General features: G+C 37.2%; 1 non-coding gene and 4 pseudogenes across 1 annotated transcript; 3 read left to right on the forward strand and 2 right to left on the reverse strand.

Moving 5' to 3' along the window:
• The first annotated feature begins 84589 nt into the window (after nt 1-84589).
• LOC143387616 (U6 spliceosomal RNA) lies at nt 84590-84697 on the forward strand. Its single transcript, XR_013089862.1, has one exon. It is a non-coding gene; the product is annotated as a U6 spliceosomal RNA (small nuclear RNA).
• A 10042-nt stretch (nt 84698-94739) lies between these two features.
• On the forward strand, nt 94740-106849 carry LOC143387608 (protein Atg16l2-like; annotated as a pseudogene).
• A 6991-nt stretch (nt 106850-113840) lies between these two features.
• On the reverse strand, nt 113841-238175 carry LOC143387607 (F-BAR and double SH3 domains protein 2-like; annotated as a pseudogene).
• LOC143387611 (transcription initiation factor TFIID subunit 13 pseudogene) lies at nt 157343-157718 on the forward strand (annotated as a pseudogene).
• Nucleotides 218814-219638, reverse strand: LOC143387609 (S-formylglutathione hydrolase pseudogene; annotated as a pseudogene).
• Nucleotides 238176-288358: the final 50183 nt, after the last annotated feature.

Genomic DNA, 288358 nt, shown 5'->3' on the forward strand with positions numbered 1-288358 from the left:
ATTCATTTTTCTACATATGAAAAATCAGTTTTCACAGAGCCATTTTTTAAAACGGCTATATTTTCTCTAATGAAAGTTTTTGGCACCTTCGTCAAGGATCAGATGACTGTAGACATGTAGATTTGTGTCTGGGTCTTCTATTATATACCAGTAATCAGTCTATATGTCTGATTTTATATCAGCACCATGTAGTTTTCGTTGTATAGCTCTGTAGAATAATTTGAAGTCAGGCATTGTGATGTATCCAGCATTGCTTTTTTTTTCTTAACATTTATTTGGTTATTCTGGGCTTTTTATTCTGCCAAATGAATTACAGGACAGTTTACTTTTATAGTTCTATAAAGATGTCAATAGTACTTTTATGGGAATTGCATTGATTCTGTACATTGCCTTTGTTAGTATGGCCATCTTAACAATATTAATTCTGCCTTTTCATAAACATGGGAGGTCTTTCAATGTTCTGAGATTTTCTATTGTAGAAGTCTTTTACCTCCCAGGTTATATTTATTCCAAGGTATTTTATTTTATTTTTTGAGGGTATTATAAATGCAATTGTTTTCCTGATTTCTTTCTCAGTGAATTTGCTGTTGATATACAGAAAAACTATTTATTTTTGCATGTTGATTTTGTAATCTGGTATTTTACGAATTTGTATATTAGCTTTAGGAGTCTTTTGGTGAAATTTTTAGGATCTTCTAGGTATAGATAGGATCATATCATCTTCTTACAGTGATAATTTAAATTTTTTCTTTTCTGTTTTATCCCTTTTATTTCTTTAGGGCTCTGGCTAGAATTTCCAGATCTATATTAAGTAGGAGTGAGGACATGGAAATCCTTTTCTTTGCTGAGATTTTAAAGGAAATGCTTTCAGTTTTTCTGCATTTATTATGAAGTTGGCTTTATGTTTTTCTTATATAGCCTTTATGATGTTGAGATAAGATCCTATTCCTAGTTTATTTAGTGTTTTCTTTTTTTATGATGAAGTAGTGCTGAGATTTGTCAAAGAACTCCTCTTCATCTATTGGGACTACTACATGGTTTTTGTCCTTAATTATGTTTATGTGATGGGTTGCTTTTATTGATTTGTGCATAATCATATATTCTTGCTTGTCTAGAAAAAAAAAACAATTTGATCTTGATATTTAATCTTCTTAATATGTTGCTGAACATGAGTTGCTGATATTTTATTAAGTATTTTTGCATCTAAATTCAGCAGTGATACTGGACTGTAATTTGCTTTCTTGATGTGTCCTTGTTTGGTTGTAGTATGAGTGTGATACTGGCTTCAAAAATCAAATTTGAAAATGTTCCATTCCTTTCTATTTCATGAAATAATTTTAGGTAGAATAGCATTAGTTCTTTAAAGGTTTTGTAAAATTCAGCTGAGAATCCATCTGGCCCTGAGCTTTTCCTTGTTGGAAGGCATTTTATTATTGATTGGATCTCATTACAAGCTTTTTGACTGTTTATGTTTTCTATGGCCTTTTGATTGAGGTTTGGCAGATCATATTTGTCTAGAAATGTATTAATTTCTTCTAGGTTTTCCAGTTTATAGGAATATGTTTTTAAAATAGTCTCTAATGGTTCACTGGATTTCTGAGATATCTATGGTGATTTCTCATTTTTCATATTAATATTATTAACTTGGGTTTTCTTTCTTTTTCTTTTATTTTGTTTGGCTAAGGGTTTATGTTGTTTATCTTTTCAAAGAAACAACTCTTTTTTTCATCAATCCATTATTTTATATCTTCTTAATTTGTTTTGTATTCTGCAAAATTATCATGTGAACATATTTGTATTTCTTAGTATATTTTCCATACAAAATATGAAAGTATAGAATATATAGAATTTCTCTACTTGTAGTGACTCAACTTATAAAGTTTTTTTTTAATTTTTATTTTTGAGATCGGGAAAGGTTATATACATTCATTCTATAGAAATCATACTATGATATGCAATAAATTAATATTTTAACTACATTTCAACTGTGCTATTCTTTTTTTTTTTTTTTTTTTTTTTTTGGATACTAGGGATTGAACTCAGGGGCACTCAACCAATGAGCCAAGTGCCCAGCCCTATTTTGTATTTTATTTAGAGACAGGATTTCACTGAGTTGTTTAGCACCTCACTGTTGCTGAGGCTGGCTTTGAATCTGAGATTCTCCTGTCTCAGACTCCCAAGCCACTGGGTTTACAGGAGTGAGCCACTGTGCCCAGCTCACTTTGTGCTATTCTTAAGTTATGATGGTTTATCAATACATAATCCCATTACATGTCATGGGACATTGACCATATACTCTGCATGTGAATGAGTATAAGTATGTGTGTGTGTATGAACATAGCACATTAAAATGTTCTTTTATTTCTTCTATTTTTTTATAATCTAAAATAATACTTCTGCTACAGTACTTTTGTTTTAAGGAAATATATATCTGTGCCTTCTCAGTATTCATATGGGTATAGGTGAATTTTCTTTTACTTTTCACTCACTCTATATAAAATTTGTCTTTGGTCTAAAATTTTATTTTAATGAGATGAGTTGAAGCACCTATAGGAGTAGCATTTGATAGGTTAAGACTCAGTTTATTTTTCTGTGTATATTTTCCCTTTATTTGCAGTTATCCAAAGGAAATGTAAGAAGGATACACTCCTTGATTCCTCGATTTTTTTTCTTACCTCTCTGCCTAATGTTTTCTCAAAGTTTTTAGCAGTTGTCTGTGTTTCTTCCTTTCATTAAGACTTACTGCAGTATTTGTTTCCATTTCATGTATATAATATTTGCTTACGTCAGTTTCAGGAGGATAATTTGTAATCTGCTTTCACTCATATTATTTCCAAAAATATATTTCCCCTTGCTTTAGATTTTTTAATTATGTATGTTAATGTAGTTAAAATTAGTCCAAAGAAAAACATAGGATAAAATTAATTTGACAGAATTTGAAAGAGACATACATCAAAATTTGATTATACAAGAAAAGTCACTTGTTTAACATCTTTCCACTTCAATGCATGCCTAAAACACTTTTAAAAACACCTCTACAGTAGTGACAAAAGTCTATCTGGAGAATTAAAGCATTAAAAAGTCCAACGGCATTGTCTTATGAGGTTTCAGATCCATATGTTTAGAAAGTCTGTTAAGAAATTCTTTGGGGCAGTCACAGATCATGTGCTTCCATGTCAGCTAACCAAAGGGCCAAGGCACTCATTTAGGCTACTCATCTTGGTCTCAGGCAACACAGCCGTGGTCAGTCAGTCCCTGGAAGTCCAGAAGCTACTGAGGGTGGAAAAGTAGACCACCATAGTGTCCAGGGTCCACAAGTGAATGAACCTGAGGCTGAAGCAGGCCAAGGCAGCTTAGGCTTAAAGTGAACTATTCTTCCTCTCAAGGGAGAAGGTATGTAATGTCAAAGCAGCTTGTCCCTGGGAGCCCATGGCAGCTGAGGCACTGAAGTGAGGGAGACCCAGTAAAGGTGGGCATCCTCCAGACCTACTTTCATAGAATAGGGATGTTGTCTCTGATCACCTCTAGATCTTTGCAGTATCTGGCCAGAAACCCATGAAACCTAAAACGTGGATGGATAAAAGAAGAAGTACCTGTTTTAAGAATTAAGATTTTATTTATTTATTTTTTATATTTTTATTCATTCCTCATAGTTGTATAAAATGATGGGATTGTTATCACATATTCATATGTGCACATAATATAACCATATAATTGAAAATATCATCCTCTAGTGGTTCCCCTTTCTCTGCTTCTGCCTCCTCCTTGTACCTTCTCTCACTTCTACTGAACTCCCCTATATTTTTGCAATATTCCTGGCCCCGTTCATTTCTTTCTTTTTAATTTTTTTCCCTCTCTAGCTTCCCCATATGAGAGAAAATATAAGACCCTTTACTCTCTGAGTTTGATTTATTTTGCTAAAAACTGACATTGTAGATGCCCTCACAGAATATGGATCTGTGGCACAGCTCCAGTTAGGATCTTATGAAAATGTGGGGGTAGGAAAGATGGTAGAATGAGATGGACATCATTACCTTAAGTACATGTATGAAGACATGAATGGTATGTCTCTACTTTGTGTACAATCAGAGATATGAAAAATTGTACTCTATATGTATAATATGAATTGTAACTCATTCTGCTGTCATATATAAGAAATTAAAATATAAAAATATAAAAAATAAATAAAAACCAAGGCTAAATTTAAAAAAAGATATTATGAAAATCCATTAATTTATTTCTGTATGTTTATAGGAGGTCCCCTCATTTTCTGGAAAGTAGCATATCTAACATCTTTGTAAAAATTTCATGCTTATCCAAATATTTTATTACTTTACCTCAAATGTCTTAGAAATGTAATGAATATATATATATATATATATATATATATATATATATATATATATATATACACACACACACACACACACACACACACATACATATATTTAGTATTCTATGCCTTTTAGATCAAGCACCATACAAACACACACATATATACATAGGTATACGTGCACTTTCACTGTAATGCAAGAGACAGATTGATAATTACTTTTGAATATTAAATTAACATTTTTTATCTCCAAACCATAAGTCATTGATCTCTCTCTCTCTCTCTCTCTCTCTCTCTCTCTCTCTCAATACTCAGGTTGATTCCTCTCATACAAACACAATTAATCTAAAACATTTAAAAACCTGTTGACCATAATAATAAAATTGTATTTAAACATTGAAAATTTTTCTTTTTTTTCAAACATTATTTTACTATATATCATACAGATAGATTAGTTTTGCTCCCTAAGTGTCCTGAAATAAAGCAAAGACAATCACACACTGTCTTATTGGGCTGATCAACATAGAATGAGATAATTATCCTAAAATTCAATGCATTATCTACATTATATACCTTACCTCAAAATTAGAAAAAAGTCATTTTTATTGAGAGTGAAAGAGGGTAGTAATTCATCAAATTAGGAAATAAATGTAAATAAACCAGAAAATATTTCTAAAGTTGTACACAAAAACTTCTCCAAAGTTTACAAGAGATATCATTATCTTTTCAAGGAAAAGAAGTAAATTATATGCTAATTTTATTATTACTTAATATCAATTGTAAGATATTTACAATTTCAGCTATGATAAAATGTTGGAAATGTGCATGTAGAAATTGATACAATTTGGTACCTCACATTTTTAAAAGGTATTAAGCCTCAGTATCATTAACTATTCTTTGTTCTGCTTGCTTCACAGGGGCACTGAACAAGTGCTGAATCTTCATCCTAAATAATGTCATACTGTTGATGAACATTCACTGAGAAAGCAAGAGGCAAAAGGAGAAAATGATTAATTGTGACTGAGGTGAACAGACAGGGTCAAAGAGGCTTTAAAAATAGAAAATATTTAGCTTGAGAGATAGTAATAGAAAGTCTTTCCAAGGCTGAGGGAACCTAGGCAGAGTCAGGGAGATATGAACAGATTGATGCACTCAGAAGAACACTGACAATTTCATATTCCTGCAGCATAAACTCAAAGTGGAATGGTGTGGAAAAGAGATTGTCAAATACCAGATTGAGTGGTGAATTCCCCAAACAAATTATTAGGAAGACAAATTTGAAAGGTTCAGAAATATTATTGTCTTTATCTCAGAAATGCTAAGAGTGAACAAGAAAGCATCAAATAAACACTATTTTTATTTGTATTACACATCAAATGTGTACCAACAATATTTTCTAAATTGATTCTTTAAACAAAATTAGCTGTAATAAATGTCTTTTGCAATAACAGTTATGACAATCACTAATAATTTACTAGATTAAAATAATCTCAGGAATAGCTTTATGTTAATTGTTTTTGTAAGAATTTTATAGAATAAATAAAATATCTTTTTAATGTGGATAATTTATAATAAACTAGTAATTAATGAAGAAAATTAAAGTATTTACATAGGAGGTATGAAATTTGTACATTTGTATATGTGCAACACATTACTAACAACATATTATTTTATTTATGTTACTAGTAATTTTTTCTAAATGTTTTGAATCCAAAATAATTTTTATATTTATAAATTGGTAATATAATTTCTTTTTAAACATAAAATTTAGATGTAAACAAAAGTAGTATACACCAAGACTAAAAAATCTGTACTATAGATGCTACATTCTAGAGTACTATGTTGGTATGTATAAACACACTATGTGAAAGGGGGGAAAAAAAGTAAACCTGAGTCTTAATTTCAGTCAGTTAAGTGTACCAGTTTATTAGTCATGTTTACTCTAAGAATGTTTTCTCTAAGAATATGAAAATTCAAAATGGGTAATATGAACTTGTTTTTATAGAGATTTGGGTGATATTTAAAAATGAAAGAAATTGTTCTTTTCCCTGTGCCTGAAAGATGAAGATGAGGGATCAGTTGTCCAAAGATGCAGAGCATAAGTAGAGAGGATGGAGAACTACCCTCTTTAACACTTCCAACAAATTCACAAGAAGCTTACGTTCCTCCAGCACTCAGATCGTGTGCTGGCGCCTCCATTCTGTCTATCTATACACAACACACATCAAACTCCAGACATGTCATCATAGCAGTCTATCTGCAGCAGTTTCTCAGAGCACACTGCAGTGTAGGGAAGGTTAGATAATGTCTTCAGACAGGCAAACCGATTAAATCCTGGTGATACTACTCCTTTTCCCCATCTTCTCCCACAGCATTAGTTCTTCTCTTTCACTCATTTGAAAAACTGGCATACTCAACATAAGCAACTTGTACTTCTCATCAAGTTTAAGTAGCATAATGTCTAAAATGGTAAACAACCAAAAGATGTACAGAAAAATATCAGCATAATTGACATACCATGGACTATGAAAGAGAAAAAAAGAGTTGCCATAACTCTTACACAAATCAGTGATGAAACAAAACAAACATTATTTTACTATATATCATGGTTAAGAATAGGAATTTTCATGTGGCTTCTACACAGAGGACTTTAAAGGTTTTACCAGTTATTAAACATATCTATTTCTTCCATACTATTGAGAAATGAATTTGTAGTCCTATTGAATTCGCTGCAAGAGTCAAACAAAATCCTCATCAATCATCAGAAACCTGTACTGTATGAAAACTTGCTAAGTTGAAAAGTTCAGATAATTAGTGTCAGTTCAGAGACAGTATGATAAACCCCAAAACTTTTGAGGTTTATTGTTTTATTGTTTATTGTTTGCTTTCCTTATTTGACTTTTCTTGGGATCCTGTTATCATTAAATATTTAAAATTCCCTTTGCAAAAATGCTTGGGTGGGTTCATGTTAGAAATATGTCTCATTATTGTTAAACCTATATATATATATATATAAAATTCCCACTCCATGAAGTGGCAAAGGTCTGGCGCCTGACTTGCCTTTCTGATCTATGGCCACAGAACTTTTTTGGTAATACCTGTCATACAACCCTTTACTGGCTGTCAATCTATATTATCCCTTGAAACCTATGCTTTATTAACCATCACTAAAAATTCCTGCATATTAAAACATTTTAATTATTATTCATGCCTTGAAATTTATTGGAACATTTGCATTCACTGTGTATCTAAGGTCAATGATCAACAATCTGCCTCTGTTGGAATTGAAACATTGTATTTAGAGGTAGCTGACAATGTTTCTTTCCTAACATTACAGTCCACATGAAGCTTCTGATTTCTTTCTATACATATGCACTTCAGAGTTCTGAGTTTCAATCATATTGATAATTTCTAGAATTCCCTCTTGAGTATAGGATTGATGGAAATAAAGTAACTGCTCCTAGGAAATCATTCCAGGTCCTAGATTCAAAATATTAAATCCCAGGTTCCATTCAAGGACAACTTATAAATAGTTTTGGGTGGCATTTACATTTGTTTATTTCAGTCTCCTGTGTCTAGCACCCTCAGAATGTCCCATACAGTCCCATACATGCTTGCTGGGCTCCTGTCAACTGAAGCTAATGGAATTATGTAACTGTTCTATAAATAGACTTCCTAAAGCCAACTTTGTTCTCATTTGTCATATATTGGACAACTCCTGTGTTCATGAAGGTAATAAGGGGTATTTATCATAACTTCTGCAGAAAAAATAGTTCCCAAATGTATATAAGGAAAATCTTTCACAAAGGAAAAGTCTGTTTCCCTCAGAAAGGTTTAGAAATTGTTCCTCTATGAGCAAGGAAGACTTTAGGAGCATGTGGGGAGGGGAGTTCAAGATTCTTGTCTGCCTATGTCTTCCAAATTTTCTCTATTCTATATCTCAGGGACTCAAGTGCTCTGAGTTGAGGATTTTACTGACATTGAAAATGTGTAACTGCTAATAAAAATACTATTTACTGGTCTCAATCATATCTGCTGTGAAACTGGAGGAAGAAAAGAACTCCTTCAAACTGTCCTTGAGAATGTCTGATTTTTCCATTTGTTTTATGAGTTGGATATTTGATTTTATTTTACTCTTTTATTTGAATGTACTTTCTAGAATTCTAAGCTTTTGTCACCTAAACATGCATTTGTATGTATGTATGTATGTGTGTATATATATATATATATATATATATATATATATATATATATATATATAATTAGTAGTAGTAACAGAATGGAATTCCAAAGAATTTTTTTTTTCCTCTCAAACCATATATCTTATTTGCATTTCTTTTCATGTAAGGCCCAGCCTGGATATATATATATATATATATATATATATATATATATATATATATATATATATATATATATATTTCTTGTATATGGACACAGTATCTTTATTTATTTTTATGTGATGCTGAGGATTGAACCCAGTGCCTCAGACATGCAAGGCAAGCACTCTACCACTGAGCTACAACCCCAGCTCCAGCCCAGTGACATTCTGAGACTCTTAATGCCACAACTTTTCACAGATTTCCAGTGTCTAATTTCTCTGGAACCCATTTTCTTGATGGATTTCTTAATATATGTACAATTCAACCTTGCAATCCTATTTCCAAGATTCATTTCCTGGAGACATTTCTCATAATTATTACATTAGTTAAGACTCTCTAACAAATGAGTGAACAAATACACACATACACACAAACATACACACACACACACATTAAAATGGGTACTTTGTGAAAAGTTTAACAAAGCAAATTATTTTATAAAACGTGGCTTATTGAATTAAGAAATTCAGGGAGGTAGTTTGTAAAGAGTATTTGAGGCAGTGGAGTGTTCAGATAGTTTTAATAACTGGATTTCCACAAACAACAACAACAAAAATTTGTAGATGTTAGTTTCTCTGACACCATTGCTCTCTCCATGGCTGATTTCAAGTTGGGGGTCGAGCTCCAGTGAGTAGAGAATTGGGAAGCAGTGCCCAGACCTGGACAAAGGGAGCTGGTAAAAGTTGTTCCAGCATATCCACACTACACCTGGTCCTAGAGCAGAAGTAAGGCATTGCCTACTTAGGCCAGCCACGGCAGGGACAATAGCAGTTACTATGATTTAGAGGTGGTATTTTTTATGAGACGATTGTCTGGTATGAATATTTCAATCATTTCATTGAATGCTGTGGAAGAGAGTGACTGAGGCAAATTAGAATTCCTCTTCTAATCTGTTTTTGTTAGTGTGGAACACTGACTAAAACTGATTGAGATCCTAAATTCAGAGAGCCCAGAAAACAACGTGCAGGGGTCAAGTCCTAGGTGCAGAGGTAAGAAAGTCGACAGGGAAAGTCAAACTAAAGATATCTAAATTGCATGAGTTTTTGTTTTTTCTTATGTACTTCACAGTTGATTAAAAGTCCTGAGTATATTTTTCTACAGTGTTTTAGGGTATTATTCAATACAATTATCTGTCCTACAGTGGTTGAAATGATAACTTGCAATATTCTTTGTTACTCAAAAAAAGTCTAAGTGTTCTCTAACTGTAACTATAATTTCATATTCATACCAAACAGAATTCTGAATGGTTGTGTATGCTTGGCAATTTTTTTAAAAAAATGGAGAAATATTATAAAAATGTAATTGTCATACAAACTATCACTCATCTGTTTTGGGGCCTCCCTTTCCCTACATCCAGACTTCTCTTTATCACTCTAAGAAAGACAAGCTTACGTAAGTAAGTCTTATAACTAGATCTGATCATTACTCTACATGAACCACATTTTTCATCCAAAAGAATCTCATTACATTTCTAATTCATCATTTAAATTTCTGTATTTTTCCAGTTCTTCTAATTGATCTTTTTCTGATCTTTGTAGGCTTAGCTGAAATTCAAACTATTCTTTCTAAACATATTGAGCACTCTTTCTCCCTTTTTTCAATTCCTAATTAAATTTAGAAAAAAAAGAGAGAGAAAGAAAAGTGATTATGTCACCTATTCATTATATACATCCTAATACTTGAGAATTCTCTTGGAAGAACATAGGAAATTTATTTAGACATTCTAGGCATTTACTCTATAATATAGACTTTGATGAATTTAATGATTGTTTTGGTCCATGTGTTGCATTAATGTAACAGCTGAAAAATAATGATTTATAAGAAACAGCAATTTATTCTGGTCTGAAAACTAAGAAGTTCATGATCAAAGCAATGGCATGATCTGGTACAGGCCTTTCTGCTCTATCTTTGGTTGGTGGAAAGTGTAGCAAGGCAGGGATGAAACTTGGATCTTTTCTTGGTACAAAGAGTGGAAAGAGACACACACCAAGAATCCATTTTGTAGCAGGGTTGACCTATTCTTGAGTAAACAGTCCACCTCCCAATATTGTTGTTCTAGATTAAGTTTTGAAGACAAAGTTTTTTTTGGGGGGACACAGTAAAATTGTAGCAGCAATTATAGGCAATCACAAATCTGATCTCGATTTTCATCATGTGTAAAGTAAATGGAATTCATTTTTTTCCTTAAAAGAAACTCAACTCTTATAATTTAATTCATTTTAAATTTATGAATATTAATTATCATTAATATTCTCACATGACATTTCTATAACAAAGACCTTGGATAAAACAAATTGTCCCTCCAATTGGAAATTTAAGAGCAAAGAGAACTTAAATTACTTTTTCAAAGACTACAATATTAGCATTTGGTAGACCCAAGACAAAAACTCAGGATTTCTTACTTTTATTATCTTGCAAAAGGATTTCATAGTTATCCTTTCATTCCAAGTCCTTCAAGTCAGTTTTCAAAGAGTAGCAGACAGAATGTGAAGCAATACTTCCAATGTACATGGTGATGCCTCTCTCTTCATCTGCATCAGCTCCTCAAAAGGTATAGACCTAATCTACACCCATGCATTCAATTCATTGAACAAAATAACATTGTCATTATGGCTATATATTTGTGCCTTTGGTTTCAGAAATGGTTTCCAAATTATTTTTTTTTATAATTAAAGTCTACATATAAAAAAATCATATAAAATTGATTTAAATGTTGCAAAAAACACTAATATCTAAAATTATGCAAGAATAAAACAAAAATGAATGAAGTAAGTCAAATCTAAATTTTGGTGATGTTATAGTTTAAATATGAGGTGTCCCCCAAAAGCTCTTGTGAAAGACTAGTGTGTTAATCCCCTGATAGGGATCAACTAGATGGTAACTGTAGGCAGTCAAGTGTAGCTGGAGGAGCTTGGTTGATAGGGGCATGCCCTTAGGGTTTATATTTTGATGTGCTCAGGAGATCTCTCTCTTTCTCTCTCTTCTTCCTGCTGTCATGTCCTGAGATATTTTTTCCACCATTCTCTTCTGCCATGATGTTCTATGGGTTCAGAACAATAGAGTCAACCATATATGGATTGAGACTTAAAAAACTGTGCTAAGTAAACTTTTCCTCCTATAAAATTGTTCTTGCCATGCCTTTTGGTCACAACAATGAAAAAAACTTACTAAATAAATGGAAAGTTTGAAGGAAGTGCCACAAGCTTGAAAATATGTAAAGACTATATAGAAAATAATAAGAGAATAAAGAACAATAGATATATTTTACATGAGATATATTGGTACATTAATATTAAATGTACCAATGATTAAATGTAGGTTCTGTGAACCTACAGTATAAGGCACTATTTATGGGATTTTTCAACTCGTCTAATTGACATTCAAAATATGTAATCCTTTCAATGAACTGTGACTGCTTGATATGCCTATACCCATTCAACAATAAAATCATTTAAAGAATAGAAATAAATTGACTTTGGATAATTTTTTTTAAAAAAATAAACACTTTAATTGTTCCTTTTGGGTTTAATAAAATTACTCTCTTGAAAAAAATAAATGAAATATAATTTTTCTTGGACAAATAAAGCCCACAGTGCAAATGTGGGGTTACATTATATACTTTGTTAAATGTATATACAGTAGATACATTCAGTCAGATGATCATGAAAACAAATAATCAATACTCCTATATGTTGCTCAGCTATGGTGTTCAGAAGATTAGTTATATTTAAGTGCATTCTTTTAAATTTATATTTTCAACTTGTTATGGGTTTATTGTAACCTAATTACATCATAAGTTGTAGAATATCTATATGATCCCTGAGAATTAAGATTTCAACATACAAATTTTGGAGGAAAAGAGCATTCAGTTAATAATAATGTGAGTATATTAAAATATATATGAAAATGTATATATAGAAGTTTACAGAAATGCATATTTATTTTTTTCCTGCTTTTCTCAGCTAACTGCTAGTTACTTGTCCTTAATGAATATGTAATCAGGAAATCATTAATGAAAAAATGTTTATAATATATTCAGTTAAATGTGTATTTGAACAAAGTCTTAAGCTGCATCTTTCATTAAGTTTAATTATGGAACTGAATTTCATAACCTTGGTGAGATTTATTACATCATACTTTAAAAAGTAATAGATATCCTCTTCTGTTATCATTTAGATTTTTCTTATTTTAATACTAAGCTGAATTCCTCATTAATTCTAACCAATCTTTATCTGTTCACTCTCTGTTCCTTTGTGGCAATATTGTCTCTGTTTACTTCTTTTGAAGGAAACTTGCATTTTATTTTTATTTTATGCATATTAATGAAGGTGTTGATATACAAGATGTTGTTAGGGAGTGGTTGAGAGACTTTGATTCCTGATCAAATATGTAAAGCATGATTATCAGAGGAAACAAATTGCCTGAGAGAATTTGAACCTCAGTAACTAGGAAAAGGAATTAGGGATCCTCAGGGCAATTGTGTTTTCTTAAGGATTCATAGAGATTATCATCTTGGTTTTAAATATATTGAACTGATCTTTTAAAACTTACTTTTCTGTGCTTTAAGTTATCCCTGAAAAAAAAAATGTTTTCTGGTAAGAAAACTGTGACTTCTTTAGTCAAAACACATCCTATTTAGATAAAAGTGATTGATTTTTTTTTTTTTTTAAGTAGAGACGGGGTTAAGAATACAGAAAAGTATAATGACATTTTCTACAAAAAAAAAAAGGAAAATAAATTTCAAATCAGATTATTTGCTTCACATCTCACCATAATAAGGCAAGATATATAAATTAAATATTCAAAAATACTGGAAAATAGAAATTTCTCAGCCTAAGTTCTGCAGAAAAGAAAACTGGTTATGTACCAGTACTTTAAAAAGTAGTGCAATGCTGGGAATGGTAAGTAAGAGAATGAGAGTGTGGATGCGAATCATTCCTGAGCTGTCCAACTCCCACAGATGCAAGTGAGTGTTCACTGCCAGGCAACTGTTTCTGGAATGCTCTTATGCCTCATGGTAATTCAAGACTGTTTGCCATTGGAGAGTGGGAAGAAATTTAGTTAGGGAGCTTCCAACTTTCACTTATCAGAAGATTGCTTCTGGGATTGTTTTTTCCCTTGCAGTTCTGTGTTCCACTGTATGAGCTTTCAAGCAGTGCTTCTTATACTTCAGCTTCAACAAGGATTTATGGGACAGGATAGAAGAAACAGGGAGCAGACACACTGAGTATGCTGCTGTCAGGAGTACTTCCTTAAGTCAGTTAATTTAAGCATCTACAAAAAAATTGTTGTAAAGAGTCCTAGAGATATGTGAAAAAACATGTTCCCAAAAGAAATACTACTAATCAACAGTTGAACTCTCACTTTTACAAAATATGACAAGGTATGTATGAAGTTATGAATCAAGAATCTGTATTAAATTATAAAATCTCTCTTTTGCATGTCAATCTCAGGGACATAACTGAAAGTATTTTCTGATGTTGATAAAATTGGAGCTTTTTTCTGAAAAATTTAAGCTTTAGACAACATGTATCTTTGACTATGAGCTATAGAGCCTTTCTAAACATGTTTTTTTTTTCCTGCCAAGGTCAATGATTATATAATTGGATGACATTTAAACATATTTTACAATTAAATGTGCCAACATTTTCAAGATTTGCATAAATCAGTAAATCAATATTTTCCTACTGACAAAGTGTTATAAAATTATGTGCTGGTGCAAGATGCATTTAAATGCAAGGTGGACTAAAGGATTTTAATGTCCCAGAAGATGAAAAGTTCACTGAAATTGTTTCCATTAACACATTGCAACTAATGTTTAATAAACTATAACTTGTGAAGTTTAGGTATATTATCAAAGAATGATATTCATTTCCACATAGGGATAATATTGGGAAATTTTCTAAAACAAGGGATATCATGAGTTTAATGGACACACTATTCCATAAACCCACAATTGTTTTAGACAGGGTCTGGCCAACAGAGGACTGTTCACACTGAAGAATGCAAAAGATTTTCTTTATTAAAAATCTCTTCAAATTTCACTTGTTCACTTGTAGCCAAACAAGAACATAAAAATGTTCTCCCAAATCAAACAAATTCTTCACCATTTCTGAAAATCTGATACTAATAATAAACACACTTGCCAATCAGGGAATATGGTAGGATGTTATCCTTTTCCTCTAAAGCTACCTCTTCCTTCAAACACCTTTGAATCTTACTGATATTAACATGGCCATGAATGGATTTCATTAGGGCTACCAGCTCTGAAATAAATAGCCTTTACTAACTTTGCCTCAAATTTGGCTCTATCTTTGACATTATTAAAATGCGCCTTCCTTTTCCAAATACTATGTTTTTGTTTTAAGCTATTTTTTTCCCTATATATCTTATGTAAATCAGAGAAGGCATGTGAGATCAGGAACCACAGAACAAGAATAAGGTACCAAAAGAAGGTTTATTGCGGGGGCACTCCTGGGTGAGGATCACCAGTCCTGGAAAGGGTGAGGGCCAGGGAAGTTGCTGGTAAGAAAGGCAAGAATCATGCTTACAAGGGAAGCTGGAGGTAGGAGAGCCTAGGCCATCTAAATTATTGTGGACAACAGGTTAGCTAAGCCAAGTTTAGGGGCATCTGTGGCTGGTTGGTCCAGGCTGAGAGGAGTTGACAGGGCGATTGCTTCAGCAGTCAGGAACCCCATGGTATTGGGGTCTGTTTCCATGTCAGTTTCTGATTGGCCATTTCGTGTCTCCTCACCAGATGGAAAGTCCCCCAACTCAGCCACCATGGAAGGGGAAGGATGAAGAGAAGGCTGCCAACTCAATACTTGAGCCCCCAACAGAGAAAATTATACAAAAATCAATTTACCCTCTAGTAAGCCAGATATATTAAGTATTTTTTTTAAGACAAAAATGCAGAAAAAATACTAGTCTCTTCTATTTTTGGTTTGGAAACTATTTTTAATAGGATTTTCTTTAGGTTTGAATGCATTTTGCTGTTTTTTAATTAATCAATAAATTTTTAAAACACAACTTTGATTTCTAACATGGTAAATATTAGAAGGAGTAGGGTGTAAATCAAAATTTTTCAGAGTACTCCATAAATTTTAAGGGGGTAAAAATGTCCTGAAACAAAAAGGTTTAGAATCTGTTTTAGCTTTTTCATTAAAAATTTTATTCCTTGGGGCTGGGGTTGTGGTTCAGTGGTCAAGTTCTTGCCTAGTGTGTCTGAGGCTCTGGGTTCAATCCACAGCACCACATAAAAATAAATAAAAATAAAATAAAGGTATTGTGTCCCTCTACACCTAAAAGCTATTTTAAAAAATATTCTGCTTCCTGTATGTATGTAAAATTTCTTTTAAAAAGTAATTACAATAAAATTTTTATAAAGTTTTAAAAACTTTTGAAGGTAGGGCTGGGATTGTGGCTCAGTGGTAGAGTGCTTGCCTTGCATGTGTGGGGCTCTCGGTTTGATCCTCAGCACCACATAAGTAAATAAAATAATGGTCTTGTGTCCTACACCTAAAAAAAAATTAAACTTTTAAAAATAGACTCTAGTTTCTGTCCTGTGATTATCAAACACAACGCTTAATGTTCAGTGTGGTGAAAAAATAGAAACAGTACAGAATATCTACATGTCAAAAAGTAAAATTGATGATATCCAAAATATGCAACAGTGTAACTCCAGTAAAATGGTGTGCATGAGGATTCTTCAGAGTAAAAAAACCAATATGAAATTAAATGGATGGATTGATGGATGGGTGGATGGATAGATAGATAGATAGAGATAAAGAGGAAATATATAATGGGAAGTGGCTCATATGATTATGGAGTTAATCATATGATTTTGTAAGTTACTGAAATTATTATTCCCATTTTGTTTTATTTTACAACTGATTATGAAGGCTACATCCCACAATCTGCAGTCCGAAGCTAAAGGACCAGTGTTGGCAGTGGGATGACTCAGTATGAATTCCAAGGCCCAAGACCCAGGAACACAAGTGTCTGAGAACAGGAGAAGATGGATGTTGCTACTCAAAAAAAAAGAGGGTAGATTTTCCCTTCCTCAAACAAAAAAGTCTCCCTACAGATCTACTCAGTCCCTGAACAGATTGGGCAATGCCTGACCACACTGATGGATGAGCTAGTCCTTATGAAGTGTACTGATTCAAATGCCAATCTTCTGGAAATACATTCAAGAACAAACCAAAAATAATGTTTTATAAGCTATCTGGGTATACTTTAACCCAGTTATGTTGACACGTAAAATTAATCATTATATAGACTATTAATGAATTACTTTGTATGTATTTAAATTATGGTGGTAATAATTTTGATTTCAAATAATCCAAACAGGAAAAGAGTCAGGGAAAAGAAACAGTGATTAAAGAAAAAATTGTAGCAATGCCTAGCCTTTTCCCTCACATTTTAAAAATTACTGAAATTATTGTTCCCATTTTGTTTGATTTTACAACTGTATTTCAGCTGTATTTTACAGAAATGGGTTCCTATTTATTTCACCTAAGTCTTTATACTGGAACAATTAACAAGCCACAAATTGTTAATTCCTTGTTAGTATGAAACTATCTGGTGTCAAATTCTGTACACCAGGGTGAGATTTGAAATAAATATGATCCTCACAACTTGGTAATTAATGTGATGAATTTTTATTCCAGCTTCTACACATGCAGCTATTTTTTTATACAACATTGCTTTTTTGGTTTGGTACAATATGTATTATTCTTGAAGCTATATTTGCATTTTCTTAAACTGTTAAAAAAATATGTTTCCCAGAAACTTTACAAGGCATAGTACACAAAATGCTGCCTACTTATTTATAATCACTAGTAACATACCTGATCTGTAGAAGCAGCATCATTTTATAATATTTTAGAACTTTTCTTTCTAATAATCTAGAGATTACTTTCTAAACTATTTTAATATATGTGCTCAGAGTAATTAAAAATACAATGGCAGCTTGAAAATACTCAAATTTATTTATTCATTATGTGATTAAATGTATGTGAGAGATTTCAGAATCTTGGTCAACCTCTAGATACATCCCAAAGAAGACAGTGACATTAGAATCTTCCACTCCTCTTTATTCACCTCCCACATTTCTGTGCACTCAAGTTATCATGCTGAACTAGTTTCACATTTCTTGGAGGATTCTCCATCTCCATTAGTCCAGTATTTTGACCTATCCCCATGTAAATGGTGAGAGGTTTAAATACTTTGGGAAATCATGACTGTCAGTACAGAAGGAGACGCTTTTTTCATCACTGTTGTTACAAGAACAGTCAAATTGACAAGCTTGCTTAAATTTCTAGAAATGATGATAGCTTTAAAATTCTCTTTCAAACAACTGTTTTCAGCACACTTACAAACAAGAACAAAAATAAGGAAATGTTATATAAGAAGGATTCTAGAAATATATTATAGATATCAAAGAACTCTTGCAACTTGTAGTACATTATTTTAAAAAAATGAAATAAAGTAACTCCTCAGATCAAATACATTTTTTCCCATTACAAATCAAAAGAAAGTATAGTAGAGTATGGCCCAGAATTTGAAGTAACAACATTTATCTTGTGTTTTCGTGGTGTAAAGACTAGAATCAGATCTAAACTGTGGGGAAGATAGGTTTCCTCCTGTTATCAAAATCAATGAAGGAAACAGAATTGAAAAACAAAAACTTTTCAAAATACACATTAAAAACATTATTTCTATCTTCTATTTCTACTTTGGAGAAATGAGGCCTGGAATAGAGGCATTTTGCCCCTACATAACTGTTCTTAATAAAGGAATGGGCAGGATCCGATATATTTTTGCCAAATGTTTAAAACTTCACACATGGATGTGTCCATTCTAAAAGAGTACTCCAAGTCTTTTCTTTTGATGGTGAGAATTGAAGCCAGGTATACTTTAACACTGAGTTCTATCAATGGTCTTTTTTGTTTTATTGGTTTTTAAATTGCTGAGGCTGGCCTCAAACTTCTGATCCTCCTGCCTCAGCTTCCCAAGTCTCAGGGATTACAGACATGACCACTGACTGCCTTCAGCTAAAATAAGCCCTTTTACTAAAGTCATCCCAGAAATAAACCTCTGAATGAAAGAGCTCAGTCATCTGATGCTTGTTAGGTGCCCCTTTCTCCTAGAGGCACCTGTGTGAAGTCTTGCCTTCTCATTTCCTCTTTTCAACAAGTGTGGATATCAAATTACTCATCCTGAAACCTCTGAAAGAAACTGGCTCAGAACAGAGCAGGAACTAGGAATGAGCAGAGGTAGAATAATGTTTTACTTTCTTTTCTTTTTAAGCTCTGTTAATGTTTGAGCAGAATTATTTCATCTGCTTCTTCGGCACATGTATTTGTTTTCTAATGCTGCTGCAAAAAATTATGCATGGATGAATATGTCGCAATGCATCACACGATTACTTGTAATTATTATCTACTAATAACAAAATTAGAAATAAATAAATAAAATGTAAAGGACCTACAGTAGTTTGCCTTGGATTTTCTCATCTCAAATACCATAAGTTAATCCAGTCTACCAGCCTCTTGTTTGTTGGGTAATGTAAACACATGTTGTGGGAATCAGGAGTTTAACTTCTTTAGGGAAACATTATTCTGTTCTCCACATCAGAGGAAAGTCTTCTTGTTTTGTTCCTGAAAACAAATTTTGTCTTTATTTCTGCAAAGTATCTCTGTTTTCAGATTTTCTTGTAATGGTCATTAGCAAAAGTAAACAATTAAACTGTGATTCGTTGATTTTAAATATCTCCTTTTACAGTTTAGTTTAGCACTCAAGTTTTATTTTCCTTTGTAAGGGGTAAGGAAAATAGCTATGAGACTTAAGACAATTAAGTTTGATATGCACATTTTTAACTCTCTCAACTGTGATAATTCAGGGCTGTACAGTCTGCATATTAAAAACTACATTACACAGACGCTTGTGTATCAAAGATGCAAACCCAAACACTTACTAACTAAAACTCAGATAAAATGTGACCCCCTCAGAGGTTTCTTTTGTAAAACTCCACCAACCTCTCAGTCTCCATTTTATTACTCTTCAGAGCAAGTTTTCCTATGAAAAATTACAGCTTGCTTATTTGAGAATTTCATTTCCAATCCTTGTTCCAAAATATATTCAGTCCTGTCACACATAAAATCAAACTTTTTCTACCCTGTTATGCTTTGAATCTTAAAAGTCTCCAAAGGCCCTGTATTGAAGGCTTTTTCTCCAGATGGTGATTATACTAGGAGGTGGCAAACCTTTAGGAAATAGGACACAGAGCAAGGAAGTTAGGTTTTTGGAGGCATGTCTTAGAGGGGATATTGGGACCTAGGCCATCCTCCCTTTCTTTGCTTTCCAGTTGAAATGAGATGAACAACTTTTCTCCAACACATAGTCCCTGGCATATAGTTCTGCCTTACACAGGCCCAAAGAGATAGGGCCAAGTATCCATGTAATGAAATTTATGAAACTGAGTCAAAATAAATCTTTTCTCCTTATAATTTATTTATCTCAGGTATTTTGTCACAGTGGCAGAATGCTGAATAATATATTCTCCACACTTACAATGGTTCTTTCTTTCATTTCTCAAAAGATAAAAATAAAAGTGACTGTTAAATTTCTTAACATTTCAAGAAATATAAATCTCATTTCAAAATTTTTAAATGTAGCATGGTTACATGATTTATAAATTTTTTTGTAATAATCTCCTTAAAAATAATTGTTGAACTTTTTTTATGTTAGTACAATAAAATAGAAGTGGTGGATACTGGAATTACTTCAGATAAAAGAAAAGATCTATGTATGAGTGAATCTCCATGCCGGATCCTTTTTAAAACAGATATTACAAAAGGTAGGAGTGTTGTGTTTCACTTGAATCATACTGATAATAAGGGAAAATAAATTTCTATTCTGCCTCCATTACATTATAATGTAATGTTGGCTTACATTATAATGTACCTATTCAGGGAGAAAATATATCTCTGAAACAGAAAGATGAAAAGGTTTTCACAGTTTCTGAATATTGTGTGACATTTTCTTAAAAAATAAAATATATTGATGAATCAGTAAGCCATGATTGTTACATAATTGCTTCAGTGTCTTGAAATTTATTCCGTATTGTTTTTTGTTTGCTTGCTTTATTGGCATGTTAATTTTTATTTTATTAAATATTGACAATTATGATCGTATAATTTTTTGTGTTACAAATTGAATACTATGTTATATCTACACACTGTGGAATGACTGATTCAACAGGCTGGGGTAGGAAGAATGGAGAGATGTTAGTCCAAGTGTCCAAGTTTCAGTTAAACCAGAGGGATAAGTGACAGGTATTTGAGGAAGTAGTTATGTTAACTAGATTATTTTTTTTTTTTTGCATTTTTAAGAAAATAATAAAGGGGAATTGGGATTGCGGATCAGTGGTAAAGTGCTTGCTTAGCATGTTGAGGCACTGAGTTAGATTGTCAGCACTGCATATGAATAAATAAATAAAATAAAAGTCTGTCAACAACTAAAAAATAATTAAAAAAACAATAAAGGGCTTAGAATTCTCTTGATGTTTTTATAATCTGCAAAATTCTGTCTATAAAAACAAAGAATGAAAGAAAGAACTTCTGACCAAATACATAGGCTTTGTGTGAAAACAAATCCATGAAAACATACTGACAAAGGTTAAAGTTTAATCAGAGGCCTCTCATAATTGTGTGCCTTGAATTCTCTGGAACTAAAGTGATTTTTATGAAGTTTAGCTGAAGGCAAAAATAAATAAATGATACTGTTTCCCCACCATGTTTGTTATCTTTTCACCCCTATCTCTTCTCTTTCCTCAAACTTAAGTCATCAAGTATTAAACACAATATGTAAATTATTGACCCTGAGACAACCCACTTAGAATTTTTTTTTAAAAGAAGTTTCAAAAATTGTTCCCTTATACTAAGCAGGGAGAAAACTAAAGGCAATTCCAATCACAATTTTCTGGGTAAAATATCAGGTGCAAATATAACTGCATCTCTTCAAAGAGAAATAAACTTAGAAAAAAAGCAGAGCAACAAAATGAATCCTGCATAGTTCCTTTGCAAGCTCAGAAGAGAAAAAGAGAAATGCCAGACAGCATGGAGATGAATAAAATGTGCTGAGGTATTGCAACAGAAATAAAACAGAAGTGCAGGCTAAAACTACTTATTCTCTCAGGAATTCTCAAAACTTGTGCTGTCTAAAATGAGGAATGATAAAGGAAGAGAAATGATGAAAAGTGAATTTATGAAAGAAATTAAGACAGGAATGGCATTGTATAATTTGTAAACATAACCAGGAATAGCAAAAAGCAGAATAATAACACAAGGTAAATCATGGGCATTTAAAACTTATTAAAAGAATATCTCATAAAATTTTTACAAAAAATGAAATAATAATTTCATTATTATTGAAATATGCAAAATGGAAATCCAGTTTACAGATTATTGGTGATCCCTACCAGAGGAAATAGCATCAGTACAAAAACAAAATTAAATTATCTTTCCTTAGTAGAATGAACTGATGATTTACTTGTTATAAAGAATACATAGAAAACAATTACAAGATGAAAGATACACATGAATTTCTGTCTTTTTTATCACAGATAATATATAGGCAGAGTAATTAACTTGGTAAAATTATCAAACTTACAATTTTTAAAAAAATCTTCTGCAAACCCAGAAGCTCCTTGGAGAAGAATCTAGTGATGGGCAAAACAAGATGGAGAGTCATTTCTTTCCTCAACCTACTCCTTAGCAATCTTAAGTACAGAAGCCAAGGATTCAGTGTGTGTGGATTTCTGAAAATCAAAGACTGAGATCAATTCATCCTGTTCTAAAGCAAGTTAGTACTTAAAACTGAAGAAAATGAAGATATTTGATTATCTGTGAATTAAGGAATACCTTTGATTAAAAAACTTCAACTAGAATAGTTAAACCATGTCAATAAGTAGTTATATCTCAAAAATGAAAACATAAGTGGTGAAGCAATTTAGAAAAGCCAATGAATTTACAAATGCAAGCAATTTTAAATAATCTACAGTATTATAGTTTTTTAAAATAACATTTTTTAAACACTGATGGACTAAAAGAAAAGCACAAGTTCATGACAAAAAAAGGAAAACAATAAGCATTGATTTAATTTTGGGTGACAATATAGAAGGAAGAGGGAGAAGAAGGGTATAAATGATGTTTTCTTTTTTTTTAACTTAGGAATGTCCCCTGAGGGTAGAGAGGATTGCTCAGTGGTTAGTCATTTGGCCAGCATTCAGGGAACTCTGGATTCAGTCCCCCATACCACAATGAAACAAGGACAAAAGAAACAAAAATATAAATGTCCATTGACAATATTTCTTTCTGGGCATAGAAAGTTAAAAAAATAAAATTGTTATTTATCTATGCCCTATACAAAGCTTTTTATACCTATTAAAGTACAAAAGGAAAATGTAAAATTTAGTAACTGGGGCAACACATAGCAATGTATAGAGAATATCAAGAAAACATGAAACATTTTTAGAAATAGGAAGTAAATGATAATTATAATGTCCTTGCTTAGAATATTAGCATTAAATGACAGTGGTCATTATAAGGAAAACATTTCACTTTCCTGCCCAAAGGCCTGTCTGAGAAAGGTTCACCATTCCATCATACCAACCCAATCCTTAACTGCCTGCATTAGGACCTGCCCAGCTCTGATTCCTGAGCCTTCCAGGTGAAAGTCCCAGAACTCAAACCTGTTTTGCCTCTCTGTCTTATAGAGAGAGGGCCTTTATTTGTAGGTTCTGACAAATCCACTCTCCTGTGTATCTCTACCTAGTCTCTAACTTTCATTTCTCACTTACCCATCTCTCGTTCCTCACTTTCCCTTCAATAATAAATACATTTGACATTGTATATGATAACCTTACTTATTAAGAGGACAACCAACTCAAATTTGATAACAAAACTCATGCATAATTTAAGAAATTCTAAAAATTAAAATTAGGAAGAAAACAAACATCGTTGAGACAAATGCAAACCTTTATAATCAGACATCTCAATAATTATGACAAATAAATTTAAATTGAATTCAAAAACTGAAAAAATATACATGATTCCTCTTTAAAATGATTATGGGCACAAAGTATAATGAAGTTGAAGTATGCTAATGGAATAATGTAAATAATATATAAGTTTATGAACATCCATGGATACATATAAATTTTTGAAATTCATAGTATGATTGGTAGAAACATAATAAGTTAAAATGCCACAAATAAATTTAGTACTTTATATATAAAAGTGATTGAACATAAATAAATTTATAAAAATATACTCTATAATTTTATGGACACATCAATTTTTCTATTATCATAAGAGATATATCTTATTTTATGTATGCTATGGGATAGTTTCAAAGACTATTCCTTAATAAATTTTTGTTCACAATTTATCAATGTCTTTATTAATACATTTTCAATTGAAATTTTCAATTGTAATTCTTTCACTTTTACTCTATTTTTTCTAAATTTCATTTATTTTTACTTCAGTATTTGTCTCATAGTTGATCTCAGGAAATGGAAACAATTGACAACTCTGCAGCTAACTCAACAATACTGGATGTCAAAACATTTATTCCCTCATCCATTAATAAGTCTTCATTATAATAGCACTCAAAAAATGGGTCCACTTTTTAATTATGTTACCTTGAATAGAGTAACTTTTGCTAAATGAATGAGCTTTCAGTGTGTGTGTGTGTGTGTGTGTGTGTGTGTTTTCTTCTTCATAGTCTTCTGTTTTAAAACTCCTGACTGTGGTGCTGGCGGGAGTGCTGAGAGCTGTGTGCTATGTTGCTGAAAGCAACACTAGCTAGTGTGGTGTCCTCATTTGAGACATCATCTACTAGGCACTACCTGCAGTTTATTGAGGAATGAGTTAGTTTTGAAACTTCCAACAGCCGTTCATAGTAGGAGGCAGATTAGAACTCATTATTTAGTCTTCTGGCAACAATTCTTAATCAGCAAGCCTCTAATATGTTCAATTCTAATTTCTTCTACATACATTTCTTCAGAACTGAGTGGGTTTTCTCCTGGATTTTCTTTCATGAAGAAAGAAGAATGGGAAACAAGATAAAGTGAAAAATAAGTAATTTTAAATGTATGTGATATGAAAGAGTATGATAATCTGAAAGGATTCTTTTCAGAGTCCATTAGAAATCATTGAATATAAGAAAACCAAATGTACCCATTTTTCATTTAATTGTGAACCTTGCTTCTCAGGAACAACATATTGATCCTCATGTTAGCATAATCTGGACAATTTGACCCTTTGTACATTTGTAGAAAAGTAAATCAGAGTCTCCAAGGCTCATACAGTGTTTATTGCAATTTCAAGGGATACTACTGCAATTAAATTCTTGGTTGCTTATTTTAAAACCCTGACTAAAGGTTCACTATCTTCATTTGGGGAAGAAGAAATGTAAATAGTTGCATAACAGTCAGGTGTACAGCATATTCACACCAAGAAGGTGCTAGTGGTTATAGATATGCTATAGTTGCTCTTCTTCTCCTGAAGAAACTTCTGCAGTCCACTACAGCAGTCTGATGCTAGCAGTTATAAATAACCATGTCTGGAAATCTGAGCTGGTCCAGTAAATATTCTGGAGATTTAATTATGTCCTAAACAAACTAGAGCTGTTTAAGGGTGAGCTTTCACACCAGGTACAAACAAAGATGTGTGTCCGCCGAAAACTTAAAAAAATAAAAAAAAAAATTAAAAATTCTCTCTCTCTCTCTCTCTCTCTCTCTCTCTCTCTCCCTCCCTCCCTCTCTCTCACTCTCTCTCTCTCTCACTCTCTGTTTAAAAAAAAAAGGGTGAGCTTTCTCTGTACCTATGAAACAGGTTTTCAAAGGACAGGGATTGCTGAAACTGAGATTTAAGGCTTGCTGCAATTAATTTTCATACCTTGCTCAGAAACTTCAGTGTTTATCACAATAACTGGATTCCTGTCTTAGAATTGTGTGTGAAAGAACCAAAAAGTTCAAAGTCTCAGTTGCATATATTTTTTTACAATGCAAGTATGGGCAAACACTTTTTATAAAGGGTATTGTAGCCATCCTTAGACTTTGTGGTCTGCACGTTCTTTTTGGCAACTGCATTAGTGTGGTTCAGGAGTATAAAAAGAGCCAGAGACAATAAGTAGGTCATTGACATGACTGTATTCCAATAAACTTTATTTATGGATGTTGAAGTTTGAGTTTTATATAATTTTCATATATGTGAGATATTTTATTTTAGTTTTTTTAATCTGTTGAAAATATAAATGACCATAAAGGAACAGTAGGCCAGATTTAAGCAACAAGTTATAATAGATTCTGCTATAGTATATTAACTTCAAATACATAAATAAGGGCAAATGGGGCAAGATGATGGTCATATTAGTTTTCTTAACTACAATTACCATTTTATTATGCATATGTACATTAGTACATCATGTTGTACACCTTCAAATATGCAGTAATTTATGAAATATGTAATGAAATATTTATAGTCAAGCATTCAATTCCTTTTTTATCAGCCTTTGACCATAAGCAAAACTCTGATGGAAGTAAGTAAGAACTGGCCACTATGATCTATCAACCTCAGCCTAAAACCCACAAAGCTCCTTGGCTCATACTTTAAAAATCTGTTCCAGTTCTAATTCAGGTCCCTGACAACTTGGAAATAATTTAACTTCATTCTTTATTCCTCCTGTCAAGGCAGTGGCTCTCTGCATGGTGTCTTAGCCATATTTGGAGAATCTGTTAGTGCTCTCTTATTTCATATCCCATGGAGGGGGTAATTAACTAAGGCCCAGAATAGAAAGCGACTTTGACAGTGTCCTGCTTGCAACCATTGAATAATGGGGATGATGGGGTATCTACTTTTCTCTAAACCTTTTATGAAGCACATTATTTAGAACGACATAAATATATATTTTATTTTTCTCTTCTGGGGATTGAACCCAGAGGCACTTAACCAATAAGCTATATCCCCAGCCTCTTTATTTTTGTATTTTGAGACATTGTCTTGCTAAACTGAGGAGAGCTAACTTGATGAAGCTGGCCCCAAACTTTTGATCCTCCTACACCCAGCCTTTTAGTCATTTGGGATTACAGGTGTGCACCACTACCCCAAGCTAAATATGTTTTAAATTAAGATATGACAACATTTAAAAAGTAGAGGAAAAAACCCTCCTAATAAGATATTAGTAAAATTCCCTTTTATGCTAAAACACTGCTTTCTATATTTATTTACATTTTATTTTATTATTATTCATTTCATACATATATATATATATATATATATATATATATATATATATATATATATATATATTTACTATTTGGCGACAATGCTTATCTTGTCTATTTAACATCATACAGCATAATCCCTTGACCTGCCTTATGTTTTAATTACATCACTTATACTACTGGAGTTCCCTATTTCTTTCTCTGTTTCAGTTCAATAATAGTTATATTTTTTGATAAGCCAACTTTAAGCATTTATAATCTCATAAATATCACTTTCTTTGAATTAAGAAATACACTATGTTCACATTTAACTTTACTTAGTCCTTCAACCTTTTCCTTTTTTCTAGAATAAATTGCCTTTTTTGTTTTTCAATATACCTATTATTAATTAACTGACAACAATCTCAGATAACTGTTCAAAACAATGGACAGATTGTATTCAATATTCAAAACCACATTAAAAATCATCATATAATTTCACTGCTACCTGTACTTGTTTTCCTCTTAGTAAGCCTTTCCTTTCTCTGTTCAAATCCAGGCTAATTATTCATCCAGAATGCTACAATTCTCTTGCTATTTTCTTTAATTTTATACTGAAGATACTTTATATCATTTGTCTTTATCAAATGTTCTCTTTTCAGAAACCCACATTTTTCTTTTTTAGGATTAAGCACTAGTTTTGTGGATCTCTCCAGCCTAAGAAAGATATCAAATGGGTGACATTTTAGAAGGGTGGCTTATTTAAAAAATTCTTTATTATATTATTAAAATTTAATCTGGGTATATAGCTTTAGACTAAAATTAATTGTTCCTTAAAATTTTTGAGTTATGTAAGAGTTTCTTTCTACTTACCAATATACTTGCTTGAATTCATATGTGCAAAAATTCTAATGTTATCAACTCTCTGCATTCTTTCGTTTTAAAAAAAAATTAAAGCTCTTTTTTTTAAATTCTGATTTCTCTCTCCCCTCTTTATCTCCCTCTGCCCTCTTTATCTGTCTGTACAGACACAAGCAAATATATACGATGCTATTTTCATTTCCCTTTCCTTGAGAAGAATTAATCACATGATCACCCATAACTACAAGGGAAGTGGGATATGTATCACATGTCCAGCTACTAAATTTTGAACTACAATTCTGAGTTATAGATGGATATAATCAAGCAGATGTGATATAAGTCAGGCTCAAAGTTTTCATGTATAAATAAATGAGCTCATTCCATCCATGTTTTAGCATTTAAGCACTACCAGATTTGGGATATATTTGAAAAAATAAATTCTCTTAAGCATGATTTTTTTCCCCATCTTAGTAGACATTTCTATCAGATTTTCTTGTTTCACTACGGGTTGTGTATAGGTCCCAGGATTGTTAGACCTCAGAGGACACTATTGACATAACAGCCAGTGAACAAAACAAAGAGAGACAAAGAACTCTGATAAAATAGGCAACATTAAAAAAGAAAGAAAGAAAAAAGAAGATAAAACAAAGTTGCAACTCTATCTAAAAAATGTTCTGAAAAGGAAATCAAATAGAAGATGCTATAAGAAGGAAAAATCAGAAAATCAAAGGAAACCTAAAAACTAAAAAATAAAATAAATAAAAAATAATGTGTGGGGCTGGGAATGTAGCTCCATGCAGAGTGCTCACACAGCATATTCAATACCCAGTACATGAAAATCAAATCAAAAGAATAACAACAAAACCAAACATTTCAATATCAGGTAGGAAGATATAAGAATCAAGATGAATGTTCTACCAGTAAAAGATAAGCAAGAAAATGAAAATAAGAGAGAAAACATAAGAAGATGACAGAATCAAGACAGCATCAAATATACTCCAATTCCATTTTAAAAGTAAATAAAATGAAGAAAAAATTATCACAAAAACAGTTTAATAATCAGCCTCAGCATTAAATTCCATGACTATCTAGTTGTATAAGTGCTCAGAATAATGAATGTAAAACTGAAAATTATTCTTATTATAATACATTTTTGTTAAAATAAGAGAGATATTGAGCTAATAGGACACACACACACACACACACACACACACACACACAGCCCTTTTAGAACTCTTTTCTAATGACGTTTTTCCATCGAATGTCTGAACCTAATAAAAATGTTATCCTGAAAAAAGATGGAGTTCTGAGAAATAGCCCAGATTTTCATAAAACCACATGAAAGAATGCTCCTATCATTCTGACCACTCACCAAGAATTGTTTAAAAAGAAATAAATAATTTTGCATTCTGTTGAGCAATTACATTTTGGATTTCATTATCATTGTAGTGTTTCATACCTTCATTCATATATTCTATCCACTACTACATACAAAACCTTTTTTATATTTTCCAAAGAATCATAAATCTGCATATCCAAATAGGTGTTTTTTCACTTGGTCTACTGTTCAAGAAAGGCACATACTCATTGGAAGTATTTGAATATACGATGGGGTTTTATAGTGGGGGTAAGATGCTGGACCCTATGACTATTGCTATGTAATAGATATCGTCTTAGTGCAATGGTGAATATGACCTTAATATTGAATGGAAAATACTCAGAGATTTTGCCATTTCCTAAAAGTAGAAATATATTCCCTTGAATTCAGCAAATGTTATTTGCTGTGCTCATGTACATCCATGGACAGGTTTGATGAGACTGCATATCCTGCTTTCCTTTTTCAGACAGAAAAAAGCTGTTTCATGGAACAAGTGTTTTAGATGAAAATGAATAGGTAGGAAATAAACCTATAATGTAAATCTAGACCCATAGTTAGATAGTTGACAGCTGCATGTCTCAGGAAAAAATAGTCAATATTTTCTGTGATGATAGATTGAAGAGGGATTGGAATACAGCTGGATTTCTTCTGGTATTTCATAACAGTACACATTTCCCTCAGACTTAAAAGAGATCTCTAAATGGTCTTGAAATATTAGAATATTTATCAATCATGAATCCTGTTACTTCTAGTTAAATATAGATACTGATGATTTTTAGGTATTTACACTGACATTTTGGAAACAAGAAGTATTGCTAAATACTTTTGCAACAGGTTCAATTTTATCAATATATCCTAGAGTCATTATTGCTTGTTTCCCCTGAAAGAAACATGCATGATTAATAATGTTTTTTATATGATAAAGATATTACCATGCTCCAGTGAGTTCATAAACTATGAATTCGAAAATCATTTCAACCTTTGGAACTTCTACAGATGTCATTAATTTTGTTCAGTTATACACTTTATCAATATGCTTTAAATATTACACACACACAAAAAAAGACATTCTGTGTGGATCATCCTCCATCAAACCACCCTTAAATTAACATTAAATATATCTAGCTTACTGAACACAAACATGTTCAACTATTTTTCTTTTTTATGTTTCCCATGCAAAAGTTTTATATTTATTTGTCCTATTTTGTTATGCATGATACTAAAGTTCTTATAATTTAGAATAGACATGATTTATATGAGGGAAAACTTACTCAAATTTTGTAAAGATACAGAAAAATTATACTGTCAACCTGTGAATGTTGTGAGAGTTAATTGTGGAATATAGAACAAAAAAAAAATAGAAATCTGTTGCTCTGAAGACTAAGACTGAAATACTCAGCCTGGCCTGAAAACCCTCCAATCATCTAGTCTTGATCTACCTCATAAATCTCATTCAACATTAAGTTTTCATCACATTCTATTCTGACCTCTTCTCGGGATCATCTTGAATATTCCACTCTAGTTATTTTGCCTGAAATTTTCTCTCACTGCTCATGCAATGCATACAATCTTCAGCTAGTTTAATCTTGCTTTGTGTCAAGTCTCTCTTCAACAGTGCTTCCTCAGGATAGTCTGAGTACATTTAGACTCCGTGTTTAAATGATGTTCCTCTAATATATACTTTTATCAGCATGCTGCTTCTCTTTGTAGCTCCCCTTCTAATTACAGTTTTTTGTTTGTTTGACACTGCACTCTAAATTTTCTTTCCCTCATTTAGCTGCAGGAGCCATGTCATTCTTAGTCATCTGTATATTTTCTTCACTGAAAAATAAAAGTGTTACACATAGGTGAAGCTGAGTAAATATCAGTTTTATGAATGAGTGAATGAAGTAGATTATATTTATATGTAGCTTCAAAATCCTTTTTAAAAAGAAATGTGAGAGCTGGGGATGTGGCTCAGTACACATAAAAATAAAATAAAGATGTTGTGTCCATCAAAAACTAAAAAATCAATATTAAAAATTATCTCTCTCTCTTTAAAAAAAGGAATGTGAGACATGAATTGAGGCACATCAATGTTTCTCTTTGATATCTTTAAAAATGCTTCAAGTTTTTGTAAAAATAAAAATTATTTTCACTTAGACTTTGAGCAAAGAATAATGATTCATATCTAAAATTTTGAAATTCACTAAGTAAACTTGGAAGTAAGGAAAATGAAAACCTAGGACATAAATTTGAAAATATTAGCATTCCTCTCATAATATTTCTTTTAAAAACATGCGCCAATAACTCCAACTTTCCTGCAAAGGTATATAATTTACCTTGAGCAAGATATTTGACAAATAAAATAAAATAAAATGAGAAATAAAAAGTGAAGGTTCTTATTAAAAGTTAACACTTGGAAAAAGGAAATGGCCTTGGTTGGTTTACCTATATATTAAGTCTTTAGGATTGAAAGGTAACTAAAACTTTGATAAGAATCTTCACTTATTTTTGTGTCAAAGCACAGGATAACAGAATTTGGGACAGCCAATTTGTTTTTAAAGTGATGGAGGTATTCTAAAAACTGATAGACTATGAGATGAGACATTATAAATTATGGGTAGAATGCATTCTCAAATCTCCATCTTACACATGATCCATGTGTATGAGCATACTCTAATCAGCTCAACAAAGGTTAAAATCACTGGACTGGCTTTTGAACTTAAGTCCAAGATACAAAGCTTGCATATTAAGTACGAATTAATTGCTATAAAATGCAAATACACAAAAAAAAACAACATTGTTTGGAGGAATATATAAAATAACATTTGAAATGTTCAAGATATACTGTTTTACTAAGGATTTTCCAGAAAGAACTAATAGGATAAATGAAGAGATGGATGAGAAGGAATTCACTAGAGGAATTATTTCCCACAATTATAAAGGCTGTGTCCCAGTATGTGTTGCTTACAAACTGGAGAACCAGGGAAGCCATAGTGCAGCACAGTGTGAGTCCAAGGACTTCAAAAAAAGGAAAGCTAATAGTATGAGACTCAGACTCATGCTTAAGACCAGAGGACACAAGGTGCTACTGGTACAAGTTTCCAAGTTCAAAGGCTTCAGAGTCTGAAGTTCCAAAGTCCAAGCAAAAGAGGAAAAGGGGTTCCTTCATCAACTATTCTTATGCCAAACATCTTCCAAATTGTATTTATTTCATTTACTATCAAGCAAAACATTGGCTGTAGGCCACAAATGGATGTGTAATGCATATCTGACCATTTGTCCTAGAAAGCAAAGTGCACAATCAAGTACAGTAGCTAAATTTCTGACATCTGGTATTATTTTTATTTAAAATACCCCTTCTGTTATATCTCAGAAAAGGGCTGAAATGCCATAGCTGTCCATGTTATGCAAAACCATTGGCAAACCAGGCACTTTTTTTCTTCTTCCTTGCATACTTAAACAGTACACTGGTTTGGAAGGGTGATGGTGTAAATCCTTGAGGTTTAATGGATAGAGAATCTGGAATATTAATTCTTAAGGGAAGAAAATAATGTACTTCTTCTTAAGCAGAAATAGTTTGTGCTTTTCCCCTATTTTTGTTCTATTCATGCATTCTGCCAAGGGGATGAGACCTCCTGACTCCATAGGATTCAAAGACAACCTCTTGCAGAAACACTGTCACAGACATATCAAAAAAAAATTGTTGGTAGCTATTGACAAACCCTTAACCTAATCAAGTTGACACTTAAAATTAAACATGCATCCTACAACTAGTTAATCCATGAAGAAATAGAAAAATATGATTCAATCTCAAGAAGAAAATGTTCAGAGGCTAACCACAGATTTTTCTTTCTTATATTCTAATTGGAATCAAGCCAGTTGTTATAACCATGTTATTAATGAAAAATAACATATGTCCATAATAAGAGAAATATAAGAAATTCTAGCAGAAAAAAAGAAACATGATAAAAATCCAAATGAAAACTCTAGAATCAAAATATCAAGTATCTGAAGAAAAAGTTTCACTTTTATAAATGCCACATTTTTTTATCCATTCATCCATTGAAGGGCATCAAGGTTCGCCCCACAGTTTAGCTATTGTGAATTGTGCTGCTATAAACATTGATGTGGCTGTGTCCCTGTAAAAAATAAATAAATAAATAAATAAATTTTAAAAAAAGAAAAAGTGTCACTTACTGGTGTTGTTAGACACCCCCCAAAGATCCTCACATTTCAAAATCTCAATCTGTGAATAAGCTATTTTACATGGGAAAAGAAACCTTGGAAGTACGAATTTGCAAGCAGACTTTGAAATGGAGAGATTATGCTGGCTTAACCAGACACACTGTAATCACAAGAGTATTCAGAAGGTGAAAAAAGAAACAAGAGAATAGAAAGGCAGAATTCCCTTTGGGAAATGTCAGAGAGTAACACTGGATCTGTTGAGTATTGCTGTCTTTGAAGATTAAGGAAGGACAAAATAAAAATACTGAGACAAAAGCTGACTTTATAGAAGTAAACAGATTCTTCCATAGAAGTTCCTGAAAGGAATGGAGCCCTGCAGTACTTAAATTTTAGCCCAATGAAATCACCCTGATAAACTTCTAGAGTACATAGTATTAGATAATAAATATGATGCTTAAAAAATACATTTGTATTGAATATTTCCAGAAACATTATAAAACTAATATAATTGGCTGACCAGAATGATTAATGAATCAGTGAGCTTATTATTATTATTTTTTAAATGAGCTCAAACATGAGGAAATGGAAGAAAGAAAAGCAAGAAAGAGAAGGAAAAGAGGAGACTTTGCCAGTAATTCTCCAGGGAGTTTCCAGAAGCCTTTAGTCTTGTACTGGGATAACATTATTTTTTTTATTTTAGTTATAGATGGACACAATACCTTTATTTAATTTATTTATATGTGGTGCTGATGACCGAACCCAGTGCCTCACACATGCTAGACGAGCGCTCTACCTCTAAGCCACAGTCTCAGCCCCTGGGGTCACATTTTTGAGCCCTCTTGTTCTGAGGCTTCAGCATCTTGGACTATGCAGCTACTAATTTCTCTAGCTCTCTAACCCAGACTATCCAGCTTCTGATCATGTAAGCCAATCAAATAAATTCCCTTTTTACAATCATACCTCCCATTGGTCCTGTTCCTATAGAGAAACCTGACTAATATATCTCTATAGCAACCACCAAAAATAATTTGAACCTTTTAAGTAAATTAAATACATTAATAATGAAATCATATAAAATAGCAAGTTATCTGAAAAACAGAAAAGGGGAAATAAAGAAACCAAAAACAATTTATAAAACAAATGGCATTCATAAATCAAAATATATCAATGCTTACTTTACATGTTAATGAACTAAACAAAACAATGAAAAGCCAAAATTGCAAGGATAGATGCAAAGTAAGCTTCAACAATAAATTTTCAAAAGTGATATACTTGAAAAAACAAAAAAACAGAGTGAAAGAAAATTGATGAAAAAGTATCATACAACATTTAAGTATAAGAAGTCTCAGATGCTTATACCAATATCAGGTACAAAAGATTCTCAAAGAAAAAGGTGAAGGACAAAGGGAAACATTCATAATGATGTTTCTATTCTTCAGGAAGTCAGGATTAGAAATCAATTTACCTATCATAAGAGCTTCAAGTTATGAAGCAAAAATTAACAGAAAAGGTGATAGATAATTCCTCAATTAAAGTCAGAAAGTTTAATATCCATATATTACATTGATTATGGAGATAAATGGAAAAAAATTAAAAAGATGTTACAGAAAAGAGTAGCATAAATATCTTGAATTGGAATTTATAGAACTATACAACAATGAACTTTATTATTTTCAGTTTCTCCCTGAATATTTATCAACATAGATCTCATGCTATGGAATAATGTTTAAATATATTTAGGAGGATTGAAATTAGGCAGAACATGTTATCTGTTGATGATGAGATTGATTTTGAAAACAATAACCATAAGACATCTATAAAAGAGCTAAGTACTTGAAACTCAAGCAACATAATTCTAAATAATTCCTGGATCAAAGAAAAAATTAAAGTAGAAATTAGAAGAGTTTGTATTTAATGAAAATAAAACTACTACATAAAATGTGTGACTTGAGCTGAAGGAGCACCCCAGAATTTATCGAGCTATTTTTTTACATAAAAAAAGTAAGTTACTTTCCTCTTTGGGAAAATAAAGAAATAAAAACTGAAAAAAAAATCTATCATAAGTACAATAAGAAAAATTTTATAAATTTATAAATTTTAGAATGAGAAAAATCTCTGAATTTGTATGTATAGAAATTCCTCCAGAACACAGAAGGAATTCTTCCCAATTCAGATTTTGAAGCCAAATCTTCTAAAACTATTTATTTATTTATTTATTCACTTATTTGGCACTGGGGATTAAACCTAGGGATATTTTTAACCACTGAGCTACATCCCCAGTGATTTCAATTCATTTTGTCTTTTTTATTTTTAGACAGTGCTAAGAGCCATAGCCAAGTAGTAATGATGCATGGCATTTTTGGTTGAAAGGTGATGCCAACAAGCCATTGAGATGATATGATTATGTTAAGATCTGCATTCAAATGGATATTAGACCCCTGCTGTCCACCTTGGCCTGCTACGGGACTCCTGGAGAGTTCCCATTGGTTGGGGAAGTGCGGTAGGAGGGAATTCCGAAGGAGTGATTTCCTGTTGGTGTGTGTCCAGGAGAAAGCAGCGTGTGTGGGTTGGCATATTTCCCGGGGAGCATACAGGGCATTGGCGGGAGTTTCAAAATAAAGTTTGTTCCTGTTTGAGTGGCTCATGATTTTGTGCGCAGCCAGGCTGAGGCAAGACAGTGTCTCACTAAGTTGTTGAGACTGGCATTAACATGGAATCCTCTTGCCCCAGTCTCCTGAGTCCTTTGGATTACCGCCCTGTGCCACTGCATCCAGAAAAATCTCATAAAACTTTTAAAAATTAACAAATACAAAACAATATTTCTTATAGATATGAATTATAAAATTTTTAAGCATTTTTAAACTTAATACTGCAATACCCAAAGGAATATATCAAGACCAGATAAGATTTGAAAGCTTGAAGAATGGAAAAACAAACAAGAACTAATATTGGTCAACAATAAAAAAGAGCTGGGTGTGCTGGTATATGCCTGTATTCCCAGTGACTCAGGAGGCTGAGGCAGGAAGATTGCAAGTTCAAAGCCAGCCTGTCTCAAAATAAAAATAATAATAATAAAAATGCAGCTGGGGATGAAGATCAGTGCTAAAGTGCCCCTGCGTTCATTCCCTGGTAGTAGTAGTAGTAATAATAATAATAATAACAACAACAACAACAGAGAATGATTATAATAGGTACACTTAAAAAGCTCTGAGAGTATTCAACATCTGGTCTTGATTGCATCTCCAAAAAAATAGAAATAGAAATAAACTTTCTCATTCTTTCAAAGATATGCACAAAGTATCTAGAGTTAACATTGCACTTACTTTCAGATGTTGAACTCTCATCCCTTAATATATGAAATACCACTAATCTACAATGTCTTGTCATTTCTGTTAATTTTAACAAAATTAAATGGAAAATATAAGTAAAAGAATTAGAAAAACAGAGGGAGAGATGAAGGAAAGAAGGAAGGAAGATAACTGTATTTGCAGATCACACAATCTTTATCCAAAACCTGAAGGATAATATAAATTCACTACTAGAACTATTAAATTAGTTTAGCAATACTAATGGACGCAAATATATTTCAATTTTTACTTTAGTCACTAGCAAGTAGAATATAATTTGTATCAAAATCAGTATGTGGAGGTATAATCTCAGCAACAGCTTTTCTATATATCTGTAATGTGAAAACTTTAAAACATACAGAGAAGAAAATGAAAGAATGCCACAGTCTGGCTGGGCAAAATAACCAGGGGGTTACAAGCAACTTGTGAAGATTGAAACAGTGGGAGAAGCTGCTTTATTAAGGGACAGCAGAGGTATATATACTTAACTAATTACACACAGCTTAACTTAATTAACATCATCTACATACAGCAGTCAGTCATTAAGGAATCCTCATCATCTTAATGACTCGCTGGTGTTACTTCACAAACCACTCCTCCTCGCAAAGTGCCAGGCGCCATCTTGACTTGTCTGTGGCCCTCAACAAAAGAACACCTAAATGAATAGTGACCTAAAAGTAACCATGTATTCAAAGACATCTCATCTAGAAGTGTTGCTATTTCCAAAGTGACCTATAAATTCAGTGTAATTTCATTAAAAATTCTCAAGCCTTTGGTGTGTGTGTGTGTGTGTGTGTGAAAATGTTCCAGAATATGTAAAGGACTCAGACTATCTAATACAATTGCTTAAAAAATTAAACAATGTTGACAAACTCACATTTTCTATACTTCAGTAATTATTTCAAATACACAGTAAGTACTACAGCCTGTCACCAGACTCAGAATTTATGAATACACCAATAAGCCAATCCCCCAAAACCAAAGGCCAAAACGTTCTTTCTGATATGTGGGTGGTGATGGTAACAGACAAAAAGGAGGGGGGCAGTATAGAAGTTCAGTGGATTAGACAAAGGGGAATGAAGGGAAGGCAATGGGGATGGGAATAGGAAAGACAGTAGAATGAATCAGACATAACTTTACCTATGTTCACATATGAGTACATAACCAGTGTAACTCCACATCATATTCAACCACAAGAATGGGATACTAATCAAATATGTTACACTCCATATATATGTAATATGTCAAAATATATTTGACTGTCATGTGTATCAAAAAACAAGTAAAAAAGAAAAAGAAAAAATTATACTAATTGAATGCAATAGAGAGCTGAGAAACACACACAAAAAATGCTGTTATTTTATTTTCAAGAAAAGTATATAAGTTATCCCGATTAAGGCAGAAGAGTCAGAACAAAATATATAGTTCAAGAGAAGAAATCAGCCTAGCATACACAAGGGCATGTGTTTGATCACCAGCACCAAAAAGCAAAACAGAAAATTCCCTTCAATAAATGAAATCATAATATAACAACTGAAAACCCATTTAGGAAAAAATTGAACCACACAAAAATTGAGATGGATTATATGCTTAAAAATTAAAAAGAAAAAAACCTCAAAATTATCAGTGTTTTACAATAATATCTTGTAGAATATTTTCCTAAAACAAGAGTAATTTCTTTGGGCACAATACAGGAAGCAATAGCAGCAAATAATTGCAAAAAGTGTTGTGCTAGACTTTATCAAAATTAAAAAGATTTTGTTCTTCAAAATATATCATTAAAGAAATTAACATTGAGACATTGGCACAGACTGAGATAAATTTGGCAAAACGTATGTCTGATAGAAATTGTATGAGGATGCACAAAATATTCCTTCAAATGAATAGTAGAAAATATAGTTAAAATGAACAATGTGTCAAATGGCACTTTATAAAAGAGTAATATACATGTGGCTAAAAAGTCCACAATAGGTTCTCAGCAGAATGTGAGGAGGAAAATACAAAGAAAGCCTTCAGTGATCAGCACTATAAGCATCTTGATTGTCTGTGGTAAAAGGCTGATGGCATCAAAAGCTAACAGGGGCATGAAGCATCCAGGATTCTCAAACTTTGTGGTTGGGATTGTAAAAGGTCATAAAAAATCCTGGCAGTTAATGATACAACTAAAATAATTCCTACATTTCATCCATCAAATATAATCTCAACCATTTACCATATACATGTGCATAAAATGACTTTTATTCAGGAATATTCATAGCAACTTTATTTATGATAACCCCAAGGTAAAATCTTCCTTGGTGTTCATCAGGAGAAGAATAGACTAAAAAATGTATTTTACTCATGCAAAGAATAGTACTCAATTTTTTTGTTGTTGTTGTTCAAATTAGTTATATGTGACAGTAGAATGCATTTTGACACATCATACATAAATATAGTATAACTTCACATTCTTCTGATGGTACATGATATAGAATTACACCACTCATGTAATCACATAGGGTAATAATCATAGGGTATAATGTCTCTTTTATTCTACTACCCTTCTTACTTTCATTTCTCCTCCCCTCCTATCACTCCCCTCTGTCTCATCCATAGTACCTCTACTCTTCCCTAATCCTCAAACTTATTGTGAATTAGCATCCATATAACAGAGAAAACATTTGGTTTTTGTTCTTTGTAAGTGGCTTATTTTGCTTAGTATGCTATTCTCCAGCTTCATCCACTTACCAGCAAATGCCATAACTGCATTCTTCTTTAAGACTGAGTAATATTCCATTGTGTATATAGGCCATATTTTTTTTAATCCAGAATAGTACTTAACTTTAAAATAAAGCAAGTTGTTGATATCATGAAAGGGATGTGTCTCAAAAAAATTGGATGCTGAATAAAAGAAAAATCTCTTACATGTCATAAAGACAATTATTATATCTATTTGCAGGAGTTTAGACAAATTTAAAAACTTGTTCTTATTTTCTACAGATCCAATCCAAGAGTAAACTCGTGCTTTGTATGATATCAAAATTTGCTTTATAAACCACTACACTATATATTTTTTTTGCATTTGAGAAGACCAAAGAACAAAATTTAGAAATAATGACTCTTCAATCCAAAGAGAACAATTCTAGTAATTATCAGAATTATGAATAATACAAAGCACACTTAAGAAAAAGTCAAAATGAACAAGATATATGTTTTCACTCCTTAGGTGTGTAAAATTCATCAGTAAATTTAGTGTTGATCATCTCTCCCACATGTATTTAGTGCTTTATCCCAAACCATTCTGATTAAAATTTCATTTGATCATTTTCAAAAATTTTCTTTTTTCTTCCTTAAAGTTACGATTTATAGCATATAGCATAGTGATTAATAGATAAAAGAAGGAAGAAAAGAAATCTTGATTTGGCAGAATTATGTAATATAAAGTAGAAATTAGTTGGAATATATCCTTTCCAATTCAATCTGAAGATTTTTTTATTTGTTTTTTTTTTTTTTTTTTTTTGTATGATACGGAGGATTGAACCCAGGAGTGCTCTACCACCAAGCAACAAGCATTCCCAGCCCCTTCCTTCCTTCCTTCCTTCCTTCCTTTCTTTCTTTCTTTCTTTCTTTCTTTCTTTCTTTCTTTCTTTCTTTCTTTCTTTCTTTCTTTCAAAAGGGATTTGCTAAATTGGCTGGCCTCAAACTTGTGATCCTTACAGGTGTGCATCACCAAACATACTTAAATTTGAGGGTTTTTTTTTTGAAACCTCTCTACCATTTATCTATGTGTGTGTGTGTGTGTGTGTGTGTGTGTGTGTGTGTGTGTGTGTTAAGAGAAAGAGTTTTCTACAATAACTGGGTTATTTTTAGGAATATAAAAGGGAGCAAAGGAGAGATTAATAGTGAAAATTTAAAAGTCATCAAAGGAAAAGGATATTTTACATAATTCTAACACAGACAGCTGCATAAACATGAGAAAGGCAGAATTTAGAAGAAGAGTTTCAAGATACCAACTGGTAAAAATAAAAGCTATAAGCAAATATTAAAATTTTTGCATACTCAATGGCAATAAAAAGCAACATGGTTTTACAAGTCATAATTATTATTTGTGCAATGAAATCAATATGATAATACTAATTCCACATACGTGAGATGCAGAAGTAGAAAGATTTGGTGAAGCCAAAATTTTAAGAAGGACAATATAATCTTATGTATTAAATATAAATACTCAATAGCAGAAATAAGTTTCCATTATAATTACTGAACTCAACAGTTTGGTCCAAGGTAAATACATATAAACAACCTGCATGTAACAAATTTAGTTAATACTTGATCATCAAAAAATAGATTAAGGGCTGGGATTGTGGCTGAGTGGCAGAGTGCTTGCCTTGCATGCATGAGGCACTGGGTTCTATCCTCAGCAGCACATAAAAACAAATAAAATAAAGGTACTGTGTCCATCTATAACTAAGAAAATAATATTAAAACAAACACATTAAATAATGTTCAAAGATCTCCCAAGTGGGATTTCCAAACCATAACTTACATAAGGTTTTAGAATATTGCTATATATTCCTTGTTGATTGTAATAGGAAAATTGTTAACATTTCTCTTTTTTTTTCTTTTCTCAAAACTCTACAAACATTCAAAAGTTTTATAAATCCATCTTGAGTAGTATGAAAACAGATTTCTGTTATTTGTGCTAAGGTTAATCCCTCTTTCTATAATAAATATCAGAAAAAAATCCTACTTGGTTTCAATTGTTTTAAAAGAAATGGGATAAAATGTTTACTTTATGCTAGAATCATACAATTATCTTAAAATTTGAGTGGCTTTTGTCATTCTTCTTTGAAAAAAATAATGCACTTACTCATAAATACTTACTTATCACAGACATTTTCCTAGATATTTGGAATACAGTGTTTATAAAATAGAGTATATGGAGCATTTAATCTGGTATAAAAGATAAATACAGTCAAGTATCAAAACAACAAAATCATTTCAGGTTGTAACACCTGCATGAAAGAAAATTTATGAGGAGTAGTGACTGGGAGTGGCACTTCAGATTTATTCACAGGGTTCATTACACAACCATTTGAAAAGTTGTCCTTCTATTAAGACCAACCTATGTGAATATCCATGAAATTGCATTTTAAGCAACACAAGGTAGAAAGTCACTGAAGAATAAATGAACTTGGCATACTCTTGGAACTAACAGTAGGGCAAAATGAGGTACAGAAGAGGAATGTGATGTGATAAAGTTGAAAGGACAGACAAATAAATTCATCTAGGTATGGTAAAGAATCTGCATTTCACCCTAAGTGCAATGGAAATCATTGATGAAAGAAATGTTATGCATTTTCTGATCATATTGCTCTACATAGATTAAAATCTAGACAAACATGAAAGTTTAAAGTACAAAGAATAGTGAGATTCAGTGTAGCATGGGCAGAAATTTATATTATCTTGGAAAAAGATTAAAACAATGGAAAGAGTAAGACATGGAAAGGTAACTGAGCTTCATTCTAAGTGAAATGGTTTCTTTAGCACCATTGAGCAAAAGCTTAACATGATCTGATCTTGGTTTTAAAAATAAGGAACAGATTTGAAGGAGCAAGAAAGTAGTGAGCATGTTATGTAAAGAACCTGGGGGGGCATTATGGAACTTTTCCCAGCATTGTAACAGGTGGCCTCCTTAGAAGTTCCTTTTCATAAAGAAACTGTCTCATTTTGAATATATTTAAATGTGGTTCCAACAAGATGGATATGGATGGTATGAGAAGGGTTTGTTTCATGCTTTTGATACCAAAGAAGTAGATTATGTAGATTTTGATTAGAGTTTCAGAAGACTTAAATAGCATCCACTAAGTAGACAACAAAGCCCACAGAGAAAAAAAGCATATCAAAAGGAACCACTAAAGAAGTCTTTTAGCATCTGACTACATGGATTGTGTTCTGCAGACAGTAACATAAGCATTACCTAAAACCTAATTGGAAATGCAAACTCTCAATCCAGCCTACTAATCAGAATCTTCACATTCTCACTTAGAATTCTAATTATATATGTTAAAATTTGGGGAGTATTTTTCTAATGATATATCAGAGAACAAGAAGGAAGCATAAAATTGGCAGAATGAAAAATTCTTTATAAAATCCTCCTTTAAAATATTGGCAGCATTTGTAATTTATAGATTATTATTGAAAATTGCTGTTCAATGTTTTCTATAGGAAAATAAAGATGCAGCATATAATAACATTCTACAATGTTAAAATGTGTACTGTCCATAACTTTAACACTTTTTATGCTGTTTATTTTCTCAAAATCCCTGATTTGTGTAAAATAACTTTTAGTTCTTTCCTCCCAGTCAATTTATTTAACACAAGTATATTCACATAATGATTTGGCTTCAAATGATGATGGCTTATAAGTTAGTCTGTAATTTGTTTAGAGATATTGAATCAAAGGCCTCAGGAGCCTGTAAAACAAATGCAGGGTCATGTAGCTAGTAAGAGGAACAGTTGGGTTACAGTACAGAACCACTGAATTCTTGAAGGAGATTATGTTGTGATTTAAAAAATTGGTTTTCTGGGCTGCAGTTTACCACAAATGTGAATAAACTGACAAAAACTGCATTTTGTATGCTTGTCAAAGCACATAAAAGAAATAATTTGTGTTAATATTCATACACATATGGCATATTTCTAGGATAATACTGTTAAATTAAAGGATACATTTTTTGCATGCTAATATTAACCATTGTCCATAGGTTTTCAACCCATATGTATTAAAAATGTAACATGTAAATATCCAAACAATGAATTTAGTAAAAGGTTCTTCATGCCAAAATGTATTACGTCTAGCATGCAATACTGATGATAATAGCACCTGTTAGTTTCTGTCCCATTAGTATACAGAATTCTCTGACTGTCCCAATTAATATTTCCAAACTCATCCTTCCTTTACTAGTTTATAAATACCAGTGAAATATTTATACACTCCTATTGAAATTCATTTTCTTAACATTCCTAGAAATGTTATTTCTAGTTTATAGTTCTCTCCCCTATCTAGTGTTTTTCTCTATCACATCTTTGTCATAATCTATTGAATTTGAATTTTTTTTTATTTTTTTCAGTTTTGCAATACTTTTCTCAAGGCTCTTTCATTCTTGAAAAGTTTTATGACCTGTTTTCAAAATAGAACTGACCATCTCCTGATCTCTGTGAATTTTCCCTTCTCCTATCTTTACTATCCATCTTTGTTTTTTTTTTTTTTTTAAAGCATAGAACCCCATCTTATGTGTTGATTACTAGAAAATTTGCTCAGATACTAAGTTTTAAGATCCCTAAAGACAGGAACAGTTTTTTTTTCCTTGCAATATTAACTGTATAGACAAGAATGTCATAATAACAAAACCAGCTAAATTTGATTTTATATTTATGCCCCAAGTTCTGTCATGGAGTCTTGAATATCCTGCCTCACAAAAGCTCTGTGAAGCAGATTCCATCATCCTAAAGTAGCAAAGCATCCTCCCGCCCTCAGTAGATTAAAATTAGGATTTTAACCCCCTGTGCTAGTGTCTATGATGACACTATTTTACAACACCAATTTGAAGAGGCAAGAGTTTAGAATTCAAACAAGTCCTGATTTATAGCCGTGGTTTTTCCTCTCATTCCAGGTAGCAATCTTTGGAAATATATATAAATTGTTTGGAATTTTTCTCTTATAACATGGTAATGTATACATGATAAAAATGTTGTGATCATTCAATGATAAAGTTTATGGGCTAGAGAATCCATCTGTTAAATCTTAGCCCCAACCTTACTTCTATTTTCAGTGTTCTCTAGAGAGTTTATCGTGATACTCTTTTCAATGTGACTATTCCGTATATTTTTAAAGTACTTTTCATGCAATAATAGACACACTACCCTATATTTCTCTCTCTTTTTGGAAAGATTTATCTTAGATCATAGATACATGTCACAATGTCTCCTTGACTCACGATTAACTTTCTTTGACGTTTCCAAACTTTGTCGTTTTATGGTCTCAGCAAGGAGACACTCAGAGCAGCCAGGAGGCAAGTTGTATGTGCTTTAGGTTTTACATCTGTCACTGAGAATTGACCTTTTTTATTTTCATCAACAGGAAAATCCAGTTCAACATCATGTAAAAAATAAAAGAAGAATAAAATTCTTAAGACAGGTTCCCATCACTTTTAGTCTATGAAAACAGTTTTAACAACAGCAAAGAGTGACTTTTCTCTGAGAAGCCACAAGCAATTGTGTTGTCAGAATGAGAACTAAAAGCATTTGGTTTATACATGTGGTATAGCTGTCTTAATCTTTTAGTTCATCAAATTCCAAAGAGTGAGCAAAAGGCAAACATTGTAACTTTAGCTGCCAAAGAGAGTGTGAATCATTTCTCTCAAGATTTTAAATATCCTTTTTTAGCTTAAAGGCATAAAGTAACAAACCTGAATGAAAACAGATTTAGGCTGTAACAAGAAGACAGAATTTAACCAGCATATGTTAGAATGACTTACTGAAACAGAACAAAAGTTTTATGTATAAATGTTACTTTAAAAAAAATGCAATGAATTGTTCACACTGTGTTGGCTAGGCATTATTATACTTTTAAAGGTTATGGGAACTCTGCTAGGATAAAGAACTAGCAATTACAAAAAGAATAATCTGTCATGAGAAAGGGCTTTTGATCCTTATTGATTAAAACAAACATTTAGTAAAATCATCTTCCTGTGAATGGTGAGTCAAGGATACATTGTGACATGTATCTATATGAATATGACTTGCACAACTGAGTTGGATATAGATTATATTATTTTATATTTGTCCTGAATTGATAATCTTTTCCTAAAATGGTTTATAAAATTTAAGTTATTTACCTTACACTTAGTAATAATGAATCTACAGTTAAATGGAACCAATGAATAAGTACAGAATGTACTGAAACACACGTAACAGTTTAGCTTCTAATTAAGATAACATCTCACATAGAAAGTTTTGATTATTCAAATCATGCTGTAGAAAGGAACAGGTTTGTTTATCTATTTATCAGTATTTTATAACTTATGTCAAGATAAAGTCCAAGTGAATCCATGTGTTAATGTAAGAAGTAAATAAATAGTAAAAATATTAAATAAAATATTATTTCAAAAATGTTGATTGGAAAGTTATTTTTAATGATTAAAAGGTTCAGAAATCATAAAAGAAAGTTTGAAAATTAGGCTACACTGTGGAAAGATTCATATATATTACACATAACATAAGCCAAATTAAAAGATAAAATGTGATCTGGGTAAAATACTATAGTACACATGAGAAATAAATGTGAATCTTAAATATATCAAAAGCTAATGCAAAGCAATATAAGGGGACCAGCAGAAAGCAGAGTGAGAGGTTTCTTCCAGCTCTCTGCATAAATGTTTATTCCAAATGGGTTCTCTCTGACAGCCTCACAGAAAATATCACCCTCACTATCTCCTTCACCAGCTGCTTTTCATTATTTTTATGTTCTCTACAAGTTCTAAGAATTCTGGTACCAGGAACTCTATATTTAATTTGTTATTATATCATAGCCCATAATTTATTGTTCCACATGTAGTTTCTAAAAATTTTGAATGAATTAATGAGTCTTGTATCAATAAAAAGAGACATATTAAATAAATAAAGGGAATAATAAACATTATTTCCAGAGGTAAAGACAAAAGAATAAAAATTAGTGTGTGTGTGTGTGTGCATACATATGTGTGCACAAATATGAAAGTGAACATACAAATTTGGTAATATGAATTTGTAGACAGTTGAATAAGTTTGATTTTGCAAATTTACATATATTTGCTCAGCTGTTTAAAATTAAGAACGAAGAAATAAAATTTTGAATAAGCTCTGGTTTAAATTTTATAAGAAATGATAGTAAGCAATGCATAAAAAATAATTGCTTGGTTACATAGTATGAATGAATTGGTTCACCACTGGCCACACCATAGGCATGTGAAACTGCAAGTTGGGGTTACAATGTAAAGAAATAATGAGTATTTGGAAAATACACAGGGACAATAAAAAGGAAACTTAATAAAGCAGTGGAAAGGAAATGTTCAAAAGATTTGAAACTTTCTTTAAGATGGTATTATATATTCTCTTCCACTACCACCTTCTCTGATAGGCTTCTCTTACTGTGTTAGCTTCTGATAGTCATGTTCTCCAGTGTTTCTGTGCCTAAAAAATTTACTGGATGACTGCCTTCAAAACCATGTCCATCACTGATCTTGATACATCAATGATGTTCTGATAATGTGTCTTTGGTTCCATTATTACCTTCAACATGCAGATTTATGGAGCTAAATGCTATCCAAACATCAAACTTTGGGACATTTATAGGAATTAATATCATTCTAAATATTAAGACAGAACCAGATTTAACATAGTTACCAGATGCTTTTTAAAACTTCTGGTAGGACTGCTGAGGCAAACTCAACATCACAACCAGAAGCCTTGACAGGAATTGTTTGGAACACCTGGTTCTAATAAACAGGTCAATAGTTTGCCTTCACTTGCTCCCTCTCCTGTTGACACAGGGGATCTAGGAATTGGATAGCTGTAGAAAAACCCAATGTCTTCAGAACTGATCTTGAGAAGAACCAGTGCCCATCAGTTAAAAAATGGGCTCCACACCAGTTCACATCTTAACTCCACATGTATAAGAGCATCTATGCCAAGGTGCTGAATCTGTGTAAAAATGGTAGAAATAGTGAATTCTACAAAAGCGATTTTAGTTTATTCAGCTTCTGAATGGAAGTGTATGGGTACAAAGGGGCAAGCTAGGAGGCCTACTGGGGATAGTTCACATCAGCTAGCAGGTTGCATGGGTAATTCAATAACCAGAAAAACATAACACAAAATTGTGAGCTGCTGCAGTCTGGATGGGCACAATTCAGGAGCCACTTGTCAAAAGAAATGAACTTTATTTTTAGAACACACACACCACACCACACAGCTCCTCAGGAAAGACCCTCAGAGCCCAACTGCCACCACCGCCTTCCCACAAGCCTCTCAACCTCCCCCACTCCTCCCGCTCTTGAGGCTGATTGGCTGGGTTGGGTGGGCAGAGCCAAAAAATGTCCCCCAATGAGCAGCTCTGTGGTCTGAAAGGGCGGGGAAACAGCCCAATGAGCATCACTGCAGAGGAGCCAATCAGTTGGCAGCTAGAAGTTTGCTGGGGCCGCTGTGAGCCAATCATCAGCTGGCAGCTGGAAGTTTGCTGGCAGCTAGAAGTATGCTGGCAGCTGGAAGTTTGCTGGCAGCTGGAAGTTTGCTGGGGCCCCTTTGGCTGTGGTTCTCAACATCTCCCTCTCTCTGTTTAAACAACAAGCATGTAGCTTAGGGACCCTGCCTGCCTTAGGTTGTCCTATAGTACATATGGTTCTTACCCATCATCTGATGAACTGACCACAAGGCATCAGCCTCCTGACTTAGGTTGGTACCATTACAATTGGATCTTTCCCATAATTGACTACCAGTTCAGCATACAGCCACACCTGTGGATAGGTCTTTGTACCAGTGGGGGGGTGAGGTTCTTTGCCTCACCTCTGTTGGCCCGCAAATTTTAGCTGAAAGCAGAAGGGAGGAAGATCATCAGCAAAAATACCTCAACACTACCACAAGTCGCTGCACCAACAGATAGTTCATAATGCATACAAGTGAGTTCACAATGCATACAAGTGATACATAGTCCAGGCAATTCTGCAAGCAGTTCAGTGATGGCTATTGCAGAAGCTGTAGATTGGTTTTATCTTTGTCTTCACCGGCACTGGGATGAAGATAGGAATTCTGGTAATAATGGCTAAAGAAAAAAATTATGTAACATTCCAGAAGGCACTAAAAGAAAACAATTTACTTAACAATTTACATTATCTTGAACAGAATTATTAAATATAAAAAAAGGAAAGGCAAAAGTAAACAAACAGATATGTTAGCCTCGTTTTTTGTTCACATATTAAAACAAACCTCAACAGCTGTTTACCCAATTTAACTTAAACCATTTATATCACATGAATTAAAAAAAAAATATTTGGATCCATTTTTTCATGAGCGCTCATCATATATGATATATGGACATACGTACATACAAACATACAATATAAAACACAAGTGTGCACACATAATATAATACATACAACACATAACATAATAGTAAAAGCCTTATAACTTTTTACAGGTGAAATCTCCATTGCAATGTTTAAAAACTCTATAGTCAAAAAATAGAACTGATCAGCAAAACATTAACCTAGGTCTGTATGAGCTCAAAAAACAAAAGAAAACTTCATGATGTGGGAAAGGGTAATAATAAAATAGATATCGAAAAAAGCATCCTGGTTCTGTCACAGATGTAAGGATACCCAAACTGGAGTTTTGGGTATCAGCTATTATGGATTTGAGCCAAATTATCATCTTTTTGGTCTGTAGAAATCGCTTTAGTTAATCTCTCTGGAATCCAAATTGGCTGCTGTTCTCCCTGTGGAAACACACAAACAGACCCCCAACTCCAGACAATCACTAGGTCAGGACCTTTCCATTGTCCTGTTAGAATATCCTTCCAAAGTACCTTGGGCTTATGTACATTTTTTGGACACATATGCCTTTCCGCAGCACAAAATCCTGATGAATCCAAATTTTAAAAGTTTAGAGTAAAAAGGGTTATTTTAAGTTTCTCTTTGGGGAATATATACCCCTTCCCAATTCCCTCTTTTTGCTTTAATAAGTACATTTTAATAGTTTGATGAACTCTTTCAACTATGCCTTTTCCCTGTGGATCGTATGGGATTCCTGTTATATGAATAATGCCAAATGATAAGCAAAATTGTTTAAAAGAGGTAGAAGTATAACCAGGGGCATTATCTGTTTTTAACTGTTTTGGAACGCCCACAGTGGCAAAATTTTGTAAGCAATGAGCTATAATATCTTTAGTTTTTTCTCTGGCATGAAGGGAGTCCATCAAAAATCCAGAAGAAGTATCAACTGTAACATGCAAATACTTTAATTTTCCAAATTCTGGCAAGTGTGTGACTTCCATCTGCCAAATATGGTTAGGTATCAGTCCTCTAGGATTGACTCCAAGATTAACTTGTGGTAAAAAGGTCACACAATTTTGACATTGTCTTATCATTTGTCTAGCTTGTTCCTTAGTTATTTTAAAATGCTTTTGTAAATATTAGCATTGACATGAAACTTTTTATGAAAATATGTAGCTTCTTCTAGTGTAGAGAAAATATGTATGTCATGTGTAGTTTTATCTGCTAAATCATTGCCCAAATTAAGGGCTCCAGGCAATCCTGTATGTGCCCTGATATGTCCTATAAAGAACGGATCTTTTCTGTCCCAGATTAGACTTTGTATAGTGGAAAGCAAAGAGAAAACAGTAGAGGAAGGGGAAATCCTACCAGCATCTTCAAGGGATACTATAGCATTAACTATATACTGACTATCGGAAAATAAATTAAATACAGAATCTTTAAACATCACAAAAGCCTGTAATACTGCATTAAGCTCTACCTTTTGAGCTGATTGTTTGGGTACTAAAAATGTAAAAGTTTGATCAGGTCTAACTATTGCTGCTGTACCATTATTTGACCCATCAATGAATATATTTGGAGCATTTATGATAGGTGTTTTTCTTGTCATTTTTGGAAAAATTACAGGATGCGATGACCCAAAAGACAATAAAGGATTAGATGGTAAGTGGTTATCAAAGGAAACATTATATTTGCACATGACTATTGCCCAAGTATTTAACTCATAAGCTAACTCATCAATTTGATCTATAGTATATGGAGTAATAATTTTATTGGGAAAAATTCTAAACACTCCCTTTGCTACTTTTATTCCCTTGAGTATTAATTGTCCTACAGCCTCAGGATACCTAGTAAGAATAGTGTTAGGAGAATAAAATAAATCTATCCATAATAATGGACCTTCTTGCCAAAATACTCCTGTAGGAATATTTTTTGTTGGTAGTACAATAAATAATAAAGGCAAACTTATATCAATTCTATCCAAATGCATATTTTCCATATATGTTTCAATGAGTTTTAATGCCTTTCTTGCTTCAGGCATTAACATTTGGGGTAAATTTGGATCTGATGAACCTTTTAGGATATCAAATAAAGGTCCCAACTCTCCTGTTGGTATACCTAGATAAGGTCTTATCCAATTTATGTCTCCTAATAACTTTTGAAAGTCATTAAGTGATTTGAGTTGATCTACTCGTATTTGAATTTTTGGTGGACGGACCATGGTTGAGCATAATAGAACTCTTAAATAATTAATTAGAAAATTTAATTGTACTTTATCTATTGCTATCTCTAGATTATAATTTTTTAATAAGTTTGTAAATGTGGCATAACATTCTAGCAATGTGTTTTTATCTTTGTGTGCTAATAATACATCATCCACATAGTGAAATATTTTTAGTTCAAAATTTTGATTTCTAAGTGGCTGGATTACTTTGTTAACATAAATTTGACACATAGTTGGGCTATTAGCCATCCCCTGAGGGAGTACTTTCCATTCATATCTCTGATCAGGACCTTCATGATTCACTGCAGGGATAGTAAATGCAAAACATGGACTATCCTCAGGATGAATTGGAATTGAAAAAAAAAACAATCTTTAATATCTATAACTAAAACATACCAGGTTTTTGGCAAAGCAGACAATTGAGGGATCCCCCGATTGAGCAGGTCCCATAATAGCCATCTCATTATTAATGGCTCTTTAATCTTTCAATAATCTCCATTTACCAGATTTCTTTTGATGACAAAAATGGGAGTATTATGGGGAGATACAGAAGGTTGTATATGTCCTTCCGCTAATTGTTGTTTGACCAGGTCATGGGCTTTTTGTATCTTTTCTTTAGTCAGGGGCCACTGGGGAAACCATACTGGTCTTTCTGATTTGCAAGTAATTTTGATTGACTCAGTGGCCCCTTTTGAAAATCCAACCCATGTCTGTCCGTTCCTTGATCTATTTGTATTTGTTCTGCTATATTTTGTTCTTGTTCTCCTAATCTTTTTCCTTTCCTAAAACCTTGTCTAGTCATAATAGTTGGTGCATTTTGATTGATGTTATTTGTTAATGTCAAACCTAATTGATCTAGGACATCTCATCCCCATAAATTTACGGGAAGATGATCCAATACATATGTCTGTATAGTTCCTTCACATCCTTCAGGATCCTTCCAATCTAATGCCATTGCACTTCTATGGGCATTAGTTGGCACTCCTAAGCCTCAAAGCGTTTGAGTGGCTTGTTGTAATGGCCAATGTTTTGGCCATTCTGATGAGATATGATGCTAAGGTCTGCACCTGTATCCAGTAGCCCATTAAATTCATGTCCTTGAATATTTAGTTTTAGCATGGGGCGAGAATCTAAATTTAAAGACAGCATAGCCCAATCTACACCTGTGGAGCCTAATCCCTTGGAACCTCGTTCTACAGTACGACTGGAAAATTTATCATGTAGGCTGGGTATTATTAGTAACTGTGCTATTCTATCTCCAGGTGAAATTACTGATATACCCTTTGGAGAACTGGCTATAATTTTTATTTCACCTTCATAAGCGGGATCAATTACCCCAGGATGTACCATAAGTCCTTTTAGAGTAGAAGAGCTGCGTCCCAATAATAAGCCTATTGTTCCTTTGGGAAGAGGTCCTTTTACCCCTGTGGGAATGATTTGAACTCCCATCTCTGGAGTTAGTACTATTCTGGTGGAGGCGCAGATGTCCAACCCTGTGCTCCCTCTGGTTTGTCTGATGAGGGATCTAATGGACAATGTGTCCTGTGCACTACCCTGATGGGGTTGCTGGGTTCCTCCAGTTCTCCATATATTTGTGGTCTTGGGCCCCAGAGCATTGGGCCCCCCTGTCCATTTTTTGGCAATGGAGCCCAATGCCTTTCTCCCTGATATTATGGATAAACACCTGGTCCTTGTTCATTTTTTGATAATTGAGTACCCTCTATGGTGGTTTGAGAATGGCATTCATTAGCCCAATGTCTCCCTCTACAGCATCATGGGCAAATACCCGGTATTCTACTCCTTTGATACCTAGTTTTGTTAAACCTTCCTCCTATGGGGCAATTCCTTTTAAAATGTCCTGTTTGTTTATAATTATAGCATGCTCTTGGCCTGGCATCTAAAGCCTGTTTTACTGCAGCTGCCACAACTTGCCCGTGTTCATTAATGTCTCTACATAATTTAATATATGTGTTTAAATCTTCATGTTTCCATGGTCTAATGACTTCTCTGCACCCACGATTCACTTGCTCATAAGCCAGTTGTTTTATTAATGGCATTGCTTTTTCTGTATTCCCAAAAACTCTGGTAGCTGTTTGAATAAGCCTATCTACAAATTCAGCATAAGATTCATTAGCTCCTTGTATTACCTTAGATAATTGATCTTGTAAACCTCCTTGTCCTTGTACAGCCTTCCATGCGCTAACAGCATCTGCAGCAATTTGTGCGTATATGCCAGGATCATATGCAATTTGTTGCTGCTGATCCTCATAAGGTCCCTTTCCTAACAACATATCTAGATTTCTCTGAGGATAACCAGCTGCTGCATTTCGCCTAGCAGTCTCCTTGCAAAATTCCTCATTGGCAACCTTCCATAACAGGTATTGCCCTCCATTTAGCACAGCTTTACACATATTAGCCCAATCTGCTGGCATCATTTTTCAAGTTGTTAATGGATTCAACCATGCTTACAGTGAAGGGTACTTGAGGACCATAGGTTGTTACAGCCTCTTTTAGCTGCTTCACTGTTTTGAAATTTAAAGCATTGTGAATTCGCTGCCCTACTGCCTCAAATACAGGGCATGTTAATATTTGATATCCTGTCTCAGGATCCCATCTATCAACTGCGGGGTTGGGGACCTCCCAGCATATGGAGGTGGCCTTGTTGGTTGGACACTTATGTCCTCTGGTGATAGAAAGGTGTTAGTAGCAGTCTCCTGTTGTAACTTTTCCCCTGATGCCTTTTTCTGCTCTAAACTTTCTTCCTCTGACTAGCTTGAGAGACCTTCTCTTTTACTTGAATTTTTTCCTCTGTCTGACTAGCTCGAGAGACCTTTTTTTTTTTTTACTTGAATTTTTTTCTCTGTCTTACTAGCTCGAGAGACCTTCTCTTTTACTTGAATTTTTCTACTATAACTATAATACAACCCAACAAGGTAACGCCTAACAAAACTGAAACAGAGTGAAACAAAATTGGAACAACAAAAAATCATTATAATAGCCTCCTAAAATGTCCATCCGTCCTTTCTCCCTATCTGTTCCTCAGATGTGAGTGGTGTTTTTTCCATCTTACACATCTCCAGGGACAGGCAATTTAAAACAAAAGTGAAGCAAAACAAAAGAAGAATCTTAAAATTGCTACCCATCCTCTTGCTCTGCCCTCAGGGACGAGCAGTTTACCTTATCACTTACCCTCAGTCTTTCCCCCTGTGAGCCACCAAATGCCGCAGTCTGGCTGAGCACAATTCAGGAGCCACTTGTCAAAAGAAATGAACTTTATTTTTAGAACACACACACACCACTCCACACAGCTCCTCAGGAAAAACCCTCAGAGCCCAACTGGCACCACTGGCTTCCCATAAGCCTCTCAACCTCCCCCACTCCTCCTGCTCTTGAGGCCCATTGGCTAGGTTGCATGGGCAGACCCAAAAAAAGTACCCCAATGAGCAGCTCCGTGGTCTGAAAGGGCGGGGAAACAGCCCAATGGGCTTCATCAATCAGATGACAGATAGAAGTTTGCTGGGTCCTCTGTGAGCCAATCATGAGCTGGCAGCTGGAAGTTTGCTGGGGCCCCTTCCGCTGTGACTCTCAACAGTGTCCATCAAATTTCTTTTCATCTAAAACCCCTCCTCTTTCTTGATAGGACTGTCTAGAAACCATCCTTTATCTTTCATTTCTACTATTTCCAATTCTTATAGGAAATAAGTTGTTTTCCTTTGGACACTGAAATGTCTTCTAAGTCTTTTTGGGTTTCTGCATGTAATCTTCCATTAACACATTTTTGTGTGATATGGGGAACATATTCAGTTTATTTATGATTATTATTTTTATGTGTGATTGAAATGATAATAAAATGCTTCTTATTAAAGTGACTCAATCTAAAATAATTTTGCATTTTTTTTCATTTAGTGACCAATTAATAATGATACACTTAATATTTATGTTAGTTTCTTCAAGATTTATAGATCTATGAAAAGATGTTTTTAATCATAAGGAAAATAGAATTTATTTAGTCTATAATAAGGTGGCTTCAGTTGTTGTTATTTGGACTATAAATATTTTTAAAACCAACATTAAAGTAAAAAAAATTAAATTACTAGAAGTTAAGGCTTTTGTTTGTGTTATTTTTCATTTTGAGTTTTATTCTCTTTAATGAATTTAATTTGTGTTTAAAATAGACCTGATGATAAAGTTGCACATTCTATGTTGTAGTAAAATAACTAAAAACCCAACGATGTACCCATCTAAATCTATGAAATCTGTGAACAGATGATCTTATATCCAAAAGGATTTTATAGATGTGATTTTGTTAAGTATTAAAGTAGGAAAATTATTCTAGATCAACCAGATGAGTTCAATGTAATCACAGGGTCCTTATACAAAGTGAGTGGTAAAGTTAGTAGCAGAGATTAGAAAGAGGTGTTATGGCCAGGTGCGGTGGCACATGCTTATAATCCCAGTGGCTCGGGAGGCCAAGCAGGAGGATTGTGAGTTCAAAGCCAGCTTCCGAAAAATGAGGCACTAAGTAACTCAGTGGGACCCTGTCTCTAAATAAAATACAAAATAGGGCTGGTTATGTGGCTCAGTAGTCAAGTTCCCCAGAATTCTATCCCCAGTGGCAGCTCATACACACACAAAAAAACGTAAGAGATGCTATGACAGTGGAAGATGCTGAAGTAATATACTCTGAAGATGGAGGAAGAAGACACAAGGCAATTGCAGATGGCCTCTGGTAACTGGAAAAAGTAAGGACATCTCTTCTCCTATGAAATTTCCAAATGGAATATGACTCTATCGACAACTTGATTTTAGAATTCTGTCTTCACTACCATAAGACAGTAAGTCAGTATTTACTATATTTGTAATAGTGAGCTACTTAATTTGTAATAATTAATTAAGCAGCAATAGATGACTAATGCATGTTGTTAACAACCATAAAGATTAGGTTTAGTCTGACATGATGTATGATGTTCACCTCCTCATTTCTGGGAAGGTAAACATTTAACTTGGATGCTAATATAATCTCAGACTGGACAAGCATGTCTGGGATTCAAGGCGGCAAAGGTTGTCATGCCTTTGAGAGATAATTAGAAGTGGACGGACTTAAAATTTTCTTTGAGTTCATGATTTTAGCTCCATAAAGAGAATATTTAACACTTGAAATATTTAATGATGTCAGCTCATCAAAGAAATACCAACAATATGTCCATAAACAGGGCATATCTTATAATAACAATGTAACACATGAATAGTATCATGTACAAAGTGCTCCCAAAATACACGTTTAACGTATTTATATTTAGAAATCACCACTTTCACAATAATCCGTAAAATATATTATCTGGAAGAGAAAAGGCCAATTAAAAGAAGATGGGATTGTTCTTCCAGACACATGCTTTGTGAACTGAAAGTGATACACATGTCAAACCAGACAAATAGACTATCTAGAGTGTCATTTTTATGTGGCTGAAGCATAAGCAGAGAACAGGAAAAAAAAGGTATAATTAAACTGTTGTAAAAGAGGATGTGCTTGTTCTGGAAATAGTCATTGCTTAAAAATAGTGAAACTTATGTATTCGTTCTTGAATCATCTTAAGTTTTCTAAATTGAAGATATGTTACTTTTGTGATTAGGGAACAAAATCACTAAAATCAGGGGACTGCAGATACTTGTGATAAACTAGGCAGGAAGAAATAAATCCTAAAAAGGTGTTAAATGAAATCAACAATCATTCACTACAGATGGAATGACTTAGAAGAAGGATATTCTCCTTTCTGCTTTCCAAGTGGCAAATAAAACTTTGAAATTTTCCCACTCCAGTCCCAATTATAATCTTAGTACAGTTGTTCTGACAAGAAGGCTCCTGAGACATAATCCACCTGCCTAGTAGACAGCCTTGGTAGCCTTCCCACCTCCAGGGTACACTCCTTGCTAAGTATCCCCCTATGCCTGGATATCTAGGAAGCTGGTCCAGGCCTCCTGCCATCAAGCCTGCCCCTTTTGGGACATGTTGTTTATTCCCAAAGCTGTGATGACAATTTTGTTAGACATGCATGGAGATTGCCTATCTAGGTTCCTATTTTCTTTACTTGCTGACTAAACATCCGTCAGTATGAATCTCATCATCACAAATGGATATATTGTGAACTCCCATCTTTCCCCTTACTTTTTGCATAGCAACAATTTTTTTCACTCTTAGGAGATGACTATTTTAATACACATCATGTATGTTTCATCATTATCCTAATGTAATTTAGAAATTTATTTTAAATTGCCACATAATTAATAATTATTTATTGAAACTTAATGAGTAGTACAGGTATATTTCATCTGAAACTAATAATTTTACATATATTATTGAAAAAGTCATTAAAAGTAATTTACCAGGAATTGCAATTAAAGTGCTAGTAATCCTTCTGTATGTTCACTGAGTTATTTATGTGTTCATAGAAATATGTATGTTTATGTCAAATTTCCCCATTCTAGTATGACTGGTTATTAAAAGTCTTGGCTTTAAGAGATTAGATAAACTAAAATAAATTAAATTAAATTAATGTAATTCATTCAGAAATGTTAGCTATTTTGTTACAATCTGTTATGTTCCTTGGATAGCTTTTTCTAAGTTAATTTTATGGAAAAAAATTATAAACCATTTTCAAATACAAAGTGTTTAAAAATATCACACTTTCCAAGTAGGCCATTACTTAATTCAAATATAAAAAGAATATATTGGTTTTCAATGAATCCATTGGCTTGAGAGAAATTGAGTCCATCATTCCCAAGAAGCAGAAAATAATGTATGTAATATCACCAATAGAACAGGTATTAAATAAGACCATAGAATTGAGTAAGTTAATTTCTTAAAATGTTGAAGAGAAGAAATGATGTGGTAAAGCATACATGGATGATTATATAAATTTTGTATTAATAAATTAAATTGGTATATTTGAGTAAAGGAAACCCCTGAATTTTTTAATGAACCAGTTGGAGATAATGGAACTAACTGATGCCAGGTCAACATGAAGCTTAATTTTCCATTTTCATGAGGAATAGATGGTGTGGATGGATATAAAAATTGATTTCATAGAGGGAAAAATGGTTCAGCTTGGCAAGTTTATTTCAGAAATGTTCTTGATAAGTTAGATCTGTTCATCCATTTTGAGAATGTTCTTCCACAGACGTGGTTGATTAAGGGTAATGGTGGCCATGTGTGCCACCTGTGGAAGAACATCTAGATGTCTCCCTGTGGTAAGTTTCCCTCCCTGGCTAGCTGGTTTCATGGACCAAGTTTCTGAGAATTTTCATTTTACTTAATATAATGGAAGCTTAATAAACAAGGACACAAAATTACATAATGAATTGAATTACAGATACTTTCTATTTTCTAATGCCTTACAATTTTCCTATGAAGCGTAATTACAGTAAAATAATAGAAGAGATCATAGTGAATGTTCTTTCCAACAAAGATTCTTTTAGAGTAAGAATTATGCATTTAAGAATAATTAACTTAAATTCTATCTAAAGGGTTGTATGTTTGTTTAGGAAAGAGAATTGTTTTATTCAATCTAGTAATGACAATGAAGTACCAGAGGGCTCAAGACGAGTTTTTCTCTTTTATTCTAGTGAAGTCTTATTTTAAAAAAGTAAGGGAGATGAACTGATAGCTATGTATTTTACAGCCACAGACAGGTTCTGCATACACACCCAGGCCTGCTGCAAGTTCTACAGAATAAATTTAACTTGCTTTTGGGGGGGGCTTGCAATCTACATTCAAATCATGAGAATTTTAAGGTGAACCTGAGTGGGAGAATGCCCAAATGCCCTTACCCCAGAGAAGGAATCATAAATTAGGGTATACACAAAAGGAACAGATTTCTATCAAAAACTATTGGTTAAAGTTGTCAATAATTAAAACTCCCTAATAATTCACAAGGAAAATAATAATATGGTATGTGTCTTTAGGTGACTGTAAGAATAGCAGTAATAAACATTAGCATGAGAGTTTAACAGAAGAGACAAATATCAGATACATAACAACAATATTGTGTTGGGTGGAAATCACGATGACACAGAGTTCAAATTAGGTGTCCCTGATCTCCAGGGAGCTCTCCTAGAACGCGGGAGCACAGGTGTTTTACTCTATTCCTGTGCCTTGCCCTAAGGATTTGTCATAAAGTGTATCCAATGCCCAGAAGCCAAAAGAAAGCATGGAGAAGCTTCCTTGCCTTTGTAAGCTCTGTCCCAGAAATGGTGAATGACTTGTCTCACATTTCACTGTTGAGAACTTAGGTCCTCATTTTATGACCATAAAAAAGAATGAATATATTTTTGACAACAGTGAGAAATCACACAGGCATATGCAACACACATACTATATTGGTCAAATTATTTTAGGAATGTGTTCTACAGTGCGGCTAAGCAACTCAAAAACCAGACAGCTGGGGTTCAAATTCTGATGCTTCTTACCTGGTGTAGACACAGTGGTGCTTACCTAACTATTCAGCAAATTCTTCATAGTTAGCAGATTCTGTGACCATATACATGGTCTATTCTGGCCAATGACTGTGGACAGGGGAGCCATTTTGACATATCAGCAAGCTGCGGGATCTGAGATACTCTGTGTTGCAGAAGATGCAGCTACAAGAGACAAGAGCTTCTATCAACCAGGATCACTGAGTACTGATTGGAATAGAGCTCATCATATACCTGGCCATGAGGGAGAGATTATTTCAGGAACATTCAGTTTATTTTAATCAAGGAGTCATCTGTTGCTACTGCAATACCTAGTCTACCATAATACATGTCACATAGTATTTTTTCTAATTTCATCATTTATAAACAATAATAATAATAAAATTTTGAGATGACGGGATCCTTGTGAGTATAAAATAATTTAATATATGTAAAGTATAGAGGGCAGTAAATGTTTTGAACATAACTACTTAATAAAATGTTACTTATAAGTTATGAATATGGACTCAGAAGTCATAAAAGTGTTAACAGTAGCAGCCTTCCATCATATAATTAATTGCCATATATATGTGTATCTCTCTCTCTCTCTCTCTCTCTCTCTATATATATATATATATATATATATATATATATATATATATATCACAAATTCAAGAAAGAGTTTCAGATTTTTACCACAAATGAGAAACATACTGTTTCCATTGTACCAGCAACAAAAGCAACAACAACAACAACAATATACAGATTCACCAATATTTACGTAAGTTTCAAGATAATAAAGCTGATTAGCCATAGACAAATTAAAGCAGGACTTTAACCTAAGCAGTGTCACATTAGAGACTTTTATACCGTCACTTTGAATATGTAACCAACTATTAGAACATTTTTTTTAATTAAACATCTCTGTTTCATTTACAATGTACAAAAATCATTTAGTTTATTATAACAACATTATGTATGGGGCTGGGGTTGTGGCTCAAGCCATAGTGCACTCACCTGGCATGAGTGCGGCCCAGGTTTGATCCTCAGCACCACATAAAAACAAAGATGTTGTGTCTGCTGAAAACTAAAAAAAAAAAAAAAATTAAAAAATTCACTCTCTCTTAAAAAATAACAACATTATAAAGTCTTTTCTATTAGGAGAAACAAAGAAATTTTCACAATAAATGTTTTTTTTAAGATTAAGTGTACAAAGAAAAAATCGTTGTATACGTAAGTAAAGCAGAACCTAACATATAAAATAAACAGAAGGGATGCAGAGCCAAAATTGAAGGTAATATAGTAAAAACTTCCAAAGGCAGCCAATAAATTTTGTTTTGTTTTGTCTTATGAATGTTTATTGTACTTATAGGCAAATAAAAAGATGATAGAAAAAATAATATCACTTTTGGGCCAAAGGCACAAGGAAGAAAGGTGAAAAGCAAAGTAAGAAAAAAAGAAATTTTTGTTTGATTTTTTCTGAACTTCAGAGGAGAAGTGGCAAATTGATAAGTGTAAAACAGAAAAAAACAAGAGAACATCTAATTACTATTAGTGAATTTTTAAGTCTGTAATTTCAGAAGGTTTTACAGAAAAACAATTAACAAAGTGAAAAGACAATACAGAAGGGGAGAAAATTCATGCCAGTTATTCTGATAGGGAATTAATATCCAAAATATATAAAGAACCCACAAAACTTAACAACATAAAAACAAGTAATTAATTTCTTTTTAAATGAAAAATGATCTTAATAGACACTGCTCAAAAAAAGAAAAATGGTATTATGGCTTGGATGTGAGATAGCCCCCAACTAGTTACTGAAGTCATGTTCAGAGGTGAAAGGTTTAGATCATGAGAGCCTTAACCCCCTAATCAGTCCATCCAGTTGATTGGAAAGACTAAGTAGAAACTGCAGACAGGTGGGCATGTCTGGAGGAGGTGGGTCACTGGAGGATGCCCTAGAGGGGTTCCTCTTCAGCCCATTTCCTTTCTCTCTTTCTCTCTCCTTCTCTCTCTTCCTCCCTCCTGGGTTTATAACTAAAGGAAATGAAGGTAGCATGCAAAAGAAAAGTCTGTGTACTCATGTTTGTTGCAGCATTATTCACAATAGCTAAGATAGGGAATCAGCCTAGGTTCCCGTGGACAAAGGAATGGATGAAGAACATAGTATATGTGTACACAATGGGATATTATTCAGTCATAAAGGAGAATTAAATTCTGACATTTTCAGGAAAATGGGCAGAACTCAAAAATATCTACTTAAATAAAAGTTGTCAGACAAAGAAAGTTAAGCCCTCAACCACATGTTATCACTTACACGTGGAAACTTAAAATAAACAAACACACACACACAACCTGGAAGTAGAAGAGGCACTGCTAGAAACCACTGAGAACTAGGAAGGATGCTGGGGGCAGTAAAGTGGAGAGGAGACCATGTGGGTGGGGGACAAGGATAAAAGGACACATGGGCATGATCAATGCATCAGGTATGATACAGGGAAATATCACAATGAAAAACATTTTTATAATTAGTTATTACAATTAAATTTTTTGTAATTTGAGACGTTTCTTAACATATACACTTAGTGATTACTAAAATATGAAATTTTTAGACTTTAAATGATGGGAAAGAAGGCAGCTCTTTCCTTATTCAAACAAGGGGTGCATGAAGCAAGAATGGATTCTGACAAGACATGGTAGCAAATTTGTTGCTGAATTTTTTACAAATTCTGAAATGACATAGTAACTTAATGTCATGATTACATGATAAGAACACAGTAATTATAGCAAGAAGAGTAAACTACAGATAGTAGTTGATTGCACTTGGACTCATCTGCTTTTCTAGAGAATGGCAAAATCATTGTACAACTCCAGGTCCACTGGGTCCTACAATGTCATAAATTCAGTTTTCTCATGATCCACATACTCACAATTTTTTGAATGGCTGATGCACTCAGTTGGAATGGCAAACATACTTAACCTAGCCGACATGGACTTGAATATTTCCCTCTGGTCTTTTTAATTTTAGAAATCAATGATACAAACACATTAAAAATCAAAGAAAACAAAACAAAACAAAAAATAACTCAGTTACTTATCTGTGAAACAAGCAAATATAATCAAATGGCCTCTTTAATATAATCAAAGTTTCATAAGGATTAAATGAGAAAATATAGATGACTTTCCTTTGTAAAATGCAGTATATAAGTAAGAATAAATAGTTTGGAATTTTCCGATAATTCCACATTTGTATTGTCTTGCTGTCATTTCAACACTGGAGATTTACTATGCTATTATCATTTTATTTTTTTATTCATCTTTTTATTGCTTATTCTAGCAATCTTGTATTTAGAAGTTAAATGCCTGTTTCTTCTTTTTGTTGAATGTTCCTACATTGTAGGTTTTTATATACCTGACTTCACAAGTCAGCCGGAAATAGCTCTATTATTTGTTAGAGGATAAAAGCACCTTGCAATAATTTTCCTCCAATCATTTTCTCCAATTGCACATGTAATTATTATCTTCTATTTTAGTGCCATTTTCTTTTATTTTCCCTCCCCCTGAACATCTCATGATTATTGCTTTATATGAAAATTTTTATTTGTCCAACACATTTGTTTATTTTCATTACACCTTCATTCTTTCTGTGAGGAAACATATTTTCTGGGGGCTTAATTTTATTCTTTCTATAATTCAAGTTCAAAATTCACTTGTTGTAGAGTTGAGGGTTGGTAACGTGCTCTTTTATGAAAAAATCTTCGTTTTAAAATTTATATCATTTTAAATCATAGATCAGCTGATCACTAATTCTAGTTTGATAGCATTTCTCTTGGCACTCAGAAGAATTTATCCATTTTCCACTGGCTTCTGTTTTTATTGCTGTAAAGTATCTGTGTCAGTTTGATTTTCCCATTTCTTTATGAGTTACCTTTTTAATCTTTGTTTTGATTTTCAAGAACTTATTTTTGCCTTTGTTCAGCATTCTCTAATATTCTCATTTATTAGAATCATGATGAGATGAAAATTAGATTTTCTCAAATACATTTTATAACTACTAATTATTCTCATGGATATCATCCCTTATCTATCTGTCCTTTATTCAAGATAACTTAGTTATTGCCAACAAGTAGATTTCAAGTGCTCTTTTCAGTTATATTGACATTTTATTTGCCCTATTCCACAAGCGTTTTTATTGTTATTCATCTAATGAATACATTTTGGGGTTTTAGAATCTATGCTTTTTAAATGTACTCATTTAAATAGAGTAGTAACTTACAGTTTTCTTATATCTCGTAATAACTTGAATTCTTATTTGGTTTCCACCATCTAACTTTGCTGGCAGTTGAATTCTGCTGTTTGCTATATCTGCTGACAGATATATATTTCTTTTGATGTATTTTTGTCATTGTAAAATGCAAGATCCTGTTCAGTGGAATGTTATCATTCAGGATAGTTCACACTTTTTATTTTAAAGTACATTTCTTTTCAAAAGAAATATTTTGAATTTTGTGTCATTAGGCACGCAAGTGTTGTTCACAGTCTAGAACCATTTAATATTGATTTCTTGGTCTGAATGCAAATAATGTTAATTAAGCTCAAGTAGACATCAAGGGAAATCTATGATTATCAATTATTAAAGTGATTTTTCCTACCTGTTGTTCTCCTATAACCTAGAAAAAGATGCTCAATTGTGTTTTTCATCATCTTTTGCCTCTGAATATATTTTCCCTAAATTCAGATTTTCACTTAGCAATAGTCTGTTAAATTAGCCAGGTTTCTTTCTTTCTTTTTCTTTCTTTTTCAGGACTCCTTTGTGTAAGGTACCAATTCCCCACTTCATGAATTTGTCCTTGATTTCAACTTGTTATGTTACCTTTAGAACTTCCGTCTCTTGGCTACTGGAATAACCAAACACTTGTCCATTCCACCAATTAGCAAAATAGTTGTTAGCTTGTTCTTCCCACTTTTGCTTTTTTAGGCACCTTTCCAATTTGGTTTCTCAACTTGTTTTTCTCAAAAGCTAAGCTCTGCATAAGACCAGCAATTGTCAAAAGTTATCCAGTATGCTTAAGGTATTTGTAGAAGAATATTTTCATGTAATATAATGTGAATATTTGCTGAAAATGCAAAAGATGTCCATCAGTGTTTCACAGAACTCTTCGCTTTAGATTGTTTATATTTTCTTAATACTCTTGTATAAATGGAGATTTGCCAAGAACATTTTAGAATAATCAAGGCTATGAGAAATAGCTAATATGGCATAAAAATCAGTGAAATAAAGATGGGAACAAGATCAAACTTAACATGAATGAAATTGTCAAGTGCAAAATAAATTAGACATGACAACAGTGCCTTTAGTAGAGGCTGTTGGAAAACCATGATTTCTGTGGAACAAATGCATACATAACCAGAAGAAAGACTGAAAGGTTTGCAAAAGTGAAGAGGATAATGAAAAAAAAGTTCAAACATTTGTAATGTTGCCCTGTATGGCAAGATGGAATAAAAATAGAGGAATTTGAATGTCAGAAATTCAGCATCAGTGTAAGAAAAGCCCTTATTGACAATGAGAGATTTTATCCATTTGGCTTCTTTATAAAACACTGAAGATTATTGCAGACAAAAATATATATGAAGATCTGCTGTGGACACTATAGACAAGGTTCCTACTCTAAAGGAAATTTCATTAAGGGCATAAGGTTTCTTAAAATTATGTAAGTTTATGGCTCTGTGTTTATACATTTGTTGCTTGATTCCAGGAAAAATTACAAATATATCATTCACTAGTGGTTTATAAGACATACAGTCATCATTCTGAGTAAAATATTTTTCCTATTCAAATCCTCTATGCTGCAACTGACTTTAGGTATTTAAAATTCTTGAAACAAAAATTAGGCATTATAGGTTACATGATATATTTTCTCTGAGATTCTTTCATTTTCCTTTATAAAAATCCAACAACTCTAAAGTGTTTTAGAAAAGCTTGTAAGGAATAAAATCTTGTTTGAATTATTAACCCCCCAAATAAGTATCAATTAGATATTTTATAAGTTTGATATGATAATAAAGATGATCAAATTTCATGTTCTAGTCTAGAAAAATAATTATCATCTTTTAAATAGAGTATCAATAGTTGCTATAGGTCAGAACTCTTGTGGACTATGTTACCTCATTTAGCATGTACATTTCCAATTTTTAGCTAAACGCATTCTGGTTAATTTTGTATATTCACTCATTTTTCACATACTTACAGAGAATCTGTTTTTTGTGAGAGACTGGTTAGTGCTGTGGATGCACTAAAAGAAGAAAAATAATCTACCATATTTCAATAAAGTTTATGTTCTAGTGATCTAAACAGTTATTAATCAAGGAAGAGTCTAGTAAAAAAGAAAAGAAGAAGAATTTTCCAAGAGAAGAAGCACTTAATCCAGTAATAACATTTACTAGAGGAAGTTTTCTTTAGGAAGATCAATAGAATCTTCTCAAAGTAAAGTATGATTGACATGTGCTATTTTCTGGATGTGTTGGAAGTTGGTCCCCAGGGTGGTGGTACTAGGAGATGTTGTGGATCCCTTAAAGAGATGGATCCTAGTAGGAGTGCTTGCATCATTGGAGGAGCTTTTGTGGAACCTCTGAATTCTTGCAAGAAAGAAATATTATAAATGCAATCCTGACCCCTGAGTCTCCTTCTTGTTTCCTTTTTAAGAAGGTACTTCCACCATTCTGATGCAATCCACCAGAGGCTTTCAACAGGACAGAGCAGATGCTTGGTGCCAAATGCTTGATTCTCTAGAACTACGAGCTAAATAAACAACTTTCCTTTATATAGTTAGTCTGCATCAGGGATTTTTTAATAGTAATATAAAACTAATTAATACAATCTAAGATCTGAAAAATAGTAAGCATTAGTTACTTAAAGAGACATAACAGAGGTATGTAGAGTTCTTGAAACTCTTTCTGGTAGAGGGAACATGTTGGAAAAAAAATTATTTAGTGAATGATGGGGCTCATAAGGCTATAGAAACTAAATAATCATCATGTGTTTAGATTATAGAAAATCAGTAATGATATGAAAGAAATGATATTGAACACAATTTTATTAACATTTTGTCTCTATTTAAGTACTATCTGGGTTTGATGTCTAGCAATATAAAATATTAAATTGTGTGGGTAATGTATATGAACCAATTTTTAAATTCAATTGTATATCTATCCATTTGAACTACAGAGCTTTCATTTTTAATCCAGATAATTGATAATAGATTTCCTTTGAACAATTCAAGAGTGATAAACTAGCATCTCTTTCCTTGAATGTTTCATAACATTTAACTTTCCTTTTGTCTTGTGCCTTACTTGTCTTGAAGTTTACTGTCTCATCTTCACCTCATTACTAAAGTTCATAAACAGCTTGTTCACAGTTTCTGTTTTGATGTTGGGGAATTTTTGTTATTTATTTTGCTTTGTTTTACCTATTATCATATCTTCTCACAGTTCAAGATAATTCTGTCTTTATCACTTTACCAATACATTTTTTTTAATTTTTTTGTAGTACTAACAATTGAACAGAGGGGTGGTTTACCTCTGAGCTACATCTTCAGCACTTTTTATTTTATTTTGAAACCAGGATCTTGCTAAATTGTTGAGGTTGGTCTTGAACTTGTAATGCTCCTGCCTCAGCATTCTGAGGAGCTGGAATTAGAGGCATGCACCCCCATGCCAGGCATCAATACTTTCTTTCATAATGACTTCTTTAAAGCTAAATCCAAATGAAATATTTTAATACTACTTTCCTTGAACTCCACAAAAAATTGATACCATTGACCTTTTTATCTTTTATAGTTTTACTTGAACTCTCTTATCTGATATTTTCTTTGTTTTTTTCTTCCATGGAAATCTTTGTTGTGATCTATACTCCACTTTCCAACATAAGATTATCAAAAACTGTCATTGGCTTGTCCTGGGTCTAATTTTTTCTCACTTGAATTCTTTATAAATGCTTTTATGTATCCTCCTGATTTCAATACCATTTGCCCACTTTACCAATTTTAGAGTCAACAACAACCACATCATCCAAGCCATTATTATCAATTGCATGGTACATTTTTAATTTTATCTCTAAATTTAACTGGGCTACAAGACACCCAAACGCTTGGTCAGATATTAGTCCAGTTGTGTCAGGTGAGTGTGTTTGGTACATGATTTTAAGCAGTTGCTCTCCCCAATGGGTGTCAATCTCATCAAATTAGGGGTGACCCAGTCATCCCTGGAACTCTGGCTTCAACCTGCTGTCTGACCTTGACAAGTCACTCCCCTTTGTAGGCTTCAGCTTTGTCATCTATCAAACAAGAAAGGGATGATGAGAACATTGTGTTCTTGATTCTTCAAAGAGTTATTGATGGGGTTAAAGGCCAGATGTTGCCTAATGATGTGAGCCTATGCACAGAGGGGCAGAGGCTGTGGAGCCAGTTGCTTCAACTGCTGCATGACCTTAGGGAAAGGACATCTTCTCTTTCAGCCTCAGTTTCTTTGTAACAAGGCAACAAGTCTACTACTGCCCAGGACTTGCCTGAGGGTGAATTAGTTGAAGGAGAAACATGCTTGGCTCAGAGAAGGAGCTCTTATCAGAAATAGGATTAGCTGCATGGCACCTGAGAGTCCTAGAATCTTGGGGATGGGTAGCTCAAAGAGGCCTTTGCCTAGCTCCCAGAGTTCCATCTGCTATGCTGGAAGGAAAGGAAGGGGGGCTGGCCCTGGGGATGCTTATGACCAAGGTGTTAGTCTCCTCCATAGGTCTAGGCTCTGCTCACCTCCTCTACTGCAGGGAAAAGAGCTGGGGGAAGCATGAGAATAAAAGTAAGGGAGAGGGTAGGACTGGGAGGCTAGCACATCTGGACTCTAAGCCAGCTCTGCTAGAACTTAGCTGTGTGACCCTGGGCTGGCTCCTGACTCCTCTGGGCCTCACTACCTGTACCCCAGTGTGGGGGGAAGGGTAGTATGAAACAGGGCTTTCAAAGACCCCTCTGGCACCTCCAGCCTCTGCTCAGTCTGAGAGGGAAGTAGAGCCAGGGTATATACCCCCTGCCGAGAACATCCCAGTTTTTCTAAGACTTCCACCCCCAAGGAAGGCCACCTGACAAGTCTGACCTGGTCACATGGGGTCTACTGTGGCAACTTGGCCCCCAGACCTGCCAACTCTGGGCTGAGTTGGGTTTACTGATTAACCAAGCCAGATGGAGGAGACAGCTCCACCCTATTGACAGAGGGTGGGAATACCCACCTCCCAGAACCAACCTTGGTGAAGAAACTACACTTTCCCACCTCCCTGAGCACTACCAGCCAAAAGCCCTTCTCGGGTCACAATCAGGCTCCCTTGTAGTCACCTTACTCAATTTTCATTAGCTTTGTTCCTTAGTTTCTTCCTTCCACCTTCCTTCAACAAACATCCCTCCCCTGTTGGTGGGGAAGATAGAATCTGTCCCTCCTGCCTCAGGCAGTATCAAGCTAGAACCTCTTAGCTGCCCTATCCTTCCCTGCTCCTCAGTTCAGATATGGATTTGAGAAATCCCAGCCCAGGGTCCTCCAGCCTGGGAACAGACAGAACCCCCTCTTGCTGCCCCCCTCCCACCCTCACACATGGAAACACAAAGAGAAAGAGTCAGGTGGCCAGGATGTAAGCAGAGAGCTGTGGAGGAGAAAAGAGAAGGCAGAAAGAGCAAGCCACATCATGTCGGGACAAGATGGACAAAGCAGTAAATGATTAAGGCAAAATGAGGCAGAAAAGCACAGGATCAGAAGGGAAAGGTCAGACAGCTCAAGTTTGGTGTGAGGCAGTATACCCAAATGAAGTCAAAGATTAGGTCCCAGGCAGGAGAGGTCCTCCCTAAAAAGACCATCGTCCTGGCCCCTGGCAACAGGAATGTATTTCTCCACATGCTCCAGGTCAAAGGGAGAAGAGGGCAAGGGAAAGGAAGCAAGAAACCCTCTGAAGGGAAATCTACACACCCTCAAAATGTGTTACTCAAAGCAACACCAGAGGTATCAGGAAAGTTACTGTGGCCCTACACCAGGGTCTTCAGCCTCTGTCCCATCTACCCATCATACCCCAAGTCTACCTCATGACTGACAGAGAACCATAAAGCTGCAGGGGAGTGAGAGGGTACCTGTGAGGGGCTGCTGTGTCTGCAACTGTCCTCTGAGCTGGCTTCTGACCTGACCACAGGTTCCCTGCTTCCCCAGCCCACCCCAGCCTGTCCCAGTGCAAAGCAGGGACATCAAAGCCCTGCCTTCATGATCTGACAATCACAATCTGCCAGCCACAATGCTGAGCCCCTGCTGGAGACTCAGGGAGCTGCCACGGAGGGAAGGGAGAGAGAAAGGGATCAGGCTGGAAAGATCAGGCAGAGAACAGGAGACCCAGCTCAGGCTGAGAACCAGGAATTAGGAAGAAAAGGGGATCAGTCTCTGGCCTAGGGTGACTCAACTCAGGGGCCAAGTGGAGGCTTGCTGGACAGAGGGGTCCCTGGGGGAGACCACTCTCCTGGATAGGCCTAGCAGCAGTCCCCCTCCTCAGCAAAAAGGGGCATGTCTAGTTTCGACTGATAGAGCCAGAGTGGGTCACATCCCCTTTCCAGGCCTCAGTTGGCCCATCTGTATAATGGAGACTTGGCCCAGTAGACCATGCCTCCTCCTAGTTCCTGGCAGGAGACTCTTTCTGGGCCAAGATGCACCCCCAGGGGTCTGTGGCCCTGCAGCAAGAACAGGAGACCCTGGGATGAGGCAGTAAAGTGTGGTGGAGGCTGCAGGTGCAGTAGTGCACCCCTACCTTGATCTTGTGTAGAGTCCGATCCATCTCCATAGCTTGCACCCACACAGACACGCCAGCCTTGCTGTAAGTCAGATTCCAGCCCACCTCAGCCTCACACTCTGACCGGAAGCTGCGGAAGTCCTGGTCGTCCGGAACCTGGACACTTTCATGGTGCAGGACTGGCCGTGGTCCTTGAGGCTCTGTTGAGGCAGCTGACTTCTCCATTGGGAAAGAGGGGAGGCCCAGCACCTTGGTCCTAGTCTGGTTCTCCTGGATCCTTCGCGGAGGCTCCGACAGTGCTGGGGGCGCGGGTGGAGCTGCTGGGGTCCTGAACTGCTGTGATTAGACAGGGGCTGGCCCCTGGGGCAGGGCGGACGGGAACAGGACAGTCATGGGGGCTACCCGCCATGAGCGACCCCAGACCTCTCCTGGTCCGGCGCGGGGGCTGCGTATCGGGTGCGGGTGACCCGCGGAAGCCTGTCTGGACAGGGGGATCCGAGGTGACGGACGGTCTGGCGGGGGGGGCCCCCGCCGCAGTGGTGACCTGACCGCCTCAACTAACTCGGCAGCGGCGCGGGTGCGGGATGCGCGCGGGTGAGCTCGGGGGCGAGGTGGGGCGCCGGCCGGCAGGGCCACTCACCTGTGTCCGCTGCTCCGCCGGGCCCGCCGGGGCCGGGGTGCGAGTGCCTCCGCTGCCGCCACTGCCTGGGCGACCAGGGGCCGCGCGGGGGCCCTGGGGGGAGGAGCAGTGGGTCCCACCGCCCGGCCCCGCCCCGCACCCCCGCCCCGCGCGCCCCCTCCCGCGCTCCTCCCTCCGGGCTAGGCTGAGGGCTCCCGGGCTCGGCTTGCCTCGCTCGGTATTTTCCAGGCTGCGGAGGTAAAGCAGACGGAGCTCCGAGCCCCGCCCCGCCCCGCCCCACCCCGCAGGGTCCTAGTGCCAGCCCTTACACGCCCCGGGAGAGGACCCGGTGCGCGCGGGGGCGGGGGTGCAGTCCTCAGGCAGGGCTTGGGGGCTGGGTGAGGAGTGGCCAAGATAGAGTGGACTCTCAGAGGAAGGAAGGCGAGGTGTTAAGAGAGGGATTCTGGAAGTTAATTATGAATCCCCTCTTGCTGTCCCCCTCCCACCCTCACAGGTACACACCTCTGCAACAACCTATTTACACACAGGCACTCTGTCACCAGAACACCCGAGATCCAAAGATGGGCACACACAAAAACGATAATCAAGAGATTAACTCGCAGGGATGACACCCTCACAGCAACTCAGGGATTCCCAAAACTTGCAACCCCAACAACCACGAGTCACACCAAGCCTATACACACCCAACCCAATTCCCTTTGGAGTGTGCCAACCCAGCCGGAAGTTGCTCTCACTTGGCTCAAGGTTCACAGGCTAGGCAGACTTGGGCAAACTCTCCTCTCTAGTCTCACTCTCACCTGGGACTTTTACCAGGACTCCTCCAGCCCCTTCCTCAGGCTGTTGTCCAAAGTCACCGTTTCTCAGCACACATCTCCCTTGTATTAGACTAGATTCTCAATAAATAGCATCAGGCCCCAGACCTCTGAGGTTTTCCTGGTCCCTTCCCAGGCTTAACTGATCAGAGCTTCATGGCCTCTGGGAAAATATGTCCACCAGCATTCCAGTCACCCCTTCCAGCCTGGAGGCTGCCCCCTTGCTCCCTGGGTCCTAGTGCCATCTCTGTATGCAGCTACTCTGTGTGAACTAAGGCTAACAGATCAACTTCTCTGAGGTCAGGTCAGGATGAGTGTGGCAACCTGTCCCATGACTGGCCCTGGACTAAACAGGAGCAGGAAGGGCCTCTGCTGAGCTCCTTTGGATGGGCACCTAACAAGGTCCAACAAATGCTTACCACTGGCCCAGTATCAAAGTGAGTCTATAGCTATCTGACACAAGCCCACTCAGCCTCTTCCTACCCAGGGCTCCTTGCTCTACTTGCTTATCTCTGGGCCTTGGTTCCTCCTATACAAGGACGGAATCAGAAGGCATATCCTGGCTTCACCATCCAGAGCCCTGGGATAGAACAGCTTTGCTAACAGGCACTAAGAGTAAATATAAGGAGTCAGCATGGTGTGTTCACAAATAGAGCTGTCTCTTCCTGAAGTGCTCAAGGCTCTGAGATGTTTGTAAATCAGGCCCAATTTTAAAAATGAGTGGGGGTGAACCAGGAGCCATGACAGCAAGACAACAGCAAGACATTCAGCAAATTGAAGCCTGTACAATGAGCTGCAGGTCCTTATGAGGCCCATGTGATGATTCTAGATCTCTATTAATCACCTCCAACCTCCAGATTCACACTCCTCTCCCCCCCCACAACTGGGGATTGAACCCAGGAGTCACTCCTTTTTATTTTATTTATTTATTTGTGTGTGTGTGTGTGTGTGTGTGTGTGTGTGTGTGCTGGGAATTGAACCCAGGGGCTTGTGCATGCAAGGCAAGCACTCTTCCAACTGAGCAATATCCCCAGCCCACTCCTTTTTATTTTTGAGACAGGGTCTTGCTAAATTGTTGAGACTGGCCCTGAACTTTCAATCCTCCTGCTTCAACCCCCTGAGAGGCCCCCTGAGTAGAGGCCAAGGCAGGAGGATCAAAAGTTCAAGGCCAGACTCAGAAACTTAGTGAGACCCTCCCTCAAAATAAAAAATAAAAAGGGCTGGGGATACAGCTCAGTGGTATAGATCCCATGGGTTCAAACCCCAGTACTGGAAAAAAAGAAAGAGTATGGGGCTGGGGCTTTAGCTCAATGGCAGAGCTCTTGTGAGGCACTAGTTTCAATCCTTAGCACCGCATAAAAATAAACAACTAAAATAAAGGCATGTTGTCTATCCACAACTACAAAAAAAAAATAAAGAAAGAAAGAAAAAAGAAAAAGTCTGGAATGATTAGGTGTTAGGGCGGCTAGCTCTCAGCTGGGGAGGAACCAGGTTCTGACTTCTAATCTACCTCCCCTGCCCTTGGCCCAATTCTAGCCACGTTACTGTCTTCCCCAGGCCTTGAGGAAGACACTTTTGCTTCCAGGCTGGTAGGAGAGCCACAGGGGACCCCAGCAGACCCAAGTCCGGTTTGTGGAATTGGACTATAACCTGTGGGATCAGCCATGAGGAAGAGATGGCAGCACTGGTCTGGTGGCTTCTGCATTTTTAGCATCCCCCCACCCAGCACATCTCAACAGACAGTAAGATAAGATTGGAGTGACAGCAGGAGGAGGCAGTGAGGGCAAACTGACAGAAGGAACTCCCTACCCCAGAAGGCTGCCAATCTGAGGAGGAGACAGAAACCCAGGAAGATACAGATGGCAAGATGGCAAGAACCAAAACATCCCTCACATCTAAACACAGATTAAGACAAGAATAAATCTTTTGGGTCTTTTGGGTCTTAGGTCAGTAAAGGTGGGTGATCTGGCACCCTTGGGCTCAGGTGGCTATGCCCTGGGCTCATCAATGGGTCTTGATTTCAGATGAGATTGGCTGGCCAGCAGGTAGGCAGAAGGGCATCACTCCATTCTACTCATTAATTTGCCCTTGCAAAGGAGTGTCCTTGATTCTAAGGCTCTTTACATCTCCTTGAACATGACAGAACATACCAAGTCTCACAACACCACTGAGCAGCATAGCTAAGGGCCTGATATTCAAAAGTGGAAGAGTAAGGAATGGGAAGGAGCCTGGGGACATAATCTGGACAGGAGTCCCAGGCCTAGGCCATCCCTGCTTCCCACAGTCTGTCAGTAGACCTAGATTCAAAACCTTTTCTAGCTGTGTAACCAGAAGCAGGTGACACATTCTCTCCAAGCCTGTTTCCTCATCTGGAATAATAATACCTTCTGAGAATTACTGAAATGAAGCGCTGTACATATGCCATTGTCACTCAAAAATATAACTCAGGGACAGGGTAGGGCATGGAGGAATGCACTGGTCCAAAAATGTATGGCTCCAACAAAAAGCATTAAAGTAACACCTTGACATGTTAGGTATGATTCTCATGAAAGATTAAGCAGTGAAAAGGGCTGGCAAAGTATGACCCCTGCTCTCTGCCCATTCAGCCCCCTGCCCCAGACCCAAGTCCCACAGGAGGTGGATGGAGGTGCCTCTGTGAGCCCAGGGCAGAGCCCATGTCTGACTGTTCTGGGCCCCAGAAAGAACAGCACTAAGCGGAGCCGGGTGGGTGTAGAAGGTGAAAGTGTGTACAAGAAGGTGCTTAGCAAACTGAGAAGCCTCCTCATGGGAGTGAGAGGACTTATTACCCTGGGCTCTGAGCAAGACTGAGTCTTATTATGCCCCTTTTAGAGAGAGCAGCTGAGGCTCCAGGAGGGCCCAAATCATACACAAAGCAGAATCCCTCTGGGTCCAGCCCCTAGACTGTGACCCCAGGACTGGGGGGGTCAGTGAGTTGTTTAGCCATTTACACTAGACTTTGCTCATAGGCCCTGACAACTATTGGAGTAGCGGTGAGGGCATCTGCCTAGAGTCACCCCTTGGCCAACTCCGCACACTACATCTAAACCCCTCAGACTAATGTCATCTGGCTTCAGCCTCCCAAAAAAAGAAACAGAAGGCCCAGCTAGCAGAGTCAAGCAGAAATAAAAATCCCAGGACTCCTGACTCCTAACCCCCATTACATACTACTCTTTCCATTTGCCTGTGGGGTCCTTGGCATTGTCACCACCTTCTCTAATCCTCAAGATTTAGTTTCCATCCTCACCACCAGTGCCTTCCACCCTGACCATGTCCTTTACAATAGGGGTCCTGCAAGACTTGACTTGCTCCTAGGTACACATTTCTACTCACCATTTAGCCAGACAGACAGATGACTACTTCAATTTCCCCTCTGGGAGGTAAGAAGGCCCACCACTGGTGCCTTCTGCCCCCACCTCCTCCTCAGGGGTATGCTACCTGTTACTTCTTGTGAGGAAAATTCCCAAGTTGTCTAGGGCAACAAAGCAATATCCTAGGGGCACTATTCTAGAAGATTAGACAGTGACTTGTGTGATGTCACTAGGAAGCAGCAGAGCCTCAGTTCCACAGGCCCTCAAGAAAGGTCCAGGACAAAGCACTTTGAGGCCACCAAGGCTGGCTTAGCCTGGAGAGGGACATGTTCTTTACAGTGGCAATAGGAGCTACATCTCAGTCCCATACAAACCCGGATCTAAATGTTTACCCAAGGCGGTATCCTGGCCCTGATGGGCCTCACTGAGCAAATAGCCCACACTGCCCTGAGGGCACTGTTACAACCTCTGGGAGCTGCAGCCACTGCATTCATCACCCAGAGTTACCCATATCCTTACTCCTCCTGGTGACACTGTCACAGTCACATACATCATCTCAATGTCTTATCAGAATCATACACAAATATACACCATCTCATTCTCAAACATGGCCAGTGCAGCACAGGTACATACACATACATGGTCACACATAATATCAGAGTGAAGTTGCCAGTTTAAAAAAACAACAACAACAACAACAATGTGCTGGGAAGGTAGCTCAGTGGTAGAGTGTTTGCCTAGCATGTGCCAGGCACACACACACACAGTATGGGACACCTAGTGAAATTTAAAAATTTAAATTTCAGACAAGCAATGATTAACTTTACTAAATCTCCAAAATTTGCTAAATCTGGCAACCTTACATTTGAGGCACTGCCACACCCACGTCACAAAACCTTGAAGCATTATGCAGTCACATGTCAGTTCCCAAACAGACCTCAGATGCCTGCTGTGTCAGGGGAATATGCACATTGCACCCAAGTCATAGTGGTGTATAAGTTGTCATGTACACACACACAAAAAAAAAAAAAAAAAAAAAAAAAAAAACCTCTGCACCTTCTTTCTGTGACATGCCACTAGACCAGGGGATGTCTTTCATGCTCATTTTGTCTCACCTTCACACCTTAAGTGAAATGTCAGGCAGGGACCATTAGCTCCATTTGACAGCTGAGGGGGGAAAAAAGGCCCAGCAAGAAACAGAAGCTATCCTAGGTGCTCCAGTGTGTTTTCCCCTAGCTATGGTAAATCAAACTATACCTGGGCCAGGATATGTCCCCTGGTGTATCTGAGTTTCCCAGACTCACCAGCAGCACTCAGGCCAGCAATGTGTCCCAGAGGAGCCTCTTTTTTTCTGAAAAGATAATAGCCTGGGGGGTCTTAGGTGTGGACTCCTGATCTCTCTTTATTACCCAAAATGTGATTCTGACTTCTTCCTGGAAGCCCCTCTAGTTCCAAGAGGTGAAACTGTACTGAGTCAGAGCACTGGGGGCCCAGGTTTTAGATTAAAAAGGAACCAAAAGAAGGAAGTCATGTGGGCTGTCAGAAAGGGGCTGTAGTCTCAGGACTAGAGTTTCTATCCACCCTGAAGAAGGACTGAACAACCTGTCCTTCCTGAAAATACTCAAGATACCTCCACCCTCTTAGCCTGAGCACAAATCCAGGGGAAGGCTCAAGGTCAGCAGATGGATCAGGCACCTCTGAAAGGAAATTCTAGGGCTTCTAGAAGGCAGAGATCGAACTAGGTTCTTGCAGACAGCAGGTCCCAACAGATATTATTAGAAGGAGTCCTTAGCACAAGCCTGGGGCCTTCCCTGGTGGGGAGTCCCTGTGGTTCTGCTGCAGTCCTTCCTACTGCACCTCTTTAGGATGTACTCCTGTCAGAATGGTGGGGCTCAAGAGGCCTCCCCCACAGAGTTAAGGAGGATGCCATCAATTGTGAAGTCTTGCATGGCGGTGTTGGGGGCCAGTTAAACTTGTCCTTTCCTGAAGCCTATGGGTAACCTGGGCAGCAGGATCCTGCATAGCCCCAAAGATCTGCTTCCAAGGTTCTGGGTGCAGGGACTGGAGGATGGGCCTGGAAGGATGGAAGAAGAGGCCTGACAGATGGGGTAAAGTACCTAGCTCAGCAGTCTAGGAAAATGACTTGGGCCAGGGAGCCAGACTGTCTGGTTAAAACACCTTACTCAGTGTGTGATCTAGAACATTACTCAACCTCTCTGTGTCTCAGCTGTCCCACTTTTTTTTTTTTTAAACCCAGGAGCACTTCACCAGTGAGCTACATCCCCAATTTTTTTTTTTTGGCAGGGGTACCAGGGATATAACTCAGGGGCAGTCGACCACTGAGCCACATCCCCAGTCCAATTTTGTATTTTATTTAGAGATAGGGTCTCACTGAGTTGCTTAGTGCCTCGCCATTGATGAGGCTGGCTTTGAACTTGTAATCCTCCTGTATCAGCCTCCCTAGCCGCTGGGATTACAGGTGTGCACCACCATGACCTGCCTCCAATCTTTTTTTATTTTGAGACAGTGTCTCACTAAGTTGCTAAGCCTGGCCTCAAACTTGGGAATCCTCCTGCCTCAGCCTCTTGAGTCACTAGGATTATAAGGTGCCACTGTGCCCGGCCAGCTCTCTGACTTCTAAGATGGGTGGACTACGAGGATTTCCATCATCAGAATGAGGACAGAGCACTTTTCTCAGTGCAGGGGTCCAGTTTTAGGTTCTGGAGGATGGGCAAGGGAGGATGGAAGAGGAGGCTCTTTGAGTGCTCAATGAATGCCACAGCAACTGTCTATCTTATCTCCTGAGCTTCCTTACCCCCAGGTCTGGCATCTGTCCCCAAAGCATGTCCTCCTTGATTCCTCTCCCTTCTCCTGACCTGTGTTAATCTGGAGCCTGGAGGGTTGAGAATAAGGCAAAAGTGGATACGATGACATGTTGTCCCTCTCCCTCATCCTCAATTCTCAGAGGAGCTTGCAAAAGGTCTGGCTGGGTCCCCTTTGAAAGACCTTCACTCAATGGCATTAGCTTCTTACATCCATACTCCTCTCCTTGGTGTCTGATAAATAGATATCAGAATGGCAGCACGAGTGGCACAGGAAGCCTGGCCATGCCCACCCAGTGGGCAGCACGGTTCTGAGATGTCCTCACTGCAGAGGCTGGTTCTCAGGACTGTGTGAAGGGATTGAGTGGGTGGGTTCCCAGGGACTCTAAGAATGGGACTGAAGGCTCTGTCCTGTGTTAAGGTTCATTCTGGGTTTGATCTACCCCTGGAACAGGCCTCTAGCAGGCTCAGCTATAGGATGGAGTGCTACGGTTCAGGGAACTCCTGCCAACCACTCCTTCCTGCCCTGAATCCCTGGTGCCCTGGGTCAGCAGGCATCTCCAAGTCTTCCCCAGGGGAAGGCTGCCTCCTTCAGCACCTTCTAAATTTAGGGCCAGGGATCTATGACTCATTCCTGAATCTGCTTTGCTAGCCTCCTCCAGGAGTGTGCTCCCACAGTATTTTTATCTTCTGCTACCTCAGACTGATTAATAAGGCCCCAGCATCCCACAAGAGCCACACACCAAGAGCTCCCTGCTCCCACTTGCCCCAGGTCAGCTCTGGCCTTCTTTTTGTCTATACCCCGCCTTCCCTGATGTTTCCACATTCCCAACTCCCTCAACCCCAACTAGAGCTCATGTGCCTGGGTGGGGTGGCCACATTGAGGTCTGGCTCAAAGCAGAACTAGGGGAAGGAGAGGTGAAGTAAAGCCCTGCCCACTCCAATTCATCTGCTGGGCAGAGCCCTCACCTGAAGTCAGAAAGCTATATACTGAACCAGAATCCTCCCTCCTCTCTGAGGCTCTCAGTGAGTTCTTGGCAGTGCTAGATTTTTGTTTCCTCCTCTATAAATAAGGGGTTCAACCAGAATTTTATTAGTCAATCATGGATCAAAGTTGAAATGACCACTGTGTCAGGCTTCCATCATCAAGCAGGGCGGTCTGGGGGTGGGGTGTCTGGCAGGCCTGTTTTCCACCCAAATTCCTCCTTGCCCCCAATCCCTGCTCCACTCAGGGGAAACACAGGTCAAGAACCTGCTGTCAGTCTTCTTGGACTTCTGCCCTACAGGGAAGAGAAGTCAGGTACAACCCCCTACCCTGAAGGGGCTGGAGAGATCCCAGGGTCAGTTCTGGTCTGTCCAGGCATGTAACATACAACTTCCGGAAAGAATTGTCTCAACTGTGGGCCTCAGGTGTGGGGAATGCATGTGGAGGTGTTAACACTGGAGACATCTCTTTCTTTGCCAGGCTCTGAGGCCAGAGGAGAATATGGGGACCTGGGTCTTCCCTTGGCTTCCAGAAGTATGAGGGGCATGGTATGGAGGAATCAGGGACATGGGCAGACCAGGGGATGCTGCATGTCTGCTGGAAGAGAACCCATTTGCAACCTGACTGTCTCAACCTGTCTTCCCGAGGAACAACAGTGGCCAGTGTTTATTAAGTGCTTATTATGTGCCTGGTGCTGTTCTGTGCACTAAACAGGTTTTAACTTAATTTATAGTTAAACCTCAAGACAGCCCTGGATAAGGCTTACCACCTCCACTTTACAGAACAACTGGAGGCTCAGAGAGGGGCAGTGACTCACCCAGAATCACTGGGAGGGCTGGTGAAAAACCAGGCAGGTCTGACTGCAATCCTGGTTTCCATTTGCTACCCCAAGGAAGCTCTTCTCAGAGTACACATTAGATACCTAATAAATGTTTGATGTCATTATTACTGCTATGTGATAAAAAAATCCCTATTCTAGTCTACTTGTCCCCCAACTCCTATGTGTCCTTAAGAGAGTCCTTTTTCTTCTTTAGTCTCAGTTTCCCTGGCTGAAAAACAGAAGCAAGTGAAGGCCCAGAGAATTAGAAAGAGGGGAGGATCTTGGATTTCCTATTTCTATAAATAGCCAAATTGCCTTACTTGCCCGAGGAGGTCCAAACAGCAATCAAACCTCAGGATCTCCCAGTTCTTACCACAACCTACCCCTAGAACCTCTAAGAGCTCTCCAGAGGGAAACAGCTGTGTATAGCCCAGCTCTGTTACAAGATACAGAGAAAAGTTCACTTCCCTGTTGAGCAGCTGCATGATCCTGCAGGTGGCAAGTTACCACCTCTCTTCCATCTGTACTAGTGGCTCCCACAGCCTCACCTCAATGTGCATCACTTCCTCTCCTCACCACCCAGACCAGCTGGTGTATCACCTCCAGCTGCCACTGGCCCAACTGGAGTCATCTGTGCCTCAGGGAAACAGTTTATTTCTCTACACCTATATCCAACAAAGACACACTGCTCCTTTGGATTCAAGGAAGGGCTCCAGGCCCAAAAGTAGGAGGGTTGGGTTTCACTCTTGCTCACAGGCTGCTGAGACCTGAGGCAAGCCCCTACCCCTTTTGGCACTCTCAGTTTTGCAAATTGTAGAAAGAGGAAATGGGTCCCTCAGTCTGCAATCACCTAACTATAATAATCTTTTGCCTTTATAGACTGCTTGGGAATTTCATTTTCATCCCTGGATCTCGTTTGATTCTCCCAACAAGCTAATCCACTTATAAATGAGAAAGCTTAGGTTCCCAAGGGAACAAAAATACCCAAGTCACACAGCAAATCAAAGGCAAAGCCTGGATTAGAGCCCTGAAATCTTGGTCCTTCCCTGGTCCTTAACTTTCTGTGATGCTGGGACTCTTGCTGTGTGGCTTTCTTTGATTTGTCCCATTTGTAAAAGGACAGTGTGAGGATCTAATTAGGAGAGGCAATGAGGGGGGCTGTGTTTGGGAAACCATAAAAGGCTGCAGAAAGATGACTGGACCGCTACATTACTACTTAATTGCTCTTCTCTTGGCTGAAGCGCCCCCCCCCCCCCCCGCATCGATCCCTAGACGCTCCGACTTCGCAGGCGCCCTTCAGTGTTTACAGACGCCTGAGGCCCTGCATTTGCGCATGCGCTTCCAGCCTCCCGGCCAAGCCATAACCCTCTGGCAGCTCTTCCTCCTCAGATTAGAGCCTGCGCGCTCCAGTCCCCCTAGCGGTTGTGGCCGTTCTGTCACCACGACTCCCTGGGGACTCAGTCGGCTCCACGTAGGTTGGGGCGTCTCCACAGCCCCAGAGCGGCGGAGATGTTAGGAGCGACGGGAGGCACAGAGTGATCACTATCTCCTCCTCACCCTATTTTCAGCATCTCAGTCGTCGTTCCACTGAACCTCAGGCGTCGATCCTAGCATCCACCGCCGCAGACACGAGACCGTAGTCAATCCCACCGGAACCTCAAAGCCCGCCGCATGGAGCTGTAGTTCGCGGTTAAGACCTTCCTGGGGCTGGAACGCTGTAAAGACTATGTTTCCCAGAAGTCCAAGAGTCAGAGTCGCAGAAGGACCCGCCGCCTGTTGGGAGTTTAGAGTTTGGGGACCTTACTGGGGTTCTGCAAGCGAACCTCAGGCTCTGAACCTGGAGTGGCGGAATCGCGTAGCTAGCGTAGGAGTGCACAAGCATTGCGAAGGATGTGTCTTAGAATACAACCCATTAGTTTGCAACTCCCACAGGGCCCCCTCCCCATCACTCCTCGGAGACTGCACTCTCAATTATCATCTTACTGCAATAATGGAAATGTTCTTTATCTGTATTATTCAATACTATAACCATTAATCTGTGATTACTGAACACTTGACATGTGGATAAATGCCATGCATGAATTCAAATTTGTACTTAATCGAATTCATTTTGAAATTAATGTATTTTTTTTTTAGTTGTAGATGGACACAATACCTTTATTGTATTTATTTTTTTTAAATATGGTGCTGAGGGGCTGGGGATATTGCTCAGTTGATAGAGTGCTTGCCTTGCACACATAAAGTCCTGGGTTCAATCTCTAGCACCACAAAAAACAAAAATAAAAAATAAAAATAAATAAATGTGGTGCTGAGGATGGAACCCAGTGCCTCACACGTTTTAGGTAAGCACTCTACCACTTAGGCAAGCACTAGCGCGCTCGCCTGGCATGCGTGAGGCCTGGGTTCGATCCTCAGCACCACATACAAAGATGTTGTGTCCGCCAAATACTAAAAAATAAATATTAAAATTCTCTCTCCCTCTCTCTCCTCTCTCTTTAAAAAACAAACAAACAAACAAAAAACAATCCCAGCCCTCTTAATTAACTTTTATCAGTTTGCAGCTCCCTCCTCAGTTTTTGTCCCTGGAAACCTCAAAATTAGTTTGGACTGTAAAAATCTGCCCTGCTATTCATCAGGCTGAAATAACAGACACATAGAAGGTGGTATTTTATTATTATTATTATTATTATTATTATTATTATTATTCCAGGGATTGAACTCCTCCTGTCTCAACTTCCCGATCTCCTGGGATTACAGGCGTGCACCACCTGCCTGAAGGTGGTAAAATTAACAAGAAATATTTTTCCTAAATACATACCACAACCATAAAAATGTCCTAACAACCCTTTGCTTTAAGTGACTACTTCTTCCTTACTTAACTGAGCAGCCTTGTTTTCTAAAATTATAGGCTATTGGAAACAGCTGTTTGAATTGTTTAAACAAGAATGAAACTCTTGCCTGGGGGATCTAACTCACTAAATGGACAGAATTTACACCCAGGGGCAGAGACTGAGATAAGGGGTTTCTGAACATGTGTTCTACTCTAACGAGTCTGGGTGTCCCACAACTGTAATCCCACACACTTGGGAGGCTGAAGCAGGAGGATCAAAGTTCAAGGCCAACCTGGGCAATTTGGTGAGACTGGTCTCAAAATAAAAAATAAAAAGGGCTGGGGTTATAGTTCAGTGGTTAGAGTACCCTGGGATTCTATCCCCAGGGCTGCCAAAATAAATAAATAAAATTCTAAAGAAATCTACCCATATTAACTTCATTGTTTCCAAGGAAACAGTACCTTGCATCCACTTAGCAGTCCAGACCTGATGTTGACCCCTTTATACATGGCTATGATTTGCTTGAGTCTATCACCTACTGTCCAAATGTGGTTGACTAAGGCAGGTGGAGGTGCTGGGTCATGCTGCTGGAAGTGTAGACAGGCTGTATATAGTGGGCATTGTGCTGGAGGGCACAGTAGTGGGCATGTTGAGTGGCTGCAGGTGCCTGCCAACTACTTCCTGGTCCCTCTCTACCCAAGGTTATTCTCTTTGCTATCACCATCAACCTGAGCTTTACTGACTTTGGCAGCTGTCTTCCTCACCTGCTTGTTGCTCATGCTCAGAGCTTCCCCTTCAGTCTCCTGGCTGTGGCTGTTGACAGGCACCTATCTGTGTCCCACTTGGGTGTATAATTTTAGTCACTAGGTCCTGAGCAGGGGGAAGATGGTTATTGCTGTCCTCTGGGTCTTTGCCTTTAGCTTTGGATTGACTTCATTCGTAGAGTGGAACAGTAAAGACAGTACCACAGTAAAGAAAGTCCCAAGATGAAACCATAGATGAAAGTTGCTGCTCTTTAAGAATGTGGTCCTCATTAATTATATAATATATTTCAATTTCTTTTTTTAACCTTTATTTTACTTATTTATTCTTATGTGGTGCTGAGGATCGAACCCAGGGTCTCACATGTGTGAGGCAAGTACTCTACCGCTGCGCCACAACCCCAGCCCCAATATTTTAATTTCTTTGGCTGTGTCCATAATGTTGCTGATCAAAATCAAGGTCTTTATGGTGGCCTGCATGCAGCTTCAGCCAGCACACCAAGCTTATGGGCCACTAGAGGACCACTGTCTATCCGGAGATAACACTACCAAGTCACAGACCTTGACTGTGGGAGTTTTGCTCTGTGCTGACTGCCATCAGCTGTGTCACTCTTCTTCAGCCATTTTGGGCTAAGGATAAACCCAAGTGGGTAATGAACATGGCCATTCTCCTGTTATAGCCAATTCAGTTGTCAATCCCATTGCCTATGCTCCTTGAACAGAAACTTCTTCTATACTTTTCACAAAATCACCCCCAGGGGTATGTTCTTTGGCAGAATGATGTCAAAAGTGGGAATGGGTAGGACAGGACACAGCCTGCTCTCAATGTGGGCCGTGACATAGGTTGTGGCCTCTTCCAGAATAAGTCAAAAACTCACAATAAACAAGGGACAGGGAATGATTGATTTTCATCATGAACGACAGCTCCACCTCAAAATTGGGAGGGCTGCCTCTTTGGAGCACTTCCCTGGAGTTTCCACATATCTAGCTATATGTATGTATTAGTAAGCTCCAAGGGTTGACAAATAGATTTATGGTTCTATGCAGCTGTTCTTACTGTGTATATGATGATGACAGCTTAAATGGATTCTGAAAGACTTTTTAAAAAAGAGTCTGCTTAGTTATGATAGAAAATGACTAAAACTATTTAACTGTAGAACTATGTGAACTATTATAATGCAAATATTTTTAAACTTAGGGGCAATGGAAAAATAAAAGTTGGCTGTACTAAAAATGTATACTTGTTTCTAAGAAGGCAACCAGGAAAATAACAAGTATAATTCTTCAATCAAGAAACTGCCATATTGTGATTGCTTCAGCAGCACATATATTAAAAATTGGAATGATACAGAGAGGATAGCATGGCCCCTGCACAAGAATGACAATGGCCCCTGCACAAGGATGACATATGAAGCAGTGCATATTAAAAGAAAAAAAAAGAAGCTGCTGTATTAATCTAGGGAAATAATATTCTCATAAGTTCTTAGGTAGAATTATCATCAGAAAATCATGTCAAACTGTTCTTTTTCATTTATAGAAACTACCCTTGAGGAAGAAACTGGAGAAATGGGATTCATTCTCTATTACATTATCTCTTTAAAAACTAGGTAGTGGGCTGGGGATAGAGCTCAGTTGGTAGAGTGCTTGCCTTGCAAAGGCAAGTCAGTGGGTTTAATCACCAGCACCACAAAAAAAAAAAAAAAAAAAAAAAGAACTAGGTAGTGAATTTTATATCACAAGTTCAAACTTGGTCAAGTTATTGGACTCCCATGTATGAAAATTTTTACTAAGTAAATTTATATGAGTGCCTATTTTGGGTGAAATGAAAATAAAACTGTAAAAAAACAAAAAACTTTACCTAATTTATGCCCCTCTCTCAAACCTACAATAATAATAAGGAAAGTAACTTTTCCTTTTATCTTTGATGGAACACTCACATGGGTCCTTTGGTGTGTTGTGAGATGAACTCACTTTTCCCAACCCCTAGATGTTTTTAACCCTAGATGTTTTTAACCATTTCACACTTTTAAGCTATTTCATTTTTAATTCTACATTAATTAGTTATAATATTTGGTGGGCAATTAGTTAACAACATAAAAACTGTTCATTTGCCTTAAGATTGTTACCAAAAATTTTTTTAGTGTTATTTTAGTTGTTGATAGGCCCTTATTTATTTATACGCAGTGCTGAGAATCAAACCCAGTGCCTCATACATGCCAGGCAAGTGTACTACCACTGAGTCACAGCCCCTGCCCAAGATTGTTACCAATTTTTTTTTACAGAAATTTAAATTTGTCTGATAAAACTTCATATAGAACACATTCAGATGGCACTAAGACTGAGAAGCCAAAGCTAGGAAAATAAAAAAGCAGCTACAATGCTATTTGTGTTCTCATGTACTGAGAATAAAGCCAACCCAATCCCAAAGATATTATTTGTGAAAACTACTTGCAAACAGCAGTCTAAACCTTTGATGTTATCATTTAGAAACATAACATAAATATCAAGCAAAAATAAACTTGCTGGGTTTTAAGCAGTATTATGAAGTATCTCAGACATATATTTCCAGTGTCGGGACATCCAGATCTAGCTCCTTTGGATTGTACTGGTTTCCTTATTTTTTTAATATTTATTTTTTAGTTATAATTGGGCACAATTCTTTTGTTTTATTTATTTATTTATTTTTTAATGTGGTGCTGAGGAACCAGGGCCTCACACAGTGGTAGTCAAGCGCTCTACCGCTGAGCCACAACCCAAGCTCCTGGATTCCTTTTTATGGATGTATTGTGATAAAGTAACTATTCATCCTGTCCAGCACTAGACTGCAACTTCTGGATCCAAGGGTGTGTGTATTTATCAGATGTGGCCAAATTGCCCTCCCAAGAGAGCAAATAAACCAGGTTATACTCCACCAGCTACACATGGTGGACTCCATTTCCCATACCTTCATCAACTAATTTTAAGAAAAACAGGTTGTAGCTCATTGGTAGAGTGCTTCCTCAGCACCACACAAAAATAAATATATAGTGGCTGAGGAGATAGCTTCGTTGGTAGAGTGCCTTGCATGCACAAGGCCCTGGATTCAATCCCCAGTGCCAAAATAAATAAATAAATAAATAAATAAAATAAAATATAAGGTATTGTGTTCATCTGCAACTAAAAAAAAAAACTGAAAAGAAAAAGAAAGAAAATTCTTCATTTGCCAATCTGAAGAATAAAAGATGACTTTTCTGCCCACATCCTGCATGAGGATGGAGTGCGTAACTATCAGGTGTGTGGGCTGGCTGGGAAATAAAAGCTATGAAAGTAATATTAAGAGATTAGGGGCTTAGATATTGGCTCATTGGTAGATCATTCGCCTAGAATGTTTGAGGCCCTGGGTTTGATCTTCAGCAATAAAGGTACTGTGTCCAACTACAACTTAAAAAATAAATATTACAAAAAAAAGAGAAATTAAAGACAAAGACAAGAATTATCTATTAAAAAGCAAGGGCTAGACAGGTGAATAGCCCTGATGGGTCTGATCCTAACAAAGAGAAAAACTTGCACTTGCTTTATTTATAGCTGTACAGACCAAGGGGGATAGTAAGGAGCTTCTTCAGGAAAAACAGGATAAGAATGTGGGGGAAAAACAGTTTTTTTGTTGCTTGTCAGGTTCCGCCCATCTCCCAACTGACTGCCTTGTTTGAACCTGGAGGATGATCTGGGCTTTCGCCATCCTGGGAATTTCACCCAGGAGTTCCCAGAAAAGCAGCTTCCCTGTCTTAAGGGCTCAACCAAAATCCATAGCTGATACAAGGCTTCCAAAACCTTTCATTTGAATTTTAAGCTACACTTTACTAGTTAATGTGCAATTTTATTTTCTGTGGATGACTTGTTTTTTTTCTGATAAAAATCACTGTTTCTCACCCCCACACACACCAGTTCTGGAGAACAAATCAAGGCTCACTGAACTACATCCTAGTCTTTTTTGAATTTTATTTTGAGTTGCCCAAAGTGGCCCTGAATTTGCATTCCTCCTTCCTCAGCTTCCAAATAGTTGAGTACAGATTAATGCCATTGTATCTGCTCCACTGCTCATTTTTATAGTGGGTTTCTGTTTAGTTGATTTACAAAGGTTATTTATATGTTCTGGATTTTATTACTTTTATATGTATGCTGCAAGTAGTTTCTCTCCATTTTTTTTGTCCTTGCTTGCTTTTTTTGTAGTGCTCAGAACCCAACCCAGAGCCTCACACATGCTGCAAGTATTCACTGAGTTGCACTCTAGTCCTCTACACCTATTGCCTCCTTTTTTTAAAAAAAATATTTATTTATTTTTAGTTGTAGTTGTCAATACCTTTATTTTTTTTTAATGTGGTGCTGAGGATCGAACCCAGCGCCCCGCGCGCGCCAGGCGAGCACGCTACTGGTTGAGCCACATCCCTAGCCCTATTGCCTCTTTTTTGACTTAGTTGATTGTGCATTTCTTTGTTTTCTTTTCTTTTGAGACTGGGGATTGAACTCAGGGGCACTTGATCACTGATCCACATCCCCAGCGCTATTTTGAATTTTATTTAGAGACAGGGTCTCACTGTTGCTGAGGCTGGCTTTGAACTTGCGATCCTCCTGCCTCAGACGCCTGAGCTTCTAGGGTTATGGGCATGTACCATGGTGCCTGGCCTGCATTTCGTTTTTGAGTGAGCTGTTTTTGCTGTTGTTTTGTGGTACTCAAGATTGAACCCACTGAGCTAAGTTCCCAGCCCTTTTCATATTCTATTTTGTGACAGGGTCTTCCTAAGTTGCCCAGGCTGGCCTCAAACTTCTGATCCTCCTGCCTTAGCCTCCTCAGCCTCAGTTGCTGGGGTTATGGATGTGCACTATCTCACTGAGATGTTTTGTTTTTGTTTTTGTTTTTGTTTTTTCCTTGAGATGGGTTCTTGCTCTCTTGCCCAGGCTGGTCTCCAATGATACTATAGCCTGAGCCTCCCAAGTAGTTGGAAGTATAGGTATGTGTTATCATACTGGCCCTGAGTGAGGATTTTTAAATTGTGGTAAAATTGTCATTTTTAACTTTTTTAAAATTTTAAATTCATTTATTTATTATAATTTGTTATACATGACAGCAGAATGCATTTAAATTCATAGTACACATATAAAGAACAATTTTTCATGTCTCTGGTTGTTCACAAAGGAGTCACACAATTTGTGTCTTCATACATGTACTTAGAGTAATAATGTCCAGCTCATTCCACCATCTTTCCTACCCCCATGCCTCCTCCCTTCCCCAAATTCCTGTTTGCCCTATCTAAAGTTCCTCCATTTCTCCCTTGATCCCCCACCCCACCCCCATTATGAATCAGCATCCATATATCAGAGAAAACATTTGGCCTTTGGTTCTTTGGGATTGGCTAACCTCAATTAGCGTAATATTCTCCAACTCCATCCATTTACCGAAAATGCCATGATTTTATTCTCTTTTAATGATGAGTAATATTCCATTGTGTATATATACCACAGTTTCTTTATCCATTCATCTACTGAAGGGCATCTAGGTTGGTTCCATAGTTTAGCTATTGTGAATTGTGCTGCTAGGTCAAATGGTGGTTCCATTCAAAGTTTTCCAAGGAATCACCATACTGCTTTCCAGATGGTTGCACCAACTAGCAGTCCCACCAGCAATGTATGAGTGTGCTTTTTCCCCCACATCCTCTTCAACACTTATTGTTGTCTGTATTCTTTTTCTTTTTTTTATTATACCTTTTTTTAAATTTTTTAAAATTTATTTTTAGTTTTCAGCGGATATAACATCTTTTTGTTTGTATGTGGTGCTGAGGATTGAACCCGGGCCGCACGCCTGGCGCGCTACCACTTGAGCAACATCCCTAGCCCCAAATCTTTTTTTTTTTTTTTAAATACTTATTTTTCAGTTTTCGGTGGACACAACATCTTTATTTTATTTTTATGTGGTGCTGAGGATGGAACCCAGGGCCTCGCATGTGCTAGACGAGCACTCTACCGCTAAGCCACAATCCCAGCCCTGTATTCTTTTTTTTTTTTTAATATTCATTTTTTAGTTGTAGTCGGACACAATACCTTTCTTTTTATTTATTTATTTATATGTGGTGCTGAGGATCGAACCCAGGGCCTCACGCATGTGAGGCAAGCGCTCTACTGCTGAGCCACAACCCCAGCCCTGTTGTCTGTATTCTTAATAGCTGCCATTTTGACTGGAGTGAGATGAAATCTTAGAGTAGTTTTGATTTGCATTTCTCTAATTGCTAGAGATGTTGAACATTTTTTCATATATTTGTTGATTGATTGTATATCATCTTCTGAGAAGTGTCTGTTCAGGTCCTTGGCCCATTTACTGATTGGGTTATTATTATTATTATTATTATTGGTGTTAAGGTTTTTGAGTTCTTTATATTACCTAGAGATTAGTGCTTTATCTAGTGAGCGTATGGTAAAAATTTGTTCCCATTCTGTAGGCTCTCTATTCACCTCACTGATTGTTTCTTTTGCTGAGAAGAAGCTTTTTAGTTGGAATCCATCCCAATTATTGTCTCTTGATTTTATTTCTTGCACTATAGGAGTCTTATTAAGGAAATTGGGGCCTAATCCCACATGATAGAGATTAGGGCCTACTTCTTCCTCTATTAGATGTAGGGTCTCTGGTTTAACTCCTAGGTCCTTGATCCACTTTGAGTTGAGTTTTGTGTATGGTGACAGATAGGGATTTAATTTCATTTTGTTGCTTATGGATTTCCAGTTTTCCCAGCACCATTTGTTGAAGAGGTTATCCTTTCTCTAATATGTTTTTGGCACCTTTGTCTAGTATGAGATAACTGTATTTATGTGGGTTTGTCTCTGTGTCCTCTATTCTGTACCATTGGTCTACCAGTCTATTTTGGTGCCAATACTATGCTGTTTTCATTTAAGGTTTATTAACCTTTTTTGTTGTTGTTGTTGTTGTTACTGGGGAGGGAACCCAGGGGCACTTTACCAGGGAGCCACATGCTCAGCCCTTTTTATTTTTAAAATAGTTTTAAAGTTTTCTTTTTAATTTTTAAATCAGAACTTTATAATTATACATAGTAATTGGGTTCATCCCAATGAACTCATGCATGGGATTCAATTTCAGTTCACCATCCCATCCTTTTCTCTCCCCTTTTTTTTCTCCCATCCTCCTTCCCCTTCCCTGTTCCCCTTCCTCTACTCTGCTAAACTTCCTTTTGCTCATCTATTTATTTATGTTTGATTGGTTCTTTTTACTTCTACATAAAAGTGAGGTTCCCTGTGGTATATTTATATGTGCACAAAATTCATTCGGCATTGCCTCCCTTTTCCCATCCCTCCACTCTGCTTTTTGATCTAATACACTGCTGACCTTCCCTTTATCTTTATGATATCCAATCCTTTCCTCCTCATTTCCTTTATTTTACTTTAGCTTCTTCATGAGAGAAAACATTTGACCTTTGAGTTTCTGAGTTTGGCCTATTTAATTTAGCATGATGTTTTCCATTTCCATCCATTTACCAGCAAATTTCATTCTTCTTTATCTTAGTCCTTTTTATTTGAGAAAGGGTCTCTTGCTTAATTGTTGAGTCTGGTCTCAAACTTGTTATCCTCCTGGCTCAGCCTCCTGAATCGCGTGGAATTACAGGCGTGGGATTCCATACTTGGCTCAAATCCTTGCTTTTGATTCTTGTGGATATATACCTAGGAGTGGAATTGCTAGATCATATGATTCTTGAATGTTCACCCTTCTGAGAAACTTCCAAACTGTTTTCCACAGAAACGTATTACCATACATTTCTACCAGCAGTGCATGAGAGTTCCATTTTTCTCTACATACTTGCTAACACTTTTTTCCCTTATTGTATCCATCCTAGTAGGTGTAAGGTGGCATCTTGTTGTATTTTATTTGCATCTCCCAAATGACTAGTAATGTCAACATGTGCTCACTGGCCATCTGCTTATGCTGTTTGGAAAAATATCTATTCAGATCTTTTCCTCATTTTTTTTAATTGGGTGTTGCTGTGTTGAGTTTTAGGAGTTCTTTATGTATTCCTGATAATAGCCCTTATCCAATTATATTTGCAAATATTTTCTCCTGTTCTGTAGATTTTCTTTCCTTCTTTCTATTTTATTTAGTATTTTTTTTTTATCTTTTAAAAAGTTTTTTAGTTGTAATTTATTTATTTTTATGTGCTGCTGAGGCTCAAACCCAGCACCTTGCATGTGCTAGATGAGCACTCTACCACTGAGCCACAATCCCAGCCCCTATTTTTTTTTTAATTTTATTTTTTGCAATGGTGGGGATTGAACCCTGGGCTTTGAGCATGCTAGGCAAGCACTCTACCACTGAGCCACAACCTCAGCTCTGTATTTTAAGTGAATTTTATAATACATTCTGTCATATTCTAAAGATGGAAAATATTTTCAGTAGAAGCCAATCACTTCTTTATTATATAATATTCAGAAATAACACAACTAGCCAGATGTGATGGCTCTTGCCTATAATCCCAGTGATTTGGGAGACCAAGGTAGAAGAATTGCAAGTTCGAGGCCAGCCTCAGCAACTCATCAAGGCCCTGACTCAAAAAAAAAAAAATTAAAAAGGAGATGTGACTCAGTGGTTAAGTACACTGGGTTCAATCCCTGGTACCAAAATAATAATAACAATAAAAACAGCTTGTTGCACCTCATAGCTGGGCTAATACACCCTCCAATGTGCATTTTCTAAGTATCTGAGAGTTAGCTAATCCTAAAATAAATTGATCACTTTCACTAACTGACCTAGGCCACCACAGGTACTGTGTCCTTTGACTGGGCATGCCTTTTGGTGATTGTTACTACCAACCTGCAACAGAAATAGTCATGTGAAATATTCAGGCCAGGCCTGGGTTGGTGGGAGGGATGCAGATACCTGGGACTCAGGCCTTATCCCAAGAGGAATTCCATAGACCACAGCATAGTTTTCCCTGGGGAGGTGAAGAGATGTACTAGCTTGAGAGGAAGTTGTTCCAAAGATCAGGCACAGCATATGCAAAGGCCACAAGGGCCCAAGGAGCCCAGTTTATTGTGATTTTAAAGCACTGTGCTGGTTTATCACTAGCCTTTACTACTTTCCAAGTTCTGTGACCCATCCCCATTAGAATTTCAACAGACCTGTCACCTCCAAGGCCCAGAAAGCTACCTGACATTGCCTAATTTCTCTTTTTGTTTCACTGAGAGGACCACCTTCTGGGCCTTCCCCAGTATTTCCCAGGGTAAGGCTGGCCCAGTGAAGCGCTCTTTTGATTCCTCACCCAAGCCTGTGTTCTGAGAGCTCTGGATAGGCCAGAGACAATTTTATCACGTTCCATGGAATTCACGATACACTGTCAAGTGTACCCACAAGAGATGTCTCTACTCCTCCAGAGGCTGCCCAAACAAGTTAACTCTTGGACCCTGATTCAGGATACTGGGCTACTGGCCAGCTCAGCCATTTACTCCATAAAACCTCAGGCAAACAAACCTCTTGTTTATTTGGATCAAGGGGGTTTCCGAGATTAAAACAGCTGCATCCCCTTTTAATTTAATTAACTAATTTATTTTGATTTTGTTTTTGGTACTGTAGATTGAACCCAGGGTGCTGAGCAACATCCCCAATCCTTTTGAGTCAGGGTCTCACTAAGTTTGAGACAGGATCTTTTTTTTTTTTTTTTTATGGTGCAGAGGATTGAACCCAGGGTCTTATGCATGTGAGGCAAGCACTATACCAACTGAAATATAGCCCTAGCCCCAGAGAGACAGGGTCTTGCTAAATTGCTGAGACTGGCCTTGAACTTGGAATCCTCCTGCTTCAGCCTCCAGAATCACTGGGATTACAGTCTTGTGCCACCGCGCCCAGCTTGCATCCCTTTAATCTTAGGGACCTAAACTGTCTGTGACCAACTGGGCCCCTAAACCTTGTTCCCTTCCATAGGCAGTTCTGACTCCTGACCTAGCAGCCCTCAACCCATGGGAATTTTTATGTCGTCAAACTTCTGAGGACTGCCCCCCCCCGCCCCGCCCCCGGCCGAGAATCTTTTTTTCTCTCCTCTGGCCAACTCAAAAGCCATCATCTCCGGAAAGAAGGATTTCTTCCCTTCTGTCTCTTCCTCCTCTGTGCTTCTGTCATGCTGTGGGTGCCCTGTGTCTGCGTACACCCAAGAGACCGGGTGTAACCCAGCTAGGGAGAGTCTTGGTCGCGAGGCCGCGTTCCTTCCAGGAACACTTGTCTGCCCCTGCAATGAGTTATGGCATCTGTGACACCAGCCTGGATCCCTACAGCCCAAAGCATCCTCCGGACGGAAGAAAATAAAAAGACTCTTGTTCTCTAAGCATCCTTCACTTTAGAATTCAGTCCGGGCACGTTTGGGTCAAGGAAGAACGCTGGACTTGGCCTTGGAGGCCCCGCCTCCGGAGCGCGCCAACAGGCAAAGGGGTAGCTGACGCAGGGGCCTCGATTCTGGTCCCAACTTATTACCCCTGACAGCAAGAGGAGCACCCTGTGAGGCAAAAATTTTCTGGTGGGGCCCCAGCGGCGCAGACTTGCGGCAGCTTCCCCCGAGGAGTGCGCTCAGTTCCTCCGTCCCAATCAAGCCCTTGGTACGGCCAGGGATTCCCCGCCACCGCCCGACCCCAACCTCCCGGAGTCCCCGAGAGGCCCCGCCCCCGCCCCTGCAGCGCCTGCTACCAAAGCGCCGCGCCCAGGGCACTGGCTGGAGACCCGGCTATAAGCGCCACATTGTGCGGCAGCTACAGCAGCGGGACCGCACGCAGAAGGCACTTTTCCTGGAGCTGGTGCCGGTCTGTGAGTGTGCCCTTGAGCATCTTAGAAAATGGCCATTGAGGAGGCTGGGCTCCCGGCCTGGGAAGAAGGTTTGGCTGTTCAAGCCGTGACCCAAGTGCTTCAGCGACTTCTGGCTTCCGAGGCCTTTCGACTTGAACCTGTCTGCCACGCCCCACTTCTGAATGGCCAGGATTCCCGTCCCTTCCAATCCAGGCTCTTCTTAGCACTCTCTTGGGCGGAGAGATCCTTGTTGATACCCCCTCAAGGCTCGGTTCAACCCCCACGAGCTGGGTTTCCTAGAACGTTTGCCCCTGAGTATTGTTTTTGCCAGGTCTCTTGTGCTTTCCTCCCTCTCAGATGGTCCCCAGGACCAGATCAAACCATTTAGTCTCTAACCCAGTGAAGGAAGGCTGAGTAGCCGCTTGTTGGTGGATCTAGGGTAACAGTGAAACTCTTCATCTCTAAGGAGAAAGCTCTGAATCTGGGCTCTGCTGCCGCCTATAGATGACTGGGACACACGAAGCTTCTCTGTGCTCAGCACACCCCAGCCTGAGGGAGAAGCAGGGGCCGCAGGATTTCAAAGGGAGCTGGGAAGTCAGATTCTTTTGGAGCTTTCTGGGCAGCTGGAGTGTGCGTTGGGGGTAGGGGTGGGGCAGTTCAGGATGGGATGAACAAGAGTGGATCTGTGTGTAGGACCATTGGTCACCTGAGATTGTATGTTTGGGGTTGGAAGTTTTAGTTTTTTCACTAGTTCCAGCCTGCCCTGGAACTAGTGAGAAAAGTTTGGGGTTGGCCACAATCCCTGCTGCTATCTCACTGGAGCTAATCTTGGTAAGTCCCCAAGACCGAATCTGTTTCTTATCCTGGGAAATCACTCTGCAATCTTCCAGGTGCTGGGCCTTTTTCTCGATGGTCCTGAGGCTCTCCCCTACCTCCAGGCAACCTCACTTAAGGGCTCTGATAGACAGGGGAACCTCCCAGTTTGAGGAAAGAGTCACCCCCAATCCCTTTTTGGGACTTCCAAATTTAAGGGTCTGGAGCAACCCAGAAGGCTGAAATCAGAAAGACTGAAATTCCTATTATCTCTGTGGTCTTGGGTAGTTCATGTCCCCAAGCCTCAGATTTATTCTATGTAAATTAGGCATAATGGAACCTTTTTAAGATTTGCTGGGGACCAGTGCTGTGCCTTTACTACAGCTGAGGTGGGGTTTTGTAAGAGAACTAGGCTAAATCCAGGGACCTCAGTCAAGGTGACAAGCAGGGCACTGGGTGAGGGAAGGGAGCTGAGAAGCTAGGCTGGGCTTACCACCCCCCAGCCTGCTCCGGAACTGAAAAGAGGAAGTTATCGTGCATGGTGGTGGGTGTGTGTAATCCAGGGTCTAACCACCTAACCTAAGAAGGTCTGTTGGATAATTGCTCAAGGACTTTCTATTTTGACCTGGGGGAACTTGCACCAACTCTGGGGAAGTTAGGATTACTTTAGTGTGAAGTTAGAGCCCTTGAAGGGGAAGTGACTTGCTGAAGGTCATAGGCTAGTACAGCTTTTTGTTTCATCATGCTCTGGAGCCAGCCCTGTCTGGGGCAGAGGTGAATCAATCCTAGGCCCCTGGCGTCCTTCAGGACCCTCATCAGGCAGGACCCAGCCATCCTGTTGCCAGAAGTAGGGATCCTTCTGTCCCTGGGAGAACAGGTCTTCTCCTGGGTGACATGGTGGTCTATGCCAGCACTAAAGGTCCTGTAGAGATGAACAAACAACTCTCAGGCAAGGGGCGCAACCCATCCACCAGTAGCTGCCTCAATCCCAGCATCCCTGGACTCCTGCAGCCTTTCTAGCTTGTATGCCAGGGGATGGCTGGAAAGTGTCTATCTCTGCCCCAACTCACCCTCTTGCACTGCCAGATAATCATCTTCTAGAAAAAGCTGAGCTGTTGGCCAAGTTCTCAGAGAAGCTTCATAAGAAGCCAAATGATGTTATTTCTGCCACCCATCAGAGCTTCTGGTAAGTATATGTATCAGTGATCATAAAAGGCTGCCTGTTTCTAGTCCCTCCTGCCCACCAGCCCCCATACTGGGTCATATTCTCCCAGCACCTCAATGGCTCCTGGCTGCTACTCAGGGGTGGTTCTGGAGAGGCAGGCCCTCTCCCAGGCCAGCTGATTTAAAATCTTCTTTCTCCTTCTTTCTCTGAATTTTCCTATCCCTTTCACCTCCTAACCCTGCACTCCTGTCTTTCCTCCTTAGCCTTTTTCCATCTCCCTCTTCTTTACCTGATGCCTACAGAAAGGATCTTGCTCCCTATTCCAAAGAGAAAGAGAGTGAAGACTAGATCAAGGAATGGGTTGGGGCTAGAGTTAGCAGGTGTTTTTTTGAGGAAGGTCCTTGGCAAGGAAACACAAGGCCAGAGCACAGGACTCATGAAAGCTCATTTCTGAGATTTGCTCTTTCCTTTTTTTCTTTTTTTTTTTTTTTTGTGGTGCTGGGGATGGAACCTAGGGCCTCTCCTATGCTAGACAAGCACTCCACCACTGACTGCTCTTCAGTCCTTGCTTTTTCCTTGAGTGGCTTTCAGGCTTCCATTTTCCTCAAGAAAAAGTTAACGGCTCTTATTTCAGGCTTTTCATGGGACACTGGGAGCCTTTGAGCATTGGGGTGAATGGAGGGGACATAAGCCCCTCTCTCTGGTTGGTTGGCAGGGAGGAGTCAGGGCCTGACTCAGACCAAAGCTCACCACCAGGCACTCTGAGGGTGAAGTGGCAGGAGGAGGAGGAGGAGGGGCTCTGCTTGGACTGTGGTGAGGTAAGCTGGGAAGGGATCAAGAATGGGGCAGGGCCAGGATCCAGGACTTTGGGGCAGGGAGATACTGTCAAGGGAACCAGGAAGTGAGCAGAACTTCCTGTGTTTGCTGCATCCCCTAAAGTCCAGTGCTGCAAGCACTGAGTGAGCCTACTCTTCACCCCTTGTCCAGGCAACCCCAGGGCCCAGCATCAGGTGATGGTTAATATATATTTGCAGACAAACAACCAAGATTGATGTAGTCTGTAGGCAGGACTTGGCACTTCCACCTAGCATTACTGCCCTGCCTGTCCCCTGCAATGGCATCTCTTGGCTTCTATTGTACCCTACTTATTTCCTCTGATTTTCTTCTTATATCTGTAGATTTTACTTCTGAGTTCCTTCTCTGGCTCCTTTCCTTCCTCCCTTTAAATGTGGGTGTTCATTTGAGTGTGCTCATTGGCTCCCATGGCCACAGGGATTTTCTCTTTCTTTTTCTCTTCTGACTCTCGGACCTGTCTCTACCCAACCTTCTTTTCTGCACACTGGACTCTTGCTCAGCAGAGACATCACATCTAAAATCATCTCCAGCTGTGGGTGGTACACCCTGTAATCCCATGATTCAGGAGGTTGAGGCAGGGGGATTGTGAGCTCGAGGCCAGCCTAGGAAACTTATAAGACTCTATCTCAAAATAAATAAATAAGAAGAGCTGGGGATGTAGCTCAGTGGTAGAGTACTCCTGGGTTCAACCCCTAGGGCCACAAATAAAAATAAATAAATAAATAAATAAATAAATAAATAAATAAAATAATTGAAGTCACCATCTCTTCCATAATATAGCACTTAGCACTAGGCAAGCATTAACTTAGTTAATCCTCTACATTGTAGGTACAGAGCGGGAAACTGAGGCTTAGAGAGGTGGATTCTAGATTTGAAACTCCACCCACAGAAATCTACTTTTTGTGATTTCTTCATTCTTTCAACAAATATTTATTGACAGTCGCTATGTCCAAGGAACAGGGAGTGCAGCTATGAACAGACCTGGCCCTGTGGAGTTTTCAAGGGAGGAGAGTGTGATGGGCCAGTAAACATGTGTCCAGTTACAGTAAGCCGAGTCACCTGCCCAACACAAGTGTGGGAAGGGGGCTATAGACAAATTGAGAGCCTCTCCCCCAGAGCTGATGCTGTGGTTGCAACTTGATAATGGTGTGACATTATGCCATAACATTTGTAGATTTGTATTCATCAGGATACAGCACAATTTCATCACCACCAGACATCCTTCTTGCTATCCCTTTTTAGTCACACTCACCCTTCCCCAAACATCCTTAACCACTGGTAGTAACCACTCATCTGTTTTCTACCTCTATCATTTGAATTTTTTTCCTATCATTTGAATTTTGACAAGTACCAATAAAAAAATATTGAGTGGTATAACACAACAGAAATGAAAGCAAGTGATAGGTGACGAGGATGATGATTAGGTTGCTCAGTGGTGAGAAGGATTATAAATATTGTAAATTGGACCAGCTATAAAAGTAGGGGCCCTGTCTGCATGTGCAGGGGGTCTTCCCAGTCCCTCACCCAGGGAGTTATATCAGTGCAGGTAGACAGCCTCAGTCTCGCACCTCAATCCATCCTTACCAGGGCTTGTGAGAAAGTACCAGGAACAGATGTTAGCAATAAGAGTACCCCCCTACCCCACCCCCATCCCTTCCTTGTATTTGCTGTGCCAGAGGTGCTCAGAGTCTGGCCCTCATTTTTCTCTTGCCACACTGATGGGCACTGCCTTGCCTTGGATCTGTTTCTCTCACTGACCCCTCAGCATTGAAAGAAGGGAACCAAATTTCATCTTCATGGCTGGCCCATCTCTTGGCTCTGGGGTTGAAGGAATGTGGAGTGAGGCAGGGGTAAATATGTAATGATTCTCACCCTACTTCCGGGCTTTCAGGGCAGATCCATGACTCAGTCTGGGTTCAGTACTCTCACAGTCCATTCCTGTTCTTAGCCTTGTGTGCTTCTGCATTCTGAGATCTGTGCTTGGGCAGGCCAGCAGTTGGTCAGGGATTGTAAAGAAAGCCAAATGTTGGAGAGGCAGGGAATAGAACTCACATCCCTTGAACCCTCCCTGTAGATCAACACTTTACTTGGAGCATGATGTAGTTAGGTAGCTTGAGTTCAAATATCAACTGTCACTTAGCTGTGTGACTTTGGACAAGGCATTTAACTTCTCTGTAGCAATGTTCTCATTTGTAAAACGAGGCTGGTGGGTTTACTATATGGTGTTATTATGGGGATTAAAAGAGTTAACATGTGTAGAGTGCTCAGAATAAAGCATGGCACGTGTAAATGCTAGATAATCATCTGCTATTATTTTAAATATTTTTCTTCATAATAGTTCTGGGTTGCTCTATGGAGGTAGGGTGAGGGTCATCTCATCTGTACCCCTGCCTCATTCAGCATTCCTTCAACCCTATGGAGGTAGGCACTATCATTCCCATTTTGCAGGTGAGGAAAACGAAGCTTGCTAAGGAGATTCACTTTCCAAGGGTCTCTACACCCCTAGGGTCATAGAGAAAATAAGTGGCACAACACAGCTAGAATTGAAACTCAGGAGTCAGATTTTTGAGCCTAGAGCCTCTGTTGTATCCTTATGCACGATCCTAAACTCATCTGAGCCTTGTTGGGAAGGGGCCGTGGAAGGTGGTGGCAGGCTCTGTCCCTCCAGCCTCTACTGCCCGAGAGGGGCGTGAGGCCTGGTGAGCCTTCCAGAGGTGCCCATGACCACCTGTCTGCCCCCACAGATGGCCTACCAGGTGGTGAAGAAGAGTGCAGCCTTGGATGCCCTGCAGTCGGAGCTGGAGGAGCGGCAAAGCAGGTGAGTACCGGTAGGGTGAAAGGGATTGCGCCCTCCTCTGGCCCAGGTAGGGTTATTGCGTGGCCCCAACAGCTTCCCCCATGACCACCCTGGCTTGTGTTTGGGGGATGCGAACTGCACGGCTCTGAGGGCGAAGGCTTGGCTGGGGACGTGGCTTAACCACCTGTCTGGCCGGTGGCCATTGGTAGATCTCTCTGGGGTCTTAGGCGGGTCCCCACTGGGCGGTGATGGAAGCGTTTTGGGATGCACTGCCTGCGCTTCGGGTCCTCCAGGCTGGCGGCTGTGGAGGCCCGCGTGGTGCAGCTGCGGGAGGCGAGGGCGCAGCAGGTCAGCCTCGTAGAAGAGCTACAGAAGCAGAATGCGGCGCAGCGGAAGGCCTACGAAGTGCTGCGCGTGCACACTGGGCACCAAGAGGCGGCACTGCCAAGCTCCAGGAGGAGGCGCGCGATTGGCTGGAGCAGCTCTTGCAACGCAAGGAGCGCGCCCCAGCCGAGTGCAACTTGCGCAACGAGCGCCGAGAGCGGTAAGGGGGCTGGGCCCCAACCTGTTCTGTGACTAGCCTCCTCAGTCTGGCCTCGCCCTTGCCTGAAAGTCAGCGGTGGGGACTGCCCCCTGGGGAGAATGGACTAAATCAGGATCGAACCTGAAAGCAGGGGCGTTTGGTACCCCACCTTGGAATCTTCTGGCTCCTAGGATGCTTTTTCCCCCACTAGGGCCAATCAGGCGCGGGTGTCCCAGGAACTAAAGAAGGCTGCCAAACGGACTGTGAGCATCAGCGAGTAAGAGTGAGGAGGGACCGGATCTGACTCCTGTACTCTGTAGTTGCCCGACTGTGTGCCCATTTTTCCATCTTCCCCACTCCCCCACACCGGTACCCCTGAATCCATGTGGGTGGACACAGCAGCAATCCAGGGTCCACTGGATCCTTGCAGAGCTGTGTGATTGTAGGAGCAAGTTCATGTGCCCACCGCACATCCTCCCTCCCACTGGGACCCTTCCCCGCCAGAAATTCACATCTTCACTGTAATCAGTGCTTGGGCAGGGAGGGGCTGGCCTGTTGCTTTGGCCTTCCTGAGCTTTATTCCTCTCTCCCAGGATTCCACACACTCTACATGATGGGATCAGAGAGCAGACAGAGACTCTGGCTTTGGCTATTAAGCCTGAGTCCCTGGAGAGTGAGGCTTGTGGGAAGTGGAAAAGGCCTTTCAGGTGAGGACCCAGTTGGCTGTCTCAGAATTCTGAGGCTGCCATTGTCTTCTTCTAGGACCTTGGGGCCAGCTGGTGGGTTGGGGCTAGGAGTTTGGGGAGAAGCTGGGGTACAGCCCAGGACTGGTCTGACCTACAGTGCTTGGGGTAGTTGGGGTCATTTTCACTGAACATGCACTGCTTTCTCTTCTTCCTAGGACCAGAGCTCTGGGGTGGGGTTTAAGGCTTGTGAAGGGTGTCATGAGGAGGGAACTGTGGGCAAGGCCCAGGGCTCATCTGTCCTAGGCATGTATGTATGTAAACACAGGTGTGTGCATGGGTAGGTACACACGAGGACATGGGCATATGTATACAGGAGCTTGGTTGCGAATACCTTAGTGTGTATGAACATAAGAACATATGTAGATGTTTGCTCACACTCTCAGTCCCCCCAAGTCTTGATTTACTTGTTATTGAGGCTGCTCTCTCCTGGTTCCATTTACCAGCCTGAAGGCTTTTCTCCTCAGTCTTTTCTTGTAGGTCCCTGGTGTCTAGGTCCTGGGATAGTGAAGGAACCTTGGAGAGGGACTTGAGACACTGGTCCCCAAAGTTCTTGGCAGCCCTGGTGGGCTGAGACATCCCAGTACAGTTGGGCATTTCTGAGATTACTCAACCAGCTTAGGTTTCACTGCCCCCAGCCTTGTCCCAGCCTGAGGCCACTTCATCTGCCCACTCCCATATGCCCTAGCTCAGCCTCCCAGGAGCTTTTGTTTGTGAGCATTTGCTGAGGGTGTGGGGGCGGTTGGTAGTTCTTATCATCATGGTAGAGACTTCCATTGTCAAGTCCCTCCCTGCCTGCATTTTCCTGGGTTGGTCTGGATTACAACTCTCCTGGTATTCAAGGGGTCAAGTTCTTGTCATAGGCTCTAGAGGTTATGAGTCTTCAGATCTCCAGCAAAGTATAGGGATGAAAGATTGCTGCCTATACACCTACCAGCCAGTCCCTTAGCACGTGATTCTCGGTTCTGCCCCAGGTCTGCCTCAGCCACCTCTCTGACTCTGTCCCACTGTGTGGATGTGGTGAAGGGGCTGCTAGAGTAAGTGTGTGTATTTGTGTATGTGAAGGGGTTGGGCCTATTGGAGCCTCATGTCAGGCTTCTGGAGCCCAGGCTTGGTCTCTGTATGTGCCTCGTCTGTTCATCCATATGGTGCCCACTGTCTGTGTGTATCTCTTTTGGGCCCCAGAGGCAGGAACCAGGTGTATGAACTCATTTTTTAACCCCTACTCAGCTATCTTCCAGGCTTATAAGGGATCTGTCCTTATCCAAGGTCCTCACAGGGAACCAAGATTTCCAGCCTGAGGCCAAATGGGAACTCTCACTCAATTGGGAAACTAAGGCTCAGAATGTAAGAACTCATTCAGTCACAAAGCCAAGCAGTGGCAAGGCCAATACTAACCATTAGCCCTGAAGTTTTCCTGCAACCTCCAATCCTGCCCTTGTTCTGTGCTTTTCTGTGTATTCTCCACTCCATCCCGGGTAGATTGGGTTGGGGAACGGGCTGGTTGGATCCTGGGGCCATATTCTGCTACTGCCATGTCTGTTTCCTGTTGCTGCTACCTTTGGGGAGCTTGAAGCCCCCACATCAGAAGGCCTTGGTGAACATCCTCCTGACTCTACCCCTGCAGTTTCAAGAAGAGGAGAGGTCACTCAATTGGGGGTGCCCCTGAGCAGCGATACCAGAGCATCCCTGTGTGTGTGGCTGCCCGACTTCCTACTTGGGCTCAAGATGTCCTGGTAAGGGAGGAACTGGGCCACATGTGTGGGGGCCAATATGGGAGTGCAGGCACTAGGGGTGTCCCGAGCAGGCCAGGCAAGCAAGACCCCCAGAACCAGCAGGAGTTTGTCTCCACAGGCCACGGTGGGAACTGCTCAGGCTCTTTACAATGGGGGCATAGACTGGAAAGGGAGATGGAAGGCTGAGAGAGTAGGTGGCCCAATGAGAGTGCTGGGAGGCAGAGTTGGGAGGCTGCTTCAGGGGACCAGGCAGAAATGAAGATATTTGCTGGGGCTAAGTTTGAAACTCAGGATTTGGGAAGAGACCTGGGGTGTGGATACCAAGCCAGCAGCAGGCTGTATGTGTGCACAGGCACATTGAGAGTGAGCCTGTGAGGGGGCACAAACAAGCATATGTGGGGAAGGCCCGGGTCACCAACCTTCCCTTTCCCCACAGGATGCCCACCTTTCTGAGGTCAATGCTGTATGTTTTGGCCCTAACAGCAGTCTCCTGGCCACTGGTGGGGCTGACTGTCTTATCCACCTCTGGAATGTGGTAGGAGGTAAGGACCCCTCCCTGCAGCCCAACCCAGTACTTTCTCTAAAGATCTACTCTCAGCTTGCTCCTGGGTGGGCCTCTTTGTGTTTGCCTCTACCTGGAACATTCCTGTGAGCAATAGCTACAGAACCCCTCTGCAGGAGCAGCACTCTGAGGATGCCTCTCCGAGGAAGGGTAGAACCCCTAGGCCTGCAAGATGGGGAGGGCTGAGTGCAGATGGGCCTCTGTTGGGGGAGGGGGAGGTCCCTTATCAGTCTTACAGAGACAGACCTTAGAGGAACAAGTCCTTGGGTTCACCAGGCCATCACCTCTTTTGGTATCACTCCACCTGCCAGAAGTCAGGAGACAAACATTGACTGTCCATCTTGTGCTAAGCTCTGCTCTACAACTGCGTTAGGGACTCAGAGCCAACCCCTGGAGGCTTCCTAGAGGAGGCAGATCTCCAGCTGGTCTGGCCTGGCTTGCTGTGTGACCTATGGACATTCCCTTCTCTCTGGTTTTCTCTAGACCTATCTGGGAAATGCCTAGCTTCCCCCTGAGGCCCCTGCAGCCCAGGCTGTAACTGTACTCCATGATTCTGTGCTCTAACTTAAGAGAGACTCCTGTTCCCACTCTGGGTTCCAGTTCCTCTATTTTGTGAGTGACCTCATTTCACCTGTTCCTTTCCCTGCTCTCCCCCTGCCCTGCCAGATCATCTGGAGGCCAACCAGACCCTTGAGGGAGCTGGTGGCAGCATCATCAGTGTGGACTTCGACCCCTTGGTGAGGGGACTTTGCCCCAGTAGCATGGGATTATCTCCCCACACCCCAGTCTCTATACCAGTGGGCAGAGGCTCCCATCAGTAACAGTATCCAAAAGCTGGGTCCTTGGGCTCTTGCATATATCACTCCTGCTGGCCTGAGGCTCATTTGTCTTCCTTGATGACTTGGGCCATGGGAACCTTTAAGGCCACCCCTACCATAGTTCTCTGGACTGAAAGATGCTTCCTTTGGCCAGGCCTAGACTCAGACCTCTAACACTCCCCATCTCTCCAGGGCTCCCAGGTTTTGGCAGCTACTTATAATCAGGCTGCCCAGCTCTGGAAGGTGGGAGAGGCACGGTCCAAGGTGAGACCTGACTGGGAAGGCAGCCTAAGGGTCAAGGGTCCTTTTTAGGATGAGGGAGGTGCTATTATGGGGTTTTGGCCATGCCTTTGATCCAGACTTGGGATGGGGCAGGAAACACTGTCTGGACACAAGGACAAGGTGACAGCTGCCAAATTCAAGCTAACAAGACACCAGGCGGTGACTGGGAGCAGAGACCGGACAGTGAAGGAGTGGGACCTTGGCCGTGCCTACTGTGAGGCTCAGCTCCAACTCCACCTCCCATCCCCCCCTTCCCTCAGATACAAGGGAACCTACCCTGCTTTCTGGGAGTGGCTCTGGGATTCAAAGACATTTTGGGTGAAATCCTCCAAGGTCATCCTTCTCTGTGCCCCATTGGTGTTCCCTATCTGATTTCTTCATGACTTTAAGCTTTGGGTAGATGAAGAAGAGGTGGACTGAGCCCTGGGCTGGGAAGATCTGGGTTCTAGTCTTGGGAGAACACTGCCCCTTTTGGACCTCAGCATCTCTACGTGTCTACTGTGCTAGCTCCTGACAACCCTCTGAGACCCTGCGCTCTACCCCTTTGTCCCTAGGTTCCAGAACTATCAATGTCCTTTCCTATTGTAACGAAGTGGTGTGCGGGGACCACATCATCATTAGTGGCCACAATGACCAGAAGATCCGGTTCTGAGATAGCAGGTGACAGGCAGACTGTGGGTGGCTGGTGGACCTGGGGTCAGAGTGTTGGAGTTCTTGCTCCTTGGAAGGAAGGGTCATGGTGATTCCTTGGGGGAGTAAAGCTATGGGGCTGGCACTACCAGCTGGTATCCTCTGTTGGGCACAGCTTCATGGGGCATAGCGCCCCTGGGAAGCTGTGCCACTTTCCTTGTGACTTCTCAGTCCAGTATTGACTGCCTGGGCTTTACAACCAAGATGGACAAACAACTTTTTCCATTTTATTTCTACTTTTTTTCTGGTGCCAGAGATTGGACCCAGTGGTTCACTACCACTGAGCTACATCCCCAACCCTTCTTACTTTTTATTTTGAGACTGAGTGTTGCTAAGTTGCCCAGGCTGGGATCTTCCTGCCACAGGCTCCTGTGTAGCTGCAGTTATAGGTATGTGCCTCCATGCCTGGCTACCACGCTTCAATTAAAAAACCAAGAAATGTTTTTAGTTGTTTTTTGAACAGAAGAGCCCAGCATTGGGTGAATGGTTTACAAATGCAGAGCTGGAGCCAGTGCAGGGCCCATGTAGGCTGGTCTTGCTGGTGTGCAGGGACTGCCCTTTGAAGCCCTTCCTTCTCTCAAGTTTTTCAAGACAGACTTTTCATTGTTTTTCTTCCAGTGTTTATTTTAGTGATCCAAGGGTTTCAAGGGCTGCTTCTCAAATCAAAGTCTGACCACGTTCTTCAGTGGAGGGAGCTGGGTGGAGGGATAAGGGAGATTAGTTACTGGCAGAGACCTGCCTCTGGACTTTGTTGGTTAGGAAGGGTACCACACCTAGTCCCTTCTTTTCAGGAATGGCTTGGGGGACTGTTCCTTACCCCTCTCTCCTCAGGGGTCCCCGCTGCACCCAGGTCATTCCTGTGCAGGGCCGGGTCACCTCCCTGAGCCTCAGCCATGACCAGCTGCACCTGCTCATCTGCTCCAGAGATAACACACTCAAGGTCATCGACCTCCGGGTCAGCAATATCCGCCAGGTGTTCAGGTACTAGCCTCTGCCTGTTGATCCTGTGGCCTTTATTGGGGCAGCTGTGTTTCTCTTTTCCTGTAAAAGTTCTCTGCCTTTCTTGATCAGGACCTGCTGAGGTACCTGACACCTTAGAGAGATGGGGCTCTCAAAGCCCCTGGTTGGGGACAGGACCGGCAGTGATCTCCATTCTGACCCCAGCCCTGTTTGTCTTTAGGGCTGATGGCTTCAAATGTGGTTCTGACTGGACCAAAGCTGTGTTCAGGTGTGTCTGTGAGAGCTTGCCCATCCTCGAGTACACCCCACCTGGTCCTTGTGTGTGTCCTTACCTGAGTCCCTTTCTCTTGTTCTGCTGTGGCCACTGCAGCCCTGACAGAAGCTATGCACTGGCAGGCTCCTCGAATGGAGCCCTTTACATCTGGGATGTTGACACTGGGAAACTGGAGAGCAGCCTTCAGGGCCCCCACTGGTGAGCAGACACTACCCTCCTACTAGTCCTGCCTGACACCAGGTTCTAACATCTCCCAGCCCCTGTCTCCAAACCTTCACCCCCACAGCCCTTCACAGCACCCAGGTATCCTTCCACGTGTGTTTTATAGATACCCACTTTACAGATGAGGAAATGGGCTCACAGAGGGCCTCAAACTATCTAGGTCCAATACTGGGGGGCAGAGCCAGGCTGCAGACCTGGGTCCTGCTGCCCCTTGAACCCTACTCTCCCTCTCCTCAGTGCTGCTATCAACACTGTGGCCTGGTGCTGCTCCGGGAGCCACGTGGTGAGCGTGGACCAGGGCAGGAAGGTTGTGCTCTGGCGCTAGGACTACACCCCCACAGCCTGGGCTGGAGAACAGCTTCCCTCCACTTCACAGAGCTCCAGAGCCCACAGGATGGGGGTGGCCTCCAAATTTAATGGGGAAGAAGACCCAGAAGGACTTGATCTGTTTGTTTAAAAACAGTGTTCTTGTTTAAAAAGTCTTTTTAAAATATGTATCTCCTCACTTACTTAGGGAGGGTGACTAACAAAATTGTCTGTTTGCGTCTTTGCAGCATTTGTGGGATACAGGGAGACCTGGGCTGGGGGCTCAGGGAAATCTGGTTTGGTCTCCTTCCTCCTCCTGCATAGAGCTGTTTTGGCAGAGCCAGCCCAGGGACGCAGGTTGCCCAGCTTAATCATGCAAACAACATGAAGAACGGCTCAGGACAGCCCAAACCAGTGCCTTTCAGAGCCATGGAAATGTAGCCTTGGGTCCAACCTGGCCCTGAGGCCAAACCAACACAGTGGGCTGAAAAGGGAGCAAGCAGCCCATGGGGTCCTGGTGGAAAGGGTCCTAACAAACAAGAGTGATATCAAAGTATTTGGTATACTGGCCCCCTTTCCTCCTCCAGAGGCAGGGCCCAGGTAGAGGAGGGCAGCTTAAGCCTGGGCCTTCATTTACCTTGGCATCAAATTTCACCCCCACAATATGCCCCAGTCCAGGCTGAACTCACAGGGCAGAACCCAGCACCCCATTTCTTTCTGTAGCCTAGGGCTTGGCACAGGTCAGTGAAGACAGAAAGGTGTTGGCCAAATGGCAAAATCTACTCATTGCTCCCAGATTGCCTACTTCTCCTGGCACGGCAGTCCTGAACTCTGGATGCCATACCCAGCTGCCTCCTGTCATCTGTGCATGTGACCTCTGCCCCTCATAGTACCAGATCCTGAGGCTGCTGTGCCTCATACTTCTCTCCATCCCTGCTGCCACTACAGGCCACCTTCTAGACTCACTGTCTCCTCCCAGTCCCGTACTTGCCAGAGCCAGTGACTTTCTAAGTTGCCAACCCTTTGAATTTTCCCTGCTGCCTTCAGAAGAACCCCTCAGCTTGAAATCTAGCCTTTGGAAGTCACCCTGTTGGCCTGCGTCTTCATTCCCTTGCTATTCTGAATGTGACTTGCATGTGCTTTTCTCTATCCAGAATGTTCTTGTCCCTCCCAGCCCACAAGTAAAATTCGTCCTTCAGGATTCCCCTACTGACAGCCCTTTCCTCATCTACCAGGCTTGGTCCTACCCTTTCTTGTTTGTTATCAGCCTCCCTCCATTATAAGCCATGGAGCTCTTGAAATAGGGCAGGATGGGAACAGAATGTTCCCTGGGATCAGGTCTGGCTCAGAGAAACCTCAGGGAATGTTTATGAAGTCATTAAGTTCTCCTATGCAGGCACTCTGTGAGTTTAATAATCTAGCTCCCTTCACCCCTGCCCCAGCCCTACCGCTCTGGTCCCTAGTGGCCAGCAGGGGTCACCAGCTGTCTGGTCTCTGAGGAGTCCTTTCACCAGCCTCCCCCCAGAGACTGATGGCTGAAAAAACCAATGATGTCCCAGTGGCCACCATTACTAAGTACTTAACGTGTCAGCCTCCAGTGTACTTCCGGTAATTTTATTTGTTCCTCTCAACCAACTTGTGATATGGTTATCACCTATTTTACAGATGAGAAAAGATGAAACTCAGAGGTTGAGTCAAGATCACACTTGCACACACCTGCATTGTGACTGCATTCATCATACAAATGTCAGACTTTAGGCTCCCTGGGCAGTGATGCACCGTGCCCCCCACTTCAGCCACCACAACTACCACCACTACCAGAGTGGGGGTGATTCCAGCTTTGTGTCTAACTGGGCTTCCTCCCTGCATCTTCTCTCTTCAATTCTGACCCTTAAAACCAGGAGGGTTAGTGTCCTTCAAAGTGAGGGGCAGGCAGGAACACCGGAGAGAAGGAAACTTGCCGTTCAGATTAAGTGCCTCACTGGAAGGCACAGCTCAGCAGATCACAGACTGCTCAGACAGCCCAGGAGATGACGGGACTCGCTCTCTGGGATGGCAGCCTCCCTGACCCCAGCTTCCCTGAAGGCCTTCCTTCCACTTATGGGGGCAGGCCTGATCATACACTGTGGGATGGTGTGGCCTCATGGAGTACATGTCCACCTTAAATTTCTGTGCTTCCTGGAGGAGCAGATCTGAAAGGAGAGGCAGACTGGAGGGAGAGGCCACAGATGCCCAGGGCAGGTGCTCAAAGGGGCTATTGATAAAGACCTCTCTAGGACTTTCAGAAGTCAGTGCTCAAGTTTGTTGTTTTTTTTTTTTTTTTTTTTTAATATTTTCTTAGTTGTCAATGGACTTTATTTGTGGTGCTGAGAATCGAACCCATTGCCTCACACATGCTAGGCAAGTGCTCTACCACCGAGTCACAACCCCAGCCCTTTTCTTTTTATTGGTAGTCCTGGGATGGAACCTAGAGCCTCATGCAGGCCAGGCAAGTACTCTATCACTGAGCCACACCCCCAACCCTAGTGTTTGGGGTTCTAGTACTCAGGCATTTGGGTGCTGTCTGCCTGAGTTTAGGTCCCTAGTCAAACTAGAATGACCTGTACACTTGCCACGTACATGAACTGATGCCCCAAGAGAGGGCAGGAGCTTGTTCTGGGTCACACAGCAGAACTGAGGCAAATCACAGTGGCTTCCAGGCTCTATATTGCCATCTGTCAAACTTCCTGTCCCAAGGCTCTCCCCACCTCATCAGCCAGGTGACATAGCTCTTCTGTAGGCCTAAGTACCTCCAACTGCCCTGCCTAATCTGAGGCCTTAAATGACAGACACCCTTGTTCTGGTACCTACTACCCCTTGGTCATCTCCTAGCCCTGGCTCCTCTGTTTTCTTGAGACTCCCCCACCTTATGTGAGCCTGTTTGTGCAGGGGCTGAACTCCTGTGCCCAGAACATAGCCTGGTACAGTAGTTTGCTGAATGGACAGAGTAACAGAGTTGGTTTCTGAAGGAATCTTGACACAAGGTATGGACCACTTGTGAGAATGTGTGAATATTGCTATCTTCAGACACACCACCTCTGGTTTTAGGCTTTCTCTGAAATAATATCTTCAGCTCATCTGTACATTATCTTATTTGATCCTTTTGGACTTTAGGAAGTTTGCATTACCTTCTCACTCCTACCTTCAAAGATGAGGAAAATGAGGCCTAGAAAGGTGAAGGGCTGAGCCTCAGCCCCTCAGGGCAAGTCTGAGATAGCTCAGGGCTTGCACACAGTCTCTTCCCCCCATTTCTTCCTGCCCCTCCCAGCAGCCAGCTGTGGCAAGTGTTTGGTACAGTGTGGAAGGGGTGTGGACCCTACTCATGGGTTCATTTCTGCAATGCTTCAGGATAAAACACTTCAGGAAGATATTCCCAGATCAGAGTTCTCAGAAACAGACATGGCAGAAGGACTATGTGTGTTTTTTTTTTTGGCCACTGGGACCAAGGGAAAATAGTCCAGGAACAAGATGCTCTTTGGCATTCATATGGTTCTTGGCAGATCAGGCAGGAACAAAGCAAACATAGGAAGAACCTAGGTGGAAACTCAATTGGTTGTGTCAAGTGGTGGGGTTTTAGGACAAACTTTAACTCTCTTCCTTTTAATCTAAAATTTCTATTATTTGGTTATATTTCTGTCAGGAAAAACTTTACAATGAACAAAACAAATGCAAAGGTTTCAGAGCTGCCAGATTTTGTCATAAAGCTACTTGAAGAGGGCTGGGCAGTAACTGGAACCAAAACCAAAAACTGTGGCTGGGTTCCCTCGGCAGTGACTAGTACAGCCTGGGATGTCATTACAACCTGGAGCATGACAGTTTGTGCCAGTGGATGAGTCCAATTGCTGGAATTTTCTTTTCATTTTCTTGTTATTCTAAGAAATCTTCAGCCATGGCTGAACAGTGTTGGTGGTGGAGTGGTGAGCATGCTTGCCTTCCAAGAAGCCTATCTACATGGTCTGTTCTCAGCTACGGTGATCTGCTGTGTGACATTTTTACTTTTATCTTAGAATAACTGAACTGATCAAGAATAAGAGTTGGATAAACTCTTCGAAATCACTCATTCCATTTCTTTTAAAGTTGGGGTTGCAGCAGCTTGGAGGGAGGATCACTCATTTAACAGCGTCAGGGCTGAAGCCAGATGACATCACATGGTTTCTGTGTGGATTGTGGACGTGGGCTGGGTGGTGGGGTCAGAGAGGAAGTGCTGCAAGCCATATGCTGGGAGTCTGGCTTGCCCGCATCAAGCTTGTTCCTAAGATGAAGGAGGCCTACGGTTAGCTGTGACACTGGGATGGGGCAATTAGCTGAACTTTGCCCCTGGTCACAGACTAAGCCTCCAGTGCTAACAGCCATCTCAAATGTGAGCAGCCTGCACTGCAGGGAAAGCAGAAGATGGAAATATTCTGTGTCCCAGATTTATGGCTGGACACCTCACACACATCGCTTCACACAGGCCTCTTGAGGGACCTGTGTGTTCCTGTACAGCAGGAGACTATCGAGGATCTCAGTTATTAAGGTGAGGACCCAGGATGTGGGAGAAATGATGTGAGGAGTATGTGGAGACCACCATGTGCTGCATACTTGATATATCCTTCTTGGGACCAATAAAATGTCCTTATACACACTCAGTTCATTACTTCGTAGGATGTAGCTGTGGGAAAGGGGAGAAGCATCCAGAATGACCACATCCAGGAAGCCAGTGGTCACATCCTCCAGGCTCCCTCCTTAGCTCACCAGCATGCTGCTGCCCTTTCTTTCCAGCATGTCTCATAATATTGTCCTCATTGTTATGTAGCCGTCTTTTTTCCCCACTGGGAAAGAACCTTGAAAGCAAAGACCATTAGTTATTTCTTTCCATCTTTAGGACCCAGGATATCATACCTGGCACAAAAGTGGTCTCAGGGTCTGTGTCCCATGGTGTATTTACTTGCTCTCCGAATTTGTTAAATGCTGTAAAGGAGGGCCCAAGAGTATCTTTGTAAGAAACATGGTATTTTGGGAAAAGCCTGTTGAACCAAACCTTTTTAAAAGAAAACTTGGAAAACTTAATTCCATTTTTTATTATTCAATATTTTATACATAATAAATACAAATTTTTTACAGCCACTGTAAAGAAAGCGCATCTGCACAGAGACTCCTTCTGAGCCCTGCCCTGTGCATGGTGATGCTGGGTTACATGTCCTGGAGGGAGGGATTATTTTTTTAAAAAGGAGGCATATTTTTACAACTTTGTTTTTAAAAATAAAATTAGCAGCTCTTCCAAGAAACATTTTAAGATCTAACAAAAGACTTCAACAACTTTCTGAAGTTGTGAAAAATCCAAATTCAAGGATAATTTGGCTAGCTAAAGAAAGAGTAGAAGACTGGGTGGCAAGTTGAACTGCTCTATTTAATAAGCACTTTTTAGATTTGTAACATTTCCACAAATTGTAAAATCTTTAAAAAACCACCCTTTTAATTGCTCTTTTAAACTTAAGAATAAGTTTGATAAACATAAAAAGACCTCAAGTAGATCAACAGTTTACAAAATGCAAAAAACCAAAACCATAGCCAACAGTCAAGGGGTATTGTTACTGAAGTGATCAAATGAATAACTGAAAACTTCTTCGGTTCTTACCCTACATTTTGTCAAAAATCCCACAGGGATGTTTGGTGAGCATTTCAAGTTTCTAAAGATTCTTAAGAGGGATGGGATTTTCAAAGCATAATACAACTTTTGGATTAAATTCTAAAAAATGTGATTTCTTAGCAAAAACAGAAAAGCAACAGGCAAGCCTCCCTTAGTCCCTAGGTAACACACTCCCTACCTTCCATGGGTGGAAAGCAGAGCCCCACGCTGTTCCCAGTGCTGAAGACTGCTGAGCACCCCTCCCACCCCCAGCTCTCCTGGGACTCGCAGAAGGCTCCTCTTCCTCATCAGTCTGCACTTGTGTGGGATGTGCAGTCAGAGTCTTTTCTTGCTCAGGAAGCTAGTTTCCTTCACAGGCCCACAGGTTCTTCCTTCCTAGGAAGCATCAGGGAGGTCCTGGAGCTGCATTTTTCATGAGTGACAGCTTGTCTATATCAACAGCGACCAGGCTGTCTGGGTCAGTGCACTAGCTTTTGAACAAAATAGTGCTAGGGACCTCCCGATAGAGAAGCTCAACAAGCAGGCATGTGTCCTTAATTTGCCAGACACTCAGGTTCTAAAGATATTGGTCAGAAGAGTATATGCTGTAAAAACTGAGTTGAAAAATGTCCAAAGACAAAAAGAACATTAAACCGGCTCATTTCAGATCTGGAAGCTCCATCTCTGCTGTGGCCGTAGCCTCCTTTCTATTAGTCTATGTGATGGGCAAGATGAGGCTACTAGTTTAGCCCCCTCCAGGTTAGCCCCACTAATACTAAATGAATGGCATAAATATTAGTACAAAGGACACTGTTATTATTTTAAATCTGTTAGTTGTGGAAGAGATGTGCGTTAATGCAACTGGTGCTAATGCAATGGGCAGTCCACTTTTTCCCGGTATGGTTTCACTCTTCATCTGGGGACGAACTTCGGGGAGGAGCCAGCCTCTCCTGAATCCCTCCTTCTGTTTCCTTTTGGAGCCAACAGAATCTGATTAATACTTAATCAGATGAGCAAAAGCCACTTGAAGAATGATGAGATTTTTGCCACATCCTTGTGGCCACAGTAATATACTGTACGAGCACACATGATCAGAATTCTGTGACTATTCCCTTGAATGAGGCCTGGTCTGGAATCTCCTCTAAAAACGGACCACTGTTAGGCATGAGGGCTACTCCCCTCTGCTTCTAGGGCCCACTAGGATTTGTGCTATGGTAGGAGAGATGACATAGAAAATGACAACAACAAAAAAAGGCACAAAATATTCAAAACATGGGAGGAGTTCACCAGGCCACCCAGTCACAGAGAATCTGCCTTGGTTTTGCTCTGTTAAAGAGTCACCATCATACAAAGGTGCCTAAACAACAGGATGGGCCAAACTCCAAGCCTGGCCTTGATTGTAGCGGTAACAAAGGGCAAGCCCATAGTCACACCAGTGTGATCTCCACATCCTCCATCTTCTCTGCTGGCCTTCGGTGGTTCTGTGTGGGTGGAGGGGGAGCCGCTCGGACCTGCGTAAAGAACAAAGTCTTGGTTTGTAAGTCAGCTTCCAGACTCAGGCTGGAGCATCTGCAAAGTCCAACCAGTCCTCTATTCAATGACATGGGCACATACTTTCAGTGTAAATTTCCCACCCCGAAAAGCAGGTACTGTTCTGGATGAAATGTCAAGTCTACAAATGAGACTGCTGCCTGGGCTAAAAGCCCTGGGCACAACAGTTACTAAAGCCCTAAAATCCTTCTCCAAAGCTAAAGCCTGGAAGGCAAGAGTGCAATACTTAGGGAAATAAGACATTTCAGCATGTCTTGGGAGTCAGTTCTAAGAGAGAAGGCTGGAGAGGCAGGCTGGGGCAAGAAATGAAGGGCCTTGTTGAGACATGTTATAAGAAATCTGGGCTTGGGCTGGGATTGTAGCTCAGCGTAGAGCGCTTGCCTAGCATGGGTGGGACCCGGGTTTGATTTTCAGCACCACATAAAAATGAAGGCATTGTGTTGTGTCCATCTACACCTAAAATATAAATATTAAAAAAACCCTATATTTAAAAAAAAGAAATCTGGGCTTTATTCTGTAGGCAGGGGAGTCTTTGATGGATTGTAAGGCATATCAGATCCATGAAAAGATTTCTCAGATAACAGTTTGGAGAAGAGATTGGAAGTGGGCAACAGGACAAGTGAGCTGACAACATAGGAGACTTTCCAGACTTTTCAGAATGAAGGCTGATGTGAGCTGAACTAGATACCAGGAATGGTTGAAGCAGAACAGTGAAGAGTTTTGAGACCTGTATCCAAGGTAAACCTGGCAAGACCTGGTGATGACTGCAGGTAGGCCAGGAAGGTCTGAGGAATGCCTCCAGAGCACTGGTAGGATAGAGGATCCATTCACCAAGACAGGCAAAATGGAAGAAGGAACATGTCTTGGAGGGAAAGTAATTCACTAATTTTTGCTGAGTTTTAGGGGTTGGTCTCAGACATATAAGTTGAGATTACCACAAGTCTGAAACTCACTGAGAGACATGATTCTGGGATTTGGTTCTCACAGTCATGGGAATAGGTAACTTGGGGAGAATATGTTGAATGACTTCAAGAGAAGCAGTCTAGGGACAGGATCATGAAAAGTATCAGCAGAGATGGAGACAGGAGGAGAAACCTGCTAAGGTCAATGAAAAGGAAGAGCTGGAGGTATAGAGCCAGCCAGCAAAGTGTGGTGGACAAGAAAATTAGCCCCTATTTCTCCATTTCTACTCTTACCCACCAGCCCATGTTACTAATGCCTCTTGCTTGGACAACTGCTACATCCTCCTAATGGCTCCTGTATCAGTTCTGCCACCTTTTATTGGTCTCCACTTGGTAGCCATAAATATGTGTTTAAAATACAAAACTAATCACAACACTGCCCTGCTTAATACCTCACAATGGCTTTCAATCACATTTAGAATCAAGACCCAAGTCCCTGCCAGGTGTGGTGGCCCAGCCTGTAATCCCAACTACCCAGGAGGTTGAGGCATGAGTATCACAAGTTGAGGCCAGCCTGAGCAATTTAGTAAGACTCTGTCTGAAAAAATAAATAAATAAAAAGGGCTGGGGCTATAACTCAGTGGTATAGTACCCCTGGATTTATTCCCCAGTATAAAAAAAATATTAAGATCCAAGTCATTAATAAGGAACTCAAAGCACATCTGCTTAATGAATCAACCTAGTGGTTCAAGAAATGGTGATAAAGGTCAAGGAAAACAGAATTGCAAAGGGTCCACTGGATTACCAGTATGAAAGCCATGACCTTGAAGAGGAGTGGTAGTGGAACTAAGATGGCAGTAAAGTGAAGGGTGAGCATAGGTAACTATTTGTCAGAATATATCCCTGACAACAGGAGTTCTTTGAGGTCATTTAGTGTATTTCAATGCTCCTCAAAGAGACAAATATGGCCTGGAAAATAGATTCTTAATAAACACTTGCTAAAACAATTGTTTTTATGTTACAATTATACTACTTCAATGTTCCTAGAGCTTGAAATACAATTGAAACACACCTGCACAGTGGTTATCTTGTGATCTTACCATGTCAGTGAGAAGTGTTCCAGTATAAACTAAATGATCCAAGATGAATTGACTTTAGAGCTGTCGAGGCTGTTTGAGGTGGGAAACTGTAGATACTTTTCTGGCACATAACCCACTTAGCCTTTTTAATCGCTCTTTTTTTAAATTTATTTTTTAGTTATAGGTGGACACAATATTTTATTTTTATGTGGTGCTGAGGATTGAACCCAGTGACTCATGCATGTTAGGCGAGCGTTCTACCTCTGAGCCACAACCCCAGCCCCTCAATCAATCTTTTTACCTTCCCAAATTCATTTCATCCTTGTTTGGCAACACACAGGGGCTGATTTGGATTTGGAAGAACTATGCATTCTATAACCCTGCCAGCTAGGAGACTTACAGGCAGGAGTTTGCCATATGAGGCCTCAGGAGTATGCCTTGATGCCTGTGAGAATCCTGGTGACTCAGCATGGAGGCTATTTTCTAAGGGAGAGAATTAAAAAGCTCAATTTATGTGGTGTTGTGCAATAAAATGTACTCAGACCCTGCCCAGAGGACCCTTACCATTTGTTGAAGGAGACGGGGGAAGAGCTGGGCACTCCTCTTATCCGGGCTGGGGTAAGGACTGCTGGGAGGCTGGTCATACAGCGGTAGTGGAGGCAGGGATGTTTGCGGCTTGGGGGAAGGAGAGATCTGCATGGAAGGAGGCAAGGTTACCAGGTGCTCTTGGCCTCAGGAAAGAGAGCTGGCTTCTTCTCTGCTGCTGAACACACATTCCTTTTCTCTGGGACTAAATTATGACTGTTAAAGCTTGTCAGCCTTTTGCTCGTCAGCAAATGGACCTAAAATAACTACCCCAAACTGTTTCATGATGCATTTAACAGTTCCCTATCATAGATCTTATTATATTACTGATTTTAGTTTATCTTCAAACAGTTACCAAGTCAAACCATTCTCTAAACTTTTCTTTTTTAATTGAAAATATGATAAATTAGTCAATTCAACAAAGCTAAGGAAGAACAAAAAAGGGGACAAATTGTACTGTTTTTACATATGAAGATACAATAACTGGCTGAGCTTCTTGTATGTGAGGCTAAGTTATTATCACGCAAACAAGATTGGCAAACACTTTCTTTATTCTTCTACCTGCCAGGCTGCTGTAACAGATCCCCAGAGAAAAACTGAACTGAATAAATTAGGACTTCCTGTAAATGCAAGTTTCCTACTGATGAGCAAAACCTTATAGCCCCTTTATTGTGGGACAGGGGCTCTGGCAGGCCCTGGGTTATGTGGTAGGGCTCTGAGTGTGATAGAACGAAGAGCTACCTCAGAGTTGTACCACATAAACTAACCATGGACATAACACATTCTCTCTCTGATTTGTTTTTTCTCTCTCCACCAAACCAACCTTTGATATGCTATATACGATTTAGTATTTTGGTTAATAGATTCACAGAATGCAGAAGAATGAAGGCATAATAGGGTCATATCCCACAAGGGTCTGACCGTCAAGTCTCTGGTTTCTGAAATTCAGCTATATAGACATCTGGCAATTGAGGACTGGAACAGGGAGGGTGAGGCAGAGAGACTGCAACCCACTTTTGCCTGGTTCAAGAGACCCTAGGGAGTTATTTTCTTTAATCATGTTTTAAAGCAGCTGTTCTTTTCTTCTTTTCAGCAGTGCTGGGGATCAAACCTTGAACGTACTAGGTAAACATTCCACCACTGAGCCACACCTCCATCCCTTTAAACATTATAAAATTCAGCTCTCCCCACTCTGGTACCTGAATCTCTTTCATCCATGGAGTATCACCATTTTCTGAGGCTGAAAGTTCTTCTACTAGCACCGATGGGAACACTCCAATCCGCCCATTGAATTCCCCTTCCCAGAAGCCATCGTCATCTTGGTTCTCTTTGTTCAAGATACGAATGATTGCTCCCTCAGGAAAAGATAGCTCATCATCTGTTTGGTCCTCATAATCATAAAGTGCTTTCACAAAACAGACTAGAAAGCAAGAGAGAGACAAATCTGGTTAAGAACAAAGACAGTCAAGGCTGCTTTTGCAACCACCCCTATGCTCACATGACAACTCAGAGAGCACCACTCAAAGTTGTAATTTTTTTACTCACTGTGATCAAAACAGGGAAACAAAAAACAGGAAGAAAGTGCTTTTTAACCTACTGAAGGCTTACTCCTAGGGTAATACAGTTTAGGTCAAATGTGACCAAATAAAGTGTGCCTTGTTTCAGTCTTTACCACTGGCATCTCCGTTGAGGCTGCCTGAAACGAGTTCTGCTTCCGTGGAATTGCTGGATGTGTGTGACCAACTGTCCAAAGCGGCCAAGGACTGCAGCATGCTCAGTAGGCTGTTCGAGGTGGGAAACTGTAGGTACTTTTCTGGCACATAACCCACTTGGCCAACTTTATTTCGAGCCTGGGTAAAAGACATGGTTACAAAACAGGTTTGCACACACAAAGGTTTGGACCGGACATAATAAGAACCAAAACAAACTCCTAAAAATGTCACAAGAGGGGTGATATGAGCAAAGGAATATACCTTTACCCAGTCTTCCATATCTCCATCTTCAATCACTTCTAACACCTCATGTTTCTCAATGGTCAACTCATCTGGTTGAGAAGCCTGCAATGGAGGATGGTCATGGACAAAATTAAAAAGGTTAGATAAAGAGCAGATGTGAGCTGGTCAGAGCAAAAACTGGGGATCAAAATATTGAAATGATTTTGAGAAACATAAAAATTTCAATGCTGTAAAACTATCATAATGAGGTGAAGTTTTACTCTAAAAAAATGAAACAAAATAAAACTGCAACTAAAACTGGATCCTCAGGAGGCAATCAGATCAGTGATCAGCACTGGGCTGGAAGTGAAGGATGTGGGTTCCAGCTTCAGCTCAGGTACCTAGTGGTAAGTTACTCAGCCTCCATTTCTTCAAAATGACAGTCCTGCCATTCTCTTGAGGATTGGGGAGTTAATGTAGGATGAATAAGCACAGAACCATGACGACTTGGGAAGCACAGGCAGAGGAGAAGGCACTGAAACGGAAGTGCTACCAAAGGCTACCATGGAGGTGCATGGAAAATGCAAAGGGCTATGTACATGGATTGGATGGAGGTTAAGCAATGCCGAGGGTTGATCTGGAATTGCTATAAAATAGTGGCCCAAAGAGGAAAATTGTGGGAAAGGCCATGATTGAGATCAGGCAAAATTTGGATTATGCTCCAATATTAGTATGGAGACTGGGTTGATCCTTAGAGGTTCTACACAATCTGTGATGGCTTTATTGTCCCTGATAGCACCAGTCACCAGATTTTCCCTTAGGACAACAAAACCTGAGAGGAGACTCTCAGAGGCTCCACAGAGGGGTTGGAGAGTCTGTTTGGCTTTGCTTCCTAAAGAGCCTTGTATGTCATATTAACAGGTGGGCTTGTGAGTATCTTCTGGCTCTCTGGTAAAAGCCTTAAAAGCTTCCCCCAAGTCCCAAGATCAGTTAAAATTGTCAACTGAGACCATATAGTTTTTCAAATCTCACAATTTCAAAGTGTAAAATATCTCCAAGTTACACAAGCAAAAATTGGGCAAGAAAGTTAGTCAGTTTCTATGATTCACTCCACATTTTGCAAGCTTTAAACATTTCATCAAAACCCAGATTCTGAAGCTACCATAGCTCCTTAAGACAAAAACAGTCTTGAAAATGGGTGATAAACCAGAGAATACTATAAGACTAGATTTTCTCCCCTCAGTATTAGGGTTTGAACCCAAAACCTCACACATGCTAGGCAAATACCCTACCAGCCACTCCAGGACCAGATTTTAAGTAAATTACCTCTTATGTCAATATATGAAACCCACTTATTTACTTTTTTTTAAGTGTAAAAGAGAATTTATTTAATTGAAAAGAAAAGAGACAGAACTCCTGCAGGATGAGAGGGGACCTGATAGAAATTGTCTCATTTACTCTTTTTAAAAATTTGTTCTTCATAGTTATACACAGCAGTAGAGTCAATTTTGGCCTCAATTATTCTTTTTTGAGGAAAATAATTTAGTTCTTTATTATTTATTGGGATGTGGACGTGCAGCACTCTTTGTAAAAAAGAAAAATCAGGCTTAATGCATCTTAAAATTTGGAATTAAATGAGTTAAGTCTATATGAAAAAGATTCTCTATTAAAAAAGAAGATGTTTTATAACATTTAGTCTGAAGAGTGATAGGTAAGTTATTACTGTTCTTGAAATAAAAAAATCCAAATAGATTGGAGGATATTTTTTATATAATTAATTCAGCATATACAAAAACATCATCCTACAAAAAAGACAGCATACGAGAGGGCCATGTGACACTGCCAAGATCATTAGTCAACAGGAGGTAAATATGGGCAATTTCAGGATTTAAGCATTGGATAAATTGTTGAATGAGATAATTAGTGTTGGTCCACATTTACTCTTGATAGCTTTTCCAATGGAATTTCTTTGCTACTCTGAAACCACATTGTGTCCTGAATATTCCAGTAAAAGATACTTCTGTAGTAACGCCGTTTTCCTAAATTACATGCCAAGACTTAAAAAGTCTCAATACAACCACACCAGTCTCTACCCTGTGTGAGAGCAAAGCAGGATATGTTGCTGTCCTTGTGCAACAGCCATTGAGGCCCAGTGCAGCAGGAGTCTTCTAGCAGAAGCAGACACTAGCATGACTGTGCTGACACCACACACCAATGACAACTTTTGTACAAGGTTTTCCTCTACATGGCAATCAAGACCTAGAGTCTCGGCCCTGTGAGCCTCGGGGTACCCTGGACCAGCACACTCTTCCCTGTGGTCTAGGTGCACCATGTCTCTCTTGCTTCTATGCTTATACCCGGCTGCTCCTTTTGTCTGTCCTGCACTGTTCCAGCTTTCCTATCTGATGAATTGTGGTAAGCCATTGTTGTAGATTGTGGCCGCCATTAGAAGATGGCGCCAGCTTCCACTGTGGCCTGTGATAAACAAATTATTTTGTGGAGAGTTGGCACGCTATCCCTTGCCACCCTATAAGAAAGATCCACGCGGCGGCTTAAGATTGGTACGTGGGAGGCTTTATTAGGCTGTGCTTGGGCGCTCGGGGAGAGAGAGAGGAAGGTCACTAAAAGATACTTTAATCAAGGCCTGAATAAACTGCTGAAAGAAGATTCCTGAGTTGAGTCTTCCTTGCGGGCAAGGGGTCGCGACAATTGGTGCCGAAACCCGGGAACCAGAACTTTCAGCAGTCAGGGGTGGTGCACCAGTTAGTCCCAGGTAAGTGGGACCCACAGTCAAAGCGGAGATCAGTCCTAGATAATTGGGACCTGCTATCAAAGCGGAGATCAGTCCTAGATAATTGGGACCCGCTATCAAAGCGGAGATTAGTCCTAGGTAATTGGGACCCGCTATCAAAGCGGCAGCTCCTCTGTAAAGCCAGAGAGAGCATTACATCTTATTACAGCTGCACTGTGTACTTTCGCTCTTACTTTCACTTTTGTTTTTTGTGTGTCTTATGTTGTGTCATGGGTGCCGTATCTTCAAGTCCGCTTCTCCTGGCCCTAGATAACCTGTTACGTTCCAAGGGCCTAAAAGTGAAACGTAGTACTTTACAGAGATTTTTACAGAAGACAGATATTGTTGCACCGTGGTTCGCATTTTCTGGCAGCCTCACTATACCTAGCTGGGATAAGTTAGGCACAGATCTTGATTTTGCTTCTGAGCAGGGCATATTAGAGGGTGGGGTGATACCCCTTTGGAAGATGATCCGTAGTTGCCTCGCAGATGGCAGATGTCAGGAAGCACTTACTAAAGGACAAGAAGTTTTAGAACAATTACATGAAGAAAGATCAGAAATGGCAGGCAGTGAGGTATTTCAGGAGGGTGGGAGTGTGCGGAGCGAGAAACAGGGGAGGAAACAATTATCTCCGGCAGGCAGTGACGTATTTCAGGAGGATGGCAGTGTGCGGAGCGAGAAACAGGGGAGGAGGCGATTGTCTCTGGCACGGAGTGAAATATTTCAGGAGGAAGGGAATGTACAGAGCGAGAAACGGGGGAGGAAACGCTTGTATCCAGATCTCAGTACACTGCGCACACTCCCATGCAAAAGTGGGTCAGAAGAGGAGGAGGAGCTCGGGAGACTGTCTCGGCAGCTAGGGAGTCTAACTATGGGAGAAGAAAACAAAAATAAACAGGAGCTCAGAAGAAGAAGAAAAAAAAAATGATCCTCCGGACCCGCCGCCGTACGGTGGGGGTATTTCGAGGAGAGCTTTCCATGCCCAAACATAGAGGGGGCTGTTAACATTTTTACTGATGGTTCCAAGTCTGGAATGGGAGCTTATGTAATTAATGACTCTCCCCCTATCCAGCATCAATTTGCTCCTGGAAATCCACAATGGGTAGAACTACAAATTGTTATTGAAGTTTTTAAACAGTGTTCTTTTCCTTTTAATCTTATTTCGGACTCCAGCTATGTGGTACAAGCACTAAAAGTCCTGGAGGCCGTGGGAACTATTAGTGATGCCCACAATGTGTCTGTTTATTTTACTCAGCTTCAACAGCTTATCTCTAACCGCACTGCTTCCTTTTATCCAATGCACATCAGGGCTCACACCTCTCTTCCTGGTCCGTTATCCCAAGGTAATGCCTGTGCGGACTTAGCCACTAGAGGTCAATTGATATACTTGGCTTCCTCCTTAGAGGGGGCTAAGTTGTTTCACCAAAACTTCCATGTTAATGCATTAATGCTGCGCAGGCGTTTTTCCATTTCAAGAGCAGATGCTCGGCAGATAGTATTGCAATGTCCCCATTGTGTCACATTTCTTCATCCCCCTAATTATGGAGTAAACCCACGGGGATTAAAGCCATTGGTTGTTTGGCAAATGGATGTGACACATATACCTGACTTTGGTAACCTTAAGTATGTGCATGTTTCCATTGATACGTGCTCTGGAATTATCCATGCTTCTGCTTTATCAGGAGAAAAGGCACGTAATGTCATTACTCACTGTTTAGAGACATGGGCAGCATGGGGTGCACCTACATCCCTTAAGACTGATAATGGACCTGCTTATACTGGCAGACAATTTACAGCTTTTTGTTCTACTATGGGAGTGCAACTTACTCATGGTTTGCCTTATAATCCTCAAGGACAAGGCATTGTTGAGCGTGCTCATCCCACCTTAAAGGAAACTTTACAAAAACAGAAAGGGGGAATAGGAGCTGAGCACACTCCTAAAGAACGCCTGTCCTTAGCTCTCTTTACCATTAATTTTTTGAATTTGGATATTCATGGTCGCTCTGCGGCCGATAGACATGTGTCCCCTCAGCCCTCTGTGATTGGCTATGTTAAGTGGAAGGATGTTCTTACGGGCCAATGGAACGGCCCTGACCCCGTGCTGACATGGGCACGAGGATCTGTATGTGTTTTTCCCCAGGATCGTACGGAACCATTGTGGGTCCCTGAACGCTTGACAAAAAGAGTCTCAACATCAACTGACCAGCAACAAGAGACACCACAACAATCCAGTGATGAGGATCTTCATTCTGCTAAGTGCTCTGGCTCTGGTGCTGGTGCCGATGGCACAGGCGACACCAATGCGGTGGTGGGCAGTGGCACGGGCCTGGCCAATGTCGATGCCGGTTCATGGTAATTCTAGTGTCCTCCCCACTCTTTTTTCAACCTCATGTGAGATGTCTACTCCCTGTGCCTCTCCTAGAGGGGACATGGAGAGAATTTTTAATCAATCTCAAGTTAATCTCACAGGAGTTTTTTGTTTCAGCCTTAAAAACGCTAATTGCATTAGCCTTAAGACCAAAAATTTGACTAACTGGGAGGACCCATTGCGGTCCAATCAGGCCTCAGGAAGCATTATCAGTGATGTATTGAGCAAGGTAGCTTCGGGGAAGCAATCAGGCTCAGGGACCCCCGCAAACAGCAGCTCTGCTCTTAACATAACTACCTTGGCTATTATCTCCGAGGTACTAATCCCAGTGCCTCCTTCTTCTAGTAGTATTTATAATGCCACTCATTTCAAGGCCTCTCCTTACTGTTCCCCTAATCTTGGTTTCCCCCCAATATTTACGCCTTGTCAGGATCATTCTTGGGAGAAACATCAAGTTGCTAAAGGTTTCTCCCTTTCCCCCTCTCTTAATAGGTATGTTTATAACTTTAACAATAGTGCCAGCTCCTCTACAGGAGTAGGTTGGTCCTGGTTTCAATGGCTGATTTCCAATGAAAAGGGGGCTTCAGCCGATATTTCTGCACTGGCTCAGTTGGTAGGAGCCAAAAGTTAGCTGGTTAATATTTCTGGTACTGTTAGGGAAAGTGAACAAGGTAATAGACTTACATCTGTTTCATTCAACTCTCTGTTGTATAATGCCACATTGCCTCCTGCAATGGTCTGTGTCCAATCCCCCTTCTTATTCCTTTTGGCTAAGGCCACCTCATCGGGGATGCTGGATTGTTCTCATACTACCTGTCTCTTATCTGAGTGTTGGAATGGTTCCTGGACTGTAACAATGATTATAAAAATTTCAACTTTCGTCCCAATCCCGGTCATTGCAGATCCTGATAAATTCCCTATTGTTGAGCTACTTAGAGTCCGCAGAGATTTTGGAATCACAGCGGCTATAGTGACAGCCGTGGCGGTATCTGCTGCTGCAGCGGTTACAGCCAGAATGGCTATGGCCAATCAAATACAAACTACTGCCACCATTAATCAAGTTGTCCAACAAACTTCCACCATACTTAAATCCCAAAATACAATTAATCAACATATTTTGTCAGGGATTTTAGCTGCCAACCAAAGAATAGATTTACTCCAAGCTCAGGTAGAAGAATTGGCTGACTTAGTGCTTTTGGGTTGTGTTGACCAACGTGCACATTTATGCATAACCTCTGTCAGATTTAATGATTCCAGAAATGCTTCCCGCACCATTGGTGAATATTTGGCTGGAAATTGGTCCATGGAAGCGGAAGACATGATCCAGTCTCAACTAACCCAGATAGCTGTCTTGAATAGCACCCGTGTTGATCCCGTGACTTTGGGTCAATTCACCAATTGGATATCTTCTGCCTTTTCCTTTTTTAAAGAGTGGGTGGGGGTAGGCATTTTTGGTGCAATGTGTTGCTTCGGTATATTTCTCTGTTTGTGGTTTCTCTGTCGCCTCAAGGCCCGCAATGCTCACGATAAGGCTATGATCATCCAAGCTCTTGCAGCTTTAAAAAATGGCAATTCACCTCAAGTCTGGCTTGCGCAGCTTAAACAGTAAATCTTTGACATGGCCATTGCACCCCAAGTTATTATAACATTGCACTGGGATCGGCATGTCTTTCCTCGTTATTCTCTTGGTGTTGAAAAGCCCTTGCACTCTGCCGGTCTTGCTGCCATTGCACGCAGGTGGATTTCCACACTAATGCTTCTCTATCGCCTTAAAGTCCGTGCCTTTCTTTCAGGGTGCTGTCAACTCGTTTGTCGTTGTGTACAGCCACAGAACAGCCTCAGCTGTCCCCCTTCGTCTACCTTCATCACGATGCAGGATGCGAGGCAAAGCACTGCACTTGAGTGATCCCTCAACGGACCTCAAGGAAAGCATGTCCTATTGCATGCGGGTTTGACGTCCACACCCCCGCCCTACGAAAAAAGGCGTCGGCTGATATGGGGTCAGGTCTGGGGAAGGCGCCTCCTTAGGACTGAACCATACATTGCAGCCGCTTCTGCACAGTGGGATAGGACCTCTACTTTCGCCTACATTGTTTTATAAAATAGAAGGGGGAACTGTGGTAAGCCATTGTTGTAGATTGTGGCCGCCATTAGAAGATGGCGCCAGCTTCCACTGTTGCCTGTGATAAACAAATTATTTTGTGGAGAGTTGGCATGCTATCCCTTGCCACCCTATAAGAAAGATCCACGTGGCGGCTTAAGATTGGTACGTGGGAGGCTTTATTAGGCTGTGCTTGGGCGCTCGGGGAGAGAGAGAGGAAGGTCACTAAAAGATACTTTAATCAAGGCCTGAATAAACTGCTGAAAGAAGATTCCTGAGTTGCGTCTTCCTTGCGGGCAAGGGGTCGCGACAATGAATGGATTAGATTATTATAGGTATAAAAGTCTAGTTTCAGTCTTGTTTCTATGGGCAAGAGACCATCTGAGTCTCAGTTTTCTTTCTTTCTTTTTTTTCTACCAGAACATAAGTGCCATAAAGACAGATTTTTGTCTGTTTTGATCAGTGCTACATCACAGGGCCTAGAAAGAGCAAAGTATTTGTATAAAGAGATGCTCAAGTAATTGTTTGCTGAATAAATGGTGTTTTCTGATAATATCTTCTTTGTAGGGTTATTGAAGAGATTGAAATGAACAAAGAAGCAGTAGCTTCTCATGACTTGTGGCCCAGCTCTCTTTCTCAGACCACTGGCAATGAGCCAGTTGCTTCTTCCTTTCATTAAGACTCCATGAGTCCATCACACACTGCCTACCATGGTGCTCTAGCTCACTGCTAGTCCTTATGAGTTCCCTATTAGAATGACTTAAGGTGGGGACTGTATTTCTCACTTTTTCCAACTATAGGCAGCAAGTGGTCAGTCAATGGCTATTAAATATATGCAATGTCTCCTTAAGTCCTATTATGTTTCCGTCTGTTACAAAACTCCATAGCAAACTGTGAGCTATTATAAAGTAGAAGATAATGAAAGAACACTTTTGTGTTGTTGCAGTACTGGGGATCAAACCTAGGGCCTCACACATTGCTAGGTAGGCACTCTACCACTGAACTATATCCCAAACCCTGAAAGAATATTTTGTATCTAAAACATTTTCTATATTGTGGCTCATTTCCTTAGGGTGGATATTAATAAGGTTAAAAGTTATGAATACTTTTAAAGCTTTTGAATCTGAATATTAAATATAGCTTTTCTGTGTTCTCACCAGGTTCATCTAGTCCTTTTTTATTGGTGTAGGCCACAGAAATCATGATTAGGCTCAAAGTCAGTCTCTTTCTCTTTTTTCCATTCATTCATTCATTGCAATGGAGTTTTGCTATGAGGATGGCCTTGAATACCCCAGTTTCAAGCCATCTTCCTCCTGCTTCAGCATTCCAAGTAGTTGGGACTATGGGCCTGGGCCACTGTGCCCAGCTGATCTCTCTATTCTAATTTATCCTCCTGAGTTTCTACACAAAGACCAAAGTTATCTCCTTAAAGTCCAGAATAAAAACCGAACTCCTGAGCCTAGTATACAAGGCCCTTTATTATCTGACAGCAAATGCCTTTAGATCTTCTGTTACTCCCCACCTCTCAGCGCTCCTACACATCCAAAAGTAAACTGTTCTCAACGCCCTATCCTCTCATCCCAGTTTCCATATCTGCTGTTCCCTTTGCTTAGAAGGATCCTTCCTTTCCCTATCTTCTCTCTCTACCTAGAAAAGTCTAGATTATGATTTAATTTAAATGCCATCTTGTCTGTAAAATTTATTTAACTACTGCGTAGTCTGTCTATTCCTGGATGGCAGGGATAGTGTCATATTAATTCTTATATCACAAAAGTTATCACATATTGTGCACTCAGTTTTAGCTCATGATTAACTGACTAAATAGATTCTGTTTTTTTTTTTTTTTTTTTGTATTGAGGATTGAACCCAGGGGCGCTTCACTACTAAGCCACATCCCCAGCCCCTTTTATATTTTGTTTAGAGATAGGGTCTCACTGAGTTGCTTAGGGCCTTGCTAATTACTGAGAATGGCTTTGAACTCATGATCCTCCTGCCTCAGTCTCCTGAACTGCTGGGATTACAGGCATGCACCACTGCACTCAGCCCTAAATAGATTCTGATAGTCTGGTTTCACAGAGACATATCTGGGATAGATTAATGGAGGTACTGTGATAGATCAATGGGTGAATGTGAGCTGTTTTTTTTAATATTTATTTTTTAATTGTAGTTGGACACAATATCTTTATTTTATTTATTTATTTTTATGTGGTGCTAAGGATTAAACCCAGGTCTTGCACGTGCTAGGTGAGCGTTCTGCCACTGAGCCACAACCCCAGCCTGAATGTGAGCTGTTTAAAACAATTTAGACACTTAGAACTCTCTCCATCTAAGGATCTTAATTAGTTTTGAAACTTTCATGTAAATATAACAAGGACAGGTGATATCAGAAAACATTCTGAACCCTAGTTTAAAAATGTCCTGTAAAATATCCCCAAATTTCTTAGAAGATGATTTCAAAATTTCAAAACATTATCAAAACAATGTACACTAGGAAAAAACCCTAACTTTTTAAAGAAAACAGCAAGTATTATGAATTTAAATATAATGAAATGATGTTAAACTCAAAAAACCCAGGAATAGCTGATACTGAAAAGTATATAATGCCAGCTTTTGGCAACACAGGACTGGGGAGTGGAGTGAGAGTGCCCAGTGTATGACAGTTAAAGAGTCTCTCAGAACAGTCCCTCTGTTGTTATTCCTTAGCATTAACCTTTTCCCCTTGCTTTCTCTATCAGTATAGGGGTCAGAAAAGGATTCATTTGCTCATGCCTTCCTTACATCATTCACTTATTAATTTCACAATTATTAATCCAAGACCCACTGTGTGCCAGGCATTGTCCCAGGAGCTCATGACACAGAAAAGGTACAGACACAAAGTTTATACTTTCATAAGCCTTTAATGGGGAACCAGGCAAAGAAATATGAAGACAAGTAAGACTTAATCTGGCTGGCACTAAGAGCTATACAGTCATGTACCACATAAAGACATTTTGGTCAACACTGGATCACACATATATGGTGGTCGCATAAAATTATAATGGAGATGAAAAATTAAAAAACAGCATTGTAGCCATCATGATGTCACAGTATAACATATTATTCATATTTCTGTGGCATCATTAGTGTAAACAAATCCACCGTGCTGCCAATCATATATATGTACAGCACACATAATTATGTATAGTATATAGTATTTGATAATGATAATAAACAACTAGGTATTAGTTTATATTTAATATACTTTTAATCATTATTTTGGTGTGTAATCTCTACTTACTAAAAAAACAAGTTTACTGTAAAACAATTTATGCTGGCCAACAGTAGCCTTGTACATGTCACGTTTATTGCATCTTTGGATTGCATGAGTTTATCTTGTGCTTGATTTAATCTCATGTTGTTTTGTTCGTCATGGTCTGATGAACAGAAATAATATATCTCTACCACACAGGCTAGGTGTCTATTAGGCTATACCATCTAGATTTGTATAAGCTCACTCTACAATGTTTGAATGACGATAAAGTCACCAAATGCTGCATTTCTCAGATCATATTCCCGTAGTTGAGTGAGAGATGACAGTATGGTGAACAAAACAGTGTTATGGGATAGAGTAGTAAAGAGCTAGCTATGTGTTTAGGTGGCTGAGGTGACCTTTGAAGGCTATTTGAGTTGAACTACAATGAAGATAAGGGCAGTCAACAGATATATGGGGAGACACAGTTCTAATCAGAGGGAACAACAAGTGCAAAGATGTGTACTCAGGAAGGAACCTGGTACTTTTGAAGCCAGAAAGGCAGCCAAAGTGGCCAGTGTACTGAGTGTGTGAAGTGGAGGAATGGCCTGACATAAAGCTGGGGAGAATGCCTGGAGTCCGATCAGGCTAGACATTACGGATTCCAGTGAAGAGTCCGGGCTGGGAACGGTTTTTTAGGAAAAGGAATGGAATTAACATTTAAAGCTTAAAAAGGGTTTTTTTTTAGAAAAGGGGATGGAATTAACTCCTTTATGTGTAAAAAATAATTGTAGCTGGAAAATGGATCGTTGGGAAGCTAGTGTCAAAGAAGCCTAATTATGAGGGCTCATCCCCATCTTATAACAATCAAAGAAACGGCCTAGATAAAGATGAGAGCAGTAAATATGGTGAAAAGTGAATAGATTCAGGATATGTTGTGGAGGTGGGCACAACAGGACTGGCTGACAGACTGAATGTGGGAGTGAGGGAAAGAAAGGAACTGGAAAATTGAAACACCATTTACTTTGTGTTGAATATAAAGTAATTGGATAAGCAGGAAAGGATGAGAGAGAGTAAGAACTATTATACCAAACCAAGTTTGGAAATTCTGGCATCTGTTAATCCAGATTTCCTGCTCAATATGGACAAGAGGGAATTATATTAGGATGAGTAAAGGCAAAGTATTAAAAACTGCTTTGGGAAACAATTTTATTTTGATATGAATTTTGAGGTTCATTCTAATGGAGGGTTTATGCCAAGCAGGCAATAGAGAGTAAGGGTAAGAGCTGTATTTACTGAATATACTGTATTTACTGAACTAGGTACTATGCCAAGTGCTTTGCTATAAAGGTAATCTCTCATTTAATCTTCACATTTATTTTACAATATTATCCCCATCATGTAGATAAGGAAACTGAGGCTCATAGAAATTAAGAGGCTGACTAGAGTAACCTCATGTAGTTCATAAGCAGTGAGACAGGATTTAACTCAAGAAATCTAATATCAGAGCTTAAACTCTTCATCATTATGTTTCGTTCCTTTAGATATTAACTGAATACTAACATTATGCTAGGTGTCCTGTGAGAAGCTGGGTAGACACAGTCACATGTATCTTTAGGTTTGTCACAATTTAATATCAGCAATATCTTAATACAAACCTTGTAGGAATAAACAACTTTGCAGGTGAGTGGATAATTTCTTAAGGTACCAGAAGGACTGGAACTGCTGTCATCAAAAACATCCATATTGTCTTCAAACTCTTCTCCTTCTTCTCTTTCATTATCTGCATTTAGCTAGAAAAAATTAAAAACCATTAGCTAGTTTGCTTGCTTCAAGAAAATGTCTGGAAACAGGAAAAGCACCTAAAATTGAACTGTTCCAAAATGTTAATTTACTTATTCGATTATACATAGATAGGACTGTCTCTTCATGCATGCATGTTAATAGAGGATAGAGATCATTTTTACAATCAAAAGTAAAATAAGTTTCAAATAGAGAAGAAATATTTATTAGTATCTTTCACTTTTAATTCTTAAATACTGACTGACAATAGGCAACAAAAGAATAAAATAGCTTTGCATGGTGGTGCATGCCTGTAATCCCAGTGGTTTGGGAGGCTGAGGAAGGAGGATCCTGAATTCAAAGCCAGCCTCAGCAACTTACTGAGGTTCTAGCGAGACTCTGTCTCAAAATAAAAAAATAAAAAAGGATGGGGATATGGCTCAGTGGATAAGCACCCCTGGGTTCAATCACTGGTACCAAAAAAATTTTTAAAAAGCTAAAATAAAATAAATTGGACCATCAAAATTAAAAGTTGTTTTGCATCAATGGACAATAAAATGACAGGATCCCACAGAATGAGAGAAAGTATTTGCAAATCATATATCTGATGTGGGATTAATATCCAGAATATATAAAGAATGCTTAAAACTCAACAATAAAAAACAACCCAATTAAAAAATAGGCAGCCAGGTTCAGGGTGCACACCTGAAATCCCAGTGGTTTGGGAGGCTGAGGCAGAAGGATTGTGGGTTCAAAGCCATCCTCATCAATAGCAAGGTGGTAAGCAACTCAGTGAGACCCTGTCTCTAAATAAAATACAAGGCGGGGGATGTGGCTCAGTGGTCAAGTGCCCCTAAGTTAAATCCCCAGGATCCTCCCAACCCTGCAGCAACAACACAACAACAAAAGGCAAAGAACCTGAATGGATATTTTTCTAAAGAAGATATATAAATGGACAAGAAGCACATGAAAAGATCCCAACATGTTTAATCATTGGGAAAGTGCGAATCAAAACCATGATATACCATTTTATACTCATTAGGATGGCTATTTTCAAAAAGCTATTTTCATAAATGTTGATGAGGATGTGGAAAATTGGACCATTGTACACTGTTAATGTTACTGTATATAGTACAGCTGGTGTGGAAAAACAGTAGTATGGTGTTTACTTAATAAATTAAACATAGAGTTACATATAATCCAACAATTCAATTTCTGGGTAGAAACCCCAAAGAATTAAAAGCATGGACTAGAATAGAAAATTGTAAACCCATGTTCACAGTAGTAGTGTTTACAACAGCCAAAAGGTGGAAGCAACCCAAGTGTCCAGTAACAGATGAAAAGACAAACAAAATTGGTACATACATACAATGGAATATTACTCAGTCTTAAAAAGGAAGGAAATTCCGACAATGTTACCACAAGGATGAACTTTGAGGACAGTATGCTAAGTGAAATAAGCCAGTCACAAAAAAAATAAACCCCATAATTCCACTTATATGAGATATCTAGAGGAGTCAAAATCATAGAGACAAAAAGTAGAAAGGTGATTGTCAGGAACTGCGGTGAGTAATGGGAAGTCATTTCTGCAAGATGAGATGGATACTGAGGACAGTGCCACAACACTGTGAAGTTTACTTAATGTCATAGAACTATATGCTAAATAATAAACAGGTATAAGTAGATGATAAACAGGTATATTGACACAAAAGGAAAAGTCCCCTGTGCAGTGTTACACAGGAAAATATATAATTTTCTAATCTGAGTCTCAAGGTATATTACCCACCATAGCTAAAAGGCATATTAATTAAATTAGTATTGGATGTTCAAAATGTATATGTATTTATCTATAGCACCATTTGTGCTATATTAAATATAAATAATATTTACACAAGCATAGTTGTCTGTCAAGGGAGTGCAGGACAAAGAAAACTGAGGGATGGACTGGGGTTGTGGCTCAGTGGCACGTACAAGGCACTGGGTTCAATCCTCAGCACCACATAAAATAAATAAATAAAATAAAGGTATTGTGTCCACCTACAACTGAAAAACGGAGGAGGGGGAGAGAGGGAGAGGGAGGGGGAGGGGGAGGAGGATCACTAATACTTTTAAACTGACTCCTCTTAAAAAATTCTAAGAATTCCTAAATTTTAAGAATATCTAAGAAATTCTAGAGACCCGCAGGGAATTCTAGAAGAATAAACTACATTTTTCCTGCCACATTTACTGCCACCACTTCAAACGTCCTGACATAGTTTCATTTATAATTATTACTGAAAATTCTCCACAGGTCAGTGAGGTAATCTTGTGCCTGATCTTACAGTTATTCATTTGTAATCCCTCAGGCCAGTGGCAAAATAAGTTTAGATCTTGACTTCTCAAATCTCAGACTTCAGATTCTATTGTTTTTTCCAACAGGGAATGGTGTTATACAAAAAATAAGGATGATGTTCTAGAAATTTCCATAACACTAACTTAAAAAAAATATTTCAACTACTATAAGACATTCCCTTCACACTCTAAGAAAGGTTATAAACATTTAAAAAATGTGGGTATTACAAAAAAATTTAAAAATGCTCATACATTTATAAAAATGAAGGTAGAACAAATTTCTAAAAAAATATATAAAATGTTAATATTGTACTGTGCTATGGCACTTGGAATCAATTCAAGAAATTTTAACTTGGTAACAATGGTTGACACTAAACATTCCTTTCCCTGCTCTATTTTTGAGTTCATTTTTTGGTTCTTATGGAAGGGAATGAAAGGCTGCAGTGACAGCAACACATGCTTCTGCACTGCTCCAGCACCTTCAGAAATCATATCATCTCAGAATAATTTCTTCCTTTTCCCCTCTTCTACCCTCACAAAAATATTTAGAAAATTTTTTTTCTAAATATTTTTATGGTTGTAGATGGACACAATACCTTTATTTCATTTGTTTATTGTATGTGGTGCCAGGGATCAAACCCAGTGCCTCACACATGCTAGATAAGTATTCTACCACTGAGCCACAGCCCTGGTTCCAACCCCTCACCTTCCCACCCCCGCCCCGTGGTGGAGGAGATGGAAGTCAGGGTCTCCTACATGCTACTTCTGAGCTACACACCAGCCCCCTCCTTTACCCTCTTGACTCAGCATTTCTAAAATTACATTCTTCTTCTATTATCTAAAGAACTGCACTCAATTCTTTTTCTTCCGGTCACTTGACAGAACTTCAATCAAAATGATTTTTTTTCTAGCTGTACTAGTATTTTTCCTTCCTTAGATGTTGTAAAATGCTTACTGTTATTGCCAGGACAGATAAGAAGAATCTTTTTGAGTTGGTTTTAGTAGTGGTCTTCTTGTACTCAGCAAAATAACCTCAGATAGGCACCATGGGCTTTGTGGTACTCTCTAGGAAGCAGTGGGCTCTGAGTCTGTTGGACTTGAGTGTGAGAGCTGACCATGTCACCTCCTGTGTGACCTTGGGCAAACTACTTAACTTCTCCAACTCAATTATCTCATCTCTCTAATGAAGTTAATGACTGCTTCACAGGGTAACATAAGGATTAAATGAGGAAATACATTTAAAACCATTAATGCATGCTTGCTGCACAGGAGGCACTTAATAAACCATTAGCATTTATTGTTTCTATGAGGTAGGGAGAATCTAGATAAAGAATCTGTTAATACTCAATACAGGGGAAGGCAGCTGCTTATAGAAAATCAACAACAGAACCTCTGAACTCCATGTGGACAGAGAAGTGATCACAGTGAACATTATTCCAAATATGACACAAAAAGTTATGAAATATGTGAAAAAGTATCAGGAAAATGGATTCCTGCTTCCAAGCAAGATGGACTATCAGAGTCTAAACTAACTAAAAACTGTTCAAAATATATGGAAGAGGGCTGGGGTTATAGCTCAGTGGTAAAGTGCTTCCTTAGCATGTGTGAGGCACTGGATTCAATCCTTAGGACCACATATAAATAAATAAATAAAGAAAGAAAGAAAGAAAGAAAGAAAGAAAGAAAGAAAGAAAGAAAGAAAGAAAGAAAGAAAGAAAGGTATTGTGTCCATTTACAACTAAAAATGTTTAATAAATATGTATTTATAAATATGTGTGTGTGTGTGTGTGTGTGTGTGTGTGTGTGTGTGTGTATACATATAGTTTTTAAGACACTGGACATTAAGTAATGACCTACTGCCAGAAAAAGTTCTTAAGCAGAGACATAAGGAGAGGGAATCCAGGCAGAGAGGATGATGGTCTCCCAGAACTGATGAAGTAGAACTATGAATTCAGGAAGGCCAAAGTGGCTGGAGTTGAGACTGCAGAGTGATGAAGAGGAGGGTGGGAGAGAGAGACAGAGATAGACAGATATCATGGGAAATCTGCGGAGGACAAGTATTCAGCTGAGTACTGATCAGTACATGTTATATGAAGAAAGTATGTGTGGTTAAGAATAGAACCACCCAAATGGATTAGAGAAAATGATCCACAGATATTGCAGAGATTTGACAATAATTCCTGTTCTCTCCTAATAGAATAGAAAACCTCAGAAGGCTCAGGGCATCAGGTGGAGTTCTCAGAAAACCAGTAAGGATACAGAAGAACCAACTTGACTTAACTGACATTTATAGAACATAATATCTAACAGCAGCAAGTACATGAGAAACATTTACCAAGATATACCATATACTAGGTCACAAAACAATTTAGTAGGATTCAAGTATGTCAAGTATGTCGGACTACAACAGAAACAAATTAGGAATCACTAACAGCTGTGTGTGATGATGCAAGTAGACTGTAATCCCAACTACTTGGGAAGCTGAGAAAAAAGGATCACAAATTTGAGGCCAGCCTGCAAAACTTAGTGGTCCCTGTTTAAAAAAAAAAAGGCTAGGTAGAGCATTTGCCTAGCATGCACAAGGTCCTGGGTTCAATACATAGTAAAACAACACACACACACACACACACACACACACACACACGCGCGTGCGCACACACACACACAAAAGGGGGAAAAAAAAGAGACCAGTAACAAAAAATATCTGGAGCTGGGCATGGTGGCACACCACACCTGTAATTTCAGTGATTCCAGCAGCTGAGGCAGGAGGATCAAGTCCAAGGTTAGCTCAGGCAACTTAGTAAGACTACGTCTTAATATATAAAATAAAAAGAGCTGGTAGTGTGCCCCTGTGTTCAATCTTCAGTACTGACAAAAATTTATGTAAAAATGATTTAGAAAACCCAGAACAACTTTGAGAACATCGTTAAGAAGGTGGGGGAGCCAGGTGTGATGGCACACGCCTATAAATGCAGCATTCAGGAGGCCGAGACAGAAAGATTGTGAATTCGAAGTTGGTCTCAGCAACTTAGTGAAACCCTGTCTCAAAATAAAAAATAAAAAGGGCTGGGATGTGGCTCAGTGGTTAAGTGCCTCTGGGTTCAATCCTTGGTACAAAAAAAAAAAGTTGGAGGACTTATCCTCCCTGACTTCAACATTTTATAATTTTTGGGGCGATGGTGTTTATTTCTACTCAACAAAATCCAACCTGTTACTTGGAACACCTTAAGACTCCTAAACAGTCTCCCTCTTCAAATCCTATCTTCACAGATAGTATAGGTTGATTCCAATCACAGTCATGCATTGCTTAGAGATGGGGACTACTTCTGAGAATGCATTGTTAGATTGTTAGGGGTTTTTATCATGGTGTGAACATCACAGAGAATGCTTACCAAATTAAGAGGCCTATGTTACTACATGACAATTTTTTTTCTTTCTATATTTTAGATGACATAATTCTTATGGGACCATCATTAGATGGGCACCCATTGTTACATCTTGGGAGCAAGTTTTTACCCCTCATATATCAGATCACACACTAATTTCTAAGGTATATAAAGAACTCAAAAAGCTAAACACCAAAAAAAAAAAACACAAAACAAAACAAACAAACAAACAAACAAAAACCCACAACCCAATCAATAAATGGGCCAAGGACATGAATAGACACTTCTCAGAACAGGATATTCAATCAATCAACAAATATATGAAAAAATATTCATCATCTCTAGCAATTAGAGAAATGCAAATCAAAACTACTCTAAGATACCATCTGACTCCAGTCAGAATGGCAGATATTATGAAGACAAACAATAATAAGTGTTGGTGAGGATGTGGGGAAAAAGGCACACCCATACATTGCTGGTGGGACTGCAAATTGGGGCAGTCAATATGGAAAGCACTATGGAGATTCCTTGGAAATCTGGGAATGGAACCACCATTTGACCCAGCTATCCCTCTCCTCAGACTATACCCAAAGGACTTAAAAACAGCATACTACAGGAACACAGCCACATCAATGTTTATAGCAGCACAATTCACAATAGCTAAACTGTGGAGCCAACCTAGATGCCCTTCAGTGGATGAATGGATTAAAAAATGTGGTATATATACACAATGGAATATTACTCAGCACTAAAAGAGAATAAAATTATGGCATTTGCAGGTAAATGGATGCAGTTGGAGAAGATAATGCTAAGAGAAGTTAACCAATCCCAAAAAAACATTTTATAATTTTATAGGACTTAAGACAATGGAGTACTGGCATCAAACTAGACAAATAGATCCACCAATGAAACCAAACAAATGTTGAGAAATAAACACTAGTGGATTACTGGTTGACTAATGAGAGATGGGAAAGGCAGATTACAAAGGAAATGAGGAAACCTCTGGGGGGTAATAGATACGTTCATCATTATAATGGTGGTGGTTTCATGGTGTATACATGTGTCTGTATGTATCAGACTGTGCACATTTAGATATGTGTAGATTATCGTATGTCAATTTTATCACAGTAAAGCTGTTAAAAATATTAATAAAACTTGGGAATTTTAATGTCATCTTTCATACAGTACTTGATGCTATAAAACCATTAACTACATTGGAAATGGGACCTTCAATGATGATTCAACAAATGCTTCAGAAATGAAAAATAATAAAAGAATGCACAGCTATTAAAACATCATAGAAGTTAGAGGAAGAAAGGGAACTCAGAGATGGTGAAAGAATTGATAAAGAGCAGGACTTCAGAGGGAGATATATTTTGGTTCAAATGTCACTTCTCTTCATTTATATGCTGTGTGCCTTTAGGAGGTATTTAATTCTCCCAAGTGTGTGTCCTCAACGTAAATACACTCAGGATTTTTGTGCTCATTAATTAATTGTGCACATATATATAACGTATGATTGTATTTGGCAGAATACCTGGGTCATAATACACTCTATCAATGTGAACTCCCTCCATTGAGTAGTAATGCACCTGTCAGAACTAGAGTAAATGGCTTTTCTGAGGTTCAGATAAATATTTTTAACATGTGCTATGTATAAGAAACTGTGTCAGGCACTTTATTTTTTTCTTGTAAGGAATTAAGTTAATTCCTTTATTTCATAGAAATCATAATTGATGAGATAGTTTTAAGAACTTTGAATTAATAACTTAATTTCCTAAAAAAGTCATCATAAACAAAATAAAGTTGATAATAACAACACAGTATTCCACTATGTAGAGATAAATATGATTACTTTTTTTTTTAAACTATGTTGCCTCTGCTGCTTTCAAATTTGCCTTTTCTGTCTCAGGAGTAACTGGGATTACAGGAGTTCGCCACTGCATTCAGCTCATTATCTTTTCTGATGGCTTTTCTTCTAGTAATAACATATATGTACATACATTTTTTATAATTTATTTATCCTCACATTTTTGTGCTAAGAGCATAACATCTACTTTTGTTACATTTTTCATAAATAACATACCGTAATTAACTATAGCTACTTTGCTGTACAAGAGATCTCCTCATTTATTCTTTTCTAACTATGATCATATTTTCTTTAACCATATACCTTCACCCAATCATCCCAATCTCTAGGAACCACCATTCAACTCTACTTCTGAGATAATTTTTTTAAGATTTCACATATAAGAGAGAATATAAGATATTTATCTTTTTGTGCCTGGATTATTTTACTTGACATAATGTCCTTTAGATTTATCCATGCTGTCATGAATGACAGGACTGCACTGTTTTTATGGCTCAACAACATTCATATATATATATGCCATATTTTAAATTAATTAATTATTTGGTACTGGGGCACTTAACCACTGAACCATATTCCCAGACCTTTTTATTTTTAAATTTACAACAGGATCTTGCTAAGTTACTTAGAGTCTCACTAAGTAGCTGAGGCTGGCTTTGAACTTGTGATCCTTTTGCCTCAGCCTCCCAAGTTGCTGGACAGATATGCACAATTGAGCCCAACTAAATGCCACAATTTAAAACCCAGAAATCTGATGATGGATGTTTAGGTTGGTTCCATATCTTAGTCATTGTGAATAGCACTGTGATAAACATGGGAAAGTAGATAACCTCCTTCAACATACTGATTTCATTTCTTTTGAATATGTACCCATTAATGGGATTGCTAGATTGGCACTTGTTATTATGGCTATGCAGAAAGTCAAGGAACATAGTATACATCCCCTCAGAGTGAAATTCTGTACATCTTTTCGCCTACCTTTTGGCCGTAGCTGTCATTAAGTGAGACTGGTTCTCTTGATCTGTGGCCACTAACTTAATAGACATATTCAATTTAGTAATTCTCAGTACCTAGTGAAGGGTCTCATAAGAAGGACTGGCTCAAGGCATACTTACTGAAGTAAGCTGTTCCTACTGAGGATTTGTTAGTTTCACTAAAAGAGTAGGCTCTTTTGAATATGGAGTTTAGTTAAATAAAAACCACGATTGCTCATTTGGAAATACTGTAAATGCAAAAGCAACTGAAGATTTTTGTAGGCACATTCTACAAACTGTTTTCAACAGTTTGCATTTATAAAAATCCGCTGTTTCTTTTCACTGGGATTAGCTTAAACCAAAAACAGATTTTCATATTCAAAAACAAAGACCTCTATACTGCAAGAACTATTAGGCAATACCTGGGCTGATGGAACTAAACTACATCTCAACAGTTAAAAATATTTAATCTACTAATAAATTTGAGAGGTTTTCCATTACAAAAAAAGATTAATTTCCTTGCATTTCAATCATACTATTCAACATGGTCTTCATAATGACTGGAGTCAGAATTTCTGTGTAACTCTCATATTCAATCATCATACTCTTAGACAAAGTTGACTTTTTCCTTTTGTTCAATATTTGGGGGAAGTGGCTAAAGATAGGGAAGACAAGTACATAGTATTAGCTATAATTAGAAAGTTTAAGAAAAAAAATAAACCAATATTAAACAAGGACTGCAAATCTCTGTCCAACTAATCCCACTCTGAAAATCTGTACTACAGGAAAAATTCTCAGTATGGAAAAATACAGTCACCTGTTGGTATCCAAGGCAGGTTGGCTCCAGGACCTCTCATGGATACCAAAATCTATCAATGTCCAAATCTCTAATATAAAATGGCATAGTATTTGCATATTAAACAACACACATTCTCCCATGTATTTTAAATCATTGCTTACATTGCCTAATACAATGTAAATGCTATGTAAAAAGTTGTTACTGGGGCTGAGGTTATAGCTCAATGGGAGTGCTTGCCCAGCATGTGTGAGGCACTGGGTTCGAGTCTTAAGAACCACATGTAAATAAATGAAATAAAGGTCCAGTGACAACTAAAAAAATATTTTTTAAAAAAGTTGCTATACTATTTTGTCCAGGGAATATTGATAAGAGAAAAAAAGTCTGTATATGTTCACAATTGAAGTGATTTTTCTCCCAATTTTTTTGATCAGTGGTTGGTTGAATCCATGGATGCAGAATCCAGGGATATGGAAAGCCAATTATATGTGTAAAAATTTTTTATATTATTTAAAATAGCAAAAATTTGGAGGCAGTCTAAATAATGAGCATATAAGAGAACATTTAAGTGAATTTTATTATGCCTTCCTAATGGAATACTGTACAGGCACTGGAAGAATAATTATGAAGATCATCTAGTGACAAGGCATGTTAGGCTGGAAAAATACAAAATTAATTTAATTATGATAAATATATTTAAAATATATATATATCAGTAATGAATATATTTCAAAACATGTTGTATACCATAAATATATATAATTTGTGCTTGCCAATTACATGAAAATGAAGAAAGAAAAGAGGAACGAATTATACCACATTGCTATCTGTAGTGTTATGGAACTTTTGGTCATTTGCCTCCCCATTCTGTTTTCTAATTTTTTTTTTTGTAATATAGTTATGTAACTTTTCCTATCATAAAGTTAATATAATTTCAAAAGTTAGGTTGTAAATTGGTTGTGGATTTTGAGTAAGGGAAAACAAAGAAAAAAAAAGGAGGGATGAATGACATAAAGACAGACTAAGTCACTGGCAGCAATTCAAACACAGGAAGCTCTTCAGTTACCCACCAACTGAACATTTACATCAGCAGACTGTTCTCCTTTTAAACAATGTTGACATATTCTGAGATTCTTTTTTTTTCTTCCCAGTTTTATATTCTGTACCATGTATGAAGCAGAAGACAAAGAGTCAATGCTCAAGTATAGTTCCTTCCTTATTCTATAAGGTAAATAGACTGTATATTGAAAAAACATTTATATTTTATAAGGCAATTTTCAGTTATACTGTTAATGTCTACCAGTAGTATCAATCATATTTTCTAGATGACTAATGCTTTTGTTGGCATCTATAATGGAAGAAAATATTTGGTTACTAGAATGTGTGCTTCTGCTTTACATTTGTCAGCCACCTAGCTGTCAGTGTGAAGAGATACAATCCTCTCTAAGTTATTTTAGAGATGTTATTCAAAAGCAGGTTAAATAAATATTGGGACCTCATTAAATAATTTTGTGACTGAATCTCTCTTTAATTTATATTGTCAGTAGATCTTCTACAAAATATAATCCCTCAATGAGGAGGGAAGACATAGGATTACCAAGACTGACTAGATAGAAGGAAAATGTGGGATGAGATTGCAAAATACTTACTTTACCAGAGACATGTCTCTAGATGAGCTGATGTCTACATACCACTAGATGCACATTTCCTTCATTCCCCTCCTTTATATCCAGGAGCCCTTCCTCTTTATTTCTTGCTAAAATTCTTCAAGGACTACCTTCAAATGACATTTCCTGCATGAGGCAAACTTCTTCTAACTAGTATTGAACTTTTCTGGCTGCATGTCACAGAACTATGAGATTTTAGAGCTGGAGATCTTGGAATCAATTAACTTAACATTCTCTCAGAAATCCAGAAAGAAGTGACTTTTCCCAAGGTGTGCTGATGATAGAGGTAAGCAATTTCAAGTGGCCACACAGTGGCCCAGTCACACACTGCTACGTATCACTAAGGTCTATGAAAGTCTTGTCTTCTCTCCCAGCTTGTAAGCTCTTTGAGGAGAGAAACAAGTTTTATTTACCTCCAATTTGCCTGGAAGTAAGCACAATGTGAAGTGATACGGACCTTCTCAGGTGGTTTAGTCAGAAGAGGTGCTAGTCCAAGGATAGTAATGGGTTTGATTGGTTGGAAACAGTGCTGCTGCTGTAGAAGCCAAAAGCAAGTTTGTGCCCAGAATTTGCTGACATTATAAACTATACAACAAAGTAACCTAAAGCAGATTGGAATTAACATCTTTTAAAAAATGCAATAGGAAGAAATATTCCATGACATGAAGCAACTCTGTTCTAATGAAAACATGGCAAGCTCTTCTAACCCCAAAGTCATTTGGGTGATGTGTGGTTTTTTCCCCTGGACTGAATTACCATTAATAGTGAAATAAAAATAAACCTTCAATAGATCTTGTCTTCTTAAATGTATACCCACACACAATCGTTTTTAAATGTGCAAGTGTATGCCCATTAAAAAAATCAGAATGTTATGTGAAAAAACTGAAAAAACTTCTAAGAATGTTTTAAAACTTTGGCTAATTTCTCTATCAAGGACGCTTTATTTCTGAAGGACACAACATTACAAATACAGTGGAACTTGGGAGATTTTAGCTTTTAGTTTGCTACTGTTCCACCCACCCACCTATGTATCCATCTTTTTCTCCATTTCTTCCTTCAACAAATATGAAGAACCTATTATGTGCCAGACATTTAGCTGTGCAGAGCAATGAACTAGGCAGATATGGCAATTATATTTCAGAAAGGAAGACGGACAATAAACAAAAGAAAACAAAGAAGAGAAGTACAAACTGTGATAACACCATTAAGGAAATAAACAAGATGAGAGAGAGTAATGGGTAACAAGGTGGCAGTAGGAATTTGGTCTGACTAGAATGCATCACATATCCACCTATGTAGTATCAGGGAAATCAATGAACTTTTCTGATTCTTAGATCTTTAACATGACAAACCAAAGTTGAACTGGATGACATCCAAGTGGAAAGACCTTTGGATGTGAAGTAAGAAAACTTAAGCTTGTGCCCCAGGTTTGACAATCAAGTATGAGAGCCTGTGGGAGCTGGAGTTACCTTTACACTGAGCCTCCACACTGCTGAAAAATTTGTTTATTTTAATTTTGAGACAGGTATGGTTATGTTGTGCAGGCAAGGTGCGAACTCCTGGACTTGAGTGATTCTCTTGTCTCAGCCTCCTGTGTCACTGAGACTACAGCTGTGTGCCACCACGCCTCACTCACACTTCTTTAAGATTTTACAACTCTGAATGTTTTTCATTTTCACTAAAGATGACTTCTGAAAACTTCAGAAAGGCTAGGTTAAGTTTTCTATTCTACTACTTCTAGCTAAGAAGTACATTTACTTCATGAATAGAATAAATAATGAGATTGGTAGATAATCATTGATAACCCCATTAATGAGAATGTATTCTTTTTCTGCACATTAAAAAAAAAACATTAACAAACTGCTTTTATCTTCTCTCTTCTTTTTCCTGTACTTCTTTTTCATCCTTTAGTGAAAGCCCATCATATCCAAGAAAAGAAACCATACCGAGTGTAGTGTGCCATTGCTGGTGGCTGCAGGAGTGTGGGCCCATCGCTCATTTTCCAGTTCTTCCATTACTTGGTTCATGGCACTCTTTAGCCATGTGTCCACAGAAACGCCAATCTGCTTTAGCAGGTCTAGCCGGGCTTCAGCTTTCAACTTAATTATCTAAGGAAACCAAGAAAATGATCAGAAATCAAGGCATTTCCCCCCTTTCATTATTAAATTATTTCCCATTTATTTATTTAGGACAATTTTGATATTCACAAGCAATTCTTCTTGGGTATAAAAGGTAATTTATCATTTGCAGAGAGGAGGAGAAAGGAAAAGAACATAAACACAAGAGCAGTCGACCTAAACATGGCAATAGCATACTTCTTTCTTCTATCTATCTATTGGGGGTGGGGGTATGTGCTGGAGATTGAAACCAAGGTCTTGTGCTAGATAAGCATGTGCTCTACTACTGAGCTACACCTCCAGCCCTTGACTGACTGTATCTTCACAAGAGCATAGTACTGATGACACATCAAATATAACTTATGAGGGGCTGGGGTTGTGGTCAGCTGTAGAGCGCTCGCCTAGCACATGCAAGGCCCTGGGTTTGATCCTCAACACCACATAAAAATAAATAAATATAATAAAGGTATAAAAATTAAAAAATACATAACTTATGAATAGGAAAAGGAAGTATGCCATAAAGCCTACTTCCCCCCCCCCTGTTAACAAGGCTACCCCTCAGAACATCCTGAAATCCAGTATTTTCAGCCTTATAATCCAACTCTTGGTCTTTTTCTTTTCCTCTATAATCCATCTTTTACAGGCTGTGCATGGTCTCATCATGTCACTTCCCTGCTAAAAACTTCTACAAAAACTCTGGAGTGCCTACTGAATGAATTAACTAAATTTTAACATGGAACAAGCCATCTTTCAAATTTAACTTATTTCCTCCACTACTTTCCACACACCCTGCGCTCCCACACTACTATGTGCTGTTCCTCTAATATATCATGTGCTCTCATGCCTCTGTTTATGAGGGTCCCTCTGTGCATAATATCTTTTTATTGCCTTTTGATGTCTGGTGAGTTCCTACCTTTCAAGAGTCAGTTCAAATATTATCCTTTCTCTGAAGATCTTCATGACCACCCTGCCTCCTTACTCCATACCCCTTTCTCTGCTCCCAAGGCAGGTTATACAGACCCACTCAAAATGTGGTAGCATACACATTACTTTATACTCATCTGTGCAACTGCTGACCTTTTAAATATAACTAGGCTCCTTAATGACTGGAGCACTGACATTCGGTGCTATTCTTCTGATAAGTGTTTGATAATTGTTTTGAATGAGTATCCTATATAAAGTAATTTCTATTGCTCTTCTAAGAAAAGATTTTACTTTGAAGAGGTATACTACTTCAGTTGATATTAATCTTAAGATGCATTCAGTGCCACTGAGTTAAAAACTACTGTTTCCTTTCAATAACCACTTTTTAATAATAAATGATCTCTTTTTAATAATTCTAATATTTTCAGCACAAGCTTAAATAACTTCTTTTTTTAATATTTATTTTTAATTTTTTGGTGGACACAACATCTTTGTTTTATTTTTATGTGGTGCTGAGGATCGAACCCAGCGTCCCGTGCATGCCAGGTGAGAGCGGTACCGCTTGAGCCACATCCCCAGCCCCAATAACTTCCCTTTTGATTTGGCTGCCTTTGGTGATTGTTTGTTGATTAATAGTCTTTTTGCTTTTAAGTTATGATGCAGCTGTCAGAAATAGTAGGGACTGGAAAAAAGTTCCTCTTCTACAAATTCAAGAAAGGGAATGACTGCCTCGTCTTTAGTCCTTATTACAAAAAAACTTACTAAACAAGTGACTATAAAACCAATTTTAAATCTGTCTGAAACAGTGACTGCTCTGCTACAACAGGCATGCCTCTGAAAGTCATCCTCCAGTGACAGCTCCATGCTTCTCTGATTGACAATCATCTCCAGCCTCATCCAGTATTCATGCCTTTACTTCTGCTTCGGGTAGTCTGCCATCTCCAAAAACCATGGCTGGGAGCAGGGGGTGAAGTGTGCAGCTCAGTGTAGAACACTTGCTTAGAATCAAGTTCTGGGTTCCATCTCCAGCAGCAAAAATACTGCTCCCTCCAACCCAACCAAATAACTGACCAAACAAACAAACAAACCCCAAACAAAACCTCCACCCATGCTAGGAGTGAGTCAATCCCTAAAACATTCCCAGTCTGCCAATCCCTAAAATTCATGCTTTCCTAAATCCTACATATCAGCTCTTGATTGTTTAGAGAGAATGTTTTGTAAAGATCATTCTGTTCAATAAATGTAATTCATCACACATCAATAGACTTAAAGATAAGAATCATATGATCATCTCAATAGATGCAGAAAAAGCATTCAACAAAATACAGCACCCTTTCATGTTCAACACACTAGAAAAACTAGGTATAACAGAAACATATCTCAACATTCTAAAAGCTATCTATGCTAAGCCCCAGGCCAACATCATTCTAAATGAAGACAAATTGAAAACATTCCCTCTAAAAATAGGAACAAGACAGGGATGCCCTCTTTCACCACTTCTATTTAAAATAGTTCTTGAAACACTGGCTAGAGCAATTAGACAGATGAAAGAAATTAAAGGGATATGGATAGGAAAAGAAGAACTCAAATTAGCACTATTTGCCAACGATATGATGCTATACCGAGAAGACCCAAAAATTTCCACCAGAAAACATCTAGAACTAATGTTTGAATTCAGCAAAGTATGAGAATATAAAATCAACACTCATAAATCAAAGGCATTTCTGTATATCAGTGACAAATCCTCTGAAAGAAAAACTACCCCATTTACAATAGCCTGAAAAAAAAAAAACCTTGGGAATCAACTAAAGAGGTGAAAGACCTCTATAATGAAAACTACAGAACACTAATGAAAGAAATTAAAGAAGACCTTAGAAGATGGAAAGATCTCCCTTGTTCTTGGATAGGCAGAATTTAAATTGTCAAAATGACCATACTACCAAAAGTACTATACAGATTTAATGCAATTCCAATCAAAATCCCAATGACATTCCTCATAGAAATAGAAAAAGCAGTCATGAAATTCATCTAGAAAAATAAGAGACCCAGAATAGCTAAAGCAATCCTTAGCCAAGAAGAGTGAAGCAGGTGACATCACTATACCAGACTTTAAACTATACTACAGAGCAATAGTAACAAAAACAGTATGATATTGTTACCAAAATAGACTGGTAGATCAATGGTACAGCATAGAGGACACAGAAACTAACCCATATAATTACAGTTATATTAGACAAAGGTGCCAAAAACATATATTGGAGAAAAGATAGCCTCTTTAACAAATGGTGCTGGAAAAACTGGAAATCCAGATGCAACAAAATGAAATTAAATCCCTATCTTTCACCATGCACAAAATTCAACTCAAAGTTGATCAAGGACCAGGAATTAAACCAGAGACCCTGCACCTAAAAGAAGAAAAAGTAGGCCCTAATCTCCATCATGTTGGATTAGGTCCTGTAAGTCTCGATAGTGCAAGAATTAAAAGAATCAACAAATGTTATTGATTCAAACTAAAAATCTTCTTTTCAGCAAAAGAAACATCAGTGAGGGGAATAGAGAGCCTAAAGAATGAGAGCAAATTTTTACCACATGCTCATCAGAGCAATAATCTCTAGGTTATATAAAGAACTCAAAAACCCTGACACCAAAAAAACCAAATAACCCAATCAGTAAATGGGCCAAGGAACTGAACAGATGATATACAATCAATGAACAAATATATGTAAAAATGTTCAACATCTCTAGCAATTAGAGAAATGAAAATCAAAACTAACTCTTAAGATTTTATCTCACTCTAGTCAGAATGGCAGCTATTAAGAATATAAACAGGGCTGGGGATGTGGCTCAAGCGGTAGTGCGCTCGCCTGGCATGCATGCGGCCCGGGTTCGATCCTCAGCACCATAAACAAAGATGTTGTGTCCGCCGAAAACTAAAAAATAAACATTAAAAATTTCTCTCTCTCTCTCTCTTCAATAAGTGTTGGAGAGGATGTGGGGAAAAAGGCACACCCATACATTGCTGGTGGGACTGCAAATTGGTGCAGCCATCTGGAAAGCAGTATGGAGATTCCTTAGAAAACTGAGAATGGAATCACCATTTGACCCAGCTATCCTACTCCTCAGTCTATACCCAAAGGACTTACAAACAGCATACTACAGGGACACAGCCACATCAATGTTTATAGCAGCACAATTCACAATACCTAACTGTGGAACCAACCTAGATGTCCTTTAGTAGATGATTGGATATTTAAACTGTATATGTGTGTGTGTGTGTGTGTGTGTGTGTGTGTATACATACATACATATACATACACACACCACACATACACACACAATGGAATATTACTCAGCATTAAAAGAGAATAAAATAATGGTAATTGCAGGTAAATGGATGGAGTTGGAAAATATAATGCTAAGTAAAGTAAGCCAATCCCAAAAAACCAAATGCCAAATGTTTTCTCATATAAGAATGCTGATTCATAATGGGGATGAGGAGGGGAACATGGGAGGAATAGACAAACTCTAGATAAGGCAAAGGGAAGGTATGGGAAGGGAGGGGGCATGGGGATAAGAAAGGAAATGGAATGAAATGGACATCATTACTCTAACTACATATATGAAGACATGAATGGCATGACTCTACATTGTGTACAACCAGAGATATGAAAAATTGTGCTATATATATGTAATATGAATTGAAATGCATTCTGCTGTCATATATAACAAATTATAATAAATTAAAAAACAAAAAAGATCATTCTGTTATTTAGCAAGTAATAAATTCAGCTTAATTGTTTCACATATTAGAATGGTGGTCTCTTTCTTTTAACTTTGAAATTTCCAATGAGAGAATTCTTTTTTTTTTAATTTTATGTATGTATGTATGTATGTATATATGTATGTGGTAGTGAGGATCAAACCCAGTAACTCATACATGCTAAGCAAGTGCTCTACCACTGAGCCACAATCCCAGCACCCCCAATGAGAGAATTCTGATGACCCTCTCTTGGTGGCTTTCTGTTCGACTCTCACAGATTCCACTCATAATACAATTTTAGTCTACCTCTTCTTGGGAAGTTGGTGTCAAAAACAACCTGATCTCTGATTTGTTCAAGTGGGGTTTTATGGCTGAATTAATGTTGTTATCTTAAGAGATTTTAAAGCATATAATTTTTTTTAAATGGAGGCAAAATTTACCATCCTAACCATTTTAAAGTTCAAAATTGAATGGTTTGGGGTATCATATAGATTGTTATGTAAAGTAATTAGAGTTTTGGCTTAAAGGGACATCATTTGGTAAATATTCTTGAAAAATTAGCTTTTTTGATCGCTCATGAAAAAATAAATTTAATATGTAATTAAAAGACAGAAAAAAAAGAATCTTTACCTTTCTTTTGTCTTCCCTCCCTCCCTTTTTTGGTAATAGTTTTATGGACATATAATTCATATATCATAAATTCACTCATTTAAAGACTACAATTCAATGGTTTATAGTACATTCACAGTGCACGCAATCATTTCTGTCAATTTTAGAACATTTAATCATCCCTGAAACAGCTCAGTATGATTGAGCTATTGCTCATTCCCTGCTGCCCTGAGCAGCCACTAGTCTGCTTTCTGTCTGTAGATTTGCCTCTTCTGGATATTTAATATAAATTAAATCATAAAATATGTGGATTTTTTGTGATTAGCTTCTTTCACTTAGCATGTTTTTTTAAAATTTTTTTTTTAGTTATACATGGACACAGTATCTTTATTTTGTTTATTTTTATGTGGTGCTGAGGATCGAACCCAGGGTCTCACATGTGCGAGGCGAGTGCTCTACCGCTGAGCCACAACCCAGCCCCTCACTTAGCATGTTTTAAGGTTAATCTCTGTTGTAACATGTATCAGTACTTCCATCTTTTTAATGGCCAAATAATATTCTGTATTTGTCAACTAATGGACACTTGGGTTGTTTCTATTTTTTGACTATTATAATGTAGTTATAACATTCATATACAACTTTTTCTGTGTGCATGTTTTCATTTCTCTAGGGTGTATAGATAGGAGTACATTGTTGGGTCATAAAGCAACAACTCACTTGCAGAATCACTGTTGATCCCACCAGCACCATATGGTTTCTCCATATCATGGCAAACAACTATTAAAGTCTGCCTTTTTGATTCCAGTCATTCTAGTAGGTGTGAAACTCATGGCTTTGTTTGCATTTCCTTGATGACTAATGGTGTTAAGCATCTTTTCAAGTGCTTATTAGACATCTGTACATCATTGGAGAATTATCTATTCAGAGTCTTTGCCCATTTTAAAATTGGGCTGATTGTCTTGTTATTTTTGTCTTTTTAAGATGAGTTTTCATGTATTCTCGAAACAAGTCCCTTATCAAGTACATGATTTGCAACATTTTTTCCCATTCTGAGATGTTGTTCACCTTTCTGACAGCATCCTTTATTTTTATTTTTCTGGATTAAACACAGGAGTACTTAACCACTGAGCCACATCCATAGCTCTCTGTTTTTTTTTTTTAGACAGGGTCTCACTAAGTTGCTGAGGGCCTCCATGAGATGCTGAGATTACAGGCGTGTTGCTACTACACTTGGCTTGATCGCATCCTTTAAAGTATGAAAGTTTTTAATTCTGATGAAGTTCAATTTATGTAGTTTTCCCCCCACATTTTTTGCTTGGGCTTTTGGTGTCAAATATAAGAAACTAATCCAAGGTCATAAAGACTTACTTCATGGTTTCTTTTCAGAGTTTCATAATTTTACCTGTTACATTTAGATTACTTTGGAATTAATTTTTGATCTGATGTTAATTTTTAAAATAATTAATTGGTAGGCCATGAGACTAAGGTGGCTCCAGTATCCTGGATTCCTATGTAAATAAATAGGAACCCAACTCAGTGTAAAGGGTAAAATGAAAAAAGCTTCATCAGTCAAAAACTGCCAACTACCTTCTAACAGGAAAGGATCTAAATAAGGCTACTGCTCCACATTAACCAATCAAATATTTTCTTTTTTTGCTTTCTGGTTCATCCTACAAATCCTCCAAGCACATGCTTAAACCCAGTGGCTCGGGAGGCAAGACAGGAGGATCACTGTTCAAAGCTAACCTCAACATCGAGGCTCTAAGTAACTCAGTGAGACCCTTTCTCTAAATAAAAATACAATAAAGGGCTAGGGATATGGCTCAGTGGTTGAGTGTCCCTGAGTTAAACCCTCAGTATCCCATCCCCCAAATCATCAGTGTACCTATATGAGAGAAGATCATAAGACATCATTTCAGGAGGGGTCCTATCACATGCCAGTAAGAATGAATGCTGCATAGAGAGGCCAAGAAGAATCTGGACAGGCCTTGCTTGGTTTCCCCACTCAGTCTATTAGCACTAGATCATACTCCTTTGTCCAATAAATTTCTACGTGGTTGTCCATACTTCAATCATGTCTATGCAATGAAGTCTCCATAAAATGAGAAGGTTTGGAGAGCTTATGGACAGTTGCATGCATGGAGGCTTGCAGGAAGGTGAACAAAAGCTCATTTTCATGTTGGGATGGTGGTATACAACTCCATGGGAATGGAAGTTTCTGGACTCAGGATTCTTCTAGATCTTGCCCTATATATGTCTTCATCTAGCTGTTTATTCATATCCTTTAAAATACCCATTATAATTGGTAAATGTGTTTCTCTGAGTTCTGTGAATGGCTCTAGCCAGTTAATTTGGCCTAAAAGCAAGGGGATTGTGGGAATCCCAATTTTTAGGCAGTTGGCAGAAGTTCTGGAAACCTGGGCTTGTGACTTGTATCTAAAGTGGGGGCAATCTGGGGCCAATCTGTGGGATCTGATGCCATTTCCAGGTTGATAATGTCAGAGCCGAACTAAATCACTGCCAGGTGTCTATTGAAGAACTGAATGCTTGCTGGCTGGTGGGAAAAAAAAAAATTCTTGTTTATTTTGGGATCATGAAAGTGATCTGTGTTGTGAGCATAGAGCAGGGGGAATTAGTTTGGCTTGTTTCCTCAAAATCCTCAAGAGATTCCAATTGTTTATTTATTTATATATTTGATACCAGGGATTGAGAGTAGGGGCACTCAACCACTGAGCCACATCCCTAGTCCTATTTTGCATTTTATTTAAAGACAGGGTCTCACTGAGTTGATTAGCACCTTGCTTTTGCTCAGTCTCCCCAGCCATTGGGATAACAGGCGTGTGCCACCACACCCAGCTCCAATTGCTTATATTTTAACAATTGCTTATAAACAGAATTTTCCAGTGTTTTCAAATCAATTTTGATGATATGCAAACTGATTAAAAGCTTTGGAATATACCTTTCTGTAAATTTCATAAAAATTTACTTAACCAAAAATTCTGAGGTGGGTACATTAAACTCCATTTAACAGATGAGAAAAATGATTTAACTGCGATCATACTGATTTTGGTAAATTTTTTTACCAATGGTTCCTAATGAATCATGCCTTCTTGTCCAAGTTGTCCCCTCCCATACTGATTCTGGGCTTGTCCTTGTGATTTGGTTTGGCCAAATCCATTTGCTAGAAGCCGAAGCTCACTGATAAGGGCCATTCAACTTTGTTAGGGAGGCCAATTTTACCTATGTGAGGATGAAAGAAGACACAGGAAAGACCCAGTCCTCCAGGCAACTCTATGGCTGAATGTAGTGCTTAAGTAATATCAGGAAAAACCAGTAAAAGAAATGCAGTTAACATCCAGCATAGTAAAAAGCAATAAAACACTGCTGTGTTTGCTATAAAGTTAGGGATAGTTTTTAAAGGCAACAACAAATTATTGTTTGAATAATTTAATTTTTGTATGTTTGGGCATTTTCCAGGTATCATTCTGTTACTGATTTTTAATTTAGTTCTGATGGGTCACAGAACTTACTTTGAATCTTTTTTTTTTTTTTGTAGTTGTAGAAGGACAGAATGCCCAGAGTCAGTGTGGGAGGGGACTGCTTAGATAAGGCGACATGTTTTATTAGGAACCATTGGTAAAACAATTTACCAAAATCATACCAAAATCATACCAAAATCAGTATGATCTCAGTTAAATCATCTTTCTCATCTGTGAGATGGAGTTAAATGTGTCCACCCCCAGAATTGTTCTATGAATTAAATAAAAAATATTTATGGTTATTTTTATGTGGTGCTAAGGATTGAACCCAGTGCCTCACACACAGCCCTGTATGTGAATCTTTATAAACTTAGTGAGACTGATTAACAATCCAGTATATAATGCAGCTGAATGGTACATGTGTATTTTAAAAGACATACATTCTACTCTTGTGCAGCAGAATAGTCTGTGAATGCCAATTAGGTAAAGTTGTATAGTAGCATATAGGATGAAGTCTTTCCATAGTCTTTGATTTTCCATCTCCTTGTTCTATTATTTGCTGAAAAGTGGTTATTAACTTTCCTAACTACAATTGTAGATTTGTCTTTTTCTTCTTTTAGTTCTGTCAGGGTGTGATTCATGCATTTTGTAGCTGTATTGTTAGTTACACAAATATCCAAGATTATTGTATCTTGATGAACTGACCCTTTCATCATTATGAATCATCTTTTTCTTGGCCTGAAATCCATTTTGTCTGACATTAATATACTCATTACTGGTTTCTAATGATCAGTGTTTGTTTGCCTGCAGTAAGCAATAGCTAAAATTTCTGCTTAGTTTTTTCTTTCTTTCCTTTTTTTTTTTTTTTTTTTTTTTTGCCTTTCAGCCAGTTATTTCCTGGCAAGCTTCTTAGAGTATGCTTCACATAAGGACTCAGGTTTTGGCCAAGGATTGGATGCTAATTTACATGCAAATTTTTGGGCTGCCTGATGTCCATCCTCAAGTCATTAAGAACAAGGATCTCTGCTTGTGCTCTAGTGTGCTGCCCTTCACAGTTTAAGAGCTGCTTAATGCAAATGTCACCAGTACAGGCCCATTCTTTGAAATGGCGATTCCTCTTTGGTTTTAACATGCTTTGGGTCATTTTCCATCTCTGTCAAATGATTTTTGTTTTAATGTTTTTATCCCAGATTAATAACTGTTATACAAAACAGTGAGCCTTTTATAAGCTAATCCCTCTACTATAGTTTAAATCTAAAATGCTCCCTAAAGGCCCATGTGTTATAGGTTTAGTTCCCAGCCTGGTATGATTGGGAGGTGGTGGAAACTTGTAGGACCCAGTGGGAGGTCTTCCAGTCACAGGAGGTATGACTTTGAAGGGGATAATGGGACCCTACCCCTTTTTCTTGCTGTCTTGTTTGTGGCTTGGTTATGAGGTAAGCAGCTTTGCTCCATCATGTGTTCCCCATCATGAAGTGTTTCCTCACCACAGGCCCAAAGGCAGTGGGATGGGACAAATGAACTAAAACCTCAAAACTAGGAGCAGAAATAAAGCTTTTCTCTTTAACTTTATCTGGACCCCCACCCCACCCCACCAGTGCTGGGAATCAAACCCTGGGCCTCAAAAATGCTAAGTGAGTGATCTGTCATTGAATTACAATGCCAGTCCCCAACCTTTTCTCTTTATAAGGAGATTACCTCTGGTATTTGTTACAGTAACAGAAAACTGTCTAATATACTCCCATTACAAAAAGCAAAAACTGGGGGCTGTGGCTGTGGCTTAATGGTAGAGCACTCACCTAGCATGGGGGTGAGGCACTGGGTTAGATCCTCAGCACCACATATAAATAAGTAAAGCAAAGGTATTGTGTCCAACTACAACTAAAAAATAAATATTAAAAGATAAATAAATAAAGGTATTGTGTCCATTTATAACTAAAAAATACTTTTAAAAAGGCAGGAACTGCTGTTGAGATATATTCTACATTCAAAGAGAGTTGCAAAAAAATCTAAAAATTTTGTAGTTTTGATACTGCTTAATATGTATAAAAGGATAAAGAAGTTCCATAAAAAGAAAGAAAGGGGCTGGGGCTGTAGCTCAGTGGAAGACACCTGCTTCACATGTGCGAAGCACCACACAAAAATAAATAAAGATATTTTTAAAAAAGGAGAGGAAAAAAAGTACTGAGATTTTCAATGTAAAAGTGGGAAAAAAATCAAAGAAATTTAATAAAATCCCTCTAACTTTAAATTTAATTGGATATACCAAAATTAACTCATGATCATAAAACAATAATAAATGCATAGCACTAAATCTAAGAAAGAGGGGCTGGGATTGTGGCTCAGCGGTAGAGCGCTTGCTTAGCATGGGCAGGACCCGGGTTCAATCCTCAGCACCACATAAAAATAAAGGCGTTGTGTTGTGTACATCTACATCTAAAAAATAAATATTAAAAAAAAATAAATCTAAGAAAGAACAAAAAATAAATGACGCTCACAGTAATAAGCCCAGACCTTCATAGCTCAGACATTAGTGCCTAAATTTCATTCTCTATTAAAAGAAATCTGAGGGCTGGGATTATGGCTTAATAGTGGAGTGCTTGCCTAGCACATTCGAGGTGCTGGGTTTGATCCTCAGCACCACACAGAAATGAATGAATGAGATGGAGGTGTTGTGTCCAATAACAACTAAAGAAAAGAAAATGAAAAATAAAAGAAAGAAAGAAAGGAAACAAACAAACAAACAAATAAATAAATCTGATCTCCTTGGAGCTAATTCTAAGTCTGGGCAGGGAAAATATAAGGTGAGCCTATGAAAGCTTGTTGTGCTTAAAAGAAAGTATTCAAACTATTGGGGGTAACATCAAAGGGATACAGAAGACACTCTGAATGGACTCCAACTTTAGATAATATGGGGCCAAATTTAGATAATATGGGATTTAGAAAATGACAACTGAATTAATCTAACAAAAAATGAACAAAAATTCATAAGCTGAAAATACATAGGGTAAGACTCCTCAATATTATTGAGGGGTCAATTTTCATCAAATTGATTTATACATTCAGTATAATTCCAATCAAAATCCCAGCCATCTTTTTTTTTTTTTTGTAGAAACTGATAAGCTGATGAAAATGAGAATAGTCCAAACAATTTGAGGACTTACAGTAACTGATCCCAGGACTTATTATTCTAAAGTCATTAAGACTGGACACTGGCATAAGGATAGACATATAGATCAATGGAACTGAACACAATCAAAGGAAGATTCACACATACATAGTCAGTTGTATTCAGTAGAGTTGCAAAGGTAATGAGGAAAACTGCTGGGAAAACTGCATCTCTATGTTGAAAAGAAAAACCATGACTGTTAACTCAAACTGGACCTCAACAACTGAAATAATTCTTAGGATCATAGCCCAAACAGAACACTAAAATTACAACACTTTTTAGAAAACATAAGAGAATATATCACAACTTTAGTGTGGGCCAAAAATGTCTTAAGATTTAACCATAAGATAATACTGATAAATCAGATCTCACCAAAATTAAAAATTTACAATATAGAAAATGAAAAGCAAGCCAAAATCTGAAGAAAACATTCACAATACATATATTTGAAAAATGATTAATACATAGAATTAAGACTGACCCAAATTTTAAAAATGGGTAAAATACTAAAAAGGATATATGTTTGGCCAAAAAATTATAAGACTCAGCATTTTAGCAATCAAATGCAAATCAGAACCACAATGAAATATACCGTATATCCACTCAAATGGCCAAATATATAAAAACCAATGATACTAAATGCTGGTGAAGGAACTGGAACTCCCATATCCTTTTTTTTAACATTTATTCATTTATTTTTTAGGTGTAGATGGATGGACACAACACAATGCCTTTATTTTTATGTGGTGCTGAGGACTGAACCCAGGTCCCGCCCATGCTAGGCGAGCGCTCTCCCTCTGAGCTACAATCCCAGCCCCTAGAACTCCCATATCTTGGGAGTATAATATGGTACAGTCACTTTGGAATACACATTGGCAGTTTCTTATAAACACACATTTACAATATGATTTAGCAATTCCACTTTTAGAGAAATCAAAACATGTCCAATCTTGTATATTACTTGTATATTCTTATAAATAAAGAGTAAAAATCTGGAAATAACCCAAATATATATGAACAGGTAAATGGGTAAGCAAATATATGTATCGAAAGGGAGAGACTGGATACAAGAGTACATACTCTCTTTCATTTAAAGAAAATACAGAATAAGTAAAGTTAATCCATAAGATAGAAAACACTTCCGTTGTTACCTGGTCACAAGAGAACTTTCTGAGATGACAGAAATATTTTATATTTTGATTGTGGTGGTGATTTAGGCTATATATTTGTCAAAGTTCATTGAATTATACATTTAATATGGTTATATTTTACTGTATATATAGTATATTTTGATAAAGTTGATTTTAAAAAACCTATCAGGTCAGAACAATACTCAAGATAGAAAATACCTATTCACCCCACCAGAAATAACGAATACTTTGACAAACACAATGGGGTAAAAAAGAACCTTTACAGGAGAAAGACCCAGTAGCACTACCTTAATTAAGTGACCACTCATGATGGCAGATGAGGAAGAAGACCCGACCTTTGAGGAGGAAAATGAAGAAATTGGAGGAGGTGCAGAAGGTGGACAGGGTAAAAGAAAGAGACTTTTTTTCTAAAGAATTACGATGTATGATGTATGGGTTTGGGGATGACCAGAATCCTTACACTGAGTCAGTGGATATTCTTGAAGATCTTGTCATTGAGTTCATCACTGAAATGACTCACAAGGCAATGTCATTTGGAAGACAAGGTCGAGTACAAGTTGAAGATATGGTCTTCTTGATTCGAAAGGACCCAAGGAAGTTTGCTAGGGTTAAAGACTTGCTTACCATGAATGAAGAATTGAAACGAGCTAGAAAAGCATTTGATGAAGCAAACTACGGATATTGATAATTTTTGTACTTCATGAAATTTCATTATATTCTGTGGAAATCATATATAATAATTGTGTATTTTGTTCAGTAATGTCCTAATATCTAGGCATGTAAATGAAAGATGGAGAAACAAAGTTTTCAGCCTTTATTTTCATGTCTTTGATTTTAGAGTGGTCCTTGAGCCTTTAATTACCTGCCTTTACATGACTATACTTGAATTACTTACTGAGTTTAATGACTACACGTAAGTTAAAGTACCTTACAAATTATGCAGTTCCTTCTGACTTTTGACTATGTAAAGGATGAAGTAGTATTTATGTGTTAGGTATATTTGTGCCATTATAAGCTATACTATAGCTGTTTAACATGTGAAATCTAAGTGTCATTTTGACTATGACAGCTGAGACATATGCCTTACATATTCTGAAGTTTTTAGACAACAGTGGTCTGAGATGTTATTAAACATAGTGAACTGGTTTTCTTTTAAGGAGATGATATTTGAAACTACAAGTTTTTGTAAAAATGTTTATGTGTTTTAAATGATAATTTGTTTTAATATTTTCTAAAGAGTGATTTTTTTATTTTTATTTTTTTAGAAACTTAAAAATTTCATGTTGATGCTTCTATGTTGAAAGACTTTTTTGATTTAAAACCTTTTGGACCTAGGTTACTTTTTAAGTTTTAGAACTCATTTTCCCAATCATCTACTTTCAGGAGCAGGAATGGCAATATTTAATGAGCTAATGGTAGGATAAGCATTTGGGGAAGTGTTTTTTTAACATATTTGTAAGTACTTGTGGAAATGTGTAGTTGACTAAAACTGTAACTACAAAAACCACTTTTGTAGTTCACAGTATACAGGTTTTGTGTGAATTTAGCTTACTGCATTAAATTATTGCCCTTAGCTTAAAAAAAAATGACCACTCATATCATTAACTGCAGACAACTTTATTCTATATGATTCCTGATGTTATGGAAAACATGGCATCACCACTGAAGCATTCCAGCCTAAAATCTAACCTGCCTCTAACTAGGCTGGTAGACCTAACTTGCACCTTATAGAACAGAAATAATGTGTCAGTCTAATAAACGTATAAAGCCAATATTGCAAAACATAATATAGATGTTAAATATAGATGTCAGTAAGTCCATGTTTATTCTTCTCTTTTCTGTATGCTTGAAAATTTTTGCAACAAAAAATTTAAAAAATGATTAGTTGCCTGGTGTGGTGGCACACGCCTATAATTATCCCCGGCATCTTGGGAGGCTGATCTCTAAATAAAATACAAAATAGGGCTGGGGATGTGGCCTATTTTAGTAGGTATTAGTAGTCGAATGCCCCGAGTTCAATTCCCCATACCAAAAAAAAAAAAAAAAAAAAGTGATTAGTCAAGAGGTCTGCTAACATTAAGAGTACAGTAAAACTGCACAATAACAGGCTCTAACATAATGTAAGTTTGGACACAATATGATTGAAAATTGTTTTTATAGTAGGTTCAAACTTGTCATTTCATTATCCTTGTAATAATGAGGCCTTACCTTTTTACATAACTGGATTTTTTTTATAACATTACAACAAGGGTCTTAATTATTTTTGAGTCACTGAGGGACAAGAGTAGCACAGTAATTTTAAATTACTCATGTATGATAGCACTCTATGAGGTGACAATTTAAGATAAAACAGGGCTCGGCATAGTGACACACACCTGTAATCCCAGCAACCCAGGAGACTGAGGGAAGAGGATTGTGAGTTTGAGGCCAATTGCAGCAACTTAGCAAGACCCTATCTCAACAAAAATATAAAAAGGCTGAGAGCATGGCTCAGTGGTAGTGTATCCCAGGGTTCAATCACTCAACCCCTAGTACCAGGTGTGGGGGAAACTTGTATCTATAAAAGTGTGCTTATATAAAGAATAATTTGATATTTTTCTTTTGTTAATTCACTGATACTATATAACCGAACTCTGGATTTTTTTTGTTTGTTTGTTTTTGGTACTGGGGATTGAACTCAAAGGCACTTAACCATTGAGCCACATCCCCAGCCCTATTTTGTATTTTTATCTAGAGACAGGATCTCACTGAGTTGCTTAGTGCCTAGCTTTTGCTAAGGTTGGCTTTGAACTCATGATCCTCCTGCCTTCACATCCAAAGTTGTTGGGATTACAGGTGTGCATCACTGTGTCTGGCTGGACTTTGGTTTTCAAATACACATTTAATTCAGATCATAGAATCTAGTGAACATCTTGGACAAAGGATAATGTAGTCTATAGTTCCTCTTACAGATCTTACACCAAAGGAGGTTACTAAAAATGTCCTATCTTTGATTTCTCACATTATTTTTTCCTTGTTGTGTTAATCATTTCATTGTTCAAAAAAACAGAACTCGACCAACCCAGAAAAAAGGTATAATGTAAACTAAAAAACATTCTGAAACAACATAAGTCATGAACAGACTAGACTACTATTTAAAACTTTTGACTTCTTTACAAGCTACTTTAAAGAACACACACACCTTTTTTAAAAATATTTTTTTAGTTGCAGATGGACACAATACCTTTATTTTTATTTAAATTTATCCATCTATCTATTTATTTCTTCTTTATTTTTTAAAATATTTTAGTTGTAGATGGACAGAATAGCTTTATTTATTTATTTGTGTGGTGGTGAGAATCAAACCCAGTGCCTCACATGTGCTAGGGAAGTGCTCTACCATTGAGCCACAACCCCAGCCCTCATCTTCTTTTTATTTATTTATTTATTTTTTGTGGGGGTACTAGGGATTGAACTCAGGAGCACTCAACCACTGAGCCACATCCCCAGTCCTATTTTGTATTTTATTTAGACACAGGGTCTCACTAAGTTTCTTAGTGCCTCACCATTGCTGAGGTTGGCTTTGAACTCGCGATCCTCCGTCTCAGCCTCCTGAGTGGCTGGGATTACAGGTATGTGTCACTGCGCCTGGCTCACCTTCTTTTTTATTGTAGTAAAGTGTATGTAACATAAATTTTCCATGCTAACTAACCATTTGAAGTGTATTGTTCAGTGGCATTAAGTACATTCATACTGATGTGCAGCCATTACCACTATCTTCCAGCTCTCTTTCATTTTGCAAAACGGAAACCCTATACATTCAACAATAATTTTTCGGGAGTCTGAGGTAGGAGGACTGTGAGTTCAAAGCCAGCCTCAGCAACTTAGAGAGGCCCTAAAGCAACTCAGTAAGATGCTGTCTCTAATATATATATATATATATATATATATATATATATATATATATATATATAATGAGAGCTGGGGATATGGCTCAGTGGCTGAGCACTCCTGGGTTCAATCCCCAGTACTAAAACAAAAAACAACAATTTGCCATTCTCCCTCTCCCAGCCCTTGGTAACCTCCATTCTACTTTTTGTCTATGAATCTGATTACTTTAGGTGCCTCATCCAGGTGAAATCACACAGTATTTGTCTTTCTGCAACCCTGATCTCTTCTGGTTCTTATTTGCATGGAATATCTTCTTCCACCCATTTATTTCAATCTGTCTGTGTCTTTGGATCTAAAGTTGAGTCTCCTATAGAAAGCAAATTTCTGCCAATTTCTAAGTTTTGACTGGACAATTTAATACATTTACACTTAAAGTAATTACTGATAAGAAAGGACTTCTGTCTTCCTGTTTGTTTTATATATGCTTTATAGCTTTTTAGTCCCTACTTCCTCCTGTATTATTGTATTTTGTGTTTAGTTGATTTTTCAGTGTCATGTTTTAGTTCCCTTCTCATTTCTTTTTGTATATTGTATAGCCATTTTCATTGTAGTAACATGGGAATTACATTTAACATCACTATGTTGTAACACTCTAAGCTATTACTTTTTAAATATTTATGTAAAAAATAACATAAATGATGAATGTGTGTGTATATGACAAAAGGCATTTCAAAAAATTTGAATTTCTAAATACCATACTAAGAACATTATTATTAGCTGGGCATAGTGGTGCATGCCTATAATACCAGTGGCTTGGGAGGCCGAGGCGGGAAGATCGAAGCAAGTTTAAGGTCAGACTCACCAACTCAGTGAGGCCCTAACCATCTGTTTCAAAATAAAAAATTAAAAAGGGCTGGGGATGTGGCTTAGTGGTTAAGTGCCACTAGGTTCAATCTCTGGTATCAAAAAATAAAAATAAAATTTAAAAAATTAACATTTCATTTAAACAGTTGTCTTATTTCAAATTCCTGAATTAGAGGCTGAAGACATGATATAGCTCCTACAAATACTCCTGAGACAATCCAAAGATCATGACAGTAAAACAAGAGTTTGTCCATCACTATTGGTATTATTTTTTGTTGTTGTTGTATCTGGGACTGAACCCAGAGAACTTAACTGAGTCACATCCTAAGCCCTTTTTATTTTATTTTATTTTATTTTATTTTATTTTGAGACAGGGTTTCGCTAAGTTGCTTAGGACTTCACTAAGTTGCTGAGGCTGGCTTTGAACTTGTGATCCTCTTGCTTCAGCTTCCTGAGTCACTGGGATTACTGGTGTGTGCCACCATGCCCAGTGAGTATAGTATTTTCATCAGTATCTGGAACATAGCTGATGCAGTGGTTGAATTAATCAGTTAGTAAATCTGCCCCAAATTAACCAGACAAGAATTAAAGATCTCTAGTCTTTGGAAAAGCATTTTTTATATTTTGAATTTCTTCTAGTTGGAAGATTCTTTAACCTATTACAAAAGACCACAAATGACTTTTATTCTAATTAGCAACACTGAATGGAGACATAATATAGGAAAGACTGGATAAAGCAGATTCTTAATAAGGCTCTTGTTAGCAGGAATTAAAAACCAAACTTGAAAGCTATAATGCAATTTTAACCACCTTTCTCTCTCTTGTAACAGGTATTTATAATTAGGTAAAAAGCTATTGAGTAACTATGCAATTCAGAAAAACCAATGCAAAAGATATACAGGCAGAGAAAAGAAAAAGGGTATGTACAAAACAATTAATGTCAATCTCTCTTGTTTTCTAGTCTATCAAAAAATTTCATTATGACAATCTTGTAAGTACTGCCCAAATACACATGCCCTCCTATTTGCCAGTTAATTTTAGCTGGGAATTTTTTTTAAATTCTCTAATATGAGGAAACTGAGAGATCATTTTAAGAAAATAGAATTAATTACATTTTACAGACATTCAAAACTGAGATAATCTGACATTATAATTTTAGCATATTCCATATTTGGGAACGAAAATGATCTTTGAGAATGCAGACTTAAATGTATTAGGAGAGGTGAAATATTCTGTTGTGGGAATCTCCCTTTATATTCTTAGTTTTAAGCTAACAGTGTAGTTTAGCATACTCATACTCAGGGAAATAAAAGGTCAACTGGCCTTTATTTAGGCCTTTATTTAGACTGACAGCTGTTAGTACTACTACTATAAAAGATGTGGTAGTAGAGGCACTAGTGGAGTTAAGGTACTAGATAGTGATACCATGGATGGAGTCTGTAAATGGAAAATATAAGTACAACCCCTTCAGAAAACTTCTGAGACTTGTTCTAAGGTAATCACTTCTGTTCCACTAAGGCGGTAATACTGGCTTCATCCAGAGTGAAGAGAAACAAAACAATAGAATAATAATCTCTTCTACCACAAGCCAGTGTTTTCCAAACTGGCAAGGGCCCGCCAGCAGTACTTGGCCAGCACCAGAGGGTAGTGGTTTAGCTGTGACTCTGAATTCAGAGAGGAAAATGTCTGCTCACTGCACACCCTGCCCTTCTCACTATGGAGGCTGTGGGTCAGACTATGCCAGGAAAGAAGCAGAGGAGAGGTTACCGGAGCTTCTTTAGACCATGAAGATGGCAAACCCATTCTGGTTCAAATCACTTCCATGGGGCTCTGTCAAAAACACGCTCATATATCCTGTGTTTGCCTCTGTCACCTCACCCTTACCCCACAACCACGGAAGCACTTTTTCAAAACCTCTAGAGCAATAAAGGGGTGTTTGAAAATCACTAGTTTAGATTACCTTCAACCAATGCCAGAATTCCTTGTACAGAGTCCCTGACAGATGCTTGCCCAGAATCCTGAGCCCTTACAGTGTTGCATTATGTACTTATTCTGCCACTCAGAAGATCTGACTCTTAGAAAATATTTCTCAACATCAAACTAAAACCTGCCTCCTTCCTACCTTCATATTTTGGTTCAAGTTCTGTTTCTTGAGGTTGCAAGCCACAGATCTATGTTATTCCCTTTTCCCTGACTAATTAAATACTATTCACTGGCCAACACCATCCTAAGTCCTACCTCTGCTCTGAAAACCCCTCCCCCAATGCTCCCCGTGTCCTCCACTTCCTGAAGCATACTTGTATGGCCACTCTTTGGCACTTGTGCTTCACAGTCTTGGTTATCTTTGGCATTCTTTAGGCTTTTCAAATAAGAACATATCTCTTGAGAGTTGTAAAGTCTTGGTCTTTTTTTTTTAATGTCTACCTCCATATCCCTTCATCATGCTGTAGCAGAGTAGATGAATACACATGTGTGTCCTCTGTGAACTGGACCTAGTTTACTTACTTTCTATCACATTTCCTTACAAAAATCTGTTATTCTAATCACTTTCAACTGCCAAACTCTACCCTGTGCCTGCCCCCTTTTGCTAATACTTTCTTGTTCTCTCATTTTGACCTCTCCCCCTCTAGGGCAAGGAGTATTAGCCTGGGGTTGATGAACTCTGATGCTTTACACAACATGTACATTTCTTTTTTTGTGGGAGAGGTTTCATAGTTTTTATACAACTTTCAAAAGATCTCATGAGTCCAAAAAAAATTACTTTTATTATGCCCTATCGCTTCTCAACCAAATCTCTATTGCTGAAGACCCAGTTCATGCCCCTGGATTCAGAAACCACCCATATAAGGGAGATTTTTTAGGTTCTAAATATAAACATATATAATCTTATATAAATATATTACTATGTATTATTATATAATATATAAATTATATATAAATGTTATTATATATTCTATAATATATAAGTTATCATTTTATATATAAACATAAATATCTCTACCATTAACTTGATTATCATTTTACTTTGTTAAACTTTAATATCTTTATTGTGACTTAATTCTTTTGTTATGTAATTTTCATGATTATGAACTCTTCACAGCAGGTTCAAAGTCTGCTATATGTATACTTTCTACAAAGCAGGCACTCAATAATACTACTGTGGACATAAATTAAATGGTGATTCCCCTTCAACTTAATAAGTGTAGGAACTCAGCTTCAAAGGTGTACATCACAGCTGTGACATTGACTGGAGTTGGGCAAAATGCCATAGTTAGCTGCCCCCTTACCTCTGCTTTATGAATATTTTCTCTAGCTTCATCTATTTTCTGTTCCAGTTCTGCTCGGCTTTGTTCTGATACAGCAACTCCATGGCATTCAAGTTCGTTTAGAACCTAAAGAGAAAACAGGTACAGAAAATAATCCTCCTTCTCATCTTTGTTCCTTGAATGATTATTTGAAAGATTTTAGTAACTAAAACCATGATTCCTTTTTTAACAAATTATTATCCTTTCCTTAACTTGTAATTTTGTTTCATTTATTTATTTAATTCTAAAAATTTGGATTATAGACTCTGTAAGTTGCAAAACTAGTACACACTCCCTTCACCCAACTTCCCCCAGTGGTAAAAATTTATATAATTTTACATTAGTAGTTTCCCTTTATCCTCAGGAGATTCTTTCCTAGACCCTCAATGGATGCTAAAAATGCTGGTAATACTGAATTCTAAAATTACTATGTATTTTTCTATAAGCCCTGCAACAATGCTTCTCAGTGGAAGAATTAATCTGTTTTATGTCATGGTGCCTTCTTTGCATTACTAGTCTTGTATTCTGTCGTTATTAAGTAAAATAAAAGGTTAAGCAAAACACTCTGATATTATAACAGCGGATTTGATAATCTAACTGGCTACTCAGTAAGTAACAGGTGGATAGGGTACGTAGCGTAAAAATTATGGTTAAAGTGTTTTGGATCTTGGGTGGGAAAGAATGAGACTTACATGTTATTCAGAATGGTGTGCAATTTAAAACATCTAAAATGTTTATTTCTGAACTTTTACATTTAACATTTCTGGGCTGTGGTTGACTTCAGGTAACTGAAACCATGGATAGTGAACTGCAGATAAGTAGGGGCTACTGCAATAGAGTACAAAAATTGACATTGGCTCAATCTACAGATCCTACTTGGATTGTACAAGTTTTGACATGCATACCTTTAGTTTTTAAAATTTACATGAATATAAAATACTGTTACAAAACAATTAATGCAAAATGGCAAAAGTTTTTTATTACATTGTATAATCCATTATGGGGTAAAACTGTCATACCATCAATTAATTTTTATTTTTTCTAAACCACTTTTGAGCATTTCTCTCTATATAAAAACAAACAGAAAATTTTGTTTAAAAAAATAAAATTAGATATACTATCTTCTCAATGTTTCTAAGAAAGCTTTTCATGTCTGTATAAATAGACTGACCTCATTCTCTTTAATTAATCTATAGATCCAAGAATTTAACTGTACCATGTTTCATTTATTCTTACTCTATTTGCCTTTTGAATTTTCAAGTTTCTCAACATTATACGTGACTCTGTACAAAGAACCCTTTGTACAATGACGTTTTGTACAAAAGTCAATGACTTTTTGAACACATATAGGAATATTTAAGATAAAAAATATAAAAGCAGAAATTGCACATTTTAATTTTAATAGACATTACCAGATTATCTACACAAAGTTGTACCTACTCTTCCTTGTATCTTACCCACACTGAATTTTGCCAATCTTTAGAATTATGCCAATGTATTTTTTAAAAAATGATCTCACTGTTGAGTTGGTGTTTCAAAAAAAAAATCAATGAAATCGAGAAAACTTTAGCCATGCTAACCAAGAGAAAAAGGGAAAAAACTCAAAGGATATATCACCACAGACACCACTGAAATACAGAGGATGATCAGAAACTATTTTAAAAACTTATACTCCAATTAAACAGAAAATCTTGAAGACATCAACAAATTTCTAGAGAAATATGACCTACCCAAATTGAATCAGGAAGATATACAAAATTTAAACAGGTAAATTTCAAGCGATGAAACTGAAGATGCCATGAAAAGCCTATCAACAAAGAAAAGCCCAGGACTTGAAGGATTCTCAGCTGAGTTCTACCAGACCTTCCTTCAAAGAAGAACACCAATCCACTTCAAACTATTCTATGAAATAGAAAAGGAGGAAACCCTTCTAAACTCAACCTATGACCAGACAAAGATACACCAAGGAAAGAAAACTTCAGGCCAATATCCCTGATGAACATAGATGCAAAAATTCTTAGTAAAATCCTGGCAAATCACATAGAAACATATTAAAAAGACAGTACACCATGATCAAGTGGGTTTCATCCCAGGAACACTGGCTCAACATCCAGAAATCCATAAATGTAATTCACCATATTTTCAGGTCTCTAATTAATGGAGAATCATTTTATATGTTGCTAGCAATTTGTACTTCTATTTCAATTCACTTTTTTAATCTTTTAATTATTATTAAAATATATTTCTTTCAAGATATTTACTCCTTTTTTTCCCTATTATTTGTTATAAACATTTCCTTCTACTCTATCCCCTTTCCTTTGTTAATGCTCTTTTGTTTTGTGGAAATTTTTAATTTTTATGTGGTCACATTTTATCAGTCTTTTCCTTTATAGCTCCTGAGTTTTGTTTTGTTTAAAAAGGTATATGGCTGGGCGCAGTGACAAATGCCTGTAGTCCCAGCAGCTCTGGAGGCTGAGGCAGGCAGATGGCAAGTTCAAAGCCAGCCTCAGCAATGGAAAGGAGCTAAGCAACTCAGTGAGACCCTGTCTCTAAGTAAAATTAAAAAAAGGCATGGGGCTAGGGATGTGGCTCAGTAGTTGAGTACCCCTGAGTTCAACCCCTGGTATCCCCACCCCCCGTCCAAAAAAAAGGGTATCTGTAATATACCAAAAATATGGGGCTGAGGTTGTGGCTCAGTGGTAGAGGGTTTGCTTAGCATGTGTGAGGGACTGAATTCAATTTTCAGTACCACATATAAATGAATAAAATAAAGGCCCACTGATAACTAATATATATATATATATATATATATATATATATATATATATATATATATATATATATATATTCTAGGTTCTTCTAGTTTTTTAATAGTCATATGTTTAGTGCTTAGCACTTAGCTCTTTAGTTTTCTAAAATTTATTTTGTATATAGTGGAAGAAAGAAACCTAATGGTGTATTTTTCCCTAAACATACAAAATTGCTAAATCCATTTACTAAAGGATTTTTACTAACTTTTTTCCCCAAAGATTTGAAATGCCATTAACTTTTTTTTTTTTTTTTGGTAGTGCTTGGAATTGAACCTAGGGCTTCATGCATGCTAAGCATATACATGTTCTATCACTCAGCCATACCCCCAGGCTAACATGTTTTCTATTATAAAAAAATTCAAATATACTTGAAGGTTTTAGAGCATCTATTACAATAAATCCCATATATTAATAACTGAGATTCACAAAAATGTTAAAATTTGCTTTACCTATCCTTTTTGTTCTTTGCTACAGCATTTGAAGAAAAAAAATCGATATTAAGTCATTTTATTCCTACGTGTTATAATAAATATCTCTAAATGTGAATTGTTTTATACAACCATAATACCATTATCAGACCTAACAATAATTTCTTGGCAGCTTTTAATACACTGTTCATCATTATATTTCCCTCCTACCTGAAAAATGGCATCTTGATTGACATTTCAAATTTTTGGGGAAAAGAATTAGTAAATCCTTTAGTAAATGGATTTAGCAATTGTGTATGCCAAAAATGGTATCTTGATAAGATCATTATTCTAAATTATCATATGTTCTTTAATAGATTTGCTATTTTTTTGTATTAGATCACAGTTAATTTCTGTGGTCATTATTTTATGATTTAGTATGTGGTAAGTCTCATTCTTGTGTGTTTATAAAAAGAATTCCAGGTAAATTTTAGAGCCAGAATGTCAAGCTTCTCCAAATATATTTTCTAAGTTTCATTAAAATTTTATATTCCTTTACCTTATCAGTATTTTACTGCTGTGATGAATAACTTTTTTCCACTGTATTTGCAATTTATTATTTCTGATTAATGAGAAAACTAAAGTTTTCCTTTTTCCCTTCAGTTTTGAAGACTGAACCCAGGCCTCACTCATGCTAGGCAAATGCTCTGCCACTGAGCCAGATTCCTAACCTTGGAAAATTAATGATTTCTAAAAATATATTCTTGTATTTGTTCACTTTACTAAACCATCATTGACAATTGGGTCTTGGTATTTTGGGTACATATATTATTAATAAATAATGATGGATGTGCCTTTTTCTAATATTTAAATCTCTTAACTGGTTTTCTTTAATTAATACATTGACTAATCCTATATGACACTGAAAAGTAGTGGTGATGATAGATGTTGTTTTCTTGTTTTATCATTGTAATATGCAGCATGGCTTTGAAGATGTAAATACCCTGGTGTCTGAAACTGTGGGTATGTATGATGTAATTTGCAGAAGTATTAGAGTTAGGAACCTTAAAATAATGAGATCATCCTTGATTACCTAAGTGAGTTCAATATAATCATGTGATATCTTTGAAGCAAAGAATTTTCTCTGGCTAGAGTAAGATAAGAGATGGGTAGAAAGGAAATTAGAGATTCTAAGCAGAAGGATTCAGTGTGCCATTGCTGATTCTGAGACTGGAAGCACAAGTGCAAGGACCAGGAACAGTAGCTTCTAGGGGCTAAAGATAGCCTCTAGCTAATAGCTGGGAAGGAGACAGGGAACTCAATCTTGTTTTCTTCTCTTTAGTTGTAGATGGACACAGTACCTTTATTTTATTTATTTTTATGTGGTGCTAAGGATCAAACCCAGTATCTCACATGTGCAAGGCATGTTATTATATATATATTTATCATTTTTACAAGTTTGTTATACCTTTGTCTAAAATCAACAGACCATATATGCGTGGGGCTACTTCTAGACTCTTCATTTTGTTCCATTCATCTGTAAGTATATCCTCATACCAATGCTAAAACATCTTGATTAGTATAGTTTTATGTCTTGAAACCAGGTGGAGAAAGCCCTCAAATCTAATCCTTCTTTTTCAAAATTGTTTTGGCTATCTTAGATGATTTGCATTTTCACATATCTTTGAGAATTAGCTTGTTAATTAAAAAAAATGCTGGGTATTTAACCTGTATTACATTGAATATATGGAGAAAACTGGTATTTTAAAAATAGTCTTCATATACTGGGCGTAGTGGCGCAAGCCTATAATCCTAGCAGCTTGGGAGGCTGAGGCAGGAGGATCTCAAGTTCAAAGTCAGCCTCTGCAGAAGTGAGGTGCTAAGCAACTCAGTTGAGACCCCGACTCTAAATAAAATACAAAACAGGGCTGAAGATGTGGCTCAGTGGCAGAATGCCCCTGAGTTCAATCCCTAGTACCCATCCCTCCAAAATAAATAAAAATAGATTTCATATGTAGTTAAAGTCTATATATGTGTCCTTATGCCAGTACTGCACTACCTCAATCTCTGCAGTTTTATAAGCTTTGAAATCAGGAAGTAGGAGTTCTCTAACCTTATTATTTTTCATGACTATTTTGGCTATTTGGGGTCTCTTGAGATCTCATATGAATTTTAGAATGGCTTTGTCTTTTCTTGTAAATAACACTGTTCAGATTTTGAAGGGAACTACATTGAATTTGAAGAACATTTTGGTATTAAGTGCCATTTAACAATATCTGCAGCTATCTGGGAGGTTGAGGCATGAGTATTACAAGTTCAAAGCCAGCCTCAGCAACTTAATGAGACCCTGTCTCGAAATAAAGAAAAAGGGCTGTGGATGTGTCTCAGAGGCAAAATGCCTTTGGGTTCAATCTCCAGTAACAAACAAAACAAAACAAAACAAACACATGAAAAGAAGCCCCCATAAAACAAATCCCAAACAATATCTGCCTTCAGTTCCATGAATACTGGATATATTCCCAATGGGATTTTGATAGGAATTACATGGAATCTGGACATCATTCTGGGAGTAACTGTCATCTTATCAATACCTTCACTTAATGAACATGAACTGTCTTTCCATTTACTTATGCCCTCTTTAATCTATCATCAATGTTTTTGTAGTTCCCAGTGTACAAGTCTTTTACCTTCTTGATATTTTCTTTTTGGTGTTACTAGAACTGAAATTGCTTTCTTAATTTCCTTTTTTATTGTTACTGTGGTACTGGAGATGTATTAATTTCCTTTTTGCAGTGCTCATTGTTATTTAGAAATGCAACTGATTTTTTTGCTTTTATTTTGCATCCTGCAACTTTGCTATAACTGCTATGGCAACTTTGCGATAACTGCTCTAGAACTCCTATGTTGAGTAAACATGGTGAAAGTGAACATTCTTATCTTGTTCTTGATCTTGAAGGAAACATTTTTGATTTTTCATCATGGACAATCAATTACCACCCCCCCATCCCAATATCTCATACTAGGATGGAACCTGGGGACTACTACTACAGAGCTACATCCCCAACCTTTTTTTTTGTTAAATAGTCTCAATAAGTTGTCCAGGCAGGTCTTGAACTTGTGATTGCCTCCTCCCCAGCCTCCTGAGTAGTTGGGATTATAGGTGTATATAACCACGCCTGACAACTGTTAAACATTTTTTGTATTTTAAAGCTGACTATGATGCACTGTGGTGTGATTTTCTTTGTGTTTTACCTGCCTCAGGCTTACTGAGCTTTAGCTCTTGGTTTACAATTTTTATTAATTGTGGACAGATTTTAGCAAAAAAAAAAAAAAAAAAACAAAAACAAAAACAAAAAACCCAAAATCCCAGGCTTTGGGGGATAAGAAGTGAGTGTATTTTGCATGTCAGAGGTATGTGAAGTTTTAATTATAACTTTTAACCATAAGGTATACTGTGGAAGACTATGTTTTTCAAAAAGTTGTTACTACATTTCTCATTCTGCATGTTTTTCCAACTTCGTTACTTCTCCACCAAGAAGTAGAGTGTATGTCCTACCTCCTTGAACTATGGACAGGCCTTTGTGATTGTCTCAATAAAATATGATTCAACAATCCCAATGATGTTTCTGAGGCTAGGTCAAAAGAATACACAGGTTTTATTTTCTCACTCTTAGAACTTATATCTTTGGGGCTTTGTGCTACCATGTAAGCAGTATAGCCAACCTGAAGCCACCATGTTGGAGAGATCATGTGGAGAGACCACACAGAGACAGAAGTGTGTAAGAAGCCCTAGCATTCTGGTTCCCAACTGTTTAGATCTTCCCAGCCTAAGAACCAGTTATTTTGGGGGCTGGGGCTGGGGCTCAAGCAGTACCACGCTCGCCTGGCATACGCGCGACACTGAGTTCGATCCTCAGCACCACGTACAAATTAAGACGTTGTGTCTGCCGAAAACTAAAAAGAAAATAAATATTAAAAATTCTCTCTCTCTTTCTCTTTAAGAAAAAAGAACCAGTTATTTCACATGAGATGACACCAGCACTGGCCATTATCTGATTATTATAAAGTGATAACTGCCAAGTTGAGACTACCAATACCCAGAACACTGAAAGACATTATTTTTTTTAAATAGGTCTTTTTTATTTTTTTTTTTTAGAGAGAGAGAGAGAGAGGGAGAAAGAATTTCAATATTTATTTTTCAGTTTTTGGCATACACAACATCTTTGTATGTGGTGCTGAGGACCAAACCCGGGACGCACGCATGCCAGGCGAGCGCTACCGCTTGGGCCACATCCCCAGCCCCTGAAAGACATTATTAAAAAAATGCTTTTTAAATTTTTTTTAAGCTGGGTATGGTGGCAGATGACTGTAATCCTGTGACTCAGGAGGCTAAGGCAGGAAGATCCAAGTTTGAGGCCAGTCTCGGAAACTTAACAAGACTGTCAGCAACACAGTGAGAACCTATTTTAAAATAAGACACAAAGCTGGGTGTGGTGGCACACACCTTTAATCCCAGTGGCTCAGGAGGCTAAAATAAGGAGGATGGTGAGTTCAACATTGGCCTCAGCAACTGAGCAAAACCCTGTCTCTAAATAAAATATAAAAAAGAGGGGTGGGGATGTGGCTCAGTGATTAAGTGCTCCTGGGTTCAATCCCAGGTACCAAATAAATAAATAAAATAAAGTAAGGTTTGGGAATGCAATTCAGTGGTAAAGCACTCTTGGGTCCAATTCCCAGTTTAATAATCAAAAAACCAAAACCAAAACAACAACAACAACAAGAAAAACCCACAAAAAGCAAACAACAACAACAAACCCCAAAAACCCAAAACATTGTCTCCTGTGAGACAAGTGAAATAAGATGTCAAAGTAGGCAAAAAAATACATGGGATACAGCAGCAAGCAAGGCCCAATGTTGAAAATATTAGTTTATGATTAGGTTGAAAGTGAAAAAATAGCAGTGTATGAGATGGACCATAGGGAGAGTAAAGAGTTTAAAAAAAAAAAAGACAGCCTAGTTCAGGAATCTAAGGAATTTAAATATTTAACCATTGGATAGAGAAAGAGCAACCCATGAAAGAATCTAGACAGGCTGAAGAGGAAGAGGGAAAACTGGAACAATGCTGAGTTACAGAGGGCTGAAGAGTGTTTTAAGAAGAAGGGTGTTGTTAGTTATGATGAAACTTGATTGGTTAAGAAAAACGAGAGATCAAGTGTCCACTTTGGATCTTGCAACAGACATCACTGGTGATTATGATAAATTTAGAAGGAAAGGAATGATCAGAAGGAAAGCAAGGCAAAGCTTAAACACAATGAGCTGAAAAGTAGGAGGGAGGTCAGGATGTGTAAGTGTGGACAATTCTTTTAAGAAGTTGGACGTGAAGTCAAAGAAAGAGGATCTAGATACTAAAAATCAAACTAAAAAAAATACCATATTTAAAATAATTTCTTTGCACTTGGAGTTTAGTCTTGAAAATATATTTTCATGGAATTTACAACTGTGTCTTCAAAAAAACTTGTCTTGAGAGATGAAAGTCTACTTTAATTTATCATATGTATGCCTCTTCCCCCGGCCAACAAACTGTAATACACCATCACTAGTCTTTCTTAGGCAATTTTATGGCAAACAGGTGAATTAATGTGTTGCTGCTACAAGGTTTACAGAATTTTTAAGATAAATAGATAAGACTATATTGTTGAGTTTGAGAAAGAGCAAAAAAAACATATATGGGTGCTTTTCACATTAATAAAATTTAGCTCCTTAAATGGGTCTGACACTTGGCTTAAGCTGAATGTGGCCAGGATTCTACTACACTTACCCGTTGTTGATGAACAATATTTTTGTGCTCACGTGCCACACGTGTGGCCCATTTCCTAGCCTCTTTATTTAGACTGTGCTCCTCTGTGGTCCCAGTTTCTGATTCTAATTGTCGACTCTACAACACAAGAGAGAACAGAGAGAAAAATATTGTTATTCTGATTGCAACTATTATACTCAGTAGTTAGACCAAAGGGCCTTCATTTAGCACTTAAAAAACAAGACATACTGAGTATAGTGGCACACACCTATAATCCCAGCAACTGTGGAAGCTGAGGCAGGAGGATCCCAAGTTTGAGGTCAGCCTCAGCCTTCTGAGTAGCTGGGATTAAAGGTGTGTGTTACTGTTCCTGGCAAGAAAAAAAATTATTTTTTGATACTGAGTATTGAACACAGGGGTATTTAACCACTAAGCCACATCCCCAGTCCTTTTTATTTTGAGACAGGGGCTCACTTAGTTGCTTAGGGCCTTGCTAAATTACTGAGGCTGGCTTTCAATTCACAGTCCTCCTGCCCCAAGCCTCCCGAGCCACTGGGATTACAGGCATGTTTCACTGTGTCTAGCTAAGAAAATAAGTTCCTAAATATGTATTGTCCAAAGAGGATTTTTAGAATAAAAAGAGATATAATGAAATGGAAAGAATTTTAGAGACTCACTTGCAATTTAATCTTTTCATAAATTCTGAAGTCAGGTCCAGAAGACATGTGAAAGCTCTTTATAACGTATATCTTAATAAAATAAAAATATTATACAAAGCAAACACAGTCCAGGGTGCTAAACAACACACAGAGCAATATTCTCAGCCATCGTCACTATCAAAAATCCTACCATCCAGGCACATGGTAATCCCAGAGAATCAGACGGCTTTGAAAGGAGGATTCCAAGTTCAAAGCCAACCTCAGCAACAGTGAGGTACGAACCAACTCAGAGAGATGCTGTCTCTAAATAAAATACGATATAGGGCTGGGGATGTGGCTCAGTGGTCAAGTGCTCCTGAGTTCAATCCCCGGAACTCCCCCAATCATCCCCCAAATCCTATCAGTCAGGCTATAATGTAAATCACTATTTTTTTTAAAGATGGACATAATATCTTTATTTATTTTTATGTGGTGCTGAGGATCAAACCCAGTGCCTCACAAGTGAGAAGCAAGCACTCTACCACTGAGCTATAACCTCAGCCCTATCACTATCTTTTAGAGTGGTCATATTTACAGTGGTTGATTATAGTGAAGGAGCTGCAGGTGACTGCTTCTTTTTAAATGATGACTAATTTAATTTTTAGTTCATTTTTAAAATATTTTCCCTTTATTCTTTTAAAAATGTATTTGAAATATATAAAAGAATAGTAACATATAAGAGACATGAAGCACTTAATTTAAAGAACATTGGTATCTTTTTGAAGCAGAATATGAGAATTAAATAATTAAATAACAGATAGCACTATAGCCTAGCTCTGGAAAAGCTCACTTACTCAATTTGCTTATTTGTAAAGAAGCATACATATAATCTCAGAATAACAGTAGCACATGCACATACACACACAAACAAATTAGAACTTGAAGAGGGATGCTATAAAAGGTTAGGTGTCAGTTTACAAATTCTATTAACGTAAAGGAGGGTCAACTAAATTTGATTCTTGAGATGTTCAGAAATAGAATAATTTTAGAAATCATGAGATATTAGTAAAAACGTTTCAGAAGCACGTTGTTCTTTTGCTGCAAAATAAATGTCAATCTAAATACAAGCCTGTGCTTTTGAGTTCTATTTCCTTTGGCTGGAATAGTTTTCCTATTTATTTATTTATTGTGTTGTTCATAAACAAACTCCTAGTCTCATTTCAAGTGCTACCTTTTTAGGAAATCTTCCCTGACTTCTCCAAATGACTAAGGGGCTCTTTTACTTTGACTATACCCATTATATTAATTGATTTTAGTTTGTTAGAAGTCACTGAGTCTCCACTATCAGGCCAACATCAAGCCATGCCAGTGCTGCACTGGCTTCAGTTTGCTCTTGGGCAATCTGAGGGCCTGAGCAGTGTTTCACCTAGTTTGGGACCTAACACAAACACAGGAATGTCCTTAGTAAATGCTAGTTATGCGAATATAACTGAATGCCCTGATTCCAAAGTGAGGGCCAGGGTACTAGATTATTAGGACTGTGCCTTTAGAGACAAAAGAACAAACTTACTTTATTAGAATGAGTTTCTGACTGATGAGAGACAAAATTATTCTATGTGGGTAAGAACAGAATGAAGAGGGGAGAAAGAGAACTAATTTATTGAGTGCCATGAATTTTAGCACAGGTTCTCAGAGCTGACTTTAGAATTGACATCTTTTCTCCACTCATCCAATTAAAGGTCATCTAATATAATCTGCTGTATGTTTAAATTTGCATTCTAAAATCCATTTAAACATGAATAAAGAAGGAATAAATCTGAATCTCCAAATTTAGTGACTTCTGCAAACTCTTACTTTATGAAACTTATTAGATATTTTAAGAAGCAGTCATTGAAATCTAAAATACATTTATTTGTCACCCTGGCTAACTTAACCCCGCCTCTCCAGGCCTTCGTTTCCTTACTTATAAATCAACATGTCCGGAGATGGAATCTCAGGTTGTCAGCAACCCAGCAATAAATTTTAGAATAAGTAGGATCATTTTTGGCCAGAGAGAATAATGTTCTCTGGATAACAGTCTCAAAAAGCATGTAATAAAAAAATTATGTTCATAATGCTACTGTAGGAGGGTGCAGTGGTGCAGCCTATAATCCCAGCAGCTTGGGAGGCTGAGACAGTAGGATAGCGAGTTCAAAGCCAGCCTCAGCAATTTAGCAAGGCCCTAAACAACTCAGTGAGACACTGTCTCTAAATAAAATACAAAAAAGGTCTGGGGATATGGCTCAGTGGTTAAGTGCCCCTGAGTTCAATTCCTAGTACCAAAAAATAAAAAATAATAAAAAAAATAATGCTATTGCTCTGAGCTCCAGATATCTTCCTAGCATTTTCTGGGAGTTTAGCCTAATCAAAGAGCAAAAGGGTCCCAATAAAAATTTAATAATATTCCTGAAATATAAATTTATTTGGAATTTAATGAGTGCTAGAGATTAAATTCAAGTTTGGTTAGTATGAATCTATTTATATGAACTTGTGTATCCATATCTATATAATTTTACCAATGATTACTTTGAATGTTGAGAATTTGGGTGGAAACATTGTTTTTTCATTTTAAACTTCATGGCATATGATATGATATTTTAAAAAGAGAATGTATGCATGTTTATTCCTACTTTAAGTTAAAGTGGAAGTTCATATTGCAGTAGAAAGAAAACCTTAAAATCTAGCAATGAGGGAAACAATATGATGTTTTGACTCTTGTATACTTTGGGTAAAAACTTTCTTTTCATGTTTTATAATCAGAACACTATAAAGTTATGATAACTTTGAAAACAAGGTTACCATTTACTGATTCTTTAATCTCTGTGACACTTTACATAATTTCTTTTTTAAAAAAAATATTTATTTATTTATTTTTTAGTTATCGGCGACACAACATCTTTGTTGGTATGTGGTGCTGAGGATCGAACCCGGGCCGCACGCATGCCAGACGAGCGCGCTACCACTTGAGCCACATCCCCAGCCCCTACATAATTTCATTTAGTTCTCAAAACAATCCTAATACACAGAAATTATTATTTTCAACTTATCAGTATAGAAATCTAAGCTCAGAAAAGGTTATGTATCAGTTGGGCATGATGGTACATGTCTGTAATCCCAGCTACTTGGGAAGCTAAGGTAGGAGGATCACAAGTTAGAGGCCAGTGTGGGCAATTTAGTAAGACCCTGTCTCAAAACAGTGAGTGGGGAGGGGGGAAGAGGAGAGGGGAAAGAAGGAAGAGAAGAAAGGGTTGTTTTTTCCCTAAAGCCACTCAACCACTAAGCAGTGGGTCTAGAGCCTGTATTGAGACCCTGCTGGCTCAGATTCCATGCTGTCCATATATGCTTATACTGTGTCACTAATTGTACTATTTGGTTAATACTAATATTAATAACACAGAGACAATAATATTAAAAAGACGCTGCTAAAATATAAGTTTCCTTTGAATGAAACTTTGGAAAGGTTTTTAATTAGAGATAAGACATTTAACTGATTTAATTTTCCTTGAGGAAAACAAAACAAAACAAAAAAACCCGAACTGGTTCAAATAAGTTTGAGAAGGCTTTAAAAACTAGCAATGTTAAGTTTTTAAAAATTTCCAGTCCATTTAGAATAAAATATTAAGATCTTTAAAAATTATAAATTAAATAATTTTAAAGAACTAAATAAAGGAAATTAACATTCTAGTACTTATGATAAATCAATTTTAACACATCTCAACTATTTTGTCCTCAGACACCTCTCAAGATTCATTCCCATCCTCTCCCTCCATTCCTTTTATTTGGGACTGAACCCAGGGTTGTTCTACCATTGAGCTATATCCTTATTTCTTTTTATTTTTTGAGACAAGGTCTTGTTAAATTTGCCTTGAACTTGTGGTTCTCCTGCCTCAATCTCCTGAGTAGGTGGGATTACAGGCATTTGCCATTGTACCAGCTTAATTTAAATTCATTTTAAAGTTACTATAAGGGCACAGAAGGTTCAGACAGATATCTGAGTACCTGTATAGGATGACAAAGTGAGCTGGGAGAGAATGCTGATTTCACAGAGGAAACAGAGTCCTTACTTTTCAAATCTGTACCCAAAATGTGTTCATTTGAAAGAGAAAAAGTGACGAATGAAAACCACTAGCACAGTAAAATACTATTTTTCCAACCAAATTTCAAAAAAAGATAAAATTAGGGTTGTTGTACCAGGAACAATCTCATTAATCCTCATTTAAGGCAAGTACTTTACCACTGAGTTACATCCCCAGCCCTCATTAACCTTCACTCAAAGTGTGTGTACTAATTGTATTTTTCAGTTCATTGGTGGATATTATCAAGTTATTATCAATCCGTCTTATTCTTTTTTTAAATTTTTTTTTTGTTTTTGTTTTTAGTACTAGGGATTGAACCCAGGGATGCTACCACTGAGATACATCCCCAGTCCTTTTTATTTTTATTTTGAGACAGTCTTATTATGTTGTTGAAGCTGAACTTGAACTTTCAATCTTCCTGTTTCAGCTTCCTGAATTGCTGGCATTACAGCCCAATCCACTAATTCTTTTTGATGTTTTCTAATATATTCAATTAAGTTAATTTTTATTTAAGTTAATTTTTATTTATTCTCAAGAGGTCCCTTTTGTCAGGAATGCTGGTACACTCCTGTAGTCCCTGCTACTCAGGAAGTTGGGGCAGGAGGACAGCATAACTCTATGAGTCCTGGACCAGCCAGGGCAACATAGGGAACAGAGTGAAATGCCCATCTCAAGAAAAAGGGGAAAAAAAGTAAAAAGACCTGGATCTCTGTAGGTTTGTGCTTGGAATGCAATAATAGGTTCAGAATCTATAATTCTGGAATTCAAAATGCTCTGAAAATCACAAAGATCTTTTTTTTTTTAAGTTTAGAACTCATTTGAAGCAAAGTGAGTTAGTCTTGAACTAAGGAAATGTTATTTATAGGCTTTTATTCATTTAACTTGGTATGAATATTGAAATGTTTTACTGCAAAAAATACTGTGTTGTTTGATCATCAGGTGCTTCCTCATGTCCTATTCAGTGTGTAATGATGGTACAGGGATTGCTTCTGAAAATTTCTGAATTTTGAAACAGATTTGGCCCAAAGCCTTTTTTGGTAAGAGTCTGTAAAACCTAAAGTCACATATTTGAAACCTTACACACACCTTGGAGAGGAGGTGGAGCAGTGTACTGTCAAAGACATGTCTTAAGCATATTCTGATCAAGCTGGGACAGTAGCACCTTCACTGCAGAGAAAAGTGGCAGTTCAACTGCATAATTGGATTGTGTGCCTAGTCTTTCAGGTGAATAAACTAGAGAATTAATGTTGTGGTCTGAGTCTTGAGGCAATTCTGGAAGACTGGACAACTGGTTAAAAGGATGTACAGTACAATTCCATTAAGGCTGATGAGAACTCTGATAAAGGAGTACCATTCTCTTAGGTCAGAACAGCTAGAATAGCAAGGGCAAATCTAAGCAAAAAGTATATCCCTGAAATCTCAGTGACTCGAGAGGCTGAGGCAGGAGGATTATAAGTTCAAGCAACTTAGTGAGACCCTATCTCAAAATTAAAAATAAAAAAGGAGAGCTGAGGGTATAGTTCAATGGCGAAGTGCCTTAGGGTTCAATACTCAATATAAACCAATACACACACAGAGACGCACACACAAAATCCCCAAACCCTGTACGTCAATACATCACCAAGGCATCTATTGAAAGCTCTCTGGATGCTTAGAGAAGGAACTAATCCAGGAGAAAGGTGACTAATCCAGCAGAGGGCCTATCACATAGATGGTAGGCTTTCTATGAGAATCAAATAAACCCTTTCTCGAAGGCTGAAGAAATGAGAACAACCCCTACTGAATGCTTACCTGTCAACACTGCTGATTCTACAAAGTAGCGCTCATGTCTTTAGCTGCAGCTTTTCAGTTTTGGATGCCACCTGCCACATATACCTGGCACCTATTTCCTGAATGGGAAGATTTTCCACAGAATCTCTATCATCATCTTTCCTGTTTATGAGACATTGCTATATAAATACAAAATTACCACCAGTGGAAAGAGCTACCCATAACTTGAGATTTTTTTTTCCCCTTTTGGTACTGGGAATTGAACCCAGGAGCATTCTATTTCTGAGCTATACTTCAAACCCTTTTTTAAAATTTTATTTTGAGACAGGGTCTCTTTAAGTTGCCCAGGCTGGCCTTCAACTTGCGAACCTCCTGCCTCCTTAGCCTGGCAAGGATCATAGGTGTTCACCAGTACACCTGGCTTACGTAACAGAATTTCCAGGTATATTTGCTACAGGATACATTAGCCCGATATGGTCCTTTATAGACAAGGGAAATTTTTGTTAAATATTTAATTTTAATAAATGCATAAAAAGCTCCACTTAAGGTTTAGGGATATAGCTCAGTTGGTAGAGTGCTTGCCTTACATTTAAAAGCCCTGGGTTCAATCTTCAGCATCACTAAACAAAACAAAACAAAAAAACTCCACTTAAGCAAACCTTAAATATGCAGATGTCCTCAAGCAAGTGGACTTTTTACTTAATGTAACTGTTAATCTAGAGAAGGCAGAGTTAAATATCTGAAATGGTGGCCAGAATAACAGGAAAATACCATGTATCAGAAATTTTATGTCAGCCCTTTTGCTACCATTATCTCTGAAGATCTTGTTAATTACAATTCAAGGAAAGAAAAGAGGAAAGGGTTTTCTCATTCCCACCAGGAAGCTTGAGAGAACATTTCCTTGTTTTGCTGCCTCTATAGATCATACTTATCCAAGTTTTATAGACGTGTGTTTCCCATATTTTTTCCTATCCCTGGTTGACCTTGTGCTTTTTCATAGGATGTGAGAAACACTTTGAAGGACTTATGTTACTGGTTTTGCAAACGGAAGGTGGGCACGTATGCAGGACAGAGATGCTGAAAAGTGCAGGTCATAGGGAAGTAACTGTCAGCTATTGCCTTTCAGGCTTATAAAATGCTAAGAAAGAGGTTAATAAGATTTACTTTGGGTAATACAATAAGAGAACAGAAGTCCCACGGGACTTGCAGTAATCAGTTTAAAAAGGAAGTTAAGTACTGCAAGATTTTGTAATCTTTGTAGTATCATCTATATTTGATATTTTGATATTTCCTGAAGCAATGAGGGGCAAAACCTAAAACAAAAAGGAAAAACATAAATATCCATCTAGCTCTTTACCGACCACTATGTGCCAGGCATTGAGTCAAAAGTTTAATTTCATACCCAATAAAATAGTCATTTTATATACAAGGAGAATAAATCAAAAAATTTAAAAATATATAATATAAACAGCTAGTTTTAGATACTAAGACCTAGGACTTGTTCTTGTATAATACCTTTATGAATATCTAACACCAGTATGACCTGTGTGAAAGCTGAAGGACTCTTCAACACTGATATTCTAATCAATGTACTTGTCAATTCTAAACAGAATACCTGTTATTTAGGGAGGTGTTTTAGGATACATTCCATATCCTCCTCAGAATAATTTTGCATTAAAAACTCATTTCTGCAAAGAAAGATGTACTCTGCTCATTTTTTTTAAAGAATTTTTGACTTGTTACTATCATCTGATAAATGGTAATGAGGTATAAAGAAAGGATACTTTAGAAATGAATAACACAATATGGAAATATAGACAATAGACAAGAAAACCTCCTTTCAATATTATTTTTTTTTGGGGGGTGGTTGACTGAGGGGACCAAGGATTGAACCCAGCGGTGCTTAACCACTGAACCATATCTCCAGGTTTTGGTGGGGTTTTTTTGTATTTTATTTAGAGACAGGTCTACCTGAGTTGCTTAGGCCCTTGCTAAGTTGCTGAGGCTGTCTTTGAACTCTTGATCCTCCTGCCTCAGCCTCCCAAACCACTGGGATTATAGGTATGTGCCACCATGCCTGGCTAGCTCCTTTCAATATTAACCACAAGATAGCTACTAGGTCACATCAAACAACACTTTCCTTTGGTCACTGTTACTTGTAATCATCTTATGATTAATCATATATTAAGATAACATGAAAGGGAATTCTATCAGTCGGAAATAAAAGGCATAATAATTCCAAGCCTTAAATAAATTCCTATGCTAATACTGTGACTATATGTTTTTAGTTGGATGTTTTGAACTTTTGTAGAACACTGCAATTTGAAGTGGATTATCTGAAAACTTTTTCTCTTTAAGTTTTAACACAGTATATGATAATAAGTTATATTTTATTACAGTAGTAACGTTAAACATCCTATGACTTTCCTACATGTATCTTACCAAAATTTAGAGAAAATATTAGCAACTACATAGTCTTAATTCAAATTTTGATTAAGAACAATACTGTCCTCCTTCTGCAATGGATCTCATCATATTTTGTCCTACTTGAAAATATTCCATAGTTCTCCATCTAACAATGTATATAGAATTACCAAACATAAAATCTGGTTGCAACATATGCCTATGGGATTTTCAGTTTCTCTTTCATCCCAAGACTATTTGCCATCTCAGGAACAGGTCGTATACTTACAAATGTTTTAGCTATAAAATTTCTAGTTGAGGGACCCTGATTAGGGGAGATGAAAAACAGCACCTAAGCCATAGGGCTGTCATGAGGATTATATGATTTAATATAGGACATGTAATTAGAAAAATGTCTAGCATAAAATAAATGTTCAATGAATGCCACCTATTTTTTTTTGTTTGTTTGTTTTCAATTGCTGTCTTAACTTCCTGACATATTATTCCTCAATTTCTATAAGATAAATCTCAATTCATCTTCAAAAATCTAATCCAAACCATCCAATAAAAAAAATGAACAAAAAAGTTTTGAATAGACATTTCCCAAAGTAGATATATAAATGGCTAATCAGCTCATGAAACATTCAACAATATTAGTCATAGGCAAATGCAAATAAAAACTACCATGAGATATTTCACAACCACGAGCAAGGCTATAACCAAAGAGACAGGGCTGGTGGGGGGAAGAAGCTCAATAGTGGAGTGTTAAATGGGAAAAAAAAAACTACAAATAACAATCAATATTGGTGGAGATGTGGAGAAATGAGAACCCTTACCCAATTCTGATGGAAATATGAAATTCTGCAGTTACTCTTGCAAATGGTTTGGCAGTTTGCTAAACACTTAATCAGGAATTTACTATGACCCAGTAACCCAAGAGAAATGAAAACACATTCATACAAAGACTGGCATAGCAATTAACATAGTAGCACTATTCATAAGAGCAAAAGTGAGAAACAACCTAAATGTTAAAACTGATGAATAGATAAACAGATAAACAAAATGTGGTATACTCATATGATGGAATACTATTCAGCAATAAAAAGGAACAAAACATACTGCTGCATTCTACAACATGGATGAATCTCGAAAACATTATGTTAAATGACAGCAGCAAAGCATAAGAGACTACACATATTGTATGATTTAATTTAGAAAAAGCAAATCTAAAAAGAATAAAACTAGAAAGAGTGGTTGCCTGTATCTGGGAGGGGTGATGTGGATTAACAATAAATAGACATGCAGGATCATATCAGGATCATGAAAATATTCTAGAACTTATTTATGATGATGAAACATAATTTGGTAAATTCATTAAAAATCATTGAACACACTTGAAATGGGTGAATTATATGATATGTAAATATGCCTCAATAAACTTATGAAAAGACAGAAAGCTCATCTAGCCTGAGGTCTATAGTTCAGCATGTCATAGCTATCCTTAGCATTTAGTTGAGTGACTGGAACATACAGTAGGGGTTCAGTGTTTGTTGAACTGAGATATGTTTCAAAACAGAACCAACAAGAGCAATTTCAGAAACACACTGAAGATAGAGGTGAGTGGTACTTCCTACATGTCCAAGATTCAGCTGGCAGAAAAAATGAGTTAATGCACACTGACTTGTATTCTCTTCACTTCATGCCAAGCTTTGTGCTACCAGCTCCAAGAAGTAAAACCTGAGAAGCAAGTAAACAATGGCTCCATTCCCATAAGGAAAAATACTGGTCCATACTGAGTAAAAATACTTGCTTGGGAATTTGTTTGTTTGTTTACTTATTTATTGGCACTGGGAATTGACATGCAAGGCAAGCACTTTACCACTTAGCTATATCCCCAATCTTGTAAATTTGTTTTTTGTAAGCAATAAGAATGCTTAATTTATAACAACAAAAATTATACATAAAATATTTTATAGTTAACGTTTTCAAAATCATTATAAGGATTTTTATAAAACCACAGGTATTTATTGTTTTCTATTATGAAAAAAAATTAATGGCTTCTAAGTTTCCAACATTTTTTTCAGGAAACAACAGCATAACAGAAAGAGCATTAGAACTGCAATCAAAACAGCTATGTGTCATTCATTCCCCACATGACTCTGGGCAAATCTCTTTTCCTTCTTAGGATACAGTTCCTTCTTTATTACAGCCAAGATTAGCTCTTGGGTTCTTCCCACACTCCTGTTGGGAAATCTAAGGTGTTTCAGACAAAAGGAAAAATGAGAAGCTCAATCTATTTACTATACAAAGTAAAGGAAATTCCTAGGTTATAAGGGAAAATCAGAAAGCTACTGCTGATGCATTCAGGGGCCCTGTATATAGACAATTATGACTCAGTCACACACCAGGTCCCACCCTTCATTAACATGCAACCCCAGACATTCCATCCCTCCCACCCTTGACCCATACCCCGATATACCTCAGCTATGGTCATTCTCAAAGCACTGACAGGGGAGAGCTCAATATCCACCAGTTGGGCAGCTCTTAAACTCTACCCAGTAAAGATTGCACAAGGATAGAAAACACAGCACAGAGTTAGAATTATAAGGCAATTAGGAACACAACAGCTAAGAACATTTAGCAGTGTTTAGAAACAAAGATAGAAGGACTTAGGGCTACAATTGGCCTTTGAAAGTGAGATGATTGATTTTTATGTGGCAAATAGGCAAAAATAAAATATTCTCTAGTTAGTCAAAATTTTAAGTCAAGTTTGATAAACTTGTCCGTGCTCTGTTTCTTCTAAGGCTCTACTTCATTCATCCTAAGCTTCAAAGAAGTCAAATTATAGGACAATATCATTGAGTCGTTAAGAAAAATCTGATTTGTTCAAAAGGTCACTAATATAAATGGCAAAAGCCATTAGCAAATACTAATTTCCTATATTTCTTTTTTTCCTAAATATTTCTCTTATTTTATTCTATCCTTTTTGCAGTACTAGGGACTGAATCCAGGCTCTTATACATGCCAGGCAAGTGCTCTACCACTGAGCTACAATCCCCAGTCCTGTATTTCCTTATATAGCTATTAACAGGGCTATTCAAAATATAAGAAAAATAATGAGGATGTCACCAACAAATACATTTCTATTAAAGTGATATCATTAAACTCTGAAAATATATCATATACTCCTTTCAGATTCTAAATTTACTAAAAGAGTTTTTGAATATAATTTGACTTCCCTCTTGGTTTGCCTACTTTTAGAGAATGTATTAGAATGCCAATATTACTTCTCATTTTGTAGAAGCTAAATTTCATTATTTTGTGTCAAAAAATTCATATTTTTGTTCATCATTTTAAAAATTCAAATAATGGCAAACATTTCCCTTAAACTTAAGAAAAATGTATAATTAATGTAAGTTCTCTAAAAGTTGCCAATTTGAGGTTTATGTTAACATTCTAAAATCTTAAATGAATTATCAAAGGCCTATAATTGCTTTCTAAAGCCAATTAAAATATCTCTATGTCCATATATATTATTACATTATTCATTCTACTCTGGTTAAAATTTAACCACTGGGTTCTTTGAGAGGTATAACATAAAAGAATTTCATGTACAGAAAGCATTATGTACATATTAATAAATCTGTTGAATAATTTTTCTTCTTCCCTCAGTTTTCAGATTTTCATTACTTTTGTTTCATAACTTCATCTTATTCAGTAGGAAGTTGTTAGTATAAAGACACTGGGTGTGTTCCTTACATGGTAGACAGAAGAAATGTCATGGTTTCTCTACATCTTCATAGTGTTGTTACAAAATTAATGAGATACACTCAGCTCTCCCTGTCTATTCCAAGGATGATAACTATGTAAGCACAAATATAATTTAAAAAAAATGATAAGAGAATCTGAATTCCCCTTACAGTATCACTGTCAGAGGGCTGGAACTGGAAGGGTTGAGGTTTGTGAAATACAGCATTCTCTTGTAAAAACAGCTGAAGATTATAGTCCCGTACCACCTAGAGAGAAAATAAGATATCTTTAAGTCTTGAATAAGGTTAAAATGTCCAGTAATTACATTCTAAAGTCTAAGATTTACTCAGCTGGTTTCTATACAAATGAGAAATCATCCAACACTATGTGATCAAAAGGAAATGATAATGTTATGCCTTTTTTTTAAGATAAGAGTTATTACTTCTATGTCCTATTTTCTCAAGAGTTTAAATTTGAAAGTACTAGTTTAGCAACTAGTCCAGATTTAAAGACTAAACAATATGCACTATTTTAAGAGAGCAAAATGTCATGAAAAGCTATCCTGTGTAATGGGTGTGTATGTGTTTGAACAGGGAAGGGAGCATTGGTTTCTTAGTTTCTCCAAACTCTGAAGTTTGATGGGCTCTTAGAAGTCTGTTTTACAAACTGCCATTCACTAGGAAACTGCAAGATAATCCTATCTATAGCACAAAATGATATTGCCAGAAAATTTCTTGTACTTTTTCCCAGTAGGTTGCATTCTAATCATGATCTTAAAATACACTCAGAAACCCTGTGCCTAATAGAAGAAAAAGTAGGCCCAAATATCTGTCACATCTGCTTAGGACCTGACTTCCTTAACAAGACTCCTAAAGAACAAGAAGTAAAATCAAGAATCAATAAATGGGATGGAATCAAACTAAAAAGTTTCTTCGCATTCAAGCATGTGAAGAGAGAGCTTACAGAATGGAAAAAAGATCTATCAAACACACCTCCTCAGATAGAACATTAATCTCCAGGATATATAAAGAACTCAAAAAACTTAACACACACACACACACACACACACACACACACACACACCACAATCAATAAATGGGCAGACAATTCACAGAAAAAGAAACACAGTCAATCAACAAATATATGAAAAAATGTTCAACATCTCTAGTAATCAAGAGAAATGCAAAACTACACTGAGATTCCATCTTACTGGAGTAATCAGAATGGCAATCATCAAGAATATAAGCAACAATAAATGTTGGTGAGGATGTGGGAAAAAAGGTATACTTCATACATTGTTGGTGGGGCTGTAAATTGGTGCAACCACTATGGAAAGCAGTGTGGAGAGTGGAACAACCATTTGACCCAGTTATCCGACTCCTAGGTTTATACCCAAATGACTTAAAATCAGCATATTACAGTGATACAGCCACATCAATGTTTATAGAAGCTCAATTCAAAACAGCTAAATTATGGAATCAACCTAGATGCCCTTCAACAGATGAATGGATAAAGAAACTGGTATATATACCTAATGGAATATTACCAAGCCTTAAAGAATAAAAAAATTGTGGTATTTGCCAGTAAATGGATGAAACTGGAGAACATCATGCTAAGTGAAATAAGCCAATCCCAAAGAACCAAACGCCAAATGTTTTCTCTGATATATGGATAATAATTCACAATGGGGGAGGGGGAAGAATAGAGGTATTTTGAACTAGAAAGAGGGCAGTGAAAGGAGGGCAGGGGGCATGGGTATAGGAATGACATTAGAATGAATTGGACATTATTACCCTATGTGCATATATGATTACATCATCTGTAATCATAACATCATGTACAACCAGATGAATGAAAAGTTATACTCCATTTATGTATATCAAAATGTATTCTACAGTCATGTATAACTAATTAAAACAAATAATTCAGAAGACAGACTGAAAAGGAATATACATAGAACAGCAAAATAAACAGCATAGAAAGATGGTCTCTGAAAATGAATTATATGCTCTGGGAAAAAATGGAAATAAGCAACATTTGATTATGCAGAAACCCAAATTGCATTTTTCTGCACTGATTACTCATCTTTCATGTGCAATGCATTACACCTCATTAGCAGCTCTGCCTGAGGATGGGCAGAAGAAAAAAAGTTCAAAAAAGTTCTGTAGTTTTACCTTGGAAATCTGGGAAAAGGATGGACTACTTGAGAGGATAATGTAGTGTTTTATATTTTATTTACAAGTGCAATCCCAGTTTTCCACTGCTTGCCTCCCCCCCATTCAATCATCCATTTATAGAGCTTACCAGGTCCAACGTTAAGTATAGGAGTGACAAGGGAATCCACAGATGAACAAAACAGCAAATAGGGTTAGTATCTTCCAGTAATTTAGAATGTGGAAACTGGAAGAACCAAATAGATTACACAGTTCAAATACACTGTGGAAGTACGCAGAAGGTACAGGGAGAGCAAAAGGGGTGATACTGAATTCAGATGGAAGAGGTGAGATGGGGTGAGGATGATGGGGAGGTTCTGGTCAAGGAATACTCACTGAAAAAACGTATTCTCAAAGGGAAATGTATTTTGTTCTTTTCTTGGGTTCTAATTTTAAGCTAGAATAACTGAAAGCTAATGATCCAGCCCTCAAAGCCTCACTCATTACCATGAAGAAAAGCTGGGAGGATCACTAGCCAAACAAATCCTCAAGCACTATGATGGGTGGGGCAAGGCAGACTGGACAGGTCAATTCTTACAGACTTTAAACTTTTTGTTATAGATAATTTCAAAACACACATAAAAGTAGAGATAATAGTAATATGTATCTCCATGTGCTCATGGCCCAGTTTTCAAAAACATCCCCTCATGGACAATCTTGTTTCATCTATAAATTCATCTACTTCTTCTGTCACTAATTATATTGAAGTAAGTCCCAGACTTACTTCAATCTCATCTATAAACATTTCAATATCCTATCTAAAAGAATAGGGGTCTTAAGAAAACACATTCAGTTTAAAATTTACAAGACTAACATATCAATTAGTGTTCAAATTTCCCTATTCTTTAAAAGTTTTTCGAATTAGGATCCAAATAAAGTCAGTCCCCAGAGTGCAACTGGATGTTGCTTATAATGTGGAAGCTGGGAGAACTAAATAGGTTACACAGCTAAAGCACACTATGGAAGCACATAGAGGATACAGGGAGAGCAAAGAAGATGATACTGAATCCTGACTGAAGAGGTGAGATGGGGTGAGGAGTGGTGGGGAGAATCTGGTGAGGGAAAGCTGATGTTGCTTAAGATGATATTCTTTACATACACTGTAAATATCTTTCTTCCTCCTTTTTCCTCTCTTGCAATCAATTCAATTGTTGAAGAAACCCAGGTTTTTTTTGTTGAGTTTCTGAGTCTGAATTTTGTTGCCTGCATTCTGGGAATGTTTTACTTCCTGTTTTTCCTTAAATTGGCTTTTGAATCTAGAGGCTTAATTAGATTCAGGTTTGTGTTTTTTTGGATCTGCTTTGTTTCTGTTTGTTTTGGCAAGGTAGGCTTTACTTTCATGAGAAGGTTTGCCCTGACTTGCCTCTTTTTATGATATTAACATTTATAGTGGGCTGAAGGTAACTTCCCAAAAGATATGCCCATGTCTTAATCCCTGAAATCTGTGGATGTTACCTCCTTTTGAAAAAGTGTTTTGGCAGATGTAATTAAGGATTCTGAGATAAAAACATGCTGGATTACCTAGGTGGGCCCTAAATCCAATGATAAGACATTAAGAGGGCTGGGGATGTGGCTCAAGCGGTAGCACGCTCGCCTGGCATGCGCGGGGTGCTGGGTTTGATCCTCAGCACCATATAAAAATAAAATAAAGATGCTGTGTCCATTGAAAACTAAAAAATAAATATTAAAAAATTCTCTCTCTCTCAAAAAACAAAAGATATTAAGAAAATTACACAGACAAAAGGAGAAGGCAATGTGACCACTGAGGCAGTGAGAGGAGTGAGGTGGCCACAGACACCCAATGAGGTAAGGAATTGTTTTTCCCTTAAAGCTTTTGGAGGAAGTACAGCTTGCTGACACTTAAGATTTCAGATTTCTAGTCAAGGAAATGGAAAAAAGTTGCAAAGGAGTCCTGTGCACTTCTTAAGATCTTTCTCTTTCTCTCTTTTTTTATTTATTTTTCAGTTTTCAGTGGACACAACATCTTTATTTTATTTTATGTGGTGCTGAGGATCGAACCCAGCGCCCCGAGCATGCCAGGCGAGCGAATTACCACTTGAGCCACATCCCCAGCCCTCCTGTGTACTTCTTAATGTCAGCATCCTGCATAGCTATCACACAATAAAAAGCTAGAAAATTGACATTGGTATACACCATAAAGGTTATTAGATTCCACCAATTATACACTTACTCCTTTGGGTATGTTCATTTATATGGCTCTATGCACATGTGTAGCTTCATATAACCACAAACCATAGTCCAGATGCTAAACTGAACCATCACCACAAGACTCCCTTGTGCCCAAATATCTTCAAATTGGGTCTTCCAAATTGCAGCATGTTTCTGTTAATACATAGTCTTGCTAAGATTCATTCTTGTCTACATTTATTTTTGACAGGTTAAATGGAATCTCATGATGATTTTAATTTTCATTTCCTTGATTATTATTATTTTTTAAAAATAGTTGTAGCCCGGATCAGGCCCAGTGGCCCGCCAGTGTGGCAGTCACATCACTCCATTTGGAGTAGGGGCAGAGCAGAGCCGCCGCCCGAGCCTGCAAGGTAGACAGACTTGCGACCGGCGGAACAGGCCCAGCGGTCTACTGGTGTGGTAGACACGTCACACAAATTGGAGGAGGGGCAGAGCAGAGCTGTCTCCCGAGTCCGCAAGGTAGGCAGACCCGCGTCCGACCGGCGGATCAGGCCCAGCGGCCTGCTGGTGTGGTAGACACGTCACCCGTCATCCCAATTGGAGTAGGGGCAGAGCAGAGCCTTCTCCCGCGGTCGGAGCAGGCCCAGCGGCCCGACAGCGTCGTAGTCACGTCAACCCAATTGGAGCAGGGACAGAGCAGAGCCGCCACCCGCGCCCAGAACAGGTCCAGCGACCTGCCGGTGTAGTAGTCAAGACACCCCAATTGGAGTACGGGCAGAGCAGATCCTCCACCCGAGCCTGCATGATAGGCAGGCCTGTGACAGACTGGCGGAACAGGCCCAGTGGCCTACCGGCGTGGCAGACACGTCACACCACTTGGGGGAGGGGCAGAGCAGAGCCGCAGCCCGCGCCCAGAACAGGCCCAGCGACCTGCCGGCGTGGTAGTCACGACAACCCAATTGGAGAAGGGGCAGAGCAGAGCCGCCGCCCGCGCCTGCAAGGTAGTCAGATCCGCGACTAACTGACAGAACAGGCCCAGGGGTTCACGGACGTGGTAGACACGTCACATCAATTGGAGGAAGGGCAGAGCAGAGCCGCTGCCCGCGCCTCCAAGGTAGGCAGACCTGCGACCGACCGGCAGAACAGTCCCAGCGGCCCACCAGTGTGGTAGACAGATCACCCCAATTGGAGGAGGAGCAGAGCTGCCGCCCGCCCCTGCAAGGGAGACTTTTCAACTATGCAAGAGCAATATAAATATATAGGGGGAAAATTTCAAAAACACAACAGTTTCACTAAGCAGAAAGAAACACGAGCAATATGAAAAGACAAGGAAAGAAAGGACCACAAGCAATGCAGGTCAACTCAACTTTAGAAGAGATAATAGCTGCAGCAGATGGAATGTCAGATAAAGAATTCAGGATATACATGCTGCAGATGATCTGGAGTCTCAAGGAAGACATTAGACAGCAAAATCAGACAATGAAATATCACTTCGACCACTTCGACAATGTATTACATAAACAAATCCAAGAAGCAAAAGATCAACTATACAGGGAGATAGAGGTAATAAAAAACAAACAAACAGAAATCCTAGAAATGCAGGAAGCAATAAACCAACTTAAAAACTCAACTGAGAATACTACCAGCAGAGTAGAACACTTAGAAGATAGAACATCAGACAATGAAGACAAAGTATTTCAACTTGAAAAGAACATAGACAGCTCAGCAAAACTGTTAAGAAACCATGAGCAGAACATCCAAAAAATATGGGATAATATAAAGAGACCAAACTTAAGAGTCATTGGGATACAGGAAGGTATAGAGGTCCAAACCAAAGGAATGAGCCACCTATTCAATGAAATAATACGAGAAAACTTCCCAGACTTGAAGAATGAGACAGAATCCCAAATCCTAGAAGCATACAGGATGCTGAATGTTCAAAACCATAAGAGATCCACACCTAGACACATTATAATGAAGATGCCCAACATACAGAATAAGGAGAGAATTTTAAAAGCTACAAGAGAAAGGAAGCAGATTACATTTAGGGGTAAACCAATCAGGATAACAGCTGATCTTTCAACACAGACTCTGAAAGCTAGAAGATCCTGGAATAACATATTTCAAACACTGAAAGAAAATGGGTTCCAACCAAGAATCATGTATCCAGCGAAATTAAGCTTCAGGATGGAAGATGAAATTAAAACCTTCCACGATAAACAAAAGTTAAAAGAATTTGCAGCTAGAAAACCATGTCTTCAAAACATCCTCGGCAAAACATTACAGGAAGAGGAAATGGAAAATAACAATGAAAACCAACAGTGGGAGGTAGGACAGTAAAGGGGGGAAAAATAATCAAAAAGGAAAACAAACCATGTTTAGTAACATAAATAAACAAATATGGCTGGAAGAACAACCCATATCTCAATAATAACCCTAAATGTTAATGGCTTAAACTCACCAATCAAGAGACACAGGCTAGTAGAATGGATCACAAAACAAGACCCAACAATATGCTGCCTACAGGAGACACATTTGATAGGAAAAGACATACATAGACTGAAGGTGAAAGGTTGGGAAAAATCATATCACTCATATGGACTTCGGAAACAAGCAGGAGTGTCCATACTCACATCAAATAAAATAGATTTCAAGCCAAAGTTAATCAAAAGGGATAAAGAGGGACACTACATACTGCTCAAGGGAACCATACACCAACAATACATAACTATCATAAATATATATGCCCCAAACAATGGTGCAGCTATGTTCATCAAACAAACTCTTCTCAAGTTTAAGAGTCTAATAGACCAACATACAATAATCATGGGAGACTTCAACACACCTCTCTCACCACTAGACAGATCTTCCAAACAAAAGTTGAATAAGGAAACTATAGAACTCAATAACACAATTAATAACCTAGACTTAATTGATATATATAGGATATACCACCCAACATCAAGCAGTTACATTTTTTTCTCAGCAGCACATGGATCCTTCTCAAAAATAGATCATATATTATGTCACAGGGCAACTCTTAGACAGTATAAAGGAGTGGAGATAATACCATGCATCTTATCTGATCATAATGGAATGAAACTGAAAATCAACGATAAAAGAAGGAAGGAAAAAACATGCATCACTTGGAGAATGAACAATTGGTTACTAAATGATCAATGGGTTATAGAAGACATCAAGGAGGAAATTAAAAAACTCTTAGAGATAAATGAAAGCACAGACACAACATATCGGAATCTATGGGACACATTAAAAGCAGTTCTAAGAGGAAAATTCATTGCTTGGAGTTCATTCCTTAAAAAAAGAAAAAACCAACAAATAAATGATCTCATACTCCATCTCAAAATCCTAGAAAAAGAAGAGCAAAACAACAGCAAAAGAAGTAGAAGGCAAGAAATTATTAAAATCAGAGCTGAAATTAATGAAATCAAAACAAAAGAAACAATTGAAAAGATTGACAAAACTAAAAGTTGGTTCTTTGAAAAAATAAATAAAATCGACAGACCCTTAGCCATGCTAACGAAGAGAAGAAGAGAGCGAAATCAAATTACTAGCATACGGGATGAAAAAGGCAATATCACAACAGACACTTCAGAAATACAGAAGATAATCAGAAACTATTTTGAATCCTTATACTCCAATAAAATAGAAGATAGTGAAGGCATCAATAAATTTCTTAAGTCATATGACCTGCCCAGATTAAGGCAGGAGGATATAGACAACCTAAACAGACCAATATCAATTGAGGAAATAGAAGAAACCATCAAAAGACTACCAACTAAGAAAAGCCCAGGACCGGATGGGTATACAGCAGAGTTTTACAAAACCTTTAAAGAGGAACTAATACCAATACTTTTCAAGCTATTTCAGGAAATAGAAAAAGAGGGAGAACTTCCAAATTCATTCTACGAGGCCAACATCACCCTCATTCCTAAACCAGACAAAGACACTTCAAAGAAAGAAAACTACAGACCAATATCTCTAATGAACCTAGATGCAAAAATCCTCAATAAAATTCTGGCAAATTGGATTCAAAAACATATCAAAAAAATTGTGCACCATGATCAAGTAGGATTCATCCCTGGGATGCAAGGCTGGTTCAATATACGGAAATCAATTAATGTTATTCACCACATCAATAGACTTAAAAATAAGAACCATATGATCATCTCGATAGATGCAGAAAAAGCATTCGACAAAGTACAGCATCCCTTTATGTTCAAAACGCTAGAAAAACTAGGGATAACAGGAACTTACCTCAACATTGTAAAAGCAATCTATGCTAAGCCTCAGGCTAGCATCATTCTGAATGGAGAAAAATTGAAGGCATTCCCTCTAAAATCTGGAACAAGACAGGGATGCCCTCTCTCACCACTTCTGTTCAACATAGTTCTCAAAACACTGGCCAGAGCAATTAGACAGACGAAAGAAATTAAAGGCATAAAAATAGGAAAAGAAGAACTTAAATTATCACTATTTGCAGATGACATGATTCTATACCTAGCAGACCCAAAAGGGTCTACAAAGAAACTATTAGAGCTAATAAATGAATTCAGCAAAGTGGCAGGATATAAAATCAAAATGTATAAATCAAAGGCATTCTTGTATATCAGCGACAAATCCTCTGAAATGGAAATGAGGACAACCACTCCATTCACAATATCCCCCCCAAAAATAAAATACTTAGGAATCAACCTAACAAAAGAGGTGAAAGACTTATACAATGAAAACTACAGAACCCTAAAGAGAGAAATAGAAGAAGATCTTAGAAGATGGAAAAATATACCCTGTTCATGGATTGGCAGAACTAACATCATCAAAATGACGATATTACCAAAAGTTCTCTATAGGTTTAATGCAATGCCAATCAAAATCCCAATGTCATTTCTTATAGAAATAGAGAAAGCAATCATGAAATTCATATGGAAAAATAAAAGACCCAGAATAGCAAAAACAATGCTAAGCAGGAAGGGTGAATCAGGCGGTATAGCGATACCAGACTTCAAACTATACTACAGAGCAATGGTAACAAAAACAGCATGGTACTGGTACCAAAACAGGCGGGTGGACCAATGGTACAGAATAGAGGACACAGAAACCAATCCACAAAACTACAACTATCTTATATTTGATAAAGGCGCTAAAAGCATGCAATGGAGGAAGGATAGCATCTTCAACAAATGGTGCTGGGAAAACTGGAAATCCATATGCAACAAAATGAAACTGAATCCCTTTCTCTCGCCATGCACAAAAGTTAACTCAAAGTGGATCAAGGAGCTTGATATCAAATCAGACACATGGCGTCTGATAGAAGAAAAAGTCGGCTATGATCTACATACTGTGGGGTCGGGCTCCAAATTCCTCAATAGGACACCCATAGCACAACAGTTAATAACTAGAATCAACAAATGGGACTTACTCAAACTAAAAAGTTTTTTCTCAGCAAAAGAAACAATAAGAGAGGTAAATAGGGAGCCTACATCCTGGGAACAAAACTTTACTCCTCACACTTCAGATAGAGCCCTAATATCCAGAGTATACAAAGAACTCAAAAAATTAGACAACAAGATAACAAATAACCCAATCAACAAATGGGCCAAAGACATGAACAGACACTTCTCAGAGGAGGACATACAATCAATCAACAAGTACATGAAAAAATGCTCACCATCCCTAGCAGTCAGAGAAATGCAAATCAAAACCACCCTAAGATACCATCTCACTCCAGTAAGATTGGCAGCCATTATGAAGTCAAACAACAACAAGTGCTGGCGAGGATGTGGGGAAAAGGGTACACTTGTTCATTGTTGGTGGGACTGCAAATTGGTGCAGCCAATCTGGAAAGCAGTATGGAGATTTCTTGGAAAGCTGGGAATGGAACCACCATTTGACCCAGCTATTCCCCTTCTCGGTCTATTCCCTAAAGACCTAAATAGAGCATGCTACAGGGACACTGCTACATCGATGTTCATAGCAGCACAATTCATAATAGCAAGACTGTGGAACCAACCTAGATGGCCTTCAATAGACGAATGGATAAAAAAATGTGGCATTTATACACAATGGAGTATTACTCTGCATTAATAAATGACAAAATCATAGAATTTGGAGGGAAATGGATGGCATTAGAGCAGATTATGCTAAGTGAAGCCAGCCAATCCCTAAAAAACAAATGCCAAATGTCTTCTTTGATATAAGGAGAGTAACTAAGAACAGAGTAGGGACGAAGAGCATGAGAAGAAGATTAACATTAAACAGGGACGAGAGGTGGGAGGGAAAGGGAGGGAGAAGGGAAATTGCATGGAAATGGAAGGAGACCCTCAGGGTTATACAAAATTATATAGAAGAGGTAGCGAGGGGAAAGGGAAAAATAATACAAGGGGGAGATATGAACTGCAGTAGAGTGGGTAGAGAGAGAAGAGGGGAGGGGAGGGGAGGGGAGGGGGGATAGTAAAGGATAGGAAAGGCAGCAGAATACAACATACCCTAGTATGGCAATATATAAATCAATGGAAGTGTAACTGATGTGATTCTGCAATTTGTATACGGGGTAAAAATGGGAGTTCATAACCCACTTGAATCAAAGTGTGAAATATGACATATCAAGAACTATGTAATGTTTTGAACAACCAACAATAAAAAAAAAGAAAAAAAAAAGAAAAATAGTTGTACACAATACTTTTATTTTGTTTATTTTTATGTGGTGTTGAGGATTGAACCCAGGGCCTCGAATGTGCTAGGCAAGTGCACTACCGCTGAGCCACAATCCCAGTCTTTCCTTGATTATTAACAAGGAAAGCATCTGCATTAAGTAGTTAGGGCTGCCACAACAAAGTACAACAGACTGGGGAGCTTAAATATCAGAAACAGATTTCTTTAGAGGTCAAGAGGAAAGACGTTCAAGATCAAGATACTGGCAGGGTTGGTTTTTACTGTGGGCCATTCTCTATGGCTTAGAGCTGCCACCTTCTTTTGGTATCTTCATATGGTCTCTCTGTGCCTGTTTAATGTCTATAATTCTCAACTTCTTATAAGGATATAAGTCATACTGGATTAGACCCACCCAAATGACCTTATTTTAATTATATCTTTAAAAGTCTATCTTCAAATATGGTCATACTATGAGGTACTAGGGGTTAGGATTTCAACATGAAATTTCCGAGGGCCACAATTCAGCCAATAACAATATCATCTTATATTTTTTATGGTATTTTTTTTCCTGTAACATGCATGTTGTTTGTTTTATTAGTAGTTCATTCCTTTTTATGGGCAAAGAATATTTCACTGCATGGATATACCATGCCATATTTTACTTACTCAACTACTAGTTGATAAACATTTGAGTTGTTTCCACTGTTTGACTATTATAAATAATGCTACTGTGAACACTCATGTACAATTTTTTTTGTTTTAATACTTTAAGTTTTCAATATTCTTAAGTGTATTCCTAGGAGCAGAAGTTGAGTCATATGGTAACTATGTGTTTAACTTTTTTAAAAAATTATTAAAGCCATCCTAGTGGGCAGAAAATGATATCTCACTGTGGTTTTAATTTGTGTGTTCATAATGACCAACAATTGCTGAACGTTTTTTCATGTGCTTATTGCCTGTACATCTTCTCAGAGGAAATGTCTACTCAAGTCTTTTGCCCATTTTTTTAAAAATATTTTTTTAGATGTTGATGGATCTTTATTTTATTCATTTATTTAAATTCGGTGCTGAGAATCGAACCCAGGGCCTCACACATGCTAGGCAATGCTCTACCACCGAGCCACAACTCCAGCCCCAGTTCTTTTGCCCATTTTAAGAACTGTTATTTTGTTGTTGATTTGTAAGAGTCCTTTATATAAATCTGTTTATAAAATCCTTAACAGATAAATTTAAATATCAGATGTGCAAACATTTCTTCCATCTTTGGGTCTTTTTTAAAAAAAACATTCCTGAATAGTGACCTTTGATGTGTTAAGAGTTTTTAATTTGATAAGTACAATTATCTGCTTTTTTTCTTTTTTTTAATTTCTCTTTTTTTGTTCTTCTAAAATGTTTTTAGCTGTTGATGGACCTTTCTTTATTTATATGCGGTTGATAATTTAACCCAGTGTCTAGCCTCACGCATGCTAGACAAGTGCTCTACCACTGAGCTATAACTCCAGCCCGCCCGTCTTTCTTTCTTTCCTTTTCCTTTCTTTCCCCTTCCTCCCTCCCTTCCTCCCTCCCTCCCTTCCTTCCTTCCATGTTGGGGGGTCAAACTCAGGGCCTTGCACATGCTAGGCAAGTGCTCCATCACTGAGCTGTATTCCTAGCCCTATTTTTAGTTTTATTATGCTTTTGATGTCAAATCTAAGAATACACTATTAAATCCAAAGTAATAAAGACGTACTTTTATATTTTCTCCTATAGTTAGATCACTGATACACTTTGAGCTAATTTTTGTGCAGCAGAGGTTCGACTTATTTCAACTCTGTTCTTTTGCACTTGTCCCAGAACTTTTGTTGAAGATATTATTCTTTTGTCTTTGAATGGTCATAATACCCTTGTAGAAAAATCAATTTTCTACAGATACATGTGTTTATTTCTAGAATATCAATTTTATTTCATTAATTTATATGCCCATCTTTATGCTTCTACCACACTCTACTTGTAGTATGTTTTGAAATTTGGAAGTGTGAGTCCTCCAACTGTTTATCCTTTTCAATGTTGCTTTGGTTATTTAAAGTTCCTTACAGTTCCATGTAAATTTGAAGAGTGCCTTTTCCATTTCTGCAAAACAGGTCACTGGAATTTTGACAGGATTGCATTAAATCTGTAGATCATTTTTGGAAGATATTAAAAATTATCGATATGAAAGCCTCAAATCCACAAACATTTATTATAATCCAATTATTCAGTTCTTTTTTTCTGCAGTGTTTTATAGTTTTTACTCTTCAATGTCTTTGGTCAAAAATTTTTTTCCTGGGCTTGGGATGTGGCTCAAGCGGTAGCTCGCTCACCTGGCATGCATGCGGCCTGGGTTTGATCCTCAGTACCACATACAAACAAAGATGTTGTGTCTGCGAAAAACTAAAATATTTTTTTTTTAAATCCTCTCTCTCTCTCTCTTTTAAAAAAATTTTGTTTCCTGTGTATTTTATTCTTTGGATACTATTATAACTGCAATTGTTTTCTTAATTTTCTTTTTGGAATAGAATTATCATTAATAGAGTGTAGAAACACAATGGGTTATTGTGTTTGATTCTGTACCCACAAGATCAAACTTTGCTCAATTATTTTATTAGCTATAGTAGTAATTACACGAATTATATAGTTTTCTACATATAATCATGTCATCTGAAAGCAGAGGTAATTTTAATTCTTCTTTTCCTTTTCCTTACCTAACTGCTCAAGCTAGGACTTCTAGTACAAAGGTGGATAGCAGGAGTGAAAGCAGGCATCCTCATTTTGTTCCTGATTTTAGGGTGGAAACCCTTTCAGTCTTTTATCATTGAGTATGATATTAAATCTGGTTTTCCACAAAAACTATCAAGGTGTGGAAGTTCCCTTCTATTTCTAATTTGCTGAGTTTTTCAACCCATTAAAGGGGGTTGAATTTTCTTAAATGTTTTTTCTGTGTCTACCAAAGTGATCAAGTGATTTTCACCTTATTTTATTAAATTTACTTTTTTGGTTAATCTTTAAGGTATTAAGATTGGTAATATTAGAGAATTTAACTTTCAAAAGAAATACAGAATAACATTGTTATTTTATGACTTGTTCAAAGAGCTATGTTATTCATCAGTAGGAGTTCTTTATATAGATAGAAAACAATCACACATAAACTATTAGGGCCAGTAGAGCTAGTTTTAGAGTTATGATCCCAGAGAAAATAATCTATGATAACATCTCCTTCAGTTACATACAAAGCATTTCATAAAATATTAAGGAGAAAAGCAAGCTTCATAAATAATTAAAATTTAATAAAAGCTCCTAGACCCAGCTGTTTTTATTTAGAGGATGAAAGATATAGACAGCACCTTAACAATTATAGTGTGTTATGTCAGTATGAATTACCCCCCAAATATCTTTGGGAATATGTTACATTTTAGACATGTTAGAAAAATAGATTTTTACCTCAGAAGACAGAGTAATAATGATGTACAGTAAAAAACCTAAAGACTTTCAAACTTCCCAGTAGGTTATCAAATCACCTAGTTGCCTTCAGCAGTTTGACAAGAGTCATGTAACAAGCTCTTTATAACAGAAAAGCACAAGGCATAAAACTTGTAGGTGTAAGCTTTTCTCACTTGGAACAAAAGGGAGCCTCTCCCAGATATATCATTCTTGTTAAAATTTTATTCCCACCACTTTCACCATAAACGTAAGAGCATCTCATTAATTGCTCATCCCTGGGGAACAAAACACTCACATTAGGGAAGGCACAAAATGAAAGCTTATCTCTTTATGTATCCAAACTAATTCATAAATTCTTAATATATTTTAAATTAAAGTAACAAACTACAGGAATAATATAGCATAGTATAACACAGTAGAAAAATACATAGAGCACTATGTGCATGTGACCCTGGGCAAGTCATATAAACTACCTGAGTCTGTGTTCCTCTCCATCAGATGAGCATGTTAATACCAATGACATGGGTTTCACAGTATGAGATGTAGATGTGCTAAAGAAAATCCTAGGAAATTAGGTGTGTGTACAATATTAGCGACTTGTTATAACCATGTTTTCTAAACTACCAGTACTGTACCCAAGCTAACTTTTTATTGGAAAAAGAAATTTCAAAAAAGTTTAAAAGGATAGAATAAAAATATGAATAAAAAATGTTTTCCAATAAAATTAGAAATGAAAAATGTCACCTTACCATATAGTTGCACTGAATGCAAACTGTAAAATTCACTTCTAAATAATTCCTGGGTTAATATAGAAATAACAAAAAAAGCCCTACATATCACAGAGGGAGAAATTTTTTAGCCTTAAATGGGTTTACTTGAAAACAGAAAGACTGAAAATAAAGGTCCTAAATAGGAAAATAAGCTTGAGAAAGACAAGAACATAAACTTTAAAAAAAGAAATAATGTAGATAAAGGTAAAACTTAGGGACATAGCATTGGGAAGCAGAACAAAAGCTGGTTCTGGCAAAGATGAATAAAGGACTGGTATGTTAGATCAAAATAAGAAAGCAAGGCAATATTTGAAATAAAAAGAGAAATAACCAGAAGCAAAAAGGCATATGAGAAACTTATGCCATCAAGTCTGGTAACAACTGAAATAGACAACTGTTTAGAAAATGCAGGTTACCAAAATGTATTGAAAAAGAAGCAGAAAACCTGAATGGACCAATGAATAAAAAGGATTTGGTAAATGGTCAGAAACTAAGCACTACATAGAAGGAATTAAGTTATAATGCTTCCTTTAAGACTTAGAAAATGGAAAGATCGCCCATGTTCTTGGATAGGCAGAATAAATACTGTCAAAATAGCCATACCAAAAGTGCTATAAGATTTAATGCAATTCCTTATTTTTATTATTGGTTGTTCAAAACATTACAAAGCTCTTGACATACCATATTTCATACATTTGATTCAAGTGGGTTATGAACTCCCATTTTTACCCTGTATACAGATGCAGAATCACATTTTAATGCAATTCCTATTACAATTCCAATGACATTCTTCATAGAAATAGAAAAAGCAGACATGAAATTCATTTGGAAAAATAAGAGGCCCAGAATAGCCAAAGCAATCCTTAGTTTGGTAAGATACTGAAGCAGGAGGCATCACAATACCAGAACCTAAATTATACTCAGACCTATACTAACAAAAACAAATGGTGCTGGGAAAACTAGAAATACATATGTAGCAAAATTAAATTAAACACCTACCTCTCACCCTGCATAAAACTCAACTCAAAATGGATCAAAGACCTTGGCAAGACCCTGTGCCTACTGGAAGGAAAAACAGGCACAAATCTCCATCATGCTGGGTTAGGAACCGAATTCCTCAACAAGATTCCTAAAGCCCAAAAAATAAAATCAATACTAAATGGGATGCTGTCAAACCAAAAAGCTTCTTCACAGCAAAGGAAACAATAAAGAATGTGAAGAGAGAGCCTACAGAATTGGAGAAAATCTTTACCATTTGCACCTCAGATAGAGCATTAATCTCCAGGATATATAAAGGACTCAAAAAACTTAACAAAAAAAAAGAAAGAAAGAAAAAAGAAAAGAAAAGAAAAAAGAAACAAAAACAAACAAATCAATAAATGGGCTAAGAAACTGAACAGACACTTCACAGAAGAAACACAATCAATCAACAAATATAATTGCTAGAGATGTCAAACAAAAAATGTTCGACATCTCTAGCAATTGAGAAAATGCAAATTAAAACTACATTGAGACTTCATCTCATTCCAGTCAGAATGGCAATTACCAAGAATATAAGTAACAATAAATGTTGGCAAGGATGTGGGGCAAACGGTATACTCATAGACTACAAATTGGTGCAACCACTCTGGAAAGCAGTATGGAGATTGCTCAGAAAACTTGGGAGTGCAACAACCATTTGACTCACCTATCCCACTCCTCTGCATATCCCTAAAGGACTTAAAATCAGCATACTATAGTGATGTGGCCCCATCAATGGTTATAGCAGTTCAATTCACATTAGCTAAGATATGGAACCAACTTAGGTGCCTTCAACAGATGAATGGATAAAGATAATGTGATTATACACACACACACACACACACACACACACACACACACAATGAATATTACTCAGTCATAAAGAAGAATAAAATTATGGCATTTGCCAGTAAATGGATGGAACTGGAGACTATCATACTAAGTGAAATAAGCCAACCATAAAAAAACAAAGGCTGAATGTTCTAATATGTGGATGCAACACACAATGGGGTGGGTGGGAGAATAGCTGTTCATTGGATTAGATAAAGGGGAATGAAGGGAAGGGAGGGGGCATGAGAATAGGAAAGACAGTAGAATGAATTAGACATAATTTCCCTATGTCTATACATGAATATGCGACCAGTGTTAACTCCACATCACAAGAATGGAAAGTTATACTCCATGTATATATAATATGTCAAAATACAGTTTACTGTCATGTACAACTAAAAAGACCAAAAAGTATATTTTTTCCTGGCCCCTACAGCTTTACACATGCTAGGCAAGCATTCTCCCACTAAGCTATATCCCCAGCCTGGCCAAGATGCTTTTACAGACTTTTTTTCAACATTTTCTTGTGAAAAATTTAAAATATGCACATAGTAAAATAAAAAGAATTAGATAATGAACACCTAGATACCCATTGTAATTCTGCAATTAATATTTTACTTCATTTTCTTTCACACATTTTTATCTATCTATCCATCCATCCTTCTTTTTATATATGAATCCTTCTGTTTTTTTTTTGGGGGGGGATTCTGGGGGTTAAGAATATACAAAATAGACATATGACAAGACTTAAAGTACCAGGGTAGTAATGTTTATATTTCCCCATCACCTTTGCATTTCTAATGTTTTTCTAATAGATCATTAAAACTCTGGTATATTGAAAAGAATATATACATAAGGAGGATAAAAAGTTTGTGCCCCTTTTCTTTCCCGTCTTTGGATACTGTCATGCAAAGATGGATACTCTGATCCCTTTACAAATGGTTTCTAAAAGATATAGTCAGTTCCCACTTCCCCTGCCAAAAAAAGAGAATTGAACAGGATCTTTTAAAGCAGCAGCTACAAAACACATACATTTTTATAAATGTATGCACTCAGTCAGGAAACATTTACTATGTATTTCATTTATTAGGAAGAATATAACATTTAGTAATCACAAGAATAATTAATCTTTCAAAAGAATAGTTCCACTACAAAAAAATTTACTCTATTAGAACCTAAAGAAAAGAAATTACATATATTTTTTCTACACACATTGGGACATGTGAGCAAAGTTGACAGATCAGTATTTTTAAATGAAAAGACTAGTGTTGAAGAATGACAGCATATGTCAAAAACCATGATACTGTAGTATTCAATCTGAAGTAGGAGATGTTTCTGTTCCCCTGTGGATGAGTTAGAAGGATGCTGTCTCCAGACAGTTGTCCTTTAAGCATTCTTCTAGTATTACATTAGTTTCTTTGTTTTGTTTGTAGCAAAAACACGTTGAATTCTGAAATGGTTAACACCACCCACTGCAGTGAAGGTACTTTACCTTGCTGGAGTTCTCTAACAAAAACTGGAATGTGTTCTGCACAGTTTGGCATGTTTCTAGCTCAGTCCGGCTGAAGGCTATTAAATAATCCTTGAGGTGATCATACACATTGCCATCGAGAGCCTAGAATAGAGGTGCAAATAAAAGCAAAAAAAAAAAGTTGCGATAAAGTTGACACATAATACCTCTATGTCTACAAGAAAAGTATGAAAGTTCAGTTTGAAATCTATTAATAATAAATGCACAGGATATAGACTGTTGAGTAAGAATAATATAAACAGTTAACAATCACTTGAGAAATGCTGAATCTCTCTAATAAAAAAGCAACTACAAAAGGTAAAATCCAGGGGCTAGTTTTGTGGCTCCTCAGCACCACATTAAATAAATAAATAAATAAATAAATAAATAAATAAATAAATAAATAAATAAATGTATTGTGTCCATCTGCAACTAAAAACAGATATTTTTAAAAAGGTAAATTTCAACACTGGTAAAGCTGAAAGTGAAACAGAACATGACATGGAGACAAAAACTTCTGGTTTCTGATCTTTACTCATCTGCTTGTTACAATTTCTCTAGACACTTTATGTCAGAGGAGGCACAGACATTTAATACAATAATAAAAGCAAAGAATCCAGGCACAACTCTTGGAACAGTTACTCAATAAAAAATCTCCTCCATTTTAGTTAGCATATACTTTCCAAAGGAAGGTCAGAGAAAAAACAATAAAAGTATTTTTAAAAAATGACTCAGATTCTGTTTTGTTTTCTATCTCTATGACTATTTTGGACAGTTCACATAAATGAAATCATATAATATTTGGCCTGGATCCTGTTACTTGGCATAATGTTTCAAGGTCCATCAATGTAATAATATTTCATTCCTTTTTACAGCTAAATAATACTCCACCATATGGGTGTACTCTTTTGTTTATCCATTTCTTCAGTTGATAAAAATTCATTCCCTTTCCACTATTATGAATAATGCTACTATGAACATTTGTTTGAGCACCTGTATGGAGATTGAGCACACAAATGAAAATGTTCTTGTCATTCATATCTAAAACAGAGTCCAGAGGTCATGGGAAGCACTTAGGTTTCTAATGACTGTTCCAGGAACTTCCCTGGCAGGCTAATCCAGTGAAATCGCCTCCATTAAGTCTGCATTTTCATTGATTTCCTCTGTCCAATGAAACCACTAACCTTTCCTTTGTTTTCTGGACATATCAAAGGCCATCTTGGCCTGTGTACAGGTATCCTGGACTGCAATCTTATTTTTTTATTACTCCTAAATAAAACCTTATTTTTTTCTTTTGGAGATTCGTCTCTCCATTTAACTCTGACACCATTTCTCCCAGGAATATACCTAGGAATGGAATTGCTGGGTTACAGGGTAATCCTCTATTTTTCTGTTTGTGAAACTGTTAAAACAATTTTTCACAGTGGCTACACCTGTCCACCAGTCCATGAGGATTCCCATTTCTCCAAATTCTTGACAACAGTTGTTATTTTTTGGTTTTGGTATTTTGTTTTTTAAAATTATGAAAACCATTCTAGTGGTTGGGAAATGGTATCTCACTATGGCTTTGGTTTGTATTTCTCTAATGCAATGATGTGCTTATTGGCCATATATATGTCTTTTGGAGAAATGTCTATTCAAGTCCTTGACTCATTTTTTAATTGGGTTGTCTTTTTGATGTTGAATTTTAAGCATTCTTTACATATTTTGGATACTAGACTCTTGCAAGATATGTAATTTTCAAATATTTTCTCCCATTCTGTAAGCTGTCTTTTCACTTTCTTGATTGGTGACTTTTGATAAATGAACGCTTTAAATTTTGATACATTCTTGCTTAGCTATTTTTTTTTTCCTGAAGGTATTTTGGTGATACATATAAGAATACTCAACAAAGGTTTTATATTAAATTCCATTGGTATCTTATGTTTGTCTATTGCATTAACCTTTTTTTTATAAAATTGATTTTTTTAAAAAAATTCTGTCCCCAAATAGCAAATATTCACCTTTTGAAGTGATCAGACCACTAGATGGCACCATCAAGCACTTGAAATACAAGCAGCACAGATATCTTTAATACAATATCCATGTTGTTATGTAATATGACCAGAAACTGCTGGTGTTAAGTTGGAATAAAATCCCTACCTTAAGACATGCTTTTTATAAACTTTTTTTTTTAAAAAAATAGAAACATTTAACTTCTGACATAAAGGTTTTGGCATAGAAATGCTGGTAGTGGGTAGCGATAAAGTGTTTGCAGGAACCACTGAAGTCTTTTTTTTTTTTTAACATACAGCAAATGATAAAACAAGCATTATGAGTTTTTAAAAGAGTGACATGCATTTTAAGGTGGAACACACACACACACACACACACACACACACACACACATAGTTCTTGTGACCTTAATACTGAGTACCAACTATGCCTAGGTCTTGTGCTAGCTCTATGGGTCCAAGTGATAAAAAACTGGAAATTAAAAAAAAAAAAGTTTTTTGTTTTTTCCTGCAGTGCCTAGAAATCAAACATAGGATTTCATACTTTCCAAAGCCTGTACTCTACTACTGATCTAACCCCGCAGTCCTCAAAGTCCTTTTCTTACTTCTCATTTATACCACTGTAACAATCTCCTGTGGCCCTGCACACAGCTGTCCCTTCTCACTAACCCATTTGCACACTAAAATCAGGAGGATGTTTTGAAACTACTTATTTTACTTGACTGCTCAACACTGTCCACTCGCCACCTATCACATTTAGGATGCTTTTAAAAAATTCTTTATCATGGACTACATGATTTGACTTGGTTTATGTCTTTTGCTTCCTCACTTAATTACTCTCTAATTCTCTTCCTCATTACACTTTCTGTACAACACACATCTTTCAGCTCCACCAATACTCCCTGAGCTTTCACACAAGCTTTCCTCTGCCTTGATTACCCTCAGCCCTCCCTTTCTGGCTCACTCTTATTCATCTTGAAGAACTTCACTTGATCATTATCTACTCTGGATATCTCTCTTCTCTTTCTTAGCTTTTTTTTTCCTGAAGGTATTTCTCTTTCTGCTTCATAACATGTTACCTCATGCTTATAATATTTGTCTGTCTTTCCTTGGGATCTACATGGAAGAGAGATCATGCCTGTCTGTTCATCACTACATCTTCTGTGCTAATTATGGAGATTGACATATTAGTAGTGCTCAATAAATATTTGTTTTACAAATAACACATGGATCAAAATTCACAGGATTGAAGAAGAATGCACCCACACAGAACCTCATAACTAAAAATTTAAGCCTAATGATGTTATAATTAGCAAAATTTTGGAAAAGACACATAAGTAACTGACCTCACAAAATTCTGTCTAATGTAGTGTTTTCAAAACTTTATAGTATAGCATCTGATGTAGAATCCCATGGCATGATACATGACTTTGCATGCTTCCTTCTTCCCAGAACAGATTCTGCTTCCCTGAGCATAGGGGCAAGCTCCTAAGACCAAGCTGGTAATACAAGGCAGAACTTAATATCCCTGCTCTCTGCCTGCAGTTACTGGGCACAGGCAGGCACTTGATCTAAATTAGAGCATCCTGGGATAGAAGCCGCAACAAGTCCAAAATGGCCTATCTTTCACACCACATGACTATTCTCACCTTGTAGATATTTATTCATATTTGTGTAGGAGAGAATTAAAACAACTCATAAAGAAAAGCCGTGATGAGAAATCTGAGAGTAAAGATGGCAAGGGGGACTAGAGAGAGAGATCTGGGCAGTGTCCTGGAATAGGGTAGTTCCTAAAGCAAGCTCTTCTGTGATTTGTTTACAGTAGCCAACACATTCCCATTTTTAAAGCTACTTTGAGTTGAGTCTTTGTTACCTGCAATCAAAAGAATCCTCACTAAAGATGAATGAATGACAACTGTAGCTTATATCAACCATATCTAAATTGTATGTTTTGGTTGTATTAAAAGGAAAAAAAAATCAACAACCCTTGATTCACATAGATAATTGCAAATAAAATTAATAGTTTGCTTTTCAATATTCCTTTATCTAAGTGGATCTAATACCTTAAGGAAACAATTTTTTATGTCAGAGATGAATAAAATGTAATCCAAAAGCTGCATCTATTCTTATAAATTTGAAGGAAGAACTATTTAAAGCTTATGCTAAATGTAAAAGTATCACAACTATAAAAGTTTGATAAGGACATGCATAGTAAAGATGCATCTGTGTCTTGTCTAGCATTTAAACATTTAACTAAGACATAAGAATGTTCTCAAAGTACACTTGTTCAATTTCAAATTGAGCAGATGTGCACAAATTTTAGTTCAAAGAGAGCTGTGTAAAGAGTCATAAAACTTTTTAAAAATGCTCAGAAATTGAAAGCATTCTTTCAAGGTTTATACAAATACTGAACTAACCTGACAATATCAGTTCCTTGGTTGTTTTCCATATGAAAAATTTGGTAGGTAACTTAACCAAATGTACATTTTAAAAAACAGTCAAACTGGGTACAGTGGTGCACATCTGTAATTCCATTGGCTCAAGAGGCTAAGGCTAGAGGACCACAACTTCAAAGCCAGCCTCAGCAACTTAGTAAGCTACTCAGTAACTTAGTAAGACCTTGTTTCAAAAAATAAATAAATATTTTTTTAAAAAAAGGACCAGAGATGTGGCACAGTGGTTAAGCATCCCTGGGTTCAATCCCTAGTACAATACAAACAAACAAAAAACGCCAAACTTGTGACTGACTACCTAATACAAATTCTTAAAAAAGGAGAATTCTGTAATATTTAGGCTGAGAAACAATGGGACCCATAAACAGCAATATATTTTAATGGTCCAATGGTGTTTTTGAAAAACAAAACACCTGAATTTGAATGCCTTCAGTAGCCATGCTCTTTTCAGTTAGCTAGCTGCACATCACCTGTTATCCATTCACCTTAACTCTACCCTCTACTCATTCTATCTGCTTTATTTCTAAAATCATTTGAGTTTAGAACCAAAACCCATATTGGTAAATATGCAAAATAGTAAGAAAAATTGGAAATAGTCTAAAGACAAATGAAAAACTTAGAATTCTAAGATGTTTCACTGAACATTTAATTTACAGGAAAGTATAAATTCCCTGGAACTTATTTGAAGAGAAAAAATATGACGAGTTAGAAATTTGGAGAAATTTTTTTTTCTAAGCATTTGATGCAATTTCCCCTAATGTGAGAACAGTGGCCTCCTTATTTTCAATTCAGAAAGATCATAAAGTCTTTAGTCAGCATTATGCTAAAATCTCCTGAATTTCCTTAATGTAGCCTAGAAAAACAAACTTCTTTTCTGAGAGCCATGAGTATTTCTAAAATAGTCTTTGGTAAAAGTCAAGGAAATAAATATCAAAATGATAAATGTGAGCTGTCTTGAAATTCTACAGTCCTCCTTTGCTGATGTTGGAAGCAAACACTGATTGCCTGTATGCTTTTGTTTATCTTTCTCAGAAGATCCCAAGCTGTACCTGCAGAGAAAGTAGCTTCTTACAGATTAAAACAACAATAATAACAACAACAAAAAAAATCAAAGCAAGTACGGCTGCTTTGCATTACTGTAAATATCTGAACATGTGGCTGAATTTGTCAATTGATATAAAGTAAAATTAAAAACACATCACCTAATTTTATACTTGGTTGTTTTGTTTTAGATCTCTGAGCTACATAAGAGTTCTGTGAAAGAGGAAGGAAATAGGAAAGTCTCTGTCTGTGACTTACAAAGTCAACAAAGAAAAAATTCAAAACTGCTTTTCTAAAGTCTGTGTTGTCTACTGGCACACAAGTGAAGTCAGATGCCAAAAGATCCGCTGTACTGCTCATGGCCAGGCAGTCTGAATGTGCTACAACCACATGATGCTGAGGCAGCAACCCCAGTGCGGCACATCCAAGAGGAAACCTGAACCACGCACACCTGCATTCAAATCCCAGTCCAGCTCCTACTAGCAGTATCACTCTACAAAGACTCTTTAAAAAAAAATGGGCCAAGGACCTTTATTTTATTTTTATGTGGTGCTGAGGACCGAACCCAGGGCCTCGCACGTGCTAGGCGAGCACTCTACCCCTGAGCCACAACTCCAGCCCCTCTACAAAGACTCTTAACCTTGAGCTTTACACACCTGAACCGATGGAATAATAAAACTTAACCATTTCTACCAGAGAATTTTACCAATTTTCCTATAAAACTATGTAAGATTGGGGGCTGGGGTTGTGGCTCAGTGGTAGAGTGCTTGCCTAGCATGTATGAGACATTGGGTTCAATTCTCAGTACCACATAAAAATAAATAAAGTAAAGGTCTATTGACGACTAAAAGAAAAAAAAAGAAGACTGTGAGGAATTTTGGTGACAGGTTTGGTTTGAGTCTACTGTGTACTTGAATAGTATAACTTCTAAGTTTATTTCCTTATCTATAAAATAAAGAGATAATAACAGTATATTCTAATTAAGTCTCTTAAATAGGTATTTTCTATGCTGTATTTTAATTCTCTTATTTCTTTTACTATAATTTTGGAGCTGTATTTGTAGTGGTTGACAGGGATTATAATTAACATCTTCACTTAAAACAATCTGGTTTGGATTAATACACACTTAATTTAAATCCCATACAACAACTCTGCTCCCATACGACTCTATTCCCTCCCTTCTCTGTGCTATTTATTGTCATAGAAATATATCTTTATACATTATAAGCCCATCAAAAATGTTTAATAATTATTGTTTCATGCATTGTCCTGGGGACTGAGCCTAGGGGCACTCAACCACTGAACCACATCCCCAGCCCTTTTTATATTTTATGTATAAACAGGGTCTCGCTGAGTTGCTTAGGGCCTTGCCAAGTTGCTGAGGCTGGCTTTGAACTCAAAATCCTCTTGCCTCAGACTTCTGAGCCACTGGGATAACAGGCGTGTGCCACTGCGCCTAACTCATGCATTTTCTTTTAAAGCAGACATTACATTATCCACTCTTTCTTGGTCTAGATAACCTCATTATTCTTGCCTTTATGTTCACAGATTCTTTCTTCTGCCAGCTCAATTTTGTTGTCCAAAACATTCAGAATATTTTATTTCAGTTATTATACTTTTGTATGTGAGTGTGTGATGCTGGGAGTCAAACTCTGGGCCTTACAAATGCTAGGCAAGCTCTACCAATAAGCTACACCCCCATCTCAGTGATTGTACTTTTTAACTTCAGAATTTCTATTTGGTTCCCTTTTAAAATTTGTATCTCTGTTGACATTTTATGTTTGGTGAGATTCATTTTTATAATTTCCTTTACTTCTTTAGACATGGTTTCCATTAGCTATTTGGCTATAATAAAAATAGGTGCTTTTAAATCTTTAAACTAATAAGTCCCCCGTAACTTCTGCAGGGACAGTTTCTGTTGACTCCTTTTTTATCCTCCGTATGGGCCATACATCCTGTTTCTCTACATGTCTCATATATCTTTTTTTTTTGTTGTTGTTAAAAATGAAACATTAAAATGGCAGCTCATCAACTGCACCACCCCAGCAGCAAAGAAATGCACTTCTTTAGCAGTGGTCCTGATGACCCATAGGTAGTGAGGATATGTGCACATATGTGGAGCTGGAGCAAACAGACCTGGAGGGCAAAAAGACCTCATACAGAGAAACTGACATAAGTTCAGGTCTTCAGGTGTCTGAACCAGAGAAATGTAAAGATAAGACAATAGGTAGAACTGATGCAAGCAGAACTATTCTTGACATTCCAATTTAGTCATAGAATTTTCTCATATCTATCTTTTGACTGTATTATTTACATGGCATCCTTTCTGTGTATTTTTGATGATGAAGTACTGAAACTCCAGAAAGTACTTAGCATGAAGAATATCAAGTCTCGTTCATGAGGCAATATCACTGATGCTGATCTAAATGTTCCTTTAAAAAAAATTTATTATTTAATTATAGTTGGACACAATACCTTTATTTATTTTTATGTGGTGCTGAGGATTGAACCCAGGGCTTCGTAAGTGCTAGGCGAGTGCTCTACCACTGAGCCACATCCCCAGCCCTCTAAATGTTCTTTACATTGAAATTCTAGAGAAGAGTTAATATACATTTCTTGGACATGTGGAACCATTAAAGGAAACAAACCTATCCTCTTATATGCTTCAACTGTTCTCTTATGAAACAACAATTGCTGGTTGGTGGTCTGATTCTTTTTAGACCCACAACAGCCTCCATCTAACAGAAACAATATTAGGCAGATGGTGTACACGTGACAGCTAAATTTCTTTGCATCTGCCAAATCTGTGCAATTTTGGGATACTATGATATAAAAGAACCTGTGATAAACACAATATTTAAGTAATTATACCCAGCAATTCAATTCAATAAAATATTTCTTGAGATCTTAACTGTGTGTCAAGAACTATGTTGAAACTGAATTTGTATTTGTTTTTAAATAAATAACCATGAGAAATGCTCCAAGTATTAAAAACAAGCATGTAATAGGATAATTTTAACTACCAGCAGTGACAGAAGAGAGGCATCTGGACAAATATTAATATTTAAGGAAGATTTTCTGGAGAAAATGATCCCTGAGTGCACTCAATACAGGTTGAGCATCCCTAATCTAAAACTCCCAAATCCAAAATACTATGAAATCTGAAATGTTTTTAATGCCACGATACTAAAAAATTGTGGATTTTGGGGAACAATTCAGATTTCCAGATTAGGGATGCTCAATTGGGAAAATCTATGCAAATATTCCCCAAATCTGAAAAACTGCAAAATCTAAAATAGTCCCAAGCATTTCAGATAGGGCTTCTCAATTTGTGTCTTGCAAGGCACTATGGGAAATATGAAACATAAAACATGTGAAACAATTAAAGAATAATATAGGCTATGCGCAATGGCACATGCCTGTAATCCCCATGGCTCAGGAAGCTGAGGCAGGATAGTTAGTTCAAAGCCATCCTCAGCAACTTAGCAAGGCCCTAAGCAGCTCAGTGAGACCCTATCTCTAAAATATAAAAAAAAGGCTGGGGATGTGGCTCAATGGTTAAGTGAGCCTGGATTCAATCCTTGGTTATGCGGGGTAGGGAGGGGAGGAGTGGTGTCTGAGTTACTAAATATGTAATGTAGGGTATTTTAAAATTTAAATTTTACTTTTTTGATATTTAGTTATTTAGAATACCAAATCTTTCAAGTTCAGAATCTATTAAAAACAAAGAATTTGGTTTTCTTTATTATAAACGTTAACATGTCTATACTAAAGTCAATTCCAGTAAAAAAAAACTCTGCTTGCGAAACAGTATTTGGATCACAGAAAAAATCATTAGCTAAGGACATTTATGAAAGAAGGTCAAGAAACACAGGATCCATTTCTCAGCACCAATGACAGTAATTCCTCCCTAAAAAAAAAAAAAAAAAAGAAAATCACAACTAAACATTTTATTTTTCCAATTAGTAAGACTGATGCTGCCATAGACTGTGTGTCTCAATACTTTCTAAGGAATGGGCTTAAAATTCTAAAACAAAAAAAGCTCAATTCCTTATTCCAAAGTTTAAGGTATCTACAATTCTAACTTAATTTTGCTAAAAGAATTATGGAAGTTTATTTAGATGTTAAAAATTGCCTAATTGGTAAAAATCTTTTCAGTTTCTCTTTTAGATTTTGATCTCTTAGAGAAATTTCCCTGACCTTTAGGAAATCTATGAAGCAGGCTGGTGGTTCTTTCTATAAGCAAGTAGTAAAGTTCCAGGAGGCTTCTCTGAGCACATCTGTGCCCTGCTTACACAGCCCCTCTGGCAGGAGCTCCTAGTGTGACAACATAACAGCCTCATGTAGAAAGTGAAAAGACATTTATGGCCTCACGTAGATGATTCTTGGGCTCGAATTTCACAAAAGCAAGGGAAATAAGTTTCAGCCCTAACTAAGTAGGAAACTGCTTTGCCATTATGCCATTAGTATTAGCCTTTTTTTTTCAAGAGAGAGAGAGAGAGAGAGAGAGAGAGAGAGAGAATGAGAGAGAAATTTTTAATATATTTTTTTTAGTTTTTCGGTGGACACAATATCTTTATTTTATTTTTATGTGGTGCTGAGGATCAAACCCAGCGCCCCGTGCAGGCCAGGCGAGCACGCTACGGCTTGAGCTATATCCCCAGCCCAAGTATTAGCCTTTTTAACTCTTTACTATTTAAGATTTCAAAGACTGAAATCTTGGAACAATATTTATTTATTCATGGTACAGGGGATCGAACCCAGGCCATCATACATGCTAGGCAAGCACTTTAATACTAAGCCACATCTCCAACCACTCCAATAATATTTAAATGGTCCTTTGTGTTTGTTTATGCTTATCAGAAAATGCATCACACTGTTAATACTAAAAAGATCTTTCATAAAGCATATTGATATTCCTGTTGATAAACCACTTTGATCAGAAACATGTTGTTTATAAAATGCAGTTATACAAAATATCATTTTATTTGCTAATAGTCACTGTATCATCCATGTCTAAAATAGTATCTAAGAGAATATAAGTATTTAAAAATGACTTTAGAGGGCTGCGGATATAGCTCAGTTGGTAGAGTGCGTTCCTTGTGTGCACAACACCCTGGGTTCAATCCCCAGCACCACACACACACACAAACACACACATACACACACAAAAAAAACCCAATAACTTAAAAATGACTTTAAATGTCAGTTTGCTTAGTATCATTACTAAATAAAAATGTTTAACTTATAAATAAGCAAAAATTAAATCTTTAAAATGTTAATAATAGCCCATGTTCATTCACAAATTGTCACACACACACTTGTTTTTTTTTTTTAAATCCTAGGGACTGAACAAAAGACAAGAAAGAACATGCCAAGGTGATAGAATCATTTACTACTGTGCAGTGGGGTTATTTTCTGTACTCTGCAAATTTTCTTTTGTTACTTTAGTAACCAAGTGAAAAATATATCAAATGAAAAATACACCTTTTTAAAAAATTAAAGAAAATCAAATGATACTTTATTATTATTTTTTGCTATACTATAGTATGCTATATGATATGCCATTTGCTTTATTTTTATTGTAGTTATCCTAGTAAGTGAGAAAGAATAGTTAAAATGGAAGCAGCCAGTTAAGTTTTATCAAACCCAAGAAAAGGTAAGGTTTGAGAAAAAGAGAGTGGCTAATTACCAAATGCTGCTGTGAAGAATAATAACTGTAAAAGGTAATAATGCCATTATTACTGACACCGTGAGAACAGTTTTATTGGTACACTGGGAGTGGAAGCCAGATTATTAAAGCAATCACAACCAACTCCATAAAGCCTAGCTAAGGGGATGGCTCAGTGGTAGAGCACTTGCCTTGCAAGAGTGAGGCACTGGGTTTGATCCCAGCACCACATAAAAACAAATAAAGGTGGGCTAGGGTTGTGGCTTGTGGTAGAGCACTTGCTTAGCACATGTGAGGCCCTGGGTTCGATTCTCAACACAAAAGGAAGGAAGGAAGGAAGGTGGGTATTATGTCCATTTACAACTAAAAACATTAAAAAAAAACCCAAATAAAGGCATTGAGTCCATACACAACTAAAAACATATATTAAAAAAAAAGCTTAGCTGAGAAGAAAGTGAATCAGAAGACAGAATCTTAAATAACACACATCATTGTAGTCACACTTCCCAAGGCACTGAGCTCAAGATACTTTTGGAGATGTTCAACCAAAAGTTCATGAACCAAGCAGATCATCCTAAGCTTATAAAAAATGATTCCAGAAAACAGAAAGTGACTCCACTCATTTGGGGGATTTGCATGATTCTGGAACAATATAAAGTAGGCAAGGAAAATTAAAGATGAATTCTACTTATGAAGGTAGATATAAAAATTAAAAAAGTGGCTCAAATTAATTAATTAATTAATTTTTGTGGTACTGGGGATTGAACTCAGAGCCTCACTTGTGCCAGGTAAGTGCTCTACCACTGAACTATAACCCCAGTCCCTGAAAAGTGAATTTTATTTTACTTATTTATTTTTCAGTACTGATACCTAATTCAAAGGCACTTTACTACTAAGCCACATCCCCATTCCATTTTTTTCTTTTTCTTTTTAGTTGTTGTTGGACCTTTATTTTATTTATTTATATGTGGTGCTGAGGGTCAAACCCTGTGTCTCACACATTAGAAAGCACACAACCCCACTGCCCCAATCCTTTTTATTTATTTGTTTGTTTGTTTAGAGAAAGGGTCTCACTAAGTTGCTAAGGCTGGCCTTGAACTTGTGATCTTCCTGTCTCAGCCTCCCAAGTTGCTGGGATTACAGGTGTATGCCACTATGCCTGGCTGAAGAATGAATTTTACAAGTACATCATTGTTTAGTAAGATTTATTCTAGAATGAAATATTCTGATATATTATGAAAAATAAAAATCACATGCTCTTCCTTAAAAATGCAAAAAACAAACGACTCTCACCCAAGGCTCCCAAACTCAAAAACAACAATACATTATAATCAACTGATAACTATATACATAGAAAAATTAAACAGAATCTAAATATCCATTAGAACTAGACAAATTCAACAAAGATTGCATTTTAAAATAAATCTACTGAGGTGAGATTTCTGGCTTGGCAGAGTGAGTAGGTTGGCATACCCTGCCCCCCCAAATGAAACCCTATAAAACTGGATAAAATTATCAAAATCTGCCATTACAGGCTCTGGAAATCAACCCAAAACTGAAAACTGCTGAACTTTGTGTAAGAACAGAGACAATCTGTGGTATTCCTGCCTAGGGCAGTTCTCCTGTCTGTTCTATATGGAAACAGTCCTACCAGAATAAAGCTGGCAAATAACTAGCAGGTTCATGGCCAAGAGGGACTGACTTGATTTGAAGCAGAGGGTGAAAACTCATTTCAAGTGAAATAATGAGGAGTACACCAGAAAAGGCAGTGGCTCTACTGGACTAGGGCTGTGGTCCAGTTGGGGTGAACATCTGACCAACAGCTGGATTTAACACAAATCCAGGGAAATAAAAGCCATGTTTTCCACAAGACCCTAACTGACAGGAAGGCCAATTGTACCTGCAAGGGAGAAATGAGGGAACACAGCACAAAGTAAAGGCAGTAAAAATAAAACTACCTAAACTTGGAATGCAGTCCTCAACTAATAAATGGACCCATGAGTGAAAGAGGGCAAAGGCCTAGTGCACTGTTTGTGAGTGTTAAAAGTACAGTTTGGGACCAGTCTCTGGCTGACTGCCAAGCAATGAAGCATAGGGGAAACCATGGGAATGAATACAAAGCTCCAAAATAAAAACAATAAAAAAGAGCAAAGATACTAGTGGCTGCACACTGCAGGATAAAGAGACTCTGAAAAATTAGCCTGGATAAGCAATAAAGTAACCAACTAAACAAAAACAACCTCAGGAAGGGGTGGGAAATACAGATATTCTAAAGCAACTGGCTTTTTGCATAATGATTGATTATAAAGGTTGCAATGAAGTAGTAGCTATGATCATAGCCCTCCTATCATCTACAAACAATAGAAATTTTCTTTTCTATATAGGCAGCTATGAAATTATCAGGGAGTAAATGTCCATCTAGAAGAAACTGGTCATTTTCCCTTGTCCAACTGAGAACCTGGACAGGACTTCACAAGATGGGTTGCATCATATTCCTTTTCTTTATTTTGATCTGTTCCCAAATATTTACTAAATGTTTTGTGCTCCATGGACACAGCACTGGGTTGCAAACTGGAGCAAATGCTGACACAGTTTTGTATTTTCTGGGATTTTTCAAAGGACAAATTAGAGCTCCTTGACCTCCCATAAAGTGGCCAGAAATAGACATCCACTGGGGGTCCACTGAAAAACTGGTATTTATGAGTTGGGAAGCTTCTTCGTTACCTAAGAGTACATTCTGTAGTTACTTTTCCAAGAATCTTCAGTGATATTCACATAAAACCCAGGCAACAGTGCGGACACCCCAGCTCTCCAACTTCTCCTTTAGTATTACAGCTATGAGGGCTGGTATCTGGGAGCAAATGAAAAGGCTGTGTTCTGAGGCAGCCTGATAATAACTAGATTTTGATTTAAAATTGTTCTGTGCAAATTAAACCAGGCAACCAATGTAGTACAGGGCACTTTCCACTTTCTGCCTTTGGTGGTAAGTAGACAGAAAATTTCATTTTGCAGTTCAGATCAACACTGTCATGTTCAAAATGTTCTGCAATACCCCAAAGCACTTGTTGCTGAAAATCTGTTTCAATGCCATTCTTCTCCTATTCAACTACTACTTGCTGTGTGTGTGTGTGTGTGTGTGTGTGTGTGTGTGTGTGTGTGTGTGTCTGTATGTCTGTCTGCAGCAAAGGGCAGACGATCCTCTGTTAGTGATAGCTGTAGAGATGGCAGGACTGAAGAGGCAAATGCCAAGAGACAGTAGGGCCTCAAAACAGCCACCTGGCTCATCCTCACTTGGGCCTGCCCCCTCAACATAATCCCACGGCTTCACCCTCCTTGGGCCCAAAATTTATTCATTTTTAACTAATTTACATAGTCACAATGTACCTAAGGACTGCCATAATGGACATTACAGTTTCTAAGCCCTGATCATCACCTGATCCCTAGGATGGGGTGATTACTGGTGGAAACCATGGGGAGAGGGGGGGAGGAAATGAACTGCTTCTAATTTAGAAAAGTTTCTGCCACAGATGGATAAAGCATAATAAATATGGATAATGTTAAGGACAAGATTGCAGGCATACTTAAGAACTGTATAATATTAGCAGAAACTTGGCAAATGATTATTCTCCCTAAAAAAGGGACTTTCAAAAAGGATGTAAAACAAGAGAAGCAGAAAGTCAAGTTTGAAATCTGGGGACTTCCATGCTTATTCATTAAGTGAAAAAGTATTACTAGATGAAAGAGAAGTATACCAGCTAGAGATGGCAGAGATACCAGAAAAGCCAGAACTCAAAATAAAAAAAGATGAGAGCTATACAATCTAAATATGAATGAGGAAGACTTTTTGGAATAATTAATGCTTAGCTAGAAAAGTCAGAAATGGGACCTGAACACCAATAATATTTTTTCTCTTTATTGACTACTCCCCCCAAAAAGAGTCTGCAAAAGATACACCAAATTATCATATTTTCTAGATATTATATGTCAGATAAAGTTTTTAATTACTTTGCCCAATTATCAACTAGTCCAGACATGTTTAACTTTCAATGAGAACAAAAAACATTTGTCTAGAAATAAGCTCCCAATATTATTAAGCTTTTAAAGTCTTTCATTAGATTGACTAATGCTATCTTTTCTACTCTGATGTACTGTGCCTTATTTTTCTTCATCCAAACCACAAAGAAAATATTGTATGAACTCTTAAAAAGAAAAATATTTTACAAGATCATGTTATTCAAAAGAACATTTAAGGAACAACTATCTCATTTTCCAGCAGCCAGTTAAGTTGCTCTCTATAGATCTGATTAAACTGGTTATCTCAGGTCCACGGTTTAGCAATAGATTTTTAGTTTGAAGATTAAAAAAAAAACCAAAAAACCACTAGCCTGAAAACATACAGACACAGAGCAATATATATTTAGTATTTGTTCTAATCAATACTTGCTTAAGTAATAAAAAGTATGCCTTGGGGAAGCTGTCCAAATATTTATATTTCGATAGAGACATGATCATCATTTTAAGAATTATTAGAACAGGAGAGAATGTGCAATGTTTAACAAATAATTTTATACTATAATTCTCTCAGAATTCATTATATTCACTATATACTACTATATTCACTATATACTACTGCTTATTATATTATTTTTTACTAACAAGGAATGGTATGGTGGTAAGAAAACACCAGAGTGTCCAGGAAAGAACACCGAGACCTTAAGTCCTGGCTATAATATAATAACTGGATGTCACTGAGTCTCTGAGGTTGATCTGTTAAATAAGTTTAATAAATAAATTTATTAGGAAATTATTATAAAAACTAAATAAATAATGGTTTTTAAAGCACTTGTAGTATCTTATAATGCAAGGCACCTAAATAGTTGCTCCATTCTCACTCCCAAGCACTGAAGTCTCTTTTACACTCTCCTTCCCATAAACAAAACAAGAGTTATCTAAAATATACTAGAATTTCTTTTATTTATTTTGCATACTGGGGATCAAACCCATGGTACTCTACCACTAAACCATATCCCCAGCCCTTTTATTTTGATGCAGGGTCTAAATTGCCAAGACTGGCCTCAAACTTGGCAACCCTTCTGCCTCAGCCTCCTAAGTCACTGAGATTCAGGCATGTGCCACAAGGCCCAGCTAGAACTTCTGTTATTTAAAAAAATAATGTAACTTGTATACCACGCTTCAAAATGAACAAAAACACTTTCATCATCTCATGGCTCCTTATGGAAGCCAAAAGAAAAAGACAATGCTCCATTTAACAAAAAAAGAAAAAAGAAGTCCAAAGAAACAGCATCATGTAAAGAATTAGTGACACCAGCCCTTCTATTAGACGTGCCAGATTTGAATTCAAGCTTTATCTAATTTCTTCATTTACGAAGTAAATGATTTATCACGTGAGGATTAAAACAAGATTGGTTATTCATTCATTTGTTCAGTATGTTCAAATGTACACAAACATTTCTCATGCATTAAAAATATACTGAACTAGGTAGAAAGGATAAAATCTCTAATAAAACAACCAACCACTATCCTTATGGAAAGTATAGGTAAATGGGAGACAAGGTACTCATCACGTAGTCATAGATCTAAGTAAACTGCAACTATACTATGTGCTACAAAGATGAGATAAACCATTTTCATGGTTGGGAGGAGTAACCAGGTCAGGGAAGTGTTCTTCAGAAAACAACCCAAGGAAAGAGATCTGAAGAAGTGACTTCAGAAGACAGCAAAGGGAGGGTGTGTATATTGGGCAGGGGGGTAGGGTGAAGTGGGAGTGGGGCGGGGTGGGATGGAATGGGGTGGGGTGAGGGGAGGGGGGATGAGGGGAATGAGGGGGGTGAGGGGGGTGAGGGGGGTGAAGGGGGGGTGAGGGGGTGGGGTGGGGTTTGACAAGTTCAAGAGGAACCAGCTAAGAATATCAATACTGGGGCTTCCCCCATAAATGGTCTACCAGATTACCTACAGTGAAGCTCCAATTTGACAAATCTTACCTCAAACTAAGACAGATACCATATAAGCATATACAAGCAGAAGTAACTTGAAAGTTAACTGTATTACTGATAGCACTGGAGTTAAAAAAAGTCAATATATAGTCATATTCCTTAGAAACCTTGTATAAAAAAGGAAGATTTAGGGAACAAAAGGAATAATTAGACAATAAAACTATTTTTGAAAAGTTAAACGTTCAATAAAATAGTTGAAGAATTCTCTCAGGAATAGAGCATAATAACAAAAATGGAAAATAAGAGAGAAAATAAATTTTAAAAACCAGACCAGGAGACTCAACACATTAATAGAAGGAGTTCCAGAAAGAGAAAAACAAAGGGAAGAAGTAATCCAGGAAATCCAAGGGTATACTAAGAATAGTCCATAATTTCTAAAAACAAAAAGCAAAAAATGAAATCAGACACAAGAATCCAAGAACCAGGATGGCTCTGAGTTCTCAAGCCATATAGGAAACAGGAAAACAATGGATTATGGATTCCAACATTTGCAAAAACAGTTTTCAACCTTTAACTGTATACCCAACTATAAGCACAGAATAATGACATTTTCATAGATACAGCACCTCATAAAAGCTTACTTTCTATACCTTTCTCAAGAAGGTACTAAGAAAAAAGAAGACATATGATACAAAAAGCTGAAGATCCAGAGAGGAGACGGCAAAAGGAGATCTCAGGACAACTTGCTAGCATCAGACAGAGGGCAACTAGTGGCGTGTAACTCCAAGACAGACATGATGAGGTATCATCACCAAGATCCCAACAATTGTCAATATAGCAGCAGAATTTAAGAACTATATGGAGAAAATAGAATAATCAATTGTTTTGGTGCTGAAGAAGGCAGAAGGAGATGAAATATGTTCCAAAGCCAAGACCAAAGATCAGCTTTGCAATAGAAAAAAAAACTCTGGTACTTAAGTCTTCAATACAAAATCCTCTGCTTCTAAACTGTCCATATAATTTAAAAAAAAGATTCTAACTAGGGCATTATCACCTTAACATCTACTCAGAACAATAAGCATTTCTAAATAAGGTACAAAACTGTGGTCAATTCAGTGAGGGAAGCCAATAGAGTGATGGATGGGAGTTTTCCAATACTGCAGATTCACAGAATTAGCCTGAGGAAGAAATAAGTTAGTCACACTACATTTTTAAGGATCTTCTGCCTCTATATTAAATCAATATTCTAAAATGTTTCATGAAACAAAAAATTAGAAGCATAATCTACCTAATGCTGATTAAAAACAAGCATGGGGACTTCAAAGGAAGTTCAAGAACACCTAACAATCTGACAGTTGGTCAGGTTCATTAATTTTCTCTTTGTTTTTGGCAGAGCACAGGTCCCACAAATAAGGTATTTTTTCCTGGTTTATTGAAGGACATCTTCTTTTGGTGTAGATTCAATTTTGAAAACATAGGGTTTGGGTTAGAGATATAGCTCGGTAGTAAAGCACTTACCTAGCATGCATGGGACCATGGGTTTGATTCCCTATTCCACAAAACAAAATGGGTTGTCTGTTTGCTTAAGAGGTGCTAGGATTCAATCCAGGGCTTTCTACATTCTTGGTGCACACTCTTATCACTGAAGCTACCCTCAGACTAAGATTTTAGTTTTGCTGCTGTTTAAGCTAATATTAGCTCATTTTAAAATATGCATGGTAGGGGACACCTGTGCCATTATAAAAACTAAATGCTATCGATGAAGAATCAGTTAGTAAAGTAAAACAGAAAGTGAAAAGAAGGCACAGAAATTTATGTCCAAACTGGGTCTTTGATAGGCTGGGTTATTAGAATGAATATCCAAAATTATCTAAGAATATCCTCTTTGTCATCACAAAACCAGATGTCTGTAAGAGTCCAGATCCAGATACCTATATAGTTTTTGGGAAAGCCAAGATTGAAGTTTTACCTCGGCAAGCACATTTAGCAGCTGCTGAGAAATTCACAGTTCAAGGTGAAGCTTTCTCAAACACTGAAGAAAACACAAAGACTCCAACTGGTACAAGAAAAGAGTGAAGAGGAAGAAGTTAATGAAACAAGTAAGGAAGCTAAGGATACAGAATTGGTCATGTCACAAGCAAATGTGTTAAGAGAAAATGCGGTCTGAGCCCTGGAGAATAACAGTTAAGAATATTATAAGTAAGGAAATGCTACAATAAATTAACAATGTATATATCTGAAAGCCAGAACCTTTTTCTGGTGTTTCAAAAGGGTAACTACATCTTGGTTTGAAATTTGTACTGTTTTATCATTTAAGAAGTCATGGCTTCTTGCTGGATGAAAAATAAAAACTGGCTTTAAGCATATTAAATGTGACAGAGTTTAGCAACTAAATGCTGTCTATGTTTCTAACAACTTTGCTAATGTTTCTAAAGCCTTAAACGGCCTCCACTTACAAATCAACGGAACATTAGATCCCATCTTTGCCAAGAGCCATCTATGAGCCATGGGTAAACTGAGCAGTGGTGGAGCCATTAGGCAGGGAAGCCTGGTATCAGGAACTCCCAATAGGAATACACTGCTTTGAGAATGCTTGATTACATGGCCCCCTGCCTAACCTACTGCTCAAGTTCTAACTCAGCTCTGGAGAGGGGAGTGACTTGCTGGAACCAGACAGCCTCTGGAAGATAGGTGCAGATTGTCAAATACCAATCAACCTGTTTACTGCAAGACCTACCACACCAAGAAAGAAGCACCAAATAAGACTCCTCCCATTAAAACCTTATCCCTGTCCTTGATATATTCCCCCTTTTTCAGTTGTCCAGTTTCAGCTCCTATCAAGACTGGAAGACCCATCAGACAATCCACTTTTTAAACTCTAACCTTTAGCTCTGTATTTCTTACTGATTATTTCAGACATTTTATTTTCCCAGGTGGCTCACATCTCCTGAGCAGGAACCTGCTTTGTCTGGGTGTAAGACACCTCAATACACCTTAAGGTTTAATGAGTTACTGTCTTCATGGTTTTCAGAGATTGGCAAGAAATACTAACTGCTTTTGTGCTAATTGTTTACAAAAAAGTAATGCTTTGCTATCTTGTTTACTATTATCCTAGCATGATCCTACCCTATGTGTACCTTGTCCAGTTACCCACCAATGGCAACCACGGACCTCTGGACTACCCTGATGCTGAATACCCTTAACTGTCCATGCCCCACCTGATAGAGAATAAAGATTTCAGGTCACTCCCCACCAACTTCTTCCTCTCTCAGAAAGAAGCAGTTGGAGATATCTTGTCCATTTTTTTCCACAGAAATGGAAAGTAGAAATTGACAAAAGAAAAATGTTACAGGGGCCCATTTTGTGCTTTGAATATAGCCCTTGCTGCTCTAAAAATAAATATTCACAGGGACAAAAAAATCATTATACGGACTGAGCATCTCTAATCCAAAAATCTAAAATCTGAAACACTTCTGGTCCCAAGCATTTCAGATAAGGGATACTTAATTTGTAGATTATCAGCTTTGATCTAATGGTAGACATATACAGGATATAAGGAATCAAATGCTGTGCAAAAAATCATCTTCAGTAAATGTATTGTTTGAAACAATACATTTTTCTAAAGCAGTCATGCTAGAATGAATGAAAGGCCAATTCTCAGGTAAGTCTGAAGCACTATAATAAGATGCTAAAACATTTAACCTCTATGTCAAATACTCTTTGGAGAAAGGCACATAGAGTTCTCATCTGGATATAAAATAATTTCCTGTCTCATTATTCTAACCTATGTTCTAACCAGCAGAATTTGCAACAGGACAAATGGCAGAAAAGGGGATTTCAGGCAATAAACAAAAAGGAGAGAAGAAATTTAAAAAAAATATATATTTTTTTTTGTTTGAGATGGATACAATACCTTTATTTTGTTTATTTATTTTTATCGAACCCAGTGCCTCACAAGTATTTGGCAAGCACTCTACCACTGAACTACAACCTCAGGCCCGGAAAGAAGAAATTTTGCAATAAATTACTTCTTAGTCCAGTTTGACATCCTCCAACATTCCTGCCTTTTGCTAGAGGTCTCAGGAAATGTTCCATCTTTACTTTCAAACAAGGAACTTGTAATTTCTGGATAAAGCTGATCTCTTTTCCCAGAGCCTCTGTAGTAAAAAGACTGCCTGCGCCAGTTGTAACCCCATTTTTAATTGCTGATTTCCTAAAACAAGCAATTTAACTATAGCAATATATGTGTTGAAGAGTCATTAAGAACTACCCATTTGAGAGTGCTGTGTTGAAAATATAAGAGAAAGATAGAATAATCCAATGTTTGGGTTCTTAAGAAAACAGGAAAGAAGGAGATGCAATTCAAAGTGGAGTCTGTCTGTCTGCAAGTAGAGGCAGCCTGGCAGTGGGTTAAAATGGTTTTCTTCTTCTCCCCTTCCCCCTTTCCTTTACTTCTGTGAAAGTTCAAAATAAATACATGTAGTATAGATGAGGAAAGACCAGGATATACAAATTGTAATGCAATCTTCAGTATTTCAGAGTAAAACCCAGAGTAGAAGACATCTTCATATAACCACCAGCATTTTTTGTTTGTTCAACTCAAAAATCATCAAATATTAATGCATAATTTCACCTACTAAAGATAAAATCATGGCACTTGGAAAAAATCCAAGTTTTTTTAAAAACAAAAAATAGCCAAAATTCTGGTTAATAAGTAATTCAGACTTTCTTAAGCAATACACTATAAAAATATAAAAAACACACCTTTTTATAAAAATATTTTCATACTATATACTTTTTTTGAAAAACCTGTTTTAAAAAAATATTTTGCAGAAAATAACAAATAACAGTACAACCTAACAAAAAATAAAACTATGCTGAAATACCAGCCTTTCTCTGATAATTCAGAAGGTACTTGAAGATTCTATCTAGCTTCAATATCTCAGGAAATAGCTCAGAAGCAGTTTCCCAGCTTAAGAATTATGTCACACTTTATATATCAATCTTATCTTTTATATATCAATAATCACTATTTAGCAAATATCTTCTATGTCTAAGGAATAATGCAATCCTTTACTGTGAATTGGCTTTAAACATTAAAAATTAATTCCAAATTACTTGAAAACAAAGGTCGGTCACCAATATTGAGCACATTCTAATGAAATAGAAAGTAGCCTTGTTAGTATTCTATACTCAATCCTATGTACACAACACCCAGCTCATGGGTTGTTTGTTTTTAATGAAACAAAATTATCAAAGATATTAAAACTGTATTACCTTCATAATGTTAACTAAATCTGTTTGACAGTAGCGATCCTGATGTGCATTTGCTGCTGCTAGTGTAAGAAGATAATCATTCCTTGCGTGGGTAGCTTTGGAATTACACTCAGATCGCCGGGCTTTTAACTAAAACATAATAATAAAAGGAAAAAAATCAGTGCAAACTGATACTGTATGGAAAAACAGCAATTAATGGCTCCCCACCAAGAGTAAAAATAACAATGTGGAGAAAACATTTACATGTATGTAAAAATTATACTTCACTATTAAGAAATGAAATAGTACCTGAAAACATGGGGAGAACATTTTAAACCTTTGTTATTTATACTTAACATAATTCCAAAGTTTGCTACAGAACTGAAAAATATTTTTTTTGAGTTTATTGAGATGGGAAAATAAAGGTTCTAAATAAAGGTTCCTTATTTTTGAAGACATGGGTAAATCTGGAGGTTTTAGATACTAGTATTTTAAAAATCAACAATCCAAATGTGTCAGAAAAACTTCCTGTTGGTGGGGAGTCTGGCAACAAACTCTGGTCTCTAAGCTTACTTGACAGGTACTCCAGTTTGAGGGCCCCTCAGAAAAACTCACTTGCACCAGCCCAGAAGACCTGGTCTTAAGGTATTAAGTCTGAGTGAAATGATTCTACAGCGCTTCTGAAAGCCCCTGCACTTTGTCTCTTGGACTAAGAGTTAAATACACAGACTACATGAGTCGTAACACATCCAAACCTACCCCTCAAGCAGTCTTGGGAAGCAAGCTATGTCCAGTGTCCACACCTGGGTGAAAAATCCCATCACTGGGAAGGAAAGTTCCTCACTGGGTTATTGACTTTGAAATGCTTTTCTAAAGTAGAAAAACCCCACTTCCATTCTCAAAAGACCCCAAACTTTTAAAATATAAGGTAAGGTTTCTCAATTGTGAAATATACCTTTCAAAAACTCACCTTTACACTTGCTTTTTGTAAACTGATTCTTGATTGAAAAAGACTAAGTTTAGACCTATATAAAAATAGAAAAGAATGTTTAATAAAATTATATCATAATAAGATTACCAAATGTTATAATTACTAAAAATAATTAATAACCCTTTTCCAAGACACTGTTCTAAAGTGAATTTACAAAGGTCAAAAGTGATGCTTATTTGCCTTCATTTATAAATTATATATATATATAATATTATAGGAAAATAAAAATACTGGGATTAACATATTTAAAATACCCTTAAAAATATAATTTGACCAAGAAAAAAATAAAAATATATTAGTATATTCTAGTAAAAAAGAGTCATCAAACTATATGTTATTCCTAGTATCATATAATTCCACACACTTCAGTTCTTTTACAAAAGGTCAGAGAAACCCCAGGGCAACCAACCTGGGGAGACCAAGGTTCTCAGAGCTATGTGTGTCAGGTGGTACAACACCAGAATGCAATCTATAGGCTCTAGAAAGTCCTTGCTTTTGTTACTCCCCTCATTAAAAATGATTTGTGTTTGGGTTCTTGTCTGCCTGTGTGCCCCCTCCCTCCTAAAGGTAATCTGAACTTACTAAGAAGGCCCTTAAGACTCTCTGTCCTGTAAACTTTTGTTCTATTTAATCTTCTCCCACTCTGGTGTTCTTACCTATCTCCCTTGATGCCTAAGTTTTTTTGGGGGGAACTATAACCTGTCAGTCAGCAGTAGTATGTTGCTTTTACTTAAAGGCTAGAGATAAGTACATAGACAAAATCAACAGACAGATGCTAAGGAACAAGCAACAGTCCCACAGCCATGATTTTTTTGAAGCTGAAATGTTTGTCTTAACTGCAGGGTCATGGTGATTGCCATGGGAGAGTTCAATGCATGCACTGGCAGCTATGCCTCTTAGTATGAAGCAGAGTTGCAGACCATTTGGGACTAGAAGGTGAAGCAGCCAGTCTGTGTACAGACACTGTGAAGAGGACAGCAAAAGTTGTCTCTTGCATTTCTAACAAGAGAGAAAACATTCAGGGATGAATATACAGTTTCCTAACTCCTCCCCACTGCTTTAAAAAAAATTGGGTCTAAGATATTTCTGTTATTTCCTGCCTAGTTGTATTCCTATTTTATGAGAATTTTTTGTTTTTATTAATCATATTTCTATTCATTTTGATGTAGGAAAGCTAAGATTACCTATATTAAGATTTGAAAGTACCTGTCAGGGTGAGAAAGACTGTGCTTGAAGCACTGTCATTTCTCCTTTTTAAATAGTCATTATCCAAATAGGCTGACTTGCACATGGATAGTCCAACATAAAATTATAGATTTAAATTTATGGCGTCTGCTTCATTTGCTAATCTGCATACACTTCTTGTATGGTATTTAGGTAGGCATTAACAATAGCATAAAATGTCCTTGAAGATGACAATCTAAAAAAATAAGGATTTTTAAAAATCACACACTATACAAATAAAAAACTATACTGTGTACTAGTCTTTACCATCTATCCTTCAAATGTTAATGTTCCTTGGGTCTCCAAATTCAAATTCATATCTCACTGTATATATGACTGCATCCCTATAACTGATGGACATCCTATAACCTTCAGAATTCAATTCTCAGTGCCAAATTCTCACATAAGAACAGATATTTGATCACCTCCCAAATATATCCATGTCAGTGTCTCCCAGGCTCTTCAGAATTTACATATCCAAAATGGAACTTACCATCTCCTTCAGACTAACCCTCTTCCTCCTGTAGTCTCTCCTAATGGGCCTATCATAGCATCCATCAAAACTATATTTACTTCAGTGCTTAGTCCCCTTCCTGATTTTCCTATCTCTGCTTAGAAAAAAACATACTCATTCTTCTTCCAAGAATCTGCCCAAGCATCACTTCTTCTATAAAGGTTCCTTTATCAACAGGCAATAGTAATCTCTCCATTTTCTATGCTTTCAAAACAGTGTTTTCAGATTACTACTCTAAGCAATTAGTGACTAGGTGAGTGTCTTTAGGTAGATAATTTCTTTGAGTTTACTATGAATAGACAAATGATGAAGTTACTTTTTTAAATCATATGCTCTAAATTCCTTGAAGGCACAAAAACGCACCTAACTTATCTGTGACCCATAGTGCCCAATATAATGACTAAATAAATATTAACTGAATTAAGACATAGAGCCATTTTTTACTCTGTAGTTGAATTAATTTTCCAGAGAAGTTATACACTGAAGTAAAATGTCTCACTTTGAATTTGGCCACATGAGAAGGCAGTTCCTCGTGATCAGTTCCGTGAAATAGACCTAGTCAAATACACACTTCTCAGGAACAGTCCACCCATGGCTAAATTAGGCATTTGTAGATGCTCTACAAATCTGTCAATTCTCTGTTCTAGAATCCCAGAGCGTTTAAAAGACAAGTTCCTAAAAGCCAGAATGGTACAATAATCCCAACTGAGATCTGCTAACCTCCAGATCTTATTGGAAAGATGGATTTAGTGACTCCATGAATGCATGGGAAATATTTGAGTGCTCAAAAAATAAAATAAAAACAATAAACTTAAATTAGAAAAATATTAAATGTTACACTTTAATATCAAGTATTCAGTGAGTATTCATTCATCAACCCATTATACTAAATAAACTTCCCAGGAACCCCTGAATTTTCCTAAGTTGCTGACGAAGTTGCTTAAATTTCTTGCAGATAAAAGCCATTTTAGGAAGCTAGATGTGTTAGCACACACCTATAAATAATAGCTACTCAGGAAGCTGAGTCAGGAGGATAAATAGTTCGATCCCAGCCTGGGCAACATAGAGAGACCCTGTCTCAACAATGACAACAAAACAACATGTTAGAGGTAACCCCCTCCTTGCTGGACTATTTGTACAATTGTCCAAACCTTTCTGATTTTATGCCTACGAGTTTGGACTCCTAGATTTTGCAACAATCAGCACTGTGAACAGAAGTCTTAGCTCTCCTGATCACAAGCCTCCTAAGTTTAGTTCTATAACACAGGTTTCCCACCCCCCCACCAATATTTATCACACTTCCTCAAAGTGTCATTGCAAAAATCTCTATCGCTTGATTGGTATCTCCTATTACCAATTGCCAGTTCCTTCCTTTCCTTAATAGGCTCAGGCTAGGGTGGTGGCTCTAAGGTAGACCAATTGCCTAGTGTGCATGAGGCACTGGGTTCAATCCTCAGCACCACATAAAAATAAAATTTAAAAAAAAGTCTCAAAATAAAGGACTATAATTCACATATATTGAAAGTAATATTGACAAAATTGTTAAAGCATACTTTAAAAAGTAGAAATATGAGAATTACATGTACAATAAAAAACAGTGCTTGGGATAGGGTTTTAAAAGGAGGTCAGTGCTCTTGTTCACTTGATGTGCCATTGTTCCTTCAATGACACCTTGAGATATCATAGGGATTTTAACTATAACTGAATTTTAGAGTCTAGCATGATAAAATGAGGCTCTTAAACCCTACTTTCTGATATCATCATGACTTTTACTAGACTCTCCATAAGTTTTCAAGTCTGTAAGTACAATGTTCATTTATCTTGTCTAAATGTTCAATTTAAAGGTCACCAGTCAACATAAAATGAAAATGGGACCTAAAGTACATAACATATGTAGAACAAATGAAACCAACACAACCTAAGAACAAATCTATATGCTATATAAACAAAAAACAAAGTATTAATTAGCAAAAATAACATTTAACTGCATAATAATTTTCTCAGAAATATTAAAATACATACTTTGCCTCAATGTCAGCTTTCTCTCGCACTGCATGAGCCATCTGCTCAGTCTCAAAGTACTTCTTTTTGCCTTTAGCCAAATCTTTCACTGTCTCTTGTAATTCAGTTTGGATCTTTGTCAACTGGTACATACACTGTAAAATACAAAAGTGCAATTATTACAATTTTTAGTTTTCAGGCTGACAGAAATGAGTTTGTCTGAAGGACCATGCATTATTCCTTCAGGATGGAAACCCAGGAGAAAAATCAGCACTTTTAATGACTTTCAAATTGCAAATTAGAATTCCATGCACAGCTGGTACTTCCATCTCAAGTACTGTGTCAAATAGTGTCACAGTTTGCCTAACAATCATGACTGACATTAAGGTAAGGCATAAGAAGAGCAACCATAAAAGGCTTGCTGTTGCAGATATCATGGCAATAAAGAAAAAAAAGAATAAACCAATTCTGTTATTTCTTCAAAATCAATAGTCTCCTTTTTCTAAGTTCTAAGAAGATAAAATGATTAAGAGCTTAAGTAGTCTACTAAGGTAAATGAATTATATGTATTTTTCTGTAAAACTGTTTAAATATTGAATTTCAACAGTTTTTTGTTATTTTTACTTATTTATTTTTGAAATTCTAGGTTCAAATCTAAATCTCTTTAAATCTGATAACACTATAATGGATATGGTGGCAGTTTACAAATTCTAAATTATTAGACAAATATGAGCCACAATTCTTTCTTTTATTTTTGTGGCACTGGGGGCCAAGCAGAGATTTGTAGATGCTAATGATGTGCTGTACCACTGAGCTAAAACCCAAACCCCCAAATCACAGTTATTTCAAGGAGGGTAGATAAACTCTAGTATAAATGAGAAAAATATGGACAAAGGCACTACTAAGTAAACAGAAGAATGGCAAAAAGCCTTATGTTACTGTGGATCTTGTTCTGATTTAAAAGCAAATATTCACATATAAAAAATGATCCAGAAGGGGCTGGGGTTGTAAGTCAGTGGTAGAGCACTCACCTAGCACATGCAAGGCCCTGGTTTCGATCCTCAGTACCATATAAAAATAAATAAAATAAAAGCAATTGTGTCCAACTACACCTAAAAATAAATATTTTTAAAAAATGATCCAGAAAAGATTATGGTATTATTCTCATTGTAATTTTCATTATAATCTTAAGTCCTTCATAATTATAATGTGTCTGTTTATTCCCAAGTATACAAAAGAAAACTGCCAAAATAAAGAACATTATAAAAAGAACATTAACTTTAATGTTATAGAGGGAGAATATTAAGTTGAAACTGGTTCTCATGGTGACCGAATTTGAATTAGCCTATCTTCCTATAGTCTGGAAAGTGTGAAAATTGGACAAAGCATACCCCGGTCTTACAGAATTGAGACCTAGAAGAGGACCACACCTACATAACTCTCCACTCAACCTGACTTTCCCTCCTTTTAGGAAATCTGTTGAATCATGGCACAGAAATAGGATATAAACAGAAAATAGTATTCTTACTCTATTCTGTGGAGATAGTCTGTAGTTCAGGGGATGATGAAAACATCAGGAATTTGTAAGGCAAAGATCTAGAAAGAAGGATATTACAGAGAGGAGCAAGTTCAAAACACTACATGTGATTTTCCCTTGAGTCATCTGTTGATTTCTAATAGGTATATGGAGAATGAAACTCCAAGAAATCCAGCAGATAAAAGTAGCTAATGACTGGTCAGAGATCAGAAGATTAGAGTTGCTGTATGATGCTGAGAAGAAAAGCTAGAGTTCAAGTTTTGTCAGAGTAGAAAGGTCTTGGAGTAAGCATCCCGTACTTTCAGTTAAGACCAAAGAAGTAAAATAGATCACGCCTAAAAAGACCCCCAAAACCAGACCTTAACAGGACAAAGGTCTAGCATTCTATCTGCCTGCTAAATATCACCATATTTGGAAATAACATCTTCAAGAACCTTCACATGTTTGATCCACAATGTTCAGCATGGTGAGGCACACTAAAGCCATAGACCAAATAATGAAAACCAAGAAGATCAGCATACAATAATAAAAAAAAAAAACACATAGTGATTCGTTTAGTGGAATTATGAAACAGATTAGGAGCACATGGAAAACAGGGAGAATTACAACTGAAAAATGGAATCTAACCTCCAAAAAGTCACATTAAAACTCTGTAACTGAAAAAATACATTAAGATTCCAAAAGATAAGTTTTTAAAATATTAGGAATAGAAAAACCGAGAATTAATAAATAGCCAAATAGACCAATAGAAGTATATATAGAAAAAAGGGTAGAAATACAAAGTAGAAAAAGTATAAAAGAAATATGGACAGAGTCAAAAGGTCTAACAAAACAAAAGTCATAATAGGAAGATAAAAAGAACAACACGCTGAAAGATTTTTTTTTTTTTTTTTTTTTTTTTTTTGGTACCGAGGATTGAACTCTAAGCCACATCCCCAGCCCTTTTTGTATTTTTTTTAAAGACAGTGTCTCACTGAGTTGTTTAGCACCTCGCTAAGTTGCTGAGACTGGTTTTGTACTTGCAATCCTCCTGCCTCAGCCTCCCAAGCCTCTGAGATTATAGGTGTGTGCCACTGCACTGGGCTAGAGGATTTTTGTATTGTTCATGAGGTAGTAAAATATTAATTCAAGGTAGATTATGAAAGTTAATTTGGGACTAAGTTTGGGGAACAGTAAAATTACTAAATCAAGGTAATCTAATAAATTAGCATATTGAAATCTCTAAGGTAATTACTAAAAGAATTATAGTATTATAAAATTAGGAAGCTAACAGTGGAGGAAAAATTTATAATAAAAACATAAGAACACTCAACATCATTAACCATTATCAAAATTATAATCAATGAAATAGTACCTCACAACTGTGATGGTGATTAAAAAAAAAGTGGGGGGCTGGATTTGTGGCTCAGCAGTAGAGCGCTTCCCTAGCACATGTGAGGTCCTGGGTTCAATCCTCAGCACCACATTAAAAATAAAATGTAAATAAAATAAAGGTATTGTGACCAACTACAACTAAAAAAAAAAAAAAAGACAAGTTTCGGCAGGGTTGTGGAGAAACTGGAAGCTTCGTCATACATTGTTAGTAGGAATGCAAAATGATGTAGCCAATATGAAGAATCATTCTACTAGTTTTACTACAACTTTTGGAAAAATTGAAAATCTGGGATTGCTATCCAGAAGATTTCTAAATGTGGCATTCTGGGGACCAACAAGTGGAAGGAGTTACTAAAAGATGAAACCATTGGAGAATGCAGAGCTAATGGAAAGAAAGAGTGAGTTCTACTACCATCATCTGAGCCCGCCTTGGATTTGCCAATGCCTGAATAAGTCTTGCAGTATTCAGATATATAAAATAATACAATCTCATTTTGGCTTAAACCAGTTTGAAATAGGTTTTGTTATGTGCAATCCCAGGTTCATGATAGTTATGCCCATTGTATAACATTCAACAACTGCTTTGTAAACACAAATGCCATTATTATCATCTATATCATGATACAAGTTAATTCCTATCAAATCTCAAATATTTTTCCCCCCCAGGAATGTTGTATAATTCAGGTCTGAATCTATCCACCAGTGGAAAAGCAAAGAAGTAGCTAAATTTTTTTCAAGATATTCAGATTTTGGGGGCTGGGTTTGTGGCTCAGCGGCAGAGCGCTCTCCTAGCACGTGCGAGGCCCTGGGTTGGATGCTCAGCACCACATAAAAATTGGGACCCATTGAAGAAGTTGTGGCAAAAGCTGATAAACTGGCTGAAGAGCATTCATCCTGAGAGATCCTCTTGCCAAATTTAAGCACTCATCCAGTGTATTTTCCTCTCTCCTTGCCTTTAATCCTAAAAAACACAGTTTTCTGTGTAGGCCACACAAGAGCCTGATTGAAAATTATGGTTCTGTTTGAAGAATATTTAAGGTTTCCAATAAAATATACACCCCTCAGGGGGAAAAAAAAAGATTCAGATTTTGAAAAAAGTAGAACTTTTCAGTTAGATTTGATAAATACAATGGCAACTTGAACCACAATATTTCTGCCTGATTAGCAAGTTAAATTGTATTATTTCTCTGTTCTTCCCTTCTATTCCTTTTTCTGCATAATCAGATACATAAACATACATGAATGTACATTTTCTTCCAACTTAAGATCATTGATGAGTGGTCACATAGTTTAATCACATAGTCTACAATGAACAAGATAATTTTGGGCAAAGATAAGCATAAACATTTTTATACAAATGTGTTAAAAGTACTCTACATGGGAGGAATAGATGAATTCTAGATGGGGAAGAGGGGTGGGAGGGAAAAGGAGTGGGCAGGAGATTAGAGAGATGGTGGAATGTGATAGACATCATTGTCCAAAGTACACGTATGAAGACACGAATTGGGTGTCAAATAGTTTATATTCAAACAGAGATATGAAAAATTGTGGTATATATGTGTAGTAAGAATTGTAATGCATTCCGCTGTCATTTATTTATTTTTTTAAATCAATTTAAAAAAAATAACTATGAAAAAAGTGCTCTTTTTTAAGAGGTTAAAATTTTATATATACACATATATGCATTTAACACACTTATTTTATGCAACTGAAATCATCTTTGGCAAACAAGAAAATTAGTATTTTTACAAATGACAATCAGAATTGGAACAATGGATGGATTCTGAAATATTATTTCCTTAAATAATTGCTTTACTATTCTGAAGTATTAATATCTCTATTAAAAAAACTTCAATAACTGGGACTGGGGTTGTGGCTCAGAGGTGCAGCACTTGCCTACCATGTATGAGGCATTGGGTTCGATCCTCAGCACCACATAAAAATAAAAATAAAGATGTTTTGTCCACCTATAACTTAAAAAAAAAGTTATTGATTTAAGACCTTCTTAAAAAAAACTTTAATTTCTTATTAAGTATCATGATAATCTCCATTTTTATTAGTCTCTTTCCAAAAAGGACACAATTCAAACATATACTTTCAACAGCATACTATAACAATCACATAAGATAATGATATTTTTCCTATGAATTTTAAATTTCTGGATAATCAAATAAATAGGTCCTTTTGAAAAAAAACTTTACTTATGTACATCCTACAAAATTCAACTTTAGAGTACACTAGACATTTAAAAATAAGATTAACTATGCAAAATGGCACAATTGAAACTGAGGCTAATTGATACAAACTGTTCTCAAGATATAGTGGACTTAATAACAATTATTTTAATATACATCCAACTGTACCATACTGTGAAACTATACAGGTGTATTTACTTGAGTTATATTTCTAAGGAGTATTTACTGAACTTTCCCAATTTCCATGAATTCAAATTACACTCAGCTTTATCAGTTAATAAAACATGGTTGAGAAATTCTAGTAAAATGCCACCCAAAAACATCTGTGACCATATTTTTAAAACATTCAAATTTTTAAAAGCAATTTAGCATAATTTTACAGACTGCAAATGTAGCAGTGAGGTATTAAAATATATAAAAGACACAAAAAAAGTGGGAACATACTCTTTTTAGTTGCTGTTCTTTTAAGCTTCTCACAGTCCTGGCAGGCTCAGAAATGAAGTTTTTATAATTTTCACATATATTGATCCGAGACTGGGCTACCTGCATTGTTCCCTCAAGAAAGGATTTCCAAACAGGATACATGCTCCTAAATTCAAAGAGGGACAGAGAAGTATTAGGCAGGAAAATGCAAGAAAATCTAATCTTTTGCTCACTGTCAAACACTGACAGAATAAATATCTTCTTCAGAACCATAAATGTGTATTTATATTGGCTTCAAGGCAATATTTCAGCATACAGAAAAGCATGGCATATACTCTACCCCACTATTATTCAGCAATGGGGAGTAAAGGAATAAAAAGATTACAATTTGAGACAAAGCTAACACTATAAAAATAGTGAATAATTTAGACTTTTCAGGACTTTCACTGCCACAGGGTCATCATTATGAATATCAGATTTTATTACTTCATCATGGTATTCTATTTTATAGACTCAGATTTAGAGAGTAACTCTTGGTCATACAACATGGCAGTATAGAAATAAAGATGAAGATTGGTTACCTCTAAATTACATTCTCTTTCAACTATACTGTCTTACATAAATCCATTTGGCTAGAAAAAATGAATGTCATGAACAACTAACTGCTTATATGCTTGAGAAAGTCCATTTTGTCAAACAAAAGGAATCTCTGATATTGTTGCTCTACATCAGTCTCCGATGTAATGTGCTCAGCATCACACTGTGCTTTGAAGTCATTCCAAGCAAGTCCCACCACCTTGCTTGATAAATGTGCTCAGCAATCTCTTGGTAAAGTCAAAAAATTAATTCATCTTTTGCTTTTTTCTATCAATTTCCTTTTCAAACCTTCTCTCCTAATTTGTTAAATGCCTAGCCAATCCTCTTATTTTCCTCCATTAGCCATAATGTATCTTATAACTCACCATAACAATGGATGATACTTTGTATTTTAAAATGTGACACCTATGTGTAGTGAAATTTTAGTAATTTTAATATTCATCTCCTGAGATTTCCCTCCTAGTGTTCAAATGGATTTTCTACTATAGCAATGTGTGGGACCATATACTACAAAATATGCTAGCTATGGGTCAATAGAAGACAGTGTAAAAAAAGAAAAAGAAAAGTTGCCTGGTCTCTATACTAGTTAGAACTTAAAAAAAAAACTTGATAAACTATAGTTTTTTAACCAAGGAGTCTTAGGGATCTGTGCATGTAATACACCAAATCAATAGAGAATAAAATATTTGTTTATTTTGGCAGATATATCACCATCCCTTTGGAAAAACTCAATATGTTGCATTAGCAAAACAAAACAAAACATCAGTATAAAAGCATTAATGAATTAACAACAGCAAAACTGGTGTCCTCCTTGGCCTTTCACAGCAAATGACTTTTGAGGTGAACTCCTAAACAGTCCAAATAATTGATTTTTCCCAGAGAGTGAAGTGAAAGAAAAGTTCAATACTATGAAAAGTTCAGCAACTATTAATCTATACTTAAAAATACATTTTTCGGGCTGGGACTATAGCTCAGTGGTAGAGTGCTTGCCTAGCATGAGTGAGGCACTGGGTTCGAGCCTCAGGACCACACAAAAATAAATAAACAAAAGGTATGTGTCCTTCTACAACTAGTGTGTGTGTGTGTGTGTGTGTGTGTGTGTGTGTGTTTGTGTGTGTGTGTGTAATGCATTTTAAAATGAAAATAAAAATGAAAAGCTAACATTATGAATTCTAACAGAGGAAGGGAGGTCTTGGCAAAGGGAAGGAATTCTTCCCTCAGTGTAGCACCTTCTTCCCTTCACCCTTTCACTTGGGAAACTGCTGTTAACTCTTCAAATCTTAGTTTAATTATACCTTCCTCTGAGAAGTCTTTCATAATCACCACCAGGCCAACCCCCAGACTCAAAGCAAAGTGCTCATAGGTAGAAGCACTTTTCCTATAATTATAAAAATTTGTTATGTAAATGTTCAGTTAATGTCCTTCCCTCTCACTAAAGTGAAAACTCCATGAAGGCCAAGTGTATGTTTTGCTGACTATGGTATTTCTAGGGCCCAGTAAATATGGAATGATTACAATAATGTGTTGAATGAATAAAGGAATGAAGAGATGAATGTCTGAATCATGAAGATTATACAATAATAAGAGAAATCCTTTCATCATAAAGGGAGTTTAAAAAAAGACCTCTAGAGATTAGCAGATTACTAGCAAGTAAACATATCTGTAACAATGCAGTACCATGAAAAGCATGGAATTCAGTTACCAGGCATAAGACCTGAAATCAAGTTTTAGTTTAACCAATACAATCATATGTAGCTCACCTCACTATACTTTCATTTCCTTAAAATGCAAATGAGGAAAAAAATGCTTGAGTTCCAGGACATTTTTCTCTCTCAGTCTACTTTTAACTCACTGGTTATTGGTATGTTCTGGGGGTTCTTCTTCATCTCCTGGCCCTATAATGCTGGAGTGCTCCAGAGTCAGTCTCCAGCTTCTCATCTTCTCACAGACTCTTGGATGAGCTCATCTAGCTCATGGCTTTACATACTATCACCATGCTGACCTGTCCTGAACTTTTAATTTCTGCCCACACATCTTCCCTAACCTTCAATTGCCTATTTAACATACCCATATTTATTATATCTTAAAACTAACATGTCCAAAACCAAATTATTAATGTCCCTAGACTGTATTGTAGCAAAATACTTCATCTCATTGACAGCTACTCAGACTTAGTTGCTCAAACTCAATTCACAGAATTGTCAATGATTCTTCACTTTTCTCTCGCATTGCACATCTGCTTCCATCAAGAAATTTTGTTTGCTTAGACTCACAAAACATAATAGAAATTAATTACAGTTTATGTCTTCCACTGTGACCATCCTCAAGTCACCATCATTTTGTGCATGGATTACTGCAGCAGTTTCTGCCTCTGCCCCCTCCCCTAACCACCAGTGTTCTACACAGTGCAGTGACTGCAGAGCCACAGCTCCCTGGCATCTATCCACCTCACTAAACGTACGTCCTTATCACCAACTGACATATGTATTTAATTATACACTTGTTTTACTGTCTTCCCTCACTAGAACATGGGCTCCAGCTGGCAGAAGGGTTGTTTAAGTCACCTTTATATTCTCAGCACCTAAAACGGGTATGGTGTTGCAGTCACTGGAGGAGGAGAGGAGGGAATGAAGGGTCCTAGATTAAAACCCACATTTGTCTGACTCCCAAACATCACTAATCTGCTGACATAAGACTCTTTAATCTTAGTAACAAGGCTAATATTAAAGAGGACCTTTTCATTCCAATGAAGCTGTACTGAGATATATGTGTCTGAAATCTTTTGCATATGTCCTACACTATTTTGGGTGCATACCTTCTGCATAATTACTCATCTTTTTTGTAACTGACTTTACCTTTTAAACTAAAATATATACGTTACACTTTTATATCACTTTTTACAACTGAAAAACAATACTTGCCATAATTAAGTTATAACTAGTAAAATATAAATACATTCACCCACTTATACCTGTAAACTATTGCCAAAGGCAGGAGGACTGAGGATCAAGGAGAAGAAATGTCCAGAGATAAGGAGAGACAGATTTTTCATGGATTTGAAAATCACAAAAAGAAATTTAAACTTCACCCGATTGGCAAGAAGAAACAAGATTTTCAACCAGGGGAGTGGGAGGAAGGAGGCCAATTTTACAAACACATACAGACAATTATGATAAAAGGCAAAGACAGTTTATTACCTTGTAGCAAACAAACAAACAATAACAACAACAAAAATGTGAAAAGGAAAGATCCCAGACAGAGCAACAGCTACTTAGCATTCCAGATAGGAGAAGATGAGATCTAGAAAGAAGGTCAAGTTGCAGGCACTTGATTTTTTATTCTCTAAGCTGAAAGTCAATAAAAGTATATGATCATTGTCAGTTTATAGACAATAGTTAAAGCCAGGAATATAGATAAGATTACTGAGAAGAGTCACTAGAGAGCTAAGGGAACTTTTAGAAACATTTACAGAGAAAAGTCTGAAAATATTTTCTCAAACATTTAAGGAAAAAGCAAGGGGGAGAGAAACTAGTGTCATTAAAGTCTAGTTTCCAGGAAAATGGGATTTCATGGCATTAAATAATACATGTGTCAACAGATTGGCAAACAATATAAAAGACTGATCACATGTACTGTTGTTAAGTAAATAAATTGGATGATTTTAAAATAGAATTAGAAGAAATGTAAAATATATTAAAATTCAGGACAATTTCTACAATCAAGATTTTGAACATATAAACCCTTCACCTAAAATGTCCTCTCTAAGAATTTACCCTAAGAATATACTTTCACAGTGTATGAAGATATGTGCAAAAGGAAATTATTCACTGCAGCATTATTTGTAATAGTCATAAACTAAGTAACTACCAAATAGGGAAATGGATACGAAACTATAACTCATCCATATCGTGACACCAAAACATACTGCTATGAAAGGGTGTTTCTCTGAAACACTGTTTACAGAAACATATGCACACAATAATTCCAGTTCTGTCAAAAAGGGCAAAACTGTGTATGTTCATGAATAAATCACACAGAAAATAATTAAGGGAAAGAAAATACCATAGGCTTTTTATAGCAATAACTCCATGGAGTAGGAATGAGAATAGAGAGGCTTGGGAAAGGAGATGCCACACAACTGTTTTGTACTATTTACCTCCTTAATGAAAAGCATGAATAACTTGGATAAGAATTTTTAAACTGCCAACACAAATATAAACTTAAAAATTCAACAATTTAAAATGACTAAAACCATGTAAACTATGAAGAGCACCACATCCCCCAAAAAACTATGAAGAACACCACACTTCCCATGCTCACACTCAGTACTGATCTTTCTATTGTCTTTTTTTTCAGAACCCAGATGCCTAAATATGTAATGATTACAATAAAAAAACCTGGGAGTCATTGTACAATCCCTTCCTCCCCTCCACTTACTTCTTTTCAGTCAGCCAGTCAGCAAATATTTATCAAGTGCCTTTTATATGCCAAGAGTTATTTTAGATACAAAGACAACTGTTTATAGTTTGTCCCAGAACAAATTTAACGAACTTAAAAAAAACAAAACTGCCAAATCAACTGCAAGTCCTCTAGCGTTAGTCTCCTAAAATAACTCTGAAATCCCCCCCACATTCTAATTTTTACTATTATTTCCATAGTTTAAATAAGAGATGAGAAGGGATTAAATTCATTTGAGTCTATGCTCCCTGAATTCCTTACACACCCCTCTAATCCACCTTCATACTGTGATTAACGGAAGTTGATCAAATCATTCCTGTTGTAGAAATTTTTCAGTGTCATCATTATCTTTTGAATAAAAAGAGACACTCCATAATATAATACACAAAGTCCTTTATGATGCCACCTTAGATGTTCTCCATATCCACCACTCTGTCTATCCCCCAAGCTGTATACTTCACATACTGAACTGCTCACTGCTACCTAATATTCATATTTTCCCATATTCTATGCCTTAAAGATGTTACTTCTACTTAGAATTTCATTTACCAAACTGGTAAACTCTTGCCAGAGCTCAAGACTAAACTATTCAAGCTTAAGTTTTCCTTGATGGTCTCAATACACCTCTACTACTGCGACCTGATAGGACAACCATTTATAGTGGCTAACTCCTGTAAGCTCTTAAAGGACAAACATCATATCTTTTAGTGTCTCTAATCCTGAAATCTCCTTTAGTAGCTGACATTAGTAGGTATTACATATGTACATCTTGAATTAAAGAAAAAAAAAAGAATGAATGCATGAGTGTATAAAGAGTCCGTTTTAATAGACCTTGAGTAAGGTATATAACCCAAGACCCAGGGTCCTAGTGTATAAAACAAGGATAATTAAATCTGCCTCAAGGTTATTTTAATAATCATGGGACACAAGTGAAAGGTCCTAGCAGTGTCTGATGTATACTGAATATTTAATAAATGTTTGCTTAAGCTTGCCTTAAGTACAGCTTCTCTCTCTCTCTCTCTCTCTCTCTCTCTCTCTCTCTCTCTCTCTCTCTTTTGGTGTGTGTGTGTGTGTGTGTGTGTGTGTGTGTGTGTGTGTGTTTGTGTGGTTTGGAGATCAAATCAAGGGCCTCACACATACTAGGAAAAGTGCTCTACCACTGAGTTACCACCTTAATTCCCTATTTCTTTGGTAACTTTAATACTGAATTTCAAACTAAGTTGGAATATAGCTCATCTGTAAGTTGGACTCCTTTATTCCCTAACAAGCAATCCTTTTCTGGGTCAGGATGAATTCTTCATATCAGTAATTCTAAGCATGCTCAGCCTCACATCAAGATTTTGTTCTAATTGTCTTTTTTGCCTAGAATTTTATTTTCTGTTTTAATACTCTAAGTTGGAATTATACCATTCTATTATTTAAAGCTATCATGCTACTTTTTAAGTTAGTCACTGGGAGGAACTATTAGGGCTTCTTGTATATGCTTGAGCTTTCTAGCCCCATTATCACATACTTCAGAAATTCTGATAGTTGCCAGTCTTTACTGACAATTCAAAAGCTTGATTTCACATTCAGACTCTAAACCATACACTTCAATACTGTGTTCTTCATTACCACGGGTTCTCTATTATTGTTTCTTAATTCCAACCATATAGCCAGTTCTAAGATCTTTGACTTCTGGGTCCTCCAATATTAAGAACAGCCTTGAGCACAAAAAGCAACACATACTACCAAATTAACACCCCAAAAGACATCGAATTCTAAACAAAATTACACATTCAATATTGATAGGTTACTAAGGACAATTTATATCCCATCACAACATATCTTCTTTAAAATTATTAATTAATATTATTATTAATTATATAGGATATTACCAAGCCAGGTTCTGGATACCCTGTTTATATACACATACACACATTTCTAAAATAAGTATTGTGTTATACAAAGGAAGCTCTTTCCGTTAAAACATATTAGAAATTTTTTCCCCCTAGTACCACAAAATCTCATCTTTCCAAATTCAGAATTTACTTCAGAAATAAACAATCCATGATCATCACAGTATAGTACAATCTGCCTCATTATTGTTGCAATAATATGTTTTATCATAGGTCAGCAAGAAAACAAATTTGTGTTCCACTGCCATCTAGATTCTTTATATCTCATATGTGAATATTAAAAAAAAATTATATGCAACCTCAGTGTAAGACATAGGAAAATGACCTAATTTATACAGAGTATCTACATATGTTAAAAATGTAAAAAATGAAAATAAAAAAATTTATAATTCTGAAATTGTGTCTAAAAACATAGCAAAGAAACAATTCTTTCAAAAATTAGACTGTTATGTTAGCTGTATGTAATAAGGCTCTGAGTAAAACCATTTTTAAAGAAAACAAGAAAAAACCACTTAGTTAAGTTACCTGTAATCATTCTGATCATCAGCTTTTATTCCAGGCCAATCTCTCTTCAGGTACTGACTAGCCAACTTCTGGATACCCTGTTAAAAAAAATATTTTTTTTTCTAAAATAAGTATTGTGTCATAAAGGAAGCTCTTTCCATTAAAACATATTAGTTAAAAAATCCCAATGTTCCAAATGAAAATTTAATTCAGAAGTAAAGAGCAAATGACATAACATCACAAACTTCTCTCGTTATTGTCCAGTCCTCTCGTCTCCATTTTTAGGAAAAAGATGAGCCTGAGGATGAAGACACTGAAACTTAAGTGATATGCATTTCACTTCACCAGACCATTTGACTAACCATAGAACAAACTATCTCTGGTATGAAACAGGGAACACAGTTGTCCAACTCCAGAGCTTGGATCACACAGTTTGACATCTCAGTTTCCCACCATTCCTTAGCTGAGGTGTGGGCACATTTCTAAGTGCTAGCAACAAATTCTCACATTCAAGATAAGGAAGACTGCATTTAATTTGGAGCAAACAGACAAACAGTGGCTTAAGGATTAATGAGCAGACTTTGGTGGTGTATCATACTAGTAATTCTCCAGACAGATTCGAGATTTTTTTTCTTTAAAAAACAAAAAACAAAACAAAAAATAATAACACAAATCATTTCAAATCAAATAAATTAGTTCTACCAAAAAATAAACCCACTTACTATTATCTATGTAATATAAATCTGGACAAAACAATATCTATAATATGGAGGAGCTATGGGACTCTTGAAGATTTTTTTGTTGGGAAATGAAGTTAAAATACTCATTCCAATTATGTAACATATTACTTTTAGATAATAACAGCCATGGTCCTCTAATATTATAGCAGGGCCAACATAATTGGATTTTTAAAGAAATCATTAATTTTGGGATATTGACTTCTACCCTGTAGGTGTAAAAAAAATAAGAAGAAGAATACTATGCTGAAATGAAGAACAATCACAGAAATTCATAGACCATCTACTTTAAGCAAACGTTGTTCGACTAAAAAATCAATGTTTCACTCTATACAAGGTAACTTTCTAATAAGATCTGCTGGCAAATCAATTTGGCTTAATTAAATTCATTATTGAGAGCCTTTGTTGAAATAGCATCATTTTATTCCAAAGTGTAGCAGGAACTGATGCATCTTAGAATCTCAAGTTCCTCCTGAACTTGGCAATAGTTTGGTTCCACTATTTCCAGGAATTGTATTCTACAATATATAATACTTTCACTTAACCTATCTCATACTTTGGGAAACCCGATTACTAAGGTTTCCCTGAATATATGCAGTATTTTGTCACTTCTGTACCTTATTCCTACAATTCCCATGGCATGAAATATCTTCTCATCACTCCCATTCCTACTTGCTGAACTCTGTCTCACTGCTTTTTAAACTGATACATATATTTCCTAACACAAAACACTCAAAAGTACATACAGTAAAATGTGAAAAGTTTCATTGCATAGGTATTTAATTTCATTTCAATCCAGCGTAACAATTTATCATTCTTCCTGCATTTATTAGCTATAATTCTACAAAGAATATCCATCCCTGAACTATTTTATTGCTTTGAGGTGCAGTTCTTAAGAGAAAAGATGCGAGAAAAGATGGGATAAATATTTGATTGTTGAATTTTGTTCCACAGATGAGTAATGAATTTTAAAAGTAACATTTTAAACTCAGGTAAACTCATGTATTTTAAACAATGATATGTTCCAATTAATTGCAGTTATTTTTCTTTAGATGCTCAAATTGTCCTCAAATTGTGCCTTTCAAGTTGGCTTCTATATTGTACCCCAAGAATTTGTTTGCTTCTTTGTTTTCTCTAACAGATCCTTTCACAGACCTGCTTCTCTCTGTAATACCTGACTCCTTTCAGTAAGAAACCATATTTAGAGCACACAATCCAGGCACATTTTCATACTTCAGGTTTTTGTATCTTTCTCTAAAATGACTTTTCTAACCACTCTACATAAAATAGTTCACCCTCTATCCAGTTATTTTCTCTCATACAACACTACTCATTCATAATTCTTATAGATGGTTAGTATCTGATTAAATTATAGTTGTCTGGTTGATTACAAGCTCCATCGGGTAAAGATTTTCTCTTATTTATTTAAATCACTATAGCCGTAGGTTATGGTACAGAGACTAGCATTTAATTACTAATAACATTCACTGATTGTATAAATTAATGCCTCCTACATTACTGTTTCTAATATATAACAGTAATCTCCTTTTGCATTTTTGACATTCTGAGTTAGAAATACTTGATTAAAACTTTTCTGGTTCCTGCTGGATACAGTGGTGCCTGTCTGTAATTCCAGGGACTCGGGAGACTAAGGCCAGAGGATTGCAAGTTCAAGACCAGCTGTAGCAACTTAATGAGACCCTGTCTCAAAACAAAAAATAAAAATGACTGAGGATGTAGCTCAGTGGTTGTGTACCCCTGGGTGAAATCCCCTGTACTGCCAAAACAAAAAACAAAAAACTTCTCTGATTCCTAATTTCTGTATACTCAAAGGAAAAAACATGCTGCACTAGATTTTTGAAATTATGAGTAGGTGCCTTAATATAATAAATAAATTGATCAATAAAATTATAATCAAATTTGACCATTATCACTATTGAAATGGAATATCCACAGTATGTTCCACACGTATGCTGAGAAGGTATCACATGTTAAATTTTATGAAAGCTGAAATAAGTCAAGCTCCCTGAATAACAAGAATTCATTACAAGAACTCATCTGTTAGAGAGGAATAAGTATACAAAATAAAATGTTAGGCTTGGTTACTACCACATAAGTGGTACAATGTGGTAAAGTACCCAAATAAGGAAAAGATCAGGTGGCATTTTCTTTACAAATTACATATAAGTTACATTTTCTGTTTGATTGCTGCTAACAAATTATTTAGCAGATTAGGTCTTGAACAACTATCAAATGGCTCTTTAGGTATTTGCAGAACACTTCACACAGAACATAGATGTGACATGGACCTCTTCTCACTCATGAGCAGGACCAGAACACTGTGCAGAGTGACAGTACTCTCCATACAGAACAAATGAACTAAATTACCAAGTCCTTTCACACATACATTTCTTTTACCTTGCTATAAATACAGAAAAATAGGACATTTGCTAAGATTCTTAAAGTCATAAAGATGGCGCCTAGTTAAGTTTAAGCTAGAATTGCAAGTTATCAAAAAGTCTTTACAAAAGACATAATTTTAAAGTGGATTTTATCTAATTTTCAAAAAAGCATGAAATTATGTTAAAATTTTTTGTGCATTATAAATTACAACATCAGTTTCTAGAACTCTAAACCACAAAGTTGAACTGTATTAAACTGAATGGGCCCTTCAAAGATAAGATGAAGGATTCATGAATCAGACAAAAACAGTGCGATCTCTAGATGAAAGACTTTATTCAAGTTAGTTCACAGAGGCAGGAATCACAATTTCTGTGTGCTCTGCGCAGCTGTTCAAAACCTAATCTGCATGGAAGCTAAGAAATACACTGGGGCCACTACAGGAAAGGCCCTAAACAATATTTCATGCCTCTAGTAGCATTCTACACTTAAATTAACTAGTTTTTCTCTTACATCATGCTTAAAGTTACATGTGATGAATGAAAGGTTTATTTATATAGAAAATTATCTACCCTAATTAATTTGCTAAGGAAAATAAACTATGGCTTACAATAAAAAATAAAATTCACTCTCCCAGCCTATAGCATTACTCTCTGAAATTTGTCCACTAGACGTGACGTACGTTTATTTATATTGACAGGAGTATCACTGATGCATAATGTTGATTTCTACTATAGTTCATTCTGGAGCAGTGACTTCCATAAAGATGTAGTTCTATCAATATGCCCTTTAGAACATTCAGTGACATCCCATTCCAACTTTTTAAAAAGCCATCAGTGTCTGATGTGAGACTTGCTTTGTTTTACCTCTCAATAACTCTTGCTGTATTGCTTTAACAAATGACGAAATACAAAGAAAGCCACTGTTGAGTAGACACTGGGAAATGGACTGATGGTTTAACCTTTGGCCCATTCACCACAGCAAGCTAAGCAGGAGCATCCTCCATGGCTCTGGCACAGGTTATTTTGTATACTGTTCTTGACCCAGCATATACTGAAACTTAATGTTTTAAATAAAACTTAAAATAAAGGTTTACCATCATATGACTCTTTAAAATATTAGGAAACCATATTCTTTAATACTATGTTTAGGAATATTAGGAACCATAGTCTTGACATACTACACTTTTATTTTTTAAGAGAGAGAGAGAGAGAGAGAGAGAGAGAGAGAGAGAGAGAGAGAGAATTTTTTTTTAATATTTATTTTTTAGTTTTTGGTGGACACAACATCTTATTTTATTTTTTTTTATGTGTGCTGAGGATTTAACCCAGCACCCCGCGCATGCCAGGCAAGCGTGTTACTGCTTGAGCCACATCCCCAGCCCCATACTACACTTTTTTAATCATGAATTTCCCAACATCAGGCAAAGTATCATTTAAAAATTAGGTTCACTACATAAGCTAAATACTTTCAAATTGATGGAATGATCAAATAATTGTCTTTGCTATATTCTTAAATCACATTTACAGTAAAAGATTAAGAACTTTATTCCTTAAGTTATGAAATATCTTTCATGGTTTTGTATAATACATAATTGGGAAAAAAAGTTAAGCAGTATATCTTTTAAATAACATAATAAATTACCTTTAATTACTTTTCTATTAATTTCATGATGAAATGAAATATTAATCTAATGTTGTTATGTGCTTAAACACTAAATATATATTTTAGTTTTTTTGCTTTCATGAAAAATAAAGATTAATTTTATTTAATTATGTAAAAAATAAGAGCTATAGACATTTTAAATAACTTGTCTTGATTTAAAGATCAAATATAGAATAAGAAATGTATGAAATTTAACTCTAATTTATAATAAAAACTCAAAAAACTTCAAGTGGATGGAAACCTCCTTAATCTAAATTTAAAAATCCACCAAAACTCTGCTGCTAACATACTTTAGGAATAAGGTATAGATGTCCTCTCTTACTAATTCTTTTTGACATTTTCCCGGAAGTCCTATTTACCTAGTATGATAAGGCAAGAAAAAGAAATAAAAGACTTACAGATTTAAAAGGAAGAAATAAAGCTATAAAGCTATAATTTTTCACATAGCATGATTTTTTATCTTAAAAAAACTCCTGGTACTAATAAATGAGTTATTTGCAAGATTGCAAGATACAAAGTCATTATACCAAAATTAACTATTCTCCTATATAATTTCAGTGAGAAATTGGTATTTTTTAAAAATTATGATCATTATATTTCAGGTATAATTTGACAAATATGTACATGATCTGTATGTGGAAAACTCCAAAATACAGTTAAAAATCAAAAATGAACAGAGAGATATGATGTTAACGGGCTGGAAGACTTCATATTACTGTCAGTTGTTTCCAATTTTTTTATTTATATGGTATTGCAGTTGAGGATACATGACTGCATTTGTCAAAATCCCACAAAACTGCACTACCCAAAGTAGTGCCCAGATCTTGGTGTCAAATTCCATTCTCTACTAAAAGGAAGCAAGATTCCTTACAGAAAAGTCTGATTCAAGGGCTAGGGTAGGGAATATGCCAGAAGGTAAGAAAGTGTACCCTCCCTGCAAATGGGGACCCTGTCAAAGGGATCCAGGAATCAACCTAAAAGATCTCCCAAAGGCCAAGAATGGAACAATTTAAACCACAAAATAAAGTAGTATAGGATTATGATCAACCTAAAGTATGAAATGAGGCCTGGGGTTATGGCTCAGTGGTAGAGCGCTTGCCTTGCATGCACAAGGACCTGGGTTCGATCCTCAGCACCACATAAAAACAAATAAATAAAAATAAAGATATTGTGTTCATCTACAACTAATAAAATATTTAAAAAGTATGAAATGAATACTCACAAGTTCATTCTCATATTAAAAAATGATTGAGTAAATAAAAGGGGAAAAGAGACAAATCTCCCATATAGAATTCCAAATAACTTGAATAGACATTTGCCACTCAAAGAAATAGAGCTTAAATCCCCACCCCCTGAAGATGGCTTCACTGAGTACATTAATAAGGAGGAAAGAAAGTAACTTAGAAACTTGTCAAATACTACTTTGGCCAAGTGATAAAAGTTATAAATAATAATAAATCATCGGTAATAAATAATACTGACAACATGTACCCTTTCTAAAAAAAAGTTTTAAATTTGTTCTAATTAATTATACATGTCAGTAGAATGCTTTTTGACACTTTGTACACAAATGGAGCATAACTTCTCATTCTTCTGGTTGTACATGATTCAGAGTCATTCCACTAGTAAAATCATACATGTATATAGGGTAATAATGTCTGTCTCATTCTACCATCCTTCACATCACCACAGCTCCTTGTATCAGAGAAAGCATTTGGCTTTTGGTTTTTTAGCAGTGGCTTATTTTGCTTAGCCTGATATTCTCTAGTTCCATCCATTTACCTGCAAATGCCATAATTTCATTGTTCTTTAAGGCTGAGTAATATTTATTGTGTGTGTGTGCCACATTTTCTTTATCTATTCATCTGTTGAAAGAATCTAGATTGGTTCCATAGTTTAGTTGTTGTGAATTGAGCTTTCATAAACATCAATGTAGCTGCATCACTGTAGTATGCTGATTTTGATGTATAAACCAAGGTATGGGATAGCTGGGTCAAATGGTGGTTCCATTCCAAGTTTTCTGAGTAATCTCCATAACAGCATATACCCTTCAAGTAATATGTTAAAAATGGTACTTCACCTCTCAGGTGTTCTTCCCTAAAACCTATAATTATAATGTAATCATGAGAAAAACCTAAGAAAGATGCAAGTTGAGGAACACTGTACAAAAAAAAAAAAAAACCTGACTGATACCCCCTCAAAATTATCATGATCATCAAAAACAAGATGATCACAGACAGCCAGGTGTGGTGGTGCAGGCTGTAATCCCAGTGGCTCAGGAGACAGAGGCAGGAGGATTACAAGTTCAAAGCCAGTGTCAGCAACTTAGCAAGACCCTATCTCAAAATAAAAAAATAAAAAGGGCTGGGGACGTCACTCAGTGGTTAAGTGCTCTCGGGTTTAATCTCTGGTCCAAAAAAAAAAGATAATCACAGACTAGTAGAACCTAAGGAGACCAAGAACTAAATATAATGTGGTATACTAGATAATCAGGGAAGGAGAAAGGGAAGACAGAGGGGAAAACTAGTGAAATCCAAGTAAGAAAAGTACACATGTTCATTAATAGAAATGTACCAATGTTAATACCTTGGTTGTGAGAAATGCACTAAAATGATGTTAATATAGTAATAGTAATAAGGGAAATCAGGAGAGGGACATATGGAAACCCTGTATTATCTTTGCAATTTGTCTGTAAATTAAAAGCTATTCTTAAAAAATGGAAATAAAACAGTTTTTGAATCTTATTTTAGAATTTTCTAATTTAACACTTAGGAAAATATTTTGTAATTTTTGTTGACTTTAAACAATATGAGAAAACTTCAAAACATATGGATACGTGCAGATTTACTGCTACTAAGTAAAAAGGCAAACTGAATTTAATAGCTACCATATTTTTAAATGTACTTTAAGACACTTTGATAGGCTAAGCAGGATTTTTGCCCCCTTTTCTAATAAAAAAAATTTAAATGTATAAAAATTTAAAGAAAGAAAAATAAATATTTACATGTGCAGTGCCTGGAGGCAATGGTTAACAAGGTAACATATTTAGTTTTTGGTTGTTTTGGGGAGCATTGGGGGGTATCAGGGATTGAACTCAGTGACACTCGGCCACTGAGTCACATCCCCAACACTATTTTGTATTTTATTTGGAGACAGGGTCTGAGTTGATTAGGGCCTCAACATTGCTTGAGGCTGGCTTTGAACTGGCAATCCTCCGGCCTCAGCCTCCTGAGTCTCTGGGATTACAAGCATGCACTACTGCACCTGGCAACATATTTGGTTTTGTTTAGATAATAATTTCAATAAATAATACTTAAGAATCAAACACAGATCATCTGGAATTAGTTTACAGAATTATAATTTTTATTGTGATTAAAGTTTATCTCTATCAGTATATCCTTACGATTAAGAATTTTTTAAAAAGCTAAATAGTCCCAGACCACATCTAAATGTGTTCTGCTAAATGATATACCAATTGAGTAACAATCTTCAGCTGTCTCAAAATCATTCTACAAGCTGTGTTCTCAGTAAAAAAAAAAAAAAAATTAAATAGATAAATACAATAATAGTGCAGAGTCATATGAAAAGTAGATATGCAGTGCTCTAAGAAAGAATGGAAAAAGGACCTATGAGTAAGGGGAAATGGGTTGCATATCCAGAGAGACTTAGTTGACAAATGTGTACATAATTAAAGATCAAAAAGACAGATCAGAGTTAACTGGCTAAGAGAAGCAGGGCATGCAGCAATAAAAGTAGAGAGTCAGTCAAGGGATACACTAGGAACACCAGGAAGAACACTGTACCCAAACAACCAACAACAGCAACGAAAAAGAGGAAAAGTTTATTGGGGCTCATGGTTTCAGAAGTCTCAGTCCACAGATGGCTGGCTCCAGTGCTCTGGGCCCAAGGTGAAGGCAGAACTTCCTGGTAGAATGTGATGGAGGAAAGCAGCTCATAACAAAGCTACCAAGAAGGAAGGGGGAGGGAACAGGAGACAGGAAGAGAGAAGAGTTGCTCTCACCAGAGACAAAATAATATAGACAATCCCCCAGCGGCCTTCTTCCTCCAGCCACACACTATCTGCCTACAGTTAGTACTCAGTTAATCCATATCAGTGGATTAATGCACTTACTAGGTTAAGGCTCTCATACCCAATCATTTCACCTCTAAACTTTCTTGCATTGTCTCACACATGAGCTTTTGGAGGACACCTCATGTCTAAATTATAACAGACACCTCAAGTATAAGAGGATATACTAAAAACAACAGAATGCTATTAAAAGGTCTTTTGTTTGTTTGGGTTTGTTTTTGTTTTTGAGTAATCTAGAGATAATTTATTTTTATTTCCATAGAAACCATTATTTAATTTTTCGCACAAATTATTACATTATTTATAGAGTAACTCATCATGCTAATTATTTTTTATGCCTTTATATATGTACTTTGTTGTTTTTGTTTTGGGTTTTTTTTTTTGCATTACAATTCTTAATACACATATATACCACAATTTTTGTATCTCTGTTTGTATATAAAGTATGCTGACACCCAATTCAAGTCTTCATACTTGTACTTTGTATAATGATGTCCATCACATTCTGCCATCCTTGCTAATCCCCTGTCCCCTCCCTTTTCTTTCCACCCCTCTTCCCTATCTAGAATTCATCTATCCCATGCTCTCCCTCCCTACCCCACTATGAGTCAACCTCCTTATATCAGAGAAAACATTCAGCATTTGTTTTTTTGGGGATTGGCTGACTTCATTTAGCATTATCTTCTCCAATGCCATCCATTTACCTGCAAATACAATGATTTTGTTCTTTTTTAATGCTGAGTAATTCCATTGTGTATATATGTCACATTTTTTTTTTATCCATTCATCCACTGAAGGATATCTAGGTTGGCTCCGCAGTATAGCTATTGTGAATTGTGCTGCTATGAACATTGATGTGGCTGTGTTCCTGTAGAATGCTGCTTTTAAGTCCTTTGGGTATAGTCTGAGGAGAGGAATAGCTGGATCAAATGGTGGTTCCATTTCCACTTTTCCAAGGAATCTCTATACAGCTTTCCAAATTGGCTGTACCAATTTGCAGCCTCATCAGCAATGCATGAGTGGGACTCATCACATCCTTGCCAACACTTATTGCTGTTTGTCTTCATAGTAGCTGCCATTCTGACTGGAGTGAGATGATATCTTAGAGTAGTTTTGATTTGCATTTCTCTGATTGATAGGATTGAACACAGGGGTGCTTAATCACTGAGCCACATCCCAGCCCTTTCATATTTTGAGATAGAGCCTCATTAAGTTGCTGAGGATGGCTCTGAATTCATAATCCTCCTGCCTCAGCCTCAAGAACTATTAGGATTACAGGTATGTATATAAGAGGCTAGAAATCAGTTTTTGTTTGTGTGTATGGTGCCGGGCCTTGTGCATTGCAAGGCATGCACTTTTATCTACTTTATCTATATCCCTAGCCCCTTCAATTTGTATTTTTGAAACATCATTTTCATAGTTAAGTGGAAATAAAAATTGGGATTAAGCAAAAATTATAGAAACCACTTAGAACATCACAGGAGAGGATTTGGGGAAACAAGCAGAATAGAAGACACAGTAGGTCTCCCAATACAGACACTGGCAGAATGTGTCAGATGCAATTATTTTGGAACTTTGAAGACTACTGAAGGCTTCTGTCAGGGTTTGGATATGAATGTCCCCTCAAAAGGTCAAGTATTAAAAGCATGGTCCCCAATGCAGCAAAATTCAGAGGTGGGGCTTTTAAGGATGAGGATTCTGATTTCATTAGTGAATTAATCCATTGATTAATTTGCTCGGAGGTGGGATCTAGTTTGAGGAAACAGATCACTGGGAGCATGTCCTGGAAGGGTTTAACTTCTCAAAGCCCTTTCTCCCCACTCTTTCCTGACTGCCAAATGAGCTGAGTAGTTTTCCTTTGCCATTCCCTCCCACCAAGATAGTCAGCCTCACCTCTGGCCCAGAGCAATGAAGTTGGCCAACCATGGTCTGAAACTGTGAGCCAAAATAAACTTTTCCTCCTCTAGTTTGTGCTTGCCAGGTACTTTGGTCACAGCAATGAAAAGCTGACTAACACAGTTTCCAACTTCCACAGAAGATCTGAACAGTAAATGGTGGACAATTTTGGTCAACTGCAGTCTTAGCTTAGGAGTGGCTATTCATTTTCTATCCCCAGCCCAGTAGCAAGTAGTCATACATACGCTCTTGTAATGTTTCCATACAGTTAGGGAGAACCAGAGTGAGCAAATAGTATCCTATGTTGTGCTACGATCACTGAATACTCATTATGATCATGAAGGCACAGACATAAAGTAGGAAGCCATTGTTGCATCTCTCCCCCAACTGTTTCAAGCACATCAGGCTCAGGCTGGAGTCATTTCCAAGGTGCTCAATTGTCGCGACCCCTTGCCCGCAAGGAAGACGCAACTCAGGAATCTTCTTTCAGCAGTTTATTCAGGCCTTGATTAAAGTATCTTTTAGTGACCTTCCTCTCCTCCTCTTGAGGGCCCAAGCACAGCCTAATAATGCCTCCCACGTACCAATCTTAAGCCGCCGCGTGGATCTTTCTTATAGGGTGGCAAGGGATAGCGTGCCAACTCTCCACAAAAGAATTTGTTTATCACAGGCCACAGTGGAAGCCGGCGCCATCTTCTAATGGCGGCCACAATCTACAACAATGGCTTACCACACTCAATGCACCAGTTCCCTTTTTCTCTCTTTAGTTTTTGCTCCTTTTGGGAGCTGGACATTCAAGATTAGGATGTTCAGAAACAAGTGCATGGGTTGGGGTTGTGGCTCAGTGGCAGAGTGTTTATCTCGCACATGTGAGGCACTGGGTTTGATCCTCAGCACCACATAAAAATAAAACAAAATAAATATATTGTGTCCATCTATAAAAATAAAAAGATTTTTCTTAAAAATGAATCAAGTACTTATTTGAGTAATAATTTGGCATAACTGAAAAAAATGGTGATATAAAAAAATAGGAGAAAGTGGGATTGAGTTATTGGAACAAATTTTAACTTGTACACATCCAATGTGTTCTTTGAAGCTTTTCTTACTTACATAATGAATTCTTCTTTAGTTCCCAGGAAATCTCTGTCCTTAAAGTAGTTTTCCATAAAAATTGTTTTTTTTTTAAATTTTAAAAAGCCTAATGTCTTTCTTTTATTGAATTCAGATTAACAGCAACATTACTATTATCATTTTTAAAGTAGAATCATAAAAAAATTTTAGAAGACATTTCCTCAGAAAGTTACAGTTCTAATAATAACTCAGATGTATCATCTCAACTTACTCTGTTTACGCAAAACTCAGCATTGCCTTTAATATACAGAAAAGACACAGAAGTCATCTGTCTAACATATGCTCAGCTTTACCGAATGCTGGTATCATTCTGACAACTTCATGAAAGTATGTGTTAGGGCTGGGGATATAGCTCAGTTGGTAGAGTGCTTGCCTCACATGCACAAAATGTTGGGTTCAATCCCCAGCACCACATACATACATACATACATACATACATACATACATACATAAACGGGTTACATTGGCATCAGTCTGAGAACATGTTAACTGTCCTGTTTACATAATGCTGTTATCAATATGAGTATAGAACTTGGAAATTTATTTAATAAAAGGTGTCCTCCTGGGGTGGGGGCTGGGGTTGTGGCTCAGCCGTAGAGAGCTTGCTTAGCATGTGCAAGGCCCTGGGTTCAATCCTCAGCACCTCAAAAATAAATAAATAAATAAAATAATGGTATTGACAACTACAACTATAAAATAAATATTTTAAAAAAAGGTATTCTCCTTTTAAGGAGGAGCAAGGCCAAATCTACCCAATGTTAAATAATAAATACTTGGTTTATTTTAAAGTTTTTAAACCATCTCCCCCAGGGAAAAAAAAATTTTTTTTTGTCCTGTAGAGTTCCTCCATTTATTCTTAAAGCAATTTCCCGTTAGAGACAAAATAGAATGTACTGACTTAGGCTCATTCTATAATTTCAATAATTTTAAATTTGTTTTCTATTTTTCTGTAGATTGTCTAACCTAAAAGTGATAGTTACACTTTTGTAACTATTTCTTGTTTCCTTCTCCCTATATTTTGGGAAAAAGAAAAAGATACACAGTTACAGTCATCTTTCTATAAATAATCAAATTATTAGGTGTTAAAGACTGAATTTAGGGGAGTCTATTACAACATTAGAAAACAGAAAAATAACTTCTGGATTTTAGAGTAAAATATCCATAGTTTTGGTTTATTTAGAACATTAATGAGTCAGAAAACATCCTTAAAATTGTAATTTTTGAAAAAAGTTTTTTCATTAAACTTATATTTCAAGGAAAAGATTATCTGAGACCTATTCTTCAGGTCCCTGACATGTACATTTTTATGGGCATGAGCTGGTTTCTGTTGTTTTAAAATTATTTTTTTTAAAAGTGTTATATTATCATAATTGGGCTGCCTGCTTGGTCTGAAGACAGCTGTAAAAGCAATTCCTTCTCCAATGTAGAAACTAGAATGCACTAAATCAGCAAGCAAATAATAATCCCACATGCTTGACTGTAGTGATCTGGAAGTGGAGGTGGAAATCCAGGAAAAAAATAGCCAAAATGGGATTGAACATTCAAGGTAAACATTCAGATGAAAAAAATATATAACTAATCATTGAAAATAATATTTGAGTGCTTACTTTGTATCACATGGTTCACATTTCTTAATGAACTTTTTATGACTACCACGTTATATAGCAGATACACAGGAAATTTTGAAAGGTTAAGTAACTGGAATAAGATCACCTAACTAGTTAAGCCTACATCTAAATCCCAGGTCTTTCAAAGATTAAAATAATTTCAGACCACTCAACTTACTCAGATATAATTATATGCTATCTCAAATCACTATTTGTTTTGACTAAGAGCTGTGTATAAGCACTCTACCACTGAGCCACAACCCCAGTGGCTCAGTGGTAGAGTGCTTGCCTAGCACATGTAAGGCATTGGGTTCAATCCTCAGCACTACATTAAAATAAAATAAGGGTATTATGTTAATCTACAACTAAAAAAAAAACTTTTTTAAAAAGCTGTCTATAAGTTCTTTAAAGAATGGGGCTATAAAAACCTAGTCGTTCACAGTCTTTGTTTAGTAAATAATTTCTAAACTGACCCATTTCCCATTTCAGTATTTAGTAAATAATTGCTGAGCTGACCCATTTTCCATTTCGGTGAACAATCATACAATACACTATCGTATGTAACAATTACACAATACAATTGACTAGTCCCTCCTACCAGTTTCCCTAAATACTAATATTTTTTACTAGTATGATACATTTATTTTAATTAGTGTGATATGTTTGTTACAATTGATGAAAAAATATTGGCACATTGTTAATTGGCACATTAAGATTCATTCTGTACTGTTCTATAAAGTTTTTCTAATATATATTTTTTTAGTTATTTATGGACATCTATTTATTTATTTATTTATTTATTTATTTATTTATTTGCAGTGCTGAGAATTGAACCCATTGCCTCACATATGCTAGGCAAGTCCTCTACCACTGAGCTACAACCCCATCCCTGTTTTATAAGTTTTGACAAATACTCAATGTCATATCTCACCATTGAGTTATTATAACATATCACTGTACTGAAATTCTCCAATATTCCATATACTCAACCTTTCCTTCTCTACCTCCTCCCCACAATCTCTGATAATCACTGATATTTTCACTATCTCTATAGTTCTGCTTTTTCCCACACATATTTGGAATCATACAGTATATAGTCTTTTCATATTGGCTTTTCTCACTTGGTAATATGCATTTTAAGGTCCCTTTATTTCTTTTTAGTGGCTTGATACATTATCTGCCATTCACCCTACTAAAGGACATTTTGGTTGTGTCCATGTTTTGGTAATTAGGAATCAAGTGGCTTACAAACATTTGTGGGCAGATTTTTGTGTGAACATAAGTTTTTAACACATTTGGGAAAATGTCCAGGAACACAACTGCTTGATCATATGATAAGAATGTGTTTAGCTTCCAAAAATGGCTGTGTCATTTTGCATTTCTACTAGCAATGAAGCCATCTTGTTGTTCAATATTCTAGCTTATATTGGTGGTGTCATTATTTTGAAATCTAGCCATTCAAACAGGTATGTACTGGTATCTCACCGTCAATTTCGTAAGATGATACCCAGCATCTTTCAAATGCTTTTTTGTCATCTGTGTATCTTTGCTGTTTGTTCAGGTCTTTACCCACTTTTAAATTGGGTTGTTTGTTTTGTCACTGGTGATTTTTAAGACTTCTTTATGTTTTGGTGATATAAACTTATCAGATACATATTTGCAAATATTTTCTCCGTCTGTGGGCTTTTTTCATACTTAAACAGTATCTTCCTCTTGGCAGAAGTTTTCATTTTACATCTTTTTTTTTAACATATCTCATTAATTAAGGTGAAGGAGTCTTTAGTGATCAGACTGAAAAAAGAGTACACAGGTTTACACAGAATGTTGAGCACTGCTTATGACATGAACATTCAGCACTGTTAGTCATTTAATTTTTTTTATTTTTATAGTACTGGGAATTAAACTGAGGGATGCTCTCCCATTCAGGGTGCTATATCCCCAGCCCTTTTTTACTTCTTATCTTGAGACACTGTCTCATTAATTTGCTGAAGCTGGTTGCAAACTTGTGATGCTCCTGCATATAACTATTGCAAAAAAATAGAAATGACTGAAATTAAAAAAGCAATTATCAGGGGCTGGGGTTGTGACTCAGTTGGAGAGCACTTGCCTAGCATGTCTGAGGCCCTGGATTCAATCCTCAGCACCACATAAAATACTCTATTTAAGGTATTGTGTCCATTTATAACCAAAAAATAAACATTTTTTCAAAAAAAACACAATTTATCATTATTAGCAAATATCTTGCCTTTTTAAAGAGTTATTGCTTCCTTTTAAAGTTTTCTTTAACTACACTTACCGATAAGTTAAATCTAAAAAATTTTAAAGCCTTTTAAGAACTGCCTGTACCTACTTCAAAACACAAAGCTAAAATTTGTCAAGTAGCTAAGGTGACTTTAATGGCACCAAAGATTCAAATATTACTCTTCCTAAAGTAATTTCCAGCTATCTAAGCTTATAGCATAAATGAGTATCCTCCAAAAACTACTACCAATCTTAAAATTAGGTACCAGAGGCTAAGCTTGTATTAATAAGATACAGGCTTACAGTTCCCTACTTTTAAAAAAAAATCTCAATTTGGGACTACATCAACAAAACATAGCATCCTACAGTCAGGAGGCTGAGGCAGGAGAATCACAAGGACACCTAGGAGAATCACCCTGGACAACACAGTGAGAGCCTGTCTTAAAATATAAATTTTAAAATGGCTGTGCATGTAGTTCAGTGGTAGAACACCTGCTATTGTATGCAAGTCCCTGGGTTCAATCCCAGTACAAAGGGGGAGAAAAACAAAATCTCTATTGGTGGATAAATTGCACTCAATGAAAAGGTCAAAGTAAGTTTCAACTATTTTGATACTACATTCCTTACAGTGCCAAAGTTTTTCCTTTCTTTTCAACTTCAATAAAGTGATTTGCAAAAAAATGAATTATTTGCAAATTTTCAAGTAAAATTAAGTATTTTAATTCATTTATCAAAGATCAGGTAAACTTTGACACAGAACTTCTAAGTAACAAAAGAGAATACCTATACACTAGGACTGAAAATCAGAACAAGCAAGACTTCTGATCTGTCAACAACACAAATACCAATGAAAATCCTTTGGGTACAAAGTACTACAAGAACTTTTGAAGCAAAATTTAAAAAATAACTTCACAGGGCCGCTAAGAATAAATGTCACCTGCTGAATGAGACTCCAGAAATAGGGTTAAGACATTATTATTTTAACATACTTCACAAGTGATTTTGATGGGCAAGCACTATTGAGAAATCACTGGTACAGTGGTGAAGAACACATACTTGAGTTTAATTCCTGGACCTTAGTAAGTTAATTTGCTTGCCTTTATCTTGCATTTCTTTATCACAAAAATAAAGGCAACAATAGTATCTACTTCAGTGTTGCTGAGTTAGATGAAGAAACCAAAGGCTAACAGTGAACCAGCTTGGAGAGGGAAGAAAGTGAGCCAAGAGCACAACTGGGATCAAAACAAGGGTCTTCCAAGCTTCCTGGAACTGAGTACGGGCAGGCTTTAAAGGTAAACATTAACACAAGTGGAAACAGGTGTATTATCATACAGAGTATTACCAATGCCCTAAAAAAAGTCCTCTATGCTCTATGCACTTGTTCCTTCTTCTCCTATCCCCTGGCAACCACTGACTTTGTAATTATTCCATAGTTTTGGCTATAATTTTTAACTCTGCATTTTTGATAAAATCCTTTCACTGGTCAAAAAGAATGTACTCCTACTCCATATCTATTCAATATACCTATGTTTTCTACCTATTCTAATTCCACATTTCATATCTTCCTACAAATTTAGGGCCCTTACACATTATGTCGTGAATGTGGTATTTAGTTATATAAATCTGATTAGCTCTAATGACATTATATAATTTTTAACTATTATGTATATCTATCTTATCAATTAGAACTTATATTCTGAATATGAGTCCTAATTTCCTTCTAGCTTTACAAAACTTGTTATGCACAGTGCAGACCCTCAGAAATAGTGACAGTCACCTTTCCAGGTGAAACATCATATACAATACCATGTATCACAAAGAAATTTTGATGACTGATTCTAAAAGGGACTTAGAATTTATCCAGTTGAACTTTCTTGGACTAAGGAAACAAATTACTTACACAAGACCACTACTAAGGAAGAGGGACAGCACTCGTATACATTATGACAATGACTTCTACTTCAAAGTTCTTTTTCCAACACATAATTTTTTTGGCTTGCAGGGCATGGTGGTGCATACCTGTAAACCCAGTGGCTGGGGAGGCTGAGACAGGAGGATCATGAGTTCAAAGCCAGCCTCAACAACTTAGCAAGGCCCAAAGCAACTCATAGAGACTCTATCTCTAATAAAATACAAAAAAGGGCTGGGGATATGGCTCAGTGGTTAAGTCGTCCTGGGTTCAATTCCCAGTACCAAAAATAATACTCACCTCATTACCTCTATCAAGTTATATCAACTTGACATATCCCAAATGGATCTTCTTACTTCTTTCCAACGTTATCTGTCCTCATAATAATTTCAGAAACACTTTATTTTTATCCACAATCACTTTCAAGCTGTAATACCATTCTTCTCCAAATCCTATCTATTTCTCACAATCTAGTTTGCAGCTGGCTCACTGGGAAGAAATAACTCCTTTACTTGGACTTGGTCTCCTGCTGATTCCTCATAAGCAGGTCTTACCTCCCTAATGGAGCCTAACTTTCTGCAGGGCCAGGTCTGAGACTTTGTGACTAGAACTGTGAGTTACTCATAATGTAATATTCATCATTAGTTAAACATTTAGAAAATATTTACCCCATACCACAGAACCTACTGAACTCTGGAAAGAACAGAGGTGATTCTTGTGTATTGTCAACCCTCAAAAAGTTCAGTGAGTATAGAATTTTTTTTTAGTTGTTGATAGACCTTTATTTTATTTATTTATACACGGTGCTGAGAATCGAACCCAGTGCCTCACACATGCCAGACAAGTGCGTTACCACTGAGCCCTGAGTATAAATTTTCAAGTGGAAATAAAATAAGGGAAGGCAGAAGATTTAAAAGAGATATGTTTAAGGAAAGCATTTATTGGTTAATTTAAAAAATGGAAGAAAAACTTATAGGCTGAGGAGAAGCTAGTGGCAAAAGAGGGACTGAAATCCAGAAGAAAATGGGTGAGAGTAATAAAAACAAAGTCAACAAAACTGGAAAGTGTTAGGGTCAAAATCACAAAGGCAGAAGGCCTGTTCTTAGTTAGAAAGATGAATGAGTCTTTCACTAAAGGAAGGGAAGGTAACATATATCTACATAAATGTAAAAGGGAAAGGAAAGATACAACATTGAAATAACTCAGTTAAGTTGGCATGAAACTTTTCAAAACAGTACTAATACAGTTTAGAATATAGATCTCCAAATCCTTGTGACTATATAATTCATTAGTAAAAACAACTTTTGGATACATGCTCCTAAAATAAATAAACAAGTATATTTAGTTATAAAACATATCCAGATACTTTGTGTATTTATTTTAGATCATAAAATATAACTTAAAAGAATAAGATAAATATAAAACAATTTTTCCAATGTCTTTCTAATTGTAAAGGTTCATATATTACATATTGATGGTTACTCTCTCAAGAGACTATAGGATACAGTTCATCAGTACAAAAGTAGCTATATATAAATCTATTTTTGAGTGGTCTTACAACTTATTTTTGCCTTACCCATTTCAGGTCTGTTTGGGCTATCTTTGTTTTTACATTAAAATTAAGCTCATGAGCTTTTTGGAAAGAAGCCTCATCTCTGCTCTTTTCTCTGCTCTGTTTGCTTGTGCTTGCATTATCAGAATTATTTTCAATATATTCTTTATTATTTTTCCAGGAATAATCTACAGCTATTTGCACAGTTTGCAAAAAAAATTAAACTTCAAAGTATCATCATAAATCCACATAGTCACATGAACACTTTTATATACGTCAATACACAAAGGCAAACAAAAGGGCAGGTGCTGCTAAAAACCAATTCATGTATATAAAATCATCTTTTACTCACCAAATATGTGTGAACTTTCTACTTTTAGATTTAGATGATGGATTTTATTCTCAACTTCATATGAATTATATATGTGAATCTGGGCAATTTACTAGATCTCAGATTCAGTATCATTAGTCATAAAATATGGACAGAATTTCAGTAAATAAAGGATAAACCATGGTACATCCAGACTTCGGAGCATTATTCATCACTAAAAAGAAATTAGCGTCAAGTCCTGAAAAGACATGTAAGAACCTTAAATGCATATTACTAAGTGAAAGAAGTCAATCTAAAATAGCTACATACTATATAATTCCAATTATATAACATTATAGAAAAGGCAAAACTGGAGACAGTAAAAAGATCAGTGATTGTGAGGGGTTCAAGGAAAAGAGGAACAAATAGAACAGAGGATAGTTCTTAGGGCAGTAAAATTACTATGTGTAAGTATTATGTATCACTATAATGGAGGACAGAAGTCCTTTTACATTTATCAAAATCCACAGAATGTACAATATTAAGAGTGAACTCTAATCATGGTCTCAGGGTGATAATGTGTGTCAGGCTCATTGACAGTAACAAATATACCACAGGAGTGGGATGTTGACAGAGAAGAAAACTGTGCCTGAATGGAACAAGAGTATATGAGCCCACTTCTATAACTTTCTGCTCAATTTATTTATGAAACTAAAACTACTCTTGAAAATTAGTCTTATTATATAACAAGGACAATTCCAATATGTCTCAAAACATGTTGGATTAGTTAGCTTTCCATTGCTGTGACCAAAATACCTAACAAACAACCTAAAGGAGGAAAGATTTATTTTTGCTCCTGATTTCCGCAGGCTTCAGCCCATGGTCAACTGGCTCTATCACTTTGGGCCTAAAGCAAAGCAGAATGTGATGACAGAAAAGTGTGGCAGCCAGAAAGCAGAGATTGGGGGAGAGAAAGAGAACACAGGCAAGTAAGGAAGGGCCCAGGAACAAGATAAAACTCTTCCAGGCCAGAGACCCAGGGACTTATTTCCTCCAACTAGACCTACCTCTTACATAGTTTACATCATCTCCCAGTAGTCCACTCAGCTATTAATGGATTAATTCACCAATTAGGTCAGAGCCCTCATGACCTAATCACTTTTCCACCTCTGAACACTGTTGCACTGGGGGCTAAGCCTTTAACATATGAGACTTTTGGGGGGCATTCCAGATGCAAACCATAACAGCTATTGTAAAAATCAATAATTATGGATCTGGCCCCAATGCCTTATCAACAGAGGAATGGAAAAGGAAAGGCAGTATTTATACACAATGGAGTTTTACTCAGCAATAAAAAAGAATGAAATCATAGCATTTAATGGAAAATGGATGGAACTGGGGAATGTAACACTAAGTGAAATAAGCCAGTCAGAAAGTCAAGAGATGAATGTTTTCTCTCATATGTGGAAGCTAGAACAAAATAAGGAGGGGGGTTCCCATGATATTAGAAGGGAGATCAGTGGAGTAGAGAAAGGAAACTGAGGAAGACTGAGGAGAGACAGGAAAAGGAAGAACTGTGGAATGAAGATGACCAAATTATAGTGCACATATTCTATAGAATTCATTGCACTGAATTCTACCATTATGTGTGTGTATATATATATATATATATATATATATATATATATATATATATATATATTCAATTAAAAAATAATAAATAGAGGGAAGACCAGTAGAGAAAGGGGAGCAGGGTTAGAGAGGATGATAAGAAAAGAGGAACTACTAGAGCCTAAAATGGAACAAATTAATTCCACGCATGTATGATTATGTCAAAATGAATGTAACACATTATTATGTATAATTATTATGCATTAATAAAAACATTAATATATATCACATGTATTTACTACTACAGGTTTTTGACAATATCTCTTAGTGGCACTGGATCTTTCATTCACATTCAATAAATATTTAATGAAAACTAGGAGAAGTGATTACTATGATAAGCAAAACAAACTCAAGCAAGTAATTATTAAAGTGTGTTTACTAACTCACTGAGCACTTATTTGACATTTGAATTTTGTTATATATGACTACAACAATTACAATTCTAACATATAAATTCACTTCAGTTGATCATTATGTACAATAAACGTCAACAGTGTGTCACATGTAAGTCTATCATATGTAATTAAAAATAATCTCAATGTATATGTGTAATAACAAGCTAAATGCAAATGATTAATAAAACTAGTTAACATAGTAATGTGTATGCTGTGAGGACAAAATCTTCCTAAATTCTTGTATGAGTTATTGGATTGATTATCATTGAAAAAGAATGATGAATTGGTTACTATTTCAGGACCTTAGATATTTCTTCTTTCTTTGTTTACTTTAAATGTTTAATTCATTATTCCACATGAGTGAAATGCTCTGCTAGAAAACATTAGACAACATTTAATTTATAATTTATATTAGGATAAATACAAATCATCTTCAAAGTTTCTTTTAAAATTCTCACAGCCCTAATTAATATTCATGAGGATAATTTCACAAAAGCAATTACAAACTATGCCAGAAGAGCATGAAAACAGTTATGCCAGTTCAAGAAAGAGGAAATTTCTCTCTTTTCAAAATGGAGGATTTAAATTCAACACAAACATTTCCTAAATAATAGTTTCATAATATTTTAATCAAATTATTCAGTACTCAGAAGTGACACTGTGGAGAACCAGATAATACTGCACAAAGGCTGAGTTCATTTGTTTTGGACAGGTGGCCAGTCTGCAGCTCTGTGTCAGCAGCCCAAGCCCGCCCACAATAGCCCTAAAGACGATTATGCAAATGCCAGCAGCCTGAGTATTTTCCCAGGAACAGGAGAAGGGCTCCTAGTAGAAGCTGCAATTGTTCAGCAGTCATGTGGAAAAACAAGCAGAGTTGAGTTGGTTTTTTTCTTTCTTTCTTTCTTTTTATTTTCATTAATTGCTGGAGGCAGAATGTTTTCATTAAGGGCACTACTTCAATATGTGTGAGACATATAAACACACACACACACACACACACACACACACACACACACATGTTTGATGTATATTTCTCAAACACCATACACAGCTCCTTCCATCCTCGCCAGAAATTCTCCTGGCAGAAAAGCTCCACCTTCCTGTCCAGGCCAAGTCTCCTCTATTGGCTACAGTTTCCTTTACCAATAAGATTCAAAAATGAATAAATGCTGGACCACTTTAACTTATAAGCATGAGTTAAATACTGCCCGGCCAAGCAGGGATACAAAGCATTCTCATTTCATATATAAAAAGCATTTTTCTTTTCTATCCAAGGGCATAATGAAACAGGCTAAAAATAGAAATCCATCAGATTTTAAGTACAACACTGCCAAGGGAACACTGTTTCATAGCATTTATTAACTAACCCTAAGTTATCAAAATTACTGGGGGTTTGTTTTTAAGTAAAGTCATCAGGTTACTCAGTTCCCAAATGGAAGTTTTTAGGTTACCTCCTCTAACACCTGATTTTACATTTTTCTCTAGAATTAAAGTTATTTCAAATATTTTTGCTGTAGATTTCTGATTCTACAGCATTCAAAAACAATAATTTTTTTAACCTCTCTTTCCCTACTCATCCCTCAATTCCCTCTTCCATAGTAAAAAGGGACACTATCTGCTTTATTTGGTAAAGAGCATATGACATTATTTTTTCTCTGAATGTGGAACTCAACAGTTTCTAGAACTCTTATGCTATTAAATTTCACCAAGTTCTTCCTCCCTAAATTAACTTAATGGAGGATTTTTCTCAAATTCTCAGAAGTAGAAATTATGATAGTCTTCACAGATTTCAAATATATTATTTTAAAATAAGACATTACAATTTTTTTTAAAAAATTTAGTTATTGGTAGACCTTTATTTATTTACTTATTTTTTATTTATATGTGGTGCTGAGAATCAAACCCAGTGCCTCATACATGCTAGACAAGTGCTCTACCACTAAGCCACAATCCCAGCCCCAAGACATTACAATTTTTTTTAATGTTGAATTAAGAACACATGTTCTGTGCTTGGCACTATGGTATATACCTATATCCCCAGGTACACAGGAGCCTGAGACAGGAGGATCACAACTTCAAGGCCAGCCCCAATTTTAAAATAAAATCAAAAGAGCTGGGGAGGGGCTGGGGTTATGGCTCAGGGGTAGAGTGCTCGCCTTGCATGTGCAAGGTCCTGGGTTTGATCCTCAGCACCACATATAAATAAACAGTTATTGTGTTCAACTACAAATATAAAAATAAATATTAAAAAGAGCTGGGGATATAGCTCAGTGTGCACACTATGAAGATTATAGACAACTTAAATAATTTCCTTAACCTCAAAAGTGGCACTAATGTGAGATTTAGTTAACTCCACTATTCATAAAACAGATTAATATGCCATTCAAAACTCTTTTAAAATGGTTGAGCTCCAGATGTGAAATTACTGTTTCTCATGGTAAACCCTCACAAAGTTCTTTTGTTATGTCTCTATATCATTTAACATGTCTTTAACATTCATTCATTCATTCATTCATTCATTTGGCCCTAAATTGAAACTGATGAGTGAGCTGGTCTCATCCATCAAAGAACTACCACTCTGAAGAGAAAAATATTTGATTTTAAAAAATGTTTTTGCTGGATATAGTGGTATAGGCCTATAATCCCAGTGATTTGGGAGGCTGAGGTAGGAGGACTGCAAGTTCAAAGCCAGCCAGGACAACTTAGTGAGACCCTCTTCCAAAATAAAATTAAAAATAAATAAATAAAAGGCTGGTGAGGTAGGTCAGAGGTAAAACACTCCTAGGTTCAATCCCTAGCACCAAAAACAACAACAACAAAAACATTTTTAATACATTATTATGTAGGTATGGGCAGACAAGTTGAGTGTTGTACATTCTATTTGTTATCCAAAAATATCTTCTACCACCTGACTAGGATGGCTAAAAAGTTAAGACAGGTAAATACCACGTAGCGGGCTGGGGATATGGCTCAAGCGGTAGCGCGCTCGCCTGGCATGCGTGCGGCCCGGGTTCGATCCTCAGCACCACATACAAACAAAGATGTTGTGTCTGCCAAAAACTGAAAAATAAATATTGAAATTCTCTCTCTCTCTCCCTCAAAAAAAAAAAGGTATTGTGTCCACCTAAAACTAAAAAATAAATATTTAAAAAAAAATACCACGTTAGCAAAGATGTAGAGAAACTGGAAGTCTCATACGTTGCTGCTAAAAATGCAAAATGTGGATCCACTTCAGAAAACAGTTTTGAAGTTCCTTTGAAAATGTTAAAAACTGAGTGACCAATGCCCATTCCTGTATTTATACATGAGAGAACTGAAAACATGTTCACTTAAAAACTTGCACATGAATTGTTCATGCAGCACTATTCATAAGAACCAGCAATTCTAAGCAACAAAAATTATCTTAGCTGATGGACAGATTAATAAAATGATATATCCATAAGTATATGCATACAATGGTATATTTTTCAGCAATTAAAAGGAATGAAGCATTGATATATGCTACAACACAGATGAACTTAAAATCAGTATGCTAAGTAAAAGAAGCCAGTCACAAAAGACAATAATGATTCCATTTATATTAAGTGATAAGAGTAGGTAAGAAAGTAATTCAGTAGCTGCCCAGAACTGGGGAGACTGGTGGAAAATTAGGAATGTGACTGCTAATGGGTTTCTTTTATGGGTGATAAAAATGTTCTAAAATTGATAGCAGAAATGGGTGGCACAACTGAATACACTAACTACACATTTTAAAAGGATGAACTGCAGCTGTGGTTGAGGCTCAGTGATAGAATACTCATCTGTCATGTGTGAGGCACTAGGTTCAAGCCTCAGCACCACATAAAAATAGATAAATAGAATAATATTGTGTCCATCTACAACTAAAAAAAACAATTAAAAAAAAAAGGATGAACTGCACAACTGAATTCTTTCTCAATAAAGCTGATACACACACACACACACACACACACACACACACACACACACACATTTTTTATTCTTACCTGTTCTAGGGAAGAATTATATGACTTGCTGTGGCTCATATAATATGAATGGAAATAATAGATAATACTTCTTCCAAGCAGAAGTTGTAATAATTAGGGTATGGTTGGCTGTGCTCTCTTTTCCACTTAAAAACATCCCAGGGCTGGGGTTATATAGCTCAGTGGTAGAGCACTTCCCTAGCATGTGTGAGGCACTGGGTTCAATTCTCATTACTACATATAAATAAATACATTAAATAAAGGTCCATCAACAATTTAAAAAATTATATTAAAAAAAATTCCAAATAGAGGCCACTCCATCACATAGTCCAGATGAAAGCAATGTGATGACAATATTGGGCTAAGCCATTACCAACTCATAACAGACTTACAAAATGAACAAAATGAAAATATTTGTTTTTGTAAACCACTGAGATGTTAGATTTGTTTGCTATCACAGAGTCTTACCTACAATATATGTTAAACTTTTTATATATTAATGATAATATGCTCCTGTGAAAATAAGCAAAACATTTCAAAATATTATTTATTTTATATTTTTTTATTTTGTGCATACTTTCAATATGCACAATGTTATTAGTAGGGGGTGGGTTGTTTGAAAGATTTGGAAACTAATCTCTGATTGCTGAGAACCTATATTCAATCTATTATTTTGTTCAGTGTCCTGGTTCTGACAGTGGCACCAGGAAGTTTGGTAGGAATTTAATAAATCTGATTCAAGTGAGTGAATATCTTTCTAGATGTCAACTACCATATATTATAATCAGGTCAGAAACTTATTGGCTAATAGAATTAAATAAACCAAGAGGCTAAGCACCATCCAGGCTGGGCAAATGCCTACACAAGGGGAAATAACACATGTTCCATTCATAACCTGAACAAAGATTAACTGATAGACAGAATGGCTACAATTTAAAAATTAGAAATACCAAGCATTGGAGAAATATGGAACTACTTACATTCTACTGCTGAGTGTGAAACTGGACAACAACTTAGGGAAAATGGTCATATCTTCTAAAGGCAAAAAGATACATCTCTTATGACCTGGTAATTCCTCTCCTAGATAACTATCTGAGAGATGTACTCAAATTTTTATCTACTCAAATGTTTAAAGCAATTATTTTTCATAATTATGAAAAACTTTTTCATTGACAGAATAAATAAGTAAATTGTAATGATTTATATAAAACAATACTTCTGGGCTAGGAATGTAGCTCAATAGAACAGTGCTTGCCTAATATGCATGAGGCCCTGGGTTCCCTCCTCAACAACACACACACACACAGCACATGCACATACACATATCCAGCAAGACTGTTGAATACTAAATCAAATTTAAGCCAGGCATGGTGGCGCACACTTGTAAATACCAGTGGCTTGGGAGGCTGAGTAAGACGATAGCAAGTTCAAAGCCAACTCAGCAATTTAGCAAGGCCCTAAGCAATTCAGTGAGGCTCTGTCTCTAAATAAAATACAAAATAGGGCTGGGGATGTGGTTCAGTGGTCAAGCACCCCTGAGTTCAATTCCCAGTATTAAAAAAAGAAAGAAAGAAAGAAAGAAAAAAGCAAGCACTCAACCACCAAGCCATAACCCCAGCCTTTGAACTTGCAATCTTGCCTCAGCATCCTGAGCTGATAGGATTATAGGTGTGTACCATTGAGCTTGGTAAAACTGGGTTTCTTAAAAAAAAAAAAAAAAAAAAAAAAGATCATAATAAAGGTCCACAACTCCAAAATCCAAAGTGAAGACAAGGTTTATGTCTAACTCATTTGACAGCAAAACCTCTCCTGAACTGAAGTAAAAGTATTTATAGTTTTCATGTAACTCAAAAGGCATGATTACTTTTGTTTTTTACCAGGAAATGCTAATCTACAGGAAATACTACATGGACATCAGAGTCTGCCCCAACTGTAATCATGCCTAACATTTCTAAAATGCAAGTTTTCAATTCTCAAACACACCTAGCTTAAAGGACTGCAGATTTAAAAAATAAAAAAAGTTTTCCTGAAGCATTAAAAACCACAGTTAAGTACCCTGGTCTAAATTTAACAAAAGCATTCAAACCTTTTACTAAGTAATTATAGAGTGCCTTTAAAAATTAAGAGATTTGTCAATTAAATGGAAACCTCACATTACAAGAGTTGTCTATTTCTTCTAAACTAACCTATAAATAAATTGCAATCCCATCCCAACTAAAGTCCCAACTAGTCTTTGCAAAAATTGATAACATGATTCTAAAATTGGTGTGAAAGTGAAAAGGGCCTAAATGAGTCAAACAATGTAAAAGACTGGCTAAGTCAGAAACCAAATTTTATTTAAAAACTGTATAAATTGATAGCATAGTATTTGTATAAGGGTGACAAATACTAATAAGAGAAAAAGACTTCAGAAAGAGACCCACAGATATATAGAGAATTAATGACACTGGCTCTGCAGATGAACACAGAAAGTGTTGTTTTTCCAATGCACACTGGTAATATGGGTATAAATATGTGAAACTGAAATTGGAATTTTACTTCACACTATACACTAAATCAACTCCAGATCAATTATGAATCTAAAAATATCAAAAAAGTTTTCAGAAGAGAGTATTGGAGAATATCTTTTATATTATAAAAAATGACTAAAGGAAAATATTAATAAACTCACATATATTAAAATGATGAACTTGGGCTGAGGGTATAGCTCAGTGGTAGAGCACTTCCCTAGCAATGGGTGAGGTCCTGAGTTTATTCCCCAGCCCACAAAAAATAAAAATTAATTATTAAAAATTACAATGAGGGGCTGGGATTGTGGTTCAGTGGTGGAGCGCTCGCCTAGCACGGGCGGGACCTGGGTTTGATCCTCAGCACCACATAAAAATAAATGCATTCTGTTGTGTCCATCTAAACCAAAAAATAAATATTAAAAAAAATTACAATGAATAAAATGAAGAACTTCTGTATTTTTAAGCAAAGAACCTCAAAAAATAGCTCTTAATAGTCTAATAGTCTACTTTTACTTAAATATATGTGGTCAAATCATGCTTAACAATTCAAGAAGAAAACATTTTTTAAAAAATTAAAAGCAAATATTAAATTTCTCATCCTATTAAGTAAAATATATTGCAAACAAAATACAACCATACTTTTCACTTATGGTTGTTAATTTAAAATTACTTTAAGATCAAAGCTAAGGCAAACTACTCTAGGGATAGTAGAAGGAATTCCAGCCTGGCCAAGATATTTGGGCTATAGTACTACTTGCTCAAGAAAAGCTTTTTAGGAGCTCAGGTTGCTCATCTGAATAGAAAAGGGGTTACAATGGGTATCTTCAAACTGTACCCCATCACAAATTTCCTCAATTTCAACCCAAGGAGATTCAACCATAGGGAACTAGTTCTCTTTGTTCTAAAAAATATAGTTGTTGTAAAAATTAAAATGAGCCTATGAAATGAGTGTACCACAATGACTAGAATACAGCAGATACTAAATAAATATTATTTCATTCAAATAAAAATACTATGACCATTGCCTTATTTATTACTGTTGAATTAATAATTTAAAAAACCTTACAAACAATAATTGTGAAGTCACTTAAAAAACCCTAATTTAGAAAAAAGAAAAAAAAAATTAATTCTGGGTATAGCTCCATGGAAAAGCATGTGCCTAGCATGTAAGAAAACCTGGGTTCAATTCACAGCATGGGGTTGGGAGAAATTCAGGCACAGTGGTACATGTCTGTCTATAATCCCAGCAACCTGGAAGGATGAAGCAGGAGGATCACAAATTCAAGGCCAGGGTTGGCAACATAGTGAGACCTGTCTCAAAATAAAAAGTAAAAAGGACTAAAGGATATAGCTTAGAGGTCTCTTCTATCATCCAGTTCCTAGCACCCCCCATCTCCCCAAAATTCTTAATTTTAAAATTCTATAAACCTATAAAAACAGAATTCAAATATGTCCTTTAGGTGGCTGGGGTATGGCTCAGTGGTAAAGTGCTTGCCTCTCACGTGTGAGGCACTGGGTTCCATCCTCAGCACCACATAAAAGTAAATAAACAAAATAAAGACACTGCGTCCATGTACAACTTAAAAATATTTTTAAAAAAATGTCCTTTAGAAATTAAGCATGTATGTGCTAGAGATTCAACATTAAAATTAGGCAAAAGAAGCCAGGTGCAGTGGCATCACATCTGTAATTCCAGCAACTTGGGAGGCTGAGGTAGGAGGATCACAAGTTCAAGATCAGCCTTAGCAATTTGGTAAGACCCTGTTGAAAGAAAGAAAGAAAGAAAGAAAGAAAGAAAGAAAGAAAGAAAGAAAGAAAGAAAGAAAGAAAGAAAGAAAGAAAGAAAGAAAAACATTCAAAGGAATAAGTTGTAGCTCAGTGGTATAGCACCTGCCTAACATGTACAAGGTCCTGGGTTCAATTCTCCATACCACCAAAAAAAAAAAGAAGAAGAAGAAGAAGAAGAAGAAGAAAGAAAGGACAAGGTGGGGAGGAAGACAAGATGCAGAATAATGAGAATGTAATTTAATTATAACCCCCTCTTGAGATACTAGGCATCCAACCCAGGGCTTTCTTGTGCTGGGCAAGCATTCTACCACTGAGCTATATCCTCCATCTTAATCTTGCTTTTTAAAAAAAGAAAATTGGCAATATGCTGAGGATTGTATCACTGAGCTACATTCCCAGACCTTTTGATTTTGAGATATGGTCTCACTGAGTTTCCCAGGATGGACTTGAACTTGTGATCCTCCTGCCTCAACCTCCTGAGTAGCTGAGAATACAGATGTGCACCATGAACTTTTCAGCCATTTGACATTGGTTATTTTGTCAATTAAATGCAAATATAAAAGAATTGGAGAAAACATAAGCATTTATTTTCATAATTTTTCACTTTCTAATCATTTAAGTGTTAATCAAGCCTATAACTTAAAATTTAATGTTTTGAGTTAAATTAAGTAAGTAATTAGATATTTTTATCTCTATTTTACAGACAGCAAATTGCCTACTGGTTACTCTGGTGAGAAAAGACACACCTCTGAATGACATACCAATAATGAACCAAACAATAACAATGGAAGTGATTTCAAAGAAATGAAGATATGAAGAAGTAGGTGTTTGGTAAGTATTATAGTTTAGACATGAAGTGTCCCCAGAAGCTCATGTGTAAGACAATGCAAGGGAGTTCAGAGGTGAAATTATTGGGTTATGAGAGCCTTAACCTAATAAGTTCATTAATTCACTGATATGAATTAATTGGGTGGTGACCATAGGCAGGTGGGGTGTGGCTGGATGAGGCAGGTCACTAAGGGTGTGCCTTTGAAGTATGTATTTTGTCCATGGTGAATGGAGTTCACTCCACTTCCTAATTGCCATGTCCTGAGCCTGAGTAGCTTTCCTCCACCTGGCCCTTCAGCCATGATGTTGTACCTTACCTTGGACCCAGAACTATGGAGTTGGCTGATCATCAACAGAAACCATGAACCAGTTGTCCTGTTCTAATTGTTCTTCTCAGGTCTTTTGGTCACAGCTGCAAAAACTAAAACTGTAGGTAATGGAAGAATTAGCATCTATATCTCAAGGCATTGTTTCTATTACATTGCTTCTAACTAGGAGAACTAGAGAATCCATCTTTAGACTGAATAAACAATATATCACAATTGCAAAACTTATTTTGAATATATGTCAATGCTTATGTAACTGCTAACGTTTTTTAGAGTCTAAAATATTAGTGGATTAATAGTGCATTGAGACACATATGTTCTGAATCAATTGTGCATAAACCTCAGGCACTATTGTATAGATGTACAGGATATATTTAGATCTCTGAAAGAAATGGCCATTGTAATGGATAATCCTAATGGATGCTCAGCTACTTCATAGTGGAGAATGAAGATGAATAATCCTGAGTTTCTCAAATTGCTGGAATGTGGAAACTGTGAATTAAAAATACTCATCTTGCCTGTCTCCCTGCCTGCCTTCTCTCCATCTGTCTATTCATCCATCACTCTGTCCTTCCATCTATCCATTCATTTTATTCATGCATTAATTTGTTCATGCAGCCAAACCCCTGATATGTAGAAGATGTTGTACATCTTACCATCATAAATATGACCCTTCACTTGGATAAGCTTGATGTTAAATAGAAAACCTGAGAGCATTGCTGTGATAAACTTTATAGGAATATTTTCAAATCAGTGTTTGTTGAGTTTCATCAAAAACCACTCCCCAGGTGAAAAACTGAGCTGACTTTGCTGTAAATTGAAAGGTAATTAGGAGATTCCCTGTTTGTAGGGACTTCTGCCTCTCTAGGGAGCAGGACAGGTGTTTGCTGGTAACTAACCTAGTAGCTCTAAAATGATAATAATAGGTGCAATTATTTAGTGGTACTGGGTTTATTCAAGGAGAGAAAAAGCACTCTCATTCTGTGTTGACCAGCTGAGGTTCAGGGCAGTGCTGTGATTCCTGCAAACTCACAAAGCACCAGATGTGGTCTTCAGGTCTAGGTCCATTGCTTTGTGATGAAAAATATGAACAGTTTTCTTATGCTCACAGTCTTAAGTTTTGCAATTTTTTTTAAAGTCACACATTTTTCACCCTCTAGAACTGAGCTCTTCAAATCTTCCTGATGGTATAACTAAATCATTTTTAAGCATCATTCACCACACACACACACACACACACACACACACACACACACACACACACCATAGATATTATCAGCAGAGATATTACACTTGAATTCCAATCTTGAACCTAGCATTATTACCTGTGGAATTTGAGGTAGGTAGCCTAAACTTGTATCTGTTTCTTTCTGTAATGGGGGAAGGCCATAGCACCTAGCCTTCTGCTATCTTTGAGAGAATTTAAGAAGGTAATTTATGTGAATTGTTTGAAATACCTGGTTTATCTACATAGATAGAAATATACTGCAAGTTTAGAAATATTTACCCTTTGGAAGGGCACAAATTAAAATTATATAGAAGTAAATCTATAAAGATTCTCCTCCTGCCTACACCTCAGGGGACTGTCTTGCCTGGAAATGTTTTACCCTTTGGAAAACATGATTCTAGAAAATGGCTGGGTTTCTCTGCTTCTTGGATTATCTGTGGCTGAGGGTGAAGACTTGATTGCTTTGTAACAGGACAGTTATGTTCAGAGATGGAGGAAAGGGCTGCCTTTGAGGTGTCCAAACTGTGGGAGCATCAGTGATGGACCCTCCCTGGGGCTCCCTCGTCACAGGCACAGGTAGAGCCTGCAGGTACTCTGTTTCATCTGACTTCCACTGATTGGCCCAAGGGATATGCCTGCCACAAGCTGGGCAAATCAGATGTTTTCTCCAGGGGACTTGGTACTTGACCTGAGAGTCTGTTATCTTGAATTGGGGAACTCTAAGCTGTTCCTTCTTATCATGTGCAGTAGGCAGCTGGGAAAGCTGTTGTTCAGGGAGCAGAGATGGAGCCCTGCCTGCCTGCAACCAGATATTGCAATCCTGCCTTTACTTAAGCTTCTATTTCTTGCAAGCAAAGGTTTATGTCTTCTGCAATGGGCATTATGATTACGGCTACACCACTCTGTGTGTGTGTGTGTGTGTGTGTGTGTGTGTGTGTGTGTGTATTTATGTGTACATGTAGTGTGTGTTTAGTAATGAAACCAAGCTATGGAGAATAGGAAGGAAAAAAAAGTCACAAAAGCTACACATTTGACAGCTGCCCCATGGGCTATCCCAGCATCCTTTTTTTGATTAAAGTCGGCATTGAACACATCACACATAGCCCTGGAGAGAGTCGGGACATGGAAGACAATTTGAAGAAACTATAGATTCATTCACTACTGCTTACACTTTAAGTCCACGGGTGAACTTGTCCTGAAGATCAGAGATGCCACCAGCCATTCCTTATATATTTTTATCCCAGTAGCCATGCTTCAGGCCTTTTCTTCCCAATCCACTCTCAGATGCCCTAAATGGTCTGCCATGGTATGATGAGAAAATCATTTTCTCCCACTCGAAAGACAGCAGAGTACTCCTTCCTCTCATTACATCCACCCCCAGACAAAAGTCAGACAGAGCCTTAAGCCCATCAAGAAAATTACATGTGGAAGCTTGGGAGTTTAAATTCATGTAACCGAGATAGATCTTCAGCAAGCATTTACTTTAAAATGGCAAAGCTTAACGGATGTTTTCTCCTCTAGGTAAAAATTAGGTTGTGAATTTAGTGCAAATCAGATCTGGTAAAGGCTTTGTTTTCTGACACCCTCCAGGAAAAAAAAAAGAATGAAAAAAAAAAAAACGAGGATGATTATTCATTGTTTATCATCAGGCAGAAAAACATGGTAGTATCACCACTAATTGGAGACTAAAAATTAATCTGTGCACTAACAAAGAGAAGAGTAAAAGTGTTGGTTGCTTTGTTCTCAAACTATGTGCATGTGCACTTTGTGTTTTAAGTAAGATAACACCAGCGGCTGCAACCAAGAAACCTGAAAATGTGTGTAGCTCACTCACACCAAGTGCTGTTTCTCGCTCAGGTCAGTTCAAGTTGAGTGTTTCTGACCATAAGACTATAGCTCCTTTCACTTTGCTCTTCTACTGGGACACATAACTTCCAAGATTGATCTTTCTGACTCTATCAAGCTGGCAGAGGGAAAAGGGTGAGCTGTGGTCTTTATGGAGTAGGCCTGGTGGCCACATATCACCCAAGTACCCTCAAATGTCCTTGTTGTGGACACAGGACCGGACACCTCTCTTGGATAGATTTGCAAAGCTTCTGAGCACCTCAGGCTCTGCTTGCATCTCTCCCAAGGATGGTGTGAATTTGTTGATTGTGGTTGTCACTGTTATTGGGTGTTGCATCCCAAGGGGGTGTGGCTATGTAGAGTTAAATCCAATTTAATCTAGTAGGACTGGAGTTTCAAAATTGATCCCCTTCCTTGTTGGACCCAGATGGACTTGAAATGATACCAGGATTTAAACATTCTCAACTTAAAGGGGGTCGTGTGCATGGTGTGTTTTTCAGTGAGATTCCAAGAATCTGTTTCTAAACCTACTCTGGCCTTGTCCCTGGTCACAAGTTCCCATCTGAGAGCCAAAGATGTGAGAAAATGGAATCCACCCTGTGCCAAGGGGGCAGTGGAAACTTATTGGCAGAATACATCTCTGCCACAGTGACGTAGATCTGTGCTTTTATAAATAAGCCCTTTGGGAACCAAACAAACACATGACATTGTCCTGTGCCTTAAGGCCAGTGCTTTGCAATCTCTGTCAGCCATTTTACCAAGTGGAGTTGGAGCACTTTTGTAAAATTTAGATTGCACTGTCCTGTTCCCAGAGATTCCAACTCCACAGAGTGGCAGCTTTCCTGGTAATCTACTTCTCTATTCCTGATCCAGGGGATTTTTGATTCCGGTGCTCTTTGAGTCTCACTTTATCTTTAAGTCATACATATTTGAATATTTGAAAGGATAGAGATATATGCTGGAGCATGTGTAAGATTCCAAGTATTTTAGTGGGTGAATTTTATTAAATGGGACATTTTAAACTCAAAAAGGGGAATAGATTCTTGGTTTATACAGAACAGTGATGCTCACTGATCGACAAGCTGGGTGGTCCCTATCTCAGCAGCACTTTTTCTTCATGAACCCTACTGCCTTGCAGAGCAGAGGAGCAGCGTAGCTGGTGTGTCTAGCTGCACATCACAGGGCACCCTGACTCTCTTCCCCCTTCCCCAGTGTGGAGCAGGGGTGGGCACCCTGCATTTGCTGTGTTTGTGGATGCTCACAGTTACCCCTCTTGGCACCTAGCTAAGTTTGCCTAGATTTTGATCCTCACAGGTCCTGCTTGGCACCTTGTACAGGAGTACTTGAATTTGTTTATTGTGGTTGTTGTGGTCATTGTGTGTCTGTGTCTGAGTGTTGAATCCTAGGGGGGTACAGGAGGAGTCTCTTTCTAGAGTAAACCCCAGATTAATCTTATAGAAATGAGTTTCAAAATTGGTAATAACCTTTCTGGTTAGACTCATCTTTTATTTGCAGTGTGTTTTTCTGCATTAAAATTATTAGTAAGTTGGACATTGAAATAAATAGCAGGATTTAAAGGTAAGAAACTATAAAGGGGGTCATGTTTGCAGCTTTCAGGGAGACTTCCAGACTGTCTCTGAACTGGTTCACAGAGCTTGTGTGGTAGTCAGCTCTCTAGTTTCAGAGTCTGCAAGGCCAGCCGAGTGATTCAAATGAAGGGGGAAGGCGGTTTGAGGCTTGGGCAATTATTTTTTCTGGCAACATAGCTGACTCTCTTGAACAGCATCATTTACTTTACTTGCATTAAAAAAAATAGAAAATGCAGTTCTTATTTGAATTCATTAAGTTTTTTGTCACACATATTTCCAATTTCCAGGCCACAATTCTTACCATGGCTTTATTCCTAATATCCCTTTAAGTTAAGTTCATTAGACACAGACACACTTTGCCCATTAACCACAGAGACACATTTTCCACCATTTATATGAAATTTGCTCTGTATCTGTCAACATTTACTAGGTTATGTTGCAGTAACAAATGACTCTAAAGCTTCAGTGTTTCATGATAATGAAGGTTATTTCATGTTCTTGTAGCCTTGAGGAACTGTTTTCCATGTGACATCTTTGTTTTGGAAACAAGTTGTTTCTAATGAAGACATACTATTTAAATGACACAGAGAAAATTCAATGTTTTATTCTATTTGCAAATATATAATTTACCCATATCAAATATAAGATATATAATTTATGTATGACACATAATACATATTTTATATATATTATATAATTCACATGTAATCTATATATATATATATATATATATATATATATATATATATTAGATGTGTGTACATATATATGTGAGCATATACATGTATATATGTGTATAATTATATGTCTTAATTCTCTACCTCATTCCATTTACAGAACAAATATCATGGCCAGTGCTAACCAAATGAGCCAAAACACCCATCCTGTCATACATAGAGAAGAACAAAAAATAAATCTTAATAGTACCATGATTTATCATGTTCTCTCATTTTTTTCTGCTCTGAACTTTGTACTCATCTGTGAGTTCTTCCCCATTTGATAGAGATCTAGATACAATAGCTAGTTTATCATATTGTACCTTTACCAAGAAGAAAACATTGAAATAATTTCAATATGTTATAATGATAAATGGCACCCTCCCCCAGCCTGGGAAGGACAATGGTCCCCTGCATGCCACACCCAAGGAGTGCAGGTGATGCTCGGCCCCCACTGATGATTGCCACAGAGAAAGTACCTTGTACAGTTTCAAAAGGAAAGCATGAAAATCTGTCAGAAAAATTTTCAAAGTTCTTTTCAAGGACATTCAAGTAATGCAAATTAAAAAAAAATTGAATAAGCCCCACTCCTACCATAATCCAAGGGAACACAAATCTGAGAGACAGGGTATGATTTGTAGTCTTTAAAAATTCACCTTTATTAGGTTCAGCAGTACATAAAATGATTCCAAACAAGGCTAATTAAAGCATCTCCTCATGGGCTCTTGGAGGCCTGCAGCATTTCAAAGTAGCATCTCCATTCTGGAGTTTTCCATATTTGCTTTACATACTTTTCTGAGGTAATTAAGCATCTCCCTTCTTATCTAGTTTGCATTATTGCCTTTCTTTAGCAAATGTTTTATGTCCCTAGTGTGAGGCAAACCAGTCAGCTAAACACAGCAGAGTTGTAGGTGTATAATGAGTGAGTCCATTAAATATACACCCCAACTCAGGAATGCTGGGGATTGATATTATCTGGAAAGAGGTAAACCTCAAAAATGAATGACAGGTGTCAGCTAAAGCCCATTCTAGTGAAGATGCCCCCCCAAAAAGCACAATAAGTAGGATAGTACTGAATCCTTCTGCTGCAGCTACAAGTAAACTACTGGTTTTCCCAAATGCCCATTTTTATGTAAATATGGAAAGTTTGAGGGTCTCTTACCCCTTTTTGTTACAAACTGTGTGTTTTTAGTGACATCGTCATACTAGGAAATATTACACTTTTGCAGCACACTCCTCTTACTGCTTTTAAATTTCCTTTTGAAATTTTTCGCAGCATGCGGCAGGCCTTCTGTACCATCACTCATTTGCTGATTGCATTGCATAAACCAGTAAGCTTACTGCCTCCCTGACAGGACTCTCGGATGGGCGGATTGATACATTAGATACAATTAGTAAACATTAAGACTCCGCTGCCAGAGCAAGCTTCGCATTTTCTCTTGTAGGTTTGTGGTTGTATCGAAGTGTTATTTTCAGAGTTCACTCTCACACTAAGTGGCATTTTCAGTGTGTTCCTGTGCAGTTGTTTTAAGCATAATAGAAAATATGAGTGTGATTTTTAAAAAATGTTTTCATAACTGTGGAGGAAAGCAAATGAAAGAAACATTTGCTACCAGAGTCCTTTAATCCTAACTTCACATGCGCAAGAGGAGGAATTAGCACACAGCATTTCCCAAACTTACTTGAGAAGAGAGCCCTGTGTTCAGCGATCATCCCACAGGACCAAATATCCTGAAATGCTCCCTTTAGGAAATGTTGACCTTGCTTGAAGTTGCATATACTCCCTACTGAGTGCTCTGTTAAAGAATGTTGTTTAGGATTGGCTTTGTATACAGCCTTCTAATAGCTACAAATTCCTCTTCAAATATGTGAATCAACTTCCATATAAATATTCATTAAAGATGAAATCCTGTACTGACACATTGCAAAGAGAAAGAAAAGATGGATGGAAAGAAGGAAGGAAGGAGGAAGGGAGGCCAAGAAAGAAGGGAGATCAGAGACCAGGAGGGAGGAAAGGAGGGGTCTCTCTTCTTACTTTTTCTTTGAGCAAATGAGGTATTGACCTGAATTGTTCAGAGTCAGCCTGGCTGTAGACTTCTTGATATTTAGTGGGTAGTTTCTTCATTATATCAGTATGAAATCTGGGGGAGAAAATTAAAGGTTTGCTTTGACTAGTTAGTATACTTCTGGCATTTTGTAAATTCAATTAATTATGTGTGGATGACATGACATCTGTTCTATTCATAACAACAGGCTGGTGTTTTCTGGTAGGGGAACCAGTCCATCCATCATTTATAATCACTGATCTTCAGATGAAGGGGGATCCATTCTGGCTGGTGCCAGTAGCCATGCGTGTTCTTAACTCTATTGCCAAAATATATAGTCTTCCACAAACCTCTGAAGAAGGTCTATTCTGTTTCCACTTGAGATAGGAAATGACACCTGAAGTGGTGATAGATGTAGACCTTAAGCAGTGTTTTCAATCATTATAACCTTTAAGCACTGCTAACCTCCCCCAGGAATCTTTGCCCTTTTCTCTCTGTGTTATGTTTTTTGACAGCTCTGTGAGAGAACAACTCTACCTGACATCTGGTGTAAACATGAAATGTTAATTCTTGGCACACACTTAATATTACCAACCACTTAAGATACTCATGTGATATATTTTGTTTTTCCCAAGGCAGCAACACAGATTTTGTATAAGTTTTCTTAATCCAGTACTAGAAATCTATGAAAGTTATTTTTGGGTCTGTAGCTGGAGTTTTGAGTCTCAGATTTATTGTCTTAAGTTAGAAGTAGGCAGATGATGAAGCATCCTGAGCCGCACACGAATGGATTTTTTTCTCAGCAATAGATAATCAGTCAAATTGTGGACTATTAGAAAAAGGTAGAGATGCCTAAGGAGGGGCATAACACCCAGAGGGGACAGCTGAGATACTCTGGATCTTTCTAGGCGTTTAGGAGGAGCAACATTCCCTCTGTAAAGGCAGTGTTCATCCTGCATTCCACAGAAGGTGTTAAAGAATTCACCACTTCTTTTGATTCCTGGTGAGGTATATTGAAAATACATACTCCAAGATAGGAAGCATCAACAAGAACCTGGAGCTAAACTGAAAGAAATGAGGGTTTGCCAAAGGCAAGTCATCATGATTGGAGCATCATAATCCCATCATGGAATTTTCCAGGAAGTTGAAAGTGTTGAGGAACTTAGAGATGAGTGGATAACTGAATGGCTCCATATTGGCAGAACTTAAAACAAGCAAAGAATGGACTTTTTTTTATTTTTTATTTTTTGCAAAAGGAAGTAAGCATTAAATATATAACCTGTAATTCTCAAAAATGGTATATAGAAGATTTGATACCAAAGAATGTGTTGCTCAAGGAATAGCATCTCAGTATGTTGTTTTGAACTTTCAGTTTTTTGTTGGTTTGTTTTGGTTGGTACTAGAGATTGAAACTCAGGGCCACTCTACCACTGAGCCACAACCCCAGGCCTATTTATTCATTTATTTATTTATTTTAATTTTGAGTCAGGGTCTACCTAATTTGCTTAGGGCCTTGCTAAATTATAGAGGCTGACCTTGAACTTGCAATTCTTCTGCCTCAGCCTCCTGAGCCACTGGGAATACAAAAGTGTGCCACCTCACCCAGTGAACATTTTTATACACATAATCAAGGACAGATTATAGAGCAAATTTGAGTAGGAATTAGGTTATCAGACTTGTTAAAATTAAAACTTTAGACAAAATGAATTTAACAGACTTTATTTGAGCCAGGAATGATTCATGAATACAATAATGGGAGCCTTGGAGAAGGAAGAGGTGCCTTAGAGAAAGAAGAGGTGTCCCTCACAAAGCTGCATGCAAGGTTCCACATGGAAAGCCTGAGATGTTTTCTGGAGAACACCACTTCTGAGTATAAAGGCTCAACACAATCGCTGCCATATCTTGGGGGCTGGGATCTAGATAGGTTGTAGTTGAGAATGGCCCTCACAGCCTGGCCTGGTTTGGAAATGCATGTACAGTAGAGTTACACAAAAAGCCCTTCAGGCTCAGGCGTGTGCCCTCTAAGACAAAGACTCTTCCAGATCTAAAAGCAGTTAAGTGAAAGAAAACATAAACTAACTGCTGAGAATTTCTTGTTTTCCTATTTCTGTGGTTCCTTTTAAAAACCAACCACTGTTGCTTTATCATGGAGGTAATCCAGGGATAAGATTAATTCAACGCAAACCTTTTATGAAAGGTTCACAACTCCATGTTCTAACGAATTTTTTTTCCTTTTCTTAAACACTAGTTTAAGACATTTCCAAAAGCACCTCAGCCCTATTCCTAGTCTTAAATCCGGGGATTTATATAACACAAAGTTGTAAGACCAGTGGGAAATTAATTTCCTTTGAAGCACATTAGCTTGAAGTTGACTTCTTCCTGGAGCGGACCACAATTTATTGAAGCATTGTTGATGACCTCTCCAGGTCCTACCTATCCTGAGTTGTAAGCTGACTGTGGGATGCCAACAGTTACCTGGACCATTATGGCTAAGCAGGGAAAATAACGGATCAAAGGTTATTTGGAGACCCACCACGTTGCCCACAGCCACCAGTGGTCATGAGAGCCTGTTGTGTGTGGCTTCTGCAAATGAGCTGCTTGTTCACAGAGGAGGGACAGTATGGTTCCCTTAAATGTGGACACATTATTATCCTGATTCAAAATGAGATGCCTTTGAGTCCACGCAATGAGGGGGTCCTGCTTTGTCACAAACATTTATTTATTGGTATTTTCTCAACATTGTTTTAAGACGCTTTGGAGGGACCCAGGAGTTCTGGATCTTCTGCTAGACACTGGGCACGTCTCTGTTCTACCAGTACCTTTATATTTTCTAGTGGTGATTCTTGTAGTGCTCAGAGATAATGTAAAGCCTTCATTTCATTGTTTTACCAGGGTCCCACATTGCTTTATCTTAAGCATGACATTAAACAAAAGAGTTGACAAAGTCTAGTTTTAGTACTGAAACTGAAATTAGAACTAAACCGAGAATTCAGGGTGCCTTCCATCGTGTGACTTCCTTCCATAAATCCTGTGTTTTGAGAATAAGGTGCTGAGCAGGAGAATTTGTATTTTTCCTTTATTCCTTTGTATAATTTTCAAGGTCTGCTATAATAAACAAAGTGGAGTTGTCATTTTAGTTCTTAAAAGAATTAATAAGTATATGTTTCTGCTGAAATCCTTCTATTTATCTTTTCATTATTGCTTTCTTCCTCTGGCAGAAACAAAATAATTACAAGCAATAAGAGATAATGTAGCTGTTATTTATGTTTCACTGTGTCCGTTGGGTAAATGTGCACAGGCACAAACATATGTAGTTTCTTTTCTTTTTTGGTGGAATTATAGATTTGCTAAGACAGTAAACTGCCTGGATGAAGGGAAATTGCACATGGGTGGAGGAGGTGTTTACCCACCTCTACCCCCACTGCTTGCAGGTAGCCTGAGAAGACAGAGAAGGCAGGATTCACAGCAAGCCCCAGCCTTCCCCTCAGAGACAGTTAAAAAGGAGAAGTCCCTGGTGGTTTCTTCAGATGATAATAGCACTGATGTTTACTCTAGAATATTGGGAAAATTAAGCAAGTTTAAATAACAAAGATAAAATCATCCATATTTTCCCAGTGCCAAAACAACCATCATTTTGCTCTATTTATTTTCTCTCTTCTCTTGTGTACATTTTCCCCATAATCAAGGATCCCTGTGCAAATAAATTTGCACTTTATCATTATAACTAAAGCACTTGCCAATGTTAGTGAAAACACCTTGTAAACAATCTTTTTTTGTAAAAATAAATAACTAAACTATGAAAATAATACCCTTCAATCATTCCTTATCTTTTAAGACACTATTTTGATTACCCTGTACAGTTCATTTTTTTTTCTTATTTTTATACCTTTTGACATTATATTTAGTGGGTTTTATTTTTATTTTCTGGTTTTGCCTTTGATGTATGAAAATTCTACATAGTTATATCTCTTAGATATGTGGTTTCTGTCATGGTTGATAAAGCCAACCATGTATCCCTACATTGAAAACATTCATCTGTGTGCTTATTTTAGCACTTATATTTAAAATAAAAAAGTATTTTATTTATTTAAAAACTTTTGTATTTGTATTTATCTGTCAAAAAGAAAAAGGAAAAAAAAAACCTAGATAGATCCCAGGATTCCACAGATCTGAGTCCCAATCCTGGATCTGTCCACACTAGCTGTGCTGCTCTGGGAATATACACATTCTTCATGTGTATAAAATAGATGTGTCACCTTCCAACAGGATTGCTATACAGATGGTGTATAATCATGCATGTGTTCACAAGAGCTTATTAACAGAGCACTTGTCCCCTAGTAGTGGCTTAACAAATATTAACTATTGTTAAAATTTTCAAATTAAAATTTTAAATTTAAGTGGAGGAACTTGTCATATTTGCCAAATG

The sequence above is a fragment of the Callospermophilus lateralis genome, unplaced genomic scaffold (genome assembly GCF_048772815.1).
Source record: "Callospermophilus lateralis isolate mCalLat2 unplaced genomic scaffold, mCalLat2.hap1 Scaffold_146, whole genome shotgun sequence".
Taxonomy (NCBI): domain Eukaryota; kingdom Metazoa; phylum Chordata; class Mammalia; order Rodentia; family Sciuridae; genus Callospermophilus; species Callospermophilus lateralis.